Raw genomic sequence first — 267,500 nt, forward strand, 5'->3', positions numbered from 1 at the left:
AAAGGCAACGTATTTTATTTTGTAATATAATACACAGCATCATGGAAATGAAACACATATTTGTATTTCTAAATCTATAACACAGTAATGATAACTCGGGGACACTTTCGCTTTAACACTGTTTAGCAAGGTTAATGGTAGAACCATTCTTGTATTTGCATACCGAGTTTCGATTGGCTATACGGCTTTTGTTTATATTCCTGACACAACGTTGAGGACGCGCAGAATTCCCAAGGAATGCCAGCTGTAACGTTAGTGTTTCCCGTGAGATGATCTTGTTGGATTAAGCACGATTCTTTAAACTTTATCTGCGAGTGCGGTCCAGACGCAGAACACAGACAACATTATGAGAGTTACTGATGACTGCAGCAGTGTGAAGCACTTTCTGGCTTTTCCTCCTTGGTTTGTTTGTATTTAACTCATTGAGTGCCAATGACGACTATCGTCGTCAATTCAAATAGTAACGTAGAGTGCCAATGACGACTAAAGTCGTCAATTGCGTTTTTTGACGGTGGGACGTGGATCAAAGCCTGATGCATCTCCTGTAAAAATATGGGGGATGTTGAAGGTATATAAGCTATTTTACGGACCCATTAGGTGGCGACAGTGCTCTCCAGATTAGAGAAAGGTGAGGAAAAAACAGAGAAGAAGTCATGGGGAAACGGAAACCGCATCGGTATGCATCGATATGCATGAAGCATAACATTAGCTGCTCCCACAATTGAGCCCCTCCGTCTCCGCTGCGATAGCCCCTCCACATGATTAGTTGCCAGAAAAGGTTACATTATTCTCAGCTGGAAGCGCTGGGAGCCGGCGACAAAAACGGCGGAACGCTGTGAAAAAGCTGGGTGTAGCGCACTTTTCAGTGCAGAGCAAACGCAGCAGAGAGCCACCAGAGACACTCCCACGGAGGAGGAGTGTGCAGTTGAGGGGGGTGGGGCACGCAGGGCACCATACAACACCGACCCAGACAGCAGGCTCGATGGACAGACAGATTGGCAAACACAAGCTAGAATATCTGATGCCCACCAGCAGTAAATCAAGACCAGCAAGAAAGTGTAGGGTCTGCGCACGCAGGGGCCAGCGCTGCTGGTTGCAGCTAAAACATATTATTTTGCCATCAAAATTCCTTTGTTTTCGCTCTTTTATTGAAGGAAATTATTTTTGAGGTGTCACTACATCAGAAAATATTAGCTTCAGAGTCAGTGATGTGCTTGAAATGCCTCATTTCACAAAAGGCTCATTATCTCAGCTTCTAGTTTGAAACATCTGTTTTTGCTGAAACCAACCTATCTTCTACTGCTCATAACTATAGAACGGAAAATGATATCAATAAACTTTTTTTTGCTGATGATACAAGATAGTCTCATCGTTCTTTGGGCGTGTTCAGTGTTTACATAGTAATATCACACAATATTCTGTGGGCCTCGAGAAATCACTGAAAACGCTCTGAAAGGGCTGGCACTGGGAGCATCCGTTTTCCAAAAGTGGCTGGCACTCAATGAGTTAATCATGAGCCCTAAAGTTACGTTTTGTTTCTGTTTTAGGGACTGTGCGAACATCTAGTTATGGATAGATGTGTGTTTTAGCCATAGACTGTATAATATAAATGTTTTAGCACGTTTTGACGTGTGCAGTCGTCGAAGAGTAACAAAGAATATGGAAGGAAAGAAGCGAGTGTTAGATCAGCGCTGCCGCCATTTTGGCCCGAAAATCGCCTCTTTTGCGTGGTGTCATCGTCATGGGTGTCTCCAAAATGGCGCATCTCTTGTGTGCGATTGTCCCTCGCCAGCGCTTCTTATCAATAAGTTCTTTGGCGGGACATAAACCATAGCCTATAGATGTTAGGCGAGCTGTGAGACTGGTGGATTTAGGTGCGGATACTTGGGGCCCTATTCTCCCACAGGCCTTCGGCGCTAAAACGGGCCTTAAACGCAAAAAAACGTGCCTTGCGCCTGTTTCGGGAAAATAGCAATAGGCTTTAGGCTGCCAAATGCGCTTTAGGCCGAATGGGCGTGGCGGAGTCCCTGAATGCGCCAAAGTGGGCGTGTCGGCGCTAAATACCGGCGTACTCCTATCTTCCAGCCATCTTCCGACCTGGCCTACTTTTAGCGCTTTGCGCTTTTGAAAAGCAGGCCTATTCAGTCCTCTGTCACCCTTCTCTGTGTCACTCTCTCCTACTGACAGGAGCAGGCATTGGTGTGCGTTTACCAGTTTATTGTGAAATAAATCCTTCCGCGTTGAGTTACTGTCACAAGCCTGTGTGACAACGCTTCCAGCCTGGGTAAAACAACTCCGTCCGTACCGCTTTGAGGCTGCAGGCAGTCTGACAGGCACAATACGACTGTCTCTCTCTGACTGCCTGTGAATGCCCCAGCATGCAATTGGGTACTAAATTTCGCTACTAAATAGCAACCAAATGAGGCGAAATAGATATAAAAGGTCGATCTAAAATAATGTGTAATGGTAACACAGCCTGCAATTGTAGAACATTTCAATATTGGACCAAATAAATCATCGAAATTAAAACACCACCCTAAGTGAAACATATATTTCCTCCTGGGCCTATATATATCCTTTGTCGATTTAACGTCATTTAGATAAGTGTCAGCGGAACGCGCTTCAGAACGCGCATGTGCTATACTGTGATGTCCGGCCCAACTTCACATTTAGTTTTACAATAAAAACACATTTATGCAATGACTTTACATAATGTAGGGTATATTTATGTGCATCATTCTACCTGCAGCAGGGGAGAGAAAACGATATCGTTCTGAACAAACTTTCACCAATATAAAATTAATCTCATCATATAGGGATAGGCTATATTTTTGTAGCTGATGCCTTTAGAACATTATTTTCACTTTGATCTTGCTATAGTGTAGCGTATTTACATGCTTGCAGTATTGAAACTGCAGTTAGATTGGTTTGAGAAGCATAATAATATGGAATAATAGCCTATATATGGAGATAGACAGACCGGATGAAGGGAGGGGGGGGCGGCGGAGCCCTTGGCTTTGTCTGGTTTTACCGGATTTGTCCAGGAATTGGAGCTTAAAAGGCAAGCGTGTGTCTCTTCCCTGCAATTCTCCAATGAGCGGACAATGCATAATTTTACGCTTAAAAGGCGTGGTTATAATGGTTGAGGCTGAGTTTAGCGCCGATACCAAGATATCAAGTGCGCCTTTCCACGCCCACTGCTTTGCGCTGCGGCTGGCGCTCGGCCTAGAAACTGCGCCGCTGCAACGATAGAGCCCTTGATGTCCAAGGCACACTTGGTAAGCTGAAGTCTCGATAACTAGGAACGCTGTAGCACTTGATAGCTGAGTCTGCAAGGCTCGAAGATGGGAACTGTTGCAGAGGGTTCTCGTGAGATCAATCTTATGAACAACTACAGAGGACTTGCAGAGCACACCCTTATAGGTCCCGAATATGACATCACACTGCGTTGTGACATCATCAGTGATGACATGATCATGGATTGTGACCTCCTCACTGTCGACATCCCAATGATGACATCCTAACAGCGTCCAGTGACGTAGTCAGATAGTGATGTAGTCATGACATCATCTAACAGTTCTTATAAAACGGCTCTCTCAAATCAAGCAATCTGATTGGTTCACAGCCATTGTATAATTCCAGTAACCGAGTTCAATAACCCATGGCCATGGGTTATTGGTTGCCATGGCAACTCTCTTACTAAAAAGCAGCGCTGCGCTCGAGCCAAACAGCTTTCTCCTGATCTGCTGTATGGAGGGTCACTAGTCCTTCAAGTCTTTGTACAATGATTAAACGATTTTTAAAGGATTTTCAGACGGCAGCCCGTCTTTATTGTCACACAACACACTACAATACATGCACGGAGGGCCACAACACACACATGCTGACGGTGGCCGGTGAAATTTGTCCTCTGCATTTAACCCATCCTGGCTTTGTCCTTTCCTCCTGGGGCAGGCCAGGAGCAGTGGTCGCTTTCTCGTACAGCGCCCGGGGACCGACTTCGGATGTTGTCGTCACTGGTCGGATGACGATGACGATCTGATCTTCTGCATGTTTTTAGTGGGGGGGGTTATATACGGAGGAACCCCCCTGGGGGAGCACGGGGAGAACATGCAAACTCCACACAGAGAGAAAGGCCCTTACGACGAGATGAGTCATTATGGATGCATGATGGCGCAACTCTCTTACTAAAAGGCTTTGGTTACCTCAAAAACAAAATGGCGGAGACAGCTTTCAGATCCTTGTGAATCGATCTTCGCTTATAACTTTACTAATACTTCGCAGAAAATGATGTTTTGTACAAGAATAGACGCGGGCTAATGTCTTAACCCCTCTCTCGCGCGCCCTCACTCTTAACCCCGCATTTCTAAATAAGACGTAACGTTACTTGGTGTCGGCATACGGCTCTGGTGTCGGGCTTTGCAAAAAGCTCTCAGCAAGCGCCAGGATTGGCCAATGTCGACTTCAGTCTCCAGAACGATCCAATCAAATCACCCGCATGTCTATCTTCTTGCTAGAGGTCCCGCCTTACAGTAGTGTTTCAACTGACTCTATCAGAATACCATGCCAGTCGGACTTATAGTATTATTATTATTATATTATTATACTTGGAAACCGTTTTATAAAAGCAATATAGCACTCGAGCTGCGTGGTGTTGTGGAATATATCCCGCTGATAAGCTGTTATCCCACGAGGCCGCAGCTTATCAGCGGGATATATTCGCCACAACACACTTGCTCTCATGCTATATTGCTTAATTATTCATGGGGAGATGTAGGTATGACATCATCTAACAATAGATTACTCGCTTATTTTCAGATCAACTGTAACAATCAATGAGGGGAAACACGGTGGGTAAACTACCCACCTCTGTATTTACTGCTAGCATACCCCCATCACAACCATCTCTTGTTGAGAACAAAAGAAAACTTTAGCGTGCTAGCGAGGCCTGCTAGCCACAGTGTGTGTGTGTGTGTGTGTGTGTGTGTGTGTCTGTCGTGTTTGCTTATCTGCTGCTTGCTAGTTAACTAGCTTGAGTTGAAGCACAGTCTGAAACCAATGTCTTTGTGTTTTTTATTTTTGTTCAGCAGCTTCTGAACTCCCTTATCAAATCCTTATTCATATTATATCCTATTATTATTATTATTATTATTATTATTATTATTATTATTATTATTATTATTATTATTATTATTATTATTATATGAATGAATGAATGAAACCTTTATTGCCCCTCAGGGAATTTGCTCTGCACAAGGAGCCAAAAAAGAACATAACAGGCACACATCTATACTATAATTGCGGGAGCGTCTGTCTGTCTGTCTCTCTGTCCTTCGCGTATCTCGAGAACCGTTGGTCGGATCGACTTCAAACTCGGGGGGTGCGCTGATGGCGACCCGACGGAGTGCAGGGCCCTGTTTCCGTGCGATTCGGATGCGAAACACGTTTGATATTTGAATATCTGTCTTCAGTTCTGCGCTCCTTCAAGCTCCAACTGATCTGGCCATAGGGTCGTTAACTCATTCATGGCCAGTTTAGGACTGCCAATATTTAGCACAGGCCAAAGATTTTCATAATTGTTGGTCATCTTTCAAGACCCACAGTAAATTATCTATTAGCACCAGAGTGATTTGCAATACCTCAAAATGAAGATGTACGTCTCTGGGTTCACCAGGAAAAAAAAAGTGAGCTTTTAGCATGTTCTGTACTCTACTTATATCCATTTATATACACCCTGTTTTCACCCAAAAGGTCTCTCTGAGATGACAAACAGGAGAAAATGCAATTTCTGTAAAATACACATTCTCAAGCAGAACTCGCTCTCAATTCTTTTATTTTGAACTGTATTGACATCAGACATGTAAATACTATTCGTTATGACACAAATGAAAAAATATATATATATATATATATATATATATATATACACATGAAGTGCTTTTTTTTTACATTCAACAATACAGCAGTGTGAGTGAGTGTGCAGACAGACAGACACACAGACAGACAGACAGACAGACACACCGACAGACAGACAGACACACACACACACACACACACACACACACACACACACACACACGATCCCCCTTCGTTGCGTGATTTCTAACCCCACATAGGATAAGCAATAACCACGCCCTGTGGCGCCGGGATTGGCCAGGAGCAACACTGGAGGGCACGCAGCCCAGCGATTTCATGAACCAACTGAATAGCTCTTGAGAACAGACAGCGGGCTGCTGTGACTGCCGCTTCTGCCTCCGTCCTCGTCCATGTCTCCCTGTCCTAGTATCCTCCCTGCTATTTGATCGTTCCCGTTTTCCCCTCGGCTATTCAACACGTCCTCACCGCCCCTCTGATCGATCATTTCCTCATTCCTCCGATGATCAAACGCATCTCTGGATTACAGTACTTTCTCCCGTTTTCTCCGGCTGGCACACAGGAAAGCGACCAGCTCCTGCAGCGCGCGAGGGGCGTTTCAATGGCGTTTCTCCTGTCTGCACATAGTGCACAAGGAAGCGTTTATCCGTTTTCTGCTTTTCCTCTTGCTCAATTTCAAAACAACAGCTGCGGTATGTGTTTGTTCACGTGTTGTCTTAGATGCTAGGGACCTGATACTATGTCACAGGCTGAGGAAGTGTTTGAACTACGCCCTGCACTAATAAAAACAAAAACACGTCAAACACGTCTTTGGCGTGGATGGCTATTTCTGATAACACGTCAAAGACGTCTTTGGCGGTGAATGAGTTAAGGAGGTGAGAACAGTCAACACAGGGTCATTAACTAAATCAACATCGAGTCCTTGAGATTGAATGGGGAGGGGGGGGGGGGGGGGGGGGTTAAGTAAACATGAGAGAGAGGGCAGCCTGAAAGCAGCAGAGAATAGTAGGAGAACATGTATTTGTAAGCTGAATAAGCAGCATTAATATTTAAGTTTGCCATGAATAAAATCAAGGGGAAATAATCAGTAGAGCTCAGTGATCTTAGTTAAGTGAGATTTTTATGTGGCTATAATGGTAGGCTATAATGAGTCACGCATTCAGAAATAATATCCTCTAGGGCCACGCCACTTCCGGGAACCCCCATCCTGTGTAAGTAGGGTTCCCAGAGTAAAACCTGGCCATTTCCACCACTGCTTATGGATGATCATCATCTGCTCCATGCCATCGAGAAGCGTTGGTCGGATCCACTTCAAACTTTGGAAGTGTGCCCTATTGTGCAGTGCAGTGCCATATTTTCATGCAATTGCGCATAGCGCCACCTACTGGCAACACAAATAGCGATTTATCTTGATAACCATTCATCTGATCGACTTCAAAATTAAAACTCAGGGAGTGCGCTTAGGGGGACTCAACGGAGTGCAGGGAGCTGAATTCCATGCAATCTGGCATAGCGCCACCTACTGGCAACACAAAAAGTGGTTTATGCAATTTGGACTTATTCCAGGACTGTCTGTTTGTCGGATCGACTTCAAACTTGCGCTTAGGGGGACCTGACAGAGTGCAGTGTGTGTGCGGGGGGGAAGCGCCCACGGGGTGGTGCATGGGGGAACGGGCACTGCACTAGTGTAATAATAATTACAATAATCCAGATGAGAAGTGATAAAAGCATGGATACCTCAAAATTAGACCACGCGTACCCCATTTGATAAGATTTTTGCTTTCAGATGTTTTATTACAGAAAGTGTATGAAACCCATCACCATGATGACTTGTGCAATATGCTTACGAGCAATTAGGATGAAGTGTTGAACCAATGAACCAACCAGTATTCGCTGTCTTATTTTTATACTACCCCACTTGCACAATTTCCCAGTGGAAGTTTAGTGTGCATGTTAGCAAGGGTCTACACTGTATGTTTCGATGTGTTTTTTTCTGTCTGTTGTATGTATAGTGTCAAAACCTCTATGTACTTGCGATATGTGGCTGTGTATGGCACTATATGCCAAAGACAATTTTCCCCTCTGGGACAATAAAGTTCATCTAATCTCATCTCATCATCTCATCGTCTCAGTGGAGTGACAGTGATCAGCTGGAGAGGATGGGGAGTGGTTAATGTAAATGAGCAGCTATTTGTTCACTCCCCCATTAACTGGCTGCCTCAGGTGTGAAAAACTTCTCCAACTTTGAGGGCCGATTTCTCAGCGTCTTACTTTCCAGAGTGTGAACAATCAAATAAGCATGGGCTCTATCGTCCCACTGGCCTTAAATGAACGCTTAGCGCCAGGTGCAGCCCATATTAGTGGGCGTGGCCATGTCAGCGCTACATGTGGCCTTAAGCATTATAACCATGCCTTTTAAGCGTAGAATTATTCACAATGTGCTCATTGGAGAAGTGCAGTAAACAAATCACAATGTCCCTTTCATGTTCCATTCCACGGAGCGATCCAATCCGATCAGAAAAGCCCAAAGCGCTCTGAGCTTCCCCCCTCCCTCTTTCATCCCCGTCTGTCTCCATATATATTATTCCACATTATTATGCTTCTCAAACCAATCTTACTGCAGTTTAAATACAGCAAGCATGTAAATACACTACTACACTATAGCAAGATCAATGTGACAATAATGTTCTACACGCATCGGCTAGAAAAATATAACCTATTCCTGGATGTCATGATGAGATTAGATTGGTGAAAGTTTGGGCAGAATGATATCGTTTTCTCTCGTTACCTTTTCTTCTCCCCCACGTCACTGCACAGGTAGGATGATGCAACAGCCTCTGAATGACACGGGCTCAAAACTACGGTATAACAACTTTTTTTTTTAATCGGTCATTGTGCCTGTCTGACGCACGAGAGGGAGTGAGAGAGAGAGAGTGAGATGGCAGAGGAGAGCTGCGCGCAATTACGCACAATAATATGCACACTGAATAAGGCCTGGTTTTGAAAAGCGCTAAACGTTAAATTAACACCAGTGGGGAAGATAGCGTTAGGCCGGTATTTAAGGCCAAAACGCCCATTCTGGCCTATTCCGGCACTGCGCCCCACCTCTTCGGCGTAAAGCGCATTTCGGGGCCTAAAAACATGATACTACCTTCCAGAGGCAGGCACAAAGCGTGTTTTTTTGCGTTTAACGCCAGTTTAGTGCCTAAGGCCAGTGGGAAGATAGGGGCCATTATCTCCTTCAATTCTTTTCAGATTACAATGTGTGACACATCATTTGAAAGCTTACAGTCTGCCATTTCAGAATCTGTAAAAAACTGAAAAATGACCTCGCCCTACTTGTGGGTCAAAACGCCAGCAGCTGTCACATATGTGGTTTGGGACAAGTGACACAAATGAGACTTGGAGCACCCAGACTCATAAAACCAATATGGATAGAATCATTAATAGGTCATTAAAGTTCACAAATCGGATTTGGCCTCCTAGTCTGAACATGGCCTCAGAGATCCATAGTTATATATGTAACTATCATTCTATATTCACGACATTGGTTACTTGGCGAAGGTGCACGGCCCTAGTGGCAACAGCACTGTCTTAACTGACAGCCATTTCAGAACCACCTGTCCCAGAGCCATGAATGGGGGCTGGCAGAGGCCCATAAGCACCAGCGGCAAGTCCAATGAAGGGAACCTCTATACCTGTGGGGGTCATTCCCGCCGAGCCCCCCCTCAGGAAATGGCCCATGATGAAGAGATCCAGAAGGCAGCAGCCACACTGCAGGAAAAATGCCCCAATGTGACCATCAATGAGGATGCATTGTTTGACGAGGTTACTGCCCTGCAAGAGTTCCTAAAAGGGGGATCGCTTGAAGAATGGAAAAGATCTGAGACACCGCTTAGTGAGAGATGGAGCACAGTGGTTACCCACTTCCAACAGAATGAGATCCCACACACTAACCTGGCTAGATTAGCATCTGTTATCATGTGCTTACCTGGAAGCAATGCACCAGTCGAGCGAGTGTTCTCCCAAATGAATGATATATGGACAACAGCAAGAAATAGGTTCACTGTTCCTACCATCAAGGCCATGCTTATTGTGAAGACCAACTTCAACCTCACCTGCCAGGAGTTCATGGAGAAGCTGGCCAAAGACAGAGCAATCCTGAAGAAAATACATTCTTCTAAGAAATATACAGATTAATTAGGTTGGTACTGTATAAGTATATTACAAATCAAATTTATTTAGTATGTTAGCCAAGTATTTCACATACTATTGTCTCCGTTTCATTCATTTCATTTCATCATAAATAGGCAGTGGATTTACATGAATTTACAGTCAGAGTTAGATAAGAGTTGAATTGAATGTACATGAAATTTACAGGCTAAGTTAAATGGGCATCAATGTGCAGGGAATTTACATCAATTTACCAGTCAGTTACCCCCACACACAGAGTTTGTGTGTGGGGGGTGGGTTGTTTGTGAGGCCCTTGGCGGAAGGGGTTTTCGGGCCTTGTTGGTGAGGCTGATGGCGGTCTTGTGGCGGGTGGTTCTGGTCTTGGCAGACCTCAGTCTCTTGCCGTGGGGGAGTGTCTTAAAGAGTTTGTGTGAGTATAATTGTCACGCATTGTTTATAACTTAAGCCGCCGGCATGACTCGCTTCACGTTTCCTCTTGTCAGCTCTCCCTCTCAAGGTAGAGCTCTGTCACACTCAGGAAGGGAGGGGGAATCACATGGATACGTCAAACGCGTCAAACCGCGTCAGAGACACCCGTCCCCAGCAACCAACCCGAGCAGCTGGCGAAACATGGCCGCCTCCAGTGTGGCTGTTGACAGTTTCAAATGATAACAAAACCACTATTGCAATTTGCAATACATGTCCCGCAAGGTTTCTGAGATTAGGGGAAAGTCTGAGCTGGCGTTACGCTAAACCAAACGTGGGGAGGAGGCAGCGGATTTGTTTGGCGTTAACGTTAGCTGTTGTGGTGGATAACGTTAGCTAGCTGGTTGTGGCTACCTAGTTCAGCAGGCAGCGCTCCACAAGCTTGTTGTGACCAAAATCCCTGCATTTAAAGCACTTCATACTCCCAGTGCTGGCATAAACAATAGAGAACCTCATGCATTACTTAAAATGAAACGTCCAGGGTTTGTGTCTCCAAAAGCAACTAACGCTAACGTTACATGCTAGGTAACATGAAGCTAACGTAGCTAGCTGCGGGGCAGTCATGATCTATAAGGAAAACGAATGCGCACATTTACATAAAAGTCAAGATCACATAGTGTCTTTTCTTTAATCTAGAGGCATCATTTTTCAGTCAAAAGTGAAACGACACAGATATGATGGCGTATAGTGAGGCTTTCCATGCCTCACTATTGAACTGGCCCCAATGCAAAATTCAGACAGCTTATATGTTGCCGGTAACGTCATGCCAATAAGAGTCTAAATTACTACCGTAAAACTTCTAATAGGGGCCCTCCCCCCAATTGCCGCCGAGTCTCCAATAACCGCAGGGGGTCCAACTCAATTCTGCACATAAGTGCCGGTCTTCCCATAACAGCCGGGAGCAATTATTAGATTTTTTCTTTTCAGTTATCCCAATACACACACTAAAGGAGAAAAACAGCAAAAAGCCAACGCGTCTCCCACCCTGCCAGACGAACTCAACGCGTTCTACGCCAGGTTCGACCCCTCTGCCAGAGCGCCTCCCCTCCTCCCCCCCCTCCTCTCCTACCCCCCTCCTCCCTCAGCCACCTCTCACCACCACCACCCCTCCTCCCCCCGCCCCTCTCTCCTCCCCCCCACCCCCCCCCTGCCACCCCTCCCCCCCTCTACAACAACATTTACGGTAATCACACGACAAAGAAGAACGAACACACGAAGAAGTCCGAACCGAACACACAAGATGAGAGCTATCAAGCTACAATGGCGGACACACCTAACGTTAGCACAGACACACCTAACGTTAGCACAGACACAGACAAGTCACCTAATGTCAGTGCAGATGAGGCACCTAACGCAGACGAAACCGACAACGCAGATCTGAATGCAGCAAAATGCACCTCAAGGTCTAGGAAAGAAAAAGAATAAGAAGTACGATGTTAAGTTCAAACTGGCAGCGGTGGCATATGCACAGCAGACATCTGGTGAGGCTGCAGCCAAGCACTTCAGCGTCGATCCTAAGCGGATCCGAGAATGGAAGAAAAACAAAGCCGAACTTGTAACGTTGGCCGAGGGGAACCCCAAGCGGGCTCGTTTGAGTGGAGCAGGGCGGAAGAAGGCCAGCGAGGAAGTGGAGGTGAAACTGCATGACTGGATCTATCAGAGGCGAGCGTGTGGCAACAGAGTTTCAAGGAAAATGATCAGGGCAAAAGCCAAGGAGATCTACGCTTCTGCAACTGACAAGCTAGACGGGGAAGTGTTCCATGCCAGTGGCGGTTGGGTGGATAAATTCCTCAAGCGTAACAACTTTTCTGTGAGGAGGAGACGTACCACCGTGGCCCAAAAGGACGAGAGTACGGACACGGAGAAGCTTGTTAATTTCCTTGTGTTTTCAACTCGAATGATTGAGAGCAAGAAGATCCAGGCTAAAGACATCATAGCCATGGATGAAACGGCGGTGTGGTCGGATCGAGCACAGTGAATCAAAGAGGGGCCAAGACGGTAACGTTGAAAAGCACAGGCCATGAGAAGAGCCATCTGACTGTCGTGTTGGCTGCCAAGGGAGACGGCACTAAGCTGAAGCCTTACGTGGTGTTTAAGGCTGCTGTCAGGGATGTCAAAGCGATGCAGAGCATTGCTGGTGTTGTCATAGCATCATCGAAGAATGGGTGGATGAATGACGATTTAACAACACACTGGCTGCAGAAAGTCGTCGGGAGATTCAGCTTCACGCAGCAGCTCCTTGTGTGGGATTCATACAGATGCCACATCAGCCAAGCGACCAAGGCTGAATTGAGAAGAGGAGGATACAAGATCCAATCAGCTGTGATCCCTGGGGGGTGTACCAAACACATCCAGGCACCAGATGTCATGTGGAACCAACCATTCAAAGCCCATCTCAAAGCATCTTATGATGACTGGATGGCTGGTGACACTGACAAAGAGTACACCCGGGGGGGGGGACTAATGAGCCCTTTCCCATCGTCTGTTGGTGAGCTGGGTCCAGAGAGCTTGGGACATGCTGGATGTAGCCATGGTGAAGAAATCATTCAAGGTAGGCTACGTGTGTGTGTGTGTGTGTGTGTGTGTGTGTACGTGGTAGCCTAGTACATAGTACATGGTAATTAATTTGCTGATTGTATTATCCTTCAAGGTGTGTGGGCTGACGGCTGATGGCAGCGAGGATGGAGAGATCCACTGTTTCAAGCCAGGGATGCCATGTGAGGCAGGAAGGGAGATGCTGAGGAGGGCAAGGGGGCAGGAGGAGGTTGATGAGGTGGAGGAGGAAGTGGACGAGGAAGAGGAGTTCAATAATGAACTGTTGATTGAGGAAGAGGATGATGAGGGTGTGGTTGAGGAGGAGGAGGAGGAGGACTAGAGGCCATATTACAATTGTGGTTTGTTTGTGTGTGAGGGAGGTCTACCATACTTGAATTTTATTGCTGCTCTTTGTTTTGTTTTACCGATAGGTGCTGTTTTATTTAAAAAGAAAGAAAGAGGATACTGTATTTTATTTTTTGTATTACTGTACTGTACGGTATGGTGTATTTTACAGTATACGGTACATTTGTTGCACTAATTGTTGCATGTTACTACCTTTATTTTATATATTTGTTGCACTAGGTACATTTAGACTTAGAGGCATGTTCACAACTGCCTGTACCCACCCTCTACTGTTACTGAGCATTACCGTACTGTATTTTATTTTATATATTTGTTGCACTAGGTACATTTAGAGGCATGTCCACAACTGCCTGTACCCACCCTCTACTGTTACTGAGCATTACCATACTGTATTTTATTTTATATATTTGTTGCACTAGGTACATTTAGAGGCATGTTCACAACTGCCTGTACCCACCCTCTACTGTTACTGAGCATTTTGATACTTTTTGATACTTCTGACCAGGAATTCTGTACAAAAAATAATAATCGCCTGGGTCCATTTGGTACAATAAAGAAATAACCGCCTCCCCCCAATTGCCGCCTGGTCTCCTTTAACCGCCTGTGCATAATAAACGCCCGGGCCCTTATTGGCAGTTTTACGGTATGCCTTTTATGTTTTATCTGCAGACTAAGCAGCTAGGCTTTTGGTAAAAGCCATTATTTTTTGTATTGACTATTGAGTGATACACTTTACTAAAACAATCATATTATATCAGAAGTGTTGTTTGTGTTCACAATAGTGATGTCAGATTTGCTTAGGTCAGAGCTATGGAATATTAAATCATCCATCTTTGCTCACTACATCTGCCCTTTCTTACACGAGACTTTACAAAATGTTTGGTCATGGAAATTTGGTTTAAAGTCATGGAAAAGTCATGGAAATCCATTGGTCAAAATGTGTATGAACCCTGAAGGGTTAAATTGAGCATTTATGAGAGATTTCAAAAATATCGAGATATATATCGTTGTATCGCGATTAGGGCTGCACGATATTGGAAAAAACTGACATTGCGATATTCCCCGCCCATGCGATATATATTGCGATATGAAAAAATACAGATTTTCACCAGGTTAGCTCTATTTGAAAGAAAATAATATTTCTAGAATGATTGGGATGATTTTGTAGAGGAGTCCATCTGATTTTGGAGGGGAAATTAGGTATTTTAATGTTTCTCAACCACTGGGCTGTGACCTACTGGTAGGCCTCAGAGCGTCATCTATCAGGGTGCATACACATTTTGACCAATGGATTTCCATGACTTACATGAAAAAGTGAGTTATGACATTCTACTTTAAAATGTCACTAGCCTATACTTCACTTAGTGTAATGCAGCCTTTAAAACCAGGGAAAGACAACATGTATGCTGTATCACCATATTACCATCCAACATCTAAGACTATAGTCTCAAATCACAATACAATATGGATATAAATTTGATATATTGCCCACCCCTAATATTGAGTGCCAGAATCTACCTCCCAATGATGCTATTTGCAGAAAAACATTAGATTTAATTGATTAAAATCACTGCTTTCAACTTCTTTCGTTCTTCTAACGTTTCAATAAATCAACAATGAAACACCGCTGCCACTTCACACGGTTACTTCACACACTTGGTCTGACCCCCCTCCAGAAACTACCAAGTGGTACGCTCCGCATTTGGGGAGTTCCGGTTTTTGAGCGCACGCAGGGCAGTACAGAGACGAGGATTCACATGCAGCCGACCGGTGACAAACAATTCATTCGTGAAAAGTAATAAATATACATTTAATTGCCCAGCTATGTCTATTGTCTTTTTATTTTCACCGACATGTTTTGTGTAAATGAGTCGCTATGTATGATTACCTCTACCGTAACGTTACTGCTATCATCTGATGCATCATCAGACTGAGGGGGAGAGAGAGCTGCGGTGATACACGGACAACTTCTCAGTAATCACTTTAGCCTTCGTGTCATAAGTTGCGGTGTTGCTTTTTGGTGTTTCAAGAGTAAATATCTCCACTCCACGGACATGTTGAGTACAGCAGCCAGCCTGCTGTATGCGAGTGCGCTGCAAGCTGTGGACAAGTCCGCCTCCGCAACCACATCGTTTACAGACAGGCTACTGTCAGCAACGCAACATAAGCAAAAACAATTCAATTTTGCTCTCTGTGCATGTTTGTTGTGTTGAAGCTAAGCATTAAATGAGTGAGTACAGTAGCGGGGCGTCTCTCTCCTTTGAGAGAGCCTGCATTTCACTCAGTAGGCTACCCCTAAAGTGAGAGTTTATCAAGCAACATGACGAGTTAATTTGCTTTTGACATCGCACGTCCTGCGATGTGACTATCGCGCATGCGCACATCGCAATGTCGATGTGTAAACGATATATCGTGCAGCCCTAATCGCGATATAGCCGAAAGACATCGCAATATTCTTTAGAGGCCATATCGCCCAGCCCTATTTTTTATTTGTATTTTTTTGGTGCATTAACATTAAGGAAATGTCTACTAATGCCATCTAATCAATGCTGATAGTGTATGCTAATAGATAAAGGAGTGAGGATATACAGATCCTTTCCAAAAAATATCATGGAAAAACAGTATTTCAAGAAATTAGAATAGTGTGAAGAAAATCAGCAGTTACTTCTCAGTTATGACTGACTCCAGCCTCAGTCCACTCCCTCTGAATCTCCACCAAATTTTTTAATCGTCTTTGCTTGACAATCCGCTGAAGCCCACGGTCATCCATGTTATTTCCATGATATTCTAATTTTTTGGAAGGGATCTGTACAGTACATGCTTTGAATTCCTTAGTTTTAGCTATGCAGTGTTCTAAGCAGACCGGATGGTATGCAGCAGATGGTTTTTGTTTTGTGGAAATAAATGATCCACCAGTTGGTGAGGTCAAAGAGAGAAGTTGTCCCTCTCTATGTTCCTGCCACTCTACACAACACACCAGTATTTCCCATTAATTACCTAGGCCACCATAGTCTAATTTGTGGTAAAATGTGCCAGATAACGAGTAACCATTGTAAACTGCTTCTTTTTCAATTGTTTAAAAATCACAAAGTTCTTCATAGATCTAGCCTCTTACTTTTGCTCTCAAAGTGCACCAGATTGATGCATTTTACTGTAAAATGTACACAATTTTCTAAAAGCTGGGGGGGGACAGCCCCCCCTGGGCCCCCCTACCGGACCTGAAAATGTCCCCGATTTTCATTTGAGAAATCTGGTCACCTTAGGATAGCGCCTGTCGGAACATAGGGCCCTGTGTCTCATAACTCCTAGTGAGTGGTCCGCAATACTTGTTGTATGTACCGAATTGTTTTCATGCTGTTGTTGTATTGAGGAGTGACACATAAATACACTTTTCTACTCTACTACTCTGCCTAGTACAGTAAATTAGCTGTACAGAATCATCCATTCAAAACAGGTGTTTCTCTCCATTCAAAACAGGTAGCTGTTAAAGTTACGCCTGGGACACACCAAAAACGTCTCCTTGCAGATATCTTGCTTAAACAATTAAGTGGATTGATGAAATGGTAGGCTATGTTGCTGGTTTGATGTCATTTTAAGTTTCAAATTAATTCTTGAATTATTTTTGTTAAATATGCTTGGTAACTAGTAAATAAAAAGCATTTACAGATTGTTTTGCATGGATATGAATACAGGTGTGCGTTGAGATTTTGGCTTGACCTTTGGTGTGCATTAGCCACAAAAAGTTTGAAAACCACTAGCCTCAACGCACGACTCATCAGTCATTATTCCTTCAGAGTCTCGGATGCGCGGGTCCTATAGGACGAATCAGCGTGAGGTCACTTACCACCCAGAAATGCGGAACCCAGCGGCAGTTAATAGTATGAGTTGTGCCAAACAAACGTTAATATCTCAAAAACTATATATATATAGTTATACAGTAGCTATATAGTTATATATATATTATATATAAATATATATATAGCTTATATTTTGACATTCTGAGTGAGAGCAGAAGTAGCTCAAGAGTTTGATGTATAATGTCATGTTAAAGTTGTGTGAACTGTCACAGTGTTTAAAATATAAACAGAGTTAACTGGCTAGAGTCAGACACTCATGCTTGGGGCCACTTGTGCTCCATAGGGTTCCATTGCTGTTGCCGCCCAGTGTTGCGGTTTGTTTACCAAAATGCTGCTCGGCTGATCCCTCATTGGGATGTCGGCAGCAATGGCTTCACGCGATATACACGTTATCAATCACAATAAAACTGTACCTACCTCAGACACAATGTTGCTATCCACCCCTACGGGGCCATGGTACTCCAAAAGATTCCGTAGTTTCCAGTGGATATAGGACCCGCCACCGCGCATCCGTGACTCTGAAGGAAGAATGACTGATGAGTCTCTAGGGGCTAGAAAACCACTGACCTAGCCAACATTAGCTACATTAAATAACATTACTTTTTTAGAGAAATAAATGGTGCAAAGTTATAGAAAAGTAACCCCCGACCCTCCAGCTGCAGCTCTCTCCCCATACCTCGGTGCCTGTGCCGGAGGTGTGCCTCGCAGTGCCTCGCTCGACTATCTCGCCCAAGCAGCACACTGAAAGACGCTTCTGTAGTGTCGTTTATCCGCTCCTGTGCTCCGCTCTGGGCGTCTGTCTGACGGAATGAATCCAGTTTAGCGCCTAGAAGTGACGAACGCTCCCGCCCTCGGGCTTTGATTGCCTGGAAAGGCAGCAACAATAAGCATTTCCGGTGGGCGTTTTTCAAAGTAAAAGAGCCTTTTTACACAAGCCTAGAGCATACAGAAGCCATTGAAAAATGATACATTTACACAGTGAAACTGTAGAAAAGGCCCCAAAGTTGGAGTGTAAATATTATTGTCCTGGGCATGTTCTTATGTTGTAGGCTATTGTTTATTGCCTGTTGTTGGTATTGTGTGGAGTGATGTTCTGTGATGGAGCGAGCCTCCCGAGGTTATTATTGATGCCTGCATTTATATCGAGGTTAAGCTCGGATAGTTAACTGCAACAGGAAGTGTGGATTTTCAGAATAAAGGTCTCACCAGTAAAACGGGTGATATAAGGACCAGTAGCTAATATGTTTTTGGAAACCTATTAATAAGTCAATGTCGTTTATTTCTGGCTCTGTAATGATAAGGGGAGTAATAGTATTTATGCAGATGGGAATATTAATGGGATTTATTTATATTTGGTATCACTCATTTAATTTTTTGTTATTCTTTTCTTTATAGAAAACCACAACTGTTCAAAGATATCCCTGACTCACCACCTGTATATGTTGTTTGCAAATACCAGTAAAGAAGGACTGAAACAGCATCCTCTCTCAGCTGTTTCTTACTCATACCCGGCCTGAGGCTTTAAGTGGTGTCCTGGCTGGCACACCGGCGTGAACTTGGTTACAAAACCCCTGACTAGCACCTAGTCCCTTGTTCTCTCCACAGAAACTAAGTTAAGCATTTAAAGTTTAAACAAAGCTCTATAATACAAATTATGACAATAACTGTTCCAATAACATAGAGAACGTTCTTCTCAGTATCTAAATAGATAAATACTGTTCACTGGACTGCATAGCCTTTACAAATTGGACACTGGACACCCCTGTGTCCAAGGTGTCGGCACAAACCATATGCACACGCTCGGGTAGACCTCCTCTATGACATCGCACTGTCAGCTAAGTCTAAGTAAGTAACTAAGTCTCTGCACTGCTCTCATGTAACTTTTGAGTGAGCAGCTTGACACTAATGTAATTAAAAATTACTGTGTATGCACTGTTACAAATGCATGCCATTCTGGAGCAAATTGTTGGATTTTATTTCATGTTCCTTTTTGTGAGACTGGCTTTGTTAGCGCTTGCCTCCCTCTAGTGGCAAAAATAAGTATGACCATGTTGAGGAAGGTAAAAATGGCACCACCATGACAACTGATTGGAGCCTTTTCACTCATTGCAGCTCTCTTTGGTTTCAGCTGTGCCTCCATCGGCTGCCTGTCAAGTGCTTTAAACAGACTAGACTCCTGGGATCCTGTTGCAGATGGAATCAAATGATTGGGTGGGTATATCTCTGGCCAGCTTTAGCATCTTGTGTTTTCTGTGTATTTTTCTTCATCACTGTGATGCTAGGAGTGTTGGGCAAGTTACTTTCAAAATGTAATATACTACCAGTGTTGGGCAAGTTACTTTCAAAATGTAATATACTACATATTACTAGTTACTTTCATTTGAAAGTAATAAGTTACTTTACAATATTACTGTCTGTGTAGAGTAACTCGTTACATATTTCACTACTTTTGCATTACTTTTACCAAAACAACAGCAGCAGCAGAATGACAACGATGCCCCGGAACCATCCCGACAAATAAATTCAACCGCCTTGAAGTCAGTGTAAACAATCCAAAATTCTAAATGTTATTATTTTCCTTTTTTATTGTCATCTATAGTGGTCATTTGCATAAAAACAAACAGGAAATGATTGTATCTTTTTTAAATATGTGCTTTGATTTATTTATTTTTTAACTAAATTTGTAACTTGAGTTACTTGACAAAGTAACTGGTATAATATTACTGAAATCCTATAAGTAATGTTATATTACTGAGTTACTGCTCAAATTAATATCTTACATGTAATATGTTACTTTTGTAATGAGTTACCCCCAACACTGGATGCTAGAGAGCCAAAGTGAACGTCACTTCCTGCTTCAGCCCTGTACCAGAGATTTTCATCCCCCATTTATTTTCTCATAGACATTTCGTAAAATGCTTATACAAATAGTTTTACTTGGTCAACCCAAACGGTTCAGATATATTTAGAAACAGGAGAGACCACATAACATTTCACTCAGACCAAAACCTTTAAAAAAAACTTGGATTTAATTTAAAATACTACACTATGGACCCTCCCCCTTCTTCATCATAATCCAATCTTGGAGATGAACATGCAGAAGGCATAGCATACTACCCTGACCCACCAACATTTAAGGGTAAAAAAATTGGGTCGAAACATGTTGGCATTTCTAATGATTCAGCCACTAGCCTACAATAAATGCTTCTTAAATATTTACTTCCTGGTGGTTATATTTTTATATTTGGAGTGCTTGGATTGTCCTTTTGTTTGTAGCTTAAAAAAGCTCTTTTTGATGTTCGAGACACACCCTAAATGAATGAGTGCAGCACCACAGGTATGGCTGAAAGAATTTGTGGTTCAGATGTCTTGTTTCTGTTTCCGTTTGTTTGCTGTGCTCCCTAGAGTGGAGAAGACTGACAACCTGCTGATCTGCTGAGCATTTTGCCTTGGACCCTCAGACTGCAGACCATCACACTGAATAAGTGGATCTCTGGATCGTATGCAAAGAAAAGTGTCATCACTGTTTTGGCACCCAGCTCAAATGTCCATAAATCACAACTTTAGCTTGAATTTGATACACAATTAGTGCATGAGTATGTTTTACAAAAGAGGCCCATTAGCGCTGTTTTGCATAATTGAAAATCATTAAAATAAAATATATATAAATATATAAAGGGCACGGTGGCTCAGTGGTAGAGCTGTCGCCTCGCAGTCAGAAGGTCCTGAGTTCGATTCTCGCCTGGGACACTGTGGGCGCTGTGGTTGTGTTCCCCCCCATATCTTCAGTGCCTACTGCCCAGGTGGGGTATCTCGTCGTAAGGGCCTTTCTGTCTGTGTGGAGTTTGCATGTTCTCCCCGTGCTCCCCCAGGGGGGTTCCTCCGTATATAACCCCCCCCACTAAAAACATGCAGAAGATCAGATCGTCATCGTCATCCGACCAGTGACGACAACATCCGAAGTCGGTCCCCGGGCGCTGTACGAGAAAGCGACCACTGCTCCTGGCCTGCCCTAGGAGGAAAGGACAAAGCCAGGATGGGTTAAATGCAGAGGACAAATTTCACCGGCCACCGTCAGCATGTGTGTGTTGTGGCCCTCCGTGCATGTGTTGTAGTGTGTTGTGTGACAATAAAGATGGGCTGCCGTCTGAAATCGTAAAATCGTATAAAGCCTATTTTTTTTACTGTTTGGGTTGACTTTTCCTTTCAAGGAAGAAAGAGAACAGGCAGGTTGAATGAGTCCTTTCCTGTAACTGACGGGATACACATGATGTCCTCTAGACAATAGCTGCCCTATTTGGTGTTGGGCTCTTTAAGAATACCAAGCTTCAAGATCTTTTTCCATCCATATACTCTGCCAATATCTGAACTGCACCCATTCCCAATACTCTGTCATGAACCCTGGAGTTAACTTACAGCAACACGAATAGCAAGGAGCAAGCTAAGGACTATGTAGCCCAATATGACCGTGACCTGATAACATTGTATTCCAGGGAGCCGTCCATGGGAAGGTTGAACTCCTATGAGTAATAGAAAGTTACCAGCTTCCAAAGGTGGGGGCTATCTCGCTGTATAAGACACAGAGCTATTTGGCTCGGGCACTTGGTTGGAATTTGCACCGACACCCCACTCTGCAGACTAGATTTATGCTTTGGAATAAAAATACATCTCCTATACATTTTAAACGAGCGACTGACCTTTGACCATAATCAGAAATTGCCTTTAATTTGAACTTGTCTTTGTTGATGTCACTGTTAATTCATGTTAGTGAGCTTTAGGGACAATATATCTCATTTCAATTATATCATTACAAATATGACAATCTGTATGGTGGGTCAGAAAAAAATAATGGTGATATTGGCTCCATGTTATTCTGCCAGAGTAATCACAAATGAGACACTTGGCCATCACAGTGTCATAAGCTCTCCACCCAAACTATATTTAGTTTGTAATGACATTTTTAAATTGTTTACAAATGGTTCTAGCAATCAAATGGCAAGATGAATGAACAAACACAATTCTGCACATTCAGATTTTGCTGTCATTGAACTTTTATTTATTATGTTTGGTTGGACAGAGAAGCTTGTTTCGCCTGCAGACAGTGGTGTAACATGTAGAGTTAAAATGATCAAATCTAGCTTAGTAAAGGTATGAAAATATGAACTTTGATCCAGATATCAAATTAACACTCATAAGGGGCACCATAGGTGAAGGGAAATTAGACCCTTACTATTTCAATCAGTCATCAATCTAAAGTTGTGAGTTCAGGGATTACTTTACTCTGCAAACAAACACAAACAACTTCTCTGCAATACATTTGAATATTTATTTAACTATAATCAAGCATGTCCAATGAAATTAGTAACATAAGACACAGATTGATCACCAGAATGAGGTAGGCCTTTGAAAGTATAGAAAAAAACACATGAGATGCAATGAAACAAAATAAGGAGGCTATGATGGGGAAATTGCAATGAAATGAGGAAATAAATTGGCAACAGTAAAACGCAGACCACAGTAGGCTATGGGTCAATGAACCTTGGGTACCGAGTATGGAATTATAAGCCACATTAATAGAACAGAACTCTCACTTAAATAGCGATTTATCAAAATAACCCTGGCTTCTCCTTTATCCGCCTTGATGGAATACCACCCAAACGTTTCCAATCCGGGTCAGACATGCTAACGTTAGCAGATAACTTAGCGATGTATAGCAATGTCTTTGTTTGAGAAGATTTCACCTCGGGCTGAGGGAGAGAATAGCGGGCGGAGGAATACAAAAGGGGAATGATTCCTTTACCCCATTTACAATGTGACATACTAATGATTTACTTTAAAATAATAGACAGAGGTTTTACATCTGCACTGATTACTGTTGTCAACTGAAAAAAAAAACATAACCTGTGAACTTGTATTCAAACTTATATGGCACACTAACATAGGACATCAAATAAACCTTTGTGGTCTAATTATGTGGCTGTAAAGCCTTCACCAAGTTGACTCATATGTAACTTGTGTTTCTAATGTGATTAACATTTCAATCAGGACTCATGACTGGATTCCAGACTACCACTGCGGCGGTGCCCAAAAGTAGTGTTTTATATTGGGGAGGGTGAGCCAAGAGGAAGTGTGTTAATATATTTGAAAGTTTTTACAAGAATGTGGGGAGATTTATGGCATTCCTGTCAGAGTAACCTTGCAAGGAAGCTGGATTGGTTTGTGAAAACAAACAATACCGCCCCCATCTGGCAATGTTAGGTTAGTGTCAGAGAATGAGAGGACTGAAACTCTGGAAACTGTCACAGCAGTTCCTCCATCATGGTGATTCCAGTCTCATACAATGGTGACAGACTCTTTTTAGTCTGATTAATCAGAGCATTCTGGCACTCCAAATGTATATATTGTGTGTTATATTATGTGTGCAAGTTAGGGGTGTGTTTCCATACATGTGCAAGTTAGGGGTGTGTTTCCATATGTGTGCAAGTTGGAGGTGGGTGATTGTGTGTAGTCCATTAGTATTTCTTTGTTCATTAGTAGTCCTCATCCTGATGGATGATCGATACCAGTTGTTTATGCTGGAATGTGCAACCTCTATTGCCATGTTAGTAGTTTAGTTGAACAAAATGAGCATATAAAAACATTTCAAGTAGAAAAAAAGACAGTAGTTACAGCACTTTAGAGAAAGGAAGCATAAAAGGCTTGTTCAGAGTACTATTGAGACAAATCAAATAGTATTGCTCAAAAAATGGAAAACAAAAAACAAATAGACAATCTAAAAATAATCACACAGAAAACATCAAATAAGCCTAAAGTGTATTACTGCTAGAACGTGTAACTTTTAGATACTGTATAAATGAACATAGGTTGCATTCAAGCCCAAATGAGTTCCCACAATGCTGATTAACTCTCTCTCTATTCCACAGAAGAACTGAGTTTTCAATCTGCCATCATCCGGGGACATTCCCACACTGTGCACAGAATTATGCCGGGCCTAGCCAGCTAATTTCCGGGTTAGTCTTCTGCTCACTTGAATGAGGATAAACAATTAAGTCGTGCAGCTCTTCTAGACCTTCCAAATGTTATCAGACCGAATTTATCCAATTCTGAAGTGAAACTAGTCATTTTGCAGGGGCTGTGTGACGTTCAAAACAATTTATCCACTCTTTGCTGTCAATTTTTCTGTGACAACTATCAGAGGGGAGCATGCCCTTAGGTGCATAGCAAAACAGGGTGTAAATGATGTATTTTCATTTCAACGTGGCATCTCAGGGCTTGTGGAGACTTGTATTATGCCAGGTGAGCAGTATAGAAGCATTTTGTTGTGTTGTGTTTGTTGTTTATCTCGTTCTTGCTCATGGCCCCCTTCACACTCAGCAGACAGCTCTACTTGCCTGACGCAGCTGGTCTCCATTTCTCCAAACTGGGACCGCGCCGGCTGCATTCTACTGCATGTAGAACACTGACAGTATGCAAGTATCTCATACAACCCCACTTCAAACAAACTGAACTATCATCCCTTTAACACGTTTCTTCACAAAAAGAAGAAAAACAATCTGATGCATGCTTTTAAAACATCCTACTAATATAATTGGGCAAAAAGTTGGCACGACCCAGAATTGTTCACTTGCTCAACTGTGCATGCACAAAGAGCATGCCAGTAGAGCTGTGTCTGAGAAGAGGGCGAGACCTCGAGGGCAAGCCAGAGGCACGGTAGAGATGAGTGATGCCAGTTCAGTGTGCTCTGTTTCTACTTATCATAAACAGGTAACCCAAAAAATATATATAATAATAAAAATAATAAAAAATAAAATAAACAGGTAGTCCGGGGAGTGCAGCAATAGATTCCCTGCCTACCTACCAGAGGCTCGCAGGTTCGAGCCCCCGTGTTACCTCCGGCTTGGTTAATTGTCTGGGAATTGGGCTAAAGGGTATGTGTCCTGGTCACTGCACTGGTCGGTCGGGGGGCCTGTCCCCTGTGATCCTCCCACACGCTACGTCCTGCTGGTGAAACTCCGGGGTGTCAGTGAGAAGTCCTTGTAACTGCACATGTATCAGAGGAAGCATTTGCAACTCTCCCCAGATCGGCAGAGGGGGTGGACCAACGACTGGGAAAACAGGGGGAATTGACAAAGTACACACCCACACACACACAAAAATATATCTATTTCAAAATGAAACTAGATCGAATAAACTGGATTTTTGTTCTCAGCCAAACGGATACAACTTAAAATCAAAATTAGGTGTGAGTTCACTGTGCAGAAGGTTCCTGTCATGGTGGACAATGGCTTGTCCTCGCAGAGAGATACACACACACGCACACGCACGCACGCACGCACACACACACAGACACACACATACACACACACACACACACACACACACACATACGCACACACACACAGACACACACATACGCACACACACACACACACACACACACACATACGCACACACACACACACACACACACACACACACACACACACACACACACACACACACACACACACACACTCTCTCTCTCTCTCTCTCTCTCTCTCTAACTGGGCTGTTCTGTCACAGAGACCTTCACTGGTATTACCTTCAGAGGAGTTCCATGAACCCCAGTGGTGAACAATGGAAACAGTCTGTCAGTGAAGGCGTGTGTGAAGGTGTGTATGTGTGTTTTAGTATCACGATCTGAGAATGACAGCTCTCCTCTGTTCCAGTCCAGACTCACGTGGACCCTCTGGAGCTTCTTCATGGTGAGATCAGTGTTTGGGCCCGATGGGGAGATTGCTCTGTATTTACCATCATAGAACCATATTCCCCATAATCCAGACCATAGGCCTCTCTTCCTGTGGACAGAGTCTTCTAACACACCCAGTCCCCATAATCGACTGTCTCCAACCTCAACATCCCAGCTGTGAGTTCCTGAGTTAAAGCCCTCAGAGGCCAGGACTGATATATCTCTGTCAAACCTCTCTGGATTGTGAGGAAGCTGCTGTGTTTCTCCCCATCGCACACTGGTCAGATCTTTGGACAGATTGAATGCTGGATGGGCAGTGTTTGGGTCCAGAATCACAGGAGTGTAGGAGACCATCTCCTTCATCTTGTCCCAGACTGTGAAGCTCAGGTTGCCCAGATGTTTGGCCTTGTCTATCAGAGCTCCTGAGACCAGCTGGGGATCATCCAGCAGGGGGCGCTGGACTCTTTCCACTGTAGCCTTGTAGTTCTGCAGGACAGAGACATTGTCAGCTCCCAGCTCCTTCTCTATGGCTTTGACTGTGTCAGAAAGAGCTGCTATCTCTCTGTTCAGACCCTCATTCTTCTCCTTCATCGTCTGACTCTTCTGCTCCTCTTCCTCCCTCAGTGCATTGATCCTGGCCTTCTCTTCCTCTAGTATAAACTCTTGAAGGGACTGCTGAAGCTTCTTAAACTCCTCCTTAATCTGCTTCTCTGTATGTTGGGCCTGGACCTTACTGTGTGCCGCTGTTTGATCACAGTTTCCTTTAACTTTATTAAAGAGCTGCAGTTTCTCATTTAAGGTCTTCAGAGATTGCTGGAGTTTGTTCTTGTGATCCCGTGCAGCTTCATCAATGGATCTGATTCTGTGGTGGTTGTGTGTGTCTGAATCCAGACAGCGATGACACACAAGCTGCTGATGGTCCAGACAGAAGAGCTTGAGTTTCTCAGAGTGCAAACTGCAGAGAGGCTCAGACTCTGCTGAAGCTCTCTGATCTCTCTCCAGTAAGAAGGCCTCACACGAGGGGCCCTATTCTCCCACAAGCCTTCGGCGCTAAAACGGGCCTTAAACGCAAAAAAACGTGCCTTGCGCCTGTTTTGGGACGATATCAATATGGCTTTACGCTGCCAAATGCGCTTTAGGCCGAATGGGCGTGGCGCACTCCCAGAATGGGCCAAAGTGGGCGTGTCGGCGCTAAATACCGGCGTACTGCTATCTTCCGACCTGGCGTACATTTAGCGCTTTGCGCTTTTGAAAACCAGGCCTATTCAGAGTGCGCCAGTTGCGCGGAGCGCTCCCCTCTGGCTCTCTCCCTCCCCTCTGGCTCTCTCCTCTGTCACCCTTCTCTGTGTCACTCTCTCCCTCTCTCCTCAGTCTGCCAGGCACAATACCGACTGTCTCTGACTCCCTCGCTCAGAGTCCCATAGAAAAAATAAGCTGTAACTTCACTGCAATGTGAATGTCCCAACATGCATTGTGCTTCTACATTTCGCTACTAAATAGCAACCAAATGAGCCGAAAACCTATATTAAGGGAGGATCTAAATAATGTGTAATGGTAAGACAACCTCCAATTGTAGAACATTTCAATATTGGACCAAATAAAACATCGAAATGAAAACACCACCCTGTGAAACATATATGTCCTACTGGGGCTATAAATATCCCTTGTCGATTTAATGTGATTTAGATAAGTGACAGCGGAACGCGCTTCGGAAGCTTCTACTGTCATCTGCTATACTGTGATGTCCGCTCCAATAACTTGGCCCTACTCCACATTTAGTTTTACAATAAAAACACATTTATGCAATGACTTTACATAATGTAGGCTATATTTATGTGCATCATCCTTCCTGCAGCAGGCGAGAGAAAATGATATCTTTCTGGACAAACTTTCACCAATCTAATAGGCTATATTTTTCTAGCTGATGCTAGAAATGCACTTTGATCTTGCTATAGTGTAGCGTTTTTACATGCTTGCAGTATTTAAACTGCAGTTATATTGGTTTGAGAAGCATCATAATATGGAATAATAGCCGATATATGGAGACAGACGGGATGAAGGGAGGTGGGGGGGGGGGGGGGGGGGGGGGGATCAGAGGCTTGGGTTTCGTCTGGTTTTGCTGGACCACTGGAATGGAGCTTAAAAGGCAAGCATGCGATGAAAGGCGTGGTTGTAATGGTTGAGGCTGCGTCTAGCGGCAAGACCAAGATATCAAGTGCGCTGGTCCACGCCCACTGATTTGCGCTGCGCCAGGCGCTCGGCCTAGAAACAGCGCCGATGCAACGATAGGGGCCATGTTCTTCAACACCAAGTTACATGGTGGTTTTCTCTGTGAAGATGTAGCCCTACAAACTGGACACTCACGCACGGGTTTCGTTGTCCACCATCTCTGCAGACAGGCTTTACAGAAGCTGTGGCTACATTTCAGGATGACAGGATCTTTAAAGATGTCACAGCAGACAGTACAGGAAAGATGCTCCTCTGGTGTGGGAGGCATTTTCTCTCTGAGTGAAGCTGAAAACAAACCAGACAGAGATAAGTTATGTTAAATGATGAAAATGATTTATTTTGTAATATAAATACACAGCATCATGGAAATGAAACACATATTTGTATTTCTAAATCTATAACACAGTAATGATAACTCGGGAACACTTTCGCTTTAACACTGTTTAGCAAGGTTAATGGTAGAACCATTCTTGTATTTGCATACCGAGTTTCGATTGGCTATACGGCTTTTGTTTACATTACAACCACGCCTTTTAAGCGTAAAATTATGCACCGTCAGTTCATTGGATAAGTGCAATAAACAAATCGCATGCTTGCCTTTTAAGCTCCATTCCAGTGGTCCAGCAAAACCAGACGAAACCCAAGCTTCTGATCCCCCCCCCCCCCCCCCCCCCCCCCCCCCCCACCTCCCTTCATCCCGTCTGTCTCCATATATCGGCTATTATTCCATATTATGATGCTTCTCAAACCAATATAACTGCAGTTGAAATACTGCAAGCATGTAAAAACGCTACACTATAGCAAGATCAAAGTGAAAATAATGTTCTAAACGCATCAGCTAGAAAAATATAGCCTATTAGATTTGTGAAAGTTTGTCCAGAAAGATATCATTTTCTCTCGCCTGCTGCAGGAAGGATGATGCACAGTTCAGTTAATGTACAGGTAGGTGGTATTTCCTGCTTGGCATTGATGCCTGTCGCACCTCCTCCGGTGCCCACGGGTCAGCTGCAGGGTCATCAGCTAGGAACCACCATTCATCAACGTTTCGCTCCTTTAATCACTAGAACGTCTCCTGGTGGCGGAGCAGTGACAGGGACGTCTCCCTGTCACCCCCTGCAGCTGATAGGTGTTACCCCCTGCGGCTGTTGTCGGGGTTAGTTGTTCTTTCCCCAGCTCCTGTCCTTCCTCCTCAGCCAGAGCCAAAAGCTGCCCTTCTCGGCCTCCTCTGCCAGCTCTTTTATGGCCTTCCTCAGCTTCCCTCCAGTCACTCCTGCGTCCCTCAAGAGGCGTGTGGCTGACTGCCCCACGTAGCCTCGGCAGCCAACCTCCACTGGGTAGATGGTAGCCTTCCAGCCAGCCTCCCGGCACTCAGCAGCCAGCTCTGAATACTTGGCCTTCTTGCGCTCAAAGGCAGCCTCAATCCCCTCTTCTGATGGGACTGTCAGCTCGATGAGGTGCACCGCTCTTGCCTTGGTGGACCACACCACAATGTCAGGGCGGAGAGATGTAGTTGTGATCTCCGTGGGGAACCGGAGTTGCTTGTGGAGATCAACCCTCATGTCCCACTTGTGGTCAGGGGAGAAGGGCCTTGTTGTCTCTTTTGGCCTGGTGTATCTTCTTCCGCCCCCTTCCATGACAAAGCTGGTGTGGTTCTCTGCTGGTTCTTTGCTGCCCTGTCGACGCCCCTCCAGCACCTCTGCCAGTTTCCCCAGGACCTGGTCGTGACGCCATCTGTAGCGCCCCTGTGAGAGTGCGATCTTGCAGCCTGACAAGATATGCTGGAGGCTTGCATTGGGAGCATTGCAGAGTGAGCAGCATTCCTCATTCCCGAACCATTGGTGCAGGTTGCGAGGACAGGGAAGCGTGTCGTAAGTTGCACGAATGAGGAAGCTGATCCTTGCCTGTGGGATCTTCCAGAGGTCAGACCAACTGATCTTCCGGTTGACAACTCCCTCCCAGGTTGTCCAGCCTCCTTGTCGGCACTGCGACACAGCCTTGATCTTGTAGCGCTCTTCCTCTATCCTCGACACCTCTGCCACAACCATCTCCTTCCTCTCCTTACGGTTAGCCTTGGACCAGAACCGTGGTGCTTCTCCCCATCCTAGCCCTGCTCTTCCTGCCTGGACTCTGCCCATGATCTCTCGGTGATGCAGCCTACTGACGGCTTGGTCAACCTCAGCTTGGGCGTTCCACTTTCGGCCAGTGGGAACCTTGGCGTTGGCGTTCCTCACTGACTGGTCAGTGGACTCTCTTAGCTCGAGGACCAGCCTGGACTTCTCCTGCATGTACCCTAGCCTGATGGACTGCAATGGAAGCTGCAGTGCATTCCTCCCAAAGAGGCCCGTTTCAGAAAGGCACCGTGGCAGTCCCAGCCACTTTCTGATGAATGAGTTGGCTTTTCCATCCATCTTACTTACGGCGGATGAGGGGATCTCGCTCATTTTCAGGGGCCACATCACCCTCCTGTAGAGTATAAACTGGTAGCACCAGACCTTGTACTTCCCCGGGAGTTGGCTCTGGTCGATCTTTGCCAGGCCGTCCGTGAGCTGTTTCATGACAGTCCTCCCCATCTGTTTGTCAGACAGCTCTGCCGTGTACTGCCTCCCCAAGCTTTTGATGGGTTGCTCAGACAGGAGGGGGATTTTCTCTTCCCCGACGACAAAGATGGCATTGTCGTTTCTAACTCCCCTTCTGAGTGACAGGCTACGGGATTTGGAGGGTTTGATCTTCATTCTGGCCCATAACATCAGCTCGTCCATCCTTCTCAGCAGTCGAGATGTACATGCCGCTGTCTGAAGGAGGCTGGTGACGTCGTCCATATAACTCCTCAATGGGGGTAGCCTCTGGCCAGATGGTAATTTGATTCCTCCAACCATATGTCTTGCTCCGATGAGGATTATCTCAAAGGCTGCCACAAATAGTACTGGAGAAATGGCACACCCCATTGCTATTCCCACTTCTAGATGCTGCCACCCGGTGGTGAAGTCCTGGAGGGCAAAGCACATCTGCAGATCGCTGAAGTAGCGCGCTACCAGGTTCTTGATGCAGGGAGGCATGTGGAAGAATTCCAAGGCGTAGTTGATCAGTTGGTGTGGTACTGATCCATACGCGTTGGCGAGGTCGAGCCAGACGACGTGCAGGTCGGTCTTCTCCCGCTTGGCCTTCTGGATCTGGTCCCAGATCATCATCGAGTGCTCTACGCACCCTGGGAAACCTGGGACTCCTGCTTTTTGACAGCTGATGTCAATGTAGCTATTCTCTAGCAGGTAGGTGGTCATCCTTCTGGCCAGCACTGAGAAGAAGATTTTCCCTTCGACGTTCAGCAGGGCGATGTTTCTGAATTGGCCAATGTCTTTGGAGTTTTCTTCCTTTGGGATGAAGACCGCTACAGCCCTTTGCCACTCCGATGGAATGAGCTGCTTTTTCCAGGCAGCTCTCGATAGGTGCCACAGCACCTCTAGCACCTTGGGGCAGTTCTTATAAAGCTTGTAGGGGACTCCGTTGGGGCCTGGTGCTGATGAAGACCTTGCCTTCTTCACAGTTTGCCTGACTTCACTGAGCTTGGGGGGCATGATGTTGAACTCAGCCGTCGGTGGCGCAGGCCGGGGCACGTACCCTGGTGTTCCTAGTGGGACGTTTCTTAACCGGTCACTGTACTGCCTTTTCACGTGCTGTTCCATTTGCTCCCTGGTGGTTTCCAGCTTCCCTGACTTCTTCTCCTCCAACAGTTGCCTGGCGTGCTTGAAGGGATCCTTGAAAAAGCTGTCTCGTTCTTTCTGCTTCCGTTTGCTACGCTTGCGGATGCGTTCAGCCCTACGGAGCCTGGCTAGCCTTTGCCTGACCTCCTCCCACAGGACTTTCAGACCTTCTCTCTCTGGCTGGGTTGCCTTCCTCCAGCTCTTGCGGAGTTGTCGGCGTCTTTGCACAAGCTGGGTGATCTCCTTTTCCCTCCTCCCCCTTTCCCTTGGGGCAGTTCTCTGCTTGGAGATGACTTCTCCAAACCTGTCTTTGCAGGTCTGGAATATGATGTCCCCAAACAGGTTGAGCTTGGCTTCGACGCCTCCCTGCAACCTTTCCTTCAAGATCTTGATCAGGTCTGTATCCAAATTGTGCCATGCCTCTGCTTCGTTTGACTTTGGCCATTTGAGCTTGTTCCTTCTTGCTGGTTTCTTGGTCTCTGGTCTGTGTGAGATGGTAGGGATTGGGTGTTGGTGCTCACGTGGGGGGTCAGCCTCCACCGAGGGACTTTCTTCCTCTGTGACAACTGTGCTTTCAGCAACGTTTGGTCCATTAGCGCTGTGGTTTTCTACCTGGCTTCTGGTCCCTCTTGTCTCACCCGCTGCCGCGGTGCAAGGTTGCTGTTGGCCTCTCTGACCACACTTTGCCTTTCCCTGGTGGATTCGCAGTCCCCTATACGTGGTCACCTTTTCCCATCCGCAAGCACACTTTCGGAGGATCTTCTCCTCATTAACTGGAGTTCTGGTGTTCTCGTTATCCGTTTCCGTTGCCATCGTCGTTACCGTGTTGTCCGTCCTGTTAGGCCCATCTTCCATCCCGCCTCTCGGAGGGCCTGCGGGTTGTTTTTTCCTTGTGCTTTTCGTAGTTATGGGTGGGTGTCCCTCTTGCGAGAGACTAGTGGGTTGGGTAACTAGCCGCCCACTCCCTGCGCGGTCTTTCCCTGCTGCCATCCAGTCTTTCCTGGCTGTCCTCCAGTCTTCCCTGGTCTCCAACTGCCCTGTTCACAGTAGTCACTGGGGTTTCCAGAACTTCAGTTAATGTACAGGTAGGTGGTATTTCCTGCTTGGCATTGATGCCTGTCGCACCTCCTCCGGTGCCCACGGGTCAGCTGCAGGGTCATCAGCTAGGAACCACCATTCATCAACGTTTCGCTCCTTTAATCACTAGACCGTCTCCTGGTGGCGGAGCAGTGACAGGGACGTCTCCCTGTCACCCCCTGCAGCTGATAGGTGTTACCCCCTGCGGCTGTTGTCGGGGTTAGTTGTTCTTTCCCCAGCTCCTGTCCTTCCTCCTCAGCCAGAGCCAAAAGCTGCCCTTCTCGGCCTCCTCTGCCAGCTCTTTTATGGCCCTCCTCAGCTTCCCTCCAGTCACTCCTGCGTCCCTCAAGAGGCGTGTGGCTGACTGCCCCACGTAGCCTCGGCAGCCAACCTCCACTGGGTAGATGGTAGCCTTCCAGCCAGCCTCCCGGCACTCAGCAGCCAGCTCTGAATACTTGGCCTTCTTGCGCTCAAAGGCAGCCTCAATCCCCTCTTCTGATGGGACTGTCAGCTCGATGAGGTGCACCGCTCTTGCCTTGGTGGACCACACCACAATGTCAGGGCGGAGAGATGTAGTTGTGATCTCCGTGGGGAACCGGAGTTGCTTGTGGAGATCAACCCTCATGTCCCACTTGTGGTCAGGGGAGAAGGGCCTTGTTGTCTCTTTTGGCCTGGTGTATCTTCTTCCGCCCCCTTCCATGACAAAGCTGGTGTGGTTCTCTGCTGGTTCTTTGCTGCCCTGTCGACGCCCCTCCAGCACCTCTGCCAGTTTCCCCAGGACCTGGTCGTGACGCCATCTGTAGCGCCCCTGAGAGAGTGCGATCTTGCAGCCTGACAAGATATGCTGGAGGCTTGCATTGGGAGCATTGCAGAGTGAGCAGCATTCCTCATTCCCGAACCATTGGTGCAGGTTGCGAGGACAGGGAAGCGTGTCGTAAGTTGCACGAATGAGGAAGCTGATCCTTGCCTGTGGGATCTTCCAGAGGTCAGACCAACTGATCTTCCGGTTGACAACTCCCTCCCAGGTTGTCCAGCCTCCTTGTCGGCACTGCGACACAGCCTTGATCTTGTAGCGCTCTTCCTCTATCCTCGACACCTCTGCCACAACCATCTCCTTCCTCTCCTTACGGTTAGCCTTGGACCAGAACCGTGGTGCTTCTCCCCATCCTAGCCCTGCTCTTCCTGCCTGGACTCTGCCCATGATCTCTCGGTGATGCAGCCTACTGACGGCTTGGTCAACCTCAGCTTGGGCGTTCCACTTTCGGCCAGTGGGAACCTTGGCGTTGGCGTTCCTCACTGACTGGTCAGTGGACTCTCTTAGCTCGAGGACCAGCCTGGACTTCTCCTGCATGTACCCTAGCCTGATGGACTGCAATGGAAGCTGCAGTGCATTCCTCCCAAAGAGGCCCGTTTCAGAAAGGCACCGTGGCAGTCCCAGCCACTTTCTGATGAATGAGTTGGCTTTTCCATCCATCTTACTTACGGCGGATGAGGGGATCTCGCTCATTTTCAGGGGCCACATCACCCTCCTGTAGAGTATAAACTGGTAGCACCAGACCTTGTACTTCCCCGGGAGTTGGCTCTGGTCGATCTTTGCCAGGCCGTCCGTGAGCTGTTTCATGACAGTCCTCCCCATCTGTTTGTCAGACAGCTCTGCCGTGTACTGCCTCCCCAAGCTTTTGATGGGTTGCTCAGACAGGAGGGGGATTTTCTCTTCCCCGACGACAAAGATGGCATTGTCGTTTCTAACTCCCCTTCTGAGTGACAGGCTACGGGATTTGGAGGGTTTGATCTTCATTCTGGCCCATAACATCAGCTCGTCCATCCTTCTCAGCAGTCGAGATGTACATGCCGCTGTCTGAAGGAGGCTGGTGACGTCGTCCATATAACTCCTCAATGGGGGTAGCCTCTGGCCAGATGGTAATTTGATTCCTCCAACCATATGTCTTGCTCCGATGAGGATTATCTCAAAGGCTGCCACAAATAGTACTGGAGAAATGGCACACCCCATTGCTATTCCCACTTCTAGATGCTGCCACCCGGTGGTGAAGTCCTGGAGGGCAAAGCACATCTGCAGATCGCTGAAGTAGCGCGCTACCAGGTTCTTGATGCAGGGAGGCATGTGGAAGAATTCCAAGGCGTAGTTGATCAGTTGGTGTGGTACTGATCCATACGCGTTGGCGAGGTCGAGCCAGACGACGTGCAGGTCGGTCTTCTCCCGCTTGGCCTTCTGGATCTGGTCCCAGATCATCATCGAGTGCTCTACGCACCCTGGGAAACCTGGGACTCCTGCTTTTTGACAGCTGGTGTCAATGTAGCTATTCTCTAGCAGGTAGGTGGTCATCCTTCTGGCCAGCACTGAGAAGAAGATTTTCCCTTCGACGTTCAGCAGGGCGATGTTTCTGAATTGGCCAATGTCTTTGGAGTTTTCTTCCTTCGGGATGAAGACCGCTACAGCCCTTTGCCACTCCGATGGAATGAGCTGCTTTTTCCAGGCAGCTCTCGATAGGTGCCACAGCACCTCTAGCACCTTGGGGCAGTTCTTATAAAGCTTGTAGGGGACTCCGTTGGGGCCTGGTGCTGATGAAGACCTTGCCTTCTTCACAGTTTGCCTGACTTCACTGAGCTTGGGGGGCATGATGTTGAACTCAGCCGTCGGTGGCGCAGGCCGGGGCACGTACCCTGGTGTTCCTAGTGGGACGTTTCTTAACCGGTCACTGTACTGCCTTTTCACGTGCTAACGTGGACAACGAAACCCGTGCGTGAGTGTCCAGTTTGTAGGGCTACATCTTCACAGAGAAAACCACCATGTAACTTGGTGTTGAAGAACATGGCCCCTATCGTTGCATCGGCGCTGTTTCTAGGCCGAGCGCCTGGCGCAGCGCAAATCAGTGGGCGTGGACCAGCGCACTTGATATCTTGGTCTTGCCGCTAGACGCAGCCTCAACCATTACAACCACGCCTTTCATCGCATGCTTGCCTTTTAAGCTCCATTCCAGTGGTCCAGCAAAACCAGACGAAACCCAAGCCTCTGATCCCCCCCCCCCCCCCCCCACCTCCCTTCATCCCGTCTGTCTCCATATATCGGCTATTATTCCATATTATGATGCTTCTCAAACCAATATAACTGCAGTTTAAATACTGCAAGCATGTAAAAACGCTACACTATAGCAAGATCAAAGTGCATTTCTAGCATCAGCTAGAAAAATATAGCGTATTAGATTGGTGAAAGTTTGTCCAGAAAGATATCATTTTCTCTCGCCTGCTGCAGGAAGGATGATGCACATAAATATAGCCTACATTATGTAAAGTCATTGCATAAATGTGTTTTTATTGTAAAACTAAATGTGGAGTAGGGCCAAGTTATTGGAGCGGACATCACAGTATAGCAGATGACAGTAGAAGCTTCCGAAGCGCGTTCCGCTGTCACTTATCTAAATCACGTTAAATCGACAAGGGATATTTATAGCCCCAGTAGGACATATATGTTTCACATAGGGTGGTGTTTTCATTTCGATGTTTTATTTGGTCCAATATTGAAATGTTCTACAATTGGAGGTTGTCTTACCATTACACATTATTTAGATCCTCCCTTAATATAGGTTTTCGGCTCATTTGGTTGCTATTTAGTAGCGAAATGGAGAGGCACAATGCATGTTGGGACATTCACATTGCAGTGAAGTTACAGCTTATTTTTTCTATGGGACTCTGAGCGAGGGAGTCAGAGACAGTCGGTATTGTGCCTGTCAGACTGAGGAAAGAGGGAGAGAGGTGACACAGAGAAGGGTGAAAGAGGAGAGAGCCAGAGGGGAGGGAGAGAGCCAGAGGGGAGCGCTCCGCGCAACTGGCGCACTCTGAATAGGCCTGGTTTTCAAAAGCGCAAAGCGCTAAATGTAGCCAGGTCGGAAGATAGCAGTACGCCGGTATTTAGCGCCGACACGCCCACTTTGGCCCATTCTGGGACTGCGCCACGCCCATTCGGCCTAAAGCGCATTTGGCAGCGTAAAGCCATATTGATATCGTCCCAAAACAGGCCCAAGGCACGTTTTTTTGCGTTTAAGGCCCGTTTTAGCGCCGAAGGCTTGTGGGAGAATAGGGCCCTTGATGTCCAAGACACACTTGGTAAACTGAAGTCTCGATGAGTAGGAACGCTGTGGAACTTGATAGCTGGGTCTGCAAGGTTCGAAGTTGGGAACGGTTGCAGAGTGTTGTCGCGAGATTAGTTTAGTCTATGAACAACTGCAGAGGACCTGCAGAACCGAACCTTTATAGTTCCCGAATATGACATCACCTTGTGTTATGACATCATTAGTGAGTGAACTATGACATCACAGTAGGAATGATGACATCACAGTAGGAATGATGACATCATCCTAACAACTTGCACATTGATTTGAAACCTCCCTCTCTCCTTTACTCACTTTGGATGTTGACAAGCTGTCACTCCAATCCAGACTGGCCAATAGAGACGTGTCTTACAGCTTTCAGCCTAGGTCCCGCCCACCAGATTCAGCTCAACAGCAAGTAACACTTTTGGATTCGCAATTCTTTTTTAAATTCACATTAACACATTCACTGCCAGACGTTTTTTTTTTACTGTAGTTAGCTTCTGCCAGAGGGGTTTTTTGAGGATTCTGGCTCATCTTTCAAGACCCGAGGATTCTTTTCTGCTAAGATTTTGTGAACACACAATATCTCAAAAGAACTAATAGAATGTGTGCTTTCTCTGTCTAAAAGAGTTAGTTTGTAGAGTTAGTAGTTATGTAAGCATTAGCAGTTGAATACAGCATGGTTTTAGCGTCAGAAAAAATATTCAGAGATAAACGGCTTTTTGTGAAATTCGATAGAACAGTCACTTTAACCATTCATTTTTGGCTCTCTCTCTCTCTCTCTCCCTCCCCCTCTCGCTCTCTCTCTCTCTCTCCCTCCCTCTCGCTCTCCCTCCCTCTCTCTCTCTCTCTCTCTCTCTCTCTCTCCCTCCCTCTCGCTCTCCCTCCCTCTCTCTCTCTCTCCCTCCCTCTCGGGAGGGAGACGCACTAGGTTTAATCCTAGTGAGAGGGGGAGAGGGAGAGAGAGAGAGAGAGAGAGAGAGGGAGGGAGGGAGAGAGAGAGAGCGAGAGAGAGAGAGAGAGAGAGGGAGAGAGCGAGAGGGAGAGTTGCTTCAACTCCTCCCTCCGTGGGCGTTCTTCTTGGCTGCAGCGGCCGTCACAAGCTTGTCACCAGTCTCAGTGCTTTGCTGCTGTCCTGTGCCTGTCTGCACGGCCGCTGTTTGAGGAAGTCGGGATGGACTCGCTCGCTTCTTGGAGTTTTGGTTGAGAGAAGCTTTTGCGATTCTGGTCATATTTATGCTGCGTGTTTCAAAGTGTGTTCCACCTGTAATCTATTATGTAAATTTGCAATCCCGCATCGCCAGCAATCAGCGCGAAAACGAAAGCGTTTTCCCCCATCCATTTTCATGAGAATGGCTGGGGTGAGAATGGCGTGACAAGTTAAAAAAATGCTTGCCTTCCTCTAGTCAGGAGAGCACTGTTGCCACTTAGTGGGTCGGTGGAATGGGTTGTAAACGTTCGGTGGCTCCAATAATTATATAAGAGATGTAAAAGGGTTAGATGCACAACCCACCGTCAAAAAAAAAAAATCGATGCCAACGATGTGTTAACACGTCGCTGGCAGTCAACAGCTGGATTCTGAAAACGTGTTTACACGTCGTTGGCAATGAACGCGTTAATACATTTTTAATCACAAAATTAGATTTGCAAAAAAAACAAAAAACAGTGTGGAATGTTTTGCTCTCGAACCTATTCTGTTTGACTGCATGATAAAGACACAAAAAGTAACCCCATCTTTAATTTGCATGATGCCAGTTCTTCCAGGCAGTGAGCTGTTGTGGAAAAAACTTAAACCTGTAACCTCAGCAAACGAGCAAGTCCAGAGAAGAAGACTTCACAAAGCAGGATGCATTCTTGAAAGTAAATGAAGTATTTAATCTGCAGATTTGAGCAATCTCATTGAGTCAACATAACAGGTTGCTTTTCATTGAGAGAACTGGGGTCTCACCGCGCAGGATGAAACCTTTATACCGTCAGAGGCTGGACCTTGAAATGAGGAAGTCCCCATCTGTTGCTACGCAGAACATGTTGTGGTGTCTCGGCAGCCTAACCCCCGGCAGGTGAGAGTGGGAGGACGGCCAGCCACGACAGTGACATCAGAGCCGGGGTTCCGCGTCAGCAGTAAGAGGTAGTTCCCCAATTAGCTGCTGAATCAGTGGGACCGCTCGCAGCTGCGCGCTGTTAGGAGCGACGCTCGCAGCTGCACGCTGTTAGGAGCGGCTCACACGGCTGAGACTGATTCTACAATCAGCTCGACTAGATAGCAGACGGAGCTCTGAAGGTTCACTGTGTGGCTGGCTCTCCTCGAGAGAGGGGGTCCTCTCCTTGCTGTCGGGCGGTAGGTGATATTTACACTCCTCTCCTTAATGCTTCTGCTGTTAAGTGGATGATATTCTCTGAGCGCTCATCTCTCCTCTCGTCCATAGGCAAGATGCGGGAGCATGTAACTAAGGCAAGCTACTGGTGGCAAGCTACTGGAGAATGTATCAGAGGACTGGAGCATGTATCAGAGGAAGTGAGCCCGGCCACAGGCTGGAGCCCTCACCAGAGGAAGCGAGCCAGGCAATGTACTGGAGCGCTTGGTGCCACGTTTTGGAGAAAGCTCATCTGCTGTGACTCACCTGTTAGGTGAACCCCACCTGCCTGGATTGAGACTTTGAATGAACAGCCCCGAGAAGGGAAGAATTTAAGTTGATTTGAATTGAATAATGAATAAAACAACGCTCCTTGCGTTTAAACCTGCTTTTCGTGTCTTGGCTTGCATCAGAGTTGCCACAAATGGTGGAGAATGCAGGCACTCTGATTCAACGCCAACCTCACGCACTAGGGAGCAAAAGCGGGCTCTAGTGGCGCTGAAAAAAAGCCAAACTGAACTACAGCAGGTCGTAAAAGAATTGGAAACAAAAAAAAATTTAGAGAAAGACGAAATTACTTTACGGGCACCCGGAGACGTGCTCACCAAGCAGAGCCCGATGAGGATGTCGAGGCCGACTGGGAGCTCTTCGGGGAGGCCCCCTGTAGAGAAAGACTCGTCATAGACCGATGCCTACGCTCCTTGCCGCCCGACGCCAGAAAGTATGCCGCCCGGGTGAGCCCCTCCTCGCTGGACGCCGTGGTGGAATTATTGGAGAACCACCAAGTCAGCGCGGACATGATGGGCTCTACCCAGAGCGATCCCCTCCTCACGCCAGCCACTCAGAACCGACCCGGCCGGGACAGCCGCCGCCGTCAGCCGCCGCCACCGGGCCCCACGCAGAGCGAGCCGCGCCCTGATCCCCCCGACGAGGGGAAACGAGGGGAAAACGGATTCCCCCGTCAGCGCCTCGCCTGCCCAGCCTTCCGGACGGATTCCGAAGGACCGGGGGCCGAAAGCTCGGCCGGAAACGAAGGTCCGCCCGACGCCAGACAGGATGCAGCCCAGGGGAGCCCCTCCTCGCTGAACGCCTTGGGTGAGTTATGGAAGAACCACCAAGTCAGCGGGGACGGGATGCGCTCCACCCAGAGCGATCTCCTCCGCACGCCCGACGCCAGAAAAGAAGATGGAAAAAAAATGTTTCAGCAGGGACATGATGCGCTACCCAGAGCGTTTAAAGCTGGGAAAAAGGAGAATTTTTTTAGGGGGAGGATGGGTGGCTGTGTGGCTTGGTGAAGTTATTGGAGAACCACCAAGTCAGCGGGGACATGATGCGCTCTACCCCGAGCGATCCCCTCCGCAAGCCAGCCACTCCAGCCAGCCACTCCAGCTAAAGCTGCTCTAGCGGTAGAGAACGGCAGAGCAGCCCAGAAAGCAGGAAGTGAGGATGATGACGACGATGAAGAAGACGACGAGTCTGACGCCACCCGTGGAAGTGGTGAAGAAGGCCACTCCAGCGAAAGCTGCGCCAGAGGTAATGAACGGCAAAGCAGCCAAGAAAGCAGAAAGTGATGATGAAGACGATGAGGATGATGACGATGACTCGGAGGCAGAAATACCACACGCCGAGGCCATGTCCCGCCGCGAGGAAGCAGGAGACATGGAAAAGAGATATGGAAGCTCGCCGCACGGGCAGCGAGCTTAGGGGGAGGATATGTGGTGTCTCGGCAGCCTAACCCCCGGCAGGTGAGAGTGGGAGGACGGCCAGCCACGACAGTGACATCAGAGCCGGGGTTCCGCGTCAGCAGTAAGAGGTAGTTCCCCAATTAGCTGCTGAATCAGTGGGACCGCTCGCAGCTGCGCGCTGTTAGGAGCGACGCTCGCAGCTGCACGCTGTTAGGAGCGGCTCACACGGCTGAGACTGATTCTACAATCAGCTCGACTAGATAGCAGACGGAGCTCTGAAGGTTCACTGTGTGGCTGGCTCTCCTCGAGAGAGGGGGTCCTCTCCTTGCTGTCGGGCGGTAGGTGATATTTACACTCCTCTCCTTAATGCTTCTGCTGTTAAGTGGATGATATTCTCTGAGCGCTCATCTCTCCTCTCGTCCATAGGCAAGATGCGGGAGCATGTAACTAAGGCAAGCTACTGGTGGCAAGCTACTGGAGAATGTATCAGAGGACTGGAGCATGTATCAGAGGAAGTGAGCCCGGCCACAGGCTGGAGCCCTCACCAGAGGAAGCGAGCCAGGCAATGTACTGGAGCGCTTGGTGCCACGTTTTGGAGAAAGCTCATCTGCTGTGACTCACCTGTTAGGTGAACCCCACCTGCCTGGATTGAGACTTTGAATGAACAGCCCCGAGAAGGGAAGAATTTAAGTTGATTTGAATTGAATAATGAATAAAACAACGCTCCTTGCGTTTAAACCTGCTTTTCGTGTCTTGGCTTGCATCAGAGTTGCCACAATGTGTACGTGCATCTCTGCATACCAAACAAGTCAGAAGATGAAGAAACGGTAGTTTCATGACGTCTCTCTTAGGACACGAAACCAAAGGTCCAGACAGGTACATATCCTGTTTTAAAACAGGGGCCCTTGGCTGTCTGACGTTACGATACATGAAACATAGAACTGAAACTCCTGTTTTCCGTTAGCATAGTTAGGGCGAACATTTTATAGGTCACACATATACACGTCTGTATTGTGAACGGTGATGCCATAGAGATATAACAAAACAACAGTGTGAGCTGACAATCAAGTTGTATCGTATCGAATCATTACAAACAATTTTTCCATAACAATTCCATCCTCTGATTACAAAATCATCAAAACATTTGTAAGCATCTTAAATGTAAAATTGGTATATCAAAACAAACTAATCGACAGTAAAAAGGCATAATAAAAATATATAAGTATAATAAAAATATATCCTTACCACCTGTAGGGTAAATTGTAACACCTATCAAAACCAACACCATGTGACAGAAAAAAACATCAGAGTGAGCAGTTTCACTTCTCTGCTCCCTCGTCCTTCAACTCAATGTCACAAAAATATATATGTATTGCTTATAACAGCTGTTTTTGTCCGAAGCAGAGTTTTAATCTCTTCAGCTTCGGGGATCTTTTAGCAAGCAAATTCATCTTAATAGTAGTATCACTAATATATGTAAAAATTTATAATCAGGAATTAAAATATTTCAAAACAGCACAACACATCCTTTAGCTGTAATGACATCACTTCTGGCTGAGATGTCACACATGATCAATCAAAGCAGTTACACAAGTCACATGTAAATGGTCAAACACATATGGCTTTCAGTCAGTTCAGGTCTACTCACCAGAAGAAGATTCGTCATGGTCAGTTCCTGGTTAAGTCAAAGTCATTTCACAGGGTAAGAAGTCAGGTTGGGCATAAATTTCATTCATTTTATTATTCTCGTTTCCTGTGCACTCATTCACTAGTAGGGGCAGAGCATATGGCCGGGGGGAAATCTTCCACATTCTGGGTTATCGTATCTCTGGGTTCATGGTCTTTCTCTATTTTGGGGAGTACACTTTTTTCCGGAAGAATTGTAACATTTACATACACCTGGGATTTGGCTATACGGACATGTATTCCATAAGATTGAATCAAATACAGTCCTGCATCGGATGGGATAGGTGTGGTTAGGGTTATAAGCAGTGGATTGCACTGTCTCAGAGACCTGGGTTTGATCCCTGTCTCCGTGAGAGTGCAAATCTCGCTCCGCAGTCCTTTGACGATATGGAAACGGCCTCTCAGTGGTTGGAAAGTCTGCCAATCTTCATCTGCTGTGTTGGCAATCGCTTTCCCCGCCCCCAAACAGGACGTCTCACAGGTGTGGCAGGTCTTGCACATGTATTGGATTCCCGCTGCATATTGAGCAGAAGACAATCCGCAATCGATTATGTTGCATAAGTCAAATTGTCCAACCCCTGTTTTTCCCACTACAAACTGCAGGTGAACTACTTTGGCACCTGGGGTCGGCATATAGGCTGCACCAGCACCATACTGGAAACACACGAAACATGCTAGAATGATCAAAAATTTGGATGGAATGGTTTTTAACAGCAGATAGAACAAAACCCCACATGTCAGCAAAGTTGGTGAGTAAATACTCTGTTCGTTGCTGGACTTTAATGGATCTTGTGGCATTTGGAAACGAGCAGCTGTGCTTGAGGAATTTTCAGAGGAGAGATCAGAAAAATCAAGAGTCTGGTTATTGGCTATGTCTAACATTGTTTTGTTCTCTTCAGGGGACAGGTTTGGATTTGGAGTAATCAGAATTAATGGTAAACAAATCAGCATAGAAACGCACAACAACATACACATGGTGACTCGAATACCACAAAACCTTCTTACAGCGTTTTCCATCTGGTGGCTCCCAGTTCAGCAGGCTGTGTAGTTCTGGTTGTATATCAGATGGCTGGCTGGATAAAAAATGTCTTTCAAATACTCTGCGTGGTATTTGAATATCTGTAAATGTGTTCTTTTCTTGTACAGTTCAGGATATTCAGTGTAAATGTTTTTTCTTGCAGTCCTTCTGGTCGCCCCTGTACCCATATTTAGGTTTAGGGAAGTGAGTGGAGTTTGTTAGGTGATGTAATTGTGCTCCTGCTCACTTTGTGGTTTGGCTGAAGGGGGAAGGTGGGGTGGTTTCGTTTTCTGGTTACAGCTGTGCTGATTGCAACCTCATGATGTGGCAGGATTTGTGTACGTCGTCACCTGGTATGGCGCGTTCCTGCAGTGACTGACATGGATCCACGTGACTCGTTGTCACCACGTAGTGTCATGGCTGCAGTTTGTGGAGTAGTTGTTTTGGCCGCCCGAGGGATAAGGAAAACACACACACACACACACACACACACACACACACAACCCAGTACGAAACCCAATTGACCTATTTTGCTTAATTGATTTATGATCACCACTTATATGATTATATTAACTAATATTGATGATCAATTTATTACCGGGCTCCTATTAGTCAGGTATCAGAACCGAAACGACTTGGCTGTAAGGTCCATATCGACCGAACTTGTCTTTACCTATCACGGTGAAGCAGGTAGTATACCCGCGCCTATAATGGGTTATGAGCGCATACATGGGCAATGGAATGGCCTTTACCACTCCCCTACTTTTCCAGTCCCCAAAAACGCCGTTTTTTTTTTCAGTTTCCCAGGTTATGTAAATAGCATAACTTTCGATAGGGGGTCCTCCTGGGTCTACCTCCTCCACGTTCCAACATACGGCGATGCGGGGAGGCCTCTTGATGATCGCCAACTGTACAGTTAGCTTCTGAGGTATGTTATAATCGGCAGCTTTAATACTCATGCTCTTTGGAAGGTATTGGTTTGGAAAATGAGAATATGAATCTATTTTTCCCGGGCAATCGTCACTGGCGAGGGGCTCCGCTTTGACCCTGGCTGCATTCTGTTCCTCCATCTTCTCCTCCTGGTGGTCCACAAAAACTAACAGCTCAAAAAGAACTGAATCAAAACAATACAAATAGACAACAGTCAAACCTCAGCACCAAACACAACTTGACCCATTAGTGCATGTAATTATTTTCCTAATTTGTCATATTTCTTCTCATATACCAGTTCCCAAACTCTACCCCCTTTTCCCCATTCAAACAGTGATTGCATGAAAAGTTTTGCTTGGAAAATGGAAAATTTGCTTATATTTCATACTGCAAAGGGAGAGGCATACCCCATAATAAGTCAAGTCAAGTTAAGTTAAGTTAAGTTAAGTTAAGTTAAGTTACCCTTTATCTATCCCCATGTGTCCAATTCATAACCATAATACCCACAACCTATTGAGAATGACATGTTAGCTTACTAAATCATAATGTAGCCTACAGTATATGTGTCCTGTGTGGTCATTCGAATGTTTTGCTCATAATGCAGTACAGTTTAGTCAGTAAAACCATGTGACATGAGAAGGTGCGGTGGACTTTCAAAGTATTATTTCCCCAATACTGTCAGTGAATTCATGATAATTCATCAGGTTTTTCCCCTTTTTTTTTTTTTTTTTTATCTTTTGCTGCAATAAAGCCACACAACAATGCGGATTCCACCAGACCACGTTCACCAGTTTACAACAAGCCTAATCAGCAGTTAACCCTTTGTACATTTCACTCTTGGTGCATCCTGCTGGGTGCCAAAGCCAGTCTCTTAGTAACGTAAATTCAGGAAGTGATGTATTGGAGGAGGGAGCCAGTTTCAAAACAGTGAAAGCCAGCTGAGAGGGGAGCGGTGTGCAGCTTTAAACCAACATCATTCCAACAGTGTTCTTTGGTGGAGCTAGTATTTTGTAACATTCGTATCATCATAACACGATTTCTGCTGAAGGCATATACTTTTGAACGTGGTTTGGAGGAGGGGCACGTCCCATTGGCTGTATTGACTTACAAGGGCAATCTAGGCCGAACATTTATAACCCACCGCTCCTATGCAACATTAATGTGATGTAATCATTATGTGTTTGTTTACTGGTGTCAGTCAGAGGTCTATGCAGAATGTGTCACCATATAGGCCTAGCCCACATATAAAACCATTACTGGTCCCCCACCCCCTAGGAGTTTGTGGCAGCCCCTTTAGGGAATTCTAAGGTTAACCAACAAAGCCTTCATTATGCAAATGTGTTAAATAAGCAAACCCCATCGTATGACTGTTTATTCGTCTATGTGTTTCTGCAGACTTTCTACTCAATGAGCATTATTTATGTAATGTGCAGTATTCAGTGTTTGGCACTGCTGCAATTTGCAGGTTCAATCTATTGCATTTTTGGTATCACATGTAGCACTTATGTCAGTGTTTTTTTTTTTGCTGAGATTTAAGCTTCCATTTGCAACAATACCCAAACCAATGAACCAACTCAATTCAACCAACAAAATAAATCCCCACTCAACCAATCCATCCTCACACCACAACACAACAACAACAACAACAACAACAACAACAACAACAACAACAACAACCGCTCATTGACAACATCATCATGCTCCACACACCAGCTTGTGACTCTCCGCTCGAGCAACACACACACAAACATACATAGGCCTACACATAGCTTCCATTTTCCTCACAGCACAGACATACGCACATTCATTAATTTCAACCAACACAGCATATCAATCCATCCCTCCTGCCTATGGTATTTCAAGAACAACAAACACCGTTCTTTGATCTGTTTTATGTTTTTCGCTATTCCCTCTGAGCAAAATACCGACATTTTAACCTATATTTACTAATAACATGCTATATTTTACCCCATATCTCTTTCGGCCCGCGCAAGACACCGTCCCGTACTGTTAGGCTTCTCCCGAATCTGCTCATAAGAGAAATCATGTATACTACATTTGAAAATGCGTGCTTCATAACAGCAGGTACATGGAAGCATAATCAGTTCACGAAGCACTTCTGTTTGGTCTACCATGTTTAACGGGATTGGTGTTATTGAGATCTGACAGTGAGGCCCGCTCATTTCTGTCTCAGTAGCTGGACTTGTGGGCAAAGCTCGCGGTTCCTCGCCCAGACGAGCGATATAATATCTAAATGTTTCATCAATAAATTTCATTATTTCCAAATCGCATCCCATAACTTTCTCTCTTGCTGATGCTCCGCCCTCTGTCGCCACAGCTGAAGCCGCTGTCGAGCGTCCGCTCCTATCCTGTCCCCTATCCCCTCCCGAAGCCATTCAGACAGAACCACTAACTCTCGCTTTTATTTAATTTTATTAAGGGTACGTAAGAGTAATATGTAGCTCCAAATTCTCTGTAATAATTTGGTTTAGGGCTGGCAGGATCAGCAAGGTGATCGACGAGAAATCTATATCCATCCAAATTACCAATTCCAGGATCCTAGCACTGAACGCTTCTATCGAGCGTGTATCGAAATAACCAATCACTCTGTCATCCTCGCAGTGAATAATCGTCCACTGATGCCAGATCACTATCGACGTAAATAAAACTCCTCCTCTTTTAATAAAAATGATTAATGCCGGCATATATAACCCACCTGAGCCGTACACCGATTGAAACAGTGTACTTCTACGGATCACAGTTTCGCTGTAATGGGCGTCCCCTTTACAACCAAACTGTGAGTGCACCAATAGCACTCATGGCTCAATAGCACTCACCCAATAGCACTATGGTTTGTTGGCTTTTTATTGTCTATAATTATTAATTATTATAATCAATCAACAATCAATTATTACAATCAATAATTATTGCAGTCGGACACGCTATCCAATAGTCTTATCGTCCTAGTTTTTGGTCTTTACCCAGATGAAAAGCCTCCACAGGATATCATAAAATAGCTTGTAACAAATGTGAAAAGATACCTATGAACGGTTTATACCGCCCCCCCCGCGTGAGCCGGCAGCGCAGTAACAACATCAGATTTACACAACACACACGGGTATTGTCTGCCTGCTGCACCGCGCGTCCCCTTTCCACGCCGGAGCGATACAACGGTTTTCACTGTAAGTATCTCCTCAGATTTCCACAAGACTGTTCCCCTAGAAGTTTTAGTCAAAACTTCTCAGTCAGAACTTCCCTAGCTCGCCGGCTAGGTAGAAGACAACCACAATGTTGCAAGCATTGTATAGTCATGACTTCTAAACCATTTGAATTCAACGTTACCATGATACTTCATCCTTTCAGAATGTTGCTAAACAGCATTTTATTAAAGTGAAACGCCTTACTTCTGTGTCCGCTCGTCCCTGAGGCTCGGTTCCTGGGTCCGCAGTGGAAACCGACTCCGGCCCTCAGAAGACACCACGGCCCCCCCTCTCAGAGACAATTTGGTCTCGAGGTAAGAGGTGGGTAGGGATTGGTGTCCCCCCCCCCGGTGATCAGCCAGCCGTAGGTCCTCCTCGGTCCGCAGCCGGCCTCCAAGCGGGTCACTTCTTGACACCAAACTGTTGTGGAAAAAACTTAAACCTGTAACCTCAGCAAACGAGCAAGTCCAGAGAAGAAGACTTCACAAAGCAGGATGCATTCTTGAAAGTAAATGAAGTATTTAATCTGCAGATTTGAGCAATCTCATTGAGTCAACATAACAGGTTGCTTTTCATTGAGAGAACTGGGGTCTCACCGCGCAGGATGAAACCTTTATACCGTCAGAGGCTGGACCTTGAAATGAGGAAGTCCCCATCTGTTGCTACGCAGAACATGTGTACGTGCATCTCTGCATACCAAACAAGTCAGAAGATGAAGAAACGGTAGTTTCCTATCGGTCGACTTCTCTCCCTATGAATTCCATTCATATTGAGATATACCTGATTCAGCGCAGCTGTCGTTGGATAACTCTTTAAGACACTTATTAGCACCACCTGTGTGCCCTCGCGGCCGCACGCTGATTGGCCAGCCCTGGCCATATAATCTACACTCAGGTGCGGCCCGGCGTTCGCTTATCTGTTTTCCAGCCAAAGAAAGCAGACGTGTTGTTGTGATTGAGGTGTGTGTGGACAGAGAGCATTTGCAAGGAGCCCACTTACTTGAGAGCTGGTCGCGTCACACGTGCGGTCCCTCTCCGGGTTGCATGTTTGGTGGTTCATACCATCGGTCCATACATGCTGTGTGCCTCTAGCTGAATTCGCCCACGGCGAAGGAACGCTAGAAGCAGCTGGACGGAAGGGTGGCACATCGGTATCAGCTTGCTGTGTCCGAGTGTCATTAAAAGTTCATAACAAACTCGCCCAAGGCGGGGGAGTTTTGGACATACCTTCAGTCTGGTAATATAAAGGGAAGGTTCATAAACAAACTCGCTCAAGGCGGGGGAATATATGAACGTACCTTCAGGAAAGCTACTGTTTAGCAGGAACGCTAAAACGCGGAAGTCAAGCGGGACGGTTACGCTGCACTTCCCGGAACAGCTTTCAGAATAAGAGGGATAAGAAAGGAAGAAAACGTTTTCGTTGTCCCTTGTGTGTTAGAAGTAACAAAAATAAGTATATATAAATATATATATATACTTAGAATAAAAAAAATAAAAAAAAAATAAAAAAAATAATAATAATCAGAGACATGGAGGGAATTCATGCACTCTGTCTGAGCTGTGGGATTCAGATGCCGGTGGAGGATGGTCACGATCTATGTGTGCATTGCTTAGGGCAGGATCATGCACACATGGCCTCAGAGAACCCGGCCTCCTGCATGAATTGTTTCATGATGACAGCCAGAATGAGAAACGCTAGATCATTAATGTTTCCAAGTCTTAAACGTCCGGCCACTTCTGAGCTTCAGCAGCAGGCGAAGCAAATAAGGATAGTGGAATGGGATGGACAAGTGGAGCCTCACGCATCAGAGCGGAATGCCCAGGGTGGGGCAAGTAGACAGTTAGCCCCGCCCCCCCTGCACTTCATGGATCTCATCCATTGGGGAGTCAAACCTCCTCTCTTGCTCTAGAAGAGGAAGGGGAGGAGGATCTGGTGGCCTCTGCACTAAGGGCACCAGATGAGGATGACGACGAGGTGGACATAATGAGTTACGTCTCAGGTGAAGAGTACCCCCTCTTAGGTCAGGGGGATGGGAAAATAGAGGAGGAGGAGCAGATACCTGCCCTCCATTATGAAATAATCACTCGGGCTGCTCAGGCATTGAACATTGACATGCCAGCAGAGCGGGCCTGGACGGCCTCCCGTTTTGATGACGACAATACGGGGAATTCACACGCCACTTTATTGCCGCTGCTCCCCGATGTAGAGGAACTGATGCTTGGCGAATTTACTAAACCGGATGTAGCCCATCGCTGGTCGGGACTGTGTAGACGTCTGACATGTGTGGAAGGCCAAGAGAGGATTGGCTGCGGGCCGCCGCCTCCCATGGATCAAGCTTTAGGGGCCCTGGTGGCCCCCACTAAATCTGTCCTGGGAAAACCAAGCTGCTCGAGCAAGAGCACAAACATGATGGATAACTTGCTCAATAGGACGCATACAGCGTTGGCAGTTCAGGGGCGGCTAGTTAACACAGGGGCTATTCTGGCATTGTATCAGCGCCAGCTAGCAAAACAATTGGATGGGGGAAACACCAAGGCTGAGGAAATGCAGCAGGTGTCCTCACTCCTGGCTAAGCTCATGAAAGAGCAGGCAGTGGCAATGGGCAGGGCTATGGCCTCCATGTGGATGATGAAGCGTCACCTTTGGCTGTCACAATCGCAGTTGCAGGGGGTGGACCGTAACTGCCTGCTCAAGCTGCCGGTGGTACCATCGGCCATGTTTGGGCCGGATGCTAATACAATGCTCCAGCAGGCCCAAGAGGCCCGTCGCTGTGCCCGGGAGATGTCAGGTATGCTAGACAAAAGCTGGCGGGGCCGGGGACAGCGGGGATCGACAGACACACGGGCAGGGTCGTCCCAGCGGGGTTCAACGGGTCCAGGTGACCTAAGGATCCGGCTGGAGGCCAACCGGCGTGGCAGGTGGCGTGGTCAGCGTGGCCAGCGTGGCCACCGAGGTGGACGTGGCCAGGGGCAGTTGACCCCCAAGGCCTCTGAGCCTCGGTCCTGACGGTACACCCAGCCCAGCCTCCCTCAGCCACACCCCGGGGCAGCGAGACTGCCGGTCTTGGGAGGCCCTGGGGGTGGACCCCTGGGTAGTTACGACCATGACTCAGGGGTATCGGTTGCAGTTTCTGCGGAAGCCCCCACTGACAACATCAGCTATTGTTACAATGGTAACGGACTCTCAACAGAAGAGAGTTTTGGCAGAGGAAATTCTCACTCTCCTGGCAAAGAAAGCCATCAGGGAGGTGGAGCAGGACAATCTGAAGGGTTTTTATTCAAGGTACTTCCTCATCCCCAAAAAGGATGGGAAGCTCAGACCAATTTTGGATTTGCGGGGTCTCAACAAGAGTTTGAGACCCCTACGTTGCAAGATGCTGACAGTGCCGAGGGTTCGGCAGGCTATCCTTCAAGACGACTGGTTCGCCACGATCGATCTGGAGGATGCATATTTTCAGATCCCAATATGGCAAGGCCACTGGCGCTTCCTCAGATTCGCCTTCGACGGCAGGATCTTCGAGTTTTGCGTACTCCCATTCGGGATTTCGTTGGCCCCCCGCACATTCACGAGGTGTATGGATGCGGTGTTGGGACCCATGCGTCAAGAGGGTCTGCGCATCTTGAATTATTTGGACGACTGGCTGGTGTGTGCACGGACAGAGGAGCAGTGCCGCAGAGACGTGGCCCGGCTACTACAGCATTTGGAGCTCCTGGGCCTGCGCCTCAACAGAAGGAAAAGCAGGCTTCAGCCGGCACAAGCCACAGAATTCTTGGGGATGTGTTTGGACTCCAGAGCAGGGACTATTTCCCTGACACAGGGGAGACAGGCCACCCTAAGGACCTGTTTGTCACAGTTCAGGTGGGGAGCAAGGGTAACCTGGAGGATGTGCCTCCGCCTTATGGGGCTGATGGCCTCCACAGTGCATGTGGTGCCCTTGGCCCTCCTGAATATGCATCCAGTACAGCGATGTCTCCTGAGTCTGGGCCTTTGCCCACAGAGACATATGCAGACCAAAGTTGTGGTGACACGGGGGCTGTGCAGGGCACTCCATTGGTGGGAGCAGCCAGCCAGCTTGACACAGGGCAATACACTGGGGCCAGTGTTGCGTCGCCAGTTGGTGTCGTCCGACGCCTCCCTCATGGGGTGGGGAGCAGTTCACGAAGGCAGGGGCATCAGTGGCCAGTGGCACGGATCATGGGGGATGGAACACATCAATGTGCTCGAACTCCAGGCGATCTATCTAGCCCTTCGGCATTTCCTGCCAGAGCTGAGGAACCGCCATGTACTAGTGAGAACAGACAGTACAGTGGCAGCAGCATATGTAAACAGACAGGGGGGCGTGGCCTCTCCTCGCCTTTGCAAGGTGGCTCGGACATTATGGGAGTGGGCACAGCCACAGTTCAGGTCCCTCAGGGCAATGCACGTGCCCGGACAGGTGAACCTGGCGGCAGATCAACTTTCCAGGGGGGGACCTCTCCCTGGAGAATGGAGGCTGCATCCGGAAGTGGTGAGCGAGATCTGGCAACGCTTTGGAACAGCCAGGGCAGATCTCTTTGCCTCCAGGAGGACGACTCACTGTCCCCTGTTCTTCTCCATAGGGTGGGACGATCCTCCCTTAGGAGTGGACGCGATGGCACACCAATGGCCTCATGGCCTCCTGTATGCATTTCCCCCTTTTCTCCTCCTGCACCAACTCCTACTAAGGGTCCAGATGGAGGATGTGAACCTCATCCTGGTGGCCCCCAACTGGCCACAGATGATCTGGTTCTCAGCAATCGCACCCCTCCTCCAGGGCCGGCCCTGGGAGCTCCCAGCGAGGCGGGATCTTCTGTCTCAGGCTCACGGGACGCTGTTCCATCCCTTTCCACAGGGGCTCAGGCTCTGGGCTTGGCCCCTGAGAGGGCCAGTTTCTTAGCCATGGGGCTACCTCAGGCGGTGGTTGACACATTGCAAGGGGCCCGAGCTGAATCAACAAGGAAGGCTTATGCCTATCGTTGGGGGGCATTTGAGTCATGGTGCGGCTCACGACGGATAGATCCTCTCTCCTGCAGGGGCCAGGACATCCTCCCTTTTCTACAGGAAGAGCTGGAGGCAGGCAAGGCTCCTGTGACTCTGAGGGGAATGGTGGCAGCCATTAAAGCGGCCCGGGTTGGGCCACAAAAACTGGCACAGGGGTGTTGTGACCTCATTATGCAGTTTCTTAAGGGTGCCCGAAGGTGCGCTCCCCGTAGCAAAAGACCAGCGGTCCCTCCATGGGATTTGGAGGTGGTGCTGGCAGCCTTACAAAGCGAGCCGTTTGAGCCCATGGAAACAGTGGGGCTGAAATGGCTTTCTCTCAAAACAGCGTTCCTACTGGCAATAGTATCGGCTAAGAGAATTAGTGAGCTTCATGCTCTGTCGGTACATGAGGAGTGCTGCCGGTTCCTGCCGGAGGATGCCGGGGTGGTGCTGCGCCCTAATCCTGCATTCCAACCTAAGGTTTGGTCTGAGTCCCGAAGTGCTCAGACTCTAGAACTACGGCCTTTCCGCCCTCCTCAGGATGGTGAGGAGGGGCTGAGGGGGCAATCTCGATTGTGCCCTGTCAGGGCCCTGCAGGTGTATCTTGACCGGACACGTGATCATAGAGCAACAGACCAACTGTTGGTTTGTTTCAGACCTGACCGCTGTGGACAGGCAGTCTCCAAGTCAAGAATCTCTCTCTGGGTAGTGGAGGCAATCCAGCAAGCATATAAGGCAGTAAATAAACCGTCCCCGGCAGTGCTGCGGGCACATTCCACACGCGGTCTAGCTACCTCATGGGCGTTGTGGAGGGGCGCTTCTCTGGCAGAGATCTGCACAGCGGCCTCATGGGCGACCCCATCGACCTTTACCAGGTTTTATTGTATGAATGTGGCAGCCGGCACTCCGTTTGCGGACCGGGTGCTGGGCATAGCACAGTAGCAGGATTACATTCCGTGCCTCCGAGACTAGGGCCCGGAGCGGGCATCAGCCGGAGGGATGTTTTTTTTTCAAAGCTAGTCGAGCAACTTGGCAGACTAGGTGGTTCACCCGTTGCGGCTGGCCTTAGCGTCTGGCGGGGCCAGCTAGGCCTTGGTAGCGTCTTGCACCTTGGCTATGGGTGTGTACATAGTGTATATAGTTCATAAGTGTATGTCACATGGGTGTATTGACACATGGGGGTCTCTGGTGGTGGTGACATCTCATTCGAATGTAACGACCACTTAGGCTCCCGGAGGAGCAGATACGTCTGCTTAGTTTCCTCGCGGGTGTCTTACAGAGGCATCTCAATATGAATGGAATTCATAGGGAGAGAAGTCGACCGATAGGAAACGGATGGTTACACTGTAACCCAGGTTTCCTAAGGGAGACTTCTCTCCCTGCAAGAAGCCGCTCCGAAACAGGCTTCCAAACAGAGACTTTAAGCGAACGCGAGCCGCACCTGAGTGTAGATTATATGGCCAGGGCTGGCCAATCAGCGTGCGGCCGCGAGGGCACACAGGTGGTGCTAATAAGTGTCTTAAAGAGTTATCCAACGACAGCTGCGCTGAATCAGGTATATCTCAATATGAATGGAATTCATAGGGAGAGAAGTCTCCCTTAGGAATCCTGGGTTACAGTGTAACCATCCGTTTCATGACGTCTCTCTTAGGACACGAAACCAAAGGTCCAGACAGGTACATATCCTGTTTTAAAACAGGGGCCCTTGGCTGTCTGACGTTACGATACATGAAACATAGAACTGAAACTCCTGTTTTCCGTTAGCATAGTTAGGGCGAACATTTTATAGGTCACACATATACACGTCTGTATTGTGAACGGTGATGCCATAGAGATATAACAAAACAACAGTGTGAGCTGACAATCAAGTTGTATCGTATCGAATCATTACAAACAATTTTTCCATAACAGAGCTCACTCGTCACATGACTCTCCCTCCCTCTAATTACGTCACTTCCTCCCGTCATGACTGACTTCCTGTACGGGTTCATTGATGCGGCGGTGCGTCTCGCTCGCTCTGCCAGTTCTCCTCGCTCACCGCTCGCTCCGTTCGCCCCCCTCAGACGTTCGTGGACAACTTCCAGACGGCGAAGGAGGCTCTGAGTGCAGCGACAGCCCAGGCGGCGGAGAAGGCAGCGTCCAGCGTCAGAGACTTGGCCCAGAAGAGCTTCCGTCTGTCCATGGACATCAGGCTGAAGGCCCCGCTCATCCTCATCCCCCAGTCCTCCGTCTCCTTGGACGCCCTTGTGGTGGACCTGGGTCTGATCACGCTGGGGAACAGCTTCTCTCTGCTGCCTGCTGAAGGCTTCCCTCTGCCCGCCGTGCTGGAGAAGATGGAGGTCAAGCTGACACAGCTCAAGCTGTCCAGGTACCACACCACCAGTGTTGGGTTAGGGTCGTTACTCAAATAAGTAATATATTAGACGTTACACATTACTTTAAAAAAAGTAATGCCTTACTCAATTACTCCCTGGAGAAAGTAATTTGTTACACTACTCGTTACATTACCTTTGTGTTACTCCACAACATCGCCTGAGATGCATTGTCACCTAATTGCCAGTTAACGATATAACATGAAACCTTACATATGCCCATATCAGCACAAATCCCTATCCTAATAAGGACATACACAACATCTCACTCCTCTCCGTTCCTCCAGCTCATCCAATCTAGTTGTGTTGTGTAATCGAGTTGTTTTGCTTTTGTTGTTCGCACGTTGTTTTTTTTCCATAATCCTGCAGATTCAACCCTGATCCTGCAGATAATTGAATAATTTATGTAATGCAAGTAATGCCATAAGTGTTTGAATCGTAACTGTAATGTGATTACTGGATTTTGCATGACTTTCTAATGCGTTAACCCCAACACTGCACACACCACACACAGCTTCTGTGGACCACACCACACACAGCTTCTGTGGACCACACCACACACATCTGGCAGCTTCTGTGGACCACACCACACACATCTGGCAGCTTCTGTGCATGAAAGCTTGAGAAAAGCAGCTTTATATACACACACGTAAGGGGAATTGGCTGTCTCAAATACGCACATACACACCAGATGTGGGCCGTATCTCTAACATCTCTGAGGGACAGTTTATTCTGCGCTGGTACCGCATTTACCATAAAATGCTGTGAACACCGCAAACATCGGACACACCGCACTAACCATACATTAACCTTTAGATAGAAGTAGATATTCTTACAGGCCTGCCAAGTGGACATTTCATTACAAATCAAAGTCCTTGTATGTGTACATACTTGGCCAATAAAGCTGATTCTGATTCTGAAATGTTGGATTTGTTTTAGGATTATCTGTCAGATCCTTTCTCTATTATCTCGTCATCATTTTTCTCTGTTGGCAGAACGGTTCTGAATCAAGGTTCCCCGCAGCCGGACTTTGAGATTCTCCAACCAATCAACTTGGAGCTTCTCGTCAACAGAAACCTGGTTGCTTCCTGGTTCACCAAGATCCCCGGTGTTCAGGTCCAGGGAGTCCTGAAGTCCATGAATGTAAGAGTCAATACACACACACAGACACACTCTCTGACCCTGTTCTGTCCCTGTCCCACACACTGAAATTTGATTTGACCTATATCTAACCAAGTAAAATCAATTGAGAACCAGTTCTTATTTACAATGATAACCTGGCCAAGAGGCCTTAGCAACAGTATATAAAATAAACACAGTCAACACTAAAAGCTCTGTAGATTAACCCGGTAGTGGCCGATACAGTAATTACACCACAAAACTATTACCAATTCGTTCATTGCATTTACACTTATAACTCATGAACTCAAAAGAGACTTCTCCCTCACTCAAGGAACTGTTACTCTCCTGTTGTTATCTTCTGAATGTGGATAAAACAAACAAGTAGCCTAGACTCTTCCCTTCCTTTCACATGGTCTTAGTCCTTTCAAGCTAGCAGTGAAACAAAAGATGCTAACGAAAATACACTTGACCAAAAACAACATCCAACTCGGTCTTTGAGCATTCATCTCGCCCGCTAAATGTAGCTGACTGGTTATCTAACTAACATCTAGGTACTTTGTGAACTGACTCTAAGTTGTTTTAAACCACATTTACAGACCTGCGGAGCAGTAAGGAATGACACGAGTTATTCAGTGTGCAACCCACTCTGACGCCATTCTGCGTCTGACCTCTGACTTGCCTGACAACGGCTTGAGTTGGGTGTTTCCTACTAAATCTGGTATTACAGCGACACCTGTTGTCACAAGAAGTAGTAGCATTTGACCCAAATGTGTTATGAAAATAATATATGGAGAGACAAACTTATAAAGTAGCTAGTGATCTAAATAAAAATTAAGCGGGTGTCAGTTTTTATTTTAATTTTAATATAGAATGAATGAATGAAACCTTTATTGCCCCTCAGGGAATTTGCTCTGCACAGAGATAGCCCAAAAAACATGAACATGACAGACAGGCAGGCACACACACATATAATACAAAACATGAGCATAATATACATACCGTATTTCCTCTAATAGTAACCGGGGCCTTTATTTACTGAGCCGCAGAGAGCCCCCGTCCTATATTAGAGCAGAGGCCTGTATTCGAGTGAGGCCTTTATTTCTTAATATTAAACTCTCATGGACATACTCCTTTATTTTCATGACTTTTATTGCAAAATAATGCATAAAACCAAACAACGCAAATAAATATTGGTGGTCACTCACTCACTCAGTATCCTCCTCCTCCTCATCTAGTATGTCGGTATCCCCCCGCGTCCTCATCATCATCAACATCATCCAGAACAACAAGTTCATTGTTGACCAGTTCCTCTTCATCTTCCTCATCCTCGGCTGCCTGTCTGTTCTCCTGGTCCCGCTAACGCAGCTGGGCGAGAGCCTCCCGTCCAGCGGCGCAGGGCTGTCCCTGCTTGAAGCAGTGGATGAGGTTGTCTTCACTCCCGTCAGTTTTCACAGACTGTCCACAAACTTGGAAGGACTTTTTGATCAGATCCTTGTCCAGCTTGTCCCAGGCGGCGATCACCCAGTCCACAAGCAGGCGTTGAGCAGGCGCTTTTAGGTTTCCACCTCCAGCTGTGTACTGCTTATCTGCGTCCCCAGCTATCCACTCGTCGTAGGCATCGTGCAGGCTCTGCTTGAAGGGCTGATTCCACATCACACTGTACCAAATTTTCCGCTGCATATTGCACAACGCTCTCTTTAAACTTAACGTCAAACTTTCGTCTGGTTCGTTTGGTCGGTGCCATGTTTGTTTTTATTTCTCTTGTCTGCGTTACGTCCGGTTACGTCACACGGTAGATGCGTTGTGTTATGGGAAATTTACAGTACCGTATTCACCGTAGTTTTTGCTCCTTCGTTTTTTGTTTTTTTTTACCCGGCCTGTATTGAGGGAGGGGCCTTTATTTGTCCGTGCAGGCCGTGCCCCCGTCCTATATTAGAGCAGAGGCCTGTAATGGAATAGAGGCCACTAATAGAGGAAATACGGTACATCATAAAAAAGCATCACACTTCATGACCAATCAAAAAGCACTATGTGCATGATTACATTACGTTCGATCGGCAGTGATTCATGATCAATGATCATGATCAGCATGATCAATAAAGGCTAAAAGATCAAACTAAAAAACAACAACTTGTCAACAGGCTTGTCAAAACTAAAACTTGTCAACTTGTCAATAGGCTGGTTATCCAACCCTCTACATTAGAACATGTGTCCGCCTTCACCCTGTGAGGTGTTAAAGTGTAACCATCTCCCCAGGTGAGTCTGGGTCAGGAGGACCTGGGCGTGCTGATGAAGATCCTACTGGAGAACATCGCAGAGGGAAGTCAAGAGCACAAGCTGGACCTGAAGAGGCAGGGTGAGTCCACTCCACACCTTCTGCTTCTCAACATAGTCAAATGTTTTAATGCTACTTTAGTCCTTTCACGAGAGCAGCAGTTGATGACCAAATACCTCGCCCAAAATCTAATGCCTTAAAAAAGACAGTTGTCTATGGTGCAATCAGTCTTTGGAATAGCAGCCCCCTTCACATACGACAATGTAATAGTCATCATCATTCAAATTTAAGAATGGATGACTCTTAAAGGAACACTCTGCCCATTTTCAACCAGCTTTGTATCATTAGAACATCAGTAGTATATCAGAAAACTGTAAACTGTTTTGAAGTCTGTCATTTAATTTGACAGTTATTGAGTGTTAAAGTGTGGACCAGTGATGTCACTGGTCCACAGTTTACAGTTTTCTGATATACTACTGATGTTCTAATGATACAAAGCTGGTTGAAAATGGGCGGAGTGTTCCTTTAAGCAGTTGGTCAGTAGTCCAGTGTTGGTCATTGTCACGGCACCATTAACTCTGGGCATCATTATTTACCATTATCATTAGGAACTCGTTCATCTAGGGCAGGGGTCACCAATTATTTCTCCACATGAGAATCCCAGATTGTTGCGATGGCCAGTGCCCATCGCTGATCTAGATCACAAATACAACATGAACATCTTTCTTGGTCTCTTTTTCATGATCTCAGATCTAAAGGCGATCAACATCAGGGTTGATATTTGTATTTGATGGGATGATGCCTGTTGCCAAATGAAATGATGACCACTTCTCTGTTTTATCCTGAAAACGTCTGTAAAGAAATTGTTCACAGAAACATCATTCGGTGAAAGAGAGAACTCACGTGTTGTCTCTCCTCTGTGTCCTCAGAGAAGGCGGAGCTGTGTGAGCAGCAGATGGAGGCGGTGATGCCACCGGCAGGAGGCGGTGCTCCGCCGGCCGTCGCCAACGGAGCGCCAGGCGAGAACACCGTTAACGTTCTGCTCAACTTTCAGATCAAAGAGGTAAACAACACACCAGGTGGAGAGACGACTCACTCTGCTGCTGGACGCGTGACCAACATGGCAACATGTCCCCGTACTTGCGCCATTAATCGTTCTCCAAACACAATCCATAGCACATGGTCTAAAAGGCATCACACCCGTGCGTTTAGGGCGTGTCCAAATCCAAATCGCTATTTAAGCGGCACACAAAGTAAGGCACAAGGCCCAAGTTGATGTCCATTCACTAATCATAGGTGTGTTTTGGGCGTAACATGAACTCAACCAATCAACGGATGTGATGGTTAACCTTTGTAAGTACCCTCAAACCCATGTCCTCACCACATCAGACATCTTTCAATTACTGGTATGTCTAGAACCAAATAAATTACACTCAGTTTTGTCAAGATGGAGAAATAGCTTGTTGTCACTCAGCCATATACTAACCAATGTAAGCTCTGAGTTTAAGGTTTCTTCAATGACGCTTTTGTCTTTGTGCGACATAAGTAAGGCAGAGGCATCTGCATGAAGAAAGAGATCAGATGAATACGCTGGTTTCAAATCATTTATATACAGCAGGAAAGAAAGAGGCCCTAGGACACTCCCCTGGAGAACGCCACACTCTAGTATCTCCGGACTGGATAGTAATCCATTAACATCCACCATGTGTACTCTGTCTTTAAGATAAGAACCTACCCATTCAACTACTGACTCACTGAACCCCAAAGCTTTCAGTTTCATCAGTAATATAAGACAATATATCGTCTCAACATACACATTCATAAAAAGGAGAGCTCACAATACACAAGTCAAGTTTAGTCATGACTTGTTTAGCAATGACTTGTTTGGATGGCACGGTGGCTCAGTGGTTAACACTGTTGCCTCACAGCAAGAAGGTCCCGGGTTCGAACCCCGGTCCGTCCCAGGTCCTTTCTGTGTGGAGTTTGCATGTTCTCCCGGTGTCCGTGTGGGTTTTCTCCGGGTGCTCCGGTTTCCTCCCACCATCAAGAAAGACATGTATGTTAGGGTTAACTCATTGAGTGCCATGGACGTCTTTCGACGTCCAATTAAATAGTGACGTAGAGTGCCACGGACGTCTTTCGACGTCCAATGCGTTTTTTGACGGTAGGACGTCGATCAAAGCCTTCCGCATCTCCTGTACAACTATTGTAGCTATTGGAGGTCTATAACCTATTTTACAGAACCCTTAGGTGGCGACAGTGCTCTCCAGGTTAACAGAAAGGCAGAGAAAAACAGAGAATAAGTCGTTGGGGAAACGGAAATCGCATCGCATCCGTATGCATTGATATGCATGAAGCGTTTTAACATTAGATGTGCCTGCAGCAGCCAATCTGCTCCCACAATTGAGCTCCTCCATGTCCGCTGTGACAGCCCATTCGCATGATCAGCCGTGGCGTTGTTATTATTCTCAACTGGAAGCATAGGAGCCGGTGACAAACACACGCGGAAACGCTGTAAAAAAGCTGGATGTCGCGCACCCTTCACTGCGCACAGCAAACTCAGCAGAGAGCCACCTCCCATACGGAGGAGTGTGCAGTTGAGGGGTGGGAGGGGGGGAGGGCACGCAGAGCAGCACACAACACCCAGACAGACCCAGGCAGCAGGACAGGGTTGGCAAACGCAAGCCAGAATATCCGATGCCCACCAGCAGCAAATCAAGATCAGCAAGAAGCTGCAACCAGCAGCGCACGCAGGGGCCAGCGCTGCTGGTTGCAGCTAAAAATATTATTCTGCCAAACAAAATTCCCTGGCCTTCACTGTTTTATTGAAGGAAATTATTTTTGAGGTGTGACTACATCAGAAAATTAGCTTCAGAGTCAGTGATGTGTTTGAAATGTTTAATTTCACAAAAGGGCCATTATCTCAGCTTCTAGAAAAAAACTGCTCTTTTTTGTTAAATCAAGCTATCTTCTCCGGCTGATAACTAAAGAACGGAAAATGGGATCAATAAACTTTTTTTTGCAGGTGATAGAAGAGAGTCTCATCGTTATTTGTGCGTGTTCAGTGTTTACATAGTAATTATTAAAGAAATGATATGACTGTTTTAAAATGCATTGCGGCCTATGTGGCACAGTACAGCACCTTTTGCCCAAGGGCCGTGGCACTCAAAGTGTTAGGTAGGTTCAGGTGGTGGTTTTCATGCTGTACAACTTTACTGTATGTATTTTGGGTGTTTTCTGTTGGTTTTATGTTTTGATCATTGTTTGTTTAAATGATGAACAGTAAAAGTGTCCTGTAAGCCCATGTGGGCTGGGCTTCATTCGAAGCATGACACTTAAATAAAGAAAATCAATCAATCAATCAATCAAAATAAAGCCTGGCTATAAAAAGCACTCGCTTGTTTCCATTGCGGTCCTCAACAAACAACAGAAAGACAAAAACACACACGATTGGGAATCACCTTCTATACTCAAATTGAGACTATTACATTATTACTAGATTGAATAGGAATAATGGCACGCTTGAATATTATACAATACATAAACATTTGTTGTTACATGTAAGGAATTAACATCCGTTGAAAATAAAACAAAATTTAGGATGGGGAGGGAGTGGGTTTGCTGGGAAGGGGTTTGCAGTGGGGAGGGGGGGGGGAAGCTCGACCTCATTGGACTGGAGGCTATGTTATCGGCTCATAGCAGCATCCATGTGACATGGCTCCGATACGCTGTGATCGAGAGAAGAGAGGGGGGGGGGGGGGGGTGTGGGGGTGAGCGTCTAGTGGGTAGTTTGCAGGTGCTGATAGGCTGGACCGAACGGCATGAGGGGGGAGGGAAGATTGTGTGAGTGTGTGCGTGTCTGTTTTGAGTGAGCGGAATGTGGATGTCCTTGTGTGCAGTATGTCAGATAAGGGGGCCGTTTCTTTCCCGGTTGGTAAGCGAAAACATAGCGGTTCAGGAATGTCCATCGCCATGGATACAGCCTTGTCCAAAGTCCTTATCTTGCAGATGTGTAGGTAATGGGTGAACTGAGGCTCCTCGTTTCCACAAGCCCCTCCACGGGGAGAATTTTCATACACCAGGGAGTCCGAAAAAAAGCAATGATGGATAATTTGGTTATCCGAGTGGAAAGTATATTCCAAATTTATTTTTCCCTCGGAGCTCATCTCTTCAACTTAAAACACTTCAATCCCGTATTATGACTTCATTATCTCCAGAATCTTGTCCAACTTTCTGTTCACGTCTGCAGACATACATTCCATCTTTTGTATGCGTTCCGTTATAGAAATAGTCTGAGAGTTCACAATACGAGCCAACTCGTTAATCATATTCATGATAAGGGCTATCTTTGGGCTTTCGTTTTTCCCCATTATCATGCAAATTTTACGATAGACGACTGCAATGCCGATTCCCATCAGCAAATGTCCAGCTATCATGAATCCGAATAGGTAAACATCTTCGACGTCCTCAACGGTCAAAATGGCAAGGCATAAAGTCTGCCATTTCATCCATCCGTCCATTACATACCCAGCTGGAAACGTGCCATCTGGGCATTTTGGCTCCCCCGAACCAGCGTGCTTCGTGGAGATAATCTTATCAATTGCGTTGAGAGACCAGGTTATTAGTTCCATAATTCCTTCAGATTTTGAAGAGACAGCGGAAAGGAGAAACTTTTTTGGAGCAGTCGGCAAGCTGAGGGAAGTCAGAGGCAAAGCAGGAGAGCAGGAGGAGTTTGCGACCGTTCAGTCCAAGAGCGAGTAGGAAGACATTAGTGAGATCAGACTTGGAAAATGGATTCCCAGATTTTTGTTCTCAATTGCCTCTCATGGCTTCCGTACATTTTTACCTGAAGAGGAAAACTATGGACTGAAGCATGATTAAACCTCTGGATTCAAAGTGAAAGTCGTGGGGAGAAAGCAGGCTAAAAGCTGTACCTCCTGTGCTTCCTGCGCCTCCAGGTGGCGCTGAGTCAGGATGACCTGAAGGTTCTGCTGAGGATCCTGATGGAGAACCTGGGAGAGGCTGAGAGCCCAGCCCCTGCTGCCTCCACACAGGCAGAGAGCCTACACATCACAACATATACAGACACAGGTACACACACACACACACACACACACACAGGTACACACATGTGTGCGCGCGCGAGAGGATCTGGCTGTAAACTGTGTGTGATGTTGCCCTCAGGCGGCGCGGAGAAGCAGAGTGACATCAGCGATCAGGAGGAGGAGCCTCAGGAAACTGTCAAGTTCAACTTCAACATTCAGTCTCTGGCTCTGGTGTTGTACAGCCACGCCCCCAAACAGGTGAGTCTCTGGCTCTGGTGTTGTACAGCCACGCCCCCAAACAGGTGAGTCTCTGGCTCTGGTAAGAACAGAGGGATCATTCTTGCTACAGATGGCTGACTCAGTCCATATGTTTTTATACGTCTATGAATCTGTCCCATGATGTCTGATCCTTCACCATCGCTCTCCCCTGCCCTCCCTGCAGTCTCCTGGGCTGGGCCTGCTCTCTCCCCTGCCCTCCCTGCAGTCTCCTGGGCTGAGCCTGCGGCAGCAGAGCCTGCGTCTGGGGGAGCTGGCCCTCCACAAGCTGCAGGCGTCTGGGAAGCTGCTGAGCGACGGCAGCATGGAGCTCAGCACCGTGCTGAGCGGCTGCACGCTGGACGACCTGCGCACTGCCATGACCCGCGTCAGCTCCAGGTGAGACCTCTGCTTAAGTAGCGATAACGAATCCTTAATTAACAGTTAACCAATGTGTCTAGTAATAATTACTTATGCTGTTCATGTTAACTAAGGTATTGAGGTTGGTTTGAGGCATGACCTCACTGAGGTTAAGGTTAGAGCAAGTTTATGACCAAGGCTGTTAATTAAAGGTTAGTTAATACTTATTAAACATCAAATAACTCTTAAATAAGGTACCCTTTAGTGTTACCCATTACTTTTTTATTATTGTGCTTGCTGACAAGCAAGGCACAATCTTGAAATCCCACATACTTATTATTCATATTATTATTATTATATCTGCCAAAAAGTTTGGCGCGTAATAACTCCCTCAATTTTTGCGCCACATAGACATGCCAGACCTCAAAATGACCGGCTCATTGAGGACATGTATGCTATGACTTTGCTAAGGGTTTGTGAAAGCGGTTTGGCCGCAATTCGCCATTAAGCGCCATTTTTTTCCCCATTGACTTGCATGGGGTTTGGAAAAATCTTGCAAAATCTTGCAGTAAATTAGCTGTAATTCAGAAACCATAACCACTACAGCTACCAAACTTGGTAGGGAGGTGCACTGAGGGGTCTTTTACTATCCCCGAAAAAATTGCACCAATTGACCATATGGTGGCGCTATAACAGCCCTCCTTACCTTTTGGTCCATAACTTTTGAACCGTAGGGTCTATCATCAAAATTCTTTTTTCCCTGGATTCCTTGGGTCCTCCCGCATCTACTCAACTAGGCCACGCCCATTTCCGTCTGACTAGATTTTCCGCCATTTTGCATTTTGTCCAAAACAGTTTTTTTGCTATTTCTCCTTTGAATTTTGTCCAATCTTCACCAAACCAACGCACACATCATGTGGGGACTGTCCTGCACAACACTGATTTGGAAGTTTTGAAAAAAAACGCACCGTTGCGATATAATCCACTTCCTAAATTCAGTGGGTGGGGCCTATTTCACAAAGATCGTCCGATGCTAACCAAACTTGATACAGGTGTGGAGGGATGTACTCTGAGCCTATATCAGAAGTATTTTGTCATTTAGCCTTTAGGGGGTGCTATAGCAGCATTCAGTGCCTGTCCCTTCTAAATGGTTTTATTTTGAAGGGCGGCAGGAAGTGCAGATTCATTCTCATTATGGCCAGCCTTCCTTCTTGTATGACACTTGACACTTGTAGATATCAGACACACCTATACTTGTATCACAGTGGGTATATCACTCATGGTCTCCCTCTCATTTGCATACTGTATGTTTTCAGCAGCTCCAACTCTTCTCTGTTAAAAACCAAATGCTAAAAGTGTACTGGAAACAGGAATCCGGTGAGATTTGACCAGATAAATAGAGCTTAAGAGCAACTCTGAGCAGCAGTGTTGCATGTTGGGTAGAGAGAATGATGTAGACAAAAAAAGTATGAAATAACTTACTACAGTCATTCCTCCATCTGTAAAAGTATGACATCACTTACTACAGTCATTCCTCTCCCTCCCTGGTGCAAGTGGGAGCCCCAGGAGAGGGCAAATCAGAGTGAATCAGAGTTCCTTGGATTTTCTAGGTCACTTGTCGCCAACCAATAAAAAAATTCACAGGGCCGACCAGAGCCCGCCCCCTCACAGCCCTGACAGCTGCCTGCAGGAAACCTGTTGTGTTCATGTATGGCATGGGAGGCCTGTCTGTTCTGTTAGCTGCTGTGTTACTATAGCATGGAAACATGTCCAGAAAACAATGAACGGAACCCATGGGTAAGTGTCACCACTTTGTGGTTGTTCATTATATAGAGCCAGCTGGGTTTGAAAACATAATGGAAGAGATAGCCTAGTGTGAATAGCCTAGTGTGAATGGAGGCTGTTAGCCACAACAACTGTGCCTTATAGGCTAACCTCAGCCAGCCAAAACAAACACCTTGTCCCCCTGGTGTTAGGACACACTGTTCATCAATGTTTGGGACTAGTTGCAACAAGCTAATTGAGCTAATGGTAGCATTAGGCGTTAGTTAGCATGCTACCCAAGCAGCTTCTCTGGCTGACTGGATACATGACAACCGATCAGCAACTCTGTAACAAAACTAAAAGGGTAACATTACTTTGGTGACCAGGGACTATTATCAGTCCATTTTCCCCACAGGTCAGTTGCTGCCACTGACCTGTAGGGGTGCTTTGTGTAAAAAATGGGTACATTGCTCAGCGCCCCCATCGTTGATTTCGTAACTTCAAGGCACCTTCTACTAGATGTAAAATTCGATGAGCTTTCCAACGGCGTCAGTCCCGTGTCTGTAGCTGCTTCCCTCCCCGAGATATGGCCAAAAAACCACGTCCAATTTTTTTTTTTTTTTTTTTGCTCCAAATTGCACCAATTTCAAACCGAAGTATATATGTCGGGAGATGTCTTCACGCACAAAGTTTCATGCAGTTTAAGCCATTTTCCTAGGAGTTATGAGCATCTGATGTTGTAACTATTTCATGTAAAAAAGGGTACATTGCTCAGCGCCCCCATCGTTGATTTCGTAACTTCAACGCACCTTCTACTAGATGTAAAATTTGACGAGCTTTCCAATGCCGCCAGTCCCGTGTCTGTAGCTGCTTCCGTTCCCGAGATATGGCCAAAAAACAACGTCCAAAGAATTCAGGCACATTTTTGCTAATAGCGTCGTTGACAATTTCCACATTATATAGTATTTGGGTGTAATACACCTTTAAAACTGTAAGTACTGTAGTATTTGGGTGTAAGAGTCCTTTGAAATTAACACACCCATAACTACTTAGTCCCCCGAGCTGCATGGGCAGGGACCTTGCAAGGCAGGCAGTGCATGGCGAGGACGGCAAGCACAATTACATTTTCGGTAGGAAATGTAGACATTCTAGTTTAATTTGATATCTGATTTACTTATTTTATACTCAAGTTTTTTGTACTACTATTTTTACTATTAGTGGAGTAGGAGTTTCATTATTGATTGCTTGATTGAAAGAAAGGTGAATACAGAATACACCAGCGAAGAAGAAGATCCAGACAGGCTAACACAGTTAGCTAATGCAGTCCACATACGTCAGCAAACAACCTGCAACAACACAGAGTCCAGTAAAAAGATACAAACCTTGGCCCTAGACAACTGAATTGGTTAAACTCACAAACACATAATCAAGTGAGGCATATAATCAAGTTGAATGCATCACGTAAGGGTAAGAACATAATGTTGCACTAGGTCAGGGATACTCAACTTGCTTTGCCCGGGGGCCACTTTCGTGAAATGATAGAAGGCCAGGGGCCAGTTAACACATTCAGTGCCAAGGACGTCTGTGGACGTCCTAAAAAAAAGTAACGAGGAGTGCCAAGGACGTCTGTGGACGTCCTAAAATCATAATTCATATTATTCCATAATTCTGCTGTTTAAGGTCGTACCTAGCCAGTGAGCATGAATCCCTTCAAGGGATCACACGGCGCCACCTTAAACATCGTCACAGGAGCTGCTCCACCCACCTCAGATCCTTTACTTTGTACAGGAGACAGCGGAGAAAGTGGAAACCGATGCATGCTTTCTGCCAGCGCCGTATATATTGCTCTGCCTACAGCGGAGAGTGGGCTCGGCTGCATCCGCGCTCACAACTGAGCTCTTATGCTTCTATCTATCTCCACACGATTTCCTAGAAAGGCAGCATCCGAAGCCGAACGGCCATGCCTTTTCGTTCAGTCGCGTTTGCCCATCAAGGAAATGATGCGCGCTGGGATCTGTCCGGGGCAAAAACGAGAAAACAAACTGTGCGTGTGGGAGGAGCCCGCAGCTCAGAGGTGGAGAGGGGAGAGGGGGGAGGGAGGGGGGGGGGGGGGGGGAGAGGTGTGTGTGTCACACAGGCTTCACAGAAACCACACCACACGCCACCACATCAGAAAACACCAGCCAGAGTCAGTGAATGTGGTCGAAATTAGAGTGCAAAAGGTATTCATAAAAGGGCCTATAACTTGGAAAGTAAAAAAAAACGACAGAAAACCATTGAAAGTGCACTTTTTTGAGAGGCTGTAATTTCATAATGGAACTGTCTAGAAACAAAATTTCTTCTTTGGAAGAAGCAGGAGTGTTCAATCTTTCATTAAAGTCCAGCCCCGTTAATATAGCCATAATAGAAAAAATTCTATAGCTGTTTTCAACTGAATGGAAGTGAATCTGGCACAGGCTCCAGACAATTTTACTGAAGCGCTGTGGCACTGAATGTGTTAATAAACAAACAATATACATTTTTCTGTAGCGGATTGTATGTTTTTGGGGTGTCAGCCAGGCGTGATTTCTAACCCCACATAGGATAAGCAATAACCACGCCCTGTGGCGCCGGGATTGGCCAGGAGCATTGAAGCTTGGGACTAAAGCACCTGGGGTTTTTCATCTTTTAAAATAAAGATGTTTAAAAAACTATTGCTTGTTACATTTTCAGGGCTGTACCTTTTCTCTGGGTAAGAATTGAGCTTGAAATTAACGATATGATACATTATATTATATGAGCTATGAACGTGAACACAACACCGTTTATATTATTGCAGGTTTTTGTAGATTGTGTACATTGTGTAGATTACAATATGCGTATTATTATTATTACTATGCTAAGGAAGGTATGTGACCATAATTCATTTCAATGTCCGCTCTCAATGTCCGCACTCGAAATCGCTGTCCGTTCTCAAGAGCTATTCAGTTGGTTCATGAAATCGCTGGGCTGCGTGCCCTCCAGTGTTGCTCCTGGCCAATCCCGGCGCCACAGGGCGTGGTTATTGCTTATCCTATGTGGGGTTAGAAATCACGCGTCAGCCAGAGTTTAGTCTGACAATGTTGTGCACACCGGATATAGTTAGTTAGGTTAAGTGAGTAGGCTACATACATAAGTGCCTGGGTAGCAAGCAGACGGCGGTATTTGACAATTTAGCAGCTAAATCATAGATTATTGAAAGATATTCCATATTCCAGACTGAAATGTGGTAACAGAAGTGGAGTATTGACCAGAATGACATGAACATTTGGACACTTATTCAGCGGGTATCTTGCATGTTGCGTTCAGGTGCACTGTAAAAAAATATATATATATTTTTTTGCAATTCCATGGCGGGCCACACAGGGGGCGCCCGCGGGCCGCATGTGGCCCGCGGGCTGCCAGTTGAGTATCACTGCACTAGGTGATGACGTGGAGCTAATTGTAAGCTACGTCGAAAATCAAATGATCAAATAATAACAATTCCTAGACAGTAATATTTATGAGCCAGGTTTTCATAACAATTAGTACATTAACACGCTCTGATGTCCCATCTGTCGGGCGGCTGTAGTAGAGCGGGTCGTCCACTAATCGCTTTGGATAAAAGAGGTCGGTGGTTCGATTCCCGGCTCCTCCAGTGTCCTTGGGCAAGACACTGAACCCCAAATTGCTCCCGTTGGTGTGGCAGCACCCTGCGTGGTAACCTGCCACCATCGGTGTGTGAATGGGTGAATGTACTTACTGAGTGTGAAGCGCTTGGATAAAAGCGCTATATAAATGCAGGCCATTTACCATTTACCATCTGTCTGTGCAGGATGATCAGGAAGCGTGAGGAGGAGAGCGCCGAGGCCATGATCGACGTGACGTACCGTCAGAGTGCGGCGGGGGCGGGGCCTGAGCGTGAGGTGGTGGCCGTGTTGCAGAAGCTCTACCTGTGTGCCAGCGTGGACTTCCTCATGACCGTGGCCGACTTCTTCATCCAGGCACTGCCGCAAAGCCCCGCCCCCCCAGCCTCCACCGCCGCCCACAGCGACAGGCTGCCTCTGAAACAGCTGGCCGAGCCCCGCGGAGGTTCCGCCTCCAACGCCGGTAAGACACCCAACGCCCTGCGGAGGCTCCGCCTCCAACGCCAGTAAGACACCAATGCCAGTTTGGGGGGGAAAGCATGGCAATTCACTTTTTCATCTCACCGATTTTGAATCTTCAGCCCCTGAGCAGCAGTGGAAGCGGACGCGGCTGCGGGCGGTCGTGGTCGACCCGGAGGTGGTGGTCGTGGCCGACCTGCTGCGGGCCGACGCCCCCTCGCTGGTGGCCTCCTTCCAGTGTGACGTCAGCCTGACGGAGGAGGGCGGAGCCCACAGCATGATGGCCAACCTCAGGGAGCTCCGCCTCCTGGCCTGCCCCTTCCTCCACAGCCCAGAGCACAAGGGCATCACCACCGTGAGACACACACACCACACACATGCACGCACACACACTCACGTACCAGCACACACACGCAGGGGCGGACTGGGATCATAATTCAGGCCGGGCATTAGATACCAAGCAGGCCAGGCTGATACGGGCCGACGTGCGTGCCGGCGTCCGAAGGGCGGCGGCGAAAAATTTGGGCCGTTTGAAGCTCAATTTGGGCCGTTTGTAGCCAGATTTGGGCCGTTTGAAGCCCAATTTGGGTCGTTTAAAGCCAGATTTGGGCCGTTTGAAGCCCAATTTGGGCCAAGTCCAACTTTACAATGAGATGCACCCACTTTAACCCTGAATAAAGTAATAAAACCACTAGTAAACCAGTAGGCGGCGCCTGGCCTGCTGTTCAGTGAGTGGCCTGACTGCGGGCACACACAAAAAAAAATAAAAAAAAATTGTTTTTGCAGGCCAGGCCACCGGGCATTTGCCCGACGTGCCCGATTATGCAGTCCGCCCCTGCACACACGCCACACAGCACACACGTACGCACACACACAGAGACACCCACGCACGCACGCACTCACCCACGCACACACAGAGCACAAGGTCATCACCACGTCATTACACACACACACACACACACACACACACAGAGCACAAGGTCATCACCACGTGAGACACACACACACACACACACACACACAGAGACACCCACGCACACACACACTCACCCACGCACACACAGATCACAAGGTCATCACCACGTGAGACACACACACACACACACACACACACACAGAGACACCCACGCACACACACTCACCCACGCACACACAGAGCACAAGGTCATCACCACGTGAGACACACACACACACACACACACACAGAGACACCCACGCACACACACACTCACCCACGCACACACAGAGCACAAGGTCATCACCACGTGAGACACACACACACACGCACACACACTCACCCACGCACACACAGATCACAAGGTCATCACCACGTGAGACACACACACACACACACACACACACACACAGAGACACCCACGCACACACACACTCACCCACGCACACACAGAGCACAAGGTCATCACCACGTGAGACACACACACACACAGAGACACACACACACACACACACACACACACACACACACACACACACACAGAGACATATAGAGTTATTTCTCTGTCTTTATGGAGCCGCAGGGATGAGTCCTAAAACCTGTCTGGAAGTCAATGGTGTTTTTCTATGGGGATTTTGGTTAAATGACTGAAATAACGTCTGTGCTTAACAACAGTTTATGAAACAAAGACCTTTGTGTTCAGCAAGATCATCTTCACAATTGAACACCACTTTATCATTTTTGAAGTGTTTTATGAAAATCAGATTTACACTTTAAAAATGTGGTGATAATTTGTGAAGGTTAACGTGTTGAACACAAAGGTCTCAGTTTCATAAACGTCTGTTAACCACAGATCTTATTTCAGGCACCTAACCAAAAATCCCTATAGAAAAATGCCATTGGCTTCCAGACGAGGGAACCAGCACAATGCTAACTTCTGGGTTAACCTACAACAATACGTCATTCCTGCTTTACTTTATTATGCAGTCAAAGAGTTTTGTTACTTTGCAAATCCAATAGTATATTGACTGATAGAAATGTCATTCTTTGCCAATAGGTGTTGAGGCCTTGCTCAGTCGCTTTGGAAACCAAAAGCCAGCCCAACCAACCACTGACCGGCTTTGTGACAGTGGAGGAAGTCTTCGTCAAGGTACTTTCAGCTGAAATTGATCTTATTTATATGTATGATAGTATGTATAGATAGATAGATGGATAGATGTATTTCCTCCAAAAGTGGCCGGTAGTCATTTAAAATAACTGATAATGAAACAAAGGCCAGGAGTAAAAACAACGTTGGATATGGGTAAACTCCTGGTGTTTGTTATAGTTTGTAGTAACATGTAAATTAAACATAGACTGTATAAAAAGCTACCGTGACATCATCACCTATTGGTTTTTAGACTTGTGTTTGGAAGTCTGGAGGTTAGCATTTTCACCGTCGCCATCTTGGTTATTTGGAGACAGAGGTGATGTGAATTTGGACAAGTGATCGGCCAGCTGTGCGATCACTGGACAGGCGACCTGTCAATCACGCCCAAAAGTGTTGTCCGCTTTATCTTCTAGGGACCATAATTTACTAAATTGATTGATTGATTGATTGATTGATTGAAACGATTTATTTCAAACCGTTAAAACGATACATAAAATGAAAAAAACCAGTAAACATAACAGTCCAATAGACTTCAGCAAAAGGAAAATACGTAAACTCCAACATAAAGAAAAGGCGAACTGTTTGAAAAGGGGCCGGAAGAAGCCTACTGTAGGCTTATCGAGTCCTGCCCCCAAATCATTCATAAACAAATGTATACATCCATATACATGCATATACCAACTCCCACGCTCCTCCACACCCGCTCATGTATACAAATACATACATACATATATATGTATATATATACACATACGTATACAAACTTACCCATACACACACAATATCATAAATCAACCCACATATCCCTATCAATACTTATTCCTAATAATACATTCCAATATTACCCCAATAACCCAATGCTTTGATACTAACTTGTGCTGTACCAATGCATATAAGAATATTTACAATGTACACAACAATTCTAAATGAACATCATGCTGTATTGAAGAAGACTTGAAACTAGTGATTGAGACCATCAACTCCTTAGGAAAGATGAACAACCTTCACCCAGAGAGCAGGATGAGAGAAAGCTGCTGTGTGGCAGAACCTTTGAGGTTAACTCCTGTGAACTCCTCTGCTGCAGATCTCTCCGGTCATCTTGAACACGGTGATGACGATAACGGCGGCCATGACGGCCAAGCCTCAGAGCGAACAGAGCCAGGAGGCGCGGCCCGGCGTCACAGACCTGTGGTCTGTCATGAACATCTACGCGTGTAACTACTGGTTCCTGGGGGTGGACCAGGCCACCGAGGCCACGGAGAGCTTCACCGAGCCGGACGCACGCAACCAGGGAGAGAGCTTCGCCGTCGACGTCAAGGTGCCACGTTTATATCCTCTTGAGTCCTCAGTGGCGACATCACGACACGAGGCGATCAGCGCTCACTCCCATCAATGCTTAATTGACAAAAAACGGTCTTTATCAGTTAACAAGTCCGACCGGCGAGTCCTTGTCTCCAACGTCCGAGTCCAAATGCATGAATGCTTGAGTCATCAGTGCCTCAAGTGCAAGTCGAATCACGACTCCTGAAAATTGGACTTTGGGTCTGAGTCCTGGACTACAAGTACTACAACACAGAGTCCAGGTGACTGTGGACTCAGGCCTGTGTAGTTCAGTATGCTCTGTGTAACATGTGTGTTGTCTTTGGCAGGTGGTCCAGGTGACTTTAGACTCGGGCCTGTGTAGTTCAGTATGCTCTGTGTAACGTGTGTGTTGTCTTTGGCAGGTGGTCCAGGTGACTTTAGACTCAGGCCTGTGTAGTTCAGTATGCTCTGTGTAACGTGTGTGTTGTCTTTGACAGGTGGTCCAGGTGACTTTAGACTCGGGCCTGTGTAGTTCAGTATGCTCTGTGTAACGTGTGTGTTGTCTTTGGCAGGTGGTCCAGGTGACTTTAGACTCGGGCCTGTGTAGTTCAGTATGCTCTGTGTAACGTGTGTGTTGTCTTTGACAGGTGGTACAGGTGACTTTAGACTCGGGCCTGTGTAGTTCAGTATGCTCTGTGTAACGTGTGTGTTGTCTTTGGCAGGTGGTCCAGGTGACTTCAGACTCGGGCCTGTGTAGTTCAGTATGCTCTGTGTAACGTGTGTGTTGTCTTTGACAGGTGGTCCAGGTGACTTTAGACTCGGGCCTGTGTAGTTCAGTATGCTCTGTGTAACGTGTGTGTTGTCTTTGACAGGTGGTCCAGGTGACTTTAGACTCGGGCCTGTGGAGTTCAGTATGCCCTGTGTAACGTGTGTGTTGTCTTTGACAGGTGGTCCAGGTGACTTTAGACTCGGGTCTGTGTAGTTCAGTATGCTCTGTGTAACGTGTGTGTTGTCTTTGACAGGTGGTCCAGGTGACTTTAGACTCGGGCCTGTGGAGTTCAGTATGCTCTGTGTAACGTGTGTGTTGTCTTTGACAGGTGGTCCAGGTGACTTTAGACTCGGGCCTGTGGAGTTCAGTATGCCCTGTGTAACGTGTGTGTTGTCTTTGACAGGTGGTCCAGGTGACTTTAGACTCAGGCCTGTGGAGTTCAGTATGCTCTGTGTGTGTTGTCTTTGACAGGTGGTCCAGGTGACTCTGGACTCAGGCCTGTGGAGTTCAGTATGCTCTGTGTGTGTTGTCTTTGACAGGTGGTCCAGGTGACTTTAGACTTAGGCCTGTGGAGTTCAGTATGCTCTGTGTGTGTTGTCTTTGACAGGTGGTCCAGGTGACTTTAGACTCAGGCCTGTGGAGTTCAGTATGCTCTGTGTGTGTTGTCTTTGACAGGTGGTCCAGGTGACTTTAGACTCGGGCCTGTGTAGTTCAGTATGCTCTGTGTAACGTGTGTGTTGTCTTTGACAGGTGGTCCAGGTGACTCTGGACTCGGGGCTGGGCCACAGGACCGTCCCGTTGCTGCTGGCTGAGTCTTCCTTCAGTGGCTCGGCCAGGAACTGGTCCTCCCTGCTGCACCTAAACGCAGACATGACGCTGGAGGTGACTGTGGGGATCACTCACATTTTACTGACTCAGGGAAATACCTGTGCAGTGAATCATTTTTAGCTCACTCATGATGTGTCATCATGTGACATGAGATGGATTTGCACATCACATTAATATATTTTTTAATCACTTTTTTTTACTTGAAAAAAAAAATTCAGTGTTGCTCTCAAACCTATTCTGTTTGATTGCATGATAAAGACACAAAAGTGAAAAAAGTTTGTTGATTGATATTCAACAAAGCCTTGTAATAAACAATGTTGTTCTCATCTTGATCCTAACAGTCTTGTCAGCAATCCAGAAGTTGAATGTATAAATAATGATATAATAATATGTCCTGTGTGTCTGCAGGTAAACTACTTTAATGAGAGCCATGCAGTCTGGGAGCCACTGATAGAGAGAGTGGATGGCGGGAAACGCAGGTGGAACCTCATGCTGGAGGTGAGACTGTTAGCAGTTAGCTTCTGTTTCAGCTAGCAGCACTAACACTGTGTCTGTTTAAGCTAACAGCGCTAACACTGTGGAGACAGACAGCAGTGTTAGACTGCTGACACAACACACACTGACACAAACACACTGCTTTATACTGTATAAAGGTCTATATTAAGGCATTCCATGTCTTCACTCTTGATCTGGGTGAATTATTCTGCATTCTTTGTGTCCAAACTGAGTGTGGATCTGACACAGTGTCTGATATGTTTGATCCTGCAGATGAAGAACAACCCGGTCCAGGACAAGAGTCCAGTTCCTGGAGACGACTTCATCGTTCTCCCTGAACCTCGCACTGTCATCACCATCTGCTCCAAAGACACCATGAACATCACTGTGTCGCAATCCTGCCTCAACGTCTTCACCAACCTCTCCAAGGTAAGACTCTCTACCTCAACGTCTTCACCAACCTCCAGCTCCAGGGTAAGGCCCTACCTGAACGTCTTCACCAACCTCCATGGTAAGACTCTACCTCAATGTCTTCACCAACCTCTCTAAGGTAAGGCTCCACCTCAAAGTCTTCACCAACCTCTCCAAGGTAAGACTACCTCAAAGTCTTTACCAACCTCTCCAAAGTAAGACTCTACCTCAACATCTTCACCAAACTCTCCAAGGTAAGACTCCTCCTCAAGGTCTTCACCAACCTCTCCAAGGTAAGACTCCTCCTCAAGGTCTTCACCAACCTCTCCAAGGTAAGACTCTACCTCAATGTATTCGCCAACCTCTCCAAGGTAAGCCTCATCCTCAGTGTCTTCACCAACCTCCAAGGTAAGCCTCATCCTCGGTGTCTTCACCATCCTCCAAAGTAAGCCTCAACCTCAACACTGACCCACAATGCTCAGGTAGAGAGGGATAAGCTGCAAATAACTGCAAGCTGCAATAACCGATTTTCCGGCCGCTAGAAACAGCAACACATTTGTGCCAACAGCTAAGATAGCCGTTCCTACTGAGAAGTCTGTGCATTTCATCTAAACTGGGTTGGAAAAATGATAAACACGTTTAGAACACATTTCAAAGATGTATGAGCTGGCTGTATGCTGGATCACTGTGGAGTTAGAGAGGAGCCGGACAGACACATTCTTGTTTTTGCCCAGGCGTTCTCTGAAGGAACGGCCTCCACCTTCGACTACTCTGTGAAGGAGAAAGCCCCGTTCACCATCTGGAACGCCCTGGGGATCCCGCTTATCGTGCAGCACGGCGCCAACCTGCGTCTGGTGGATGCGGCGGCGGCGCGGGGGAAGCTGCACGAGGTGGCGGTGGGCCAGAGCATGGACCTGGAGCACTCAGCGTCCGCCTCGTCGTCCCGGGGCAAACTGTCCACCCTGCAGCGCCAGGAGAGCTGCCTCTTCAACCTCACCATCGGTCAGTCAGTCAGTCGGCTCCAGACTCACATACACCTTCTCATTTTATACACGACACGCATATAGTGCTTTTCATGTTCTAGCCCGTCTGATGATGTGTCTGGACTTGGATTTTGTACGCCACATATAGTGCCATGTATACTTCTTTCAGTAGATGCAGGGTTTTCCCTGGCTTTTTGGAGGGCTTAGGTGCTGTGTCGTCAGGGGCTGCTTGGTGGCTACTTTTTGGACCATTATTATATGACCATATCTGTGTACAAACATGTGGAAAAGCCACAGCAGCTAATAAATAAACAACACCCAAAAAGACAAACCTGTGCCCTGCTGACCGCCACTGGGGACCAACATTGATTTGACATTCATTCGGCTTACTGGTGCTGCCCAAAACTGATTTGGTGCTGTGCCTGAGCCTCATAATGGTAGGGAAAACATGTGGTAATGGATTTTCAGAAAACGCTTCAAAATCATATAAGTCTATAAGTTTGTGAAGGTTATCTGGCCGCAGTTTCATCATTTACTTAACTTGACTATGACTTCTGTGGTTGTCATATTACTATATAAATGTGATATAAATCATATTGACTTACTTCCCGACGACGGAACCAGGAAGTACATGACTTCTGTGGTTGGTCTACAAAAATAGTCATCCTTGCGCTGCTCTATTATGGAAGCCTTGAGAGGCGAGAGATAAATCAAATCCGGTGATCCATTTTGTTGAGGAAGTGAAGGAGGCCGAGGTGGGAGTCTGCGTGTGCCTCCCTCTATAAATACATCTTTATATGTGAATACATTTTTATTTTTTTTACCTTTACCTTTATTTAAACAGGTAAAATATGTTGTGTCCTCCCCGTAGTTCCTTCAGGTTACAGTGAGATCTGTAACATCGCTCTGGACAAGCCGGGCCGGCGGCTGTATAACGTGCGCGGGGCGCAGCTGCAGCAGGCCGTGTCCGTGGTGCTCCAGGTCGACGCCATCCAGGGGAACAAGGTCATCACCGTCCGCTCGCCGCTGCAGGTCGGTTCAGTCTGCTTCACTTTAACCTTTAAAGGCCACAGGGGCATCAAACCCAATGTCATCCAAAAGGTAGTAGTAGTAGAGAATCTTTATTTATCCCCCTTGGGGCAATTCATGTGCAGCATAAAAAAAAGTAATTTAAAAACATACAGACATGAAACAGTAAAAAATAGGGATGTCTTAAAACATAGTACATTTAAAAGGACACGAAACCATGTAAATTAAAACAAAAGGGGGCATGAAGTAGGCTACTATTCAATTCAACAGTTCAGACAGCGAATAGCCTCAGGAACAAAAGAATGGCTGTATCTGTTCCTGCAACAGCGGGGCATCCTATACCTGCGCCCAGAAGGAAGGAGGGAAAACTCAGGGTAAAGAGGGTGCTGTGGGTCACGCAGGACACCCTGAGCCTTCTTAAGAACCCTCTTCTTATATAGAAGACAGAGGTCATTCAAGTTACAGCCTGTGATTTTGGAGCTCATCCTGACAATTTTCTTTAGCATGTTCTTGTTTGTCAAGTTTATGTTCCCAAACCAAGAAATAAATGCAAAGGTGAGGACTGACTCAATACAAGAAGAGTAGAACATTTTCAAAAGTGACTTGTCTACGTTAAAACTTCTTAGCTTCCTTAAAAAGAACAAGCGCTGATGGCTTTTCTTTAGAATTGCCTTCACATTAGGCTCAAAACTCAGTTTGTCATCCAGAATTGTCCCCAGATATTTGTACTGGCTGACCACTTCTACCTGTTTCCCATTTATAAGGGTAGGTGATGGGGGGACGGGAGCCTGTCTGCGAAAGTCGATTGACATTTCTTTTGTTTTTGACACATTAAGTTTAAGAAAGGACTTTTCACACCACTGTAAAAAATCATCCACAATTGTGGAACAGTTCTGAACAGATTTGCACGAAACTTGGCAGAAAGGTTGGTTATGTGCCAACTTAGAAGTCATAAACTTTCCACACCCACTAGCCACAAGGGGGCATAACAGGCCACGGCAGAGGTATACCCTTTAGTTCAATTTGTAACACTTCAGTCATTCATGTTCGCTGTTTAGTTATAGTTTGATATACTTTCTCAGGTCAATGTCAGAGGAGGTTTTTCCAGTGAGGCATAGGAGGATGGTCCTCCTCTATTAGATTGGGGATTTTATATAAAAAAAAAATATATTAAAAAAATATATTTTTTATTTTTATTTTTATATTTTTCATTTTTCATATTTTTTTTTATAATAAAATATCAATCAAATGTGTTTTTTCTTATGTGCAGACGCTCATTTTTTCATTCATTATATAGCTCCATGCAGAAGAGTCACTCTGGCCCTGGTCCCAGCATGGGGGAGGGGATTAAAAAAACACCCGCCCTGTGAGCTTGATTTATTTGGTAATTTATCTAATGAAAAAATAAGATTGGTTGAAAAAGACTTGCAATTCACAGAAAACAGTGGAGTGATGTGTTTTCCAACGAATCAGATTGAGGAGGAGGGGAGCTCTCCCTTAGCCCGTGAAACCAGGTGAAACCCTAATTGGTTGTTGTTTGATTGATAGATTGCTTGACATTGATTGACATTCTGTATTGTCCAATGCTGAATAGCCTACGTCTGAAAATCTTGTTGAATCCAGAGCTCTGGTTGAATCTAGCTCCGTTGTCAGTAGGAACTAGGAAATGATGACCACGCTGACAACCTGACACATTCATAGATAGATTTACAGACAGTAGTAGCACCTATACTTTCCCCTTTCCCTGTTTTTTATTATCAAACAGTAAGTTAGCTCACAAGCCGTTGCATGAGCGCCCGAACGCGATTTTCTGCAACAAGTTTAGAGACTGCAGCGGGGTACACGGAGGCTCCCGAGGTCGCAAACACTGGGATACTGCTGCAACCTCATCGGCTGCACGGCGCACCGACTACAGACAGCTGTGACAGCATTGGATATGCAAGTACCGGTAAGTCAATTAAATTTGAGTTATCCAGGTCTTCTACTAAATTCGGCGTCCACCAAGCAGCGCTATTATATTGTTTTATGCTGAATAGCCCGCCATTTCCTAATACAATGGCGAAACGCAACGAAACATGCAATTTGCATGTTTAATTGCATGTTGTTCCACCATGTTTCGTTCCGCGCTGCCAAATTCAATGGAATGAAACAAAACTTGTAGCCTATGTTGGACATAGTGAAGTGTTTTTGATTGATTTGTTCATCCATCAAACCTTTTACTGACCGACTAACTGTAGCCTTAATATCTTACTTTATTTTGAGGTGCAAACATTGCTCAGCCAGAAATTATTCCCACTTCAACTCTCTTTCTCCTGGGTGCACCTAACGTTAAAATGCACCAGAGGACATCCATCTTATTTGTCCTCAATCTGCATTGAAAATGTGTGAAAATTCACCTTCTTGCAACAGTTGTAGTCTAAGCTAGTGGTTTTCAAAGTGGGTTACCCAGCAAAAAGGGGGGATTAATCTATTTTCACTATAATTCCATCCATAAGTAACACAATCACAGAATGTACGACTATTTTGGTCATGGGTTTCATATAATGTCTGATAAAACATCTAGCAAAACTCTTATCAGATGGGGGACCCTGGAACAAAATCTTATCTATATGGGGGTGCGTGGTGTAATTTGTGTTACTGTAGTTTAGGGCTCCTTAACATGAGCAAGTTCAATAAACACTGGCCTGGGCTACATCTTCTGCCATAAAAGTTATTGCAGTTGAGGAATCTGTCAAGCCAGCACCCAAGTTTTAGGATTGTGTGATTGAATTAAACTGAAATTAAGTTTGATGTTGCCTGTTACAGTGTAGATGGTAAAGCGGTCTGTAGCCTAATCATTTCTATTGATCTGGTTTCCTTGAAGGAGAGTGCTGCTGCTATTGAGGGGGTGAGGCAGCATCAGGTCGCGGCCGGGGAGCGCATAGACCACTCTGCTCACACAGGACAAGATGGGCTGCACAACATGGCAGCTGCTCAGGTGAGTCAAAGCTCCCAAATTGTTTGCCATCAGAACGAGAGCCCCCGGATCCCATATGTGTGCCATGCATTATTAACCCCAATTATTGATTACATTTTTTAAAAACAAATTATTAAGTAATGATGACATCAGCTCTATTTAACAAGGAGTTTATTTCACAGGATTAATAAGGCTTTACATTTATGACATTTTCAAACCAAAACTTTATTATACAGTAAACCACATTGATGTGTGGAAGCACTAGTGTCGTTAAGTGGCCTGTTACAGTGTAGATGGTAAAGCAGTCTGTAGCCTAATCATTTCTATTGATCTTGTTTCTTTGAAGGAGAGGCATGGACGCAGACACAGAGAGTGGGATGGCGAAGAAAACCTTGTGGATTTTGTGTTGTCACAGCCTTTCTACAGTTTGGATCATGCAACAAAGTTGAGGATCAAGACTGCAGGGCGACCAACTCCACAGATAACTATGAAAAAAACAACCATGATCTGCGGTCAGCAGAAAGAGACCAAGCTGAATATGGTCTGGTATGAGAGATATTCTATAAATGTGTCTGAGCTTAGATTTTGGATATCATAATACCATGATATAACGGCAGAAGTGTTGTCTTTTCCTGGGTTTAAAAGCTGCATTATTACAGTAGTAAAGTGATGTACAATTGTGATGTAATTTTCTGACTGTTCTATTATTTGCTTTTACCCACTTAGTCATTTTTTCCACATTACTGATGATTATTGATCAAAAATCTCATTGTGTAAAAAATATTTTCTGAAAGCACCAATATTGTTCTCCCAGGCCTATAGTAAAGACATCAGGCTTAGTGGTGTTAGATTGTCAATCCCGTAGCAGAAAGATCACAGGTTTGATTCTTTCACCAGCTATGTATTCCACTGACTTGTCTTTGACTCAGACACTGAACCCTGACTGCTCACTCACTTTCCGTCAGTCTCTGGATGAGAGTTTGTTTTGTATGTTGTTAAAACTGCAAATAAAATATATATAAAAAAATGAAAGTGGAGTAATCCTAATGCTAATTTAAAATGAGATATTCCTTTAAATCTGTCTTCAAACTGCAAAAGAGAAAAAAAAAACACCCAAATTTTTTTCGCCGGCGACCTTTGGTCGCCGCCGAAAAGGGGCGGCGCCCTTCGGGCGCCGCACTGCCGTCCTCCCCTGTTCCCAAGCTCACCAGCCGCCACTGGTCAATGTGATGTACTCAGTTCTCTGGAATGCATTGAGAACCTTGAAAATAGAAAGGAAGATAATGGTAATAATTCTGCTGAGACCTCTGCCTCTGCTTTCAGATAAAGAATCATTTCTCGGTGCCCTTCTCCATCCTGAAGTACTGTCCGTCCTCCAGCAGCCTGCTGACGCTCGGAGTCGCCGAGACCGAGAAAGAGTTCCACGTCGCCTTGGAAACCTACAGGTATATACAATCCAGATTAGTGATGGGATATTTCGGGATATCGGTTTTGGATGCCGATACTGATGTAATTCACACATCGGATATCGGACGGACGTCGCCAAAATACGTTCCGTTCCAGATTCCAGTCATAGCTTGCGCTGGACCATAAACCCACATGAAACAGCAGTTGTAGTAACCACATGTAGTTGTTGCTTGCCTTGTCCTAAGAATTTCATTGTTCAGAATGACCTTGTGTTATACTGTGCAGATCCATGACAGATGTTTGTCAGAATTTGAAAATGTATGTGTATATATATATATATATATATATATATATATATATATATATATATATATATATATATATATATATATATACAGATCCTTTCCAAAAAATTACAATATCATGGAAATACCATGGATGAACGTGGGCTTCAGCAGTTTGTCAAGCAAAGACGATTCAAAAATTTGCAGAGATTCAGAGGGAGTGGACTGAGGCTGGACTCAGTCATAACTGAGAAGTAACTGCTGATTTTCTTCACACTATTCTAATTTCTTGAAATACTGTTTGGGGGGTTTTTCTGGAGCTGTAGGCCAAAATTATGAAAAATGAAACAAATAAAGGCTAGAAATATTTCACTGTGTGTGTAATGAATCTATAATCTATGAAAGTTTCACTTTTTGAAAGGAATTATGGAAAAAAAATAACTTTTCATGATATATATTTTTTTTTGGAAAGGATCTGTATATGTATATGTATATGTATATGTATTTGTTTCCAGGTGAAACTGTAAAGCAGACCGTAAATCCTCAACTTTTGTGTCCAGTAGACAGAAATGTTTTCTGCCTGCTTCAGACAGTTTTAAGTCCATGGCACATGAAAGAAACACAGATGTTTGTTTGGTGTGCCATGGCTGTCTGTCCTTGTTTGGAGACATTTTCCGTTGTAGGACATTTGATTGGTGTACCATGGGCTTTAGCCTTGCAGCCCTGCAGGCAGCCGTTAGTGAGTATTGATTGATTGATTTTATTCAGTATGTGTGACCTCTGCCTACACCCTCCCCTCCCCAGGGCCCAGCTGTTTGTGCGCCCGGCAGGCCATCTGGAGGGGCTATACGGAGCCTCCTCCACCTGCGTGTCGTGGAAGGAGCAGGTGCACCGCAGCTCTGAGGTGCGCTCTGTGCTGCGCTAGCTGCCCGGCCACAGACAGCAGCTTCCTGCCTCTGAGCCTCAACACGCTGGCGCAGCCCGACAGCCTGCAGCACATCACCAGCGCCGGAGAGGAGGACTGGGACCCCGCCTACATCATCCACCTGCACCCTGTGGCCACGCTGCGCAACCTGCTGCCCTACACGCTGCGCTACCTGCTGGAGGTACGCTCACCACACATGCTGCTAAGTCTGATCTGAATAGTTTTCTCTCCTGTGTTTATGAGTTGAGAACAGGTGGGGAAAGGTTTTTGCCAGGATCATTTTTCTAAATTTCTTTTTTTGCCAGGTTAATCGTGGCCTTTGTAATACTTATTTAATACTTAATATTAATATTAAGCTCAGAATTTCCTAGATTATTTTTGTTTTCTCACTTATTATTTACTATAATAATATGCTACCTGGAGAATGCCACACTTAAGTCCCTGGAGGGTTTTTAGGCAATTCTCCTTCACATTCAATGATGATTATATTGTATTTTTTGTAATTGTTTGTATATGTATACAGTAAATAACAACAACAACAACAACAACTTGCCTCTCTGGGCTTCCGTAGTGAGCTAATTGAAACTATTCTAATTGACTCTGATGTGTAAATCTAAGGTGTTTTTATAATCACCTCCCCAGGGTTCAGCAGAGTTCTATGAGCTGCAGGAGGGCAGCTCCTCTGACATCCTGAACGCTCGTATCTCTGGAGAGATGATGGAGTTGGTGCCGTCTCAGTACCAGGGCCGTGACTGGCACGGCCATGTGCGCCTGGACCCGGACCTGCCCGAGTTCTTCCCCGTCTCCTTCACCTGCGACTCGGACCCCCGGCTGACGGCCGACGTGAGCGTGCACGTGACGAGAGCGCACGGCCGCCTGCTGCTGTCGGTCTTCAGCCCGTACTGGATCATCAACAAGACGTCGCGCGTGCTGCAGTACCGCGCCGACGAGCTGTCCGTCAAACACCCCGCAGACTACCGAGATGTGGTGCTCTTCTCCTTCAGGAAGAAGGCCCTGTTCAGCAAGAGCAAGGTAGGCCTGTTCGCATGACCCAGGTGGAAGTCAAAATGCAGACACTTGTTGGTGGTTGAACAAACCCAAAGGATTTATTAACAAAATGTGGTGCGGGCTGTCAGGCAGGAAATCAGGATTCCTGGGAAGCAAGAAAAAAAACAAGATCAGTACTGGACTCCAAAAAACACAGATGAAAGTCAATAGGAAAATTCCTTGGAAGAGGTTAGGATAATGACACGATACCAATCATAAGTCATTTCAACGATCTGACACAGCTTGAAGGGAGACCAGAGTACAGGTGCATCTAAAAAATAAAATCATTGAAAGGTTTTTTTTTTTTCATGATTTAATTCAAAAAGTGAAACTTTCATATATTCTAGATTCATTACACATAAAGTTAAATATGTCAAGCCTTTTTTGGTTTAAATTTGGATGATTATGGCTTATCTCATGAAAATCAAAAAATACACTCAATACTCCTTTTGCAGGAATGACTGCATCAATGCGGCGTGTGCCGTGGTGTGGTGTGGTGTGGCGTGGTGTGGTGTGGTGTGGTGTGGCGTGGCGTGGTGTGGCGTGGTGTGGCGTGGTGTGGCGTGGCGTAGCGTGGCGTAGTGTGGCGTGGCGTGGCGTGGTGTGGCGTGGCCACATACTGAGATGAATGCAGAAAGGCTTTCATTCCCACATTGCTGCAGCAGAAAAAAGTGCAAAACAATGACATTATAAAGCAAGAGATGTTTCTGCGTTGTATTTATTTGCCAAGTGGTTACAGCAGTTAATGCAGGCGATCATTCTGATAGAAAAATGCACACAAAAAAACATTGTGTTAACTCATTGAGTGCCAGCCACTTTTGGAGAACGGACGCTCCCAGTGCCAGAGTTTCAGAGCTTTTTTCAGTGATTTCTCGAGGCCCACAGAATATTGTGTGATATTACTATGTAAACAATGAACACGCAAAAAGAACGATGAGACTCTTTTCTATCATCAGCAAAAACAGGTTTATTGATATCATTTTCCGTTCTTTAGTTATCAGCCGGAGAAGATAGCTTGATTTAACAAAAAAGAGCAGTTTTTTTCTAGAAGCTGAGATAATGGCCCTTTTGTGAAATTAAACATTTCAAACACATCACTGACTCTGAAGCTAATTTTCTGATGTAGTCACACCTCAAAAATAATTTCCTTCAATAAAACAGTGAAGGCCAGGGAATTTTGTTTGGCAGAATAATATTTTTAGCTGCAACCAGCAGCGCTGGCCCCTGCGTGCGCTGCTGGTTGCAGCTCCTTGCTGGTCTTGATTTGCTGCTGGTGGGCATCGGATATTCTGGCTTGCGTTTGCCAACCCTGTCCTGCTGCCTGGGTCTGTCTGCGTGTTGTGTGCTGCTCTGCGTGCCACCCCCCCCCACCCCCCCATCCAGCTTTTTCCGCGTGTGTTTGTCACCGGCTCCTATGCTTCCAGTTGAGAATAATAACAACTCCACGGCTGATTATGCGAATGGGCTGTCGCAGCGGACATGGAGGAGCTCAATTGTGGGAGCAGATTGGCTGCTGTAGGCACATCTAACGTTAAAACGCTTCATGCATATCGATGCATACGGATGCGATGCGATTTCCGTTTCCCCAACGACTTATTCTCTGTTTTTCTCTGCCTTTCTGTTAACCTGGAGAGCACTGTCGCCACCTAAGGGTTCTGTAAAATAGGTTATAGACCTCCAATAGCTATAATATTTGTACAGGAGAGGCAGAAGGCTTTGATCGACGCCCCACCGTCAAAAAACGCAATTGACGAACATGTTCGTCCTTGGCACTCTACGTTACTATTTGAAATGACGAACATGTTCGTCCATGGCACTCAATGAGTTAACAGCAGGATGTTCTTTTTATCTTTTATTATTAAAAACCCCCAATATGCACTCATAAACATATAAATACCTGTAAACATGCAATCAACCAAACAAACAGACAATCAACCAAACTTAAAGCAAAACCATCAAAGACAAACCAAAGGGAAACTAGATTACTGTATGCAAATAAACCTGTATGCTAACAGCTGTGTGCTAACAGCTGTGTGCTAACAGTGTGTTAACATTGTGTCTCTCCTCCTCTGGTGCAGGTGCAGCTGTGTGTCTCCACCTCCTCCTGGTCAGACGGCTTCTCTCTGGACACGGTGGGCAGTTACGGCTGTGTGCGCTGTCCCTCCACCACCATGGACTACCTGGTAACATCTCATACACTCCTCTCAGGGTGCTGTCTGTCTGTCTGTCTGTCTGTCTGTCTGTCTGTCTGTCTGTCTCTCTGTCTGTCTGTCTGTCTCTCTGTCTGTCTGTCTGTCTGTCTCTCTGTCTGTCTGTCTGTCTCTCTGTCTGTCTGTCTCTCTGGCTGTCTGTCTGTCTGTCTGTCTGTCTGTCTGTCTGTCTGTCTGTCTGTCTGTCTGTCTCTCTGTCTGTCTGTCTGTCTGACAGAGAGACAGTGTGTTAATGTCTGTGTCATGAGCAGTATGAGGCAGACTGTTAAGCAAACTGGTCTGTTATTCCCAAACTGAACTGGTAGCAAGACCAAATGGGAATATACAAATTATAGGAATACAAGTATTCCCCCCATCTGTGTATTTTTGTAGTTGGACCTCCTTTAGTCAATCTAAATGTCAATATATTTTAACACTATTTAATTCTACATATGTTACACAGATGGAAAAAAATAGGAACTTAGAAAGGTTATCCTGGCAAAACGTTTGTCACCTGTTCTTAAAGCATAAGATCGCCCACAAATAATTATCTATTATCTACTCAGCCCCATGCTGATAGGACAGTGAAGGACAGGGTTTTTAGTCCTCAAAATATTTGTGGAGTTTCACAGCAAAACACTGTCGCAGCATCCTGTGACCTAAACAATTTAAGTTGATGGTGACCAACTTAAAATTTTCAAAAAAGGGCTCCATATACTCCTCACTTTGGCTTAATCCAAGTCTCCACAAGCCCTGAGATGCCAAGTTGATTTGAAAATATGTAATTTACACCATGTTGTTAGCTGAAATCTTCATTGTAGCACCCCCCCCCCCCCCCCCCCCCCACATACACACACACACACACACACACATCCGTGGCTACAGTGAAGATTTCAGCTAAAACAGGGTGTAAATCACATCTGTTCAAGTCAACTTAAACCCACCCTTTCATCAGCATGGGGGTAAGTAGGCAATGACTTGATCTTCATTTTTGGGTGAACTTATCCTTTAAGTCATAAACACAGGAGAGAAAACTATTTAGATCAGACTTCTGTGTGTGTGTGTGTGTGTGTGTGTGTGTGTGTGTGTGTGTGTGTGTGTGTGTGTGTGTGTGTGTGTGTGTGTGTGTGTGTGTGTGTGTGTGTGTGTGTGCATACGTGCGTGTGCATGTGTGCGTGTGTGTGTGTGTGTGTGCGTGCAGGTGGGGGTGAGTATCCAGATGAGCAGCTTTAACCTGACCCGTATCGTGACCCTGAGTCCGTTCTTCACGCTGGTCAACAAGTCCTCATACGAGCTGGAGGTGGGCGAGCTGCAGGAGGGAGATGGAGATCACGCCTCCGCCACCAGGTGGCACTACATCGCCTCCACTGAGGTCAGTGAGCCGGACGCTGCCTTTACTTCTCCGCTAGTGATGCGCGCGGCCTCCCCAGAACCCGCTGGGTCCCGCGGGTTGGCCCGTCCCGCGGGTTGGCCCGCCCCGCAGGCGGTCTGGGTCCGAAAATGAGGAAAATTGTTGTCAGTTGTTGTCTTGTGTGTTGCAGTGTGTTTCCAACGGTCAGTTGTTGTCTGTGTGTTGCAGTGTGTGTTTCCAACGGTCAGTTGTTGTCTGTTGTGTGTTTCAGTGTCTGCCTCTGTGGCCGGAGAGCGTGGGGGGCCGCCTCTGTGTTCGAGTCGTCGGGTCTGAATCTTCCTCAAAGTCCTTCTTCTTCAACAAGCAGGACAACGGCACCCTACTGGGCATGGACCAGGTCAGTCTGCAGTAGAGGTCTTCACGGGTCCAAAATCACGGACCCGGACCCTAATGGACCTGGGGAATTTGTGCCCGAACCTGTAATGGACCCGTCTATTATTAGAAATCTGAGACCTGGCCCCGTTCAGATCTGAGACATACCGAGGCAGAGACTAGTGGTGTCGACGTCAAAGTTGCTTGTTAACTGCTACAAGTTGTATATCAAATGAAACTTTGTGCATCTTTATTAACTAACATTATAGCATTCTCCCCTGGTTGATGCTGCCTAACGCTAGTTAGATAGTACAGTGGCAGTCTCACTCTCTATGCTACCGCCGTTCCTTCGCCCAAAAACACACACAACAGCGCTAGAAACAATCACATACATGTTGTGACTTGTGTACTCACCATGCGATCATCGAATAATAATCCAAAAGTACGGGAAACAGTCATCTTCAATTAAATCCATAGCGAGGAACCAGCAAGAGGGTTACCTCTCTGCAACGAAAATCACTTCCTCGTTTGCCTGAGGCACATGTGTGCGCATGTGGTCACATGCGCCTCATGTAAACGAGGAAGTCATTTTCATTGCAGATGGGAACGCTCTTTGCCAGTTATTTTCTCTATGGATTTACTGGCAGTTTGTGACAACAAGCCTCACGTGTGCTGTTTTGATGCGTTTCTCTCGTGATCAGCGCTGATCGCCGGGTCCACTCGGGTCTTATTGGACCCGGCATTTCACTGTCAGAACCCCGAGACCCGTGACAATCGCTACCGGAACCGACCCATACCCGGGGTCACTTCTTTTGAATGGACCCAGACCCGGCTGGGTCGGAACCTCGGGTATTCGGGGGGTCGGGCATACCCGAAGACCTCTAGTCTGCAGTGTTTACATGCACTGCTCATCAATCTTTGCACACTGGAATACGTTCATCTCCGAAGCCCGTAGGAATGCATGGAGCATGGGTGTGGAGCTACTTGTCTCATCGTTTTGCCAGGGAAATTGAAGGGAATGTTTTCTAATAGATAATTAGATCAATCACCTAAACGCTATAAAACATTTCAAACATTTCATTGCAGGATGATGATGTTTTCTTTGGTGTGTCACCGCAAACACAATCTCACACACACACACACACACACACACACACACACACAAATATCATCAACAGGGAAAAGGTGAAAAGAAAATATTTATTTTCCTTCGTAAAATATAAAAAACACACCAAAAATAAAACACACCAAATAAAAAACAAAAATTAACCCAACTAAGCTGTTTTAGTTTATACAAAAATATAATATATTATAATATAATATAATATATTGTGCACATTTGATTTTGGGGGTTAAAAAAATAACAAATATCTGTCTCTCTCTCTTCTCACAGTATGGAGGGATCATCGTGAACATCTCAGATCACTCCACTGTTATCGGCTTCACTGACTACTATGAAGGAGCGGCTCCGGCTCTCATCGTCAACCACACGCCCTGGGTCACAGTCTGCTACAGACAGAGGTCAGTAACAACACGCCCTGGGTCACAGTCTGCTACAGACAGAGGTCAGTAACAACATGCCCTGGGTCACAGTCTGCTACAGACAGAGGTCAGTAACGACACACCCTGGGTCACAGTCTGCTACAGACAGGTCAGTAACCATGGCAGTAAAAATGGCTGCCTCCGTGGCTCTCCGGCTCGAACAGTAACATCAACGTTCATTGAGTTTAAACAGCCATAAGTGCAGTTATTGCAGAAATAGACTCCATAACAACAATTAAACAAGAGCAGGAGTTGCACCAGCGAGGTTTCTCAGCAGAAAATATGTTTTCGCCGTTGTTCTGAGTGGATTTAGATTTGACTGGATCTGATGCTGATTGGCTGAAGGACTGGCTACTTCCACCCACTGAAATCACTGTGCACAGCGCTGAGTCCAGACGGATCCACAGAACCAAACAGTTCACACATCTGGATGGTTTTAACCAGGCTAGTGTTAGAATACTGTTTCCACACTGTCGTCTATATATATTAGGGCTGTCCCAGCGAGTCGACGTAATCGATGACGTCGACTACGTAATTACGTCGACGCACGCTACGTGCTTCGACGCGTCACGTGTGGCTAATTTTAGCAGCTAACTGTTACTTTTCGTTACTTTACATGGCAGTAAAATGCCACTGAATGACCAAATTGATTTAACTTTTAACCATTTCGATTTCCACTTTCAATACGGACCCCCAGCATTGGTTAGTTGTTAACGTTGTGACTATATTTATAACGTTAATAACATACTCCGGTTTGCGGGCTGAATCTGTGTGTTGCGCAATAGCTACAAGTCGCACTCTGGCTGTAGACCCGAGTTCTGGAAACCGGAGTAGCCTACGTTATAAACGTTATAAATATAGTCACGTTATAAACAACTAACCAATACTGGGGTCCGTATGGAAAGTGGAAATCGAAATGGTTAAAAGTTAAATCAATTTGGTCATTCAGTGGCATTTTACTGCCATTTAAAGTAACGACAAGTAACAGTTAGCCGCTAACATAGAGCGAGTGCTCTTCTTGTTCTTCTGGAAATTGCAGCAGTTTAAATTGCAACTAGACACATTACTGCCCTCCACAGGACGGGACAAACTTCATCTTTCTCAGACTTGTTTAGACGTCAGCGGTTTAGACTCCGTTAGTGTCCTCTAGTAAGAGAGTGGCGTCAGCGGAGGACCAAAATGCAAGAATCATTAGCCAATGAACAGCCAGGAATGGGTCTCGCGCTACTTTTGCATGCTAAAATAAAGCCGATAATGTACAATTTGATTCATTTCAAGGGATGAAAAACCCTTTCAAAGTACAACACTGTCTATTTTGATGCAACTCGACAGTGCTGCTTTTTTTACTGAAGAGTTCCACTTTCTACTTCCTGGAAAAAAAACTGGTCCATTGGAGTGAATGGAGATGTCGGAACTCTTCTATTATACGGCTCTGGACTCCGTTATACAGGCCGTCCGGCATGTGTAGAAATATATATATTTGTTAAATTCTTGCATCATTGTTTGTTTCCTTGGTCCTGATCTTTGCTGTCTATTCTGACTGCTCTTCTTCGTCGTCTTGTTTTAATTAACAGTTTAGTTAACAAACTGGTTAGGCCCTTTACCGCCACCTAGTGGTCGGAGGGTATGCTGGCTGTCTGGGGGGAAATGAAATTTCGAATAAATTATAATGCACTTATATTTCAGTCTGTGGGATGAAATGGTGGCCCATACATTGCAGTTATGTTTTATATCATTTTTTTAATTAATAATCACCGTAACTTTAAATCCAACTTTAAATTTTAGAGCCTAAGATGTCAGCTTTGACAAGAGCGGCAAAGGGCAAATGGAAATTTGCCTTCATGCAATTTAATTTAGTGAGGTAGATTACTTTCACTTTGATTCAAGATGTCTGTCCTGAGGAGACTGCTGTTAGGATGAGAACAACACATTCACACTGGAATGATTTAAAATTCTTACACCATAAAGCCTACACCACAAGCCCCTCATAAACAATTGTCATCAAGGGAGTCCAGTCTGGATGGATGTAATGGATGACATTACACATTACAATAGTTCCGAGGCCGATTTTCACACAACTGACTGTCAGGAGCGGTGTTAGACATGTGGATCTATTCGCGGGTAGTTGATGAAGCTGGGGTGTTGTGGAACTTGATGGCTGGGGCTGCACTGTTCGAGGTTTTGGGAACGGTTGCAGAGATTGCAGAGATTGGTATGATCCTTGATGAGAATTTATCAATCACTGGCCAAGGCCTGCAGGAGCAGGCCCTTATAGACCCGAATATGACATCACCTGTGTTATGACATCACATGTGTTATGACATCACCAGCGAGGCCATCGGAAGGCATGATTGAGACACTTGGTGGAGACACAGGTGGATCACAGGTGGATCATGACATCATCAGTGATCGATGACATCATAGTAGGAATGACGACGTCAACGTAGGAATGGTGACGTCATCCTAACAGTACCCTCCCCTCAACGGGCGTCACCCGGCGCCCGATCAGCCGCAAGGAAATCCCGAATGAGCGCAGCGTCAAGGATGAACCGGCGGGGAACCCAACTGCGTTCCTCGGGGCCGTACCCCTCCCAATCCACCAGGTATTCAAACCCACGACCCCTGCGTCGCCTGTCCAACAGCCGCCGGACCGTGTAGGCAGGGTGGTCGTCGATTAACCGAGGCGGCGGGGGGGCCGCCGCAGGAGGGCACAAGGGACTAGAGTGCACCGGCTTGACCTGGGATACGTGGAAGGTATGGTTGATGCGACGGAGAGAAGCAGGTAGAACCAAGCGGACAGCCGCAGGGTTCACAACCCGCTCAATAACAAAAGGCCCGATAAAACGGGGCGCAAGCTTCCTTGACTCAACCTTCAGGGGAACGTTCCGAGACGAGAGCCACACTCTCTGACCCGGTGCATAGGCTGGGGCCGGTGTGCGGCGGCGGTTAGCCTGGACTTGCGTCTTGGCAGAGGAACGTAATAGTGATGCGCGAGCCCTCTTCCACGTGCGACGGCAACGGCGCAAATGTGTCTGCATGGAAGGCACCGCAACCTCCTCCTCCTGGGAGGGGAACAAGGGCGGCTGAAAACCGAAGCAGCATTCAAAGGGAGACATGCCGGAAGAGGCGTTGGGGTGCGTGTTGTGGGCGTACTCAACCCACGGCAACTGGGCACTCCAGTGGGAGGGGTCAGCAGCTGTGGTGCAACGCAGCATGGTCTCCAACTCCTGGTTGACCCTCTCGGCTTGGCCATTAGTCTGCGGGTGATAACCCGACGAGAGGCTGACAGTCGTGCCAAGAGCCGTACAGAAGGCCTTCCAAACCTGAGAAATGAACTGGGGCCCCCGATCGGACACAATGTCAGACGGAATGCCATGTGCCCGGTACACGTGTAAAACCAAGAGGTCCGCCGTCTCCTTGGAGGACGGGAGTTTAGGAAGTTGGATAAAATGAGCCCACTTAGAGAATCTGTCAATGACGGTCAAGATGACCGGAAGGCCTGACGAGGGTTTAGTCGAAGTCTTGTTTCGGGCGCAGACCGGGCAAGCGGCGACGAACTCCCTAGTATCCCCCTCCATGGCGGGCCACCAGAAGCGCCTGCGGATGAAGGCAAGGGTCCGTCTAACCCCAGGGTGACAAGTAAGCCGCGTCGAGTGGCCCCACAGAAGAACCTCAGAACGGGCGGAGTCAGGAACGAATAGACGTCCCGGCGGGACCCCCTTTTGGTCAGGCTGTCCCTGTAGGGCTAGACGGACACGCAATTCAATCTCCCACGTTACCGCGGCCACAAAACAGGCCGCAGGCAACACGGGTTCGGGCTCAGCCCGTATGTCAGCAGAGAACTGGCGGGACAGGGCGTCTGGCTTGACGTTCTTAGAACCCGGTCGGTAAGTTAAGGTGAAGTTGAACCTCCCGAAAAACAGGGTCCACCTGGCCTGCCGGGAATTCAATCTCTTAGCGGCCTGGATGTAGGCCAGGTTCTTGTGGTCCGTCCACACGACGAACGGGAGCTTGGAACCCTCCAGCCAATGGCGCCACCCCTCCAGAGCTGACTTAACTGCCAGCAGCTCACGATCGCCGACGTTATAATTGGCTTCAGCGGGTGAAAGCTTACATGAGAAAAAGGCGCAAGGATGGACCTTATGATCTCCAGGAGAGCGTTGAGAGAGAACAGCCCCAATTCCAGTCTCTGAGGCATCAACCTCAACGATGAACTGCAGTTCTGGGTCAGGTTGGGAGAGCACGGGAGCTGTAGAGAAACGGCGTTTGAGCTCGCTAAAAGCAGTCTTGGCCAGGGGGGTCCACCGAAACGGAGTAGAGGTGGAGGTGAGGGCGGTAAGAGGGGAAGCCACACTGCCGTAGTTGCGGACAAATCGTCGATAAAAATTGGCAAACCCAAGGAACCGTTGAAGCTGTTTCAAGGTAGAGGGTTCAGGCCAATCCGCCACAGCCGCGACCTTGGCGGGATCCATGCGCAACTCACCTTCGGCAATCACATATCCGAGGAAGGACACAGTGGAAGCATGAAATTCACACTTCTCAACCTTGACGAAGAGGCTGTTCTCCAACAGCCGTTGGAGCACTAGGCGGACATGTTGTTGATGGTCGTCAAAATCCTGAGAGAAGATGAGGATGTCATCCAAGTAGACCAACACGAAGAGGCCGATCATATCCCTCAGAATGTCATTTATGAGAGCCTGGAAGACGGCGGGGGCGTTAGTAAGCCCGAAAGGCATAACCAGGTACTCAAAATGGCCAAGGGAAGTGTTGAAGGCCGTCTTCCACTCGTCCCCCTCCCTAATGCGGACAAGGTGGTAGGCATTCCTTAGATCAAGTTTGGAGAATATCAGGGGAGGTACGGTGGTGCAGTGGTAAGCACTATCGCCTCACAGCTCGAAGGTCGTGGGTTCGATTCCCACCTGGGCCGATGTGAACACTGAAGGAATGCGTGCCCGTCCGCATGTCCTCGAGTGCCCACCACCCGGGTGGGGGTCGGCAAAATGGCCTTTCTGTGTGGAGTTTGCATGTTCTCCCCGTGCCTCCCGGGGGTCTCCTTCATATAGGAACCCCCTTCACAAAAACATGCAACATCCTGGTTGCTTATATGGTTCCTCCTCTGATCGTTAAGGGCGCCTGTTCAGAGGGAGGGGAACTGGTTGGAATAGCGTGAACCTCCCACGTGCTATGTCCTACCGGTGAAGCTTCCTCGGGCAGGTGAAAAGAAGCGGCTGACTTGACTGCCCATGTCTCGGAGGATGCATGGAATCAGTCTCGGCTCTCCCCAGATCGGCAGAGGATGGAGTAGCAACCAGGATTGAGTAATTCAAATGAGCACTAAACGGGGGATAAAAATGGGATAAAAAATCGGGAAAAAAAAAAAAACATAAAAAAAAAATATATATATATATATATAAGTTTGGAGAATATCTTGGAGCCATGAAGGGGTGGGAAGGCAGAGCTAATGAGTGGCAGGGGCTATGTGTTCTTCACCGTGATGTCGTTCAACCCTCGGAAATCAATGCATGGTCTGAGGGTCCCATCCTTCTTCCCCACAAAGAAAAACCCAGCGGCCATCGGGGACGACGAGGGCCTAATGATGCCCGCAGCCAAGGAGTCACGGATGTAGGTCCTCATGGACTCCTGCTCAGGGCGGGAGAGGTTGTATAGCCGGCTCCGGGGAAAGGTTGCCCCGGCCTTAAGGTCAACAGGGCAATCAAACGGCCGGTGGGGAGGGAGGGACAGCGTATGCTCCTTCCCGAACACCGGGGCCAAATCATGGTAAACCATGGGAACGGACGACAGATCCGTGGGAGCCGCAGCCGACACCGGTGCAGGGGAAGCCGGAGAGAGCGCGGCGACCAGGCAATTTGCCTGACGCAACATCCATAGCAGTCTCCAGTGTGGGGGGTTTGGAACGACGGAGGTTAAAGCGGAGCTCACCGGATGCAAAATGGGTAATGAACTGCTCCCTCGCCAACAGATCCTGGGTGTGAGCGTCAGCCGAGGGGTAGGCTCTACTAACAAGCCTCCGCAGGTGGCTGCCAAACTCCTGGGCTGATTCGCCACGTAGCCGGCGTCTTGAAGCAAGGCTCGCCCGAGACCAGCCCTCACTATCGTACGGCTCGAAACATCTAGCCAAAGCGGCCTTCAACAAGGTGAAATCGCCCTTAGTCTCTGCTGAAAGGCCACTAAAAAAGTCCCGAGCGCGGCCAGACAGCAGCAATGGCATAAATTCTAATCTTAATTGGTCATCCCACCCATTCACCTTGGCAGCAAGCTCGAAATGTTCAGACCAGTCCGACCAATCGCGGCCGGTACCAGTGAACGTTTCAGGCATGAAAACTGGGCGGGGGGCCGAGATGCGGCTAGGCCCTACGAAGCCCGCCCCGGCGCCCTGTGGGGCCGCCTGCTGCAGAAACCCCGGGGGGGAGGAAGTAGAAGCAGCAGCAGGGGGGATAGGTGGTACTGGGGTGAGAAGATCTAGCCGACCAACCAGGAGGGCGTGCCGATCATCGGCTTGGGAAGCCTTGAAAGCTGCCTCCCTCTGGCCGTCGAGCACGTCCCGAAGGACGTTCGCGTAGAGCGCCTGCCCCAGTTGCATGTCCGCGAGTCGCGCGCCCAGGTCAGAAATAGTAGAAATCAGTGCTGTCTGGGAGGTGTCGCCTGGTGGGCCACCTGACGTGGCCGGCGGGGAAACTGGGGTCTCGGGAGCTTCCTCCTTGACTGGCGGAAGTGTGTCCGCTAGATCCGCTTCAGAGTGATTGGGGGCCTCCTCCTTGATTGTATTGATTGTTTACTCTTTATATCAATTATATTGTACTCCCCTCTGTAGATTGTAACGTCCATTTTTATGCTGACGATACAATTCTATATTGTTTTGGTCACACCCCAGCACAAGCCAATGCAAAATTGCAGACTGCTTTTATTAACTTTGAAAGGTCTCTTCTGATCCATAAATTGTCAGTGTTGGTACATTTTGGGCTAGTGCAGTGTAATTTTCTGTGTTCGCATTGTTATAAATGTGATATAAATGGTCAAATGGCGATGAATTTTGAAATTGGGTGGGGGATTGGGGCATATATCAAGGATTTTCACACTTCAGTGCCTCAGCTCATTTTTGGCCCCGGGAATCAAAAATGTTTACTGCATTTATGTAATATCCAGAAATGAATAGATAGATTCCCCATTGAAAACCACTATAAAGTGCAAAAAAGTGCTATTTTTGAGCTCCAAGACACTTTTTACAAAAAAGCATTTTTTTTATGACTTCCTCCAGATATTTTGGACATAAGGCTTCAAAATTATGGTTTTTAATATTTTTCAGCAGATTGCAACATTTTCTCATGTATGGCATGCATCTATAAAGTGCAAAAAAGTGCTATTTTTGAGCTCCAAGACACTTTTTACAAAAAAGCATTTTTTTATGACTTCCTCCAGATATTTTGGACATAAGGCTTCAAAATTATGGTTTTTAATATTTTTCAGCAGATTGCAACATTTTCTCATGTATGGCATGCATCTATTGCAATCAATTTAGCTGGTTTCTGTTTGTGCTGCATTATGGACCACTACAGCCCAATGGAATAAATAATTTCAGCTAAAATGGTGTTCATATGGATGTGTGTGTGTGTGTGTGTGTGTGTGTGTGTGTGTGTGTGTGTGTGTGTGTGTGTGTGTGTGTGTGTGTGTACACACACACACACACATCCATATGAACACCATTTTAGGGATGGGGTTTTGGGGGGAGGGAGGGACAAAAAAAACATGCCTATATTGAAGTCAGCTCAAGTTGTGTGTGTGTGTGTGTGTGTGTGTGTGTGTGTGTGTGTGTGTGCGCACACACACACACACACACACACACACACACACAAGCAACTTGAGCTGTCCCCCCACCCCCCCACCAAAGCCCCATCCCGATGTGCAAACATGAGATTGAGCAAAAAAGGAAAAAAAGATTCTCCCTCTATTGTTGTTGAGGCCAAAAATGGTTAGTACTTGCCCAGAAGGACTCACTCTAATTGCCCAAAAATGGTCAATTAGATGGTCTAAAAAAATATACAGTGCATTTTTTTTTTAAATTGTCACTGAATAAAAAGTAACAATGGAACAAAATAAATATTGGTAATAATCTTTTACATAGACCCCACTGTGATAATCCCACCCAAAAACATTCCCTTTGGATTATATTTTGTGCAGAGATTGTGGAAATCTGTAAAAGCAGCAAGTGAAACTGTTTATAGTCAAGACAAACTGGCTTATAATGGGTTACATTTCTGAAAATGAATAAATATTTTTGGTATGTATAGCTTCATCTGAAGGTAAAATGTTTGAAAGAAAAAAGAAAAAAGTTTTTTTTTTTTTTTTTACCATTCTTATCATTAGAAAAATAATTAGCCAAAACAGGACAATGGGAGGGGCATAACAATGAAGGGTAAGTATTAGTTAACAGTGTACAAGGGTTAAACTCAGACAAGACCAAATCAATGATGTTCTCTCGGTCCACTGATGGCATCAACAGTTTCTGTATTCGCACACTCCATGGTGTGCAAATTGAAACTGTTGACTCATATAAATATCTTGGTATTTGGCTGGATTCCAAATTGTCCTTTCAGAACCACGTTGAACACCTCGCTAAGAAGTTAAGAGGAAAAATTGGTTTTCTATACAGGAATAAATCCTGCTTCTCACTCTGTACTAGGAAGTCCATTGTTCAATCATTAATTATGTCTGTTTTTGATTATGGTGATGTCGTGTATATGCATGCTGCAGCTTCTGTTTTGAGGCCGCTTGATGCGGTGTATCACAGTGCCCTGCGTTTTATAACAGGTGATACATTTCTTACACATCGTTGTATTTTATATGAGAAGGTAGGCTGGTCCTCCCTGTCGGCTCGAAGGGAACAACACTGCCTTCTATTTATTTATAAAGCCTTGCTCGGGAAGCTTCCCTCTTATTTGTCTTCACTCATTAGTCTGAACAACACATGCTATCATACACGCTCTCAATCACTCATCAGTCTATCTGTACCCCGCGTAAGGACTGAGCTAGGAAAGACTGCATTCTCCTTTTATGCCCCTAACAAATGGAACTTACTCCAGAGCTTTTTAAAACTAGACCACTTAGTCCCCTTGGAGTCTTTTAGAGTGCTCACTGAGGGTACCCTATGCAACAGATGCTCTTGTTTTCTATGATGTTTTATACAATTGTATATTTCTTCTTTTTTATTTTGTTCTTTTATCTATTCTTGTTTGTATTCATGTAACTGCTGTACTGTATGTGTGCATATTGTAATCAGGGCTCCCTTGAAAATGAGAGCATGCTCTCAAGGGCACACCCTGTATAAATAAAGGTTAAATAAAAATAAAATAAAAATAAATTGGGGTGAGAAATTTGCCCGCTAGATCCATTTCTGAGTGATTGATACTGTCAGGAGCGGTGTTAGACATGTGGATCTATTCGCGGGTAGTTGATGAAGCTGGGGTGTTGTGGAACTTGATGGCTGGGGCTGCACTGTTCGAGGTTTTGGGAACGGTTGCAGAGATTGCAGAGATTGGTATGATCCTTGATGAGAATTTATCAATCACTGGCCAAGGCCTGCAGGAGCAGGCCCTTATAGACCCGAATATGACATCACCTGTGTTATGACATCACATGTGTTATGACATCACCAGCGAGGCCATCGGAAGGCATGATTGAGACACTTGGTGGAGACACAGGTGGATCACAGGTGGATCATGACATCATCAGTGATCGATGACATCATAGTAGGAATGACGACGTCAACGTAGGAATGGTGACGTCATCCTAACACTGACACATCACAACCCACCTGAATATCCGGTTTACTTCCTGTATACATAGCTGAGCGCAGGCTGATATTCGGCTCATATTAAATGTTAACGTTAGGCCGTGTCTCCGACAGACACATTAACATGGTAGCCTATTTCGGTCTTTATGTCTTGTAGTAGTTAGTAGTAGTTGTTGTTGTTGTTGTTGATAGTTGCCATAACAACCACCCTTGTCGGAAAGAGGTGCACACGCTGGGTAGCGTTGTTGTCCCGGAGGCGATTTTTTTTTTCCGGATGATGGCGAAGGCTATGCGAAGGCATAACCCGCCCCTCTCTGTCTCTGATTGGCCTAGCGTCAAACTTCCATCCAAACACATTCGCTTGGCTATCCTGCATTACATCTCTGTTACAGTCTCTGGTCAGACCGTCAGACTCAGTGGGTCAGACAGACATACAGCAGTTACGCTTGCTAGCCTGCATGAAAGACGCACTGGCATGAAAGACGCCAGCGTGTTTATGTTTTTAATATAGTCATATCTATGGTTTATAACGCTGCCACTAATCAGAGGCAGAGAGGGCCAGGGGTGCCTTCGCCTTCGCCATCATCCGAAAAAAATATCGCTTCCGGTAAGCTAGCTAGCTAGCTAATGTTAGCTGCTGGTTGGTTGGCTAACTAGCGAATGTTAGCCGTTAGCTAACGTTAACACGTTAACTAGACAAACACAGACATGCAGAGCTCCAAAAACAGAGCAATTCGTGATTTTGTTACTGTAGTTTCTGCAGAGTAACGTCCATGTACCTTTATGGATTGCACGGGGTTGGTATTGCAAAGGGATCTGACGGATAGTGCAGTAACAGTCAGCAGCTATGATAGCACAGCCAGTCGGGGGGAGGAAGTCCATATATGGTCCATCCGGTCATGGGGCACAGGACATTACGTCATCACAGGATAACAGCCAATCGGCTGGCTCAGATCTGTTCAAATCTGAGCCAGCCAATCGCGTTGTCCTGGCTGTTTGGGACGTGTATAAAAGGCAACCGCTGACCGGGGTGGGTGGGGGGAACCAGAGGAGAGGGGGAGAGAAGAGGAGAGGGAGAGGAGGGGAGAGGAGAAGAGAGAGGGGGAGAAGAGGAGGGGAGAGGGGGAGAGGAGGGGGGAGGAGACGGATAGTGCAGTAACCGTCAGCAGCTATGATAGCACAGCCAGTCGGGGGGAGGAAGTCCATATATGGTCCATCCGGTCATGGGGCACAGGACATTACGTCATCACAGGATAACAGCCAATCGGCTGGCTCAGATCTGTTCAAATCTGAGCCAGCCAATCGCGTTGTCCTGGCTGTTTGGGACGTGTATAAAAGGCAACCGCTGACCGGGGTGGGTGGGGGGAACCAGAGGAGAGGGGGAGAGGAGTGGAGAGGGGAGAGGAGGGGGGAGAGAAGAGGAGAGGAGAGGGGGAGGATGGGAGAGGAGCGGGGGAGAAGAGGAGGGGAGAAGAGGAGAGGAGGGGAGAAAAGAGGAGGGGAGAGGGGGAGAAGAGAGGAGGGGAGAAGGGGAGGGGAGAGGAGAGGGGAGGGGGAGGGGGAGAGGAGGGGAGAGGAGAGGAGGAGAGGAGAGCGCTGCCAGCGGCACCAGGCATCACCAGGAGGCGCTGTATGCTTCCTTTCTGAGTTTTGAAATAGAAACTCCTCACTGATGTTGACAGAAACTGACAAACTGACAAAGATGGCAAAAAGGAAGGATTCTTGGCCTTTCATTTCTATCAAGGAAAAGACTCAATCCACATGGCTTACGTTAAGTTTAATTTTTCAACAAGTAGCCCAGTGTAACAATGAAAAAATAGTGCTTGTTGAAAATTCCCCACAGTACAATGTCTCGTTTCCTTTCAGAGGCTTGAGCAGGTGACCTTTCTAAGTATTCCACAATGTGTCAGCAGATCTACATTACACTGCGTCCACACGAGGTCAGAGCCACGTTGTCCGAGTCGTCTCCACAGCTATGCAAATAACACAGGCAGGCCTACTTCACACACAGCAGCGTTTTACACTAAGTTCAAATATAGGCCATTTAAGTTGAGGCAGAGCAGAGGCAGCAGGTCAATGTTTTATGTACAACAGTACAGTCAGAAATGGTCATTTTTGGTGCACATAGCGTTAAGGACATAAAATTGCTTGGAAAAGAAAATGCACTGTGGCCTGCTAATTTGCATTACTGTAACAGTAGCATCAGTTTGCATTCAATCTAGGATGAACTCCTTATTTTCAATCTAAAACAAAACGTTGCATTTTGTCATCTAGGCTATAGTTATTATCATACAATGAGAAGATTCAAATAAATAAGACACTCTGTAGCATCTGCACAGTGTAAAAACATCTTTTGGTTTAAATTCCATTTTTTTAAACAGCCTGAACAGCTGGGCAAAACATTTTAAATAAGCTGAACATTCCATTCACGTCATGAGATTTTTTTCTCAGTCGTTTGTGACCAACTAACAGATAATAAATGCTAATAAAAAAGTTTATATATGGATATATATATATATATATATATATATATATATATAATCCCTCAAGTATTACAGTGGAACAGGACACTTAAAGGAGAATTTCGGTTTTTTTTAACCTGGATCCATCTCCTGGCATTAATTATGATTTGGCCACTCACCAGGCGATCTCCGCGGCGTTTCTGGCCATCCTAGCGTTGTTTTGACATCAATAGCGTCCAAGTCAGTTGTAAAATGGAGCTGACTTGGGGCCAAGTGTGAGCCTGTCTTTCCTGCATCTAAATAGCTATTTTTATTCCCGTTTTCGCCAAATATCGTCAGAATCTGATCCCTCAAGAAGCACCACAGTGATATTTCGCCAAAGGCTGTTTCCTGGAGTCCCACAGGGATCAAATTACCTCAAACGTGATCTCGGTCACCAAGTCTCGTGAAGTCGCGCGATACTTTCCTGCCGACTGACCAAGTACAGGAGGACGCTTTGCGGTGGTGGTTTTAGCGCAACCTATGTGGGGTTTGGCGTAACCTATGTGGGATTCGAAATAACGAAGGTTATGCCAAACCCCACATAGGTTGCGCTAAAACCACCACCGCAAAGCGTCCTCCTGTACTTGGTCAGTCGGCAGGAAAGTATCGCGGGACTTCACGAGACTTGGTGACCGAGATCACGTTTGAGGTAATTTGATCCCTGTGGGACTCCAGGAAACAGCCTTTGGCGAAATATCACTGTGGTGCTTCTTGAGGGATCAGATTCTGACGATATTTGGCGAAAACGGGAATAAAAATAGCTATTTAGATGCAGGAAAGACAGGCTCACACTTGGCCCCAAGTCAGCTCCATTTTACAACTGACTTGGACGCTATTGATGTCAAAACAACGCTAGGACGGCCAGAAACGCCGCGGAGATCGCCTGGTGAGTGGCCAAATCATAATTAATGCCAGGAGATGGATCCAGGTTCAAAAAAACCGAAATTCTCCTTTAATGACAAAGGAATGCTTTCAAACCAAGCATTGTGGCACATGAACAGAGAGAATGGCAGTGCTTAGAAAAACAGTCTACAAAGAGCTTCAAAGAAAGATGAAATGCATGACCCCCAGATTTGAAGTTAAAAAAGAAGAAAAAAGATATGGGACTAAGGTCGGCACTCAGCAGTATCTGATGCGAGCAATAATAGCCAGAAGTCAGAGTGGAACATTGTTTGGGACTGGGTTCAGTGACAGTACCCTACACGGACAAACTTGCACTCACACAGGTACTGCATACTAATACGGTGCATACAACTGTCTCGTCTTATTGGTTGATTGTTGTGTCTGGTGTTTGTGTTTTATTCCTTCTGTCCAAGGCTGAGGATGCCGGAGCCCAAGTATTTTGTTGTGTTTTCTACTTAAATATCTGAAGTGAATTTTATGACGCAGATGACGATACAGATGAACTTGAAGGGCTGAATCAGCAGCTTTTGTTCTCCTCCACAGCTTTCTCTCGCATCTCGTGCAAAACTGGTGTCAGGATTGCTTTCAAAGTCTTGTATAAAGCCTGGTTGTTCTCAGAGGCAGCGTGAATCTGGAGAGAAAAGGAAATATTAGATCATGTAACGAATAAAAAAACAACCCACACAGTATATCACTAACACCCACAGAATAGTGCTACAAAGGGCATATACACTGTATATTGAGGTACTCCTCACCTTGGTAAACATTTGTATCATTTGGTTAAGAAAAGCGGTCTCCACTTCTTCAGGTATTGCCAGAAGATGAGCTGCACAGTCCAGAACACACAGCAAAGTCAGCCTGTGGCCCTGTGAACAGGAGCAAGGAGAGGACAGTACTGTAGAGTGTAGACTTTATACACCATATTATCAGAGTTTACAGGAACATAGTGTTGTAATCAATATGAAAAGAAGGGATTCCACACGCTTAAATCTAAGCAATAGTTCACTAATAGTTCACTTTACTAATGTTGTAAACAATGTTGTAATCAATAACAGTATCAATAGCACATACAGTACACTTGAATACCATGATAGTGGCATTTACTTAAATGGTAAATGACTGCATTTATATAGCGCTTTTCTATTCTACCGACCACTCAAAGTGCTTTACAACAATGCCTACATTCACCCATCGATCGTGGCAAGCTACCACACAGAGTGCTGGCGCAAGCATCGGGGGTTCAGTTTCCCAAGGGCACTTGGACATACAGACTGGAGCAGCCGGGGATCGAACCACCACCTTTCTGATTAGTGGACGATCCGCTCTACCTCCTGACCATAGCCACCAATGTAATTGTGGTGGGCCACCACAATTACATCAAAACGGTTTCACATTTCCATTCATCACATTGGGGAGCCAACAATTAATAATTGTGTAATTTGGCAAATATTGAAGTGTTTATTACATTTTCAATTCCCCTGACCTGTCCTGGCGTGGTATATCAAGTGCTTCCATTAAGTGTTGAATGTTCCATTCATGCATTCCTTTATAACTGGGAACTGGTAATGTTACCGGTTCAAAGTTCATGAGCTGGGACGGTGACGTCACTAGAGCTGGTATTTCCCATTCCAAACTCGTAGGAGCCTCAGCAGCCCCAACCTCAAAAATCCAAGATGGCTGATCCGCGCAACAACAGTAGTTATAATCGTATAAATGCTATTTAGCACTTCTGTCTTGTTTGTGTCTCGTTAAATCAGCTGTACACACAGCACGGCCTACTTCTATCTGTGTGGACATGAGGCTGCAGTGTTTGTATGCGCAAAATGCCACGAAATGCCTTGTTATAAGAGCATTTGTCTTAATCCAAAATTAAGTGCACTGTTACTGAAAATTGCACACCATTGTACTGTAAGATGATGATTTTATGTTGGACTGCTGCTAAACTCAGTTGACATTGCACAAGGTTTTTGGTATTCCTCCTGAAAGTGACTTGAATTTAATTTATTCTACTATTTTATTTTGAATTGCACTATATTCATTTTATTTGAGGACAAGCTCTTGCTTTAATTTTATTTGAGAGATTTTATGTTGGACTGTTAAAGAGAATGAGATGGTTAAATAAAATACAGAAATTGAGAAGTTTTTGGTTATTTATTTGTTTTGGGTAAATTTATTGTTATCTAATAAAAAAAATGAAATAATAATTAGATTAAGTTAGATTAATCGACTAATCGAAAAAATAATCGTTAGTCGAATCGATAAGAAAATAATCGTTTGGGACAGCCCTAATATATATCTCTATATTTATCTTTCTCTATATGAATGTGTCTGTCTGTCTGTCTGTCTCTCTATCTGTCTGCCTGTCTGTCTCTCTGTCTGTGTGTCTGTCTCTCTGTCTGTCTGTCTGTCTGAATGTGTGTCTGTCTCTCTGTGTGTCTGTCTCTCTGTCTGTGTGTGTGTCTCTCTGTCTGTCTGTCTGTTCAAGATTCAAGATTTTTATTGTCACTCCATGGTGCAACTACCACGTGTGAAATTCTTGTGCAGTGGACTCCGTTTACGACATAGTACAAATAGGCAACAAGCAATAAGTAATAGGCAATAAGAAATAGGCATCAATAAGCAATAAGACAGCAATAAGGCAATGAGAAATAGGCATCAATAAGCAATAAGACAAGTCGGTGGCTTATACGACAGTGGCATATTCATTGCACATAGGTGCACATGTCATGTGCATACGTTAGACGTGTTCAGACATTCCAAATTCTACGTTTTATACATACATGTGCAAATAGCATGTACCTTATTAAACATACACTTAAATTTACAATTAAACGTTAGGCACCTTATTAAACATACACTTAAATTTGCAATTAAACGTTAGGCATCCGTAATAGTAGCAGCTGCAGTACGGTACGACTACTGCACTATTTGTGCATATTAAGGAGTCTCGTGGCCTGCGGGAAGAAACTGTTCCTCAAGCGATTTGTGCGTGTTTTTGGAACCCTGTATCTCCTCCCTGAGGGTAGCAGGGAGAACAGGCTGTTGTGGGGATGGTTTGTGTCTTTGATGATCTTCAGGGACCTCCTGAGGCACCGCTGGTTGTACAGTTCGTGCAGTTCTGGCAGTTCACCTCCTGTTACGTGCTGGGCCGCGCGCCTCACCCTCCGTAGCGCTCTGCGGTCCATGGTGGTACAGTTCCCGTACCAGGCGGTGAAGCCGCCTGTCAGCAGGCTTTCAATGGTGCCTCTGTAGAAGTCCCCGAGGATTTCTTTCCTCAGCCCGAATTTCTTCAGGCGCCTGAGTCCGTGTAGTCGCTGTTGGGCCTTTTTGACAACAGTGGCGGTGTGGCCGGCCCAGGTCAGGTCCTGGTGGATGTTGACTCCCAGGTACTTGAAGCTGTCCACCCTTTCCACCACTGTGCCGTTGATGGTGATTGGGGGGTGTGCGCCCCCCCCCTCCTGTAGTCTACAATGATCTTCTTGGTCTTGGAGACGTTCAGAGAGAGGTGGTTGTCCTGGCACCATTGTTCCAGTACCCCCACCTCCTCTCTGTAGGCCGTCTCGTCGCCCCCCGAGATCAGCCCCACGACCGCTGTGTCGTCTGCAAACTTCACAATTGTGTTTGAAGTTTGAGTCGCCACGCAGTCGTGGGTGTAGAGGTCGTACCAGAAGGGGCTGGAGACGCACCCCTGGGGCGCTCCTATGCTAATGGTCAGTGGGGAGGAGGTGAGGTTGCCCACCCTCACCACCTGGCGGCGGTCTGTCAGGAAATCCAGGATCCAGTCGCACATTGCCGTGTTTAGTCCCAGATCCCTGAGTTTGCTTACCAGCCTGGAGGGTACTATGGTGTTGAATGCTGAGCTGTAGTCCACGAACAGCATTCTTACATAGGTGTCCTTCCCCTCCAGGTGGGACAGGGCGGTGTGGAGCACGTGTGCTACTGCATCCGCTGTGCTCCTGTTGGGGCGGTATGCAAATTGTAGCGGGTCGTGGTCCGGGGGGAGTGTGGGGCGGATCTTTGATATCACCAGCTTCTCAAAGCACTTGCTGGCTATTGGCGTGAGGGCTATTGGGCGCCAGTCGTTGAGGCTGGTCACTTTTTGCTGTTTGGGAATGGGGATGATTGTTGCTGCTTTGAAGCAGGGGGGGACTCGTCGGAGGGAGAGGGACTGGTTGAAGATGTCTGTGTATACGGGTGCCAGCTGGTGAGCGCAGGCCTTGAGGACCCGCCCGGGGATGCCATCCGGGCCGGCCGCCTTGCGTGGGTTGATACGCAGGAACGACCGGCACACTTCATCCTCAGTGATGGTGAGAGGGCGGTCTGGATCTGTGGGGGTGGGGGCGGTGGGTGGGGGGTGGGGGGGGTTGGTGGTTGGGTGTGAATGGGAAGGGGTGCTGGGGGGTGGGGGAGTTGGTGGGGGGGGGAGAGGGGGGAGGGTGGTGGTCGGGGGGGGGGGGGGAGGGATGGTGGTCATTATATGGTCGGGGGGGGGGGAGGAAGGGTGGTGGGGGGACGGAGAGGGGGGGGGTGGTGAGGAGGGGGGGGGAGGTGAGGGGAGGGAGGTGATGGGGGGGGGAGAGGGAGTGGGAGAGGGGAGGGGGGGTGGTTAACGAAATCAAAACAAAACGCGTTTACACTGGAATACAAGCCTATTTGTCTATGAAGTCACTAGAGCTCCCTAGCGAGTCGCCTTCTCCCGGCGCCATCTTCTTCTTCTTCTGTCTGTCTGTCTCTCTGTCTGTGTGTGTGTCTGTCTGTCTCTCTATCTGTCTGTCTGTCTGTCTGAATGTGTGTCTGTCTCTCTATCTGTCTGTGTCTGTGTGTCTGTCTGTGTGTGTGTCTCTCTATCTGTCTGTCTGTGTGTGTGTCTGTCTATCTGTCTGTCTGTCTGTCTGTCTGTGTGTCTGTCTGTCTGTCTGTCTGTCTGTCTGTGTGTGTGTCTCTCTGTCTGTCTGTGTGTCTGTCTGTCTGTCTGTCTCTCTATCTGTGTGTCTGTCTCTCTATCTGTCTGTCTGTGTATCTGTCTGTGTGTCTGTCTCTCTGTCTGTCTGTCTGTCTGTGTGTGTGTGTGTCTGTCTCTCTATCTGTCTGTCTGTCTGTCTGTGTGTCTGTCTCTCTATCTGTCTGTCTGTGTATCTGTCTGTGTGTCTGTCTCTCTATCTGTCTGTCTGTCTGTGTGTGTGTGTGTGTCTGTCTCTCTATCTGTCTGTCTGTCTGAATGTGTGTCTGTCTCTCTATCTGTCTGTCTGTCTGTCTCTCTGTCTGTGTGTCTGTCTGTCTCTCTGTCTGTGTGTCTGTCTCTCTGTCTGTCTGTCTGTCTGTCTGTGTGTCTGTCTCTCTGTCTGTCTGTCTCTCTGTCTGTGTGTCTGTCTCTCTATCTGTCTGTGTGTCTGTGTGTCTGTCTGTCTGTCTCTCTCAGTGGTTCCTCTGTGACTCGTCAGTTGAAGCCAGGAGAGGCTCAGAGGTTTTCTTGGGAGAATCCGGCCGGTGTTCGGACCCTCAGCTGGAGCTGCAGTGAACATTCTGGACAGCTGGACCTGGTCAAGGTAAGAGACACTTACTTAAACCCTCCTGACTCACTTTAAAAATGTTCCCCCTGTAGCTGCCATCAGGCTATTCAATTTGCACTATAAATAATTGTATGCTGTGTATCAGTGGCGGCTGGTGAGCTTGGGAACAGGGGAGGACGGCAGTGCGGCGCCCGAAGGGCGCCGCCCCTTTTCGGCGGCGACCAAAGGTCGCCGGCGAAAAAAATTTGGGTGTTTTTTTTTTCTCTTTTGCAGTTTGAAGACAGATTTAAAGGAATATCTCATTTTAAATTAGCATTAGGATTACTCCACTTTCATTTTTTTATATATATTTTATTTGCAGTTTTAACAACATACAAAACAAACTCTCATCCAGAGACTGACGGAAAGTGAGTGAGCAGTCAGGGTTCAGTGTCTGAGTCAAAGACAAGTCAGTGGAATACATAGCTGGTGAAAGAATCAAACCTGTGATCTTTCTGCTACGGGATTGACAATCTAACACCACTAAGCCTGATGTCTTTACTATAGGCCTGGGAGAACAATATTGGTGCTTTCAGAAAATATTTTTTACACAATGAGATTTTTGATCAATAATCATCAGTAATGTGGAAAAAATGACTAAGTGGGTAAAAGCAAATAATAGAACAGTCAGAAAATTACATCACAATTGTACATCACTTTACTACTGTAATAATGCAGCTTTTAAACCCAGGAAAAGACAACACTTCTGCCGTTATATCATGGTATTATGATATCCAAAATCTAAGCTCAGACACATTTATAGAATATCTCTCATACCAGACCATATTCAGCTTGGTCTCTTTCTGCTGACCGCAGATCATGGTTGTTTTTTTCATAGTTATCTGTGGAGTTGGTCGCCCTGCAGTCTTGATCCTCAACTTTGTTGCATGATCCAAACTGTAGAAAGGCTGTGACAACACAAAATCCACAAGGTTTTCTTCGCCATCCCACTCTCTGTGTCTGCGTCCATGCCTCTCCTTCAAAGAAACAAGATCAATAGAAATGATTAGGCTACAGACTGCTTTACCATCTACACTGTAACAGGCCACTTAACGACACTAGTGCTTCCACACATCAATGTGGTTTACTGTATAATAAAGTTTTGGTTTGAAAATGTCATAAATGTAAAGCCTTATTAATCCTGTGAAATAAACTCCTTGTTAAATAGAGCTGATGTCATCATTACTTAATAATTTGTTTTTAAAAAATGTAATCAATAATTGGGGTTAATAATGCATGGCACACATATGGGATCCGGGGGCTCTCGTTCTGATGGCAAACAATTTGGGAGCTTTGACTCACCTGAGCAGCTGCCATGTTGTGCAGCCCATCTTGTCCTGTGTGAGCAGAGTGGTCTATGCGCTCCCCGGCCGCGACCTGATGCTGCCTCACCCCCTCAATAGCAGCAGCACTCTCCTTCAAGGAAACCAGATCAATAGAAATGATTAGGCTACAGACCGCTTTACCATCTACACTGTAACAGGCAACATCAAACTTAATTTCAGTTTAATTCAATCACACAATCCTAAAACTTGGGTGCTGGCTTGACAGATTCCTCAACTGCAATAACTTTTATGGCAGAAGATGTAGCCCAGGCCAGTGTTTATTGAACTTGCTCATGTTAAGGAGCCCTAAACTACAGTAACACAAATTACACCACGCACCCCCATATAGATAAGATTTTGTTCCAGGGTCCCCCATCTGATAAGAGTTTTGCTAGATGTTTTATCAGACATTATATGAAACCCATGACCAAAATAGTCGTACATTCTGTGATTGTGTTACTTATGGATGGAATTATAGTGAAAATAGATTAATCCCCCCTTTTTGCTGGGTAACCCACTTTGAAAACCACTAGCTTAGACTACAACTGTTGCAAGAAGGTGAATTTTCACACATTTTCAATGCAGATTGAGGACAAATAAGATGGATGTCCTCTGGTGCATTTTAACGTTAGGTGCACCCAGGAGAAAGAGAGTTGAAGTGGGAATAATTTCTGGCTGAGCAATGTTTGCACCTCAAAATAAAGTAAGATATTAAGGCTACAGTTAGTCGGTCAGTAAAAGGTTTGATGGATGAACAAATCAATCAAAAACACTTCACTATGTCCAACATAGGCTACAAGTTTTGTTTCATTCCATTGAATTTGGCAGCGCGGAACGAAACATGGTGGAACAACATGCAATTAAACATGCAAATTGCATGTTTCGTTGCGTTTCGCCATTGTATTAGGAAATGGCGGGCTATTCAGCATAAAACAATATAATAGCGCTGCTTGGTGGACGCCGAATTTAGTAGAAGACCTGGATAACTCAAATTTAATTGACTTACCGGTACTTGCATATCCAATGCTGTCACAGCTGTCTGTAGTCGGTGCGCCGTGCAGCCGATGAGGTTGCAGCAGTATCCCAGTGTTTGCGACCTCGGGAGCCTCCGTGTACCCCGCTGCAGTCTCTAAACTTGTTGCAGAAAATCGCGTTCGGGCGCTCATGCAACGGCTTGTGAGCTAACTTACTGTTTGATAATAAAAAACAGGGAAAGGGGAAAGTATAGGTGCTACTACTGTCTGTAAATCTATCTATGAATGTGTCAGGTTGTCAGCGTGGTCATCATTTCCTAGTTCCTACTGACAACGGAGCTAGATTCAACCAGAGCTCTGGATTCAACAAGATTTTCAGACGTAGGCTATTCAGCATTGGACAATACAGAATGTCAATCAATGTCAAGCAATCTATCAATCAAACAACAACCAATTAGGGTTTCACCTGGTTTCACGGGCTAAGGGAGAGCTCCCCTCCTCCTCAATCTGATTCGTTGGAAAACACATCACTCCACTGTTTTCTGTGAATTGCAAGTCTTTTTCAACCAATCTTATTTTTTCATTAGATAAATTACCAAATAAATCAAGCTCACAGGGCGGGTGTTTTTTTAATCCCCTCCCCCATGCTGGGACCAGGGCCAGAGTGACTCTTCTGCATGGAGCTATATAATGAATGAAAAAATGAGCGTCTGCACATAAGAAAAAACACATTTGATTGATATTTTATTATAAAAAAAAATATGAAAAATGAAAAATATAAAAATAAAAATAAAAAATATATTTTTTTAATATATTTTTTTTTTATATAAAATCCCCAATCTAATAGAGGAGGACCATCCTCCTATGCCTCACTGGAAAAACCTCCTCTGCTGTGTATACATGCACTTCTCAGCATATATACTTTTAGTTTTTACTCGGTGGCTGTGGGAGTAACAGTTATGCACTTGTATTTTTATTCTTTTAGATTTTAGATATTCAAGTCACTTTTTGCATATTCAGCATTTTAGTAGAAGTCAGTATTTTAGTACAAAAAAATACCAAAATATATATATATATATATATATATATATATACATTATATATGTATGTATGATTTTGAATGTCACTGCATTATGTGACAAAGTAATTTCCTGTAAAGAATCAATAAAATATCTAATCTGTCTGTTTGTCTGTGTGTGTGTGTGTGTGTGTGTGTGTGTGTGTGTGTGTGTGTGTGTCTGTGCAGGATGAGTGTGGTCAGTTTGCGTATGACAGCCTGTCTCAGGTGCACTGGGTGTCCTTCCTGGATGGGCGTCAGCGGGTGCTGCTGTTCACGGAGGATGTTGCCGTGGTGACGAAGGCGCGGCAGGCGGAGGAGCTGGAGCAGTTCCAGCAGGAAGTGAACGTGTCGCTGCAGAACCTCGGCCTGTCGCTCATCAACAACGCCAACCGCCAAGAGATCGCCTACGTCGGCATCACCAGGTACGCACACCCCCCCCACACACACACACACACACACACACACACACACACACACACATAGACACACACACACACACACACACACACACACACACACAGACACAGGGAGCAGGGGCGGGGCCAAGAGCAACCATGGACAATCTTCAGGGGGATCGTGATCTGAGATGCAAGAGAGGAAAATAATTTGGCGATCCATTTTCTAAGTCTGATCTAAATAGTTTTCTCTCCTGTGTTTATGACTTGGTGAATGTTACAAAAGGGGTCTTAAAGTCGAGCTGAACCCAAGAATGACTTTTCTTTTCTTTTAGTTCAAATACCTGGGTATGCAGTGCACCTATTTAATAATGTATGCAAAACAAATCACAACAATCTAATTTCTTTAGTTTTTCACACTTTTTCACATCAAAAGTTAGTTTTTCAAGATTTCATTGATAACAGTAATGTACAGTTTGCTGACGTCACCCAGTAGCCTACTATCAAATTTCTACCCCATTTCACCCAATCATATCACGACATGCAGCTGTCAATCAAATCTTCATTTCTGGATAATTTTCTCTTCCAAATGAAGTCGAAAATGGCGCCTAGTGCCTGTCATCTGGCAGAATTCCTATCCCATAAACTAACTACTAACTTGGCCAATTGTTAGAAACATGGATAAAAAACAAAAACTATAATCTCTAAGAATCCAAAGAAATGTAACTGGCTCGTTAAAACGCGCATTCCAGGGATATGGTATCGTTATAGCAGCGATAATGGCGCGCGCATCCGAGAGCTTGGTTGTCAGGGGTCGCACTTCGGAGATTCCAGGCCGACGTGCTGCACTCTCTGCTCGGCAACACGAAGGCAGCTGCCTGCCTGCGGCTCGCTGACATCCACTCCTCCCGTCAAAAGGCTCTTCCCAAGGGGAGCGCCACAACACACTGAATCCCACTCGATTTGGAGGCGGAACACGCCAGGATTGGCCAAAGCCCAATCCAGTCCCCAGAATTGTCAAATAAAATCATCGACATGATACTATGACCCGCCTCTCAACCTGTCATCTTAGACAAACTATGTTTTCAGTCTGAAACGGACTCATTATGCACGAACAGGTTCAGTTCCACTTTAAAGCCTGCCAGTTTTTCTGGCTGTGTACAATCCTCAGTGTACAGTGGAAATGCAAACCTGCTTGCACCATAATAAACTATGTCATATGTCTAATCATTTGCGCCAAAGATCGTCTATTGGTAAGAACCTCTGGCTTATACCTTGTTTCACTGCAACATCAAGGCTGGAGCACTGTTACTGTTCATGGACACTTGTGTTTCTTCCCCAAACTGTTGCAGACAGGCAGCCATCAAGCACATTGTGAGATGAATGGGCGAGATAAGTCACTTTACATGAACAATGATCATCCTCTTTTCTATCTGTTGTCCACCTTCAGTGTCTTCAGCATATCTATAGAGGGACATTATGAACAAGTACCATGGTCTTTCAGAGGGAAAGCAGGAGAACTTTCTCCAAGCCGATGTGACGAGGGCACATTCAGGACATGTAGCAGACACTCATCAAGCACATTGTGACGTCAACGGCTGAGTGGTTCATTTACATGAACAATGATCCTCCTCTTGTCTGCCTTCAGTATGACTTTAGCATATAGAATCTATATGCTAAAGTCATACTGAAGGCAGACAAGAGGATAATATCTATATTATAGAGGGACATTTGAGAGGGGAAGCAGGACATGTATGGCTGTTTTGCTCATGGGTTTCACACACTTTCTGTAATAAAACATCTAAAGGTAAAATCTTATCAGATGGGGGACGCTGGCACAAAATCTTGTCAAACGGGGGTCTGATTAGTATCAGATTATGGTTCCTTTAACATCAACAAGTTGGTGAACCACTGGTATGTGTGGTCTGCAAAAACCTTCACATGGAGGGAATTTGACATCTTCATAAATTAGAAACTCTCCACTATAGAGTATATAACTTATTGAATGACTGCAATAGCTCTCAGATCAAAAGTTATTAGAATTTGAATGTGATGTCTCTAAAAGTAAAATGTGAGAAAGGCTTTAAACATTCCACGTCTTATTTTCTAGAGTGGCATTCCACCAAAACCATACAAAACAATACGTATCCCTTTGTTTTATGAAAATAATTATTCACTGTGATGTGCTATGGAGATGGAAGTAACCAAATCACTCAAAATACATAAACTCATTTTCAACCGTCTTTTGCTCATTGCCAACAAGGTGCAGCAGCAACATGTTTCTGCAGGCCACCACACATGTGATTGACCATGATTAGAATTTAAGAACAAGGAAAGAAAGAATCATCAAAAAATGAAGTTTATTTACAGGAAATAGCCACCTCCCACTTAGGAAATGTCACAACATTTGTAACAAATGTAACAATGGCTGTTAAGATACATAGAAAGAAAGCCAACGTCTTGAAGAATGTCACGCTGTAAAAAAAGTAAAATATGAAAAACTAATGTATCAATATGATATACAATATTTACATACTCAAGCAGGGAAAAAAAATCTCAAGTAATATCTTAGCATCACATTGAATGTAAAGCTTGTTTTTCGGGTGCCTCCTATCCACTTCTGCACAATTATAATGGAAGGTGTTTGCACATCACACACCTAGTCATTTTCACACACACATCCAACTTGCTTATTATAGCAAGTGCATTATAGCAGCTATGCCTTAAAACATGGGTCAAGACATCTGGACAACACATCTCACTGGCTTCCCCCTCATGTTTGTTGTTGTCTGGTCTGACATCTGACGTGTGTAAACAGTCTACATGTTTGTTGTTGTCTGGTCTGACATCTGACGTGTGTAAACAGTCTACATGTTTGTTGTCTGGTCTGACATCTGACGCGTGTAAACAGCCTACATGTTTGTTGTTGTCTGGTCTGACATCTGACGTGTGTGAACAGCCTACATGTTTGTTGTTGTCTGGTCTGACATCTGACGTGTGTAAATAGTCTACCTGTTTGTTGTTGTCTGGTCTGACATCTGACGTGTGTGAACAGTCTACATGTTTGTTGTTGTCTGGTCTGACATCTGACATGTGTGAACAGCCTACATGTTCGTTGTTGTCTGGTCTGACATCTGACGTGTGTAAACAGTCTACATGTTTGTTGTTGTCTGCTCTGACATCTGACGTGTGAAAACAGTCTACATGTTCGTTGTTGTCTGGTCTGACATCTGACGTGTGTAAACAGCCTACATGTTCGTTGTTGTCTGGTCTGACATCTGACGTGTGTAAACAGCCTACATGTTCGTTGTTGTCTGGTCTGACATCTGACGTCTGTAAACAGCCTACATGTTTGTTGTTGTCTGGTCTGACATCTGACGTGTGTAAACAGCCTACATGTTCGTTGTTGTCTGGTCTGACATCTGACGTGTGTAAACAGCCTACATTTTTTAATGTCACGATTTTTTGAATCGATCTTTTATTCCAGAATCGATAATCGCAAAAAAAAAAAAAAAAAATTTTTTGCTTGCAGTCAGGCCACTCACTGAACAGCAGGCCAGGCGCCGCCTACTGGTTTACTAGTGGTTTTATTACTTTATTAGTTAGCATCTCATTGTAAAATTGGACTTCAAACGGCCCAAATCTGGCTTCAAACGGCCCAAATTGGGCTACAAACAGCCCAAATTTCACGCGCGTCAGCCCATATCGGCCTGGCCTGCTTGGTATCTAATGCCCAGCCTGAATTATGATCCCAGTCCGCCCCTGTTTTTAACTATATCGCCCAGCTCTACTCATAATATACAGTCTCTAGTGTATGATTCAACTTTTCCCATGTTCTAATCTAGTGTAAAAAAGCAAACAAACTGAAAAAAGAAAAGAAAAAAATAAACAAAAATCGCAATAAATCGTAATATCGAATCGCAATAATTGTAGAATCGCAATATAAATCGAATCGGCACCCAAGAATCGTGATAGTATCGAATCGGGAGATAAGTGAATCGCCACAGACCTAGTAAACAGTCTACATGTTCGTTGTTGTCTCGTCTGACATCTGACGTGTGTAAACAGCTACATGTTTGTTGTTGTCTATTCTGACATCTGACGTGTGTAAACAGCCTACATGTTCGTTGTTGTCTGGTCTGACATCTGACGTGTGTAAACAGCTACATGTTTGTTGTTGTCTGGTCTGACATCTGACGTGTGTAAACAGCTACATGTTTGTTGTTGTCTATTCTGACATCTGACGTGTGTAAACAGCCTACATGTTCGTTGTTGTCTGGTCTGACATCTGACGTGTGTAAACAGCCTACATGTTTGTTGTTGTCTGGTCTGACATCTGACGTGTGTAAACAGTTACATGTTTGTTGTTGTCTATTCTGACATCTGACGTGTGTAAACAGCCTACATGTTTGTTGTTGTCTGGTCTGACATCTGACGTGTGTAAACAGCCTACATGTTTGTTGTTGTCTGGTCTGACATCTGACGTGTGTAAACAGCCTACATGTTTGTTGTTGTCTGGTCTGACATCTGACGTGTGTAAACAGCCTACATGTTTGTTGTTGTCTGGTCTGACATCTGGGGCCTGTACTACAAAGCAAGATTAGTGGTTTAGCGAGGTAACTTCAGGTTTAAACCTGGTTTGGCCGTACTACAAAGCAAGTTAACTTCTTACCGACATATATTTCCATAGCAACTTATGCTTCACACTTAACCTGGTCCGCAGCAGGTTAAGTTGCAAGGATAAGATTAGACCTTAAATACACCGCCCACGAACCAATCGAATCAGCAGTTTGGAAAAATGGCCAACCCCTTTCTGGACGAGTTTCCCATCTAGGAAGGAGCACGAATTGTAATGTTGAATGAGTAATGTTAATCAATGTTAATGTTAATCAAGGACTAAAGCCTTGCACTTGTTGGCTATTTTAATTAAGCCCTACTTACCACTTTGGAATATGTTTTTATATATTCATTTTTGTGCTCTCAAGTAGCCTAGATACGTTGTTTGATCCCGCTGATCGATTGCAGCTGAATAGTGAGTGGAGAAATATCACTAAACCGGCATAAAAAGGTTACATAAACGTCTCCAAAGCGCACGGTGCCGTGTGCGCAACGGAGCTGAGGCTGACGTTGGGTTGGAATTGAAATGGTCATAGCCTACATGCTGGAATAGCCTACTACATCTAAGCAATTTAATATGGGATCACCTGCACACAGGCGATCCCATATTAAGATGATTCATATCTAGGCGACTCCTGCATTTTGCAGCTGCAACTGTGTTGCTTTTGGCCTGTATGATGTGATTGAACTTCATATTTCCAGCATCATTATATGAAATATGGAGATATGCGACTCTGCTGACATTACAATAGCCATGTGACCACAAAATAGGCTAGTTTTTATCAATGAAAACTATGCCCGCATCGTCTCAATTCAGTTCAGCAGTTTTCTCTTTTATAGCCTATTAGGATATCATTATGTTATTCATTGAGCATGCGTTTCTAAATCTATGGTCTAAATAGGCTTACAGATTGTGGAAATTTATAGACTGAGATTACACATTTACATTTTTACACTCGCAAAAAGCTGCTGTAGGAAATAGAAATCGCTGATCAAAGTAAATCAAATGACTGATGTGAATACAAGCGTCAGCTTTAGACAGTCTTTCAGCAGACTATCCAACGCGGATTTTCATTCTGACAGGCTACATTAAATATCCGCTAAAACTCTGATCACTGCGCCTATAGGAATTATTCAATCAGTCATTGAGCCTAATGGTCTATACGGATTTTGGACTGAGATAGATTACACATTGCTTCCACAAAAGACTGTAGATAGAGAGCTGTAGATAGCCTACGAAACCGCTCTTCAAATAAATTACTTGTGTGGATAAAAGTGGTCACTTTAGACAGTCATTCGGGAACAGTAATAATATCCAACGCAGATTTTTATTTGCGGTTTCATAGAATGAGGAAATAGGCGTGTCTGGCGCTGTCAGAGTTGGAGCAGTCCATATTGCACTGTGATTGGCAGTTGTTAAAAACCACGCCTCTTTTGCGGGCACGAGCTCCAGTGCACGGGCATTTTCATGTGCACGCGCTGTCAGCTTGATTAGAAAAACCTGGTTCGAGTTAACGAGTGCCAATCGACGTTCGTAGTACAAGTTAACTACAATCGAGCTGATCTGGTTTAGACAAACCAGATCAAGGGACAGATCCTGGATCTTCTAATACAACATTCGTAGTACAGGCCTCTGACGTGTGTAAACAGCCTACATGTTTGTTGTTGTCTGGTCTGACATCTGACGTGTTTAAACAGCTACATGTTTGTTGTTGTCTATTCTGACATCTGACGTGTGTAAACAGCCTACATGTTTGTTGTTGTCTGGTCTGACATCTGACGTGTGTAAACAGCCTACATGTTTGTTGTTGTCTGGTCTGACATCTGACGTGTGTAAACAGCCTACATGTTTGTTGTTGTCTGGTCTGACATCTGACGTGTGTAAACAGCCTACATGTTTGTTGTTGTCTGGTCTGACATCTGACGTGTGTAAACAGCCTACATGTTTGTTGTTGTCTGGTCTGACATCTGACGTGTGTAAACAGCCTACATGTTTGTTGTTGTCTGGTCTGACATCTGACGTGTGTAAACAGCTACATGTTTGTTGTTGTCTATTCTGACATCTGACGTGTGTAAACAGTCTACATGTTCGTTGTTGTCTGGTCTGACATCTGACGTGTGTAAACAGCCTACATGTTTGTTGTTGTCTGGTCTGACATCTGACGTGTGTAAACAGCTACATGTTTGTTGTTGTCTATTCTGACATCTGACGTGTGTAAACAGCTACATGTTTGTTGTTGTCTGGTCTGACATCTGACGTGTGTAAACAGCTACATGTTTGTTGTTGTCTGGTCTGACATCTGACGTGTGTAAACAGCTACATGTTAGTTGTTGTCTGGTCTGACATCTGACGTGTGTAAACAGCTACAAAATGGACATAATAGCATCCCGGATAGCTTGGTGAGACAGTTCATGTTGACCATAGTAAGCAACACTGTGAGGAGCAGGGAGGTCTGGATGCTCAGTGTTCCACTCTGGTAAGAAGTGCTCCTTATGGATCTCACAGATGTTGTGTAGAATACAACAGGCGACCACAACATCCGACACAAAGGAGCTTGAAATGTCATTTCGCTTGGCCAGGCACCTCCAGCGACCTTTGAGACGTCCGAATGCACTTTCTACCACCGTCATCGCCGAGCCCAGTTTGAAGTTGAAGGCTTTCTGCTGCTCAGCGATTAGGTGGTCGCGTGTGAAGCCCGTCATCAGCCACTTCCTGATGGGGTACGCTGTGTCTCCGATTAGATGCACAGGGACTTCCACTCCGTTAACAGTGATGGATTTCTGTGGATAGAGCAATGCAGATGTATAAGTACGTGTAGCAGTAGTAAACACACAGTTGGTTTTGTCAGAAAGCTGTCAGCTCTGTACATGATATATGCCACAGTAAATCACTGATTGCACCCTGTATGATTACATGTGAAAAATGACAACAAGATGACCTGATGAAGAGCTGACGCTTGAAACGTTGTCTTAGTCTTAAAGTCGAGGTGAACCCATTCGTCAGAATCGTCACTGCGTCTGAGTCCGTTTCAGACTGAAAACAAATTGAGAGGCGGACCATATACGGCAGGGGTGGGCAATTATTTTTCATGGGGGGCCACATGAGAAACCCAGATTGTTGCCAGGGGCCGAACAAATATTGTCATGCCGTAATCCATGGATGGGTAACTTTGATGATAGAGAGGGCCACAAAAAATGTCCTCGCTACCAGGTTTTGCTGAGGGCCGAATGGCGCCAGCGCGAAAAATTTTGTGCATTTGAAGCCAGGTTTAGAGGAATAACTCATTTTAAATTAACAGTTGTGATGTCATTATTCAGTCTTAACCACCAATATTTGATCCTTTTCTCACTCACTCCTATGTCACCAGCTGCTCTCAGGGCTTGAAATTAACTTGTTTGACCACCTGCCAATATTGCTGCTAGATTTTAAAGTTACCAACCAATTAGAATTTCCACTAGCTGAAATGTTTTTCTTGAAATAACTCAGAATATGAGTGGGTTAATTTAAGCATAAGTATCAGTAAGTGTCCCGGGATGATCAAAGCCTGTGTTGAGGGTCACACGAACAAAAATGCAGTCTTGAAGCTAAATAAATCCAAAACCAATGAGTTATTTGAGTTATTTAAATTTCTACTTCAATGTAGCCTTTTAGTCATAAAGATTATTGAAAGATATTCCATATTCCAGACTGAAATGCTATAACAGAAGTGGAGTATAGGCCAGAATATGACATGAACATTTGGACACTTATTCAGCGGGAATCTTGCATGTTGCGTTCAGGTGCACTGTGTGTGTAAAAAAAAAAAAAAAAAAAAAAAATTCTGCAATTCCATCGCGGGCCACACAGGTGGCGTATTTTGCCCATGTATGATATACGGTGTCGATGATTTGATTTGACAATTCTGTCGACTGGCTTTGGCATTGGTCAATCATGGCATGTTCCACCCCCAAATCGAGTGGGATTCAGCCTGTTGTCGTGCTACGCGAGTGGGAGCCGCAGAGTACCAGGCAGCCAGCTGCTTCTGTGCGGAGCGAGCGGACAATCCGATGCATGGGTGCTGCCCGCCCGCCTGGAATCCCGAGGGGCGACCCGTCTACCACGCTCTCAAGCGCGCGCCATTCACACTATTTCTGTAAATACGATATTCCTGGAATGCGCGTTTTAACGAGCCAGTTACATTTCTTTGCATTCTTAGTTAGATTAGTAGATTATAGTTTTTGTTTTTTGTTCATGTTTCATACAATTGGCCTAGTTAGTTTATGGGATAGGAACTGACAGGCACTAGGCGCCATTTTCTACTTCATTTGGAAGAGAAAATTATCCTGAAATGAAGATTTGATTGACAGCTGCATGTCGTGATATGATGTGGTTGAAATGGGGTAGACATTTGATCGTACTAGGTGACATCAGCAAACTGTAGATTGCTGTTATCAATGAAATCTTGAAAAATTGAACTTTTGATGTGAAAAACAAAAAAAATATATATTTTTGTGATTTTTTTGGCATATATTATTTAATAGGTGCACTGCATACCCAGGTATTTGAACTAAAAGAAAAAAGTCATTTTTGGGTTCAGCTCGACTTTAAGAAGTAATTAAGCATTATTTGGAGCATAAGTGTGTGCGGGTTCCATGATTATGTGACAAATGATTTATTTTGTTGCCATTCTGCCTTCATTTGATAGGACAGTATGTGCTAGACAGTGACAGAGAGAGAGAGAGAGAGAGAGAGAGAGAGACATTCAGCAAATGACTGCAGGTTGGATTTGAACCTGGGTCAGCTGGGTGAAGGACTAAGCCTTGATGGCAGGCACACGTTCTACCAGGTGATGCCCCACATGTGAAATTAAATTACATTACCACATTTGGCAGACGCTTTTATCCAAAGCGACTTACAATAACACATTTTTGTCAGCAATAGAGCAATTAACTATGCAACACAATCTATGACAACTACAACTTCTGAAGGAATAGTGGTAAAGTTTAGTTTAGGTTAGTATTTTTTTAAAGAGAGAAAGAAGTTAGTTTTAAGAATTGAAGAAAGTGATCTACAGATATGACTGTAAAATGGAGTACATATGTATTTACCTCACGTGGGAAGAGGTACCCGTCTTGCTCCTCGGCCTTCCTGTAGATGGGCGAGTTGGAAAACACCTCAGCAGCATGAGAGCGACCAGGCCAACCTACAAACACGTGTGTGAAGCTGGAGAGACAAAAAGACAAGACGTGTACAGATCATTCATCACAATCAGAAACTAGCTTGGTGTAGTTGGTGCACAAGTTATATAAGATACACAGACAACACAATACGTACTAATACATTTACAACTTAATACAAGATATAAACAGTAGTAAAGTGTGACAAAGTTAGCAAGGCCAACTTGTTGAAAATGTTTTAGCACAAATGCCCTGCTCCTTACCAGCATCTGTGGTCAACAACAGCTTGTAGGACAATGGAGTGCCAGCCATTGTGATTGTAGTAGGCCGGTGCGTCGACATTGGGGGTGGGGATGGGAATGTGTGTGCCTGCGATGGCACCGGCACACTGTGGGTACCCCTGGCCCCGGCTGGCAAATGCGTCCACCGTCTCCCGAAGACGAGCGCCACTCGGCAGGTCAACAAAGCGTTTATAGAGCAGCGTCTTCAGCGCTCTGGTAACCTGGCGTACCAACCCGCACACCGTGGCGACACCGACGCCAAAAATACAACTGATGGAGCGGTATTCACACGGGGTAGCGTACCACCACAACGCCACGGCGAGTCGCAGCCGAGGCTCCAGAGGCTGCCGCCAGTTTGTCGTCCTGCGCGTCAGGTGTGGCCCGACGAGTTCCGAGATGAAGCCGAAGGTGTCCCGCGACATACGGAAGTGACTCCGCCACTCGTCGTCGTTGAAATTGTTGAGGACGTTGGACCAGAACACGGGCCCGTGTGGTCTCTCTCTCCTCCACATGCGTCTCTCCGAGATCAGTCCACACTGTGCGAGCAGAAGCAAACGTCTCCGCCTGCGGCTCCTGAGCCTGGCGCGCCTCGCCTCCTCAAAGCGCTCCCGGCTCCTCTTCAGGTCCTCCTCGAACCTCGCCTCGATCTGCTCCCACGAATCCTCCATTGTTCCCATCATGTGGAAGAGGAGCGTCAGCAACTTCGCTCGCATTTGCAGAACATGAACGGCTACCAAAAGCACAGCAGCCATGTCTGGCGGCGACTCCGGCGCCATGTTGTTGTTGTTTTGGGAAGCTGTGCGGCGCGTTTGTTACACGTCACACTAGACGTCCAGCTGTTGTCTTTTAACGTCGGTTCACGGCACGCCTCCTTTCCTTCTGGTTTGTTGTGTAAAAAAAGGACAGAGGGCTCCTTAATGGCGGAGCTTCTTCACACCAGTATCGCGTGTTCTCAGTGCAAAAAGGGCTGCTCTTTCTCTCTGAGTTGCAGAGACCGCATGTTCTCTCCTCATGCAGCAGCCTGCTGCATGAATACTGACTGTGTGTGTGTGTGTGTGGGGGGGGGGGGTTGGGGAATTTGAGTCATGTGATCAAAGGGGGAGGAGGAGGAAGTGTGAATTGGATCCTTTGAGGGCGAAGGCCAGAGCCGTATAATAGAAGGCTAGGCGAAGGCATGACCCGCCCCTCTCTGCCTCTGATTGGCCTAGCGTCAAATGTTCACCAATCACATTCGCTTAGCTATCCTGCATCTCTTTCTACAGTCTGTGGTGAGACATCAATGGGTGAGACTCAGTGGATCAGACAGACAGCAGTTTTGCTTGCTAGCCTGAATGAAAGACGCCATGTGTGTTTATGTTTTGAATAGTCTGGCCCTGTGGTTTATAACGCTGCTGCTACTCTTGGCAGTGCATGTATGTAGCCTATAGGGAAATCTAAAAACAAAGATAAAAGACTCATGAGAATGATCAAGGCTGATATAAAAACAGGGTCACTGCATTACATTGAACTTTAATTCAGCTCATTGTAACACAAGTGACATGTATTTGAATTGAAATATAAATCAGAAGAAACAAGGTGATGACATTTAGAATGAAAAGAAAAAATACACATTCAAGTAGGCTATTGATCTCACACATAACCTTTTGATTCTATGCTGCCATCTGCCATCTCATGCTTGTTGATTTAATGATTGTTTTGCACCTGCTGCTCACTTTATGAACAAATAATGCTTAGTGACTGAATGAAATATATTAGGCTCGTTTGAGATGACTTCTGACTCGCCTGGGAAGCAGGCGAAAGCAGCCGAGTGCAGTCAGCCAATCAGAGGCAGAGAGGGGCGGGTCATGCCTTCGCTATCATGGGAAAAAAATATCGCCTCCCGCGCAGCCCACCAGTGCGTTATTTCGAATCGCACATAGGCTCCGCAATAACCATGCCCTGTGCCCACCTACGCAGCAGTCAAGTGCCGGGATTGGCCAGGCGCCCATGCTCACAAACACTGCAGGGCTCGCAGCCCAGCGATTTCATTAACCAACTGAATAGCTCTTGAGAGCGGTCAGCGATTTCATTAACCAACTGAATTGCTCTTGAGGGCGGACATTGAAATGAATTATGGTCACAAACTGAATAGGTGAATTGGGTGGGAAGTGAAAATGGCTCATCTATGTAGGCTATTCAAAGCAGACCTTCAAAACAGGAAACCCAGAGATATTACTCTTGGGGTTGATGCAGGTTGATGGGATTTTCTCACAGGGCTTTCTGAGGAGAAAGATCATTATTGCCTCAAATATCAGATTAAAGGCCCATTCCGTCGGTTCTGGCGAGAAATAAATGTGCACAAAGTGTTTTTTTATTGGCAATGAGTGAATGCACCTTGACGTAACTTAAAAATGGCGACCAGGGGCGTTTCTTTCCGACCAGCCGTTCAGAAGATACATGGAAATACCGCAGTTTCGAAGGGGTTAGCATTTCCCGCCACAGCTAGAGGATGTGACGTCTCGCGCGTTCACGAGCTTGCCTCTTGTCCTAGACGGCTAACAGGAAATGGCTAACGTTAATACGTTCGTCGCTAGCTGCTAGCAAAAGGAAACAACACAGACTCCAGAAAAAGTCCACACTAAATAAATAAATATTTATCTAATGAAGCCCGTCTGGCCAGACAGCAGCAATGTGACCGGTTACATGCTGCCACTCCGGGATCATGTCTATGTTCCCCGGGTTCTATATTCCCCGTTTTCCCACGCCAAACCTAACCTCCCCCCATGCCTAAACCTAACCTCCCCCAGACCCTAACCCAAAACCTAACCTCTCCCACCCCCACGCCTAAACCTAAGGTCGGCATTGCGGCTTCTAAGGTGAACGACCGCCAGTCCGAATAATGGAAGTTAACGTTCGGAGTGGCAGGGCTTCGGAAAGGCAGACAGTTACCAATGTGACCGACATCGGGGGGAAACTAGAGTCAGGACTGTGTTTTCGGTTCATGAAGGGAACTTGCTGCTTGTAGCTACTGTAATGTGGTTTTGACCAGATAACGTTAGCTGCTTGCTAATGGATTTTCAAGATTCAAGATTTTTATTGTCACTCCGTAGTACAAGTATCTGACCACCTGGTCAGAAACTCTGCTAACATTACCGTCTTGTGTAAAGTAATGCAACCCTAACGTTACTACCGTTATGCTTATGGTCATGGAACATTATTGTTTGACTGCAGTTAGCTGCGGTGGTGAGTGCCTATTATAACCATAACGTTAGCTTGATGCTATACGCGGCTAACTAATAGATTTAGCTATATTTATAGAAATTACCACCAGCCCAACTAATAACGTTACTGTCTTGTGTTGATAATGAATCTAACAGTCGGAAATATGCCTAACGTTAGCCTACTGTCTGTTATGCTTACGGTACATTGTTTGACTGTTCAGTTTGGTCAACTCCAGGCATTGGTACCATACATACAGGGGGAGAAGGCTATTTCCTGGCTTGTGCTAACGTGAGTATCCACTTCCCTGCAGCCAGCAGGCTCTGACTGCAGTTAGCTGCAGTGGGACTGCACATAGTAATGTTAGCTTGATGCTAATCGCGGCTAACTAATATTAATTTACATTTATAGAAATTACCACCAGCCCCACTAATAACGTTACCATCTTGTGTGGATAATGAATTTAACAGTCGTACATATGCCTAACGTTACTGTTATGCTTATGAAACATTGTTTGATTGTTCAGTTTGGTCAACTCCAGGCATTACACGGTACCGTACATACAGGGGGAGCAGGCTATTTCCTGGCTTGTGCTAACATGAGTATCCACTTCCCCGCAGCCAACGCAAGCCAAAACACGGCCAAACATGCCACAATAATAACGTCCCCTAATTCATCCAGAATCCTTCCTGGGCATCTCGAGGCTGATCTGACGATAAATTGTCCAGGTTGCCGTTTTCAAGTGACTTTTATGAGTTAACGTTACAAAGCAACCAACACCTCTGCTGTTGCCAGGCAGCTGCTTGTGCGCGTGCGAGTATGGTGCCCGCGCATCAGCTCGTTCACACGCTGCCTGCAGTTACTCTAACGGCCACCGGCGTCAGTAAGAGTGAGTATTGACGGAATGGGCCTTTAAGACGAGATGAAAAAAGTTGCGCTATAAGAACAATCTAACTGTGATAGTTTTGCTAAGAAGTTTTGATGGAGAAAAATTTGTTAAAACATTGTTAATTTACCCTTTTACCGAAATCATGTTGGCAGCAGCACGCCGAGCTGCATGCAGGCTGAGGCCTTGTCAGTGTGCTTCTAGCGCACCTGGAGCTTGTCAATAAATCATCGTCCCATTGGCTCACGTGAGCATGAGCGCCTGGCCAATCCCGGCGCTTGACTGCTGCGTAGGCGGGCACAGGGCGTGGTTATTGCGGAGCCTATGTGCGATTCGAAATAACGCGTCCTGACCGCCTGACGCCATGGCTGCTTTGCATAGATGTCCCATCATGCCTTTCTGCCCCTACCAGGGAAGTTTGGATCTGAACCGGGTCAAACTGGGTGCAGTTCTCTGATCAGAACCAACCTTCCTGCAATGCAGTACTCTGTCTTATATCTGGACTAAAAGCATTAGTGCACTCTTGCGGCCAAAATAAGTATCACAACAAACACTGTTTCCACAAATGAAAATAAATGAACAAGGAACTTAAGATGATCCTGGCAAAACTTTTTTCAGATATTCTCAAGTCGGGGCATCCCAGTGTTTTACCTGGTGGAGCGCGTGTCACAGGGGCTTGGTCCTTTGTGTGGCCAACCCGGGTTCGGGTCCGGCCTGTGCTTATCTGCCACGTGTCGCCCCCTTTCTCTCTCCCCACCTTTCCGGTCTCCCTGCTGTCCTGTCCAATGAAGGCAAAAATGCCCCAAAAAATTATATTCAAAAAAATAAAATGATGTTCTTAACTCATAAATACAGGAGAGAAAACTATTTAGATCAGAATTAGACATTTAGAAATATTTTCCTCACTTGTGTCTCGGGGCGTCCGTACAGAAGAAATTGGATGTTTTACAATGAGAACATGTATTTATGTATTGTTAAATAGGTTTATTTTGTGACATGGGAAGTCAGTTTAGTCAGGGATCCAGTCACCCAAAATTTGAGAGGACCTGACATGGCATGCTATACTTTTTGTTTGTGTTTTATCTCTTCATTTGGACATTAAGGTCCACTGAATGAGAGGTCTGCTCTGCCGGAAACCTCGCGAAAAAAAGTTGTGGCCACTTTTGTATATGAAGCCTTTATTTTTTGACCGAAAAATGTGAAAGAGTTTTTTTTCCTCAAGTCCTCAGTGGGTTGCGTAGGCTGTCAATAAATTCATCCCAGGTACACAGAACATGTGTGTTGACAACACCAAGTTAAGAAATACACTTACAAAACCTTTCCAAATGATTTATAGCCATTTTCTATTACAAAAAAGCACTCGTTTTTTGAATTTTCTCCATTATTTTCATCTTTACTTTGTTAGTAAGCAATTATATCCTGAAATATGACATCAGCCAATGTGTCATTCTTTTCAGCAGATATTATAGTCATTCCACACTAAAGATGATTAAAATCAACTCAAAATCAATGGATCTGTGGTGATTTTATTACCTTTATGCTCGAAATTCCTCGAGACATGTTTTTAGTTTTAACAAAACCCTGTACAGGGCTCGACGTTAACTTTTAAAAGTGGTTGCCGGAGGGGCAACCTGGCAAGAGCTTTTGGTTGCCCGAATAAAAATATGGTTGCCCAATTTTAGTCGCTTTATATTTTGAGTAATTAAGATACTATGCAGTCATAAGCCGGCTTAATAATGACGATGTGACAGAAAAGTAAGTATAATAATCTATAGTATAGTATAATAGGCCTATTCAGTGTGCGCACCGGGTGTAGTAGTAGTAATAATGATAATAATAATAATAATAAATTTGTGTCATTTCGTTTTCTAAACAAATCTTATTTTTTGTTTTTATAATGCATTTGCACTGAAAGGATTTAACTAATATTTGTGAACTTTCATTTTCATATATTTTTCAACAGTTATTGTTCATATTGTGCTTAATTTATTAATTAAAAGCGTTATTGATAATTAAGTAGCCTACCCTCCTCCAGGCCCGGCTCCAGACCCAAGTTACAGAGGGGGCCTGCCCCTAGCTTGGGGGGGCCAAGCTACCCAAGGGGGGTCCGGGGGGATTCTCCCCCGGAAGAAGATTTTGTACATTTTAAAGTAAAATTCGTCAACCTGGTGCATTTGAGGGCAAAATGAAGAGGCTAAATCTGTGAAGAACTACACACATCTCTAATGTGTTGTGACTTTACAAATAATTAGGCCTAAACAATTAATATTAAGTGTATTTACACATTGTGCACAAATTGCATTCATTGTGACAAATTTACAATAGTTAATATCCAGCCAGAATCATTGCAAATGGATGTTCAAAGTAACAGTTAGCAATAGCATTGAGTTAATCAATGCCTAATGACAGCCAGATTCCATGTTAAACTTTAAAACAGAAAAACGTTTTTAGCAAAAAAAAAAAAAAAAAAAAAAATTGAATGGGGGGGCCAGTTTGTTAAATGGGGGGGCCCGGCCCGGTCAGGCCCTGCCCGGTCAGGCCCGGCCCGGTCAGGCCCGGCCCGGTCAGGCCCGCCCCTAACGCCGGGCCTGCCCTCCTCATGTTCATTCAGGGATACTTTGATGACAGTGGTTTGGGGCCCCCACTCTGATGTTGCATAGGGCCCCAAAAGGCCCAGAAGCGGCCCTGCAATCCCTCTCTCTCTCACCCCGTATGAGAGGCTGACAGGCCAGGGATGCAAATCATTTCTCAGCACATATACGCGGTGGTAAAACGTTTTTGAAGGATGTCCTGGTCGAGGTGTATGTTGTAGGCTTGTTGTAGGCTACATGCTTTGCAGTATAGCGTTATGCTGGAATTATGCTTGAAGTTTGGGCTGTCGCACGGAAATGAGAGACACTGAATCTTGACGAGGAAACGTGTGGAGCGTTTATACACTGTGTGTGGGTTTCTGCTCGCGGAAGTGAGCTGGAGTCTTGAAAACTCCACTTTGTCCGCCCAGCCGCGTCCACGTAGTTACACAATTCGGGGTGTGCACAGCCAGGCGAAAACCGTCTGCACAGCAGCCTTGTGGAGGGGCGCGTCTGCTGATTTAACTCACTTTTCCGTGTGGACACTCGCCGATGCGGGAAGCATATGAGACCTAAGCGCTTGTTGTAGGCTACATGCTTTGCAGTATAGCATTCGTTTTCCGTCCCGTTCAAAGACGCACGGGTATTTCACCTCAATGACAATTTCCTCGTCCTTTGTTTCTGTGCGGGGCTGCGGGCGGACGAGGTTCTTCTTGCGTCTTGCAGCCGCTGTGATTGTGTGCGAGCAGCCCCACCTGTCCCAGTCAGTACTCGTTAAACATACCGCACGTGCAGCATGCATCACGTAGGTTCCGACTGGTAATTAGTAACATCGTTTCGATTGTAACAGCAATAAAATGTCACATATATGTCACTCACAACAAGTATTAAAACATTTATTTGGTGTATATTTTGCTGTTTGCTGCTGTACATATTTTGTTGCATGTTAAATCGTGGTTGCCCCTGGGGCAACCAAAGACCGAGAAATGGTTGCCCCATGTTTTTTTTGGTTGCCCGGGGCAACCGGGCAGCCGTTAATGTCGAGCCCTGGCCCAAAGACAATACTTGTAACACAAGAAATTCAAAACAACAAAATGATTTTAATCACAAAATGTACACTGGATGACAAGCCAACAAAACAATTATTGTTATACAGCTTAATTTGGATAGATTGTGACCAGTATCTAGAAAACATTAAATTAAACATTAGCTGAACAAAATTATTGAACACAACACATTAAAAAAAGAAAGAAAAACGACTGGCAACAAGGTCTATAATATAACAAAATTAACTTTGCAATGAACAAAATAACTCAATCACTGTCACTGTCTTCAAGTGTGAGAAATAACTCAATCACTGTCACTGTCTTCAAGTGTGAGAAATAACTCAATCACTGTCACTGTCTTCAAGTGTGAGTTCAATCCTTGAACATTTGTTGGGGTCCCCAGTGCAGAGACATGCGATGACACACTTGAAATTGGCTCTCACACAAGAGCATCCTCGGGCACACATGCTTTTCTTGCAGTGACAGTATTTCGTGTGTTTGAATTCTGCAGGTTTTGCCTCCTTCAGCATCATGGTTGCCATCAGCTTACCACTGACAAGCTCTCTGCCAAAGTCAATGGCAACAGGGTAGGTTGGTTGGGACATGTGTGCTCGCTTGCATACAGCCAACTGATGCAGGGCTCGGCGAAGGTGTAACTGGAACGAAGGCATCTTCGGTAGGTGGAAGGCAACGCATGTCTCCTTTGATATTGCCAAAGAGATGGGCTCGCAGTGCATCCAAATTACCACTGAAGTCACTCCTCTCATACAGTGACACCATGTACCGCCTAGCCGCTGTCACAACATCTTCTTTAACATCCAGGCTTTCCCCAGGGTTACCGTATCTGCACAGGGGCAGAAGGTCTTCCAGGTGATCAACGGCAGTTTTGTAGGTGTGCTTTTTTCCTCTTCTGTAGAGCTAGCTGTAGAGATAGCTCACTGTGTCACAGCACAAGCTCAAGGTCCTGGGACTAAACACAGCAATGTGTGACTGGATCCTGGACTTTCTGACAGACCGCCGCCAGGTGGTGAGAGTGGGCAACCTCACCTCCTCCCCACTGACCATCAGCATAGGAGTGCCCCAGAGATGCGTCTCCAGCCCCTTCTGGTACGACCTCTACACCCACGACTGCGTGGCGACTCAAACCTCGAACACCATCGTGAAGTTTGCAGACGACACAGCAGTCGTAGGGCTGATCTCCAGGAGCGACGAGACGGCCTACAGAAAGGAGGTGGAGGCCCTGGAACAATGGTGCCAGGACAACCACCTCTCTCTAAATGTCTCCAAGACCAAGGAGATCATTGTAGACTACAGGAGGGGGGGGGCGCACACCCCCCAATCACCATCAATGGCACAGTGGTGGAAAAGGTGGACAGCTTCAAGTACCTGGGAGTCAACATCCACCAGGACCTGACATGGGCCAGCCACACTGACACTGTTGTCAAAAAGGCCCAACAGCGACTACACGGACTCAGACGCCTGAAGAAATTTGGGCTAAGGCCAAAAATCCTCAGGGACTTCTACAGAGGCATCATTGAAAGCCTGCTGACTGGCTGCTTCACCACCTGGTACGGGAACTGTACCACCATGGACCACAGGGCACTAAGAAGAGTGAGGCGCGCGCGGCCCAGCACATAACAGGATGTGAGCTACCAGAACTGCAGGAACTGTACAATCAGCGGTGCCTCAGGAGGTCCCTGAAGATCATCAAGGACACATACCACCCCCACAACAGCCTGTTCTCCCTGTTACCCTCAGGGAGGAGATACAGGGTCCCAAAAGCACGAACAAATCGCCTGAGGGACAGTTTCTTCCCGCAGGCCACGAGACTCCTTAACACACACAAATAAACAATCATGTAGCAGCTGCTACCATTACATATGATAATTATGCCTATGTTATTTGCACCTGTGCAAACATAATGTTTATTTATGTTTTAAGGTGTCTACGCTAGAAAAGAAAAGGAAAAGTTTACTGTTATTGCTTGCATCTATATGCCCTGTTTTTGCACTGTTATACTGCACTATGTTGTAACGGAGCCTACAGCACAATAATTTCACACGTGATACTTGTACTACGGAGTGACAATAAAAATCTTGAATCTTGAATCTTGAATCCAGTCAGTATGTAGGTGCTGAGTGAGGAGCATGGAGGAAAGATCTGCAGCTTGAACATCATAGTTCACTGCCAGGGCGTCTGCGATTGCATCTTCTTTACCCACAGCTCCTGCAGGCCATCCATGTAATTTTCCGTGATCCTGGTCGCACTGTTCTGTTAAAAGCAGATTGTCAGGTTGAGCTTCCAGAACTATCCTGTGAGAAGCATGAGGAGGCAGATACCAGGATGTTTGCCCACATTGCATACTCATTACAACATCTGCACCACAAACGGGCTGTAGTGGTGGCTACTGACACAGACGTGATCATGATGTGCATACTACATTGCACACATGGATGGCCTGCAGGAGCTGTGGGTAAAGAAGATGGATATCTACCTGCTCATGCAATCGCAAACGCCCTGGCAGTGAACAATGATGTTCAAGCTGCAGATCTTTCCTCCATGCTCCTCAGCACCTACTGACTGGATGTGACACAGTGAGCTATCTCTACAGAAGAGGGAAAAAGCACGCCTACAAAACTGCCGTTGATCACCTGGAAGACCTTCTGCCCCTGTGCAGATACGGTAACCCTGGGGAAAGCCTGGATGTTAAAGAAGATGTTGTGACAGCGGCTAGGCGGTACATGGTGTCACTGTATGAGAGGAGTGACTTCAGTGGTAATTTGGATGCACTGCGAGCCCATCTCTTTGGCAATATCCTACCGAAGATGCCTTCGTTCCAGTTACACCTTCGCCGAGCCCTGCATCAGTTGGCTGTATGCAAGTGAGCACACATGTCTCAACCAACCTACCCTGTTGCCACTGACTTCGGCAGAGAGCTTGTCAGTGGTAAGCTGATGGCAACCATGATGCTGAAGGAGGCAAAACCTGCAGAATTCAAACACACCAAATACTGTCACTGCAAGAAAAGCATGTGTGCCCGAGGATGCTCTTGTGTGAGAGCCAATGTCAAGTGTGTCATCGCATGTCTCTGCACTGGGGACCCCAACAAATGTTCAAGGATTGAACTCACACTTGAAGACAGTGACAGTGATTGAGTTATTTATCACACTTAAAGACAGTGACAGTGATTGAGTTATTTTGTTCATTGCAAAGTTAATTTTGTTATATTATAGACCTTGTTGCCAGTCTTTTTTCTTTCTTTTTTTAATGTGTTGTGTTCAATAATTTTGTTCAGCTAATGTTTAATTTAATGTTTTCTAGATACTGGTCACAATCTATCCAAAGCTGTATAACAATAATTGTTTTCTTGGCTTGTCATGCAGTGTACATTTTGTGATTAAAATCATTTTGTTGTTTTGAATTTCTTGTGTTACAAGTATTGTCTTTGGGGTACAGGGTTTTGTTAAAACTAAAAACATGTCTCGAGGAATTTCGAGCATAAAGGTAATAAAATCACCACAGATCCATTGATTTTGGGTTGATTTTAATCATCTTTAGTGTGGAATGACTATAATATCTGCTGAAAAGAATGACACATTGGCTGATGTCATATTTCAGGATATAATTGCTTACTAACAAAGTAAAGATGAAAATAATGGAGAAAATTCAAAAAACGAGTGCATTTTTGTAATAGAAAATGGCTATAAATCATTTGGAAAGGTTTTGTAAGTGTATTTCTTAACTTGGTGTTGTCAACACACATGTTCTGTGTACCTGGGATGAATTTATTGACAGCCTACGCAACCCACTGAGGACTTTGAGGAAAAAAAACTCTTTCACATTTTTCGGTCAAAAAATAAAGGCTTCATATCCAAAAATGGCCACAACTTTTTTTCGCAAGGTTTCCGGCAGAGCAGACCTCTCATTCAGTGGACCTTAATGTCCAAATGAAGAGATAAAACACAAAAAAAAAGTATAGCATGCCATGTCAGGTTCAACCCATTTTCTTGAGCTTTTGGGCCTGTGGATCCCTGACTAGTTAACATTTCACTGTGACTTTAAACATGGACACACACACACCCTCTCTCTCAGCTCTGGTGTGGTGTGGGAGATGAGGCCGAAGAGTGGCTGGAAGCCGTTCAACCAGAAGAACATCCTCCTGCTGGAGAAGGCCTTCCAGAAGCACCAGGCAGGGGACACTGATCCGGGCTGGGTCCGCCTGGAGAGCAACCTGGAGGTCCGCAGCGCACACACGGCTAAAAATTGCTATGGTTCTAAAGTGCTACATAACATCTTAACTGCTAATCCTATCCATACTGTATGCTTTAATGTCCAGGCTAATGCTGTGTTCAAGACAACTTGCAACTCGGAACTTTCAACTTGGATTTTCCGGTCTACGGCATAGTTGCGTTCATGCCGTTTTTAACTCAGAGTTACAAAAACATACACAGCTAGCTAATTTAATTGGTAAAATAGCGGCTGAATTCAACATATTGCTATAATCAGAGCGAATGTAAACACATATTGCATAATTACACCTCAAATTACATGTAGGTCAACAAACATTTTGATGACGTCAACTCACAAACCGGAGCTCTGAAATGATACCCGAATTTCCTACCTGTAATTCCGACCTCGACTTACTGTTCAATTCATGTTTTACAGGTCGGAGCTAGTTTTTTCCTGTGTTCCGAGTTGTCTTGAACGGGGTATTACAGTACATTTGTACATGACATCATCGTCTACTCCACCAATCAACATAATCTTCAATAATATTGGATATCACAATATTTACACAATTTCGAAAAATATTTTTTTTTTTACCAGTTTTGCACATTCTGCCCTGCTGCTGACTATTATTTCACTGCTTACCGTTGTTAAGGCGCCTATGATCCACGGTAAAACAGCTCTGCTGTTTGGACCTGCTTATCGCTGACCTTTCATGAGCGCAACCAATCACACTACATATGTGACGTAGTGTGTATTTTGGGGGTGGGACTATGTGACCCAAGTGTATATCACTGTGTGTGTGTGTGTGTGTGCGTTACAGGTGAACTTCGGCCGGGTTCCCATGGTGATGCGTGCACCCTTCTCGTGCCCGGTGAGGAGGAACTTCCTGTCTGGCATCCAGGTGGAGTTCAAACAGTCCAAACACCAGAGGAGCCTGAGGGCCCAGCTGCACTGGCTACAGGTACCACACATGCACGCACACGCACGCACGCACACACACACACTCACACTCATACACACACACTCACACTCATACACACACACTCGAGTCTTTCTTTAACTTATCCGGGATCGGGTTGCAGAGGTAGCCGATCCAGCAGGGGACCCCAAACTTGGCCACATTAGCGCTCTGACTGGGGGATCCCGAGGCGTTCCGCGGGCAGCGTGGAGACCTAGATACTCACAAAGCAGGGAATGTGCTTGACCTGGTCTTCACCAGATCCTGCTCCACCTCTAATCTCACTGTGACTCCTCTTCCTGTATCCGACCACCACTTTATAACCTTCTCCCTTCCCATCCGCCTCCCCTCCTCCCACCCATCTCCCCCTCACTCTACCACCACCCGACGTAACCTAAAAACTCTCTCACCCGACTCCCTCTCTTCTACCGTCCTCTCCCTGCTTCCCCCTGCCGAACAATTTGCTCTCCTGTCCACTGACGAGGCTTCCACCACTCTTCTCTCCTCTCTCTCCTCCGCTCTTGATTCTCTTTGCCCACTCACCACTAAGCCTGCCCGATCTTCTCCCCCTTCTCCTTGGCTGACTGAATCACTGCGAACTTATCGAACTGAGCTTCGGGCAGCTGAGAGAAAATGGAGAAAATCACATCTCCCTGAAGATCTCTCTTCCTACCACCTTATCCACTCCAACTTCACCTCTGCTGTCTCCAAAGCAAAAACCTCCTTCTTCATCTCTGAAATCCAGTCCTCTGCATCCAACCCCAGTAAACTGTTCTCCACCTTCTCTACGCTCCTCAACCCTCCCTCCCCTCCCCCCCCCCTCCTCCCTCTCTGCTGATGATTTTGTAACCTTCTTTACTAAAAAGGTGGATGACATCAGCTCCTTCTTCCATCCTCCAGGCACCCTCACTAACACTCCCGACTCCAATCCTGCTCCTCGGCCCCCTGTCCCTGGATTTCCTTCCTTCTCTCCCCTCTCTCCCGATGAAGTGCTTAAACTCATCAGCTCGAACCGAGCCACTTACTGCCCCCTCGATCCTATCCCTTCCTCTCTCCTCCAAACCATCTCACCTAACATATCTCCCTTCCTCACTACCTTCATTAACTCCTCTCTGTCCTCTGGTCTTGTTCCACCTGCTCTAAAGACTGCAAGAGTCAAGCCTCTGCTTAAGAAACCCTCCCTTGACCCTACTGCTATTCACAACTACAGACCTGTCTCTCTTCTCTCATTCCTTTCCAAAACCCTCGAACGAGAAGCGTCCCAACAACTTTCTCTCTATCTCTCCCAAAATGACCTCCTGGACCCTCTGCAGTCCGGTTTCAAGGCTTCTCACTCCATTGAGACAGCTCTTCTTGCTGTCACAGAGGCCCTTCACACTGCTAAGGCCTCATCCCTCTCCTCTGTTCTTGTCCTCCTTGACCTGTCTGCTGCCTTCGATACAGTCAACCACCAAATCCTTCTTTCCACTCTGTCTGACCTCGGCATTTCAGGTTCTGCACTCTCCTGGTTTGCTTCCTACCTCTCGAACCGCTCATACCAGGTCTCATGGAGAGGGTCCCTCTCCAGATCCTGTCCTCTTACCACCGGTGTCCCCCAGGGCTCAGTCCTGGGCCCCTTACTTTTCCTTCTCTATATCAGATCTCTTGCCTATGTGATCTCTTCTCATGGCTTTTCTTATCACTGCTATGCTGATGACACCCAGCTTTTCCTTTCCTTCCCCCCCTCCGACACTCAAATCGAGGCTCGCATCTCTGCATGCCTCAAAGACATTGGCGACTGGATGTCTGCCCACCACCTCAAGCTCAACCTTGGTAAAACAGAGCTACTCTTCCTCCCAGGAAAAGACTGCCCTCTCGCAGATCTCTCCATCTCCATTGACAACACCACTGTACTTCCCTCCCAAACAGCTAAGAACCTTGGGGTGCTCCTTGACAACCAGCTGTCTTGCTCAGCCAACATAGCTGCTACAGCACGCTCCTGTAGGTTCTCTCTCTACAACATCCGCAAAATCCGTCCCTTTCTCACAAGAGAAGCGACTCAACTCCTGGTCCAGTCTCTTGTCTCCTCCCGCCTGGACTACTGCAACGTGCTCCTGGCCGGCCTACCTGCCACCGACATCCGACCACTTCAGCTCATTCAGAACGCTGCAGCCCGTCTGGTATTCAACCAACCCAAATTCTCTCACGTCACTCCCCTCTTCCAGGAGCTCCACTGGCTTCCCATCTCGGCCCGCATCAAATTCAAGACACTGGTACTGGCCTACAGGGCAGTACACCAGTCAGCTCCCCTGTACCTGCAATCTATGGTCAGGTTCCAAACCTCTCAGCGCTCCCTTCACTCATCCACCAGTGCAGGTCGCCTCGCCCCTCCTCCGCTACGGGGGCTCAAAAGTCGCTCATCCCGATCTCGACTCTTCTCGTCCCTGGCACCTCAATGGTGGAACGAGCTTCCACCTTCGGTCAGGATGGCTGAATCACTGCCGATCTTTCGGAAAAGACTAAAGACTCACCTTTTCAGGCTCCATCTGGGCCCTTCTTGATCTAACCTTGTTCTCTCTCTTTCTTTATAAAAAAAAAAAAAAAAAAAACCTAACCTAAACTTGTACCACTGTTCCTTCAGAAGTTGTAGTTGTCATAGACTGTGCTCCATAGTTGATTGCTCTATTGCGGACAAAAAAGGTGTTATTGTAAGTCGCTTTGGATAAAAGCGTCTGCCAAATGACGTAATGTAATGTAATGTAATGTAGATACCTAGCCCTCCGTCTGCCCCGTGGTCTCCGCCCAGCTGGATGTGCCTGTAACACCTCCCTAGTGAGGCGACCAGGTGGCATCCTTACCAGACGCCCGAACCACCTCACCTGGCTCTTTTCTACACGAAGGAGCAGCAGCTCTACTCGAGTCCCTCAAGAATGACTGAGCTTCTCATCTTCTCCCTAAGCGAGATGCCACCTTCCTGAGAAAACTAATTTCAGCCGCTTGTATCCGTGATCTTGTTCTTTGGGTCATGATCCATCCTTCATGACCAGAGGTGAGGGCAGGAACGAAGATCGATCGGTAGATCCAGAGCTTTGCCTTCTGCCTGAGCTCTCTTTTCGTCAACGGTGCGGTAAAACGAGCGCAATACCGCTCCTGCTGCTCCAATTCTTCTCCACCCCATCTCCTGCTCCATCGTCCCCTCACTCGAGAACAAGACCCTGAGATACGTGAACTCCTTCACTTGGGGTAAAGAATCTATTCTCTACCTGGAGGAGACAATCCACCAGTTTCCTGCTGAGAACCATGGCCTCAGATTTAGAGGTGTTGATCCTCATCCCAGCCGCTGAGACCTGATCCAGTGAGTGCTGAAGGTCCCAGACTGATGATGTCATCAGGATCACATCGTCCCAGAAAAGCAGCGATGCGATCAGCCCACCAAACTCCAACTTTAACTACAGTGCTGTGTGTGTGTGTGTGTGTGTGTGTGTGTGTGTGTGTGTCTCTCAGGGAGCTGTTCAGGGCCCAGAGGAGTTTGCTGAAGGTTTTGTCATTGGAGTGCAGAGTCTGCTGGGTCACACTGTGGGTAAGGACATTTATACCTGTTGGTGTTTCCAGTCTGTTTCTCCCTCCTGGTCTGAAGAGCAGCCGGAAACATCACTAAAGTATGTTTCCAGTCTGTTTCTCCCTCCTGGTCTGAAGAGCAGCCAGAAACATCACTAAAGTATGTTTCTAGTCTGTTTCTCCCTCCTGGTCTGAAGAGCAGCCAGAAACATCACTAAAGTATGTTTCCAGTCTGTTTCTCCCTCCTGGTCTGAAGAGCAGCCACAAACATCACTAAAGTATGTTTCCAGTCTGTTTCTCCCTCCTGGTCTGAAGAGCAGCCAGAAACATAACTAAAGTATGTTTCCAGTCTGTTCCTGTCTGTAAAGTATCTGTGTTATAAATGAATGTCATTCCAGTGTGCAGACTCAGTCTCAGTCTGACCGCCTTGCTGTAGGAATCAAGAGCAACCAACACTTCATCTGCCTAGATTAAAAACATATATATTGCTGAATGAGTACTATGGATGAGTACTATAATACTACATTCATATTAAACCTATAGATATAAAAACAAGGCGTAGGTCTTGACAAGTATTGCACTTCTTCCTACTCCTTTTTGGGCCTGATATGCAAAAGTAAATTGCTTGAGAATTTGCTGTATATGCTGTGAACTCTAATTGACTATTCTTGCCCGCCATTTTCTTGCTTATATGTATTTTATTCTTTATCTGTCTTTTGTTTTTCACCATGTTGGAAATAAATCTAATCTAATCTAAAGTACATACAGACCTTCTGCCCGAATGTAATCTATTACTTTCACACACAGATCCCGCAATATTGCCGTGGAAATATATGCTTGACCCTCCCCGAACAAATGTTAAAGCCGACTATTTTCACTTGTGAAACAATGTTCAGTGTCAATTAAATCATAGGCAGCGCGCGGGCATCACGCATTATGGGACAAAATGTAGGCAAAGCACATAAACAGCTCAACTTGCACTATGAGGTAAGAAAGGCCACATCTGACCATGAAATAAAATATTAAGTTAGGATGCATAATTAAGACCAAAATTATTACAATTATCACCGTTATGTCCAAATCGCATGCACAACAAAACAACCAGATTTAAAAATTTTCTTTTCTCCACTAGATAGTCCCATACATTCTGGTTTACAACACGTTTTCTCTAAGTGTGTTGTTGTTGCTGTGGCATTGTTATTGCCAGCTGGTATGCTGGTAGGCTGCAGATGTGTTCCATAACACTCAGAATAGGCTACTGTCTTATTGTGAAGTTGCAGAGCGTTACAGCAATATACATGTTTTACAGCAATATACACATACACGTTCATATTCTCTGACTACTCGATGCTCCAAGCCGGCAGGCAGCACTCTTGCCTCGGCTTGGAAACGGTAGTACGCAGGGAAGCGGCCATTTGCCTAGTTCTCTGCGGATCCCACTCACGTAGGGGCAGAACACGCTGAATCCCACTCCATTTGGGGGCAGAACACGCCATACAAGCACCAGGATTGACTAACGTCACCTCCAAACCAGTTTCCTTGTGTAACAGGGTTAGGAACTTAACTCCCGGTGTCTGTAAGTGTTGCTGTATGCTACTGTATAAGCAAGCGTTGCCAGTGTTGTCTGTTTGAACTGAATCATCTGTCCACCAGGTGGTGCTGCAGGTATGGTGTCCAGGATCACGGGCTCGGTGGGGAAGGGCCTGGCAGCCATCACCATGGACAAGGAGTACCAGCAGAAACGGCGGGAGGAGATAAACCGGCCGCCCAAAGACTTTGGAGAGAGTCTGGCTAAAGGAGGAAAAGGCTTTCTGAAGGTATGCTGCTGCTCAGTACTGCTAGGGTTACTGCTACTGCTCAGGGTGTTTTCACACCTGAAAGTCCAAACCAAGGTTCACTCTATGTTCATTGTGTCACATTGTGTTTACGTAACCTGCATTGTGTTAACATGTTAAGGGCTTGCACAGGGGTGGAGCGGGATTCGATCCGCCGACCTCCCGCGTCCAAAGCAGCTGACTGAAGCTCAGTGAAATGTACTTTGTGTGCACTGTGGATTAAGTTTGAGTGAGCTTCAGTCAGCTCGTACATACAGCAGCGTGACCCCATTGACCTTGCATTGGTTTTTGCCCTTTTCTTTCCAGCAGTTTGAAAAAGTAGAGGTAAAATGGACAGAGTTATCTCAGGAGATTGCTGATGTCAGCAATCTCCAACCAATCATAATTAGATATGGGCATGCAGCATGGACATAAACACTGAGGGGTTGTTGTGTCCATGGTGTTTGCACCTGGTTTTATAATAGCTGTGAAAGTTTTTTAGACTCATTTGGGTGGGTAATTAATGTGATCAGCTGTGATATCCTCTAAAAAAGAGAGATATTTGAGAGTGGATTGCCAGAGGCTTTAACCATTAAAGGCCGGCTTTTCCGTGGGGGATATGAATATATATTAAATCTCACGCCCCTAAGGTTTTCGAATCCGTTGAAATTTTTGAAATTGGAGGTTTACTCACAGAGATATCAACCGAAATCCACTCTGTGTGTGGGGGGGTGGGGGTGGGGGGTAGGTGCGGGTGCGGGGACTCGAAATACTACATTTCCCACAATGCACTGGGCTCGCGTGGCCTTCGTTTTCATGCCCACCTCTCAGGCATTTGGCTGATATCAAACTCCAGTAGGTGGCGGTAATGCACATATATGTTTGCCAACCGCCATAAAACTCAAAGAAGAAGAAGAAGAAGGCTTCGACAATAAAACATACACAGAAGAAGAAATAAATCGAAAATAAAATTGCCTCCAAATTGCACCAAATTTAAACGGTAATATATATGTCGGGAGATGTCTTCATAAAAAAAAAATCATGCATTTTAAGGCATTTTCGTAGGAGTTACGCGCATCTGATGTTGTAACTATTTTCTGTAAAAATGTGTAAAAACGGGTACATTGCTCAGCGTTGATTTCGTTACTTCAACCCACCTACTACTAGATGTAAAATTTGACGAGCTTTCCAATGCCGCCAGTCCCGTGTATATTAGTGCTTCCGTTCCCGAGATATGGTCTATTTGCAAGGAACTATGGGAAGCTAATATTAGCTACAGCAGGCTAGGCGGTTGAAAAAGATGGCTGCCTTTTCGTTTTTGTTGAAGACCTCTGAAGGGGCGTGGAGGACCTCTAGAGGCGGGACCATGGCTCACAACAGTTGTAGTTCATAGGTGCACGACTTCCGCAAGGCGGACTTGGGCCAGATGACGCGAAACGCGTCGGCTGGCCCAAAAAATATGTGAGAGATGCTTGATATCTCTGGGAGTGAAGCTCCAATTTCAAAAATTTCAACGGATTCGAAAACCTTAGGGGCGTGAGATTTAATATATATTCATATCCCCCACGGTAAAGCCGTCCTTTAAGTCTGATGCATTGGTTCACACACAGAGATAATTGGCTGTGTTTGCTGATCTGTGTTATAAATGAATGTCATTCCAGTGTGCAGACTCAGTCTCAGTCTGACCGCCTTGCTGTAGGAATCAAGAGCAACCAACACTTCATCTGCCTAGATTAAAAACATATATATTGCTGAATGAGTACTATGGATGAGTACTATAATACTACATTCATATTAAACCTATAGATATAAAAACAAGGCGTAGGTCTTGACAAGTATTGCACTTCTTCCTACTCCTTTTTGGGCCTGATATGCAAAAGTAAATTGCTTGAGAATTTGCTGTATATGCTGTGAACTCTAATTGACTATTCTTGCACGCCATTTTCTTGCTTATATGTATTTTATTCTTTATCTGTCTTTTGTTTTTCACCATGTTGGAAATAAATCTAATCTAATCTAAAGTACATACAGACCTTCTGCCCGAATGTAATCTATTACTTTCACACACAGATCCCGCAATATTGCCGTGGAAATATATGCTTGACCCTCCCCGAACAAATGTTAAAGCCGACTATTTTCACTTGTGAAACAATGTTCAGTGTCAATAAAATCATAGGCAGCGCGCGGGCATCACGCATTATGGGACAAAATGTAGGCAAAGCACATAAACAGCTCAACTTGCACTATGAGGTAAGAAAGGCCACATCTGACCATGAAATAAAATATTAAGTTAGGATGCATAATTAAGACCAAAATTATTACAATTATCACCGTTATGTCCAAATCGCATGCACAACAAAACAACCAGATTTAAAAATTTTCTTTTCTCCACTAGATAGTCCCATACATTCTGGTTTACAACACGTTTTCTCTAAGTGTGTTGTTGTTGCTGTGGCATTGTTATTGCCAGCTGGTATGCTGGTAGGCTGCAGATGTGTTCCATAACACTCAGAATAGGCTACTGTCTTATTGTGAAGTTGCAGAGCGTTACAGCAATATACATGTTTTACAGCAATATACACATACACGTTCATATTCTCTGACTACTCGATGCTCCAAGCCGGCAGGCAGCACTCTTGCCTCGGCTTGGAAACGGTAGTACGCAGGGAAGCGGCCATTTGCCTAGTTCTCTGCGGATCCCACTCACGTAGGGGCAGAACACGCTGAATCCCACTCCATTTGGGGGCAGAACACGCCATACAAGCACCAGGATTGACTAACGTCACCTCCAAACCAGTTTCCTTGTGTAACAGGGTTAGGAACTTAACTCCCGGTGTCTGTAAGTGTTGCTGTATGCTACTGTATAAGCAAGCGTTGCCAGTGTTGTCTGTTTGAACTGAATCATCTGTCCACCAGGTGGTGCTGCAGGTATGGTGTCCAGGATCACGGGCTCGGTGGGGAAGGGCCTGGCAGCCATCACCATGGACAAGGAGTACCAGCAGAAACGGCGGGAGGAGATAAACCGGCCGCCCAAAGACTTTGGAGAGAGTCTGGCTAAAGGAGGAAAAGGCTTTCTGAAGGTATGCTGCTGCTCAGTACTGCTAGGGTTACTGCTACTGCTCAGGGTGTTTTCACACCTGAAAGTCCAAACCAAGGTTCACTCTATGTTCATTGTGTCACATTGTGTTTACGTAACCTGCATTGTGTTAACATGTTAAGGGCTTGCACAGGGGTGGAGCGGGATTCGATCCGCCGACCTCCCGCGTCCAAAGCAGCTGACTGAAGCTCAGTGAAATGTACTTTGTGTGCACTGTGGATTAAGTTTGAGTGAGCTTCAGTCAGCTCGTACATACAGCAGCGTGACCCCATTGACCTTGCATTGGTTTTTGCCCTTTTCTTTCCAGCAGTTTGAAAAAGTAGAGGTAAAATGGACAGAGTTATCTCAGGAGATTGCTGATGTCAGCAATCTCCAACCAATCATAATTAGATATGGGCATGCAGCATGGACATAAACACTGAGGGGTTGTTGTGTCCATGGTGTTTGCACCTGGTTTTATAATAGCTGTGAAAGTTTTTTAGACTCATTTGGGTGGGTAATTAATGTGATCAGCTGTGATATCCTCTAAAAAAGAGAGATATTTGAGAGTGGATTGCCAGAGGCTTTAACCATTAAAGGCCGGCTTTTCCGTGGGGGATATGAATATATATTAAATCTCACGCCCCTAAGGTTTTCGAATCCGTTGAAATTTTTGAAATTGGAGGTTTACTCACAGAGATATCAACCGAAATCCACTCTGTGTGTGGGGGGGTGGGGGTGGGGGGGAGGTGCGGGTGCGGGGACTCGAAATACTACATTTCCCACAATGCACTGGGCTCGCGTGGCCTTCGTTTTCATGCCCACCTCTCAGGCATTTGGCTGATATCAAACTCCAGTAGGTGGCGGTAATGCACATATATGTTTGCCAACCGCCATAAAACTCAAAGAAGAAGAAGAAGAAGGCTTCGACAATAAAACATACACAGAAGAAGAAATAAATCGAAAATAAAATTGCCTCCAAATTGCACCAAATTTAAACGGTAATATATATGTCGGGAGATGTCTTCATAAAAAAAAAATCATGCATTTTAAGGCATTTTCGTAGGAGTTACGCGCATCTGATGTTGTAACTATTTTCTGTAAAAATGTGTAAAAACGGGTACATTGCTCAGCGTTGATTTCGTTACTTCAACCCACCTACTACTAGATGTAAAATTTGACGAGCTTTCCAATGCCGCCAGTCCCGTGTATATTAGTGCTTCCGTTCCCGAGATATGGTCTCTTTGCAAGGAACTATGGGAAGCTAATATTAGCTACAGCAGGCTAGGCGGTTGAAAAAGATGGCTGCCTTTTCGTTTTTGTTGAAGACCTCTGAAGGGGCGTGGAGGACCTCTAGAGGCGGGACCATGGCTCACAACAGTTGTAGTTCATAGGTGCACGACTTCCGCAAGGCGGACTTGGGCCAGATGACGCGAAACGCGTCGGCTGGCCCAAAAAATATGTGAGAGATGCTTGATATCTCTGGGAGTGAAGCTCCAATTTCAAAAATTTCAACGGATTCGAAAACCTTAGGGGCGTGAGATTTAATATATATTCATATCCCCCACGGTAAAGCCGTCCTTTAAGTCTGATGCATTGGTTCACACACAGAGATAATTGGCTGTGTTTGCTGATTGGTCTCAAACTGACCGCCTCTCGTCTCCCCGCAGGGCATGGTGGGCAGAGTCACAGGCATCATCACCAAACCGGTGGAGGGTAAGTTTCCTCACGACACACTGAGCTGGAGGGTCTGCTCAACTGACCTGCTGATGGGTGAGCGCGAAGCGTGCTAGATATGAGCACACAACCTAGAAATGACCATGCGAAGCGCGCAATATTTCTAGTAGACTCTATAGTTTACTCTATAGAGTTGACTGGGTGAGTGCAGGGTGTTTGTGATGGTGATGAGTTGACTGGGTGAGTGCAGGGTGTTTGTGAAGGTGATGACTTGACTGATTGAGTGCAGGGTGTTTGTGATGGTGATGAGTTGACTGATTGAGTGCAGGGTGTTTGTGATGGTGATGAGTTGACTGGGTGAGTGCAGGGTGTTTGTGATGGTGATGAGTTGACTGGGTGAGTGCAGGGTGTTTGTGATGGTGATGAGTTGACTGAGTGAGTGCAGGGTGTTTGTGATGGTGATGAGTTGACTGGGTGAGTGCAGGGTGTTTGTGATGGTAATGAGTTGACTGGGTGAGTGCAGGGTGTTTGTGATGGTGATGAGTTGACTGATTGAGTGCAGGGTGTTTGTGATGGTGATGAGTTGAATGGGTGAGTGCAGGGTGTTTGTGAAGGTGATGAGTTGACTGGGTGAGTGCAGGGTGTTTGTGATGGTGATGAGTTGACTGATTGAGTGCTGTGTGGCTGCAGGGGTGAAGAAGGAAGGAGCGGCCGGCTTCTTTAAGGGCATCGGGAAGGGTCTGGTGGGGGGTGGCGGCCCGGCCCACTGGCGGCATCGTGGACATGGCCAGCTCCACCTTCCAGGGCATCCAGAGGTACGAAACAAGCGCTCCTTAACACATTCAGTGCCAAGGACGTCTGTGCACGTCCTAAAAAAAAGTAACGTTCAGTGCCAAGGACGTCTGTGGACGTCCTAAAATCATAATTCATATTATTCCATAATTCTGCTGTTTAAGGTCGTACCCAGCCAGTGAGCATGAATCCCTTCAAGGGATCACACGGCGCCACCTTAAACATCGTCACAGGAGCTGCTCCACCCACCTCAGATCCTTTACTTTGTACAGGAGACAGCGGAGAAAGCCGTGGAAACCGATGCATGCTTTCTGCCAGAGCCGTATATATTGCTCCGTCTACAGCGAGAGTGGGCTCGGCTGCATCCGCGCTCACAACTGAGCTCTTATGCTTCTATCTATCTCCACACGATTTCCTAGAAAGCCAGCATCCGAAGCCGAACGGGCCAAGCCTTTTCGTTCAGTCGCGTTTGCCAGCGCGCATCATTTCCTTGATGCCCATCAAGGAAATGATGCGCGCAGCAAAGCTGGGATCTGTCCGGGGCAAAAACGGAGTCGAGAAAGCAAACTCTGTGCGTGTGGGAGGAGCCCGCAGCTCAGAGGTGGAGAGGGGGGGGGGGGGGGGGGGGGGGGGGGGGGTGTGGCTGCACAGAAACCACACCACACGCCACCACATCAGAAAACACCAGCCAGAGTCAGTGAATGTGCTCGAAATTAGAGTGCAAAAGGTATTCATAAAAGGGGCTATATCTTGGAAAGAAAAAAAAAACGACAGAAAACCCTTGAAAGTGCACTTTTTTGAGAGGCTGTAATTTCATAATGGAACTGTCTAGAAACAAAATTTCTTCTTTGGAAGAAGCAGGAGTGTTCAATCTTTCATTAAAGTCCAGCCCCGTTAATATAGCCATAATAGAAAAAATTCTATAGCTGTTTTCAACTGAATGGAAGTGAATCTGGCACAGGCTCCAGACAATTTTACTGAAGCGCTGTGGCACTGAATGTGTTAAGACTTCCTTTACTTCAGTTAATGTGTCATTTTAATTTCTGTGTTTTCGTGGTAATACCGTATTTCCTCTAATATTGGCCCCTGGCCTTTATTTACCTCAACTTCAACTACTGTTTTTTTTTAGAAGCAGGCTTATATTAGAGACAGACATCGGGAGAGACCATAGAACATTCCACTCGGACCAAAACTGAAAAAAACGACATTGGAAAAAATATTGTCTTTAAATCTGCATTTTTTTAACGTTTTGGTCAGAGTGAAATGTTATGTGGTCTCTCCTGTTTCTAAATATATCTGAACCGTTTGGTTTGATTAAGTAAAACGTTTTTTATAAGCATTTTACAAAGTGTCTATGGGAAAATAAATGGTGGATGAAAATCTCTGGTACAGTGCTGAAGCAGGAAGTAGGCGGTCACTTTGCCTCTCTATTTCATCGTGTCCTGCGCTCACGTACACAAGCATAATGCACAAGTGTTGCAGCAGGGGGTACGGTAGTCCGTACACATTTTTTATCATACGTTGGCTTGATAAATCAGGGCTCAGGAGTTTACTGTATTCACCGTTGTTTTTTTCCTTTGTTTTTTACCCGGCCTGTGTTTGGGGCCGGCCAGTATCAGTGACCAGGCTTTTAATCGACTATTAGAGGAAATATGGTATTTAAATATTTTTGCAGTGTTTTGTGTGAATTTCTTTAAATCCATCTTCTTTAACATAGCAACGCGGTGCTCATTCTGTTTGTTGTATTTTGTGTTGAACATGTCATGTAGTGTAACGTGCTAACCATGTTGTCTCCTCTGTTCTTATTCTTGTGCGCTGTCTAATTTTGACATTCTGCTTGTGTTTTTTTGTCTCATAAGTTAATGCCTGGGACTTTTTTTGTTTGTTTGTTGTTGTTTTTGTTGTTGTGTGAGTATTTGAAGGAATGTCCACTCATTCATAGCTACTGCTATTAAAGCAGCGTTCCTTAATCACTAAACACACAGAGGAAACACTGCTGTGCCAGCAGGAAAATGCACAGCTCCTCAGTTCAGTATCAAAATAAAGATAAAGATTAAGGAGATCAGCTTTAAAATGCATTTCATATGACCAATCAATCACAGGTATTGTGATTGATTGGATATGAATCAAAGCTATCGGAATGCAATTTTTTTGCATTTTCACCGAAATATATAAATGATGATGGGATTTTTACTGAGGTCTGTACCCAACAAGCATGTCCCCTTGCCTCTGGAGAATATGATTTGTAGGCCAGGGTATCAGTGGCGTGTCCAGGCCATTTTGACTGGGGTGGCCCAGGTGGGGCACAGACTCAAGCACGTGTGGCACTGAGTGCGGCATTTAGGAAGGATGTAGACAGGTTTTCCCTCGCCAAAATTTAGCCTAAATCTGGGGCCATATTTACCCCCCTTGCCAACAAGCTAGAATGACATGCTTGGTAGTAATGGATGCTTTAGGTCTTCTAGTTTAATATGATGCCAGTATCTTTACTGTAGCTTTAACATTGGGCCTGCCACAGCCTCTAGAAATACAGTCATGTCAGCCACAGATGCCAGCACCCTCAGGATTTTGAGGTGGCCAATTAGATTTCAGGGGTGGCCAGTGCCACTCCCTAGAAACGCCCCTCCAGGGTATCTCTGTCTGTAGCACCACAATGCTGCATTTAATGGTATGTTGTGACACATTTATCAAACGGCAGCTGCTCCTGTGATTTGGTTATCGATTCGATTAATTGTGCAGCCCTCGTTTACCTGTATGTCAGATTGAGGAGAGCAGCTTTAAACTGTATGTCAGACTGCAGTTTTGCTAGGAAGCGTGCTGGCATGAGGTGTTTTTCCCCCGCAGGTCGCAGACAAGACAGGTAAGTGTCTGCATTGTGTAGAACCTGAAGGACTTCCATCCATCGTGTGTTTCCATACTGAACCACTACTGTGCTCAGTGAGCGGCCAGAGAGAAGTGACTGGATTAACACTCCACCTTCACACACACCTCTCCATCACTCTAACGCTGCCAGTAACCCCGCCCTCACACACACCTCTCCATCACTCTAACGCTGCCAGTAACCCCGCCCTCACACACACCTCTCCATCACTCTAACGCTGCCAGTAACCCCGCCCTCACACACACCTCTCCATCACTCTTAACGCTGCCAGTAACCCCGCCCCCCTGAGTAACCCCGCCCCCCTTGCCATGCTGCAGCATTGTGATTTGAGCAGACCCGACCTGAGGAAAGAGCCGACAGTACCGCTCCTTCACTACAGACACAGCGTGCGTTCAGACGCCTTCTGCACATTAGCATGTTTGAGCTCGCTCCTTCTCATCGTTTTCAGCATGTTGAGAGGATCAGCGCTCTCCTCTGCCAAAGTGATGCATCTCACATTTTTACAAGCTCTCTGCGTTTGAAACGGAAACGGAATTGTATCGAATTTCGGACACGTAATTTCCAGTGTTTACCAACATTTTTATACAGAGTTCCCAACTGAAAGATAATTTACATAAGTTCTTACACATTTAATAATAATAATAATAATAATAACAAAAGTAATAATAAGAATTGATTGGATTTATATAGCGCCTTTCTAGACACTCAAAATGCTTCACATATCAGGGGAGGGATGGGAGGGAACTCAAGTCATCCACCACCAATGTGTAACATCTGCCCTGCCTAGGTCTCAAATTTCATAAGTATCTATAGCCTACACATTTAAGAATATCAAGCACTAACTTATGAACTTAGTCACGGACAACATCCCACATTGGGCGACAGTGGAGAGAGTCGGTATTGGCTGGTAGATTTATGGAAAAATAAGAGCTTTGAGTATATAGCCTGCACTTCTTAAAAGTATCTGTAACATTGTAAAGGTAGAGGAAGGGTTGATTAATATTAAGTATATGAATACACAACACAGTGGAAAATAAGTGTCCGGAATTGGATATGAATTTTGAATCTCATAATAAATGTGCTATCATCCAATTGTAGAGACTGGAAGAAAACCAAGGTCAAAGCGATATTAAACTTTACAATAGATAGATTGAGGATTAATTAATTAATAATTAATTTCTGACCCACTTAAGTGAAAACTGTACACTGTAAAATATATTTGGTATATGATTGTGTTTTGTTTTGGTCATATGCTATCTGGAATTGGATGCTGTGCATCGTCCAATAAACAATAAGCATGAGTAACGGCAAAACAAACATGGAAGATGAGCTTGTGCTACCATTTCAATGATCATCACGACATGAATGTTAAAAAAAACTCAAGGCACTGGGGGCTAGCTGTGTGTTTATGATTTCAGCAATAAGGTAGTTTTTAACACATTGACTGCCAGACGTTTTTTTTTGCTGTAGGTAGCTTCTGCCAAGCCGTTTTTTGAGGATTATGGCTCATTTTATAAGAGCCGAGGATTCGTTTCAGCTTGGAGTTTGTGAACATACAATATCTCAAAAGTACTAATAGAATGTGTACTTTCTCTGTCTAAAAGAGTTAGTTTGTAGAGTTAGTAGTTATGTAAGCATTAGCAGTTGAATACAGCATGGTTTTAGCGTGAAAAAGAATATTCAGAGATAAACGGCTTTTTGTGAAATTGGATGGAACTGTCACTTTAACCATTCATTTTTGGCTCTCTCTCTCTCTCCCTCCCCCTCTCGCTCTCTCTCTCTCTCTCCCTCCCTCTCGCTCTCCCTCCCTCTCTCTCTCTCTCTCTCTCTCTCTCTCTCTCTCTCCCTCCCTCTCGAGTTGCTTCAACTCCGCCCTCCGTGGGCGGACAAGCTTGTCACCAGTCAGTGCTTTGCTGCTCTCCTGTGCCTGCATGTCTGGGCCGCTGTTTGAGGAAGTCGGGATGGACTCGCTCGTTTGGAGTTTTGGTTGAGAGAAGCTTTTGCGATTCTGGTCATATTTATGCTGCGTGTTTCAAAGTGTGTTCCTCCACCTGTAATCTATCACCCGATCATAGTAGATCGGCTGAATCTATTATGTAAATTTGCAATCCCGCATCGCCAGCAATCAGCGCGAAAAGGAGAATGGCTGGGCTGAGAATGGCTTGACAAGTTAAAAAAATGCTTTCCTTTCTCTAGCCAGGAGAGCACTGTTGCCACTTAGTGGGTCGGTGGAATGGGTTGTAAACGTTCGGTGGCTCCAATAATTATATAAGAGATGTAAAAGGCTTAGATGCACAACCCACCGTCAAAAAAAAAAAATCGATGCCAAAAACGTGTAAACACGTTGTTGGCAGGGAACAGCTGGATTCTGAAAACGTGTTCATACGTTGTTGGCAGTGAATGTGTTAAGAACTTGTAAACACTGAACAGTGTCTGCAAGCTAGGCTAATGCTAGCTAAATGCTAGCAAAGTTATACCTCAAACGCATCTCAGTTGTTTGCAGTGCGCTTTGCTTTGTAAACATGTGCAAAAGGTGTCGTCTGAACGCACCCACACCCGTATATACTTCCTAAACATTTCAAATTTATGAATCATGTAGACTCTAATGAAAAGAAAAGCTTTGTCTTAAAGTCACATAGAACACCAAACATTCATCCAAGCCCTGCCTCCTCTCCCCTCGTCTGTTCTCTCCTCAGAGATTGGCTGACTGACTGAATGAGCGCATGGCACGGCCATGCTGAGTTTGGCGTGCTTCTTCTACGACAACTTGTTGACCAATCAGAACATATCTAAATAGTAACACACTTTTTGTCCACCAGTCATAGTGCCAAGTTCATTCCAAAGTTCACTTCAGCAACTTCACAACAACCCATTCAATACAGTTAAAGTGCAGAGCTGAAGCTGAACTTATTGCTCTATAAAATACATTTAAAACCAATTTAACATCTAACAGTGATTTTGCAAAGTACCGAAGGCATGTTGAAGATGAAAAATGGCAGCTTGTGTAGAATGTGAAAAGCAATAAAGAATAGTGTCATCTGCATAGAGGTTGACATCTCAGGCTCTCGAAGACGTTGCCACAGCATTTATATACAAGGTGAACCACACTGGCTTTATGGGTAATGAAGTCCTCCACCCCCCCACAAGAAGACATTTAGGTGTGAGGAGGTTTAGGTTAGTGCAGCTTTGAAGTTAGATTTTAGGCAACATTATATGGTTGATTAATGCAGGTGTCAGTTTGATCAAAAACCCAATCAGTACCTTCAGCTGTTTGTGGAGCTAAATCAGACAGTAGGTCTCTTAACCCTGAAACACCAAGACCGCCGCCCACGGCTAAAATAGATATTGTTCTAAAATCTTCTGACCTGCTAATCATGCTTTAAAAAGTCAGGTAAAGTTCAGCAGGTAAAGTTAATCACCTTTCAGTGGTATCACATATGTCACCTTTTCATGCACCCACACACTCACCTCACGTCACCTCAAAAGACACCCCCCTGCCCCCCCCCCCCCCATCCCCCCGCCTCCACAGTACTGGAGACCCATCCGTCATGTAATCTGCATCCTTTACTGTGACCACTCGCTGGATTCTGGATAACCTGATGAACTTACTGTTCCATGCTTTCACTGTAGAGGTAACATAAGGTGAGATGTTCCAGCAAACATTTGACTGCAACTCGCCCGTTTGGCCTTTACATAGTTTGCTTTGTTTGAGTTTGGTCCCTCTGAGTTGGAGAATGCGGCTGCTTGTGGCACCTCGCTCAGCGCTCCCTGGTGGCTGCTTGTGGCACCTCGCTCAGCGCTGCCTGCACGCTCTGACAAAGCATCTTCCTTTGCAAAGAGATGTTCTGCATCGGTTGCTTCATGTTCTCTCTGAATGTCAATCCAGACCTGCTTGTCAAAAGTCCTCATGAGCTTGAGATTATAGGTAATTACTAATGCATAATTAACGCATTGTGGTCCTTAGTGTTATTGTGAGTTTCCATGGTAACTTACTGTAGATGTTTGTAACCTACAAACACCTATACAAAATCCATTGTATATAAAAAAATATATATAAATAACCGCCTTGTAGATGTATGCCTCCATCAACAAGTCAAGTTGCAGTTAACATGTCTGTCCAGATGACTAAAATATACTGTATATGTCACAGTGAAGTTGAGCTCTGAACTTAAAATGTCATCATTTCATCTTATTAGACATTTGGGTGAAATGTTGCCATAATTAGCTGAGTTATGACCAAAAAGGGTCTTTTGTGAGGTCACAGTGACCTTGACCTTTGACCACTAAATTGTAACCAGTTCATCCTTGAGTCCAAGTGAATGTTTGTGCCAAATGTGCAAAATTCCCTCAAGGTGTTCCTGAGATATCGCGTTTACGAGAATGGATGGATCCCGAAAGCAGCATCACGCAGCTGGCAGCAGTGTGAAGGCAGAAATCTGGGCAGAAAACTGTCGAGCTGATTTGCTAAATCCCCAAATTCTCCAGTCACTTTCCTTATTTAAAGGACTTTGCTCATTTCCAACCAGCTTCGTATCATTACAGTGTGGCTAGTATATGCAGATAAACAATGTTTACCTTCTCTGCATGTTTCCTGCACCGAGAAGATCTCCGTTCAACTGCCTGCAGAAACTCCGCCCCTGCCAGTTGGTATGGCTCATTAACGCTCATTAAGGCTCTCCATGTGATTCTCCAGTGGATGAACGCATACAGAAAAAAGACTAATAACAAATCTGCAGTTTAAACAACAGCGCTCGAGCAGAACATCTGTTCACCTCCGTGCCTGAGAATGAAGATGGAGGGAAGTTACATATTGTTCATCAACGTAAACCCACATTGTAACGATACAAAGCTGGTTGAAAATTGGCAAAGTCCTCCTTTAAGTTGCCAGCAATGATCTTTAAAGCAGAGTAGAAAACTGCCTGCTCGTAGGCTCCACCATCAAACTGAGGGCAGAGCCACTGTCATTAGGCTGACATCTGTGTGTGTGTGTGTGTGTGTGTGTGTGTGTGTGTGTGTGTGTGTGTGTGTGTGTGTGTGTGGCGCGTGTGTGTGTGTGGTCAGGGCGGCGGAGTCGACAGAGGAAGTGACCAAGCTGCGGCCGGTCAGGCTGATCAGGGAGGACGGCGTCATCAGACCGTACGACCAGACCGAGTCGCAGGGCTTCGACCTGTTCCAGGTGAGTTAACTGTAACCCTTAAGGGGGGTTAACCCTTAAGGTGGCATGTCTGTAAAGGTGAGACTTGTGGGTACCCATAGAACCCATTTTCATTCAGATATCTTGAGGTCAGAGGTCAAGGGACCCCTTTGAAAATGGCCATGCTGGTTTTTCCTTGCGAAACTTAGCCTAACTTTAGAGCATTATTTAGCCCCCTTCCTGACAACATGTCATGACCATTGGATGCCCTGACAGGTCTTCTAGTTTCAGATGAGAGCAGTATCTTCACTCTGGCTTTAAACCTGAGCTCTCTACAGCCTCTGAAACACACGAGGAGTAGAAGATGATTTATTCAAGGGTTGTAGTGCTGCACACCATGTGTGGCACAAACTCTGTGATGTTACATCTGTTATTCCACAATGCAACTGATTAAACAACAAGTTCACTTTTTTGCACAAAACATTTCTAAACGAGTGTGAAACCACACAGTACAGCTCTGTTTTAATGGTGCTTTTCCACCACTGGCTCGACTCAACTCTACTCGGTTTTTTTGTTTTTACGTTAGGTACATACATTTATTACCTGGTAGTTTTTTTTTGGTAACACCTCCGTCGAGGTTCTAAGCGAGCTGAGGTGAGACCAAAAGGTGAGGTGAAAACACTGCAGACTGCTGATTGGAGAGAATTGTCATCATTGCGCGACACGAGATATCCTGCACAAAAACCTGCCATATTTAAATAGCCAGGCTACTGTAGCAGCTGCAATTCCTTTCCACTGACTACTTCTTTCTACCATAATCGTACGACTTTTACTACTATTGAATGGCAACGCGCAAAACTAAGCCGTGGTCAAATGAGCAAGGACCTCCCGAGAATCAAGAACACCATCCCTTCAATATCGTCCATTGTTGTCTGTCTGTTTCCTACTGTCAGCACTGTGCGTCTGTCTGTTCCCTACTGTCAGTGCTGTGTGTCTGTCTGTTTCCTGTCTGTCAGCGCTGCGCGTCTGTTTCCTGCTGTTAGCTCTCTGCATCTGTGTTACCTGTGTGTCATGCTGCCTTCCAGACACATGGGACGTGGGTGTTTCCCAGTGGAAAAGTCCCACCCCCCACCTTCAAAGCATTCCAGAGCACAAAGGCAAAATGCAACCAAGAAACATGGCGGACCGCGACAAACTTTTTTTTGTTTGGCAAATGGCAAGACAGCTTAACAACGAGCAGAGCACCCTCCTTACATATTTAAATGAAAATGAGGAGCAGCAATGACACATAATGTAACAGACTCTATTATACATTTTATTTAGGCACTTAATACTTTGGACTACATACTCCATGTTGCGGCCATTGTTGTGTGACGTCAGACAACTGGTTCCCAGCCTAGTGGGGGTAGATTTTTTTCTGCCAGTTTTCAAGTGGGAGCTCCCACTTTGAGTGCCGTTCCAGCGCACTTTTCCTAATAGGAGGCCAGAAAATCCGAAGGTCCCAGTTGTCTGGAAGGCAGCATCAGTGCTGTGTGTCTGTCTGTTTCCTATCTGTCAGTGATGTGCGTCTGTCTGTTTCCTGTCTGTCAGCACTGTGCATCTGTCTGTTTCCTGTCTGTCAGCACTGTGCATCTGTCTGTTTCCTGTCTGTCAGTGCTGTGAGTTTGTTTCCTGCTGTCAGCTGTGTGTCTGTCTGTTTCCTGTCTGTCAGAGCTGTGCATCTGTCTGTTTCCTGTCTGTAAGTGCTATGCGTCTGTTTCCTGTTGTCAGCTGTGTGTCTGTCTGTTTCCTGTCTGTCAGTGCTGTGTGTCTGTTTGTTTCCTGTCTGTCAGTGCTGTGCGTCTGTCTGTTTCCTGTCTGTCTGTTTCCTGTCTGTCAGTGCTGTGCGTCTGTCAGTTTGCAGCCTATAATCTCTTTCTTCTCTGTTTCTCTTCCATGCAGCATGATGAGGAATAGAAGGCTTCAGTTCTAAACTGTATTTCAAATCTTTTAATGCTGTTTGTGTCCACTCTGTCTCAGACCAGTCCTGTCTCAAAATGCTACCTGGATTTATTTAATCTGTATAAACGTGTGTGTGGCAGAGTTTTGCTTTTGTAAACTAATAAATGTATCTATCAATTATTGTGTAATGCAGGTTTCTTTGCATGCCAAAGTAAATATCTTGTCATTCGATACCTCAAAGCATTTTTTTAAAAACAGCGGATATATTTTTTTCTGTAACTTTTTTAATTAAACATTTATTTATTTATTTATTTTTATTTTTTTATTTTTTTACAATTATTTCTGAAGCACTCTAGGATGCTATGTTTAAAACCATTTATAATTTAGATTGTATCCAAAACTACAATGGCAGGTTGTGGAAAATATTTTACTATAAACACAGAAATTAATTAAGGTGTCTGCTGTAGAACGTAGCAATATTTTTGTAAAAGGTTTGTAGCATCACCTTTTAAACCATTGCTTTCATACTGTGTGTATATAAATATATATATATAACTATATAAATGTGATCTTCATCCTGTGAACATGATGCAGTTTGTGAATTGCATATAAACTGATAGAACTTCATGCAAATGAGGCCTTCCTGTCCCTAGCATGACATCACTTAGCAGGACTCACTGTAGTATTTGTGCATTACTTTAACCCATTGATACCCGATGCAGAATTTGTGTGTGTATCCCTTTAAGACTTAAAGGGATAGACACGCAAATGCTGCATCAGGTATCAATGGGTTAACCCTTTGGTTGCCTTAAAGGAACACTCTGCCCATTTTCAACCAGCTTTGTATCATTAGAACACCAGCAGTAGCCTATATCAGAAAACTGTAAACTGTTTTGAAGTCGGTCGTTTAATTTGACAGTTATTGAGTGTTAAAGTGTGGACCAGTGACATCACTGGTCCACACTAACTCAAATTAATAACTCATTAACTCAAATCAACTCTCAATAACTGTCAAACTATTCATCATTCATCTAGTTTGACAGTTATTGAGAGTTCATTTGAGTTAATGAGTTATTAATTTGAGTTAGTGTGGACCAGTGATGTGACTGGTCCACACTTTAACACTCAATAACTGTCAAATTAAATGACAGACTTCAAAACCGTTTACAGTTTTCTGATATACTACTGATGTTCTAATGATACAAAGCTGGTTGAAAATGGGCGGAGTGTTCCTTTAAAATCCACGGATGTAGACGTGTGTTTGTGTCCTTCAGTGTGAAGTGTGTGATGTGTGTTCAAACCTGATGAATAAACAGATCTTCCTTATTCATAGTTTTCACTTTGTCACTGTAACTTAGTGTTTCTCAACAGGGGCAGTACTGCCCCCTAGCAGACGTTCGGAGAATGTCAGGCGGCGCTGGAAGCAATATTTTTGAAAGGGAGGCGTTGAGGTAACCTCGCAAGCAAGCTGGATTCCCTCGCGAGATTTGCGAGAGAATGGTAATACCGCCCCCATCTGGCAATGTCAGGTTAGCGTTGAGGTCCGTGGGGAGCATGGTCCCTATCGTTGCATCGGCGCTGTTTCTAGGCCGAGCGCCTGGCGCAGCGCAAATCAGTGGGCGTGGACCAGCGCACTTGATATCGTCGTGCTGGCGCTACACGCAGCCTAAAGCATTACAACCACGCCTTTTAAGCGTAAAATTATGCACCGTCATGCTCATTGGATAACTGCAATAAACGAATCGCACGCTTGCCTTTTTAGCTCCAATTCCAGTGATCCCGCAAAACCAGAGAAAGCCAAACGCTCTGCCCCCCCCCCCTCCCTTCATCCAGTCTGTGTCTGCATTATAGGCTATTATTCCATATTATTATGCTTCTCAAACCAATCTAACTGCAGTTTCAATACTGCAAGCATGTAAATACGCTACACTATAGCAAGATCAAAGTGAAAAGAATGTTCTAAATGCATCAGCTAGAAAAATATAGCCTATCCCTATATGATGAGATTCATTTTATATTGGTGAAAGTTTGTCCAGAAAGATATCGTTTTCTCTCCCCTGCTGCAGGTAGAATGATGCACATAAATATACCCTACATTATGTGAAGTCATTGCATAAATGTGTTTTTATTGTAAAACTAAATGTGAAATAGGGCCAAGTTATTGGAGCGGCAGCGCGTTCCCCTGTCACTTAGCTAAATCACGTTAAACCCACAAGGGGTATATATAGGCTCAAGAGGACATATATGTTTCACATAGGGTGGTGTTTCATTTCGATGTTTTATTTGGTCCCATATTCAAATGTTCTACAATTGCAGGTTGTCTTACCATTACACATTATTTTAGATCTACCTTTTATATCTATTTCGGCTCATTTGGTTGCTATTTAGTAGCGAAATGGAGGACCCAATTGCATGCTGGGACATGCAGGCAGTAAACTTACAACTGCTATTTCCTATGGGAAGCTGGGTGCTGCTATGTGTTGTGTCTGTCTGAGCGAGGGAGTCAGAGAGAGAGAGAGAAGGGTGACAGAGAAGAGGCAGAAGAGCACTGGCGCACTGAATAGGCCTGGTTTCAGAGAGAGACAGAGAAGGGTGACAGGGGAGAGGCAGAAGAGCACTCCTTGACACTGGCGCACTGAATAGGCCTGCTTTTCAAAGGCGCAAAGCGCTAAATGTAGGCCAGGTGCGAAGATATGAGTAGGCCGGTAGTTAGCGCCGACACGCCCACTTTGGCCCATTCTGGGACTGCGCCACGCCCATTCGGCCTAAAGCGCATTTGGCAGCGTTAAGCCATATTGATATCGTCCCAAAACAGGCGCAAGGCACGTTTTTTTGCGTTTAAGGCCCGTTTTAGTGCCGACGGCCTGTGGGAGAATAGGGCCCCATTTGTTTAAGGCCAGTTTACACCAAAGATTTGCAACGAGACGAGTTGAAACTTGCAACTACTACAGAAGAAATGTGGTCTGCCACATTCTAAAATCTGTATAGCTTCATGCTGCTTTCACGGGAACGGGACATCAGAGTATCAACTATAAAATGTCGCCAACATGGCGTTTATGTGTCAACTCAGGAAAATGGTTGCTCACTTCCTGTTGAAAGCATTCATTTAGATGAGGTAGATGAAGAAGTAGGAGGAAGAGCACAACAACAAATGAGAGATAACCTACATGAGGGTCCATCAGCAGAACTTTACAGACCAAAAATCTGCTTAAACGCATTAAAAGCACGATTACTCTACATCCCCCAAGGCTCGACCTTACAACCTTAGCCACCAATGGCAAGTTGTGATCAAGTCGAGCAACTTGGGAAGTGGGAAAATCAGCGGAAGCTTCACACTATGACTTGACCAACCACCAGGGTGCAGTGTAACCCTTGGTTCACACCAGGCGCTATGCAGAAGCTGAGTGCCACGCTAAACCGCTCACACCAGAAGCACTGTTTTCCTCAGCGCCTCGCTCGGCTTCATGCCTGGCAGCTCAGGTGCAGTGCGCTCCACACTTGAAAAATAGAAATAGAAATAGAAGAATAGAAGCTGAAACCATCGCTTCAGCGTAGCTTCGGCATATGGTGTGAACGAGGGCTAACAGCTGTCCATGCATTTACAGGCAGATTTCAAACTAGTGTCAAATATTCAGTATTCAAGACAAAATTCTGACAATTTGCATACTTCATCTATACAACATAAGAGATGTCTGTCATTTGTTTGTACACAGATTGATTGCTCCATAAATGGAAAAAGTGATGTTTAAAGATGCTCTATTTCCATTGACTGCAATAGTATACATGAGGACATGAAATACTGTCAAAAATTCTGGAATTTTACACACTTCATCTACCGTGCTAGCAGAGTTTTGTAAAAGAAAAGTCATGAACGTTAAAGATTTATTTAGCGAGAATTTGTAGTCACTGAGTGCGTTTACATGCACACCAATAAACTGATAACTGTGAGTAATCAGTTTATGGCAATAATCTGATTTCTGCGTTTACCTGCACTTTAATAATCCGACAATAGGAAAAACCCGGGTTTACATGATTCAGTCAATTAGTCGGATTTCTCTCCAGAAGGCGGCGGTAATTCAACTTTTTACATGCAACTTGTACATGCGCAGATGTATAAACCCACAAGAAACCTGATACGCTGTATACATGCACTCAAAAGACAGGTTATTGGCCAAAAACCTAGGTATGTTTATCTGTTTATTCATAACCTGATAACGGCCATAAATGGATAAAGCTTATCGGTTTATGCTGTTTACATGACCATTTGAATAATCAGGTAACTCCAGAAATCCGCTAATAAACTGTTTATTGTCTGCATGTAAACGCACTCACTGTTTACAGTACCATCTTCAGTTCAACACTTTGCTGCACTGTGGACTCAATCTTTGATCATTCAAAAGATCTGGACGGGTCGTTCTTTAGAAGACGGTCTGAAGATACTTTCCCAAAAGTTTGGTGTTAATTGAACAAAACATGTGGAAGGAGATAGGCAGTCGTACTTTGGGCACAGAACAAAAGCAATCGTTCCCAGTGTGAGAACGCCCTAAATGACGTTGAGGAAGGAAATTAAATCATGGTAGATTGGTAGTGAGTGAGTGCGTTCACTCTGACATCCTCTGTGTGTGTGTGTGTGTGTGTGTGTGTGTGTGTGTGTGTGTGTGTGTGTGTGTGTGTGTGTGTGTGTGTGTGTGTGCGTGTGTGTGTGCGTGCGTGCGTGCGTGCGCGTGCGTACAGCGGTCAGAGAAGCAGCTGGAGGGCGAGGTGTTCAGAGGTCACTGTGAGTACCCCGGACACAGAAAGACCAACATCATCATCACCAACAGGTAGGAGACACTTTACGGAATGTAATACATTACTTTTAGTAACTCAGTAATATAACTTATTACCAATAGGATTTCAGTATTATTATACCAGACCAGTTACTTTGTCAAGTAACACAAGTTACAAATTGAGTTACTTTTTTTTTTTAATGAAAGCACTGTCATTTCCTAATCAAAGTGTGTGTTTTTATGTAAATAACCACTATAGATGACACTAACAAAGGAAAAAGATAACATTTAGAATTTTGGACGGTTTACACTGACTTCAAGATGGTTGAAATTATTTTTGTTGTTCCCGGGCGACGATGTCATTCTGCTACTGCTGTTATTACAGTGAAAGTAATGCAAAAGTTGTGTAATAAATAACCAGTTACTCTACACAGGCAGTAATATTGTAAAGTAACTTATTACTTTCAAATGAAAGTAACTAGTAATATGTAGTATATTACATTTTGAAAGTAACTTGCCCAACACTGTTGGCAAGGTTGAGCCAGTTCTCCTTTCCCTTCACAAGCGTCCCTGATGAGCTGATTAACCACATCCAGGCACGTCTGCAACCCTATACGCTTCTGCACTGAGAAGCAGATACTCTGGCCGCCGTCTGGGTACTTAACTTAACTTAACTATGCTGAAGAATATTTCCCCCTCTGCCCAGAGCCACGAGATGGTTCTAAAACTGCTCAGTGGATTGTGAATTATATTCCTTCGGAATCCACATTCCCTCAGTACATCTCCACCGGTTCACCACCCTGCTCCTGTGTCAGATCACCCTCGAGATCTTCCACAGAACTATTTTATATCTCCGTCTAGGCGTCGACCAATAAACCCTTGAGTTTCGGGCTGGTTTGCTGTTGAAGGTTTTTTTTTTTTTTATTGTTGTCTGTCATAACTTTTTTGTTATTGTTGTTGTTTTCTGTCTGTCCCCCAGGAGAGTTCTGTGTGTGAAGGAGATGGACTTTGTGGGACATTTCTGTAAGGAGTGGGTGTCTGTTTGAGAACTTCTACAGACCTCCGGCTGTGAGCGGGTCTGACCTGAAGATCTACTGCAAGGTACACACACAAACCCATACACTGATCTGAGCTGCGCATCATGTGCCCTGTCACTGTCCCAGCTGTAGATGCGAGTCGTGCTGCGCGAGCCTAAATGTTGTACGGCACAGACGCCCCTTTAGCCATTAGCTCACTGCCACAGCTTAATGTGTATCTTCATTTAGAAAGGCAAATGTAATCATCTCACACGTAAATAGCAATCAGGCTGATGACTCACTAGCCAACTATAGCTTTAATGTTGCCATGGCCATTTTCTATTCATTCATCATGTTAGTGAGTTGGCTAGCTAACTGATGTAGCAAACAAACCCAGCATGTTTCACATCTGCCAAAGTGGTGATAAATATAATTCCATAACTGGATATTACTTTCCAATCATACAGTATATGTTCATCAATGTTAGCTTAGCAGCAGATAAAACCTCAAATATTCCGTGCGTGATTCGGATGGAGCAGCGACACACTAGCCTCTGTCTGTCAGACACATGATTAAGGTAAAGGTAAAGTCCCACTGATTGTCACACACCTGAGTGTGCGAAATTTGTTCTCCGCATTTGACCCATCCCCTGGGGGAGCGGTGAGCGGCAGCAATGCTGCGCTCGGGAATCATATGGTGATCTAACCCCCCAATTCCAACCCTGTGATGCTGAGTGCCAAGCAGGGAGGCAAATGGGTCCCATTTATTATTACAATTGTCTTTTTCAGCGTTTCTATTGATTTCTGTTTGCTGTTTTATTCTGTCAGGAGCAACAGAAACTGAAAATCCCCAAGAGAGACGGACAGGAGCCAGTGAGGACCGTCCATCTGAAAGACCCCCCCGCTGCCCAGGTGTGTGTGCGGTAGCGGTGTCACCATTTCAATTCTAAATCGAAAATTGATCGAAATGGGTGTTCCGATTTCGATCATCGAAATCGAAACAAGCAAAATTGCAATTCTCCCTGTGTTTTTTTCTCTTTCTACCACCGCCTACTTGCATGCGTCTGAAGAAAAACAAAACAAAACAAACATTTCAATGAGGACACAGCGTAGATGCTAGTTAACGAGATGCTAGTTAACGAGCTCAGCGTTAGCCTGCAGCTGCATGATGAAACCACAGAAGTGGGAAACCCTCCTGCTAGTGCCGTCGTCAGGGTCTTTCTTTCTGAGTTTTTTATGGCCCGAATATAATCTTTGTGTGTGTGTGTGTGTGTGTGTGTGTGTGTGTGTGTGTGTGTAGAAGCTGCAGGAGGTGATCTCGGACGCCCAGGTGGCACGCCAGCAGCACCAGATGTCGAGGCAGAAGTCTCAACGTTTCCTCAAAACCTCCAACAAGCCCTGAAGAACCAGAAGGATCGTACATATTCTATTATGTTCCATATCTTTTCCATATCTTTTTAAGCGTAAAATTATGCACCGTCATGCTCATTGGATAACTGCAATAAACGAATCGCACGCTTGCCTTTTTAGCTCCAATTCCAGTGATGCCGCAAAACCAGAGAAAGCCAAACGCTCTGCCCCCCCCCCCCCCCTCCCTTCATCCAGTCTGTGTCTGCATTATAGGCTATTATTCCATATTATTATGCTTCTCAAACCAATCTAACTGCAGTTTCAATACTGCAAGCATGTAAATACGCTACACTATAGCAAGATCAAAGTGAAAAGAATGTTCTAAATGCATCAGCTAGAAAAATATAGCCTATCCCTATATGATGAGATTCATTTTATATTGGTGAAAGTTTGTCCAGAAAGATATCGTTTTCTCTCCCCTGCTGCAGGTAGAATGATGCACATAAATATACCCTACATTATGTGAAGTCATTGCATAAATGTGTTTTTATTGTAAAACTAAATGTGAAATAGGGCCAAGTTATTGGAGCGGCAGCGCGTTCCCCTGTCACTTAGCTAAATCACGTTAAACCCACAAGGGGTATATATAGGCTCAAGAGGACATATATGTTTCACATAGGGTGGTGTTTCATTTCGATGTTTTATTTGGTCCCATATTGAAATGTTCTACAATTGCAGGTTGTCTTACCATTACACATTATTTTAGATCTACCTTTTATATCTATTTCGGCTCATTTGGTTGCTATTTAGTAGCGAAATGGAGGACCCAATTGCATGCTGGGACATGCAGGCAGTAAACTTACAACTGCTATTTCCTATGGGAAGCTGGGTGCTGCTATGTGTTGTGTCTGTCTGAGCGAGGGAGTCAGAGAGAGAGAGAGAAGGGTGACAGAGAAGAGGCAGAAGAGCACTGGCGCACTGAATAGGCCTGGTTTCAGAGAGAGACAGAGAAGGGTGACAGGGGAGAGGCAGAAGAGCACTCCTTGACACTGGCGCACTGAATAGGCCTGCTTTTCAAAGGCGCAAAGCGCTAAATGTAGGCCAGGTGCGAAGATATGAGTAGGCCGGTAGTTAGCGCCGACACGCCCACTTTGGCCCATTCTGGGACTGCGCCACGCCCATTCGGCCTAAAGCGCATTTGGCAGCGTTAAGCCATATTGATATCGTCCCAAAACAGGCGCAAGGCACGTTTTTTTGCGTTTAAGGCCCGTTTTAGCGCCGACGGCCTGTGGGAGAATAGGGCCCCATTTGTTTAAGGCCAGTTTACACCAAAGATTTGCAACGAGACGAGTTGAAACTTGCAACTACTACAGAAGAAATGTGGTCTGCCACATTCTAAAATCTGTATAGCTTCATGCTGCTTTCACGGGAACGGGACATCAGAGTATCAACTATAAAATGTCGCCAACATGGCGTTTATGTGTCAACTCAGGAAAATGGTTGCTCACTTCCTGTTGAAAGCATTCATTTAGATGAGGTAGATGAAGAAGTAGGAGGAAGAGCACAACAACAAATGAGAGATAACCTACATGAGGGTCCATCAGCAGAACTTTACAGACCAAAAATCTGCTTAAACGCATTAAAAGCACGATTACTCTACATCCCCCAAGGCTCGACCTTACAACCTTAGCCACCAATGGCAAGTTGTGATCAAGTCGAGCAACTTGGGAAGTGGGAAAATCAGCGGAAGCTTCACACTATGACTTGACCAACCACCAGGGTGCAGTGTAACCCTTGGTTCACACCAGGCGCTATGCAGAAGCTGAGTGCCACGCTAAACCGCTCACACCAGAAGCACTGTTTTCCTCAGCGCCTCGCTCGGCTTCATGCCTGGCAGCTCAGGTGCAGTGCGCTCCACACTTGAAAAATAGAAATAGAAATAGAAGAATAGAAGCTGAAACCATCGCTTCAGCGTAGCTTCGGCATATGGTGTGAACGAGGGCTAACAGCTGTCCATGCATTTACAGGCAGATTTCAAACTAGTGTCAAATATTCAGTATTCAAGACAAAATTCTGACAATTTGCATACTTCATCTATACAACATAAGAGATGTCTGTCATTTGTTTGTACACAGATTGATTGCTCCATAAATGGAAAAAGTGATGTTTAAAGATGCTCTATTTCCATTGACTGCAATAGTATACATGAGGACATGAAATACTGTCAAAAATTCTGGAATTTTACACACTTCATCTACCGTGCTAGCAGAGTTTTGTAAAAGAAAAGTCATGAACGTTAAAGATTTATTTAGCGAGAATTTGTAGTCACTGAGTGCGTTTACATGCACACCAATAAACTGATAACTGTGAGTAATCAGTTTATGGCAATAATCTGATTTCTGCGTTTACCTGCACTTTAATAATCCGACAATAGGAAAAACCCGGGTTTACATGATTCAGTCAATTAGTCGGATTTCTCTCCAGAAGGCGGCGGTAATTCAACTTTTTACATGCAACTTGTACATTGGCAGATGTATAAACCCACAAGAAACCTGATACGCTGTATACATGCACTCAAAAGACAGGTTATTGGCCAAAAACCTAGGTATGTTTATCTGTTTATTCATAACCTGATAACGGCCATAAATGGATAAAGCTTATCGGTTTATGCTGTTTACATGACCATTTGAATAATCAGGTAACTCCAGAAATCCGCTAATAAACTGTTTATTGTCTGCATGTAAACGCACTCACTGTTTACAGTACCATCTTCAGTTCAACACTTTGCTGCACTGTGGACTCAATCTTTGATCATTCAAAAGATCTGGACGGGTCGTTCTTTAGAAGACGGTCTGAAGATACTTTCCCAAAAGTTTGGTGTTAATTGAACAAAACATGTGGAAGGAGATAGGCAGTCGTACTTTGGGCACAGAACAAAAGCAATCGTTCCCAGTGTGAGAACGCCCTAAATGACGTTGAGGAAGGAAATTAAATCATGGTAGATTGGTAGTGAGTGAGTGCGTTCACTCTGACATCCTCTGTGTGTGTGTGTGTGTGTGTGTGTGTGTGTGTCTGTGTGTGTGTGTGTGTGTGTGTGCGTGTGTGTGTGCGTGCGTGCGTGCGTGCGTGCGCGTGCGTACAGCGGTCAGAGAAGCAGCTGGAGGGCGAGGTGTTCAGAGGTCACTGTGAGTACCCCGGACACAGAAAGACCAACATCATCATCACCAACAGGTAGGAGACACTTTACGGAATGTAATACATTACTTTTAGTAACTCAGTAATATAACTTATTACCAATAGGATTTCAGTATTATTATACCAGACCAGTTACTTTGTCAAGTAACACAAGTTACAAATTGAGTTACTTTTTTTTTTTAATGAAAGCACTGTCATTTCCTAATCAAAGTGTGTGTTTTTATGTAAATAACCACTATAGATGACACTAACAAAGGAAAAAGATAACATTTAGAATTTTGGACGGTTTACACTGACTTCAAGATGGTTGAAATTATTTTTGTTGTTCCCGGGCGACGATGTCATTCTGCTACTGCTGTTATTACAGTGAAAGTAATGCAAAAGTTGTGTAATAAATAACCAGTTACTCTACACAGGCAGTAATATTGTAAAGTAACTTATTACTTTCAAATGAAAGTAACTAGTAATATGTAGTATATTACATTTTGAAAGTAACTTGCCCAACACTGTTGGCAAGGTTGAGCCAGTTCTCCTTTCCCTTCACAAGCGTCCCTGATGAGCTGATTAACCACATCCAGGCACGTCTGCAACCCTATACGCTTCTGCACTGAGAAGCAGATACTCTGGCCGCCGTCTGGGTACTTAACTTAACTTAACTATGCTGAAGAATATTTCCCCCTCTGCCCAGAGCCACGAGATGGTTCTAAAACTGCTCAGTGGATTGTGAATTATATTCCTTCGGAATCCACATTCCCTCAGTACATCTCCACCGGTTCACCACCCTGCTCCTGTGTCAGATCACCCTCGAGATCTTCCACAGAACTATTTTATATCTCCGTCTAGGCGTCGACCAATAAACCCTTGAGTTTCGGGCTGGTTTGCTGTTGAAGGTTTGTTGTTTTTTTATTGTTGTCTGTCATAACTTTTTTGTTATTGTTGTTGTTTTCTGTCTGTCCCCCAGGAGAGTTCTGTGTGTGAAGGAGATGGACTTTGTGGGACATTTCAGTAAGGAGTGGGTGTCTGTTTGAGAACTTCTACAGACCTCCGGCTGTGAGCGGGTCTGACCTGAAGATCTACTGCAAGGTACACACACAAACCCATACACTGATCTGAGCTGCGCATCATGTGCCCTGTCACTGTCCCAGCTGTAGATGCGAGTCGTGCTGCGCGAGCCTAAATGTTGTACGGCACAGACGCCCCTTTAGCCATTAGCTCACTGCCACAGCTTAATGTGTATCTTCATTTAGAAAGGCAAATGTAATCATCTCACACGTAAATAGCAATCAGGCTGATGACTCACTAGCCAACTATAGCTTTAATGTTGCCATGGCCATTTTCTATTCATTCATCATGTTAGTGAGTTGGCTAGCTAACTGATGTAGCAAACAAACCCAGCATGTTTCACATCTGCCAAAGTGGTGATAAATATAATTCCATAACTGGATATTACTTTCCAATCATACAGTATATGTTCATCAATGTTAGCTTAGCAGCAGATAAAACCTCAAATATTCCGTGCGTGATTCGGATGGAGCAGCGACACACTAGCCTCTGTCTGTCAGACACATGATTAAGGTAAAGGTAAAGTCCCACTGATTGTCACACACCTGAGTGTGCGAAATTTGTTCTCCGCATTTGACCCATCCCCTGGGGGAGCGGTGAGCGGCAGCAATGCTGCGCTCGGGAATCATATGGTGATCTAACCCCCCAATTCCAACCCTGTGATGCTGAGTGCCAAGCAGGGAGGCAAATGGGTCCCATTTATTATTACAATTGTCTTTTTCAGCGTTTCTATTGATTTCTGTTTGCTGTTTTATTCTGTCAGGAGCAACAGAAACTGAAAATCCCCAAGAGAGACGGACAGGAGCCAGTGAGGACCGTCCATCTGAAAGACCCCCCCGCTGCCCAGGTGTGTGTGCGGTAGCGGTGTCACCATTTCAATTCTAAATCGAAAATTGATCGAAATGGGTGTTCCGATTTCGATCATCGAAATCGAAACAAGCAAAATTGCAATTCTCCCTGTGTTTTTTTCTCTTTCTACCACCGCCTACTTGCATGCGTCTGAAGAAAAACAAAACAAAACAAACATTTCAATGAGGACACAGCGTAGATGCTAGTTAACGAGATGCTAGTTAACGAGCTCAGCGTTAGCCTGCAGCTGCATGATGAAACCACAGAAGTCGGAAACCCTCCTGCTAGTGCCGTCGTCAGGGTCTTTCTTTCTGAGTTTTTTATGGCCCGAATATAATCTTTGTGTGTGTGTGTGTGTGTGTGTGTGTGTGTGTGTGTGTGTGTGTGTGTAGAAGCTGCAGGAGGTGATCTCGGACGCCCAGGTGGCACGCCAGCAGCACCAGATGTCGAGGCAGAAGTCTCAACGTTTCCTCAAAACCTCCAACAAGCCCTGAAGAACCAGAAGGATCGTACATATTCTATTATGTTCCATATCTTTACATTGGACCATTTTCATGGTGTGTCTCTGCCTCTTCATGTTTCTGCACTAAGATGTCAAGAGTTTTATTTGTTTTGACTGTTTGATTTGAAGAGATTTTCTATTTAGCTTCCTATGAAGATTACAGAGTCCTATAATCTGCTGCAGTCAGAGAACAGTGAGTCCAAACTGTTGAGTTGCTGTTTATGTTTACAGAACGTGTAACAAGGCTGTTCTCCAAAATGAAAAAAATGATTGTCAACTTAATTTTCATAAGATGTATTGGGTTGTATTTAGCTTAGTCTCGCTGGCCAGCCTCCCCTCCCTTCCGTGAGAGGAGTCTGGCTGCATGGAAACATGCTTCTCTCATAAGCCCTCCCCCTGCTCTACAGCTGCTCTCCCATTGGAGCGACCATTTCAGTCGCTGCCGGGCATTTCCCCTCCCCGCTTAAGAAGCTCTGTCATTGGCTCCGACCATGTCAATCAGAACGGCTGTGTGTCGCTGAAAATGTCCCCTGCCGCAGCAATAAAAACAACAACGCTAACTAGTTAGCAAGCTAACGCCAGAAACCTACAGGCTAGCTCGTTGCTACACACTGAAAATGGCAAGTTTTGACGAAGATTTGGATTGTTGGAAGCTATTTTCCAAGGGCACTGCCGCTAAGCGCCGCCCATCGCAATTCCACAATGGTGACCAGCGCTGCCAGACTCCTCTCACGGAAGGGAGGCGAGGCTGGCCAGCGAGACTATTAGCTAAACTTGATTTTATGGGTAAATGTCTGATAGCAATTGAACTTTGAAGGCTTAAAATATCAAGAGTTGAATATGAAATGTAACCTGGGTAATTTTCTATAAAGTCATTTTATTAAGTCTGCTGCACCTGTGAGTCTTGGTTGTTTCAGCTGCTCTTGTGCTTGGTGAGCATCTCTGTCAAAAAACAAGCTGCTGGAAAATATCGAGATAGATCCGATGATTTGGAAGAAATAACTAAAGTAAATAATTTTGGCGAGATCTAAAAGCTGACAATTCTGTGTGTGTGTGTGTGTCTGAGAGTGAGTGAGTGAAAGAGACAGAAGGATTCATCACAAATACTTAAACAACATAATTCCTGCTTCAGTCACTCATTTGACTTTGCTCTTTCCATTTTGCCAAAAGACTTGAGCCGAGCAGTTTAATATACAGATGATGCTTTTTACCACAAATATTAAAGACATACTCTTTTTCCACTTTTTTTCTGCTGAAAATCAATATATATTGGAAATGAGCTGTGTTCTTGATGAAGTGATTCCTCCTCTCATATTCTCCTCCGTGTTGGCTCTTCATCATGTGATCATTTGCATCATGTGACGAGATGTGATGCTTTTCCTGTTAGACTGAAACTGACTGGAAAAAATGATGGAAAAAGCGTTTGTTTCTCCATCCGACCAGCCCACTCTTTATCCGTCCCATTCTGTTCAAACACCCCTCCTCCGAGCCAGGCAGCCACTCCCCCCACCCGCCCGGCCCACACGCAAACCCAACACCCGCCGGCCACCAGGCAGGGGCCTATACATCAGCCTGTCCTACTAGACTAGGCTGTTATATTGCTCATGAAATATTTATATTACTAGTGTAGTGCCCGTTCCCCTTTCCCCCATTCATACACTTTTTTACATGCTTGCTGCTATATTTAAATTGTTAATGTTATTGTTTGAAAATGTTGAATTATGTTCCAAAGGTTGGTTATTATGGTTAAAGGAACACGCCGACATTTTGGGAGATTGTCCTTGTTGCCATGGCAACAGCACCTTGGGGGAGTGGGGGGGGGGGGCAGTGGTATGATACTCAAACACCAGATTTATGTGTACTTTACTTTCACTTATCTGAGGTTTGAATTCTGCTACTTTCTTTCTGGCAAATATTTCTGACAGTGTAGCAGAGGCTGTACTGTTCCTCCTGGCCCACAGTAGTCACATCTCTGCTTGTATTAGAATGATGTTTGTCACAGATGTATGGCTGATTTCATGTGGCCAGTAGGTGGTGCTATGCCTACAACTCAATATTGGCAGGTGGGCCTCTTCTGGCTGGCATGCTCATCAAAATATGACATTTGGAGCAGCTGTGATCCTGTACAGTCGAGTTACACACCACTTTTGTTGTTGCCAGTAGGTGGCGCTGTGACTATAACTGGATATTGGCATGTAAATAAGACTGACACAATTCTGTCACTTTCAGTGCGTTTAATTCCATTACTTTGCTCTGAAACAGCAATCACATAATGCACCAGCAAGAAAATGAGCAGCAAACTTTGCAAAAAAAACTTTGACAACAGCATTAGCTATTTAGCCAATATGGACAATATTTTGTTTTCTTTTTTTACATTTATTTTTTCAGCACTAGCTATTTCTACTACATGAACTCTATAACATTCTATCCCTCTGTAATATATCATTCATCATCTCAGACATTACAGTACAGTGCATCAAGACGCTGAACATTCAACTCACATTTCAGAGTCGGAGCACCTGCTGTAGCTCAGCGCTCTGCTAGGCTTTCGGGGGGAGGGGTCGATCACGGTCAGCTAGGACCGCCGGTGACGAAGATAGATAGCAGCTGCGGCCCCAACGGTTCTTGTGTAGGCCTAGGACAGGGGTTTTCCAGAGGGCCACACTGACTTACAGTACATCAAGTAAGCCAGGGGTGTCCAAACCTTTTTGAATGGGGACCAGATTAGATAATGTGAAATTACCGGGGGGCTGGCCAGCTGCTTCTCACATCATATGGCTTATACAAATAAAAATCACATACAATACAATTGTAGGCCCCATCTTGGCTCTCTCGTGAGGGAGAAATCCACAAACGCTACGGATTAGCCTCCTGAAAATCTGCGCAAGATCGGCGCGGCCTGGGGTCCTCTAGGCTAGAGCGAGGTGCTCGACGCAGGTAAATGACGTGCAGCGCACAGGCCCTCTTGAGGCGTCCTTGAGGCATCCCTTCAGCCTCTGGATTGCCTTTGACATGAGGGGGGTCTGGTGAGACGAAGGAGGAGCACGGCCGGGAGAAACCCACAGAGCCTAGATCCTCCATGCACCGAAGGGCCAATACTGCGGCGTAGCACTAGCTCTATTGCAGCGGATTGGGTTCTCTTTTACCCCTCCCGCGGGCAACGTTGCAGATAGAGTAGTAAGGCTGATCCGTAGCGGCTTCTGGGACGTGAGTCGGGGTCTTAATTGGCCTCGGCTGGGTCTACTGGGCGAGGGTGTATGATGTTGACAGACCCGAAACACCTTACGACCCCAGATAACATCACTGATGACACGTCCTAGTGCATGCGGTAGTAGTGTATTTGAGAATGAATGGCTACTCTAAGGATTTTGTTTACCATCTGAAAACACTAGTTTTGCCTGTGTTGTTCCTACTTGGTGCTTGTCTACAAACTGTATGATAGTGCTGTCATCATTAGGTGAATGGAAAAAATGTGAAATGAACTTGCTTGATTAACCAATACTGTGTGGAGGAGGGCCACATAGTATGTATTTTGAGAGACAAGTCGAGGGCCACTTGAGATCGGTCAAAGGGCCACATCTGGCCCCCGGGCCGGACTTTGGACATGCCTGAAGTAAGCCAAGGGCCACACATTGGAGATTATACCTGCCTCCCTATTTTTAACCCTCTCTCCCGTTGTGATTGGTAATTTCTTGTTAATCTCCCGATATAATAGTGATACAAATCCAATGGCTGTAGCAGATGAGATTTATTCACATAATTATTTTTCTTTTTCGGGGGTTTTGTTTTTCTTTGAGGACGTTGGGGAGCCGGATTGAGATGGTCCAGGGGCTAGGTCCGGCCCTGGGGCCACATTTTACCCATGTGTGGCCTAGGAGGGGCCAGCCCGGGACGAGACCTAGAGAGTGTGTCGATGCTGCAGCCTGCATAGCTCCCATATGTAGGCTACTGCAGTCGGATGTCCTGCTGACGCCGACTGAATCCAATTGATCAACTCTGCTGTATGCTGTTGTTCACGCCGTTTCCCCGGGGAGCTGGACGGCGTCCAAAGCGCAGACGACCCCAGGGAGGGTCGCACCCAAGCGGGCGAGTTAAGTTTAACTTCACTAAATCATATAGAATATTGTAAGTTCCTGTATCTATTTTCTCATGTGTGCATTTAGGCCTATTTGTAGCTTTTAATAAGGGTGGCAGGGGGGGAAACAGATTGGAGGGGTAATTAAATACAGAGGGGACATTCCCATTTCACTTTAATCCAGTTTATTTGTTTATTTAAAAGGATCCCCATTAGCTGCCGCCGAAACGACCGCTAGTCTAGTAATGGTCATATGCAGTGCTTGCGTGCTTACTTTGGTTGATGACTTGCAGTGCCTCCTGTAGAGGGTGATAGCGTGCCGTGTTCAGTGGTGTGCCCTAATATAGTGTGTAGCCATGTGTTGGCTGTGTGCAGTGGTCCTACTCAGAGAGCCAAAGTAGAACGTCACTTCCTGCTTCAACACTGTACCAGAGATTTTCATCCGGCATTTATTTTCCTATAGACATTTCATAAAATGTTTATCAATAGTTTTAGTAGTTCAAACCAAACAGTTCAGCTATATTTAGAAACTGGAGAGACCGCATAACATTTCACTCAGTCAGACCAAAACGTTAAAAGAAATGCAGGTTTAAAGGAAATATATTTTCAATGTTGTTGTTTTTTGTTTTGGTCCGAGTAAAATGTTCTATGGACTCCCTCGATTCTAAATATATCTGAACCATTTGGTTTGAACAAGTAAAACTATTTTTATAAGCATTTTACAAAATGTCTATGGGAAAATAAATGCTGGATGAAAATCTCTGGTACAGTGCTGAAGCAGGAAGTAGGCGGTCACTTTGCCTCTCTATGCAAGCACTGATGTAGCTGGTTGCCTCCAACTGTCTGCATCCCTCATTCCCCTTTTATATTGATGCATTAGGGTTGCCTATTTATTTGATTGTAATAAAGATTGTTATATTTTGTACAATCTGTTGCATTTCATTATTTGAAGGTTTCTGGCTATAGCAGCTTTCTGCTAACAATGACGTATCCACTTTTATTATGCCTCCGCCGGTGATAGCCAGGCATTATGGATCCGCGTTGTCCGTCCGTCCGTCCGTCGTATGTTTGTTAATGTGATATCTGAGGAACGCCTTGATGGAATTTCATCAGATTTGCCTCAAACAGCGACTTAGACTCAAGGATGATCCGATTAGATTTTGGTGGTCAAAGGTCAAGGTCACTGTGACCTCTCGAACGCCATTTTCAAGCTTGTTAACACAATATCTCAGGAATGCCTTGAAAAAATTTCATCAAATTTGCCTCAAACATCGCCTTGGACTCAAGCATGAACTGATTCGATTTTGGTGGTCAAAGGTCAAAGGCCAAGGTCACTGAGACCTCTCGAATGCCATTTTCAAGCTTGTTAACACAATATCTCAGGAATGCCTTGACAGAATTTCATGGAAATGTGCCTCAAACATCGACTTGGACTCAAGGATGAACTGATTAGATTTTCATGGTCAAAGGTCAAGGTCACTGTGACCTCATGAATGCCATTCCCAAGTTCGTTGAAGTGATATCTCAAGAACGGCTTGATGGAATGTCTTCCAATTTGGCTCAAACATCGACTTGGGCGCAAGGATGAACAGATTTAATTTTGATGATCAAAGGTCAAAGGTCAAGGTCACTGTGACCTCTCCAACGCCATTTTCAAGCTTGTTAACGCCATATCTCAGGAATGCCTTGACGGAATTTCATCAAATTTGCCTCAAACATTAACTTGGCCTCATGGATGAACTGATTACATTTTGGTGGTCAAAATTCAAGGTCACTGTGACCTCACGAACGCCATTCCCAAGTTCGTTAACGCGATATCTCAAGAATGGCTTGATGGAATTTCTTCTGATTTGGCTCAAACATCGACTTGCACTCAAGGATAAACTGATTAGACTTTGATGGTTAAAGGTCAAAGTTCAAGGTCACTGTGACCTCACACACCCAATTTCCAAGCTCTGTAACGCAACATCTCAGCAGCGCTTGACGGAATTTCTTCCAATTTGCCTCAAATGGCGATTTGGACTCAAGAATTAACTAATGGCGGAGGCATAAATCCGCGGTGCGGTCGTGTGCGTGACTCTATATTTTAGAGTCACGCTGTTTCCAATGGAGGCATCAGCTTTGAAATCCATTGGCCGGGGGAGTCCAGGTAGTGTAGCGGTAGATTCCCTGCCCACCAACACGAGGGTCGCAGGTTCGCGCCCCCATCCTACCTCCGGCTTGCTCAGGTGTCCATACGTGCACGATTGGCTGTGTCTGAGGGTGGAAGCCAGATTAAGGGTATGTGCCTTTGAAAGCTGAAATACTGCAATGTCAAACACCTCCCTGTCATGACCATGCATTGTTTGGCCTTCACATGAGCCCGACGCACAACACATTTTAGAAGTACCCTACAATAACCTTCACCATGTCCCTGAGTGTCAAAGCTGAAGTTGTGACACAAATATCAATGTGGTTCTCAACGTGGGGTCCGGTGACCATCAGGGGTCCTTGAGGGGATTCCAGGGGCTCCTGCTCACCTGTTCCGCCCTCACCAGTCTGCATTTCCCTGTGGGTGGCCTGACCGGACGCCTGGGACCCTCGGGTTTTGTTCCATCCTCCACACGGCTGCAAACGCCACTGGGAACGCTTCACGAGCATTTTTTCTGTCCACATTTTTTTAAGACGAACTGAAAATTACTATTTTATTTTAGATCACATCCCTGGCTGGGTATTCAGTGCACCTATTTAATAATGTATGCAAAAAAGATCACAAAAATCAAATTTCTTTAGTTTTTCACACTTTTTCACATCAAAATCTTTCAGGATTTCATTCATAACTGTCTACTGTCTACAGTCTAGTATGATTAAATCATGACATGACAGCTGTCAATCAATCTTCATTGGAGTGTTCGCAGACTTCGCACGGAAGCAGCCCGGTTCTATGCGGATCCCACTCCCACTCATTTGGAGGCAGAACACAACATACAAGCGCCAATATTGGCCAACGTGAACTCCAGTCCCCAGAACAGTTGAATCAAATCATCCCGCATGACGACCCTGTTCCAGTCAAAGCAATGTTTATTTTCACTCGGATACGTCATCACAGACACTGAGATGTCACTTCAGCTCTTTAAGTTGATTTGGTCATATCCTAAATTGTTGTTCTTCTACCCATGGATGGATTACTGAACGGATCAACCAAGAACACAGGGCTTTAAACCAGGGCTCATCAGTCATGCTGATGCTGTCAATAACTTTACATTTAGTCGTTCATATCATATCGCCTATAAGAGTGTCTTTACTTGGTGCATTGTGGTAGGGCAGGGGGTGGGATTTCTTTGAAATGCCCCCCCCGCCCATGCTTCTATGAAGCAACATTTCTCTGAGTGGTGACACAGGAAGGTGTGATAACGCCTATTCTTCTACCAAACCTCATCCTGTTTAACAGAACTCTCTGTTTCTCAGTATTGCTCATCATTTCCTGCCTGTCAGGCTCTCTCTATCACACTCACATGCAAACATCACATGACTCAAGTTGTTTTTTATATAAGTATCTCTCTTCTAATCGATGTAAGTTCAGTAAATGAAGAATGTAAATAAAGAATGTCTTGTAATCTGCCTATGCTTCTTAGGCTAGATGGCTCCAGCTGATCCAGAATGCTGCTGCATGTGTTCTGATAAGATCTATAAAAAGACATCATATTTCTCCATACTGTACTCCTGCACTGGCTCCCTGTAAAATCCAGAATATAATTTAAAATCCTTCTCCTCACCTACAAGGCCCTTAATGGTCAGGCAACATCATATTACCCTAATAGAGCACTGTGCTCCCATGCAGGCAGGCCTACTCGTGGTTCATAGAGTTCTGAGAAGTAGAATGGGAGCTACCAGGCTCCTCTTCTTTGGAACCATCTTCCAGTCTCAGTCCCGGAGGCAGACACCCTCATGTCTCCACATTTAAGAGTAGACTTAAAACTTAACTCTTTGATTAAGCTTATTTATTTATTTATTTTATTTAACCTTTATTTAACCAGATAAAAAAACGATTTATATATAAATTCTCTCTGACCTGGCCAAGAAGGCAGCAACGTTTGCATGTAAGAACTGTATATTCTAAAATTGCAATGAAGGCCGTCTGCAAATCTCAAGTGGCAGAAGGGATGACACGCAACAGAGTACCAAAGGTGTCGTTCCAAACAACTGTCAAGCCGCAACAACCACAGTCACAAAGCAAAAACTGTCATTTCACAAGAACACAACAAAATACATAAGACAGAAAGAACATGACAAAATAAGTTATGCATTGTGACAAGAGCAGCTTGAGGGAAGGATTTCAGATGTTTTGTTTAAAACTGGACAAAGACATGAGGGAGACTAATTTCAGACAAGTCTGCAGGTCGTTCCAAGACCAAAGGCCAAAGTAAAATATGTTCCAGCCTCAGTCCGCAGTTGGTAGCTTCAAATGTAGCCAAGTGTTGGAACTGAGGTTATAGGAGTTATGAATAGGGATCGTTGGGCCGATCTGATACTCAGTATCGGTATCGAAGCCGATCTGGCCAAAAGCACTGGATCGATATCGGAGGGGAAGAAAAGTACAATCCGATCCGATCCATTAGCCTAAAGTGTCACGTGAATGCTAAATGCTACAGTATGTCACTAAACTGTGAGCAATGCGCCGTCACCCTGAAGAGAGATGTGAAGACAGATGAGCCGTAGATTAACGCCAGGCAAAATAAACAGCAACGTTATGCTATGATACCCCCTACACACACACACACACACACACACACACACACACACACACACACACAATCTGTCAAATAATGCAATTATTCCTGCAGTATTCCCCAATGATCCTGATGGGGGCGCTATAATCAGTGGTCAAGATGTCCAACATTAAAAGGCAAAGAAAGGTCAGCACACTGTCACTCCCTTTGGTTCATTTTATTAAACATCCCACATGTGACGTCTCAAGCCGCTGCTCTTCTACAGACATCAAGAAAATATATACAAGGAGCCATCTTTAATAGAGTACCGCAGGGATGGCGTATTTTTGTAGGCTTAACCAGAAATCGCCGCCATTTTGGTTCCTCAGTGGAAAAGTCTATGGGGTTTTAGAATGGGGATTCAAATAAGGTCTGTGGTTAACAAAGGTTTATGGGAGCCCGAATTTGGGTTCAGCAGGATAATCTTCACAAATGTTATACACTTTTATGCCTTTTGAAGCTTTTTCTGAAAATCGCGTTAAAAAAATGCATTTACGTTCCAAAAGTCATAAAAGTTATTAATGTTTGTTAAGATTATCCTGCTGAACCCAAATTCACACTCCCATAAACTTTTGTCAACCACAGACGTTATTTTATGCATTTAGGTGAAATCCCCATTCTAAAACCCCATTCACTTTTCCCCTGACGAACCCGGAAGTATACTTCCGGACTCATTCTTGGGGTGCTCTATTACACAGTACCCTCTGGTCACATGATCATCACATGATCCTGGTGAAAAAGAAACACATTTAACCCACTGCTACAAGTGACAAAAAATACCCAATTTTTTTTTTTTACTAAATATATATTATACAACAAAATAATTAGGCCCTCACAGCACATAAGAAAATGACATCAGGCCAGTAGCCGTCATGCCTTAAAGCAGGGGTGTCAAACATATGGCCTGGGGGGCCAGAACCGGCCCGCCAAATGGTCCAATCCGGCCGACAGAATGACTTTGCAGTGTGAAATTGCATTGAGAAGTCCACTCTACATTTTCAAGCTTGGCCGACACCTAATATTGATGAATGAACCTGTAGGCCTAATCTTTACATTAAAAGACTCAGGGACATTTTGAGATGCTATTTATAGATTATTATGCATTTTGATTTTCTTTGTCTAGTCTGGCCCACTTGAGACCAAATTGGGTCCCATGTGGCCGGTGGACTAAAATAAGTTGGACACCTCGGCCTTTTTGATTGATTGATTGAGTTCTTTATTGATAATGAATACACAGTATATACAATATACATATATACATACACAGGCCCACCATTATCAAAAGGATAAAAACGCAATAAAGCTAATAGCTTATTTCCATTGCGGTCCTCATGATGACTGTTATAAAATGTGTACTGTTGTGTGTATGTCTGGATGTGTGTAAGTGTATAACAGTGTGAGTGCCACAAGCACTTGTCAGAGTCTGAGGGTAACGCGTGGGTGTGCCTGCCACGCAGGGGGGAGAATGATATGGGAAAGTGGGGCACAGTGAATAACCAATAAAAATAAGCATAAAATAAAATAAAAGACAATTTGTGCTATTAAAAAGTAAACCCATCAAATCCTAATAAAAACATACATTAAAATATAATCAAGTAAAATAAATAAAATAAAATAAGATCTAATAAAATACAGGGTCGAATGAAACACCGGCTCAGTTACTGGCTGGCCGACAACAGGTCGCCCCCCACCTCAGACACCTTGGCTACCATCAAATACAGCCTACATGTACCTATACTGGACAATATATTATAATATACTATAGCATTACATATCATTACCATACAATATTATATACTATATAATAATATAGATATAATATAATATATAATATAATAATATAATACCACAATATAACACAACACATTAAATCCAGGTTCTGTTTCTCCTGATCCAGTTCTTGACTTTACCTTTGAAGGAGGGATAGGGGCTGATTGTCTTAATCTCAGCTGAGAGACTGTTCCAGGCTACTGCCGCTGAATAAAGAAAAGAGTTTTGGCCGATGCATCTTTTACATTTTACTGGGACCAAATCAGTGGGGCTCCCTCTAGTGCCGTGCCCATGTACGTCACTGACCTTGGTGAAGTCATTTCTGAGATATTTTGGGACAGCATTGTTGACTATCCTGTGGACCATGCCGAGTTTGATTTGTGTTACTCTCTCCTCTACTCTTAGCCACTTGAGGCTGTCGAAGTGAGACTGTAGTAGGTCGTATACGACTACGCATGTTCCTCCTGGTACACCGGCATCGCAGTGTCACTGAAAAACAGGCTCCAGACAGCACAAAATAGATTAGTCAGACTCATTTTACAATTGAATCCTAGGACTCACCTACTACAGTCTCACTTCGACAGCCTCAAGTGGCTAAGAGTAGAGGAGAGAGTAACACAAATCAAACTCGGCATGGTCCACAGGATAGTCAACAATGCTGTCCCAAAATATCTCAGAAATTACTTCACCAAGGTCAGTGACGTACATGGGCACGGCACTAGAGGGAGCCCCACTGATTTGGTCCCAGTAAAATGTAAAATATGCATCGGCCAAAACTCTTTTCTTTATTCAGCGGCAGTAGCCTGGAACAGTCTCTCAGCTGAGATTAAGACAATCAGCCCCTATCCCTCCTTCAAAGGTAAAGTCAAGAACTGGATCAGGAGAAACATAACCTGGATTTAATGTGTTGTGTTATATTGTGGTATTATATTATTATATTATATATTATATTATATCTATATTATTATATAGTATATACTATTGTATGGTAATGATATGTAATGCTATAGTATATTATAATATATTGTCCAGTATAGGTACATGTAGGCTGGATTTGATGGTAGCCAAGGTGTCTGAGGTGGGGGGCGACCTGTCGTCGGCCAGCCAGTAACTGAGCCGGTGTTTCACTCGACCCTGTATTTTATTAGATCTTATTTTATTTTATTTATTTTACTTGATTATATTTTAATGTATGTTTTTATTAGGATTTGATGGGTTTACTTTTTAATAGCACAAATTGTCTTTTATTTTATTTTATGCTTATTTTTATTGGTTATTCACTGTGCCCCACTTTCCCATATCATTCTCCCCCCTGCGTGGCAGGCACACCCACGCGTTACCCTCAGACTCTGACAAGTGCTTGTGGCACTCACACTGTTATACACTTACACACATCCAGACATACACACAACAGTACACATTTTATAACAGTCATCATGAGGACCGCAATGGAAATAAGCTATTAGCTTTATTGCGTTTTTATCCTTTTGATAATGGTGGGCCTGTGTATGTATATATGTATATTGTATATACTGTGTATTCATTATCAATAAAGAACTCAATCAATCAATCAATCCATAGTACCCGCCGAATCCGAGTGATGGTGCTGCATCCGTGAAGAGTTGGATGTCTTCGGGCTGGGTGATGTGGTCGTCATAGAAAAATGAGATGCCGTTCCAGGAGGAGAGGAAGTGATGCCATAGCTGTAGCTCCATTTTGCAAGCGTTGTCGAGCACGATGTAGTCGTGTAGGTTAGGTGTGGAAGCTGCTATGGATAGCAGGTGAGAGAGGAAAGCTCGTCCTTGGGGAATGATGCGGATGGCATAGTTGAGATGGCCGAGGAGGGCGAGTAGCTGGCGTGGCAAGGAGGTAGTTTGCAATGATTAGGGAAATGCGGTGGATTTTTTCGACGGGAAGTGAAGCTTGAAATGCGATGGAGTCCAGTGTGATGCCGAGGAATTCTATGGAGGTGTGGGGTCCTTCTGTTTTCTCTGCTGAGAGGGGAACGCCGAGGTCAGAAAATGCGGATTTCAGTGTTGACAGACCGTAAGCAGGGGGTGAGGATGGTGGTGTCACTATGAGGAAGTCGTCGAGCAGGTGAACGACATATGGCAGTTTGTGATTGTTTGTGAGGATCCAGCAGAGGGCTTCAGAGAGTGAGTCGAATATTTTTGGGCTGCTCTTGCACCCGAACGTGAGGCGGACGGCGAAGTAGTAGGCGCCCTTCCAGGAGACGCCGAAGAAGCGCCAGAAGTCTGGGTCTATTGGTAGAACCTTAAATGCGCTGGTTATATCTGCTTTGGCTAACCAGGCACCTTGGCCGGCCAGACGGATGAGTGAAATGGCATGGTTGACTGTTGTGTACTGCATGGAGAAATCTGGGCTGGGGATGAGACTATTGATGCTGGGAGTGGAAGAACCGTGTGGGGATGATAGGTCGATGATGAGTCTCTTTTTTCCTGAATACTTCCTGGTTGCGATGCCAATTGGGCTGATGCGGTATATGGGAAAAGGAGGGCTGCTGAAAGGGCCGATCATGAACCCCTCCTTTACCTCTTTGGTGAGCAGTTTGTCGACTGTGTTGGGGTCTGTGAGTGCTGACTGGAGGTTATGGCAGATGTAAGAGGAGTCTGGATTGACCTGGATGCCTGGGTGGAAACCGCGGGAGAAGCCGTGGATGAGGAAGTTGACGAATGCGGGGTCTGGATGGTGTTTTAAAGCGGTGGATAGTGCATTGATGTTGATAGGTGTCCCGAGATATTTTGACTGTCATGGGGCGTGTTTGGTGGGGTTATGAGGGGCATGTAGGCCTGGAGTGGGCACCTCCACAGAAGGAACAGGTGTGGAGGAAGCGACAGCTGGACGAGGAGCATCCGAGATCATTGAAGTTATTACACACCATTTTGCCGCCTTGATACAAAATGGGTCTTCCCCTTCTGTCGCACCCCTGTATGTTGGAGCTGAGCTGAGAGTCTGGCTTGGGAATGATGGGTGGAGGTGGGCCTGCAGCGGAGAGGCGAGAGAAGACTGGAGGGATGGAGGTGGGAGTGGAGGGGCGTGTGGCGGAGGCGGGGTTTCGTGTGCTGGTGATGAAAGAACGTGGGAGGGGAGCGGCGATGGTGCACGCTGTAGCAGGGTGGGAAGGAGCGCCACAGAGCTCACATGCTAGGGCCGAACGGGTGGAGAAAACTCTGCAGTAGATTTCTGCATCCAGGGAGCCCCAGTATGTACTTGCATTAAATTGACTTAGCCGGCCTGCTGCTTGTGATGTGAATAGGATGTGATATGAGTAAAACCCTGTGCCCCCGAACCGCAGGGCCATGTCCATGATGAGGGACATGTAGTCGTCAAGTTCGGCCCTGCGGTCGGGGAAAACTGAACAGATGGTGTCCCTGTACAGGGAGAAAGCATATGCGAATTCGGTAGAAGTAAGTTCCTTGAGGCGGTTGGAATGTGATTGTTTTAGTTGTATGATGCCTTGGTTGCATTGAAGCTCTCTGGGGGCGTTGTAGAGGGAAGAGGAAGGTTGGAGAAGTTGGGCGAGGTCAATGTAATTACCAGCTATTATTTGTTGCCTGAGGGTGGAAGAAACTGGGGACGGGCGTAGGTCTGAAGTAGGGCGAAATGGAGGTTGGGCTATGGCAAGGGTGAACGCGCTGACTGTGGGTGGAGCTGTGTGAACTGCTTGGTAATCCCCAGTAGGTGGCACTGTCTGGAAAGTTGGGGGTCCGGCTGTAGGTGGCGCTGTGGTAATAGGTATGGAAAACACAGGATTAAATACATTTGGGTGATGGGGAAGGGGGGGGGCGGGAGGTTGGGGGAGGGAGGGGAAGGAGGACAGGTTAGTGGGAAATGGTGGCTGGTTGAGAGGAACGGGAGTGCTGGATGCTGCTGGAGTCAAAGTAGCCGGTGGAATGGTGTAGACACTGGCAGAAGGAAGGGAAGAGGAAAGGATGTGGGGATGAGGGGATGCATGTGCGAGGGGATTTTGTGCAGACTGAGAACATATAGACGAAATGAATGAGAGGAGTTGGGTGAGATCTGGACAGACGGGAGCAGACACGGGAGGAGAAAGGACGGTCTGGCCCGTTTGATCCTGTGTTGCTACAGCGCGAGGCTGCGTGGTGACGTCATCGGCCCTCGACGCTGCGGCGGCTGTACGTGCGTGTGCACGCGGAAGCGAGTGGGAGCTGTGTGTTGTTGCTGGGAGATGACGTGGGTTGTAGCTACGGGAGTTAGCATATAGTTGAAAAAGTTTGTTTTTATTGTCGGAACGATGGAATGCAATGTTATCTTGGCGGAGGGCTTGTTGCAAACGAACTACGGTCCAGTTGGAGATGGTGTCGGCGGCTTGGTGGTGTGTGGCATGGCGTGTCTGGACTGGGAGACTGGAAGTTTGGCGATGTCGGCTAAGTGGAGATGATAGCCTAGATCGGGTGGATGGGTGGTGGGAACGTTGGGTGGTTCTCCCTCGTCCAGAACGGTGTGTAGGAGAGGGGGAAATCATGGCGCTGCTACGGCTGGAGTGGGTATGAGTCGATTGACCGGGAGGAAAGGTGATTACCGATCTGGGACGTGACCTGGATGTGGATCGGCGGACCAGAGATGGAGATATGGTGCTGGTTGGAGAATCGAGATCGCTTTGTGGGTCCTGGTCGAACAAGTCGCTTTCGTGGAGCGCTGGAGCTCGGGTTCCATGCCTGGCACCTGGAAGGTAGGAAGAAAATGTATCGTTAGATTGTTTGTTTGTTTGTTCTGTTTCTTTGTCTGTATGCGTGCTCGAATGAGTTTGGCTGAGACGAGAGCGAGAGAAAGGTCTCTGTGTTTGGTGCGTATATATAGGGTGTGAGTGATTGGATCGGGGAGGAGCGTGTGATTGAATGATTGATTGAAAGGTGGAGTCGTGGTCGTGGTTTTGTTCCCGAACTTTAGTTATCATGATATGATAACTTCATATGTGGAGAGGTGGCGAAAGAGGATGGTTGAGGCATACGACATCGCCTCCAGAAATGCTTCCAAGTCAGCTGATAGAGGAAAGAGACAATATGACAAGAAACTGTATGGTCCTACACTGCAAGTGGGCAGCCGTGTCCTGGTGAGAAATGTGGCTGAGAGAGGAGGACCAGGGAAAATACGCTCCTACTGGGAGGATAACATTTATGTCATCAAAAGTCAGAAAGGTAAGGACAGTCCAGTGTTTGAGGTGGAGCCAGAGCGTGGCAAAGGCAGGACAAGAATCCTTCACAGAAACATGCTGCTACCATGTGACCATACCACTCACTGATGATAAAAATGAGACTCTCATCACAAAATGGGCGAAGAGCGGAAGCGGTAACAAAAACAGACAAACACCTGTGACAAGACACACACAACACACAGATTCTGAGGAGGAATCAGATGATGACTTCCCGGCAGTGACATTCACCTGGCCTTCAGTTGAACCACACTCATCTGGACTTAACGCCACAGCCCCAGAGTTCTACCCGGAGAGTGAAAATTCTGAGCCAGCACAGAGCGAGCCTCTTATTGCTGAGGAGGGACAGGAGGTCCGTGAGGACAGTGCAGAGGTTGTTGTGGCAATTGAGGTGGACAGCTCAGAGGATGAAGTCGTTGAGGAGATAGGGTGAGACGGACTCTATCCGAGGAGACCGAGGCGACAACCCCAGACTCTCACCTATGACAGACCTGGCCAGCCAAGTTTCACAGAGAGAACAGTTTATACCAGAGAGATAGCTGTCGGTGGCTACTGGCAGCCCTGGTAATGGACTGTGGGGAAAAGGGAAAAAAAGATTTAGCATGGAAAAAAAAAGAAAAAAACACTCTTTGCCTCTTTGGGATTATACCTAAGTGCCTTATGTTGATTTGGTAATAAGGAACACAGAGACTGTTGGCCGATCTTGTGTGTTTTGTGTGGATTGGGTTTCAGAATGGTTATGAAAAAAAATGAGAAGAGATAACCCATCCAAGTGTATTGATTCATGGTTTACTAATATGCATTTATGATGCAAGTATTTGGGCACATACACTGATAAAATCAGGAGTATTTATGGCTGCAGTGCACGGTAGTTTGAGTATCTCATAACAGGTTTATAACCTAAATGTTAGCTTATTGACATGTCCAATTCAATTTCATTACTGTCCATGTATCCACGTTTGGGGCTGGGAGGTATAATTAAAATGTCGGGATGCCATTTTTGAATTGGGGGAGAGTGTGACAGGATGACAGATATGAAGAAGATGTTTAGATGTTTATGTTCATTGTTATGTTATATTTACCTTGGGGGACCAAATTTTATTTAGTTACGGCACTAACAAACATTCAGTATATATTGTGGTTGATAATGCACTACAGGATTTACGCCACAAGGCGGCATCTGTGAGCAAGTGATAACTGGTAAACGAGATACGGGAGAAGAAGAGTTGTTTTTCCGGTGTGAAGCAGTAGAATGCTAGCTGTAGCAACAGGCAGCAGCAGTGGTCGAGCAGCAGAGGAGTAACGGGGAAGGATAGACGCTGTTTGTGTTAATTTTGAAGGATAGACGCTGTTTGTGTTAATTTTGTTGCCAGTACTGAAGTAATAAAACCCCCCTTGGGACGAAACTCAAATCCAGTGTCCGCCTCGAATCTCTGGCTGCAACATTGACACGCTCTCATTTCACTCTTAGCAAGTTTAAGGATTAGTGTTTGGATTAATATGTTTGGATTCAAATTATACTATAATGCAACATTGTCCAGGTTGAATGTATGCAGTTGCTCAGATCTTCATCTCATCATATTGGTTCAAAGCACGACAATAATCATCATTCCAACTGCTTTATTGTGAAGGGATCCATCTGACCAGGTTAGATGTAAGAGGTAATGAGTTGTTGAAAAGGCCTTACCATCAGACTTGACTAGCTGCCTTGCTGCCCACAGCTTGTAGCGTCCACTCTGCAAAAGAAATCAACACTTAAGTCAAAGTGCCAAAGAAATGAGGTTGACAATTGAGGCTTATGTTTGATCAGGGCTTTGGTGACCAAGTGCCATGTGATAATTAGTCATCCAGAAATATAATGGGTGTTTATATTTCATTTCATCCTCTCAAATGACAAACCATCACAAACACCTTTCCCTTACTTTCAACATGGTGGGCAATCAGACATTAAAAATGGGCTGAAGTAATTTGTGATAAGGACTGGTGTTTTGGGTAACAAGTAGGCCAAGGTAATTTTTCAGTTTTCTACAGATGATAAAAGTGCAGTTTGAAATCTTTCAAATGATTGTACTGTATCGTACATTGAGGTTAAATGTCTGCAGTTGCTCAGATGTTCATATTATCACATAGGTTCAAATCGGGCTCATTCATCCTCATTGGACCTGCATTATTGTGAACGGATCCATGTTATGAGGTAATGAGTTATTGAGGCCATTTACACCTGGCAATAACATGTGTTTTCTGCCATCAGATTGCAATCAGATTGTGCTTGACCACTTGAAAGTACAGGTGTAAACGCCTCCAAGACACATTGAAGACCGATTGCAATCTGATCTGCCAAACCACCTCCGGAGGTGGTCAGGGATGCATTGTGTACACATTGAACACAAGTGTAAATGCAATGTGTCCTCTCAATCTGCATACAGCAACTGTATGCGGATTGAGAGGACACCCATTTTATGTAGGCACTGGGCAGTAGGGATGCGTGTACACGGATATTAAATCATATCCGTTTAGAAAAATCTATAACCGTTTACACGTCTTTTTTTGTGTGTCCTTTTAAATAAAGTTTTGACAATGATTTTACTGTGTCCTGGACTCGCAATCATTCATTTCTCCTGAAAAAAAAACTATGTGTGTGCACTTTTTATCATAGTAACTTGCATAATGTAGGAGCTGTTTCAGCACCATGGACAATGCTGTTTGTTGTGTGTAGGGGCCACGGCAACAGACAGACAGACAAATGCCCATCCTTATTCTGGTTACTTTAATCTCTGTAGTTCATCATGGTGAATAATTGTTTTCATAAAACCAAAAGAAGAATACAGTGCACTCCTCTTATAGTGATCACCTTGGGATGGGTCTAATTGATCACTATAAGCGGATGATCATTATAACCGATTTCTTTTCTTTTTCTTTTTTTCTCGTGTAGTTTACCAACTAATTGACATTTGTATATTTATTACATGAATACAGTACATATAAGGTAATGAAACTGGCAGCTCCATTATTTAGCCTAATGAATGTTATTGACTTTAAAAATACATACAGTAAGTTAGGCCTCCAGCTGTTTCAAACACAGCAGTCTCGCATAGACAGAGACGCGGCCATCTTTCCACAGACTGACAGGCAGACAGAGATGCCGTGATCCCTTGATATACAGACAGACATGCACCGAGTATCGCTGCCGTATCTCGTTGGCTCATTTTTGGCAGTTTTTAAGTTAACAAGGCCAGGTCGAAACCTGGCATAGGGCCGGTGTGCTCAGTAAAGTGCAGAACTCTGCCAAGGTGTATTGAGTCATTTGTGTTCAGTCTAAAATTTTGGCCCCTTGAAACCAGATTAGAGGACCATTTACATTAAGATTAGACTGTTTTTCAGTCTTAACCATCAATTTGCTACTCAAATTTACTCATTTGAGTGAGTGGCACTGCTCTTGCCCAGATGTAGCCATATAGGTAAAACACTAATATTTTCTGACTCACCTCCACCACCACCTGCTGATGTCTATATTATTTAACCATCTCATTCTCTTTAACAGTCCAACATTAAATCTATCAAATAAAATTAAAGCAAGAGCTTGTCCTCAAATAAAATGAATATAGTGCAATTCAAAATAAAATAGTAGAATAAATTCAATTCAAGTCACTTTCAGGAGGAATACCAAAAACCTTGTGCAATGTCAACTGAGTTTAGCAGCAGTCCAACATAAAATCATCATCTTACAGTACAATGGTGTGCAATTTTCAGTAACAGTGCTCTTAATTTTGGAGAAAGACAAAATGCTCCATGTAAGATGGTCACACATCATCCAGACACAAGACTGTTAGTAGCATCCACACCCAACATGGGTCCATGTGAAAGGATGGGAATGCGCACTGGAAGCATGTGTGTGTTTGTGGCCGTCCGTGCATGTGTTGATGTGTAATCGTGTGACAATAAAGACGGGCTTGTCCGTCTGAAATCGTGGAATCGACTGGAATGAGGCACGCGACATGTTTGGAAGAGTGTGCTGATGTCAAATGACGCTCCGCTGATGGGTAATGTGGCTAATATGTTAGCGGCTAACTGTTACTTGTCGTTACTTTACATGGCAGTAAAACGCCACCGAATGACCAAATTGATTTGACTTTCAACCATCTCGATTTCCACTTTCCATACGGACCGCCAGCATTGGTTAGTTTATAACGTGACTATATTTATAATGTTTATAACGTACTCCAGCTTCCGGTTTATACGATCAGTCTGAATACAGCCAGGGGTTGGGGCTATTGCGCAACACCGCAAACCAGTCGGAGTACGTTATAAACGTTATAAATTGTCACAACGTTAACAACTAACCAATGCTGGCGGTCCGTATGGAAAGTGGAAATCGAAATGGTTAAAAGTTAAATCAATTTGGTCATTCAGTGGCATTATACTGCCATGTAAAGTAACGACAAGTAACAGTTAGCCGCTAACATGAGCTACACTATTTTTATTTTGTGACGATTGGGGCGCGTCGAGGCACGTAGCGTGCGTCTACGTCATCGATTACGTCGACTCGCCGGGACAGCCCTAGTCCGAGGAGCAAACGATTATTCACATTCACAGTTGCTTTACATTAGGACAAAAAAGACGATACATGTCAACTCCTCAAAAATCGAATCAATAAATTCCTAGTCGGACCGAGAGAGGCACCAGACGGTGAAATGTCCGACGACCGGCTCTTGTGGAACTCTCTGAACGAGCTAGCCACAATATTAGCCAGAGGTGCATTACCGCCACCTACCGGACTGGAAAGCGGAAAGACATTACAACGCCTGCATCCGTGCTAAAATGGTCTGGGCGACAGAGTGGAATGTAAGGGCCCTGCTGTGCATTCTGCACACCGGCCCCAAAAATAATAAAAATACTGTAGCTTTAAACATTTTTTCCATTGTTCACACTTGTGACAAGGCCCAAAATGATCCCTGTAAGTGGAGTATTGATCACTATAAGTAAATTATTTAAACAGCATTTGTATCAGAATGATTCACTGTAAGCGGATTCCACTGTATTTATTGTTATTGTTTTGGTGGAATGCCACTGTAGAAAATGGAATTTTGTGGAATGTTTAAAGCCATTTTTCCCACGTTTTACTTTTAGACACCCAACAGATGAAAATAGTCCTAGCTTTTGATCTAAGAGAGCTATCTCAGTCATTCAAAATGTTTAGGGGCACTAGGGTTGCACGATATACCGGTATTAGTATGGTACCGCGGTTCCCTGCCGTTAAAAAGGATACTATACCACGTTAATTTAGTACCGATACTTAAAAAAATGTTATGGGTTGCGTCAGTGTGCGACCGTGGTGTTTGTTAGCGGAGGAGAGAGACACAGCGGCATTAAAGTTGAGAGCCTGTGTCCCACTTCACGTGAAGGCAACACAGCCTTGCCTTGAACCAATGGTGACTCGTGAAAAGTGAAAAAAAGCTCTCTCTGATCATGTGTGGGCGTGCCGACTTTCCTTCTTCCCTCTCTGCTCGCTCTCTGGCCACTCAGTCCTCAGTCACTGCAGCACCCCGACACACAGGACAGACACAGCGAAAATGGCAGCGGCGTCTTCTAGTCTTGCAAGCCGACCAACGCTTGTAGAAAAAGCAGATGCACGAAGCGAAATATGGAAATATTTTGCTTACGTTGCCGACAGCGAAGGCAAGCCCGTGGACACATCAAAACCAGTGTGTAAAAGGTGCTTCAACGCGACCAAAGCGAAAGGCTAAAACACATCGAACCTGGCTAAACATCTTGCCGACAGGCATCCCGACCTGTTCAAAGAGTTTAAAGACCGACAGGTTAGCGAACGTGAACGATAAACATACGTGCCCTCAAATAAGTCCAACGAGTATTGTGTGATAAGCGAACTTGTTTCACTGAAAAAGTTTGCTTGTCACAATAGCCTACTCGTTTACAGTGAAACACGAGGCAATGTGCTGGAGCACATATATCTGCCAAGGAGCAAGTCATGACATGTAACGTTTAGGGGAGGGGACATCAGATGACTGCATACCATGTACAATATTTAATAACACTATGGTCCTCAATGCCAGTGTTATTAAAGCTTTTACATGGTAAGCAGTCATCTGATGTCACCTATCCTAATATTTACAATAATCCCAATTACGAATTCATTGTAAAAAAACACCTAGCCTACATGTATTGGGGGGGGGGGGGGGATACACCACATAATAAACCTACATTTCAATAGCCTACATTTATGTGTGAAAATAATATATATTACTAGATTAACCATAAATCAGGCACTTCATGTTAACACATTGACTGCCAGACGTTTTTTTTTGCTGTAGGTAGCTTCTGCCAAGCCGTTTTTTGAGGATTATGGCTCATTTTATAAGAGCCGAGGATTCGTTTCAGCTTGGAGTTTGTGAACATACAATATCTCAAAAGTACTAATAGAATGTGTACTTTCTCTGTCTAAAAGAGTTAGTTTGTAGAGTTAGTAGTTATGTAAGCATTAGCAGTTGAATACAGCATGGTTTTAGCGTGAAAAAGAATATTCAGAGATAAACGGCTTTTTGTGAAATTGGATGGAACTGTCACTTTAACCATTCATTTTTGGCTCTCTCTCTCTCTCTCTCCCTCCCCCTCTCGCTCTCTCTCTCTCTCTCCCTCCCTCTCGCTCTCCCTCCCTCTCTCTCTCTCTCTCTCTCTCTCTCTCTCTCTCTCCCTCCCTCTCGAGTTGCTTCAACTCCGCCCTCCGTGGGCGGACAAGCTTGTCACCAGTCAGTGCTTTGCTGCTCTCCTGTGCCTGCATGTCTGGGCCGCTGTTTGAGGAAGTCGGGAAGGACTCGCTCGTTTGGAGTTTTGGTTGAGAGAAGTTTTTGCGATTCTGGTCATATTTATGCTGCGTGTTTCAAAGTGTGTTCCTCCAACTGTAATCTATCACCCGATCATAGTAGATCGGCTGAATCTATTATGTAAATTTGCAATCCCGCATCGCCAGCAATCAGCGCGAAAAGGAGAATGGCTGGGCTGAGAATGGCTTGACAAGTTAAAAAAATGCTTTCCTTTCTCTAGCCAGGAGCACTGTTGCCACTTAGTGGGTCGGTGGAATGGGTTGTAAACGTTCGGTGGCTCCAATAATTATATAAGAGATGTAAAAGGCTTAGATGCACAACCCACCGTCAAAAAAAAAAAATCGATGCCAAAAACGTGTAAACACGTTGTTGGCAGGGAACAGCTGGATTCTGAAAACGTGTTCATACGTTGTTGGCAGTGAATGAGTTAATGAAGCTTAGGAGCTGCAAGTGTAACCTACATGTAAAATCACACTGTGGTAACTAATATCATCTTGCACTTCTGAATGCAATTTGAGCTAAATACACCCAACACAAGGGCAATATCAATTGTCAGCAGTAACTTACAGTAATGCCACATTACGACAGTAGGTGGCAGCTTTACGGCACTTTGAAAAGCCTTACTCAAAGGAAGAGCGCACGCCTATGAGCTCTGTAAAAGAAAGTGAATTTAAGTGCTAAACTAGTCTACTGCCGTGGAGTGCCTGCTGAAATATCGTTCCTAAAACGTTTACCTTTGATACTAGGTAAGCTGATTCAAGTTTTGTGTCCTTGTAAACTAAGTTACCTGTGATGTTAAAATTGGCGCAATCGTTTATTTCCTGGTTAGCACCACAACGTAGCATGCTCATTGTTTGAATTCATGTCCGCCTGTGTTGTCCGTTTCATTTTATTTTACTTGCCTCAAATGTTACATGTTATGAGGAACATGTTGGTTGAAAGTTTATTAATGTATGTGCCATGTGTTGAGTTCTTACTTAGCCAATGTAGCCTATTACCTCTGATGAAGACTGACTAAATAGTATGCAGGAAGTGATTCTTTCTGTTTACATTCTTTATGCTAACTTTGAAAAGCCTTACTCAAAGGAAGAGCGCACGCCTATGAGCTCTGTAAAAGAAAGTGAATTTAAGTGCTAAACTAGTCTACTGCCGTGGAGTGCCTGCTGAAATATCGTTCCTAAAACGTTTACCTTTGATACTAGCTTCACTCTCCATGTGCGGAGAGTGAGTGAACTGCACCAGTGATCCTGCCAGGAGCGTGTCAGCGCAGGAGACAAGGGGAGAAGGGATCTGTCGTCTTCTCTACAGCCGGAACCTTGGACTGCACTACTGACCTGGACCAAGGGGGATTACCGTGGCCTCACTGTAACTTTTCCAACTCCATTCAATCTATCCTACATCTATCCAAGTAAGATCGTTCCTCATACGGATTAAAAGTCTTCACCAGGATTAAAAAGGCAACAAGGAACCATTCATCTTTATTATAGGATACTTTTCTCTTTAAAAAGGAAACGAACAAAGCTGAGCTCAAAACTTTAGTAAGTTGTGCACAACTAGGTTACGCTGCAGCAGAAGTATTATAGGATTTATTTTGGGGTTTATTTTATTTTATTGTCATGGCTGAATTCTGTTAACTTGAATAATTGTTTGTCATTGTGTTTATGGGAAAATGCCATAGAAAGGAAAAGAAAATCAGATGAGTTTCCCCGAGGCACGGGGAGAACATGCAAACTCCACACAGAAAGGCCCTTTTGACGACCCCACCCGGGCGGTGGGCGCTCGAGGACATGCAGACGGGCACGCATTCCTTCAGTGTTCACAGCATCCCAGGTGGGAATCGAACCCAGGACCTTCGAGCTGTGAGGCGACAGCGCTTACCACTGCACCACCGTACCCCCCTCTGTTACATTATCTTACATGATATAAAATATATACCTGATCGTTTAGCCTGTGGTACAGGCATGCACAAACAGCAGCAACAAACAGAGACTGTGAGTAAAACCTTTGACTGAATTTAAAAAGGAGTATATGTGCAACGTGCTTGCTTGGTATAATTCCAGTGATCCTTGCTTTCGTCAATTTGAATGTAGCACTATTTTTTTTAAACCAGGGCATATGATGTATAACGCTGCTGAATGCACACTGTGTGTATAAACCAGGCAGAATAGCTGAATATCCTCGTTGTGGTGACCATGTGGATAGACATAGATAGACTAGTATATGAGGCGTTGAAATGACGGTTGATCAGAGAACGACGTCAGATAAACTTTCATATCAGCCTATCAGATCGAACGTTGAGTCGACCTGTGATCAATGTTGAAATGTTTGCCTCTAGTCTCTACTTTACACTGCTACGGCCCAGGCAGCAGGCGGAGCTGTTTTGATGTTGAGTGCGCGACAACAACATGCAGCGTTGCCAAGCCAAAACAAAGCAAAGTTGGCTTCATATTATCGGCAAAGATTTAATTATCGGAATAAAAAACAATAAGGTAAAATGTCCCATATCTGCTGATAATTTATCGGGTCCATATCGTACAGTACATCCCTATTCCTAATTAAATGTATTAAATGCAGTCAAACATCACTTGGTAGATACCTTAGTTGGAGCATAGATCACTGCACCATCCTGAACGTGCACGCGTCCTGCAGTCACCATCATGTCCCATCACAGCCAGGTACCTTTAAACAGACGAGCCAGTGTCAGTGTCAGTGGATCTCCCACATCACAAACACTGCGCCCAGCCCGGCGATTTCATGAACGGGCCCGAACAAAATTATTTTCGCTTGTGAAACAAATGTTCAGTGTCAAAATCATAGGCAGCGTTGTGACGGTTTGAGTTTGACTTATCCTTCCTTCTTTATTCTGTATTATTTTGTTAGGGGTGCCAGCCAGGTCTCTCTCCTAGCATTTAACACATTCACTGCCAACAGTTTTTTTTTACTGTAGGTAGCTTCTGCCAAGGGTTTTTTTGAGGATTCTGGCTCATCTTTCAAGAGCCGAGGATTATTTTCTTCTAGGACTTTGTGAACACAAAATATCTCAAAATAACTAATAGAATGTGTGCTTTCTCTGTCTAAAAGAGTTTCAATCATGAGAGACCAGAGGGTAAGGTTAATCAGCAAGCTTTATTAAAGTATGGCATGGCGATAGGATTCATGGCCTGAAGCGGTATGGCATTAATTCTGATGGCGGGGATTCTTCGGGAGTCAGTACATTGGTGGTGGACTGGGGAGGTGGGTGGGGTGAAACGCGGCTTCCAGAGAAGGAATTAGATCAGCTTGGTGCAGCGCTAGAGGACAGGGAACAAGGACCGTGGTGTGCCCGGCGTGGCTATAAATACTGCCACGTCATGGCCTCGGCACTGACGACACTAACGCCGTCACCTAGGCAAGTGCGTCACTACTGCACTGACGACATTAACGACGTCACGCTGGGATTACCGCACTTGTCGTCACGCTAGGATTACATGTGATGCTGAGGTCGCTATGTCTCTAGATTACGTGTGGCGTGAGGCAGCGTGACTGGTCTTCATCTTGAAACTAGGTCGAGACCATCATTAGTTTGTAGAGTTAGTAGTTATGTAGGCATTAGCAGTTGAATACAGCATGGTTTCAGCGTCTGAAAATTAAAGTTGAGATAAATGCCTTTTTGTGAAATTCGATAGAACAGTCACTTTAACCATTTATTTTTGGCATCAGTAAGACATCAGACATCTAAACAATAGTTTTGAACAGTAATTTCCTCCATAACCTCACCCCCACCCCCCTCTCCTTCAAACTCCTCCCTCCGTGGGTGTTCTCCTCCTCCCTCCGTGGCTCTGCAGCGGGTGTGTCACAAGCGAGTTTCTGCTGCCTGTCTGCTGCCTGGCGGCCCCTCGTTGGGCGAGTCTGGATGGGGCTCGCTCGTTTCTTGGGTTGAGAGCTTTGATGAAGCTTTTGCGATTCTGGGCTTTATGCTGCGTGTTTCAAAGTGTGTTGTTTTGGAACCCCCCACCGTTGTGCGCCACCGTTGTGCGCCAGCGCGAAAGCGTTTTCGCCAAACCATTCTACAGTATGAGAATGGTTTCCTCACGCTTTCCCCTGCAGTTTTGGCTCGGCTTTCTCTAGTCTGGAGAGCACTGTCGCCACTTAGTGGGTTGGTGGAATGGGTTGTACACGTTCGGTGGCTCCCATATTTTTATAGGAGACGTAGGGGGCTTTGATCCACGTCCCACCGTCAAATTTTTTTTTTTTTTGACGAGTTGACTCGTCCACGGCAGTCAACCGTTGGTTTCTGCTTGACGAGTTGACTCGTCCACGGCAGTGAACGTGTTAAGAGTTAAGTCAGGGTTGTGTCATTCAGTCTTACCAAACCTCACAAAGGTGCACACAAAACAACATGTACACCCTGCACATTGAATGAACAAAGTTCAACCCAGCAAGAACAAATACATTAAATGCAAACATTAAAGTCCCTGGAAACCAGAAATATTTCTTTATTATTTAGCATTTTGAGTTCATCACATCACAGGAGCCTATGTTAATAAGCCACCAGCCAAATTTGAACGATGATGAACGTCGCAAAGTATATAAATTTAGGTTTGACAGTCCTGGCAAAAGTAATTAGAATCAATTATTTTTTAGAGTGTATTTTCTCCCACGGACTGTGTGGGCGTGTCCCGTCTACAGCAGGGAAATTTCCCTCTCTCAGTCAGACCTCTCTCCTCTCCTCAGAGAGGGAGAGAGAGAGAGAGATGGTTTGTGTGTGTGTGTGTGTTCGCGTGTTGCTGCGCGCATAGCGTACTGACGGTCATCTGTCTATCTGTCTATCTGTCTGCACGCGCGCACACACACACACACACACAGCAGCGCCGCAGCAGGCAGAGGAGAGGTTTCTACACACCGCCGACGAGACTAACGCCTACATTCCACTAGGTCCGTGTTCGGTCCGTCTGCGCTGCGGTACGGCATCGGAGCCGATACGTTTCCACTCTAATCATTGTGTCAACTCCCACCTACTCCGCTGCGTTGCGTGTCTACTCCGTCCCAGCTCCGACGATCCGGAGCTCTCCGAAAAAGATACGCAAGGGTTCTATTTTTCACGGATGACGGAGCAAAGCCGCAGCAAGTTGGGCGGAGCCAGGCATGAAATCAACAGGGCAGAGGTGTTTACAGCATTCAATATCAAGCCAGAGGACAAACATGTATGCGGAAAAGTTCATAATTGAAGTGGAAAACCACAAAATAATATATGACACGACCCATCCTTTTTACAAGGACAACACCAAGCAAGCCCACCCCTCCTCTGCTTCTCCAGTTGGGAACAATGATCTTCTGCCTGTTTGTCGTTGTATTTATCCCACATACAAATTGTCTCGCTCGATTTTACCGTGATAACCTGTGGGTCTCCTCACTCTAGCTGTCTGGCGGAGCAGAGCCGTGACGTGCTCTGCACGCAGCCGGTTAGTGTTGGCGCAGCACAGAGCACGGAGCAAAACCAGAGCACAGCTGCAACGCAACGCAAATGCAACCAGTGCGATCCCGGCGTAATCTCTGCTCTGCCACTTCGAGTGCACAGCGCTTCTGTCTCCCTCCCACCGTGTGCTGTGTTCGTTCGTTCTCTCTCTCTCTCTCTCTCTCTCTCTCTCTCTCTCACTAGTCCAGAGAGAGAGAGAGAGAGAGAGAGAGAGAGAGAGAGAGAGAGAGAGAGAGAGAACGAACGAACGAACGAACACAGCACACAGAGTGGGAGGGAGACAGACAGACAGCGCTGTGGGGGCAAAGAACGCGCGTGTACAAAGGTTATATAGAGCTTATGACGTCATAAGCTCCTGCGTTTTAGCACCTCGCGCACTGCTGTCTTCAATGAGGAAGTACTTTGTAGAATCTTGTAGAAAAGTGTCGATTTTAAGGCTTTGGGTTGAAAGTAATGTATAATAATTTCGGAGGCACACAATTACTAACATAAGACCGTAAGACGTAAGACCCTAAATAACATAGTTAGAACGTTTTTGTGGATTTTGGTTTCCAGGGACTTTAAATGCAAACAGAAACACTCAAATAATTTCAGACCACACCCAACAACTCAGTTTCAGTATATATATTGTGCAAGAAAATAGTTTCAGAGAAAAGTCATTTCCGGTCCATATCCCTCAGTTCACCCAGGTAATCCAGTCCAGGATTTACACCCGACCCATCCAGTCAGTTCAATGGTTCATAGTACCACAAAAAGTAATCCATTCCATTTACAGGTTTTCTTTTCACAGGTTATGTGCTCCCAGCAAAAAAGCCAGTCTGTCAGTCACTCCAATATGCAGTCCGCGAATCCTGAACGGGTTTTGCTGCTGCGGGTGGATGACGCTGGCTTCAGTGGCTTGGGTAAACAGCGAGACAGCTGAAAGGAGAGCATCCGAGCAGAGAGGCAATGGAGCGATTTTTTGTTTGATGTCCCATCGGACCTCTCGGTCTTTCCTCCTTCCTCCTCTCAGAAGAAAAACTGAATGAACTTATGCGGAAGGGAGTTGAATAATGGCGCGAACGGGAACGAATCCGTAAGTAGATGGGTGTATCCGGGGGTGTGTCTGTATCGTTGTGAAACGTATGGTCCGGGGACAAGTCTAGGTTGTCACACTGTGAGGGCATCACGCATGGGACAAAAGCACATAAACAGCTCGACTTGCACTATATGAGATAAGAAAGGCCACATCTGGCCATGAAATAAAACAATACATTATGATGCATAATATGCTCAAAATCACTGGTATGGCCAAATTGAGATACTTTTCCATTCCTTCTTCACAAAGAAGCAATGCTCACCTCTATTCGATTAAGGCAGCCGTGCAAGTCTCCATGCAGTGCGCATTCCACAACAAAAGAACATCGCCAGCTCAGATTGTTCATTTGTTTTGTTTTCTCCAGATAGTCCCGTATTCTGGTTTAACACGCTTTCTCTAAATTGTTGTTGTGGCCGCTGGTAGATGCGTTCCATAACACACAGTCAGAATGTAGGCTATTCTGTTGCACACTGAATGTATTCTGTTACACACTGTTAATGCGTTAATTGTAGCAATATAAGTTCATATCAGCTTGTAGCGTACGAATCGGGGGCTGTAACAGAGATCAAAGCGGCTGGATCAGGTGAGCTGGCGCTGCCCAATTACGCACAGGGGGGAGACCACGGCTTCAATGCACAGATGAAATATCATCAAAGTTGCCAATTGATTTGTACTGCCGCCACCCACGGCTCAACGGGCGTTTCTGCACTCCTACAGTTTGCCCATGACATTATTCAGGTGTTTGTTGTTTTTCTTCCTTGGGAAGAACCGTGGTGGGTTCCATAATAATGCATCGCAGTCGCACTCTTCTTCATGCTGTCGTAAATAATAACGCACAAAACACCCCTTGGAGAAGTGTGGGAACGCCGTTCCCCCGCGTTACATTAGCCCTACACCTATGCCTCTCACCTCTAGACGAGGGGACAGGGAGAGAGCTCTCAACCAGCTAGAGAGTAGATGGATTGGACTCCAGGCCTGAATGACACCATAGATATGGTCTCTTTCTTATAGTTAGTCTTTGCCATGTTTATGTTAGTCTTGGAAGACCCTGTATTTCTCATATTGTTTATTGTTCTTGTTACTTATTGTTAATTATGTTTTTCTGTATTTCTTCCTATGTATTTATACTATCTGCTAGATACTGACCTCTACTGGATTCTTTATATTCAAGTTATACTATAATGCAACATTGTCTAGGTTGAATGTATGCAGTTGCTCAGATCTTCATCTCATCATATTGGTTAAAACCAAGACAATAATCATCATTTCAACTGCTTTATTGTGAAGGGATCCATCTGACCAGGTTAGATGTAAGAGGTAATGAGTTGTTGAAAAGGCCTTACCATCAGACTTGACTAGCTGCCTTGCTGCCCACAGCTTGTGGCGTCCACTCTGCAAAAGAAATCAACACTTAAGTCAAAGTGCCAAAGAAATGAGGTTGACAATTGAGGCTTATGTTTGATCAGGGCTTTGGTGACCAACTGCCATGTGTTAATTAGTCATCCAGAAATATAATGGGTGTTTATATTTCATTTCATCCTCTCAAACGTAAAAACTGTGATCGACAACACTATGGTCATTTTCCCCCTTACAGTGAGGCAGCGCTGTGCACGGTCCCACGGATATTTCTGGTAGCAAATGACTTTCTGACACAACACAAGCCAGTAGGCTATACAGTAACCATTGATAGTATACAGTAACCTCTCTCCCTGCAATTCCCTCTCTCGTTCCCCCCCCCCCTCTCTCTCTCTCCCCCCCTCTCTCTTTTCTCTCTCTCTCTGTTTCTCTGCTTGCTCTCAGCAAGAAAGAAGCTGGTGTGTGATGGCGGTGACGCTGTGGCTATTCCAGCGCAAAACGGGCGCTAACGCAAAATTACCGCGGTTGCGAAGATAGCGCCCTTAAAGAGCATAGTGCAGGTTAGAGAACACTTTGGATTAATATGTGGGACTTTTATGTAGCAATTAGGATTCTGTTTTGTTTTTAGTTTTTTCCCCACACATAGCTAGACTGTCTTTTGTAAAGCAACTGGCATGGGCGCATGAAAACACGCAAATCAAGCAATAACACCTGTGACGTTTTTAATAACAATAAACGTTCCCTCAGATATTACCTCCGTATGCCGAGCCTCTGTCCGTCTGTCTGCGCCGATATACTTATCTGGTTGGAGATAAGTCGAACGTGGACCTTGGACGTCTCCCACCACCAGAGCGCTGTCTCTCACCCCATCTTGATTGCTGCAAACATAGGGTGGCAGGCTATAAGCATGCATCTACACATATCTTTGAGCGGGCCAAGCCATATGACCCAGATCAGGTAAGTATGGTTCAATTGTTAATTGTGTTTGCTTTTTTAGTTATAAACAGAAGATGTATAAATTACACCTTGATTTTCACCGGGGATGTGAGAGGAACAAGGAGGGAGTCCTCCAGCCCATATGCACCGCCGGACCCATCATGCCCCCATCTCTGGTTGACCTACTGTACTTGATAAGGAGGCAGATACCAAAGAGGAGGAAGGAAATAGGAGGAAGAAGATCAAGATGAGACCATTGAGGCTGACTTGAATGATGATGAAGAGGACTATTAGAACTAAAGCTTCCTCTATTAGAGCATTTCTGTTTTGGAAATTGCTCAGAAACAATAAAGTCAGACATTCCCTGAATGCTACAGGTCTCTAGTCTGTGGTTGCAAAGGTTCATGATGCTATGAATATCCTAGAGGTCACCATAGGTTATTGATTTTCATACAGTGGGAAAAAAGTGTCTTACTACAATGAAATAGCTACTCTGGGGACTAAGATAACACATACATAGTAGGGCTGTGAATCTTCACTGGCCTCACGATTCAAAAAAAATTTGAGGTCTTTTTTTTTACATTTTTAGCGATATTTAGAGGAATATCTCATTTAAATTAATGATTTGAGGGCTTTTTTTGACCTTTTTTAGCTACACTGTACATTACAACAACAACTGAAGCGCCAAATTTAACTCCCGTCAGTACTTGAAGTCTAATATAACAGTTTTATTTTTCTTTTATTGTTAGAAAGAGTCAGGAAACGTTTTTGTGTGTTTATTTTGTATTCAAATGTTCGTTTTAAAAATTAATTAATTAAAAAAACATATATATATATTAACTCATTGAGTGCCAGCCACTTTTGGAGGACGGATGCTCCCAGTGCCAGAGTTTCAGAGCGTTTTCAGTGATTTCTCGAGGCCCACAGAATATTGTGTGATATTACTATGTAAACACTGAACACGCACAAAGAACGATGAGACTCTATTCTATCATCTGCAAAAAAAAGTTTATTGATCCCATTTTCCGTTCTTTAGTTATGAGCCGGAGAAGATAGCTTGATTCATCCCAAAACAGCAATTTTTTTCTAGAAGCTGAGATAATTGGCCTTTTGTGAAATTAAACATTTCAAGCACATCACTGACTCTGAAGCTAATCTTTTCTAATGTAGTCACACCTCAAAAATAATTTCCTTCAATAAAACAGTGAAGGCCAGGGAATTCTGTTTGGCAGAATAATATTTTTTAGCTACAACCAGCAGCGCTGGCCCCTGCGTGCGCTGCTGGTTGCAGCTTCTTGCTGGTCTTCATTTGCTGCTGGTGGGCATCGGATATTCTGGCTTGCGTTTGTCAATCCTGTCCTGCTGCCTGGGTCTGTCTGGGTGTTGTGTGTGTGCTGCTCTGCGTGCCCCCTCCCCCCCCCCCCCCGCCCCGCCCCGCCCCGCCTCGCCTCAACTGCACACTCCTCCTCCTGTCTGTGGTGGCTCTCTGCTGAGTTTGCTGTGCGCACAGTGAAGGGTGCTAGACATCCTGCTTTTTTACAGCGTTCCGCGTGTGTTTGTCACCGGCAACGATGCTTCCAGTTGAGAATAATAACAACTCCACGGTGTGGATGTGCGGATTTGCTGTCGCAACCGACACGGAGCGGCTCAATTGTGGGAGCAGATTGGCTGCTGCAGGCACAGCTGCAGTAACGTGCTTCAGCATATCGATGCATACGGATGCGATGCGATTTCCGTTTCCATAACGACTTGTTCTTTGTTTTTTCCTTGCCTTTCTGTTATGTGGAGAGCACTGTCGCCACCTAAGGGTTCTGTAAAATAGGTTAGACACATCCAATAGCTATAATATTTGTACATCAGAGGCAGAAGGCTTTGATCGACGCCCCACCGTCAAAAAACGCAATTGACGAACATGTCCGTCCTTGGCACTCTACGTTACTATTTGAAATGACGAACATGTCCGTCCTTGGCACTCAATGAGTTAAAAAAAAAAAAAAAAAAAAAATCTGATTGGGCCTGGGGAAAAAGTGGGTGGGCCTAGGCCCGCCAGGCCCAATACTGGAGCCGCGCCTGTGTCACGGTCAGATACAAAATTGGACCCAAAAGCACGACCAAGAGGCAAGGTGTAACAATCCGACTCTTTTACTGAAGTCAAAAAAGCAGCGAACAAAACAGGACAGGATAGCTGGATGTGACTGGCATGAAGGACAATAACAATCTGGCAGAGAAGCAGTGGAATGGGCCTGTAGATATGCTGGGGAGCTGATTAGGGAATGAGGAGCAGGTGAGTGGGATAATTAACAGCCAGGTGAAACTAGTGAGGGGAAGACAGGCAGGTGGGAGTGGCCGGGTCTGAAATGACAGCAGAGTTAGAACAGAAACAATAATAAATTAATGTCTGAATGCAAAACATCATAACAAAACTAATTATTAAATCCAAAACCATGACAGAGCCCCCCCTTCAAGGGACGGCTCCTGATGTCCCACCGGGCTGGTCGGGATAGGTGCGATGGAAAGTTGAGATGAGCTCCGGGTCCAGGATGTTGCGAGATGGGACCCAACAGCGCTCCTCAGGGCCGTAGCCTTCCTAGTCCACCAAGTACTGGAGCCCCCTCCCTCGACGTCTCGACTTGAGCAGGCACTTGACCGTATAAGCCGGCCCACCACCAATGAGCCGGGCGGGGGTCTGGAGGGGGGCTGCAGAGGACTGACCTTGACTGGCTTAACACAGGAAACGTGGAAGGTGGGATGAATCCTCATGGGACGTGGGAGGCGCAGGCGCACGCCGCAGGGTTGATGACCTTGGAGATGGGGAACGGGCCAATGTACCTGGGAGCCATCTTCTTAGACTCCACCCTTAAAGGTATGTCCCGGGTGGATAGCCACACCCGTTGACCGGGTGCGTACTGGGGCGCTGTGGATCGCCTCCGATTGGCTGCTCGCCGATATCTCTCAGAGGTCCGTAGGAGAGCAGAGCGGGCCCCGAGCCATGTGCGGCGGCAGCGTCTGATGAATGCCTGGACGGAGGGGACACTGGCCTCTCTCTCCTGCTCAGGAAAGAGTGGAGGTTGATAGCCGTAGGCGCACTGGAAGGGGGACAGGCCAGTGGCAGAGGTGGGAAGGGTGTTGTGGGCATATTCAACCCACACCAACTGCTTGGCCCAGGAAGAAGGAGCATGTGAGGCGACGCACCGCAGAGCCATTTCCATGTCCTGGTTCTTCCGTTCAGTTTGGCCATTGGACTGCGGATGGAAACCTGAGGACAGGCTGGTCGAGGCTCCCAACAACCTGCAAAATTCCTTCCAGAAACAAGAGGTGAACTGAGGCCCCCGGTCAGAGACTATGTCACTGGGGAGGCCGTGCAGGCGTAAAACATGGAGTAATATCAGTTCAGCGGTCTCTTTGGCAGAGGGGAGCTTAGGCAGGGGAACGAAATGTGCAGACTTGGAAAAGCGGTCAACAACAGACAGAATAACTGTGTTACCTTCCGAGGGGGGCAGGCCTGTGACAAAGTCCAGCGATATATGGGACCAGGGACGATGCGGTACGGGAAGGGGTTGAAGGAGACCCGCAGGGCTTTGGCGGGAGGTCTTGTGCTGGGAGCAAACAGGACAGGCGGCCACAAACTCCTGTGTGTCCTCCTCCATGGAGGACCACCAGAAACGCTGACGAAGAAGGGCCAGGGTGCGCCGCACCCCCGGGTGACAGGCCAGACGCGAAGAGTGTCCCCACTGGAGGACCTGAGAGCGGAGATGATCAGAGACAAATAGACGGCCCACAGGACAGTTACTGGGTGCAGGGAAATCAGAAAGTGACTGTTTGACCTTAGCCTCAATGTCCCAGACCAGAGCACCAATCACACAGGAAGGAGGAAGGATCCCTTCCATCTCAGTAGGGTCCTCCTCCTTCTGGAACTGGCAGGAGAGGGCATCAGGTTTGATATTCTTGGAGCCTGGTCGGTAGGAGAGAGTAAAGTTAAAGCGATCAAAGAACAAGGCCCATCGAGCCTGGCGGGAACTCATCCTTTTGGCGGTGCGTATATATTCTAGGTTCTTGTGATCTGTCCAAACCACAAAGGGGAGTTCCGCTCCCTGGAGCCAGTGTCTCCACTCCGTTAAGGCCAACACGACCGCCAGCAGCTCCCGGTCGCCTACGGTGTAATTCCTTTCTGCCGGTATCAACTTCCGGGAGAAGAAGGCGCAAGGGTGCACCTTCTGATCCTCCGCTGAGCGTTGGGAGAGGACAGCCCCCACCCCTGTGCTAGAGGCATCTACCTCTACCACAAATTGCTTGGAGGGGTCAGGGTGTGTGAGAATGGGACCACTGGTGAAAGGTCGCTTCAACTCCTGAAACGCTGCCTCAGCGGTAGGAGACCAAGAGAAGGGCATCTTAGTGGAGGTAAGGGCGGTGAGGGGGGCTGCCACCGAACTGAAATTCCGGACAAAACGTCTGTAGAAGTTGGCAAACCCTAGGAAACTGCCAAGTTGTGTACGGGATGTGGGCTGAGGCCACTCAGTAACAGCATGAACCTTGGCCAGGTCCATCTCGACGCTTCCTCCCTTGAGCTCCATCCCCAGGAAGGACATTTCAGAAACATGAAACTCGCTCTTCTCTGCCTTCACAAAAAGGCGATTCTCCAGGAGTCTGTGCAGGACCCTCCTCACATGACCCTCGTGCTCCTTTAGGGATCTGGAAAAGATTAGAATGTCATCGATGTAGACATAGACAAACTTGTGTAGCATGTCCCTTAGCAGATCATTCATTAGTGCTTGGAAAACTGCAGGAGCGTTTGTTAGTCCAAAGGGCATGACTAAATACTCATAATGGCCACTGGGGGTGTTGAAAGCAGTCTTCCATTCGTCCCCCCCCTGAATGCGGACCAAATGGTAAGCATTTCTGAGGTCCAGTTTCGTGAACACTGTGGCACCTTGGAGCTGTTCAAAAGCAGACTTCATGAGTGGGAGGGGATACCTGTTCTTCACCGTGACGTTGTTGAGACCTCGATAGTCGATGCAGGGACGCAGAGACTTATCCTTTTTCTCCACAAAAAAAAACCCTGCTCCAGCAGGAGACGAAGATGGGCGAATGATGCCAGCTGCCAGTGACTCACTGATGTATTTCTCCATGGCCTGCATCTCTGGAGCTGACAGAGAATATAACCGGCCCTTGGGAGGGGACGTGCCAGGGAGCAGGTTGATGGCACAGTCGTAGGGTCGGTGAGGAGGCAAAGAAGTGGCACGGGACCGGTTGAAAACCTCCTTCAAATCTAGATATGTTTGGGGCACTAGACAGATCTGGAAACTCAGAAGGAGAAGGAGGGCTAAAAACAGGAGACAGGGCATTTGTCAGACAGACAGCATGACAGTGCTCACTCCAGCCTAAAATTACCCCTGTAGCCCAGTCAATGTGGGGATTGTGTCTACACAGCCCCTCCTTGGCTGTGTAGACTGAGCTGCCGTATCTGGTCATGGAGAGCCTCCAGGTTCTTGTCGTAAACGGCATGGAGTTGCTTTTCATACTGGTGTAAAGCACCAGCTTGTGCCTCCATATCTCTCTTTAAGTCGGCTGGGTCCATGACGGGCCAGATTGTTCTGTCACGGTCAGATACAAAATTGGACCCAAAAGCACGACCAAGAGGCAAGGTGTAACAATCCGACTCTTTTACTGAAGTCAAAAAAGCAGCGAACAAAACAGGACAGGATAGCTGGATGTGACTGGCATGAAGGACAATTACAATCTGGCAGAGAAGCAGTGGAATGGGCCTGTAGATATGCTTGGGAGCTGATTAGGGAATGAGGAGCAGGTGAGTGGGATAATTAACAGCCAGGTGAAACTACTGAGGGGAAGACAGGCAGGTGGGAGTGGCCGGGTCTGAAATGACAGCAGAGTTAGAACAGAAACAATAATAAATAATAGCTGCTGCGCAGCAATGGGTCGTGGCCGGGCAAGTCTCAAGGCTTTGATGATAGACCATACGGTTCAGAAGTTATGGACCAGAATGTAAAGAGGGCTGTTATAGCTCCACCATCTGCTCAATTTGTGTAATTCTTTCGTGTAGAATAAAAGGCCCCTCTGTGCACCTCCCTACCAAGTTTCGTAGCTGTAGCTGTTATGGTTTCTGAATTACAGCTAATTTACTGCAAGATTTTTCGAAACCCCATGCAAGTCAATGGGGAAAAAAAATATTATGACATCACAATTGCTCGAGTGACATCAGTGATGGCATCACAATTGCTTGACTGACTGATGACATCACAAATACAACCTAATTGCCAAATGTAACAAGATTTTTCGAAACCCCATGCAAGTCAATGGGGAAAAAAAATATTATGACATCACAATTGCTCGAGTGACATTAGTGATGGCATCACAATTGCTTGACTGACTGATGACATCACAAATACAACCTAATTGCCAAAGGTAATTAAGGTAATTAAGCTATACACGGGGCCAGAATTCAACGTTTTGATGCACTGTGGGCTCAATTTTTGACCGATCGAAAATCTGGTTTGATACTTTTGTGTAGAACAGTCTAACGATGCAGATACTGAAGTTTGGTGTCGTTTGAAGAAAAAATGTGGGAGGAGTAGGGTTTAATCGTTTTTGCAGTTTTTGCAGTTTTGCGGTCTTTAGACTTCATAATTGGCCATAGGTTGCATTGTACAAAAGCTTCCCCTCATTTAGGCGCACATTTCGGTGAAAGTTGCAAAGCCGTAGCACGTACGCCTGATTTTTTATGAATTTTTTAAGTTTTAAACTTTAGACGGTCGCTGTAGTGCCACCGTTAGGACTATTGGCCCCAAATTTGTGTCAAAGACGTTTGGCATGGGACTGGACCTTTGTGCAAAGTTTGGTTAGTTTTCATCCATGGGAAGTCGAACTTCCCAGGAGGATGAAGAATAATAATAATAATAATACAGGCAAATACAAGAAGTGGCCTGGCGCTTCGCTGGCCCGGCCACTAATTAATGTATGAATGCAAAACATCATAACAAAACTAATTATTAAATCCAATTGCACAGCAGGCGCGGATCCCTCTGCTATCACCGGGCAGTCAAGTCTTTACTTAAACCATAAATAAACGGGAGGTTGTGTGAGTTAAAAGATGTCACGTCGCTGCTGGTGATGTCATCACCGCACATTGTATATTTAAGCAATATAGCATGAGAGCAAGTGTGTTGTGATGAATATATCACGCTGATAAGCTGTTATCCCACGAGGCCGCAGGCCGAGTGGGATAACAGCTTATCAGCGGGATATATTTCACAACACACGCTGCTCGAGTGCTATATTGCTTTTATAAAACGGTTTCCAAGTATAATAATATAATAATAATAATACTATAAGTCCGACTGGCATGGTTTTTCTTTAAGAGTCAGTTGAAACACTACTGTAAGGCGGGACCTCTAGCAAGAAGATAGACGTGCGGGTGATTTGATTGGATCGTTCTGGAGACTGAAGTCGACATTGGCCAATCCTGGCGCTTGCTGAGAGCAAAGCCCGACCAGGGGCCGGTTGCACCAATGGCGGCGATTGAGCCAGAAAGACAGTCTGAATGAAATTGAATGTAACGTTCCCAATTCTATGTATTAACTTCTAAAAAACTAACGGCAACATTTTGGAAGGCTAAGCCACACAACTAGTTAGTTATAATCTAACGTCGTGCTTTCAAAGACAGCGAACTGGCGGTGTTACGACGAACACGGCTCAGTTGACCGCAGTTACGACGATGACGGTCAAAAAGGTCTCCGCGGAGATCTCTGTTACAGGCAGTTAAGACCAGTTGGTGCAACCGGCCCCAGAGCCGTATGCCGACAACAAGTAACGTACTTTTAGTAAGAGAGTTGCGCCATCATGCGTCCATAATGACTCATTGTACAAAGACTTGAAGGACTAGTGACCCTCCATACAGCAGATCAGGAGAAAGCTGTTTGGCTCGAGCGCAGCGCTGCCATTTAGTAAGAGAGTTGCCATGGTAACCAATAACCCATGGCCATGGGTTATTGAACTCGGTTACTGGAATTATACAATGGCTGTGAACCAATCAGATTGCTTGATTTGAGGTACCCATTTTATAATTAATCCATAAATTCTGTCAGCATGTTGTTGAGATCATGTGATATGCCTGCATATGATATGCCGGTAAAAAATCATGCAATGGGTTATTCAAAAAACCCTTGGCTCATGGAGCATGTCTGAGCATCAGTTTGAGTAGTCATGTAACAAGAGGCTGCGAAACCCACTGTTATATGTTGGCCAACCATAAGTAAGTAAGTAAGTAAAGTTTATTTGTATAGCACCTTTCACAGATACAAAATCACAAAGTGCTTTACAGTATTAAAAACAGTAGTGATATCATAAAAACAGTGGCTTACAGATTAAGAGGTAGCGAGACACTGTGCAAAATACAAACTTACAACAGACCAATAGACTTAAAAGACAAATAAAACAGATAGATAAAATATAACAAATAAAACAATTAGAACAAGAAATAAAACAGGGATTAAAAACCTAGCCAAAAGCCTGTCTGAATAAAAATGTTTTCAGTTGCTTTTTAAAAATGCCACAAGAGTCTATGGTTCTCAGAGATAATGGGAGGGCATTCCATAAAACTGGAGCAACTGATTTAAAAGCACGGTCACCACGAGTTATAAAATTGGTACGAGGGACTTCAAGCAGGGACTGTACAGATGACCTCAGAGGTCGACCTGCTGTGTGGGGGATAATAAGATCAGAGATGTATTGTGGCGTCAGACCATGCAGGGCTTTAAAAGTTAAAACCAGTACTTTAAAATCAATGCGGTACTTAATGGGAAGCCAGTGTAGGGAATATAAAATGGGAGTGATATGGGATCTCTTGTTGGTACCAGTTAAAAGCCGTGCAGCTGCATTTTGAATCATTTGTAGACGGCCCAGAGAGGTTTTGCTTAACAAAGTAAAAACAGAATTGCAAAAATCAAGACGAGAAGAAATAAAAGCATGAATAATCATTTCCAGTTCAACTTTGGACACAACATTTCTAATTTTCGCAATGTTCCTGAGCTGATAAAAACAAGAGCGTGTGAGTTGGCTCACGTGGCTGTCAAGGGACATTGACGTGTCAAAAATGACTCCTAAATTTCTCAGCTTGTTTTGTGCACAGTTGCCTAATGGCCCAATACACTGCTTAATGTATGGCGCTTTATTTTCTGGAGCAATTATAAGAGTCTCAGTCTTCTCTGAGTTTAACTGGAGGAAGTTGTCAGCCATCCAGTTTTTTATTGCGTCCAGGCAATCATTTAAAATTGACAATTTGTTTGTCTCTTCAGGTTTAAAAGAAAAATACAACTGGATATCATCCGCATAAAAGTGATAAGAAATACCATAAAAGCAACTAATAATTTGACCCAGGGGCAATATATACAATAAAAACAGCAATGGACCCAAGACCGATCCTTGAGGCACCCCGCATGACAGACAGGCAGATTCTGATATGAACTGTTGCACAGATACAGAAAAATGTCTATTAGTGAGGTACGATGTGAACCAGTCCAGGGCAGAACCAGAAATGCCAAAATGTTTCAGCCTATTTAAAAGAACACTGTGGTCAACCGTATCAAATGCTGAGCTGAGGTCAAGTAATACTAGTATAGTATACTTGCCATCATCTGCCGCCATCATAATGTCGTTCGAGACCTTAAGAAGAGCTGTTTCTGTTGAGTGTTGCTTACGAAAACCTGATTGAAATGTGTCATATAGAGAGTGTAATTCTAAGGTGGCTGTGAGTTGTTTTGCGACTGCTTTCTCAAGTAATTTGGATAAAAATGGCAATTTGGATATGGGTCTGTATAGTCAGGCGGGTTAAGGACACATGTTAGAAGAATGGGGACGCGCCGGACAAAAGCACCAAATTTTTTTTATGTGTTCTCCATCACCATAGCTTTCAATTTGGAAGGGGAGCCGCTTCATCAAGATGGCGGATGGCGGCCATCTTGGATTTCAAAGATGGGCCGCCATGTTAAATCTAGAAGTGCAGTATCTCGGCTTCCAAGCCACTTAGAAGGTACATCTTAGTGTCAAAATATACATTTTCTGGGTCAAGGAATGCATATTGAGAATATCACTAGATGATTATTTGTGCTAATATCAAATAAAAATATTAATTCTGGGAATGTATTCACATGATTTTCAACTCTGTTGCTAAGGGGCTGGAATGGATGACATGAATGATTTGAATTAAATTGAACTTTATTAGCTTCACTTTTTAACACTATAAAGCATGTTTTTGCATGTACAGTATAATCAAATTATCTGTCACATTTACAACTGCAAAGCTCTGTGCATTTCCAGTGGGCCTTCTTGCATGAGCACTTTGTACCACAACCTTTTGTGCTTTTACAACCGCACTTCACCAGCTCACTGCAGGCTTTTGAAGCCATTGGTAGAATGCTCCACACTGGAAGCCAGATCTGGCTGTCTTTATCCAATGTCCATCCACAACCTTCTGGACTAGGTGTTGGCTGCTGGGCCAGTTCAGATGTCGCCCAGATCCCAGATTGGTAGTCAACTCGCTTCACGTGCTGCAGCAGGGAATCTTGAGTCGGTGGAATGTGATCCATTGTTTTGTTCTTTTGGCAGAACAACTCTCTGCGTGCTTCATTGACTGATTCCAGATCACTTGTCTTGTCGTAAAGGATGAATGTGTAGCGCTCCAGAAGTTGAAAGTGTCGGTCATCTATGGTCACGGGAGCGTGTGGATTTGCCGCCATGTAGTTGAAGGCCTGGGTGACCTCGGGGTAGGACTTCCAAGCCTCCCATGCTGACTTCTTCCCCTTCCCACAGAATGCTGAGGTTGTGTCACAGCCTGTGTAACAGTGGAAGACGGGAAGTGCTGTGGACTTGTCTTTGCCCAGAGCATGGCAGATTGTATTTATATGATAATGTGTGTAGTTCTTGCCAGTGCCAAAAGAAACCCAGATGTCTGCAGCTGGATACTTGGTGAGCAGGGCATGGAACTTGCCGATAAGGATAACGACAACATCCGTATCCACTGTGCGTACTAAGCAGGTAGAGGACCCCTTCTCCAGGGCATCAAGCAGGTGAAACAATATCCTGGTGTCGGCTTCTTCATGGTTACATGGCAGCATGGAGTGGCTGGTGTCTGTGCCAACCACTGTGATGCCAGATGTAATGAAGACCTGCTTGCCATCTGGCCAGGCAGTGGATGCAACCTTCCTGGAGAGAAAAGTAAAGAGTTCCTGCTTGTTCGTAGGGTCACATAGGAAATCTGGCCAATTGCCTGGCAACTTGTTCTGACCTGCCACCTTCCGTCGTATCCCTTTGCCTCGCTTCTCCCTTGTTGACTCTTTTAAACTGCTCTTGATGTAAGTATCCCAGACCACATCAACTCTTTCAGAGGTCTCCAAGTGTTTCATGATATGGGGAACAAAGACATCACTGGCATATTCATCAAATGTGGTTATGTTGGTAGTGGACAGGAAATGCACCACAGCAGCACCATCGAATACTTTGACATCAAAAGTACCTGGAGGTTTATGTTCTGTCTCCTGTGTCAGAACAGTCAGCAGATCTGACTTCTTTCCCAGCCGTAGTTTCCCTCTGTCAGATAGAGAGGGAGGGTATGGGTGGTTTTCATGTTTAAAGAAGGTGCTCATGTCTCCCTCTCTGTGTTGCATATATATAATCTGGAGAAGAGTGCCACATCATTCTGTAACATTGAGATCTGCCCTGCCTGCTTGGTCTTTGTCTTGGGTGTTGGGCATCTGAAGAGAGGCAGTGAGTTATTTTTGATGGGCTCGTGAATGGAGTGTGTGCAGTCCCTGATTACTGTCTCATGGTATTTGTTGTACTGATCTCTGCCCACTGATTCCACTGTGCGAACTGTGTTCACCACAGACTCATCAACCTTATTTTGTGTATCCAGCATTAGAAGCTCAGGGGTATCATCCAGGAACGGATTGCTCATCTCGCTTATGGTGTGCACCAGAGCTAGTGCTTGCTCTTTGAATGTCTTCTGTGTGGACATTCCTTCTTCATGGTGTTGTTGTTTATTGCCTTCTGAAATATAATCCTGCTCAAACTCTTTAAGGAGCCGAGCTTGTTCAGGCCCTGCAATCATCCACTTTTTGAATGCCGAGGGATTCTCGGTGAGTCCCACTACACCCCCAGAACCCTTCACAAGATCATATTCTGCTCATGAGCCTGGTCTATTGGTATGCTTGAGAATATTTTTGTGGTCTTGGGAACAACCCAATGTCCATGTTCTACGAATTCCTTGTGAATGGATGGGCCCGCACTAATATCAGACCCAGAGTGGCATCACTCTAGCTTGCTCCGGATTGGAGGAACTATGTATAGTTTACAGTACATTGTTCCAGCACACAATAATAATTAATAATCTCTAACGTAAAAGTGAACGGTTAAAGTTACTTACTTCATCAAATGCATTATTGTTGTCTCAAACGATGTTTGGGTAGGAGCAATTCCTGGACTCAAAATATTTCTTGGAGGTGCTCATTGGTTAGGGTTACATGTAGACATCACAAAGAAGTTTCAAAGCAATCTCTTTAAAAAGTCAAATACCTTTCTTATAATGGCATGGTCGTATTAGACAGAGAAACAATCTCCAGCGCATTTTACCACCAGTCCTTTGTGAAGGAACAAACCAAATTATTTAATATTGGCAAAGATAGTCAACTAGTGATATTCTAAATAGCTTTAATGCATTCCTTGACCCAGAAAATGTATATTTTGACACCAAGATGGACCTTCTAAGTAGCTTGGAAGCTGAGATATTGGCACTTATAGATTTTACATTGCGGCCCATCTTGGAAATCCAAGATGGCCACCTTCCACCATCTTGATGAAGTGGCTCCCCTTCTAAATTGCAAGTTATGATGATGAAGAGCATGTGGAAAAAATTTGGCGCTTTTGTCCGGCGCGTCCCCATGTTTTTGCTAAGCCGCCTGACTAGTAATTTTTGGGGAGAGAGGGGTCCAGATTCATTTTTTTCAGCAAAGGCTGAACTGTAGCATGTTTAAAATGGCTGGGGACAGTGCCGGTTGAAAGGGAGAGGTTGATCATGGACAACACAGAAGGGCCGATAGCATTAAAAACATCTAAAAACAAAGATGAAGGAAAAATGTCAGTCGGGCCAGATGAGAGCTTTGTCTCACGCAGCAATTTAGTGAGGTCTTCTAGTGTTACAGGAGAGAAGGAGTCCAGAATAACATATATACATAACATAACATATCACTGCGAGTTGCAACTAGCAGTATATGGTGCATTTGCAAGGTGGTGAAACTATTTTATTTGTTTATTAACCAGTTTCTTTATATCTCATGCATTAAGTATTTCACTTCAGCTCTAGGGTTGCCGCCAGAATGAACAGTTTGCCCCATGGATCTTTTGGTCTGAGATGATATGGCACTCCTGCATCAGTGCTGCAGGCCGGGTCCCGTCAATCACAGTGAATCTGCCCAGACTTCCCCATGGTCTGGCCTCAGCTGCACCAGCAGGGCTATGAGCAGTCCGTAGCAAACAGGCGTTTGTTGGGGGAAAAAGATGGTCGCTATCTGATGACATCATCACCGGCCGTCACTGTATCTTTTTCATGCAAATAGCTACTAATAATGCTTGCACTCACATGAATTATCGGCATGTAATCTTGAAATAGTTTGTCCTTGAAAGGGCTGAAAAGTGTTGTGAAGCTATTCTGATAAGAATTCCGCATTGGGTGAATTCTGTCTGCCTTGCCACCTAGCGATCCTGTCCATGTGTCATATTGTTTATTTTCAGCTAATCAATCTCATCATGTGATGACTGCTAACCCATACAGCATTGCTGGTTAAGCCCAAAACCATCATTATTCCCATCACCAGTCATGGTTTGGCTAAGCTGGAAATCTTAAAAAGCTTCTGATTAAGCTGTATTCAGTTTGTTGATGTTGACTATGCCAAAATCAAGTCCTTGTGTTGTCTAAACTGAATCAAATTCATTGTGACCAATCAGCTGAATTCAAAGGCGTGGTTGATTATCCCCTGCATTCCTTTAAGCCATTGCTGGCTATGCTCATGCAGGTCATTGTGACCTTTTATCCAATACCGTCCAAAGCGTTGGGTCAACTCAGTACTGACCTTAAATACAGGTCTTTGTTGACCTTCTATCCATTGCTGTCCAAAGCCCCAACAGCTGTTAAAAAAAAAAAAAAAAAAAAAATGGACCGGGGGTCGTACCCGGGACCTTCTGTCATGAGGCGGCACGGCTCACCACTTATCCACTGTGCTATCCGTGTTGTGCATTTTATTTCTGCCTATTTGTTCAGGTATAGTTTTCTTGTTTTATGAAAGTTCATTGCATTGGATAGACTTGGCTGTCTCTCTTGCTAGTGATCCAGTCCAGGCATCATAACATTGTTGTTTCAGCTCATCAACTCATCTGATCAATGCGGTCACTCCGGACCCATACAGCATTGCTGGCTAAGCTCAATATCATTGCCATAGTCATGGTTGGTGGGCTAAGCTGGAAATCATCATATAGCCATTGTTGGTGGCTAAAGTGGGTATCAATTTATTTGTCACTGTTTAAGCTGAAATAAGTCATTGTTGTTGACTAATCCAATGTCCAGTATCCTCGTTCTAAGCTAAAAATCATCACACATTGCAATCAAGATGAATTAAAAACCACTGCTGGAATCATTGTTGGCTAAGCTGAATATCAATCTCAGTCATTGTCTGAGTTGGGGGAAGAAAAGCGCAGCTGGTTGGCGAGGTAAAATCGGTGAGTTAGTAAGTCGCTGATAAAAAGAAAAGAAAGGATCTATGTTCAATAGATCATCACCAATAATCATGAGGAATCTTCAATGGACATGCTTATTCTCAGCTATCGTCATTATGGACATTGTCAGTGATCTGCCTCTGAGAGGTGGTATCTGGGACAGAATCCTTCAGAAGCGTTGGATACAGTCCCTGGGACCCTCATTCCTATGGGCTATGTCTTTGTTTATTTTTGGTCATTTTTTTGTTTTGTTTTTTGTTTTTTGTTTTTTGTGTGTGATCATCCATTATAATTGCTCCATGTCTTAGATCTTATAGTAGGCGGCTTTACATTATGGCTCCCCTACCCAGGTTAGACCCGTGTGCCAGGTGCATTCATCTATACTATAATTATCATGGTCATTGCTTGAGGAATTCCCAACCCCGATGAAGAGGGTGTTTGGTGCAAATCGCACACCATGTGTCAATTTTAAAGTAATTGAGAGCACTGTCCTGATCTTTTTGTCTTAAGATCAAACTGATCCTGATCCTTCGCCCATTTATTGCAAGCCGATGCTGATGCCAACCATTGCTGGCTAAGCCCAAATATATCGGATTATTGCCATTAACTCATTCAGGGCCAAAGACGTCTTTGACGTGTTATCAGGAATAGCCCAGAGGGCCAATGACGTGTTTGACGTGTTTTTGTTTTTATTAGTACAGTGCGTAGTTCAAACACTTCCCCAGCCTGTGACATAGTATCAGGTCCATGGCATCTAAGGCAAGCCGACAACATGTGAACAAACACATACCGCAGCTGTTGTTTTGAAATTGAGAAGGAAGAAAAACAGAAAACGGATAAACGCTTCCTTGTGCAGACAGGAGAAACGCCATTGAAATGCCCCTCGGCGCGCTGCACGAGCTGGTCGCCTTCCTGTGTGCCAGCCGGGAGAAAATGGGAGAAAGTAATCCAGAGATGTGTTTGATCATCGGAGGAATGAGGAAATGATCGATCAGTTTGACGGGTAATCCAGAGGGCGGTGAGGACGTGTTGAATAGCCGAGGGGAAAACGGGAACGATCAAATAGCAGGGAGGATAGGACAGGGAGACATGGACGAGGACGGGTGGACCAGAACAAAACAAAATAAACACACGAACAGCTAACAAGGCAGAAGCGGCAGTCACAGCAGCCCGCTGTCCGTTTTCAAGAGCTATTCAGTTGGTTCATGAAATCGCTGGGCTGCGTGCCCTCCAGTGTTGCTCCTGGCCAATCCCGGCGCCACAGGGCGTGGTTATTGCTTATCCTATGTGGGGTTAGAAATCACGCAACGAAGATAAAAGGGGGATCGTGTGTGTGTGTGTGTCTGTCTGTCTGTCTGTCGGTGTGTCTGTCTGTCTGTCTGTCTGTCTGTCTGTCTGTGTGTCTGTCTGCACACTCACTCACACTGAGTAAACTGTATTGTTGAATGTAAAAAAAAGCACTTCATGTGTATATATATATATATATATATATATATATATATATATATATATTTTTTTTGTCATTTGTGTCATAACGAATAATATTTACATGTCTGATGTCAATACAGTTCAAAATAAAAGAATTGAGAGCGAGTTCTGCCTGAGATTGTGTATTTTACACAAATGGCCTTTTCTCCTATTTGTCTTCTCAAGAGAGACCTTTTTGGTGAAAACAGGGTGTATATAAATGGCTATAAGTAGAGTACAGAACATGCTAAAAGCTCACTTTTTTTTCCTGGTGAACCCAGAGACGTACATCTTAATTTTAAGGTATTGCAAATCACTTTGGTGCTAATAGATAATTTACTGTGGGTCTTGAAAGATGACCAACAATTATGAAAATCTTTGGCCTGTGCTAAATATTGGCAGTCCTAAACTGGCCCTGAATGAGTTAACCATTGCTCACTAAAGCTCATAAATCATGTCGATTTATATACTCTGTATGTATTTTTATTTTTTCTTTGCCCTGCCTTCCAGCACCCTAGACATTGTCACGGTTTGTTTTGTTCAGTTTGAACGATTAACTATTATTCTGCTGGGTCATTATTATTATCATCATTTAATGTTATAATTTCTAGGAACTGTTTCAATTTCGTTATTTGTCTATATCATTTTATTTATTTTTATAATATTGTCTCTTCTCTCCTTTATGTAATTCTAGATTTCTTTGTTATATCATTGATGGCAGTATATATCTGCGTAAGTCTCAGGTTTCATGTTTTAAATTAATTTTTCTTTTGGGGGAGTGTATTTCTCTATCTGTATGGAATATCAGTTCATATCCCATATCTTACTGGCCTTCATCTACCAGTGTTATCTGAAACGATCAAGTGGCTTCACTATCGGCCCAATGTTCTCTCCATTCATGAAACCTATTAACTGTAATTGTCCCGCAGAGTCTGAGGTCCTCCAAAATGTTGTTTACCCCTTGACCGTGAATCGGTAAGTCAATGCATATATGATGGTGGTGGTTCTTAATCTCGATCCCGCATTACAAATTCATGTCCCACGTTTAAGTATTCACCTGGTTTCACCTGTTCACCATGTCTGTTGCTGGCTCGCTTTATGCCTTATTAATAGCCTGTCCATTCCTTCACCCGCATAGTTGGCCTACATCTCCCAGCATGCTTGCATAGCTGGCCTACATCTTCCAGCATGCATTTCGCCCCTCATGGTAAATAACCCGCATAACCAGCCTACATCTCCCGGCATTTGTAAATAAACCCGCATAGCTGGCCTACATCTTCCAGCACGCATAGCTGGCCTACATCTTCCAGCATGCATATCTGGCCTACATCTTCTAGCATGCATTTTGCCCCTTATAGTAAATAACCCGCATAGCTGGCCTACATCTTCCAGCATGCATAGCTGGCCTACATCTTCCAGCATGCATAGCTGGCCTACATCTTCCAACATGCATTTTGCCCCTTATAGTAAATAACCCGCATAGCTGGCCTACATCTTCCAGCATGCATAGCTGGCCTACATCTTCCAGCATGCATTTTGCCCCTTATAGTAAATAACCCGCATAGCTGGCCTACATCTTCCAGCATGCATAGCCGGCCTACATCTCCCGGCATTTGTAAATAAACCCGCATAGCTGGCCTACATCTTCCAGCACGCATAGCCGGCCTACATCTCCCGGCATTTGTAAATAAACCCACATAGCTGGCCTACATCTTCCAGCATGCATATCTGGCCTACATCTTCCAGCATGCATTTTGCCCCTTATAGTAAATAACCCGCATAGCTGGCCTACATCTTCCAGCATGCATAGCTGGCCTACATCTTCCAGCATGCATTTTGCCCCTTATAGCTGGCCTACATCTTCCAGCATGCATAGCTGGCCTACATCCTCCACCATGCATTTTGCCCCTTATAGTAAATAACCCGCATAGCTGGCCTACATCTTCCAGCATGCATAGCTGGCCTACATCTTCCAGCATGTATTTTGCCCCTTATAGTAAATAACCCGCATAGCTGGCCTACATCTTCCAGCATGCATAACTGGACTACATCTTCCAGCACGCATTTTGCCCCTTATAGTAAATAACCCGCATAGCTGGCCTACATCTTCCAGCATGCATAGCTGGCCTACATCTCCCAGCATGCATTTTGTCCATAGTAAATTTCCCCCCATAGTAAATAACCCCGCATAGCTGGCCCATGTCCCAGCATGCATTTTGCCTCTCATAGTGAATAACCCGCATAGCTGGCCTTAATCTACCAGCATGCATTTTGCCCTCATAGTCTACATTTATTTATATGTTTGGTGAGCTCCATGATCCCCTTTATGCATTCCATTTATTCCAATTTAACTTTATTTTCTTTTGGGGGATTTCCTATCCTATTCTTCACTGACGACGCCCTCTCATCATCTCAGGAGAGCGTCATCATATCATGGAGTCATACGCCAAAATTAATTTGTTGTATCATTAAAGCTTGTTATACTTTCTATTAGTCTCTCATTATTGAAATGATGTCTTGGACTATTTTCAATAATGAAGACTACTTAACAGCCAATGCCCAGTTCGTCATATCACAGTGCACGCCCCCTTTCTTTGAGGATGTATAACCTATTCATTGTTAGGCTCGCCCCCTTTCTCTGATGCTGTCTCCTCACCCATTCACAGTTTACCACACATGTGGCAATAACCAATCAGCCCAAGGTATTCATCTCCAGCTGATCCCAATCACCTAATCAGCGTAGTATATCAGGGTCCATGTTTTACTCTGTTTGCTATGTGCTGTGTATGTGCCATGTCATTCTCAGTTGCTGATCATCATCGCTGAAGCAGTTGTTTTCGCCCCACCTCCTCCCCTGACCACCACCATCGGTCATGACTCCTGATTGAAGAATTCCCTATGGGGGATTTCCTATCCTATTCTTCACTGACGACGCCCTCTCATCATCTCAGGAGAGCGTCATCATATCATGGAGTCATACGCCAAAATTAATTTGTTCTATCATTAAAGCTTGTTATACTTTCTATTAGTCTCAAATTATTTAAATGGCTTAATGACTCCTGTCTCCACCTGAATGTGAAAAAAATTGTATGCATGTTTTTCACTAAAAGAACATCTGACCCAGATGTGTTTGTTGCAGGTGAGAGGTTCCAAGTGGTCTCTGAATTTAAGTATCTTGGAATCATTCTCGACTCAAACCTCACATTCAAAAAACAGGTAAAGAAAGTCACTCGAACAATCAAATACAACCTGGCTAACTTTAGATACACAAGAAGCTGTTTAAGCACCGAAGCAGCAAAATTATATTTAACGCAATGATCATGCCTCATTTCACCTACTGCCTCACCAGCTGGACACAGGCATGCAAAACTACACTAACTCCAATTCATTCAGTTTACAAGCAGGCACTCAAGGTGCTTGACAAGAAACCCTTTCGTCATCAGCACTGCAATATTCTAGACAAGTATGGCCTGTTAAGCTGGGACAACATCACAAGGCTCCGTGATGCTTGTCTGGTATACAAGATCCTCCATGGTCTTGCTCCACCTCCACTTAATGACTTTTTCTCAGTGAGCAGCAGACACACTAGATCTGTTGCATTAGGCAACCTCACCATACCTCTCAGAAAAAAGTTCATTTGGCCAGTCAGCCTTCTCGGTGAGAGCTGTCCACCTCTGGAACTCCATACCATCACACATTCGCAATATCAACACATTCAAATCTTTCAAACACACCATGAAAACATGGTTAAAAGACAAATGGTTGTTTGGCCACATTGTCTGTCTGCTTGTGTGTCTGCCTGGCTGCATCGTCTGTCTGCCTGCATGTATGAAGCCTATGCTTGTACTTACGCTTGTGCTTACGCTAGATTGCTGTTTGTAGACTTCAGCTCTGCTTTTAACACTCTGCAGCCACACATCCTTCTCAGTAAACTCAGTCAGATGTCTGTTAAGCCATATATCATCAGGTGGTATCACTCATTCTTAACCAACAGGACCCAGCAAGTCCGAGTGAACCAGGCACTGTCTGAGCCCAAGGTGATCAACACAGGTGTCCCCCAGGGATGCGTGAGTTCGCCCCCTCTTTTTACAGTGTACACAAACGATTGTAGAAGTATTCATTCAGGAATTTTCGTTATTAAATTTTCAGACGATACTGCCATCTTGGGTCTTATAGACACAGACACAGACATTTCGAGTTATAGTCTGGAGGTCGAAAGGTTTGTACAGTGGTGTGAGGACCATCACCTCATTGTAAATACAAAAAAAACAGAGGAAATTATTTTTGATCCAGGGCACCTGGGGGATCATTCCCCAGTGTTAGTCCACAATGCCCAAATTGCCCAGGTCCATTCATACAAATACTTGGGTGTACATATTGACTGTAATCTGTCTTGGAATGTCCATGTAAATTCTGTGTGCTCTAGGATCCAGCAGCGACTGTACTTCCTGCGACGACTCAGGGTGTTTGGGGTCGGACAGAGGATTTTGTTATTATTTTATCATGCTGTTATAGAGAGCATTTTTCGTTACGGTATGTCTGCTTGGTTTGGCAACTTACCAGTTAAGCTGAAATCACAAATAAATAGACTGGCTCATACTGCAATGAAAGTGATGGGGGTGAGGGAGCACCCCTCCCTTCAAATACTCTTTGAGGAAACTGTAATCAGACAAGCTAGGAAGATCATTGCTGACCCCTCATGTCTTGTATTCAGAATACGAACTGCTTCCATCTGGCAGGCGTTACAGAGTCCCAATCAAGAACAAAAAAAGACACCTCAACAGATACAAATACTCTTTCATCCCCATATCAGTCAGTCTCCTAAACTCAGGTCATAGGTAATGTATTGTTGATTGTACTGTAAATTATTGATGTTTGCACTTTGGTTGTGTATTTGCACATGTCGGCACTGGTGTGCTATGCACTATTGTTTTTTTTGTTGTTGTTTTTGTTATGGCACTGTGTACCTATGTGGCAGCCTGTATGTCCAAGACAAATTTCCCTCGGGACAAATTAAAATAATCTTGAATCTTGAATCTAATGTGCCTGTGCTTTTACTATGTGCTGCTTATTATTAACTGCCTGTATTTACTGTCATCCACTTTTTTATCTGCTTGTTCGCCTGCATGCATGAAGCCTAACCTTGTGCTGTGCTGTGATGTGCTTTTATTATGTACTGCTTATTATTAATTGCTTGTCTTTTGTTGTGGTTGTTGTTTTGTTGTTGTTTTTTTACTGTTTTTATCCGGCAACCAACACCTTGCACAGGGGACTGCCGTTGAAAATTAGCTACCCAGCTAAAACTGGCACATTTGCAGCAATGCTGATTGATGTGCATTGTCCCTGTACAACTAAACTAATAAACTATTTGTCTATTGTCTTTTTTGTTTTTTTGTTGCTGATCCAAAAAATCTGTGATCCGTGGCTCAAAATCCGTCACGCGATCCGAACCCTGGGTTTTCTGATCCGTGCCAGCCCTAATTAAAATGATCTTGAATCTTGACCCTCTAACTTTTGTATCATCTTGGATCAAATCCGGCCACCCACCCTCAACATCCTGGGTTACAGGACGGAAAGCAAAGACACAAGACCCTAGGGCCCTCTGGTCGCTTCTGATTCAAGATAAAAATCAGAGAATTACTTGTTTGAGCTGTGTGTTTGTGAGCACTGGCCCTAGTCCTATTTAGTCTACTGTACTACCGGTGTATTTTTTTAAATGATTGTTAAGTCTGTTCCCTGATACGATGCAACTGATCTATTCTGTTTTTATCAGGTCGCCATTGTAAATAAGAATCTGTTCTTAATGACTTGCCTGGTTAAATAAAGGTTAAATAAAAAATCAAATCAAATCAGAGTGAAGGTTGTTACACACCAAGAGCGATGGGAATATATGGCACAAAATTGGGATGCAAATTTTGACCCACCTGTCAATCACAGCAACAGATGTGTACACGTCGGACACGAATTTCTGAAAAATCGACAGTGGTCCAAAAAACTTAACACCGCATTGATGCTCAGTGAAGGTTCGCCGTTAGTAGGCACGGTTGCATTGACTTACATAATGTAGGAGCAGTTGTTTCAGCACCATGGACAGCGCTGTTTGTTCATGTAGGGGCCACGGCGACAGACAGACAAACAGCGACAGACTGACAGACAGTGTGAAGGTGCATGTCTACATGTCCGTGTTTTTGCACACGTCCCATTCATTATGTATTGGAGACAGTGGTGGGCTGTTATATTCTTCAAATTAGGGCTGGGCGATATGACGATATTAGATAGTTAACGATTAGAATGGCTCCACAATCTGCCTTTCCAGACAGATCATTAGTATCGTGCTACATGCAGTGCACATTCTATCAGTTGCATTTCTATGTCTGAAAGACACCTCCAAAGTCCCCCCCTCCTTTCTAGTGATGGGAATTACGGCTCTTTGAAGGGAGCCGGATCTTATGGCTCCGTTCCTTTGTGAGAGCCGTTCAAAATAGCGGCTCCTCGTTCGTTTTTTTTAGGGGGGTGGGCACTAGACTACTGTTTATCGGCTAAATCACTAGGATAATGATATGGTACGATTTGGATCAGATTTTATCTTAGACCCACCATTATTTAATTTTGCATCTGTGGACTGCAGCAGCATTAAATTACTCATACAGTATTTCCAGACCTAATGTCAATGATCTGCATTGTAAACATTACACAAGGTGACACCATATCCATCTGCTTAGTCAGTGAATTTACTTCTTCTATGAAATGTGTTCACTTCACTGCCCAGAAAGTCGGCAGATGCAGAGTCCGCCCACCCAGGCCAGTTACAGCATGCACTGGTAGCAATTAACGAGTGCACCTATCCTCCCTGCTCAGCGGGCTAGCAGAGGGAGGGAGGGAGGTCTACCCTGTGTGTGTGGTGGGCAGCGGCATGCAGTGAAATTTAGCCACAACATTAAAATGAACGGCTCTCAAGTAGGACTCGGTTCCCTTCGTTCATAGCAAAGAGCCGTTCAATAGATTTGGATCGTTTGCGAACGTCACTCACTATTCACTTGGCAAAGTGCAAGCAGCATGTAGGACAACAACACAGAGGGAGAGTTGGTTTGACTTGTGATTGTGAACACACACACACAGGCTGGCACCTTCAAACGAGTGAAATAATAATAATAATTACCGCCATCAGCGGCCAACGTTGCGTTGCCTCCACAGTTCAGACTTAATTTTTCATTACAGCATTGGTTATCGCTGCCTGCTTGGTAGTCGACGAGAGCGAGACGTGCTGCGTTTGTCATGACCGTACGGACCCTGAAATTAGTTTGGATGCACTTGTAGTTGTACTGTTCAGTAACTTGCAAAATAGTCTTAAAAACCAATATGAAAAAGAATTGCGATAAGATCGTGGATCGTGATCCTGCCTAAAAAAAATTGTGATATGATATTTTTGCCATATCACCCACCCCTACTTCAAATAATGTAGTGGCTTTGATTTACTCGTCGTTGAGGCCAACATCACACTTGAAACGCACCTTTTGTGTTTTTAATCCCACATAGGTCCTCCAGGTCTCTGCATCTCCCATTTGCCAGCTCACATCAACCCCAACATCGGCAGTACAAGGCTGCAAAGGTTGACAACAAACACATCATGTACAGGATAGGATATTATTGATCACATCTATATCTAACAGCTTTAAAGTTGCAAGACTTGTCTTTGATGTTAATGACATGGTTGCAAGTGAATAGTCAATGCTGTTTCATTGTATCTCCTTGCATGTCTCCATGTAGCCCTGCTCAATACAGTGCTACACAAAACAGCATGTCTCCACCAAATGCTCCTCCACACCACTCATCCTACAGCACTCTAGTGCCAATCACCCAACACCCAGACCTGGGGCCGGTTGCACCAACTGGTCTTAACTATGCCTGGTCGTAACTCCTACGTCGGTCTTAGTTAAGACCATGGACTTACGCCTGTTGCACCAACACAGCTTACGTCTGGTCTTAACTATGCTGGTCGTAGCAATGCGCGTCCTTGTGAATTGCCAGGGAATGCACCCTGATTGGATGATGTTGCAAAAAATGTGCCTCGCGACCTGCTTGGAGCACTGTGCCACTACGCTCTCTCAGCCACTACTGTAAAACCCCCTCCCTCCTCTCACCCTCCCTCACTCCGGGGGAAAAATGGCGGCGATTGAGCCAGAAAGACAGTCTGAATGAAATTGAATGTAACGTTCCCAATTCTATGTATTACATTCTAAAAAATTAACGGCAACATTTTGGAAGGCTAAGCCACACAACTAGCTCGTGGTAATCTAACATCATGCTTCAAAAGATGGAGAACTGGCTGTGTTACGACGATGAGGGTAAGGACTCAAAACGGTCTCCGCTGATAAGACACAGAGATCTCTGTTACAGGCAGGCGCTACGCCTCTTCCTGACCAGGTGTAACTCTTACGCCTGGGCTTAGTGAAAAGAAGGCTTAAGCCGTCTTGGTGCAACCGGCGTAGCTGTTAGGTCGTAAAGTTACAACCAACTTAGCTTAAGACCAGTGTAAGACCAGTTGGTGCAACCGGCCCCTGGTCTACAGTCAGAGACACATGGTGGGTTGCTAGTCTTTAAATGATGCAGTGGCTTTCAAGTCTTTGAGGCCAACAACACACTTGTAACACGGGAATAACTCTGAGCTAGGGTTGACTCAGGTACGGTAGGTAGCTTTGCATTCCCCTCAGATGTCAGTTAGAACATGAATATTTGGAGCTTTTAGATGTTTACTGGGCAAATGGTTGGTATGGAGAAATAGAACATTATATTGCATTGCCTTTGTCATATTAAATTAACAAACATTAGAGCAAATAATAAGAATTAAAATACAATAATAAACATTGACAGGCAGCTTAATGACTCGGAAATCTAATGCCAGTTTAATCACAAGAACATCACTGACGTATCTACACTGCAACTAACAGCCTTGTGCACATATTTCAAAACAATCACAAAAATCAAATTTCTTTAGTTTTTCACACTTTTTCACATCAAAAGTGGGGTTCATGTGGTCTTTAATTAGCAAGTTAGCATGCTGTAGCAATGTTAGCTAATGAACTTGCCCCACCTGATAAAATGGGTCGATTGTAGACATGGACTATAACTAAGATATGACCTAACTTCACACACAATACGACATGTAGGTAGACTACAAGGCATGTAAAGGCACTAACGTGAATTTGGATAAACCACCTGCATGAATGAACTACAAATATACCTGCAGAGCTACTTTCCCTGCTGAAAAAACCAGCATGCACCAGCATAGCTTTTTATGCTGGTGTACCAGCATCCCAGCATCGCATGCTGGGATGCTGGTACATTTGTTGTGTTTTGAAAACACAACAAGTTATGCTGGTGACCAGCATGGGAAGCATACACCAGTACACCTATGCTGGTGTAGATGCTGGTGTGACCAGCATACACCAGCTATGCTGGTCTTGCTGGTGTCAAAACAACATGCTGGTCTATGGTTGAATGCTTGTTAACCAGCACCCCATGCTGAGAGTAGTCAGACCTGATAAACATCACAAAAGTAATCTTTCTTGAACTAGTTAAATGAAGACTATTTCAGGTTTACATAACAATATAATTATTTATTAAATAAAAGCAACACAGAGAGGGAGTGGGAGAGAGAACCGCACATACAGCAGTGCACCTGAACAGTCAGCCTGTACCTGTCTTTATGTCAAAAGTATTAAAAGTCCTCTCTTACACTCAACCACTCAAACAGAGTGTGCGTTCTACACAGAACAAAGTCATTTCAGTAGTTCTGCTTTATATTTGCTCACAGAGGCAGAGGCGCTCCTGTCTTTGTGAGACGTAAGGATAACCCTCTGCTGGAGAAGAAGCCAATGATGAGGCCCATTTGGAGGAACACTGCCAGCGAGGCCCTGAGAAGGCGTCAAGACGAAGCCCACGTCTTGACTGCCGCCATCATCAGACGCTATGGCCCCACAGCCTTCCTCCTCCAAGACCAGGGACAGGACAGGACCTTCAGGGTGTCTCTGGGCGACCGGCACACCTGTACCTGTCCTGTGTTCCGCCGGGAGCTTGAGCTGTGCAAGCACATCTGCTGGGTTCTGATGTCGGAATTCCTAATCCCGACAGAAGACAGATATGCTTTTCAGCTGGGGCTTGTGGGAAGCCAAATGGCAGAGGTCGTTAGGAGACGTGGCAACATGGCCCTGGCAGGTCGTGTTGCTCCTCCAGCGCAGCAAGGCCCCGCAGCACCAGCTCAGACACCACAGAGCCCAGACCGGCGACCACGGAGCCCGAGACCGCCTCTGGCACTCCCACTTGAGGAGGTGCGGAACGCCAGACTGGTCGCCCGTCAGCTGGTCCCCAGCCCCACAGCTGAGGCCCTTGCACTGGTGGCCCGTCAGCCTGCCCCCAGCCCCACAGCAGAGGCCCTTCTGGCAGTGGTCGCCCGTCGGCTGCCCCCCAGCCCCACAGCAGAGGCCCTCCCGGCACATGGTGCTGCAGGGGGACGAGAAGCTGCAGCCACGGTCTGGACAAACCGCCTGAGGCCTGGAGACCATCCCACCCCAACCAGGCAGTGACGACTGCAGTACTTTTAAGTTTGTTTTAACTTGTTTTAATAAAAGTTGTGTTTTTTGTATTAAAAAAAAAAAAAAAAAAGTATTAAAAGTAAAAGTGTGACTCAACTCAATTAACGTGCTGAAGGCAATTAAAGACTCATTACAATTAAACTCAATTAAATAATAAAACTACTGACTAATTAACAATAACACAACAAACAGGCAACATCACCCGACAAGAAAAGAGGTCACCCCAGGAACAGCTGGAGAAGAGGTGTGCAGGCAGAAATGTCTGGGAGCAGGCTCAACTGGGGAGATCAGGGAAGAACCGCCAACCACCGACATTTTGTCAATGGCCTATGCTCGCTTGAGGAGCAAAGGCCTTAAGTCAAATCAGAAGTAGAGAATTCCACTGAAAAACAATGCAGATTTATTTTGCACAAAATCTCACAATCCTAAAAACTTTCTGGAAAAAAACAAAATGTTTTGCAGGCATTCATTTACCGTAATTAATTAATTTCAGTTATTGAGAGTTGATTTGAGTTCAGTCGTGGACCAGTGATGTCATTCACAAATAACAACTTAAATCAACTCTCAATAACTGTCAAACTAAATGAATGCCTGCAAAACGGTTTACAGTTTTTGGATATGTGTGAGATTATGTGCAAAATAAATCAGCATTGTTTTTCGGTGGAGTGTCCCTTCAAGTGCTATTCTTTGCTTGTTTGTTTATGTCCATTATTTTCTCTGTGATGTTGCATCCAGGCTTCCCCACTCGAGCTTCCACATCTGCTTCACCCAGGTTTTGGTTCTGGAGCCACTCTTTGTATCAAACTGAAAAGCAAACAGAGATAAATTAGTGGCAGAGTAACACTGTTCTTTGGTCAATATTTCAACTGCCATTTGAAAAAGTGCTACACAAAAGTGACGCATGACGCATGAGCTACTTTAAAAATAATTTCACTGTACTGTCTACCCAGGGTCTAGCTGTACAAAGACCTTTCTGGCTCACAGCCCGATTGGTGCCACTGACCTCCTCGTTCTCATCTCCTCCCGTATCGTCCTGCACTCGGCTCCCAGGAGCTTCCTGAGGTTGACGGCGTGGATGACAGCACCCACCTTCTTGTCCAGCATGGCCTCCTGGCCAATGCCATAGTAATGCTGGCAGTTCAGCGTTCCGTTATCATCTACAATGGGAGAGAGAAAAATTGAGGGATAGAGAGGGGAGTGGAATGGTGTAGTGGTAGGAGACAGTATTAGTAGGAGAAAGATAGTGGATAAAGTCTTGTAGTTAACATACAGACATGCGGCAGTGGGTGAGGCCACAATCAGCTGCAGCTGGTTCTGTATAGAGAAGTTGATGTTGTAGCACTCTGTCCAGTCTGCTTTAGGAGGCATCACCAGGCTTCTCATGCACATCCAAGATCTACAGAGCATTACAGGGAAACAGTTTAGTGAGTGTAATATTTGCACAATTGAAAAGTGAAAACCAACGAAAAAGGTCTGGAGTCAGTTTCTCTAGCTTTACTTTATACATCACAAATACCAGGTACCAGCTTTCCCCCTGTTTTCATATTTATACAGTAATTAAATCAGCTCCACCATTAAAGTCGAAGTGAACCGGAACGGAATGCACCAGCGTGAGCGTCAGACACTGAAAACGAATTGAGAGGCGGACCATATACGTGTCGATGATTTGATTTGACAATTCTGAGGACTGGCTTTGGCATTGGCCAATCCTGCCGTGTTCCACCCCCAAATCGAGTGGGATTCAGCCTGTTGTCATGCTACACGAGTGGGATCCGCAGAGTACCAGGGAGCCAGCTGCTTCGTGCGGAGCGAGCGGACAATCCGATCCATAGGTGCTGCCCGCCCGCCTGGAATCTCCGAGAGACGACCCCTGACAGTCAGGCTCGGAGGCGCGCGCCATTATCGTTATAAATGTAAATAATATTCCTGGAATGCGTGTTTTAACGAGCCAGTTACATTTCTTTGCATTCTTAGACAGTACCGTTTGATTTAGTTTGCATAATTGCTCAAGTTAGTAGTTAGTTTATGGGCTAGAAACTCTGCCAGATGACAGGCACTAGGTGCCATTTTCCCCTTCATTTGGAAGAGAAAATGATCCTGTAATGAAGATTTGATTGACAGCTGGATGTCGTGAAATGATTGGTTGAAATGGGGTAGAAATTTGATAGTAGCTACTAGGTGACGTCAGCAAACTGTAAATTACTGTTATCAATGAAATCTTGAAAAACGAACTTTTGATGTGAAAAAGTGTGAAAAACTAAAGAAATTAGATTGTTGTGATTTGTTTTGCATACATTATTAAATAGGTGCACTGCATACCCAGGTATTTGAACTAAGAAAAGAAAAGTCATTCTTGGGTTCAGCTCGACTTTAACTAGGGCTATATGTTTTAAATCAATATCATAAAGATAATCAAGGATTTTTCTCAATATCAATAGATATGGTCCATACATGCAAAATCATGTTAAATAATCACATTAATGTTCATCTGATTGAACTGAATGATAATAAACATTCCTACCATACCTCATTTGACATTTTATCAGTTTTAAAGTAAAATTAGCTTGGCATCAATTAGCAGAAATGTGCCACAGACTGTAGCACATTGAAGATATACTGTGGCCCACAGTATATCTTCATATCATCACGATATGATTCCACTGAAAAACAATAATATTGTAACGTGTCAGGATTACACTCAGGCACTTCTCTTCATTAAGTTCTTTAATGATATAGCACCGAACATTTACAGAGATTGCTGTCAGCCACACTCTACGTTAAATTATCCCCGAGACAAAACCCTTCTCCTTCACAATAGACCCTTCTCACGGGGGCCATTTTGGGTCGAAAAGGCAGGGTAAACACAGGTGCAAGCAAAACACTAATGAGGGTTTCCAACTTCCATGATTGGAATTTGGAAAGCCTCATTAGTGCCCTGCCTTTTCGACCCAAAATGGCCCCCGTGAGAAGGGTCTATTAACAGTCTTTCCTTCCTCTCCCCAGCTTCCTCAAAGCCCCCTTAAGTTCCCGCTTTTTCCCTCCCACTCGCCCGGTCTCAGCCAATCCCCCGGTTGAGCTATTCAAGATCTGTTCCCCCATTGGATCTTGCTTGACTGACAGGCTAGCTGGCCAACTTATGACTCGTTAAGTTACTGACTCCAGCGCTTCCTAAACACTAAACCTCGCGTCACCAGGCTCTTCTCGGCACCTAAACACATCAGCATGCCAGCCCAGAACGCCCACAAACCAAAATACTAGCCTGTTACAATATAGAATTATCACCCAGCCATAACGCCACCACAGGCACGCACACACACACACACACACACACACACACACACACACACACACACACACACACACACACACACACACACACACACACACACACACACACACACACACACACACACACACACACACACACACACACAGCTGAAGGTGAGAGCAGCGCTCTATCACGGTAAAAAAAAGTGTTCCCCCCTCAGTGGCCCCTCTCCTTCTTACAAGTAATTGAATAACCTCTTTCTGTCATAGTAAATAACACACAAGTTAAGCCTACTTCACTCACCTCCACAAATAATCTGCTTCAAGCCGCCGGTTCGTTGTTTCTGGAGTTTTATTTGAGAGCAGTGAGTGCTGAGTGGTGCAGACAGGTCCAGCCGCGCGAAAGTTTGGAGAGGGTCTCGCGCAGCATATCAGAGGCATAGTGATACTAGTTCCATAAAATAGTTCCAATTGAATGGAGGGTATGCAGCACGGACGTCACTTTCCCACTGGAACACACCCCCTCAATCGACTGGCAAAACCTAAAACCTATGGGCAAAACATTCAGCAGGTTCTCTGTTGTTTGGAGCAGCAGCAGGTGTCATTCATCTAGGCTGATTACTGCATTCTAAATCAGTCTTGCTGTCACTCAGTGGGCGTGACCATGCAGTGACTTCTGCCTGTGACATCAGGTGCATACCCTCTATATGGGAAAACTAGCCTCAGAAATGAGTCTGACCCACGGCCACCTAGAGTTTAATTAAAGCCTCTTTACAGTAGAAAACATAACATAGCTTGAAAGTAATAATAATAATAATGATAATAATAATAATAATGACAACAACAACAACAACAACAACAACAATAATGATAACAATAATAACAATAATAATAATAATACATTCATGTGTAATGTTATTTTAAAGGACTAGCTATGCTTGAGATAGAATTGCATTAGCCTCTTGTATTGTGTTATATTAGCCTGTTACCCTGTAAGGTGTTTTGTTGGCCATGGTTAAAACTATTTTCTTGTGTGTTGCGTTATTTGTTGCTTATGTTATAACTTGGCCCTGTACCATTTATTTTATCTGGCAAGCTGTCAATGGAGGCCAGAAGACGATACAAAATATAAAAAAGAAGGCATATAACCCTAGCCTGGGTAAACCCAGCCTCCACGTGACCTGCTCTCAGACCTGCTCTGCTCTCATAGTGACTGAGAGCAGGTCTGAGAGCAGGTCACGTGGAGGCTGGGTTTACCCAGGCTAATATAACCCACCCTATAACCCATAGGGGATGGGTGATGGGCCAGATTGTTTCCCAAACTTTTTCACATCAAGGTCCCCTAAACTAGACAGATCCCCAATTTTGTGCCAGGGTCCCCCATCCAATAAAACTTTTGCTTTTAGATGTTTTCCTCATGGTTGCCATGGCGACCATTTTACTTTCCACTATAACCTAATTATTTTTGCATCAAATCTCCTGAACCAAACATGATGACAGAAAAGGTGATGTCTACCCCTTACTGTATGTTTTCATGGTATGATCCAGGGTAGGAAATTAGCCAGGGGCAAGGCCAAATATGCTCTAATAAATCTCAGAATGCACCAAAAAAACATGATCAAGGGGCAAAAATTGTCCCCAAGATTTTGATAGGCCTAATTATATTCTCATTACATTAATTACATTTTCATTTGCTTCTCTAACACACACTAACACAATTCACTTTTGTAAAACACCCCAAAAAGGGACCTGGGCTTGGCCTGGACACGAAAGTTAAAATTAAATCCATGCCATGGACCAGCAGGGTACAGAGGAGGTCATTTCCATTGTGGAGCACTTCACAATCTCCTCAAGCAATCCCCAGCACAACCATGTTGGTCCACCAGCTTCACCATGCTGGTCCAGCAACTTCACCAGCTTCACCATGCTGGTCCACCAGCTTCATCAGCATGACCATGCTGGTCCACCAGCTTCATCAGCATGACCATGCTGGTCCACCAGCTTCACCATGCTGGTCCACCCGCTTCACCATGCTGGTCCACCAGCTTCATCAGCATGACCATGCTGGTCCACCAGCTTCACCATGCAGGTCCACCAGCTTCACCCGCTTCACCATGCTGGTCCACCAGCTTCACCCGCTTCACCATGCTGGTCCACCAGCTTCACCAGCTTCACCATCCTGGTCCACCAGCTTCACCATGCTGGTCCACCAGCTTCACCATGCTGGTCCAGCAACTTTACCAGCAAGGCCATGGTAGTTTACCAGCTTCACCAGCAAGCGTTAGCTGGTGGACCAGCAAGGTAATGCTGGTCCACCAGCATCAGACCAGCACTAACCAGCATAGACCAGCATCAGACCAGCACTAACCAGCATAAAACAGCATAGACCAGCAAGAAATTCATGCTAGTCTATGCTGGTTTTTTCAGCAGGGTGTGTGTGTGTGTGTGTGTGTGTGTGTGTGTGTGTGTGTGTGTGTGTGTGTGTGTGTGTGTGTGTGCGTGTGTGTGTGTGTGAGAGTGAGTGTGTGCGCTGCAACATCAGTGATACAACAGTGATATTTTTGTCTCACCTCTTCTGAAGAATTCATCTTGACAGCGTTCCTCTCCTCCTCTGCCAGATGTCTCTTCTTCTCTGCCAATCAGCTCTGACATCATCAAACAGAGACAGAAGGTAAGACGGGGAACACCCACAAAAACAATCATACTAATAAGAATAATGTAGCTGAAGCAGTGATTGTAGGATCCAAATAGTTCTCTGAAGACTAAAACCTACTGAAGAAATATTATTCATTTCATTCATGTGATTTGAAATACACTAAAAGTGCTGCTGTCCAACAGACATCTCATATAATTCACTTTCTTAAAATCAGCAAACTCGAACACTCAGTTTCTAGGGTGGAGACTCTGGAGACGATGCGCCATGGGCACAGCATGTTATGGCATTTATTATTGAATTTATTTATTTGTGACAGATGTTAAAAAATACACAATGAATAGATCAAACTAGGGCTGTCAAAGTTAACGCGATAATAACGCGTTAACGCAAATTCCGTTTAACACCACTATTTTTTTAAACGCGCGATTAACGCATGCACTTTCTGTGATGTTTGAGCCTTGGTCCGACCCGTACTTTGGGAAATCAGGAAGCAGTAACGTTGATAGCAAGCAGAAAGAAATCTCCGTGAGCAGAAAAGGAGGAAGAAAATGGGTATAATGGCAAGTTCAGCTTAAAATTTAGAAAGTGTTCTGCATTTTGTCACCAGCTCAGTGGCCTTGTGGTTTGAGTATCCGCCATGAGACTGGGAGGTTGTGAGTTCGATCCCCGGCCGAGTTATACAGAAGACTATAGATATGGGACCCATTTGCCTCCCTGCTTGGCACTCAGCATCAAAGGGTTGGAATTGGGGGGTTAGATCACCAAATGATTCCCGAGCGCGGCGCACGCCGCTGCTCACCGCTCCCCCAGGGGATATAGGTCAAATGCGGAGAACAAATTTCGCACACTCAGGTGTTTGACAATCACTTTACCTTATTTTGGGTGAGGGAGAGAAAGACAGAACGCCTCAGCGCAACACACACACACACACACACACACACACACACACAGAGCGGGGAGGGGGGGAGAGAGGCAGAGAAAGCGAGCGAGACAAACAGACAGTGAGAAAGACGGGAGGGCGATCAGACCAGAGTCAGAGAGAGACCAACGGAGAGCGGGAGAGAGAGACCGAGAGAGAAAGCGAGAGGGGGAGAGAGAGCTGGCACGCAGCTGCTCCTGGATAGCACGGTTAACTTACACAGCAGCCTGAGAAATGTGTATTCCCAGTAACTAGTAGCAATAATAACAATATACCAATGGCCAAATACTTACCCATACTAATGATAATAGCTACTACCCATATTTATACAACAGTGCATCTTTGCACAAAGCTCCCATGTAAGGTAGATTTAGAACAGATAAAAAATTTGGTGATTAATTTGCGATTAATCGCGATTAACTATGGACAATCATGCGATTAATCGCGATTAAATATTTTAATCGATTGACAGCCCTAGATAAAACCCATACACCAGTATTAAAATCGCTGAGGAATTGATACACAATAAACCAGTAATGTGGACCAGTGATTTAATTGATTGGATTTATATAGCGCAGGGGTTCCCAACCTTTTTTGGCTTGTGACCCTATTTTGACATCGCAAAAATCTAGGGACCCGCAACATTCAAATTCATCAAAATAAAAATAATGTTGTCACAATGTTGATTGAGGCTATGGTCCATTGATTCAAGCCTTTGCAGTATATAGTGACATTATGTAACGGACGTTCTGTCTGCCTAAATAAAGTTTATGCCTGCCTAACATATACAGAGCATCCCTGGCTGCATCTGAACTGTTCAGTATGAAAGACAAAGACACACAGACAGGACTAATGCTGCATTCCAGACAACTCGGACGCTGGGATTTTCTGTTCTCCTACTAGAGAAAGTACACTGGAACACCACTCAAAGTCCTCCCGACGTGTAAATTCGGGGGAAGAAATCTACCCTGACTTCACGGAGAATCAGTTGTCTGACGTCACCCAATAGCCTACATTACAGCGTTGTGCAGCTGGAACGCTTACAGTCTGTTACAATAACATAATGGTCTCTGGTATACAGTCTGTTACAACAACATAATGGTCTCTGGTATACAATCTGTTACAATAACATAATGGTCTCTGGTATACAGTCTGTTACAATAACATAATGGTCTCTGGTATACAGTCTGTTACAATAACATAATGGTCTCTGGTATACAGTCTGTTACAATAACATAATGGTCTCTGGTATACAGTCTGTTACAATAACATAATGGTCTCTGGTATACAGTCTGTTACAATAACATAATGGTCTCTGGTATACAGTCTGTTACCATAACATAATGGTCTCTGGTATACAGTATGTTACAATAACATAATGGTCTCTGGTATACAGCCTGTTACAATAACATAATGGTCTCTGGTATACAGTATGTTACAATAACATAATGGTCTCTGGTATACAGTCTGTTACAATAACATAATGGTCTCTGGTATACAGTCTGTTACAATAACATAATGGTCTCTGGTATACAGCCTGTTACAATAACATAATGGTCTCTGGTATACAGTATGTTACAATAACATAATGGTCTCTGGTATACAGCCTGTTACAATAACATAATGGTCTCTGGTATACAGTATGTTACAATAACATAATGGTATCTGGTATACAGTCTGTTACAATAACATAATGGTCTCTGGTATACAGTCTGTTACAATAACATAATGGTCTCTGGTATACAGTCTGTTACAATAACATAATGGTCTCTGGTATACAGTCTGTTACAATAACATAATGGTCTCTGGTATACAGTCTGTTACAATAACATAATGGTCTCTGGTATACAGTCTGTTACAATAACATAATGGTCTCTGGTATACAGTATGTTACAATAACATAATGGTCTCTGGTATACAGTCTGTTACAATAACATAATGGTCTCTGGTATACAGTCTGTTACAATAACATAATGGTCTCTGGTATACAGTCTGTTACAATAACATAATGGTCTCTGGTATACAGTCTGTTACAATAACATAATGGTCTCTGGTATACAGTATGTTACAATAACATAATGGTCTCTGGTATACAGTCTGTTACAATAACATAATGGTCTCTGGTATACAGTCTGTTACAATAACATAATGGTCTCTGGTATACAGTCTGTTACAATAACATAATGGTCTCTGGTATACAGTATGTTACAATAACATAATGGTCTCTGGTATACAGTCTGTTACAATAACATAATGGTCTCTGGTATACAGTATGTTACAATAACATAATGGTCTCTGGTATACAGCCTGTTACAATGACATAATGGTCTCTGGTATGCAGTCTGTTACAATAACATAGCATGGTTTAGATCACCTGGCACCTGCAGTTTGTCACGATGCTGTTGCTTCAGACTCAGTTCTGCATCCCGGTCAGTCTAGAATCAGTGTTGCCAGGAGGGACATCTCAAATTGTCATACCAGAGTGCCACTGTGCCTCCTGTTCTGTAAAGAGATGCAGAAATGCCTTCACATCAATATCACCTCCCTTTCAAGCTAACAAAGTATCAATATTTTCCCCAAAGATTTATATTTTCATGTCGGCAAATGGTCAAAATAAAGGCAGAAATGCTTCCTGTGAGTTTTTATTCAGATACACAGTCTAAAATATGATTTGCTAGAAATCACCATCTCATTAAGATGTTTTCATCCCAGCAAATGATAATATTAAAGTCACGCCTTGAACCGACGTCGATTGGATACGATAACAGCGACACAGATCGAGGAAATGTTTGCTGAGTAATAGTGCGTAACGTTAGAAAGTGATGCGTAGAAGATGACAATGTCAACATCAACACAAACCAGCTGCTTAACTCATTGAGTGCCAATGACGACTATAGTCGTCAATTCAAATAGTAACGTTCAGTGCCAATGACGACTAAAGTCGTCAATTGCGTTTTTTTGACGGTGGGACGTGGATTAAAGCCTGATCCATCTCCTGTGAAAGTATGGTGGATGTTGAATGTGTAAAAGCTATTTTACAGACCCATTAGGTGGCGACAGTGCTCTCCAGATTACAGAAAGGCGAGGAAAAAACAGAGAAGTAGTCATGGGGAAACGGAAATCGCATCCGTATGCATCGATATGCATGAAGCATAACGTTAGCTGTGCCTGCAGCAGCCAATCTGCTGCCAAAATTGAGCCCCTCCGTGTCCGCTGCGATAGCCCATCCATATGATTTAGTTGCCGACACCAGCGTCTTTCTGAAAAGTTACATTATTCTCAGCTGGGAGCCGGCGACACGCTGTGAAAAAGCGGGGTGCAGCGCACTTTTCAGTGCAGAGCAAACGCAGCAGAGTCACCAGAGACACTCCCACGGAGGAGGGGGGGGGGGGGGGGGTGGGGCACGCAGGGCAGCATACAACCATTGACAGTAAACACAGACCCAGACAGCAGGCTCGATGGACAGAGACAGGCAAACAAGCTAGAATATCTGATGCCCACCAGCAGTAAATCAAGACCAGCAAGAAGGTGTAGGGTCTGCGCACGCAGGGGCCAGCGCTGCTGGTTGCAGCTAAAAAATATTATTTGGCCAAACAAAATTCCTTTGTTTTCACTGTTTTATTGAAGGAAATTATTTTTGAGGTGTCATTACATCAGAAAATATTAGCTTCAGAGTCAGTGATGTGCTTGAAATGCTTCATTTCACGTAAGGCTCATTATCTCAGCTTCTAAATTGAAACATGTGTTTTTGCTGAAATCCACCTATCTTCTCCGGCTGATAACTAAAGAACGGAAAATGATATCAATAAACTTTTTTTTGCTGATGATACAATAGATTCTCATGGTTCTTTGGGCGTGTTCGGTGTTTACATAGTAATATCACAATATTATGGGTCTCGAGAAATCACTGAAAACGCTCTGAAACTCTGGCACTGGGAGCATTCGTTTTCCAAAAGTGGCTGGCACTCAATGAGTTAACACAACAGTATTAACCAGTACAAACCAGCTGCTTAACATAACAGTATTAACAGTAAACAACATTTATAAAGGTTACAACATTAGCTATGTCAATATTACCAGTAAACATCATTTATAAAGGTTACAACATTAACTATGTCAAAACAACACAAACCAGCTGCTTAACATAACAGCATTAACAGCAGTGTTGGGGTTACTGTAATCACATTACTTTTGTCGGTAACGAGTAGTATAAGGCACTACCGTAGCTAAGTTCAGTAATCACATTACAGTTACTAATCAAACTCATTACTTGCGTACTAGCAAGATAAGTATAGAGAGAAAAGATCTCCGTTTTAATAGCAGATCCTGTGTCCCATCAGACAGGTCGCTTAACTGCACAGCAGAATCACCCATGGTGCCAATATTTCAACTTTGTATTAGCATGCAGAACAGCACTATTAGTCGACACATAACTTATCAGATAACTAACATCATGCATATAGAACAAGAAATCATTTTAACCTCCAAAACACATTGACAAACAAACAATTGACACAAAAACACAGTTCCCCAGGGCATGCTGGGAACTCCGTCCACTTTCCTCTTCCACAGGTTAAATTTCCCAGAAGGCTTTGCATAACTTTTTACACTCGGTTTTACAATTAAATCAGGCTAAAAAGTGTTAGATAGAAATAATAATATGTATTTTAACACAACATGCAATTCTGGAATATCTGAATATTGGACAAAATAAAATGAAATGAAATGTAAAAGTAAACCATAAGAGAAACCCACATACAGCGATGGGGTCTGTAAAATACCCCTCGCAAATAGAATGTCTGATAGTGAAGTGGGCGTGTTGTACCCCTGTAAAGGGGAGAATAATCACGTTTTTAAACATAAATCCTGTTTTTCAGTCAGAGCCACTCAGTTTTGGAACATCATACCAACTGATATAAGATACTGTGCTACCTACCACACCTTTACAAAAAAACTCAAGACCTGGCTATTAACAAATCAAACATGTGACCACTTGTAATCAGTTAATTGTGTATTGTATTATTGTTTTTACTATTATTTTGGATTGTGTTGTAAATATTGTGTTTTACTTTTAATGCTTCTGTTTTAGGTGTATGGTTTTATAACATCTTGCCAAAAGGACTACAGTTGCGAATAAGCCAGTTGGCTAAAACTGGCGCATTTACAGTAATGTTGATTAATGTGTACTGTCCTTTTTTTAAATAAACTGAACTTAAACTGAAACGTGAGTGATGAGAGTGTGTTTCCTCTGTGACAGCGTTTTACTGAATCAAACATCATAAATATTATACACATTTCACAAATATACATTCAACAAATTAGTTGCAATAGCAGTATCATGTTCAAGTTACAGCTTGTATTTATCAGAGACATAATTCCTATTTTTCCCCACTGTTACTGGTACATAAGATGTGCATAAATGTGGTAAATAAACTCTCAGAAAATGTACAAAAGTCACAAAATAACAATAAACAAACTACTGTGGAAAATGCATTTACACAGCTGCATCAAATTCACCAAATAAACAAATGCCATCAACTGTGCAAAATAGCCTATTTACTCCTGTGCATGCGTGAATCCACCACAGGGCGGCAACACTGGGCTGAACACAGGTTGAACTCATCGACCTATATAAAGATGGACGCCATTTCAGCTCCCGTTTAGTGAAGCCACTGCATGTTAGATCGTCGCCCTGACGGCTGAATCCAGTAATAGGTCACAAGGCCCGCCTCCCCATGTTAGTGGATGGGAAAATCACAAGCGAAATAATCACAGTATACGTCAGATAATTTTTTTCCAAAGGTGGTTTGTATCATTTTAGATAGTCATTATAATGCTAATGCCTGTGCAAGTGGTCATTTTTCTGATCAGTTTGTTTTTAATTAGTTATTTGACATATAAAAAGGGATAAAAATGGATTATTGACAGCTGTGGCAGCCAGTCTCAAGCCGTCATTGGCTGGACAGGCTCTGCACATTATAGATCTATCGTCATAGACAACACACACGGCATCATGTTATCTAACGCTCCCTGGAAGTCGGGTGGCTCATGGTTGGCTGTGCTGGCTACCAGACATCAATGGACCCCAATAAAAAGAACATTGTTTTGAGGAATGAAAACAAATGTTTTGTGCGCGAGGAATTAACGTTGGTTGGGGACTGAAGTAAGTTCAGAAAATATGTGTTTTATGAGTTACTCCAGCTACGTTATAGGTAGGCTACACAATGGTTTTAACATGCAGTGTTAGCTGCTTGCGCTAGTCGGCTATTTTTCATATTACTATAACTTAACAACCGATAACGATAGCTGGAATAACACAATAATAGACACGTTTTCAGAACTGACCAGGTTGTCCAACTGACAGGAAATGTGTTTTATAACGTTAACTCCCGTCCCGGGTATAAGATGAGATGAGGCCTAGTAGTACACAAGCACCATTAGCTCATCGCTAACGGGTTAGCATGACATACAAACAGACGTTTTATTTTTTGTAGGCTATTAAAGCAACAAACTTTTTTATATGCATATCTGGGGGAAATGCTTTGACTGTGGGGATGTTCATTCTTCACAAGCTCCTCTCTTAGTAACGATATACCAGGCAATAGACCAGGCAGCCTGTCTCACGCACTCACTGGGCTAACGTTAGGTTGGGCTGCCCACACTACCGGGGGGGTACAACAACGTAGCCTCACGGTTAAATTTGTTAAACCAACATTTGCGCCGAAAGAAATGTAATCATAAAGTTAATCAAAATGCCACGGAAACATTAGGCTAATCAACACAGAGCTGTTCATCCGATAATTTCCCCCAGTGAGAGGCTGGGCAATAAGCAGCTCTGGCTCCTCTTAGCTTAGTCAACACAGCAATCTCCCCAGCGGCCCGGGCTGAGAGCACTGAGCAGTCAGCAGCAGCCCGGAGGTCTGAAATCTCCGACAACCAAAATCAGATTTTCGTACAGGCGTCATTTTGATAAACTGATCTCACTCTTCCTGGTTACTTTTGGCGAGACAAAAAATATTACAACTTAAAGTGTTATATTTACAGAGCTAGACTGTGTATAAATACACAACGCACTGTGCGCATTCTAGAAACAGCAGCTCTACATAAGAAAGTTCAGAGGGGCGTGGAGCTCTCACAGGTTCTCAATCAAAGGCGCTATGCGCAGACTCTGGTTCAGTGATCTGGCCGGATTTTGGCTTCAATAAAACATACAGGGAAGAGATAGGAACGCTCTCTCCATTCATATTATATCTCAATGGTTGAACTCTGTAAACCAGCTGGGCCTGAAACTCCTATAGACGGTTTTCACCAGCTGCAACCCCACAGCACTTTCTCAGCTTCTTCTTCTGTGTTTTATGGCGGTTGGCATCCTTAAATGTTGCATTACCGCCACCTGAATTGTATCAGCTTCACAGTGCGAACTATTGACAGTGTCCACTTTCTCAGCTATTCAGGGGAAAACATTGACATAGCCTACTTCTATTTCTATTTTTTATTTTTGCTATGTAAACGTTTAAATGTAAAGATAGGCCTATGCGCAGTGTTCGAATTGGGGGGGAGCTAAGGGGAGCTGAGCTCCCCTAAGAAGGACATTGGCTCCCCTGAAAGACTGCTTTGTGAAATGTAGGGGGAGCTCTAAAATATTGGCTGTTTCTTTTTCAGACAGGTTATAGAGTTCGATTTTCTGTACTGAAATAAATAATACTACAAATACGTCAAAGTTGTGTCTTTATTTTGCTCTGAATCGCTTATTAACGTTCACACATCCATGCGTGGCGGCGCTGCAGTCAAATCCCTCACCTAGTTTGCACGTTTGACTTGTCTTTACTTGCCGGCTGTATTTGAAACTTTAAAAAATAAAAACAAACCGTGATGGCATCCTGGGCGATTGGCGAAAATGTCTAAACGAAATCAACCAAGCCTCGCACAATTTGGGTTTGCCAAGAAACCTAAAACGACAACTAATGTTGAACATTCTGCACCCGTGCTTCGCGTCAGCTCAGAGGGGGAGAGATCAGCTGTTTCAACCGCAGCACACAGCAACGCACCAGGGACGTCTACAGCGAGTTTGCCGAACAGGCAGCCGGTACGAGAGCCGCTGGTGGTTGATGTAAACATCAGCTCGGACTCAGGAGAAGAGAGCGAGGCTCTATGGGACGTTCACAATGACAGCTCGGAGGAGAGTTCAGGTGCTGAGCCGTCGGTTGACAATAATAATGACAGCTTGGATGAAGAGAGCGAAGCTTCAGTAGCCGCTCCTGCTGCAGCACCAGACGGCGCCGCGGACCCCGCCCCCACCACAGACACAGTGCTGTGCACAGACCCCACCTTTCAACTGGACAAAGAAGCGATGGAGTGGAGTAGGTTATACAGGATTCTTGAAGGGGTGTTTTGAGCAGAAAAAACGTTGCCTGTGTGTCCCCTTGCTGCTTTTCTTTACTCTGATTAATAAATGAGTTTGATCATCCAATACGGCTAGTAGAATGTTTTTCACATGGTCTTTAACCCAGCAAGCACCGTTCTAAAAGAGGAGCAAATGATACATTTGTTTATTTATATTGAGACCCGTTATGTTGCCAAATTGCGTCAATTAATTTGCTCCAAAGTGAAAATTTCGGGGGGGGGGGGGGGGGGGGGGGGGGGGGGGGGGGGGGGGCGGGGTGGGGGGGGGGGGGGGGGGGGGGGACAAGTCCCCCCCCGTCCAACCCCTCAAAAATTTTGGCTCCCCCAGGACCCATGGTCCAATTCGAACCCTGCCTATGCGTGCAATAACGTACTGATAGTCAGCTTACTCTGTAACATGTAGCTTTTATTAGCCTCTCAGGCTAGCTCCGGGACGCAATCTTTTTTTTCCATTGATGGCGAAGGCATGGACCCGCCCCTCTCTGCTCTGATTGGCTGACGGTACGTGCACACCATGAAACGCTCGGCGGCATGCCTCCTGCACTCGGCTGCTCCAGAAGTCATCTCAAACGAGCCTAATTATAGCCTATACTTTCATTCAATGTCACGATGCTGCGGGAGAGGTAGGCTACTTCATAGCTTAACTACGAAAATAGTGTCCGCTGTTTATCTCCCTTTCTGCAGCAGCATGTTGAAGAAATAAATGTTCAGTTTGAACAACACCCATTCTGGTCATTATAGGAGCAAGATGATCGCTTCCACTACCAGGCCGCCCAGAGAGATGGCAGTGCCCCTGGAAGGGTCCAGCCACTATGCCCGCCCCTCCCCCCTACGCGCTTTACTCATATCAACGCTGCAGCTTTCGGAGCTGACTGAAAAAAGTTTGTTAACAGACTCCCCCCCTCTCCTCTCCCTTCCCCTCCCATCCTCTCCCCTCTCCTCTCCTCTCCCCCTCTCCTCTCCTCCTCTCCTCCCCTCTCCCCCTCTCTCCCCTCCCATCCTCCCCCTCTCCTCTCCTCCCCTCTCCCCCTCCCCCTCGCCTCTCCTCCCCTCGCCTCTCCCCTCCCCTCTCCTCTCCTCCCCTCTCCCCCTCTCTCCCCTCCCCTCCTCTTCCTCTCCCCCTCATCCTCTCCTCCATCTCCCCTCTCCTCTCCTCTCCTCTCCTCCCCTCTCCTCTCCTCCCCTCGCCTCTTCTCCTCTCCTCCCCTCGCCTCTTCTCCTCTCCTCTGGTTCCCCCCCGTCTGGGGTCGCCTTTTATACACGGTCGCAAACAGCGCAGGACAACGTGATTGGCTGGCTCAGATTTGAACAGATCTGAGCCAGCCAATCGCGTTATCCTGTGATGATGTAATGTCCTGTGCCCCATGACCGGATGGACCATATATGGACTTCCTCCCCACGACTTCCTCGTGCTATCATAGCTGCTGACTGTTACTGCACTATCCGTCAGATCCCTTTGCAATACATAAAGGTACATGGACGTTACTGCATGTCTGTGTTTGTCTAGTTAACACGATAACGTTAGCTAACGGCTAACATTCGCTAGTTAGCCAACCAACCAGCAGCTAACATTAGCTAGCTAGCTAGCTTACAGGAGCGATATACCCCTGGCCCTCTTTGCCTGTGATTAGTGGCAGCGTTATAAACCATAGATATGACTATATTAAAAAACATAAACACACTGGCGTCTTTCATGCAGGCTAGCAAGCGTAACTGCTGTATGTCTGTCTGTCTGTCTGTCTGACCCACTGAGTCTGACGGTCTGACCACAGACTGTAACAGAGATGTAATGCAGGATAGCCAAGCGAATGTGTTTGGCTACCTTGTTAATGTGTCTGTCGGAGACACGGCCTAACGTTAACATTTAATATGAGCCCAATATCAGCCTGCGCTCAGCTATGTATACAGGGAGTAAACCGGATATCCAGGTGGGTTGTGATGGTTGTTATTGTTGTCAAGTTAAAACTGTCTATAACACAAGCACTTTACCATACTTGGCAAACGTTATTTTAACTCAGTCAAAACGTCACGTGCACCATCTCTTTACACTCAAAACATGTTCTGAGAGTACAACCGCTTAGCATTGTGAAAGAGCAACAACATACCTGTAAAGGAGAGAATAATCACGAGAGTGATGAGAATGTGTTTCCTCTGTGACAGCGTTTTACTGAATGAGGAAATAGACCCCTTCTCCTAGATATGTGGGCGGAGACAAAAGCAATCGATCTCAAGCTAGTTGATTAAGGGTACATTGCAGATCACTGAATAATACTCTATTTAGCTTAACTTTTAACAAAATAAATGATGAAATAAACAAATGAATTGAACGCCTTTTAGGATTTTTACCCCTGATAACAGGATATGAATTCTTACTGTTTTTAACCATTTTGACATCTTATAGTTTTTTTATGACGATATATGATCTTTTAAAACTTTATCACAGTATTTGAATCTTATTACATATCATGTATTTACTGTTTTTAAAACGTCTAACAGTCCATTAGTGTATTACTATGTATTCCTTTCAACGTGTCACAGGTGCAGTGCCGTATGCTCCGTAATAATCTGCCAGCAATCTGAGTAATAATTGGATTGCCAGCAAATCCTCTTTGCTGGAAGAGAAACAGAGCTCCCTTCTGCTACTAGCAATTAGCTAGACGGAGGAAAATGCCTAAAAGCTGTTGTGTTGCGGGTTGCATTTCAAACAAACACTCAAATCCAGATCTCCGTTTGCCCATTCTTCCTGGAAAAGAAAGAGATCCACAAAGGAGAACGTTATGGCTTCAGGCAATCAGAAGACAAGACAAGAAGGGAAGCTTTGGGAACCAGCGTCTTCACATGTGTATGTGTGTGGTAAACACTTCATAACTGGTAGGTTAATGTCACTCAAACTAACTAACGTTATCTACCTTTTTGGTCTTGTTTATATATACCCTAATGTTCTTGTATACATTACATATCCAGATCCAGATCCTCTCTTTGTTTGATACTAACTAACGTTAGTTAGTGAAGGCTTAGTACTAAACTTTAATAGTTGTTAGTCACGATTTGTTTGTGTTTTGTTGTTATTTATTGCGTTACTTACCTAGTAGCTTAGCCTAACATTATTTAGGAGCTAAGCTAGGTATGTTACTGTTAGTTGAGTAACCAAGTTGCTTGTGACCTGTGTGGTTTTAACTATTTCCCCCCTTCATATTTTTAGGGTTCCAGGTCAATGATCCACACCCAGATGATGTCCCATCAATCTGTCCCCATCAACCTGCATCTGCTTCTACACTCCACAGAAAACGGAATCATTTAAAAAATGCAAGGAAGCGAGAGTTAGCCCCTCACTTTACCTCTACGAAAAGAAGCAGGCTCTCCAATACATCCAGTGAAGTTGTGGAAGAATCTAGCACAAATAACGACCCCCCCCCCCCCCCCCCCCCCATCAGAGCCAAGTACAAGTAAAGGTTTGTTAAGGCCTCTAGCAGAAGGTGAAAGGGCCCAGATGTTTGCCCAAATGGACAATTTGAGAAGAGAGAGGGATGCCAAGGAGCGGGTGTCTGCCAAGTCTGTGCAAGGGGACGATCTGCAATGCAAAGCCATGACTGCGCTCACATGGAATGTGTTTGTAGGATTGCATTCTTAACTGGTTCAGTTTGTAAGGCCTGATAAAAAATGTAAGCTATCCACTGAAGACCAGCTATTCATAACACTGCTGAAGTTACGACAGAATCCATCCTTTGCCTTGCTGTGCCGCATCTTGGACCTTGCTAAAAGCACTATACAAGCCATGTTCCGAGATGGATCAACCTGATGTCAGCCAAATGACTCATCTGATTCACTGGCCAGAGCGGAAATCCATGTCAAGCACAATACCACCAGACATGAAAGCAAAGTTCCCTCGCACTCACTTGTATAATTGACTGCTTTGAAATTCGTATTGAACATTCCAAAAAGCTGAACGCAAGGTACGTGCATAATAAAACCAGATAATGTACAAAAATTGCTGTTCTAATATATATACAAAACTGTTTACTGAGACAACATGGGGTGTTTGCATTAATTTGTTCACAGGGCAAAATCATACTCCAACTACAAAAACTGGACAACTGTGAAATACTTAATTGCATCATGTCATCCAGCCGCAGTATCACCTTCCTTTCAAAAGGCTGGGGTGGAAGGGCCTCTGATGTGAAGATTGTCAGAGAGTCAGGCTTCATCTCACCATCATACCACCATCCAGGGGATCAGGTAATGTATTGTGCATTCCAAGTCGCCTAGTTTGCAGCCCCTCCAGGTTGCAAATTAGGTGACCTGGAATGTGTACTGTGGGGCGGCTGTGGCTCAGGAGATAGAGCGGGTCGTCCACTAATCAGAAGGTCGGTGGTTCGATCACCGGTTCCTCCAGTCTGCATGTCGAAGTGTCCTTGGGCAAGACACTGGACCCCAAATTGCTCCCGATGGCTGTGCCAGCACCCTGCGTGGCAGCTTGCCACCTTCGGTGTGTGAATGTAGGCACATTGTAAAGCGCTTAAGATAAAAGCGCTATATAAATGCAGTCCATTTACCATTTACTTCATAATCCAAACACTGTTTACTTCAATATTGTATAGCATTCAGCAATATGACAAGATAGATAATTACAATAAACTAAATTCAATTCAAAAATAGTTTATTTGAGCCTCAACAGGCAATTAGAGGCCAACACAATTCATTCAGCAACTCAGCAACATAAATAACATCAATATCAGAACAAGGTGGCCGGTCTACAGCTGACCAACAATATCCATCACCACAGCACAAAGATATTGTTGGCCTTTTTGTCTTGTTCTTTAATTTGTCTAATTGTTGTTTATTTCTTCTTCCTTTGTTTCAGATCTTGGCTGACCGCGGCTTTACCTTGAAGGACGACTTTGCTTTGATTAGATGCAGCGGTGTTTCTTCACAGTATTTGAGTGTCTGAACACTTTCTTACAGCGGACACAGTAGTAGGGTTTAGCTCCAGTGTGGATGCGTTTATGTGATGTTAGGTGAGCTAACTGACTGAACCTGCTCCCACATTGGTCACAGCTGTAGGGTTTAACTCCAGTGTGGATGTGTTTATGTGATGTCAGGTGAGCTAACTGACTGAACCTGCTCCCACATTGGTCACAGCTGTAGGGTTTAACTCCAGTGTGGATGCGTTTATGTTTTGTTAGGCTACCTAACTGACTGAACCTGCTCCCACATTGGTCACAGCTGTAGGGTTTAACTCCAGTGTGGATGCGTATATATGATGTTAGGTTACTTAACCGAGTGAAACTGCTCCCACATTGGTCACAGCTGTAGGGTTTAACTCCAGTGTGAATGCGCTTATGTTTTGTTAGGCTACCTAACTTACTGAACCTGCTCCCACATTGGTCACAGCTGTAGGGTTTAACTCCAGTGTGGATGCGTTTATGTGTTGTTAGGCTACCTAACTGACTGAAACAGCTCCCACATTGGTCACAGCTGTAGGGTTTAACTCCAGTGTGGATGCGTTTATGTGTTGTTAGGCTACCTAACTGACTGAACCTGCTCCCACATTGGTCACAGCTGTAGGGTTTGACTCCAGTGTGGATGTGTTTATGTCTTCTTAGGGTACCTAACTGACTGAAACAGCTCCCACACTCCTGACAGGAGTAAGGCTTCTCTCCTGAGTGAACTCTCTGATGTTGCTTTAACAGCTGAAGTCTTGTGAATGTTTTGTCACACTGATGACAGCGGTGACGTCTGGGTCCACTGGTGTCTTTCTGTTTCCATAAAAAGATATAAAGAAAGAATCAGGATTTTGCTTTTGTGTGTGTGTGTGTGTGTGTGTGTGTGTGTGTGTGTGTGTGTGTGTGCGCGTGCGCGTGCGTGTGTGTTGCAACATCAGTGATACAACAGTGATATTTTTGTCTCACCTCTTCTGAAGAATTCATCTTGACAGCGTTCCTCTCCTCCTCTGCCAGATGTCGCTTGTTCTCTGCCAATCAGCTCTGACATCATCAAACAGAGACAGAAGGTAAGACGGGGAACACCCACAAAAACAATCCTACTAATAAGAATAATGTAGCTGAAGCAGTGATTGTAGGATCTTAGCAGTTCTCTGAAGACTAAAACCTACTGAAGAAATATTAACGTTTCATTTATGTGAATTGAAATACAGTAAAAGTGCTGCTGTCCAACAGACATCTCATATAATTCACTTTCTTAAAATCAGCAAACTCGTGCGCTGCTAACACTCGGTTTCTAGGGTGGAGACTGTGGAGATGATGCACCATGGGCGCAGCATGTTATGGCATTCATGAATTTATTTATTTATTTGTGACAGATGTAAAAAAATACACAATGAATAGATCAAACTAGGGCTGTCAAAGTTAACGCGATAATAACGCGTTAACGCAAATTCCGTTTAACACCACTATTTTTTTAAACGCGCGATTAACGCATGCACTTTCTGTGATGTTTGAGCCTTGGTCCGACCCGTACTTTGGGAAATCAGGAAGCAGTAACGTTGATAGCAAGCAGAAAGAAATCTCTGTGAGCAGAAAAGGAGGAAGAAAATGGGTATAATGGCAAGTTCAGCTTAAAATTTAGAAAGTGTCCCACATTTTGTCACGAGCTCAGTGGCCTTGTGGTTTGAGTGTCCGCCCTGAGACTGAGAGGTTGTGAGTTCGATCCCCGGCCGAGTTATACAGAAGACTATAAAAATGGGACCCATTTGCCTCCCTGCTTGGCACTCAGCATCAAAGGGTTGGAATTGGGGGGTTAGATCACCATATGATTCCCGAGCGCGGCACTGCTGCTGCTCACCGCTCCCCCAGGGGATGGGTCAAATGCAAAGAACAAATTTCGCACACTCAGGTGTTTGACAATCGTTGGAACTTTACTTTACCTTTACCTTATTTTGGGTGAGGGAGAGAAAGACAGAGTGCCTCAGCGCGATCAGACCGTTGCACACACACACTCGCTTGCACACACACACGCGCACGCGCACACGCACACGCACACGCACACACACACACACACACACACAGACGGAGAGCGGGGGGGGGGGGGGGGAGACTAGAGAGAGAGGCAGAGAAAGCGAGACAGACAGACAGACAGTGAGAAAGACGGGAGGGCGATCAGACCAGAGTCAGAGAGAGACCAACGGAGAGCGGGAAAGAGAGACCTAGAGAGAAAGCGAGAGGGGGAGAGAGAGCTGGCACGCAGCTGCTCCTGGATAGCACAGTTAACTTACACAGTGCAGCCTTAGAGATGTGTATTCCCAGTAACTAGTAGCAATAATAACAATATACCAATGGCCAAATACTTACCCATACTAATGATAATAGCTACTACCCATATTAATACAACAGTGCATCTTTACACAAAGATCCCATGTTTAAGGTACCTCGGTTTAAGGTAGATTTAGAACAGATAAAAAATGATGTGATTAATTTGCAATAATGGTCTCTGGTATACAGTCTGTTACCATAACATAATGGTCTTTGGTATACAGTCTGTTACAATAACATAATGGTCTCTGGTATACAGTCTGTTACAATAACATAATGGTCTCTGGTATACAGTCTGTTACCATAACATAATGGTATCTGGTATACAGTCTGTTACAATAACATAATGGTCTCTGGTATACAGTATGTTACAATAACATAATGGTCTCTGGTATACAGTCTGATACAAATAACATAATGGTCTCTGGTATACAGTCTGTTACAATAACATAATGGTCTCTGGTATACAGTCTGTTACAATAACATAATGGTCTCTGGTATACAGTATGTTACAATAACATAATGGTCTCTGGTATACAGTCTGATACAAATAACATAATGGTCTCTGGTATACAGTCTGTTACAATAACATAATGGTCTCTGGTATACAGTCTGTTACAATAACATAATGGTCTCTGGTATACAGTCTGTTACAATAACATAATGGTCTCTGGTATACAGTCTGTTACAATAACATAATGGTCTCTGGTATACAGCCTGTTACAATAACATAATGGTCTCTGGTATACAGTCTGTTACCATAACATAATGGTCTTTGGTATACAGTCTGTTACAATAACATAATGGTCTCTGGTATACAGTCTGTTACAATAACATAATGGTCTCTGGTATACAGTATGTTACCATAACATAATGGTATCTGGTATACAGTCTGTTACAATAACATAATGGTCTCTGGTATACAGTATGTTACAATAACATAATGGTCTCTGGTATACAGTCTGATACAAATAACATAATGGTCTCTGGTATACAGTCTGTTACAATAACATAATGGTCTCTGGTATACAGTCTGTTACAATAACATAATGGTCTCTGGTATACAGTATGTTACAATAACATAATGGTCTCTGGTATACAGTCTGATACAAATAACATAATGGTCTCTGGTATACAGTCTGTTACAATAACATAATGGTCTCTGGTATACAGTCTGTTACAATAACATAATGGTCTCTGGTATACAGTCTGTTACAATAACATAATGGTCTCTGGTATACAGTCTGTTACAATAACATAATGGTCTCTGGTATACAGCCTGTTACAATAACATAATGGTCTCTGATATACAGTATGTTACCATAACATAATGGTCTCTGGTATACAGTCTGTTACAATAACATAATGGTCTCTGATATACAGTATGTTACCATAACATAATGGTCTCTGGTATACAGTCTGTTAAAACAACATAATGGTCTCTGGTATACAGTCTGTTACAATAACATAATGGTATCTGGTATACAGTCTGTTACAACAACATAATGGTCTCTGGTATACAGTCTGTTACAACAACATAATGGTCTCTGGTATACAGTCTGTTACAATAACATAATGGTCTCTGGTATACAGTCTGTTACCATAACATAATGGTCTCTGGTATACAGTCTTGTTACAATAACATAATGGTCTCTGGTATACAGTCTGTTACCATAACATAATGGTCTCTGGTATACAGTCTGTTACCATAACATAATGGTCTCTGGTATACAGTCTGTTACAATAACATAATGGTCTCTGGTATACAGTCTGTTACAATAACATAATGGTCTCTGGTATACAGTCTGTTACAATAACATAATGGTCTCTGGTATACAGTCTGTTACAATAACATAATGGTCTCTGGTATGCAGTCTGTTACAACAACATAATGGTCTCTGGTATAGAGGCTGTTACAATAACATAATGGTCTCTGGTATAGAGTCTGTTACAATAACATAATGGTCTCTGGTATACAGTCTGTTACAATAACATAATGGTCTCTGGTATACAGTCTGTTACAATAACATAATGGTCTCTGGTATACAGTCTGTTACAATAACATAATGGTCTCTGGTATACAGTCTGTTACAACAACATAATGGTCTCTGGTATACAGTCTGTTACAATAACATAATGCTCTCTGGTATACAGTCTGTTACCATAACATAATGGTCTCTGGTATACAGTCTTGTTACAATAACATAATGGTCTCTGGTATACAGTCTGTTACCATAACATAATGGTCTCTGGTATACAGTCTGTTACCATAACATAATGGTCTCTGGTATACAGTCTGTTACAATAACATAATGGTCTCTGGTATACAGTCTGTTACAATAACATAATGGTCTCTGGTATACAGTCTGTTACAATAACATAATGGTCTCTGGTATACAGTCTGTTACAATAACATAATGGTCTCTGGTATACAGTCTGTTACAACAACATAATGGTCTCTGGTATAGAGTCTGTTACAATAACATAATGGTCTCTGGTATAGAGTCTGTTACAATAACATAATGGTCTCTGGTATACAGTCTGTTACAAAAACATAATGGTCTCTGGTATACAGTCTGTTACAATAACATAATGGTCTCTGGTATACAGTCTGTTACAACAACATAATGGTATCTGGTATACAGTCTGTTACAATAACATAATGGTCTCTGGTATACAGTCTGTTACAATAACATAATGGTCTCTGGTATACAGTCTGTTACCATAACATAATGGTCTCTGGTATACAGTCTGTTACAATAACATAATGGTCTCTGGTATACAGTCTGTTACAATAACATAATGGTCTCTGGTATACAGTCTGTTACAATAACATAATGGTCTCTGGTATACAGTCTGTTACAATAACATAATGGTCTCTGGTATACAGTCTGTTACCATAACATAATGGTATCTGGTATACAGTCTGTTACAATAACATAATAGTCTCTGGTATACAGTCTGTTACAATAACATAATGGTCTCTGGTATACAGTCTGTTACCATAACATAATGGTATCTGGTATACAGTCTGTTACAATAACACAATGGTCTCTGGTATACAGTCTGTTACAATAACATAATGGTATCTGGTATACAGTCTGTTACAATATCATAATGGTCTCTGGTATACAGTCTGTTACCATAACATAATGGTATCTGGTATACAGTCTGTTACAATAACATAATAGTCTCTGGTATACAGTCTGTTACCATAACATAATGGTCTCTGGTATACAGTCTGTTACAATAACATAATGGTCTCGGGTATACAGTCTGTTACAATAACATAATGGTCTCTGGTATACAGTCTGTTACAATAACATAATGGTCTCTGGTATACAGTCTGTTACAACAACATAATGGTCTCTGGTATACAGTCTGTTACTATAACATAGCGTGGTTTAGATCACCTGGCACCTGCAATTTGTCACGATGCTGTTGCTTCAGACTCAGTTCTGCATCCCGGTCAGTCTAGAATCAGTGTTGCCAGGAGGGACATCTCAAATTGTCATACCAGAGTGCCACTGTGCCTCCTGTTCTGTAAAGAGATGCAGAAATGCCTTCACATCAATATCGCCTCCCTTTCAAGCTAACAAACACTGCATGAAATTCCTACTTTCCGGGACTTTGTAAAATCGGAAAAATCTCTTCTTTGTGGGTCTTTGTAGCACTTTGGCGCCATCACAGAAAAACTCCACATCTTTACCACAAATAGGTCGGCAGTTGACCCCCCCAGCCCCTAGCCTGTGGGAGGCTTTCACATGCAAATGACAATCCTGGTCCTGGGTGGGGGGGGGGGGGGGGGGGGGGGGCGCTATTGACTTAATAGGTAACACCTCAGGACAATGGCTGGTGTGTGAGTGCCTCTGTGATTGTGAGTCCCTCAGCCAGAGACATTGCCCTGGAGAAGAGATTGCTATTGCAATTCAGTGAACTTTCACGCAAAGTTACACTTCAGTCTGAAGAGCTAACCAGCAAGAACAACAAGCCTTGCGTCGGTTGCGATTCTCTGGAGGAGAGAGTAAAGGCGCTGGAAGCCAGTTGCATTGTCCGTGGGGATAAGGAGAATCCAAGGAAAAGACGACGTCCTCACAACACCAAACTTTCGATAAGAATATAATATAATAATGATGATTAAGTAAAATAAATTAAGTAATGGTTGTACATTCAAATAGGCTACGGCATGGCTTCACAGCACCCCATGTTGCTTGTGGTAATGCATTCTCTCTCTCTCTCTCTCTCTCTCTCTCTCTAGGCAAGAGTGCGCTTGTTGCACAACACAGAAGCAAACTGCAAGAAGTATGATGCACAGCATGGGTACGATTTCAATCCACTCTCTCTCTCTATGTTCTTCATAACAAAAGTGTGCTATACATTGGGCTGTATAAAAGTAAATAAATCTGTTCTGTTCTCTATTTCATTTGTGTTCACAGATTGAGCCATCCACACAATGTGGCGGTGACCTCATATTTGATGGGAGCCCTGGCTGCGAGTGCAGACTTCTACACTTTGGACCACGATGTCCTTCTGAGTAAGTAACTCGGGATCAGTGGTCTAATTTGTGTCAGTTTAGGGAACCACTGCTCTAGTGTGTGTGTCTATACATATCAGTAGCCTATATTTTATATACTTATATGGAAATGTAGAGAGACAAAGACATGGCGCAGTTCTGAAAGACAATTTTGTATTTGTAACATATTAATTTAATTTTTTTTTCCAGCTGCCTGTAAGACCTGGTTTGAGAGTGTTAGGAGAAGATTCCGGTACACCCAACCTGGGCTCGAGGAGAAGGCGAACGCTGTAGCGGAGTCGAGCCAGAAGATTGAGGGTAAGATCCAAAATACCTATTAGCAACAAAAAAATACATTTGAAAAACTTAACAGCAATGTCTCTTTCCCAGAAGTCATGACCTGGTTATTCAAGATCATCCACAAACCTTGTTATGAGCCGTTACATGTAGGAACTATTTACTTTAGACCGAACTACACCCACTAGCTGCTAGCTAATTGCTACATGGCAGCTAGCTAGCAGCTGTGGGAGTAGTTTAGTTAAAAGAAAATAGTTCCTACATGAAGCTGCTCATAACTAGGTCTGTAGATTATCTTGAGTATCCGGGCCATTATTTCTGGAAAGAGGCATTGCTGTTGAGTTTTTATAATGTATGTTTCTGCCATTTTGAGCACCACAAGCCAAGTGCCATCCAGTTACATTGTATTGGAGAGAAGGCAGACATCTCTGCGGCAGATATCTCCAAAACTCAGGCAACTAACACAAAACAATGTAGATGATAAATAGCACTACAGGTAAGACGAAAAATATGTAATTTTAGGGTTTTTAGGGTGAGCTGTTCCTTTAACTTGAAGGCATTTGTTTTGTTACTGCAACGCGTAACAAACTACTTATTTGCAGTTTCTGACTGTGTGCGTTTCTGTTTACAGCTCTACACACTGAGGACAAAGGTGCTGACAGCCTTGGAAAAGGATATGTGGAGGGGCGTCTCTCACGATTTTATGTCCGATGAAGAGGATGGCAGTGCAGATGGTGTGATGGTGTGGATTGTGCGGCGTCCGTATTTTCGCAGTCAGGAGCTGGGTAACTTGTGTGCTGTGCTACAGGAGAGACTGGACGCAGCCTCCCACATGACACCCCGCCCACCGCGTCTACAGGGACCATCTTCAGAGAGATGCCCACCCCAAAAAATAAAACCAGATGCCAAAAGACATTTAAACCAGTAAACCGTTCACGAGCATCGGCACTGGACATTGGCGCTGGCCAAAAAGCACTGTGTGGTGTGTGTGTGTGTGTGTGTTTTTGAGTGTTTGCATGTAACACAGCACTGACAAACGCTTCTCTCTGGGAGTGACGAGGCTGGACAAGATAAAGAACGATTACATCCGAGGAACCGCCCATGTTGAGCAGTTTGGACAGAAAGTGAGAGAGGCAAGACTGAGATGGTATGGACATGTGCGGAGGAGGGAGGTGGGGTACATCGGGAGGAGGATGCTGGAGATGGAGCTGCCAGGAAAGAGGAGGAGGGGAAGGCCCAAGAGGAGGTTCATGGACGCAGTGAAAGAGGACATGCAGGCAGTGGGCGTGACGGAGGACGATGCAGAGGACAGAAACCGATGGAAACAGATGATCCGCTGTGGCGACCCCTGACGGGAATAGCTTAAAGAAGAAGAAGAAGAAGCATGTAACACTCATCTTAAGCATTTATTGAATTTGGGCAAGGACCCCTGTGTGCAGTGTTTTTTTTTCTCATTTTCTGTGTGGTGTTTTATATTAAAGCATAAGCTTTTCTACCTATTTCTCGAATTATGTATTTTTCCTCTCTCCCAATACATTGATCTCAATATTGCAGTGTGGAAAATACCAACATTACTGTCTTTCAGAGGCTATGGCAGGCTCATTTTTAAAGCAAGCTTGAATACATGACAATAGAAGACCTATTTTAGATTTAGAATGTAAATGGTCTATGAAATAAATTACCGTAATGTAATTTCACATAACTTGAACACATCCATCCAGATTCATTTGGGTCCTTCATAGGAAATAATTTGAGCACCTCTGCCTTATAGGGTAACAACAATAACATGAAAGTATTTCCAGTAAGTGCAGTTTTTTATGTAGGCTTATGTACACACAATTTATTATTATGAAAATCATTTTATTAATAATAAGGGGGGGTTCACTGTCCTATATAGCCATGGCTGATCTATCGGACCAATCGGTTGATTGTGTTTGCAGTTTTCATCCAATGAATGGCTTCCCATGGCCAGGGGCTGTCCCAATGGATGTCGCCCCTGGTCATTCATCGGATGAAAACTACACAAACAGCTACAAATACAATCAACCGATTGGTTCTATAGATCAGGCCTGAGCCAATGGCTATGAGCCTGGCTGTCTCCAAACTGATAATTGGAGTCATCACATTAAAATGCACCTCTTAATGCCCCCCTCAGAGGTGTTAAGTGCCCTCTGCCACGGTCCCATTCATATGAATGGCCCATGCAGGGTGTGAATGCCTGGTATGGTTCCTGGTTTTTACTGGACTGGAAAAGTGGGGGGAAAGTACAACCAAAGTGTCCGCAAATTGAGCACTTTGTGGTAATTTACTTGCCTGAAAAGCAAGTATTTCATGCAGTGAGGAGGCTGATGAACCTGAGTGCGGGGAGGTGAAGGAGGTCAGCGGACGAGGTCAAAGGGGTTAAGATCTCTGACAGAGTGCCGGAGAGGCTGAGGTGGAGAGTGGGGGCGGCACTAGGTGCGATCACCGGCTTCCTTGAGGACCAGAAAGTGGACTTCCCGAGGGACGGGGGGCTTCGTGCAGTCGTCCCTGAGGACAAGTACCATATGGTCATCCACCTAGAGTGGTCAGCCCTATTCCTTAACTCATTGAGTGCCAGCCACTTTTGGAGAACGGACGCTCCCAGTGCCAGAGTTTCAGAGCGTTTTCAGTGATTTCTCGAGGCCCACAGAATATTGTGTGATATTACTATGTAAACACCGAACACGCAAAAAGAACAAGGAGACTATTGTATCATCAGCAAAAAAAAGTTTATTGATACCATTTTCCGTTCTTTAGTTATCAGCCGGAGAAGATAGGTCAAAAACAGCAAAAACATGCATTTCTATCTAGAAGCTGAGATATTCCGCCTTTTGTGAAATGCAGCATTTCAAGCACATTCACTGACTCTAGCTAATATTTTCTGATGTAGTGACCTGGTGTAGTTCTGTGGAGCCTGCGTGCCCCACCCCCCTCTCCCCCACTCAGCTGCAAACTCCTCCCCACACGCACCCAGTCTATTTTCGGAGCCTCCGTTTTTGCGGGCGGTGCGGCTCACAGCGGCTCACAGTGCGACAGCGCTGCGACAGCTCACAGCGCGACAAGGAAATGCCAAACGGGACTGCAGGTAAAGGTTTGGCCCTTCGGGGTCGGGTGCTGCCTTTCTGGTGGGTAATCGTGTGGAGAAACTATATGCAGACAGACAGACAGAGGCAGAGGAGCTCAGTTGTGTGCGCGGATTGATTGCTGTTGGCAGGCACCGTCAAGCAGCAGCCAGAGCAATCTACATGGCTCTGGGCTGCAGCATGAGCGGTTTCGCTTTGATCACGGCTTTTTCAGGCTGTATTCCTGACATTTCTGTAATCTGGAGAGCACTGTCGCCACCTAAGGGTTCTGTAAAATAGGTTAGACACATTCAATAGCTCCCATATTGTAAGACGCGATGTAAGAGGCTTAGATCGACATCCCCCCGTCAAAAAACGCAATTGACGACTTTAGTCGTCAATGGCACTCTACGTCACTAAATGAATTGACGACTAAAGTCGTCATTGGCACTCAATGAGTTAAGTAGCCTATAATTTTGCATGCTATTGGTATTGTTATTTTTTTACTGGGGAGTCTCTCAGGCTGCAGTAGTGTCATTAAGTGAAGTTAACAAGCAGCTGGGTGCGAGCCATGGCTCTCTCTCTGTTAGGCGTGGGCATTTGGGACTCTAGAGCAAAGACAGACAGAGGCTAGATGGTAAGTTCAGAATTGTCAATTTATTGCATGGAGTTTGGTCCAGCCGGCAGAATGAACATGGAGAGCTGACAGGCAGGTGAAAGCAGGGGACTGACAGGCAGCAGGAGCAGATCAGAGTAGGCAGCAGGAGGAATCTGCACAGAAGACAAAAGTCAGGTTTTTGTCTTCAACAAAGAAAAAGGTTAGGCTTGGCGGGGTCAGGCCTATGTTCCCCGGGTTCTATGTTCCCAGCTCCTGCTAAAAAGGGTTCTATGTTCCCCGGGTCCTATGTTCCCCGCTCCCGAATAAGCGTCCCATGTTCCCCGGGTCCTATGTTCCCCGCTCTCGAAAAAGGGTCCTATGTTCCCCGCTCGTATCTCGAGGTTGTGAGACTTCATTGACAGACTGCATGAGGGAAAGCTCGAGTCTATAGGCTCAGATATATGCACACATTCGAGTCCGACAGTAAAAATAAATGATAAGTTGGTGACTGCGCGGCAGCAGCAGCAGCAACATGCTATCCATAATATTACATTTTTCAGAGAGAGAGAGATCAATATTTGCAACATTCATGCAGCACAAATCGCCTCTGCCTATATAACCCACAGACATGCACAAGTTCTTTCAAGCCACGCCTCCACAACCATCCTTTACTTCACCCCCAGCACCCAACACCCACTGCCCAGAGACAGCGCACCTTTTTCAGCGTGACTCCATACTACAGTGCCCTGCCTCGGGTAGGCAGAGGCGATTTGTGCTGCGTGAATGTTGCATTGATCTCTCTCTCTCTGAAAAATGTAATATTATGGATAGCATGTTGCTGCTGCTGCCGCCGCGCAGTCACCAACTTGTAATTTATTTTTACTGTCAGACTCGAATGTGTGCATATATCTGAGCCTATATAGACTCGAGCTTTCCCTCATGCAGTCTGTCAATGAAGTCTCACAACCTCGAGACATTGCGGTCTGCATTCGCCGAATTTACGCATACGAGCAGGGAACATAGGACCCGGGAAACATAGGACCCTTTTTCGGGAGCGGGGAACATAGGACCCGGGAAACATAGGGGGACCGCCTTCCATTCCGAAACACCACCGTTCCGACACACCCCCACTCAGAAACCCCCCCATTCCGACACCCCCCCACTCAGAAACCCCCCCATTCCGAAATAGATTTTCAAGTCCATATTTCTCAGTTTCCTGCATTCCTGCAGCTTGAAATAAACGTTTCAACTCATTGTTTTTTTTATTGTCACTGTCTTCATATAATTTCGCTATAGCAGTAAACACGAGCCATGCTGCATTCAGATAGATACAGGAATGTGAACGTTGGATACATCCTAAAATCAGCTGTGGATCACAGACATGTTCGCACTCTGTGTTGTTCAGAATCGCGCGAGCCGCTGCTCAGGGACTGGGCACAGCTGATCCCGCTTGCTTTCTCCCCCACTCCGCAAAGAAATAGGCTACACCTTGACAACGCACACTCTACTTAAGCGCGTATCTGTCAGGGTTGGTGTCGGAAGACATGTGGATCTATTCGCGGGTAGTTGATGGCCGAGGCAAACTTGGTAAGTCTTGAGTAGTAGGGAGGCTGTGGAACTTGATAGCTAGGTCTGCACTTGTTCGAGGTTGGGAACGGTTGCAGAGATTGACGTGATATAAGTTTAGCTTATGAATCACTAGAGAGGACCTGCCGGAACGGGCCTTTATAGATCCGAACATGACATCACCTGTGCTATGACATCACTACCGTTTGCGACATCATCAGAGATCGATGACATCATAGTAGGAATGACGACATCAAAGTAGGAATGATGACGTCATCCTAACATTACCCTCCCCTCAACGGACGCCACCTGGCGTCCAATGAGGCCATCAAGGATGGCATATGGAGAACAGAAAATCCTAAGGTTCTGGTGGAGGGGCTCCTCAGCAGGAGATCAGACGCAGGTGGCCAGACCCCCAAAGGGGGGACCAGACAGTGGAGGTGCTCTTCAGCAGGTGGTTAGATGCAGGTGGTTAGACCCCAAAGGGGGTGTGGGAGAGTGAGGTGCTCTTCAGCAGGTGGTTAGATGCAGGTGGTCAGACCCCAAAGGGGGTGTAGGACAGTGGAGGTGCTCCCCCCTAATACTGGATATCGAAGCCATAGATAGACCGATACGTAGACAGAACTTCTACCGGCTCCGGTGGATCCTCTGGAGCCGGCCATCCCCCGGGGCATGATCCAAACATGGGAGGCTGGAGACCATCAAAAGGGTCAAATGCCGCCGTCTCCGAAGGCAGAACCACAGGGGGATCTGACTCAGCGAGGCCTGCCCTCCCGACCTGTAGTTTGGGGAGGACACCCACCGTCTCCCCCTTTAAACGCCTCTTATTTCTTCTTGCTCTTGACCGAGGGCTGACGACACTACGGGGACCTCCCAGCGTCAAGCTGGAACCTACGTGTGGGTCAAGAACTGGAATTGGCTGCTGCTGAGGTACTGGTTCAGACTCGGTGAGGGGAAGGTCCACAGGTTGTGCCTCAGGGCCAGCAGACTTGGGGGCCCCCTGCGGGGGGACGGAGCTGATCTGCAGGCAGTGATTGAACTTCCCAATGAGACGATCGACAGTCCTCTCCAACTCCTTAACCCTCTTGGAGACACACTGCCACTCCTGGGTCCTGCAGGGAACGCTGCCCAACCGTACAGATTTCGGGGCTGGACACGTAGAGTCTTGATCCACTGAGAGTATCACGGGCCAGCGAGCGGTGGGACCACTTACTGGACGCCGGGAGCAGGAGGAGAGGTAATGCCCGGCTCGACCACAGTACAGGCAGCTCCGGGTGTCCAAACGGCGCTGCCTCTCCTCTGGTGTGATGCGAACCCTGCCGGTCAGATCACGGTACAGATGGCTGCTGGGACTCAAATGTGGCTGCCCCTGCTCTGGGATGACGCGAACTCCCCCCCAGAATATGCGCTTAGCAGCTGGAGGTGGCCGAGAGGCAGGGCTAGAAGCAACGGTCGCTGTAGCTGGGGGGGTAGCAGGTCTGGAAACCTCCGGGACGACAGTGCCCTCGGAAGCTGGGGCAGGAGGAGCGGAAGGCTCCAGAATGACACCCTCAGGAGGGTTTAGTCCGTCGAGACGATCTAGCCGGTTAACCAGGAGGGCGTACCGATCCTCGGCCTTGGAAGCCAGAGCCTGGATTGCTTCTTCCTGGTGGGCAATCAGGTCAAGTATTCTGCTCAAGACCCCCTGTTGCAGATCTTGCCAATCTTGCAGATTTGGCGCCTCATGGTCCTCCTCCTTGATCGATGGAACCTTATCCGCTAAATCCGTTTCGGAGTGATTCATACTGTCAGGGTTGGTGTCGGAAGACATGTGGATCTATTCGTGGGTAGTTGATGGCCGAGGCAAACTTGGTAAGTCTTGAGAAGTAGGGAGGCTGTGGAACTTGATAGCTAGGTCTGCACTTGTTCGAGGTTGGGAACGGTTGCAGAGATTGACGTGATATAAGTTTAGCTTATGAATCACTAGAGAGGACCTGCCGGAACGGGCCTTTATAGATGCGAACATGACATCACCTGTGCTATGACATCACTACCGTTTGCGACATCATCAGAGATCGTTGACATCATAGTAGGAATGACGACATCAAAGTAGGAATGATGACGTCATCCTAACAGTATCGGGCCGGAGCAGTGTTTTTATTTTTATTTTTTGGCACACCGACTTTCCATTCTGCTGGTCTAAATACCAGGTGTGGTTTTGTGCATTCCTGGCTCGCAGTTTTCTGTAGGCGCACAGAGATATCTCTCTACAATCACTAAACATTGTTAATTTATGTTGTATTGCCATACAGTTTGTTAAATTTGTCAAATGCGTAATCCGAGAGCGCAAGGATCTGTTCCACAGCAGCATATTCAACTGATTATTTTTACGCCGACAGGATCTAATCATAAATGATGTTTTCTACACATCTAAAGGTGAGCTGTTACACACGCCCACATTCATACCGTGAAAAGTGTTTGAAAAAAATGTATTGTAACTTTGAGTCAAATGCTCACAGTTGAATAAGGTTCATTGAGTCATATTAGCAAGATGAGGACGTTCTTATTTGTGAATGCCAGTTGGGTTGAACTGATTTTGTTTTATGAAAATCTGAGGAAATTTAGCTTCCCCATTCCCGATGGTCTAGCGCCGCCTATGCATATTTTCAATAAAAAACAATGAGTTGCAGTGTTTGATGCAGGAAACTCTGAGAAATATGGACTTGAAAATCAATTTCGGAGTGGGGGGGTTTCGAAATGGAGGGGATGTCCCCATTCGGAATAGCGGTGCCTTTAAAAAAAATGGGAAAACCCCTCCATTACGAAGAATGGAGGTCGATCTTCGGAGTGGGGGGGTTTCGAAAAGGCAGGGTGTAACCGAAACATAGGACCCTTTTTCGGGAGCGGGGAACATAGGACCCGGGGAACATAGAACCCTTTTTAGCAGGAGCAGGGAACATAGAACCCGGGGAACATAGGTACGCTCCCGGCTTGGCTGGAGAGTTATCAAGACATTGACATTAACTGACATGCTGAATCTACAATCTGGTGCTGGCTTGTAGTCTGGGCCGGGTATATGAAGAGCAGACAATTAGTGATGAGTGGTAGCTGGGGCCCAGCTCCCACAAACCTGGCTCCAATCCTGTAATCAAAACACAAAGGGAGCGGGGAGAGAAACTAGGAGGCAGAGGATGTTGAGGGCATGACACTCTCCCTCCCCCGCTCTCATGTCTTGTCTCTCTCTCTCTCCCTTTCTGTCTCTCACTCTCCTTATCTCTCTCTCCCTCTCTACCTGCCTCGGTCTCTCGCGCTCTATCTCGCACAAATGCGGGACATCTAAATAGTTTATTATGTAGAAATAAAATAAAAAAATAATCATAGAGCTGTTGATTGGGCCTCAAGGGTGAGGCCTACCTAGCTAGCCAGCCTGGCTAGCCAGGTAGGCCTCGAGAGACCTGGCTCCATCTATAGCAATCTATAGCAGCCTGGCTATAGCAGATGCTGGCTATAGCAGCAGCTGGACCTGGGGCTGGGACTGGGCTTACAAAGTTACCCTAACCCTACTGTTTGTGTGAGAGAGTGTGTGTGTGTGTGTGTTACTCTGTCCATTTCTGTGGATTTCACTCTGTTTTTCCTGTCTTCTTACATGTGACATTACTGAGTTTTGGATAACGCCTAACTTGAAACTTGTCTGTAATTGCAGTGCTGCACACCGTCACTTCCTGCTCTGTCCTGTATGCCACAAGACACAGCAAGCCCTTGGAGTCCATCTACGCCGTACCTGCATGAAGGATGCAGGAAAGGAAACCATTGATGTGGCCGTTTTAAAGGCAAAAGACGATGTGCATGAATTGCTGCGCTCTGGCCGGGTTTTCGCATATGATGAGCTCACTGGAATACTTGATTCCAGGGACCCGCTCCCCAGGTATGTGGCAAAAATCTTTACATTTTTCAATATTTTCCTATTTCAATGTATGAACACCACTAACTGTTGTGTTGTTGTTTCATTAAAGACTGATTGAGGAGTTGGAGAAACGCAAGCTTTATGTTAGCAATGTACCAGCGTCGAGAGCAACCGATGCGCCATCCAGCTCACAGGCCGCTGAAACTCACGCCGCCCCTCACACTAGCACAGACCAGCCTGACTCTGCTGAGGATGCCAGCCAGGGTGGAAGTGAAAGCAGTGGGGAGACATTTCAATGGTAAGAACTCATTATCTTCAACAAACCACTGGTATTCACATGTGTATGTGTGTGAGAGTTGGGATAATCTTTAATGTAATTGTCGTTTTTTTTTTTTCTTATTGCAGTGACCGCGCCCCAGCTTATAAAGTCAACAAGAGGGCGTTAATGCAAAAAATGGGACTCTACAACAGGCACTCCCTTGACCATCCCTTGTTGATGTCATTTGCGGCCTATCTCGGAAAAGATCTCAGTGTCGAAAACCACAAGCAAGAAGTGAGCACTAACATCAACTGCTGATTAATACATACATAGCTGCAAGGTCATTTAGTGTAAATGTATAACATTTGTGTTGTGTCTCCCCTCAGGTGGAAAATGTTGCAAGGTTTCTCTATTACATGGATCCAGTCGAGCCATCCCTCAAGTTTGTTTGTGATCGAGTGAAGGCCAAGGAATACATCAGGAAGCTGGATGAGGCCAAGCTATCGAACCAGACAAAAACGAACTACTTAAAATGCGTGAGGAGGTTCCTGCGCTATAACATAGTTGACACAAATTTGATCCACAGTGATAAAGACCTCCACGTGGATGCAGAAAACTACAGGGACTTCCTACTTTCCCAGATTAGAAACCTCGGCAAAGGGGTCAGCAAAGAAATTGTTGCAAAGCGGTAAGTTTAATGACAGTTGTTTCATATTTACTGCACTGTTTAAAACCTTGAGCCAAAAGAGTAATGTATGTTGTACTTTTACAGTGACATGGCCTTCCGTGAGGACGCGGACATCACACCCCAGGAATGCTTGGCTGTGCTGAGTGCGGCCAAGAAAGATTTCCTTAACGTTGTGGGGAAGATTATTGACCCTGAGCCGACCTACAGCCTTCAGCTCGAAACAACTGAGTGCCTCACCGTCTTGAATTACTTGGAGGCCATCGTGATTCTGAAACATCTGCAGAGGCCTTGTGTCGTCGCAAACATGACTGTAAGTGTTGTACTATGATTTTCATTCATGCTTTTTCATGTGCCAAAGAAACTGTCATCATCTAATCCAATGTCATGTGTATGTTACCCAGACTGAGGAGTGGAAAAACAGGACAGATGTGGGCGATGGGTATGTCTCCATCGCTGTCAAAGAGCACAAGACGGGCGCACAGGAGGTGGCGTGCTTTGTCCTCGACGCAGAAGAGGAGGCTGTAAGTTGACTGAATTTATATGATTCACAATGCAATGTCAAAATGTCATGCCTGGAATCTAATCTCTGCACTCCTTTCTCCAAACAGTGGTTCATCTCATATTTTGATGTGGTGAGGGACCAGATGAAGGGGTGCAAGAGGTTCAGGAAAAGCAAAGTCGCCGACAATGTGGAAGAAGACCCTAACGAAAGGTTTTTCCTGTCCACGTGGGTTGCCAATTCACAACCCATCCAATGACCTTCGCCGCTTCCAATTGAAGTAAGTTGATTATAATGTGATTTTGTCGGGAGCTGCTGCTTAATATCTATGATTGATGTCATCAACGTTTTACTCTTCATTTTCATTTTAGATACAATGTGGAGCCAATTGTGACCAGCCAGCAGGCGAGGCGGGTATTTGAGACGGAGGTGATGAAATCCTCAGATGTTGAGAAGTCCCTAATGGCTGACTACTTGACCCACTCAGGTGCCACTGCTGATAAGCATTATCGCATGAAGAAGGGAAAAAACATGCTGTTGGCAAGGAAAATCATCTCCCGTATTGGAATGACTGGATCTGAGTTGAGGTAAGCACATCAGCTTTAATGCAAACATTGTGCCCACACAGTGGACCTTAACTGCATATCAGCCTGGACATTGACCTAATACTGTTTTTCTTTCATTTAGTGGAGAATCTGGTGAGGAAGCGTCCGGAACATCTGAGCAACCAACTACATCTGGGAGGTCAGGAAATGTGCAGATGGACTTCCAAGCCGTTTGGGACAAGTTTGTGGAGGAGCATCCGGTCACTGTGGACGGAGAAGTTCCTAAGCGGCAGGAGCGAAGTGCAGCTTCCAATGAACACATCCGCCCGATCTATGAGCGCTGGCTAAAATATCAACACAAGTTGAGGGTGCAGGCTGTCCTCTGTAAGTATATCATCCTATTTAAATAGCTCTATGACAGCATATTCTAATACACTGCTGCTGACAGAATTCACGTTTTGCTAACTTTGTTTTTATTATCTCACAGCCCACTTCAGACGTCGTCAACCGAAAGAAAAGTCAGTGGAAACCTGGATTCAAAAACGCTGGAAAAGCAACAAGCCGAGCGCGACAAAAATCGTGGCAGGGTGGAAGCCCAGCGGCTCAATGGAAGATCTGGCTTCTAGCAAGGAGATCGCGAGGCTTGTAAGCCACCAGCGGTGGAAGGGACTCCACGTGCAGGACATTGAGGGCAAGGGAAAAGGTGTTGTTACCCTTCGTCAGTTTCAGCATGGGGAGGTTGTATGTGATTATCATGGTGTGGTAGTCACTAAGGAAGTGGGAGAGGCTACCCATTCCACAACAAGCCCAGAAGAGTCAGGCTACATGTTCTTTTTCACGAATGAGAACCGTCAGGAGATGTGCATCGACGCTCACACGTCCAGATGCAGTTGCCACCCTGACCGGGCGACGTATGGCAGGATGGTCAATCACGCTAGGAAAAGAGCCAACCTCAGACCTCGCTACTACAAACTTAAATTTGATGGAGGCGAGGAGAGGGATGTTATCCTTTTAATTGCTCAAAAAGACATTCAACCTGGAGAGGAACTTCTCTTTGATTACGGAATTTCAAGGAAAGATTTCCATGGGGAAGGCCTTGATTTGGAGTGGCTATGATCACCCCCCCTCTCTCTCCCATCCATGCAAAGGCTGTCTAGTACCCCCTAGTGGTCAGATGACAGATTACATGTCATATCTGTGTAGCGATCATGTCACAGGGCAGATAACTCCTTATTGTTTTGATTTATTTGTTTTGGATTATGTTTTATTAGATGTGTTCTTTATTTAATTATTTTTCATTAGATGTGTGTTGGTTAAAGTGTTTTGATTACTTTTTGCATTATTTGATTTTGTATTTGGAGTGTTGTGTGTTTTTGGGAGTTTCTGCCTGGATGGCTGATTGTTGAAATCACAGACACCTGG

At 45.1% G+C, this 267,500-nt stretch overlaps 1 protein-coding gene and 1 pseudogene across 2 annotated transcripts; one reads left to right on the top strand and one right to left on the bottom strand.

The window, feature by feature from the left end:
• Positions 1-25,830: 25,830 nt before the first annotated feature.
• LOC310777398 (nuclear factor 7, brain-like) lies at positions 25,831-28,516 on the bottom strand (the record flags this gene model as incomplete). Its single annotated transcript, XM_083637725.1, has 2 exons — positions 25,831-27,045; positions 28,304-28,516. The coding sequence occupies 2 exons, from the start codon at positions 28,514-28,516 to the stop codon at positions 25,831-25,833; spliced, it is 1,428 nt and encodes a 475-aa protein (XP_083493851.1).
• A 25,284-nt stretch (positions 28,517-53,800) lies between these two features.
• LOC310777399 (intermembrane lipid transfer protein VPS13C-like) lies at positions 53,801-163,793 on the top strand (annotated as a pseudogene). The gene is made up of 37 exons: positions 53,801-53,878; positions 55,028-55,371; positions 56,371-56,518; positions 58,754-58,853; positions 59,702-59,835; positions 63,731-63,863; positions 63,957-64,075; positions 64,302-64,471; positions 70,029-70,303; positions 70,422-70,654; positions 72,312-72,404; positions 73,489-73,722; positions 75,226-75,357; positions 75,712-75,801; positions 76,072-76,227; positions 76,944-77,211; positions 78,064-78,224; positions 82,501-82,622; positions 83,673-83,974; positions 84,436-84,825; positions 86,919-87,023; positions 88,231-88,401; positions 88,652-88,777; positions 90,146-90,273; positions 108,929-109,055; positions 112,604-112,839; positions 134,660-134,804; positions 135,618-135,758; positions 139,239-139,314; positions 140,946-141,109; positions 145,853-145,898; positions 146,550-146,674; positions 154,594-154,708; positions 161,342-161,430; positions 162,356-162,477; positions 163,220-163,303; positions 163,692-163,793. The product of its transcript is annotated as an intermembrane lipid transfer protein VPS13C-like (transcript).
• The last annotated feature ends 103,707 nt before the right edge of the window (positions 163,794-267,500 follow it).

Source organism: Poromitra crassiceps (assembly GCF_964638095.1).
Source record: "Poromitra crassiceps genome assembly, chromosome: 5".
In the NCBI taxonomy this organism is placed as follows: domain Eukaryota; kingdom Metazoa; phylum Chordata; class Actinopteri; order Beryciformes; family Melamphaidae; genus Poromitra; species Poromitra crassiceps.